General features: G+C 44.1%; 2 protein-coding genes and 1 long non-coding RNA gene across 5 annotated transcripts in view; all 3 read left to right on the forward strand.

Annotated features, from left to right (window-relative positions):
• Positions 1 to 1,748: 1,748 nt before the first annotated feature.
• On the forward strand, positions 1,749 to 135,313 carry TAPT1 (transmembrane anterior posterior transformation 1). 3 transcript variants are annotated; one of them, XM_081332078.1, is made up of 14 exons: positions 1,749 to 2,144; positions 17,850 to 17,980; positions 34,307 to 34,425; positions 84,405 to 84,567; positions 87,589 to 87,724; positions 93,603 to 93,700; positions 93,831 to 93,900; positions 94,818 to 94,898; positions 102,303 to 102,412; positions 126,315 to 126,374; positions 127,392 to 127,460; positions 127,805 to 127,881; positions 131,064 to 131,224; positions 133,552 to 135,313. In XM_081332078.1, exons 1-14 carry the CDS (start codon positions 1,769 to 1,771, stop codon positions 133,779 to 133,781), a joined length of 1,881 nt encoding a protein of 626 aa, XP_081188204.1. In that variant the 5' UTR covers positions 1,749 to 1,768; the 3' UTR covers positions 133,782 to 135,313. The 3 variants fall into 3 exon arrangements, with proteins under 3 accessions (XP_081188204.1, XP_081188205.1, XP_081188206.1); XM_081332080.1 differs by lacking the exon at positions 1,749 to 2,144 and adding an exon at positions 15,923 to 16,177; XM_081332079.1 differs by lacking the exon at positions 94,818 to 94,898.
• An 85,743-nt stretch (positions 135,314 to 221,056) lies between these two features.
• Positions 221,057 to 228,512, forward strand: LOC308670531. The gene is made up of 3 exons (XR_014027028.1): positions 221,057 to 221,081; positions 227,822 to 227,979; positions 228,492 to 228,512. It is a non-coding gene; the product is annotated as an uncharacterized lncRNA (long non-coding RNA).
• A 94-nt stretch (positions 228,513 to 228,606) lies between these two features.
• PROM1 (prominin 1) overlaps positions 228,607 to 288,358 on the forward strand; it is a gene marked incomplete at its 5' end in the record, with an annotated part of 304,125 nt that continues 244,373 nt past the window's right edge. Inside the window, one exon of the mRNA XM_081332891.1 lies at positions 228,607 to 228,829. Coding sequence (XP_081189017.1) covers positions 228,607 to 228,829 — 223 coding nt within the window. The remainder of the gene's footprint in view (positions 228,830 to 288,358) is intronic.

The raw sequence follows: 288,358 nt of genomic DNA on the forward strand, positions 1-288,358 counted from the left end.
TGTGTGTATGTCTCTGTGTGTGACAGTGAGAAGACCTTTTTCCCAATCACAGTTGGATTTTGCTCCCTCTGGCCTTTCCTAGCCGCAGAAAGGATCTATTCAAGTTGCAGACCCTGGAAAGTAGGGGAGGGTTTGGCCAGAGGGAAAGGGAGGCGTTGTGTGAAAATGGAATGGAATGAGTGAATGAGAGAATTGGATTTGGGTAACCAGCTGGTAAGGCCCTGTAAGCAAAGCCCACTTATAGGAAGGGCCTGTACTAGTGCAAAAAAAAAAAAAACACAGGTCTTCCCAGACTGAAAACTGACAGGTGGTGGTAAGAGAAGGAGGCCGGGTACCTGTTGAGGCAGGCCCTCCCAAGACATTTTTTAGGTCTGAAAAGTGACAACAGGGAGTTCCCTAGGTAGGAAGGACCAGTAGTACTTCTTTAGGGAACCGAAGTCTTCCTGGGCATTTTTTTGAGTCCAAAAAAGGCGGCAGGGATAGTGTCATTAAGAGCGGCTGGGATGGAAGCATGATGAAGACTTTTCTTCCAACAAAAGAATGGATAATGCTCAGAGATAAAAGACTATTATACCTAGAGGGCATGACCTACAACTTGGATGGCATGCCTTTCTGTGGTATGGGAAGAATAAAATTCATAGATACTTTCAAAACCACTTTATAAGAAATGCACTTCTTTTAGAATGGGAAAAAATAAAAGTGAAAATTTATATCTAGATACCTGGATGGCTTTCAACAATGGAAGCATTTGCTTACCAAAATTTAATTAATTTTGACAAAGTTGTGATCTATAAATATATTTTGGACAATGAAGGGAAATTGAAAGACAGACAAGATTTACAAGAAGAAGGTATTGATCTATCATGGTGGCCATATTTGCAAATCCAAATGAAATATGAAAAAGATGCTAAAACAGGATTCTATAAAGAACAGACAATTTGATCAGATACTGCTAAAAACAGACAAAAAACTGATTAAGAAACTTTATAAATATTTGTTAAGCTTAAAAATGGAGGAGGAACAAGTAAAAGAAACAATGATAATATGGGCAAAGAACTTTGGACATAATATAGAACTAGAAAACTGGCAAAGTTTGAGGGAAATACAGTAAATGCTAAATTAACGAAAACAGTGGCATATAAAGAAAACTTACATCAAATGTTTTACAGATGTCATATGACACCAGTGAGATTAGCAAAAATATTTTAAAATACTTCAAACAAGTGTTGGAAATGCAAACAAAAGCCAGGTACCTATTACCATATCTGGTGGACATGCTCTAAAGCTAAAATATTTTGGTCAAAAATACACTTATGGTTGCAGAAAATGACTAAAAAACAAACAGATTTTAAGCTAGAATTATTTTTGTTAGGAATAGGTGCAAATTATGAGAAAAACTGTTTATATTTAATTTTAGATGTACTAACTGCAGCAAGAATTGTATTTCCCCAATACTGGAAAAATGAAAACCTACCAAAGGAAGAATTAAGAAAATATTAGAGTGTGCAGAAATGGATAGATTGACTTTAAAGATAAAAGAGAAAGAAGATTCAGTGTACTTTAGAATACGGGATAATACACACACACACACACACACACACGTATACATATATATATACACACACACACACACACACACACACACACATATATACACACACATGCACATAGATAGATAGATGGAGCCGACTCCCCAATGACTTCCGCCCCACCAACCGAAGGTTTGGGGCGTTGCCAGGGCAACGGTCAGCTGGGCAGCGTAGCTAAGATGGTGGTACTGGCGGCTTGTTGCTCACGCGCACGAGAGAGATGGGTCCGGCTGGTGCATTCTGTGTCGCGCGGAGATGACGTCCTCCGGGGTGGTGGCTGCTTCCCTCTATCGCCGGGAGCCGCCGTCGCGCGCGCGAAGATGGCGGGAGTGGCCGAGGCGGTCCCGGGTGGCGGCGACGGCGGTGGCGGGGCCGGGCTCCGCCAGGGCTCCCCGCCGGAACCCTCGCCGCAACTGCTGCAGGCGGAGGTCGGGCAGCCGCGGCGGAATACCTTTGCCAGCGGCGGAGATGGGCAGCCTCCTCCCTGCACCGAAACGCTGGGCTTTTACGAAAGCGATCGACGCCGCAAGAAGAAGCAGTGCCGTGCGTCCTCGGGTAAGATTCCGTCGCGGACTCCTAAATACGTGCAGAGTTTCATATTTGTAGAATGCTTGGGAAGGGAGTGCAGAAAAGGAGGAGAAAAACAACGTGTGCAGAGCGCTTTTTTGGGTGCTTCCTCATGGGAAATTTGCGGGGGTGGGGGAATGCAGAAAGCCTGGGGAGAAGGAAGAGCGGAGTGAGCCCCATTTGCACCCCAACCTGTTGGGTCCCCAGTGTCCCATGACGGGCCTTCTTCCTCCATCCACTTCTTCCAAAGCTGCTTTCTTTTTTGTAAGTTGTGGTGCTAAAGTTTTGCACCGAGGTAGGGTGGACTTAGGAATGACAAGACCTGCAGAGATACCTTTCTTCCCCCTTGATGCCCAAAAGAGGACTTTCTGCATAACAATGACTGTGCTGGAGACTCCGGGTGCCTGAATTTGGTCCTCACCCTGCTCACATTGCTTCCCTTTGGCTCATGAAAGAGTTCCCTAAATTATTTTGGGGAATCTATTTTAAGCATTCAAGTTTGAAAAAGGAGGCTCAGGTATCTGTCTTAATCGTTTTGGGGACAGGTTCCTGCTTTATATGTGAAACTTGGATGAGTGCACATGAGTATAAAATTAGCTTTACTTTTATGGAGGAACAAGAGGTAAAGAATCATCCAATGCTATGAAACATATTCTTGGCATTGTACAGGATTGCTTTCTTGCATAAGGGATAGAATTCTGGGAGTTGAAGTCCACAAGTTATAAAAGGACCAAGTTTGAAGACCCTTGACTTAGAGGAAAGAAATATTCCTATGCGAATGCTGTTTGTCGACTTTAGTTCGGCATTTAATACTATCATTTCTCAGAATTTAGTAGATAAACTGGACCTTTTAAGCTTCAATACTCCTTTGTGCAAATGAATTCTTGATTTTCTCACTGATAAGCCCCAGTATGTGCGAATTGGGACTAATATTTCTAAGACCATGTTCTTGAGCACAGGTTCTCCTCAGGGCTGTGTCCTAAGTCTGCTGTTGTTAATGACTCATGACTGTTGTGCAAGGTTTTGCTACCAACCATATGGTGAAGTATGTAGATGATACAATAGTGGTGGGCCTTAGTAAGATAATGAGGGTTATTACCAGGAGGAGGTAGAGGGTTTAATGAACTGGTGTAATAAAAACAGCCTGGTTTTAAATCTAGGAAGAACAAAAGAGATCATTGTCTATTTCAGAAAAGGCAGGCACAATACACCTCTGTGTATTAACTATTCCACTGTGGTGCTGGTTAATAGTATCAAGTTTCTGAATGTGGGGCTGAAGAGAGGTTAGCTTGGTTGCTCAACAATGAGACTGGTGAAGCGGGAACAGCAGAGCCGGCATTTTCTGTGTCTCATGAGAAGAGCATATCTTCCTTCCCCTATCCTTACTACTTTCTATAGAGGGACAATTGAAAGCATCCTGTTGTACTGTATTACTGTGGTTTGGAAGTATTACTGTTTCGGATAGGAAGGCTGTGCAGAGAGTGGTGAAGACAGCAGAAAAGATTATTAGAAGTTCACTTTCTTCTGTTCAGGACATAGCATATAAAAGATGCTTGACCGGGGTCCGCAGTATTGTCAGAGATGCTACACATCCTCTCCATGACTGGTTTTTTTGTTACCTTCTGAGAGGAGGCTTCATGGTATCCGAAACAGAACAACTAGATTCTGTAATAGCTTTCTACCGTATAGTATCAACCTTGTTAACTCTCAAAACTCTTTTTTCTGCCATGTATTCTGAATGGACTGTGATTTTTTATATATTTCCCATATTTCCCTATCCCTCAAATAAGCCCAAGCTTGATTTTTAGGAGTGGAACTAATATAAGCCCTACCCCAAAAATGAGCCCAGGGAGGGTGTGCATGGCCAGCACAAGCAGTGGTGTGTACACAGGGGCCAATTGTGTCTGGCAGCAGCCGCAGCCGCAGCCTGCCAACCCCTTGGAGCAACACAGGTAAGTCCAACATGAAGGCTGGTGGGGCGGGGAGGCAGGCGATCCAGACATGCCGTGCACTTTTTGGAGAAATGACAGAGACTGAAAGCTTTGTCTGCTTGAAAATGGGGTGGTTGGAAATGGAGGGATTTGCTCCATTTCCAACCACCCCATTTTTAAGCAGACAAAGCTGCTATTCTCCGTCATTTGTCTGTCCGGGAGAAAAGTCTTTGGGTGCCAAATAGGAACCCAAATACTTCTCACCCAGAGGGAGTCTGGCATCTTCATCTGCTTGAAAATGGGGTGTTTGAAAACAGAGGGATATGTGTGTGTGTGCGTATGTGTGTATGTGTATATATATAAACACACACATGCATATACATACACACACACACACACACATATGTGTGTGTTATTTGTATTATAGTCTTCCTGCCTTCAGTAAATGTCTATACATTGTTGGGTGCCTTTGTTTCCTTGCATTTAGAGATATTTAGTTAGTTAAAATGGTTAGGAATATGACATAAGCTTAATAATAAAAATACTAGATATGGTGGAGGAAAAATAAAGTGGGAATCAAATTCTGTAACAGACTTTGGAAAAAGGGATAACATCAAGGTTTAACTCCGGGAAAGCTGTAACCTGTTGAATGTTTTCACCTCTTCAACCCATTTATATTTATGAAGTGCTCTTAAACCATGGTTTTTCTGAAAGAACCCTCTGTTGCTCATTGGTTATAGAAATTAACCTCAGGTAGGAAGATCCCATTTTGGGCATTATTATAGCATACTTGATTAAGATTGGGATTGTATTTGAAATAAACAAGACTATTTCAGTGTTAGAGAATCAAAAAATGTTAAAATGAAAAAATAGCAAAGTACTAGAAAGGGAATTGAACAAATAATGATAGCTAAAATTTTTGTCCTTGGTTCCAAGATAGCACAAATCCTGGTAGCTGATTTCAACTTTAAAGCAGAGGTCCCCAACTTTTGCATCTTGGTGCCCTGGCTGGGCAGGGGGAAGAGAACTGGGCCCCATGAGTGGCGGGCTGGTTTGCGTTCATGCGCAGCTCCACTCACACAAGAGAGAAACTTTGAGGCACCACTCATACAAGTGGGGATGTATGTACGCCAGCCTACCGCTCACGTGGCCTGGTTGCAAATAGGCCATGGCCCAGTAGTGGGCCATGGCCCACAGATTGGGGACCCCTGCTTTAAAGGACCAGCACTGGAAGGGAGGGGAAACTTTTGGGAACTTTCATTTGACCAGATGTATTGGCTATGGTATTGGGCTTCCAAGATACTCATAATTTTAAAGATTAAAAGAACATTTGGAAATAAGTTGCAGCCTACAAAACCAATTGAATGTCTTCCTGTCTCCTTAGTGTCTTGATGGTCCTTCTTTAAAGTCAGATTCCAAGTATTATTCAGTACGGTATTATCATATTATTCAAAGTAATAAGTAAAATGTAGTAATTGTCACCTGTAAGTGTTGGCCTTTATAGTATATATAGCATATAATGCCCTCATGTAGTGTAGTGATTATATGTTGGATTATTTATTTATTTATTTATTTGATTTATATACCGCCCTTCTCCCGAAGGACTCAGGGCGGTGTACAGGGCAATAAAAATAAGAATACAGGATACAAGATTTAAAGTTAAATGATTGTGCCCAATGTAGTAAGTTAGTTAAAATAATGTTAAAACCCCAAACCCATCAGGCCAGGCCGGCTTGTTCAAATAGATAAGTTTTTAGATCATGCCGGAAGGAGCGAAGGTCGGGGGCCATCCGGAGTTCAGCCGGTAAGCGGTTCCAAAGGATTGGTGCACCCACCGAGAATGCTCTCCCCCTGGGGGTCACCAGCCGACATTCTCTGACCGGTGGTACCCTGAGGAGGCCCTCTCTGTGGGAGCATACAGGACGGAGGGAAGTTGATGCCGGCAGTAGGTGCTCCCGTAGGTAATCTGGACCTATGCCATGTAGGGCTTTGTATGTCATCACCAGCACCTTGAATTTCACCCGGAAGGCAACTGGAAGCCAATGCAGCTCACGGAGCAGAGGTGTAACATGGGATTATGGATAAGGTGGCCCAGGTTCAGATCCACTCTTAGCCATGGATATTCCTTGGGTAAGGCTAACCTATCACACGGGGCTTCTGTTGTCAGGGAAGGGAAGTTTCATGTAAATGCCCTGATTCCTGGAGAATTATGGCATAGAAATTTAGCAAAGAACCAAATTTATCCTCTAACTCATTTTCATATTGCCTGGTTTCACATTCTTAAAATAATTGGACCATGACTTGTCAGATACCATAAATCCACTAATTATTGTTTGGCAACAGCTACATGTTAATTCTCTCAAATAAATCTCTAGACCAAGTCTGAATTATGGGCTTATATAATTCTCAGCCTCTTAAGCAAAGGTTGATTCATATGAATCTGTTTTATTAAACCATAATTGACTCCATCTTGGGTTTTAACTAAACCAGAATTGAAATGTAAATTTGTATCAGTGTAATAAAAATCTAAGCCTTGATTTTAATTAGAAAACTTGAATTACATCATATTTTTAGAGGAACAGAAAAGTACTGATTTTTTACTTAGAGCTAATTATATTTGGGGAGATTGTACGTGTGCAGTTTCTGTCCAATTTTCTGTGGAGTCAAAAACACTTTGGCACAGGTGGAAGCCAACCTTTATTGCATTGCTTGTGAACATTTTGTTAAGAACACTGCAGTTTAGAAACTTGTGCAAATATTTGAACCTATTTGTACTTTGTAATAGTTTCAGAGTACAAATCACAATCACAAAATTGCTCTTCAACATTTAGTAATTTTTTAGTGTCTGTATGGGCAGGGTTCTATTTTTTTTTGACAAATATTAGATTAATTTCTAGGAAAGTGTAATTCATGGATTTAGAACTTTAAAATGCAGCTTGTCTCATTATTAATTTTAAACTATGGCTTTATAGCCTGCTTTCAGATTTGTTAAGCTACAGTCTCCCAGATTAAATATAAAGGAACATATAATGTAACTCAATGCATGAAGCCATTTCAACATGGTCATGGATTCGACATGTGAATTCCTGGCTTAATCTTGCCTAATACATAAATATTTGATTTAAAGTTACTTAGAGCCTTTCCCAATTCTAGACGACTCTGGGCAATGTACAGCAACTAAAAGAAACTACATCACTAACTATCAAAAACTAAAAATAAACTCAAGCAAAACAAGCCCATTGCCAGAAAATTCAGAACTTTTTTCATGACCCAACAAACACCAGGCAAATGTGGCAAGGGATCCAGGCCATTATGGATTACAAGGTGACTCCATCGAGATGCAAGGATGACATAGACTTCATAAACCGGGGTAGGCAACCTGAATCGGTGAAAGAGCCACTTGGAACCGGTTCTCTCATTAAAAAAACCCCTGGGAGCCGCAAAATACGTGTGCGCATGCGCACGTGCATGCACATGTGCAGAACAGGATTTGATTAAAGTGGAGCTTACCTAAGTGAGACATACACCGGAGAGGAGGCCGAGCAAATTTCCCCCGCCTTGCCAGGCAGGCAAACAGAGGCTTCAAACACACACAAACACAAACACAAACACAAACACGAGGAAAAGGTGCAGAGCAAATTTCCCCCTCCATCCCCAGAGGCGGAACAAAGCAGAGAGGCGAAGAACATGGAAGAAAAGGAAGGAAAGAAAGAAGATATAACCTTCAGCAAAGCAGCTTCCATGCAGAAGAAACACATTTGCACTTATGTGAGCAGGCATGTCCCCCCACAAGCAGCTCCCCCTCCCCCCAGCCTCCCCTGAGCCAAAAAACTCACTCTGCCTTAATTGCAGGCAAAACCTGCAGAAAGCCCAACCAGCCCGTGCAGATGCACTGCCTGCTCGCTTTTCCAATGCACTCCAGCCCAGATTCTTTGCTCCCTTTTAGCTGGACAACCTTTAAAATTGGCTCCCCCCTCCTTCTCCAAGGCAAGCTGCCCTCCTCTCCATCCTGCGCCCCCACTCCCAAAGAGTTTGGCTGGCGGTTTGTCAATCACAGCTCTTCCTCCTCCTCATCCCCCTCCCCAATCTGGCTTCAGCACAGAGTTTTTGCCTGAAGAAGAAATGGGGCGCTCCCCCTCCTTCCCATCACTTCTTTGGTGCGTGTTTACCACTGCAGTTGATAAATTAGTATTCAGGTTGTTAAGTGAATCTGGTTTCCCCTTGTGATGGGTAGGCAGCCTTGGCTGTTTTATGAGTCCTGGGCTTAAACTCCCAGAATTCCTGAGCCAGCATGGAAACCTCTCCATTTCTCCTCAGCATGGCTGGCTCAGGAATTCTGGGAGTTGAAGTCCACAAGTCATAAAAGAGCCAAGGTTGCCTACCTGAGTCCTTGGGGCTGGCAGCCCCACCTGCGCCTCCTTACCCAGGTTCTTAAGGTAAAATCCTTTTTAAAAAGCCAGCCTTGCACACAGGTGGCTGTGAGCAGCTCCAAGACTGTTTCCCCTCAGCTGCTTGGGAACGAGTAAACGCCCCTCCCATTTGGTGACTGTTATTATTCATTTACAAGCAAAAGAAGAAGAAAAACAGAAAAATTGAAGAGATAAAAAGGGGGGAAAAACAAAATACACCTTTGAAAATCTGAAAAGGAGGGGATGGGGAAGGGATTTTCTGAAGGATGACGGGGGGAGGGGGGTGCAGACGGAGAAGAACGGGGAGACACCAAGAAGGGGAGATGAGGGGAGAGAGGGAGAGAGGAAGGGGGGAAAAACACCCAAATATCCCCACGGGGGTTACGGAACCTCTTTACAAATCGAAGAGGGGGCGGGGGGGCTGGGAAAAAGGGGAAGAAATATATACCACACGGGCCTCCCACCCACACGCCGGCCTGTGCCCCTCTCCGGTCTATGTACAACGTACATGCGCGCACACACACACACACACAGATCCTGTGTCAGCTGCCAGGACCACCCAAAGCCATCCAGCCAAGCCTTGCAGCCTGATCCAAGAGCAGAGGGTGAGAAGGAGGAGGAGAAAGAGAGAGAAAGAGGGAGGGAAGGAGCCAAGGGTCTTCCTGCCCCCCTCCCGAAGCCCACCAAGCAAGAGAAGCTGCAATTCCATCTCTTGGGGGGGGTGGGGGGAGAGGAGGAGCTCCCCCTGCAGAGTCTGAAACATTTATTAGAGGGTTGCACAATCTGTGTGAAATATAAAGTCCCTTATAAAATACTCGGTTTGCAGCTCTCTAGAAATCCCTTTACCAACTCAGAGCACAATCCCAAACAAGGATAAGCTCTCTGCAATAATAGTGGTAACTTGCTCGTAAGGTCTGCTCTAGAAGTTTCACAAGATAGGAATTTTATAGCTATGGAAACACTTGAAAACTGGACCTAATAAAAATATCAATCACATAACATTTGGATTTAAGATGTTAAGAAGTAGGTCCAGTGACCCAAAATACCAATGGAAAAGCTTTTAAGAATAAATATGCTTTAGCTATACAACTAAATATAACAACAAACAGAAGGGAGGAATTAAAAGTAGTAAAGTCAGCTCAAGATCGGCTCCAAATATACATACAAATTTAATACAGTAATTGCGCAAAATGAAAAAGCAATGTTAGCTGCTTATGATTATCAAGGTTAAAGTTATATGCTTCACAAATGAAGTTTAAATAAAACCCTTAAAATTTGGATATGTCTTTATGAAGCTAGAAACTAATGTGCAAACTAGAGATTAATGTATTAGTTTTTGTGAAAGAGTCAAGTAATGATTCGGTTACATGTTTATGGAGGAACTGTTTAAAGCCTCGCAGCAAGAAGGGGGGGGAAAACGCGCCTTCTCCCCGCCGTGGCTGCTAGCCATGGTGAGGAGAAGGAAGGGGGGGAAACGCGCCTTCTCCCCGCCGGGGCTGCTAGCCACGGCGAGGAGAAGGAAGGGGGGGGAAACGCGCCTTCTCCCCGCTGGGGCTGCTAGCCTCGGCAAGGAGAAGGGGAGGCAACCCTAACCCTACCCTCCCACCGCAAACGAGGTGGCGAAGGCAGCAGATCTGCAAGCCTCCACCACCCCACCCTACTCACCTTTTTAGTTCTCCCATCTCTTCCTCCACTCTGCCAAGTGCAGTTAAAAAAACAAAGAGGTTTGTGGGTAGTCCCACAAATGGTTTGTGGGCGGTCCCACAAACCAACCAATCAATTTAAACTTTTCAAGTTTTTTTGTGAGAAGTTTAAATTGATTAAATTTTTTAATGTCACTTTTCCCCCCCAAAAGTAAACATGGCAGAGGGAGGAGGCCTGGGAGCTGTGTGGGATGGCTCAAAGAGCCGCATGCAGCTCCAGAGCCGCAGGTTGCCGACCTGTGTCCTAAACAAACTGAATACATTTTTTGGAAGATTTGAGGCATCAAATAGCACTCCTGGTAGGAAAGCTGTGCCCCATCCTGACGAGCATGTGCTAAGCTTTGATGTTACCTCTGTCCAGAAGACACTGCAGAAAGTTAATATTTGGAAAGCAGCAGGCCCAGATAACATCCCTGGACGATACGTGGGATGCGCAAATAAGCTGGCTTGTGTGATCACAGATATTTTCAATCTCTCATTGCAGCAGGCAGTGGTCCCATCGTGCTTTAAGATGGCCATCATCTTGCCAGTGCCAAAAAAGTCCACAATTACAGGCCTCAATGTTTACTGTCCAGTTGCACTGACATCCATCATTATGAAATGCTTTGAGAGGCTGATAAAAGGCATTATCATATCCACTCTCCCGCCAACATTTGACCCGCTTCAGTTTGCCTACCGACCAAATTTCTCCACAGAGGATGTTATTTCTTTCGTTCTCCATCTGAGCTTGAAATACTTAGAAGAAAGAAATACTCATGTGCGTTTGTTGTTTGTTGACAGTTCAGCATTTAACACAAACATTCCCCAGCATCTAGTAGACAAACTGGGCCTTCTAGGCTTAAACACTCCTTTGTACAACTGGATTCTTGATTTTTTTACCAATAGGCCCCATTATGTGCGAGTTGGAACAAATACCTCTAATACCATTTTCTTGAGCACAGGTTCTCCTCAGGGCTGCGTCCTAAATCCGCTGCTGTTCACCCTGTTGACCCATGAATGTTGTGCTAGGTTTGCCACCAACCATATTGTGAAGTTTGCAGATGATACAACAGTAGTGGGCCTTATTCATGATGACAAGGTGGAAGCTTACCGCAAGGAGGTTGAGGAGTTGGTGAACTGGTGTAAGGAAAACAGCCTAGTTTTAAATACCGGGAAAACCAAACAGATCGTTGTTGATTTCAGAAAAGGCAGGCACAGCCATACTTCTCTGTGCATTAATGATTCATCTGTAAAGATGGTTACCAGTATCAAATTCCTGGGTGTGCAGCTAACAAGTAGGTTGGCTTGGTTGCTCAACAGTGAGAAACTGGTGAAGTGGGCACAGCAGCGCCTGCATTTTCTGCGTCGCATAAGAAAAGCACATCTTCCCCTGTCCTGACCACTTTCTACAGGGGGCAAGAACAGACCAAAGGGAAAATAAATATTTCAGGACAACTATGTTGAGATGGAAAAATAGACGATTTGTTAGGTCTTCCAAAAAAATGGCGACTGGATGGCCTCTTTTATCTCAAACATCATATATAATAACGGAGAAATATTTGATGACTTAAAAGAACGGATATGGAAGGCGAGTTGGCAAAGAAAGCAAGCTAGTATAAGGCTATTATGTAAGTTTATTCGTGGGGGGGAGATGAAGAGCAAAATGGCACCTCTGTTTTCTATTGCTACCAGAGGGTGTCCCTTTCAAGGGAAGTGACCAAAACGTGCTGCAACCACCCAGCAGATGGGGGGAGGGGGAATAAAAAACAAACACCCTCCCACCCCTCCCCCGCTGCCAATCCTCAACAGAAATGCTCACAACAATGAAAACCTCGGACAGGAGGAAGAGCGCCGCCGGGCAGGCAGGCAGGTGTCTTGCTCAGCTGTGGCTTGGGGGGCACTTTTTCCAGTGCCATTGTAACTTCAAACAGTCACTAAGCAAACTGTTGTAAGTCAAAGACTACCTGTACTTCATCACTTTTTTCCTTTTTCCTTTTTTTTGGTCATCAAGGTTTTGACACCTTGCTAGGCGACTGGTGGTACTTGTATGTTGTCATATCTTAAAAGTGGTGCAATGGGTGAAAAGGTTGAAAAGCCCTGCTCTAGACTAGTGAAACGTTTTTATAATCTATATCCTGACAAACCTGAATGATTTCTCTCATATCTTTTTCTCTCCCCTTTTATTGTGTTTTGTTCTGCAGGTTTAATCCCTTTCTTTTGGGGTGGCAGTATGTCAGGTCCCCTTTTGGGTGCCCTGCCATTCTGTTGGAGGGGGAGGAATAGGTTCTAATCTAGGTGGAACATTCTTTGCATGCTTTCACTTTTGCTGTAAGCACATGGTAATTAGGGAAGGGGATCGTCTTCAAAGACGAGATGGGCTCCCTCTCAGCTGGTTCCAGCCTGATGCCAAGGTCGCTGCGCGCTGAGGATCCAGCTTGTACCTCAGCGTTCTCAAAACAACCTTGCGGCAATACATTGGCTGCCGGTGGACTGGTCAGGGGAGGTTGGGTTTCGGAATGGGAAGAACAGCTTTAGGCTTTGCACAGGACCATTAGATTCTGCCTGTCTTTACTGCAACCACTTTCAGTAAAAGTTCTTTTGATTAACCCTATGGAGTCAAGAGCCTGCTTTCCTGAAAAGATCAGCTGGGGCAGGTCCTTACAGAATCCTTGTTGTGTGGTGCCTAGAAACTGAAATACACAGGAGGATGTAAAGTGAAATGATTATTTTTCATAACTTGAAGACTTTCAGTTGATGAAGCCTACAACTACATTTGCTTTGCTTGTCTGCATTCATGTCACTGTTGATTATCATCGGCGTGTGATAAACTGCAGTTAATACTAATATACTTAATATGCAATTAAACAATGAATTATTTAAATATTAAAATAATGACACATTATTAAAAATAGTTGATCATGAGAAGATCAGTGGCACAATGAAAGATAGTTACTGATCAATAGTAATAGACTGGGACAGATTAATATCAAGTGAGTTTTTCACAGAGACTATCACCACTACTGTCTACATTGCATTGTCAACAATAGTGAACAAGTCAGGCCAAGAATGTGAAGCATAAAAAATTTCTGCTAGGCTATCCTATCTCCATTACAAGATAACGTGAAGCTGTATGGAAAGCTTGATCTTGTGCAGGCATTTCCCCTCATGCATATATACGTCTATATTCCCCTCATGCATATATACACCTGACTTTTTTTTCCTAAATAAAGTATTCTGTACTAGTCTCTATTAAATTTCATTCCATTGTTTTGAGCTCATTTCTCTAATCTGTCAAGCTTTCTTATTATCTCTTCTCCCTTCTGTTCATATACTCTGGGTTTATTACCTTCATCCTGAATCTCTATATTTAAATCCATTGTTTGTTATATTTAAAGCAACAAACTGGTTTGTCCTTAACCTCTGTATTCCAATTGCTTCTGAAAACTTTTGGGTCTTTACATGTCTTTAAATAAAGGCAGGGAAACAGTGCTAAACAGCAACCCTAGTAAGAAGAGTCCTGCTGGTTTAGGTTCTAAGTCAGCAAGTCTCATTTAGTACGGTAGTACAGGGCTTTTCAATCTTTTCACCCATTGTACCACTTTTAGGATAAGGCAATATCCGAGTATCACCAGTCACCCAGCAAGGTATCAAAAACTTGACCAAAAAAAGGGAAAAAATGATAAAGTACAGTCCTCGACTTCCAGCAATTCGCTTAGTGACTGTTTGAAGTTACGATGGAACTGAAAAAAGTGACTTATGACCATTTTTCATACTTATAACTATTGCAGCATCCCCAAGGTCATGTGATTTACATTCGGATACTTGGCAACTGATTCATACTTAATGACAGTCACAGTATCCCAGGGTCATGTGATCACCTTTTGCAACTTTTTGACAAGCAAAGTCAATGGCAGGGGGGCGGGCAGCTCATCACTCAGGTTGCAGGGTGCCTGTGTGGCGGGAATCCATGGGTCTGGTGGAGGGGATGGGACTGGGGTAGGTGCCCTCCTTCCCTCCCTCTCTCCCATTGTCCCTTCTTTCCTTCCTTTCTTCCCTTCTTTGTCCCTTCCTTTTGCAAGCAGGAAATCTTGCACAGGAATTGCAGCCAGGAATTTCTGCCCCCTCCACACACACACATTCTTTCTGTGGCTTCCCCCGCATCTGGGGTTTCCTCATTTCTTCTTTTCTTCCTTTCTTCCCTCCCTCTTTGTCCCTTCCTCCATCCCTCCCTTTCCTTCCTTCCTTCCCTCTTTGTCCCTTCCTTCCTTCCCTCCTATTGTCCCTAACTTTCTTCATTCCTTTCTTCCCTCCTTCTTTGTCCCTTTGTTTTGCAAGCAGGAAATCTTGCACAGGAATTGCAACTAGGGATTTCTTCCCCCACAGACACACACACTCTTTCCCTGGCTTGCCCTGCATCTGGGGTTTCCTCATTTCTTCTTTCCTTCCTTTCTTTCTTCCTTCCTTCCCTCCCTCTTTGTTCCTCCCTCCCTCCCTCCCTGTCTCCCTCCCTTCCTCCCTTTCCTTCCTTCCTTCCCTCTTTGTCCCTTCCTTCCTTCCCTCACATTGTCCCTACCTTTCTTCTTTCCTTCCTTCCTTCCTTCCCTCTTTCTCCCTTCCTTTTGCAAGCAGGAAATCTTGCATAGGGATTGCAGCTGGAGATCCCCCCTCCTTCCCTGGCTTGTCCCGCATCTGGAGTTTCCTCATTTCTTCTTTCCTTCCTTCCTTCCCTCCCTCTTTGTCCCTCCCTCCCTTTCCTTCCTTCCCTCTTTGTCCCTTCCTTCCTTCCCTCATATTGTCCCTACCTTTCTTCTTTCCTTCCTTTCATCCGTCTTTGTCCCTTCCTTTTGCAAGCAGGAAATCTTGCACAGGAATTGCAGCCGGGGAGTTCCCCCCCCACACACACACTCTTTGCTTGGCTTGCCCCGCATCTGGGGTTTCCTCATTTCTTCTTTCCTTCTTTTCTGTCACTGCACGTTTTTTTTAGTTCGTCAGAAAAGTTCATTTCTAACTGTACATTTCCCCTGCTTTCTGCACCAGTGGTGATAGCTTATCTGGTAGCCATAGTGACTCTCATATGTTCAGCTAAGTCAGGGGTCAGCAACCTGAAACAGTGAAAGAGCCACTCGGAACCGGTTCCCTCACGAAAGGAAAAACTGGGAGCCACAAAAAATGTGTGCGCATGTGCATACATGCGCACGTGCGCAGAACAGGGTTTGACTGAAGAGTGGAGCCAAGGCAAGATATGCACCTACCCTGCATATTTGAATTGATTGGTTGAACTTTTTTAGTCCCACTTTTTTTTTTTTGGACTACACATGGCAAAGGACTGGGAGCCGCAGGAGATGGCTGAAAGAGCCACATGCGGCTCTGGAGCCGCGGGTTGCAGACCTGTGAGCTAAGTTATAGTTTCAGGCTGTTTTGTGTGCATGTCTTGAAAAAGTTTCTCAGTTATTCTTACTGTCTGTTACATTAGGATGTAGTCAGCTAGCTCTTTTTATAATATATATTTAGTTTTTGTAATTAAAAGGTATTTAGTAAGATTATGCGTCGTGTTTTATTTCCTTCCTTCATGCACATCATGCATCCTCTGAAGCACGGTCCTTCGCCCTCTACTAAGGTGATTTATACCTTGACATTTTCTTCCTTCCTTCCCTCCCTCTTTGTCTCTTCCTTCCTCCCTCCCTCCCTCCCTTTCCTTCCTTCCCTTTTTGTCCCTTCCTTCCTCCCACCGGGAGCTCTCTGTGGCCTGGAGCCCGTCAGCGGAGGTCAGGGTCAGCTGTACAGAGTTGCCAGCTGATCAGCGGCCCAGGATGTGGCCTCCCGGGGACACGGCATCACGCTGACCCACCAGGAGCGCTCTGTGGATTGGAGCCCATTGGCGGAGGTCGGGGCCGGCCGTATGGAGTTGCCAGCTGATCAGTGGCCCTGGATGCCGCATCCCAGGTGCACAGCGTTGCTCCCATGCATCGGAGCTCTCTGTGGACTGGAACCCATTGGAGGTTGGGGCCGGCTGTACGGAGTCGCTAACAGTGGGGGGGAGGGAGTCAGGCGGATGCGTTTTTCCCTCCACACCCGCGTTCTGATGGCTTTGCCTAGCATGCGTTAGCAAAACAAATGGCCTCAATTTCTACCTGCTGCCGTAGCATGAGTCCTCGGGGAGGGTGCGTGCCATCTGGCCACTTTGCTTTCCCCTCCGAAAGCCGGGCACCTCGGGAGGAGGAGGGGAGGAAACGTCTCGAGCCCTGGGAGGCAACGTGAGGGCCGTGAGGGGTATCACAAGCTCGTGGGGGGGGGAAAGGAAAATAAGATGAAAGAGAGTGAGGCTGCAACAGAGAGAGAAGGGGGGAAAGAAGGAAGGGGCGGTTGTGAGGTTGGTGCTCAGGGCCACGATGCGAGTGGTCTCAAACACCTACCTGCCGAGGGAGTGGATGGCTCTGTCCCCTTCAGGCTCGTGCTTGCCTCTGAAGTAGGAAGAGGGGGGGAAGGACGACATGGATCCTGCACGAGAAAAGTTCAATCCAGTTGCTGCACAATGAGTCCCTGGGGAGGGCAGGGCCTCGTTCTCCGCCTGCGCTTTTTGTGCGCCCTCGGTAGGGTTGCTGCAGGCCGCCACCAAGCAACATGTTTTCTGGCCGCAAGTGAGCTGGGAAGGAGTGGAGCCGGGGGGAGGCAGAAGGGAGGAAGGCAACGCCGCGTACCACCAGCCAGGTGCTCTCGTACCACCAGTGGTACATGTACCACCAGTTGAAAAGCCCTACAGTAGGATGAACATGGACTGAGTGCCATCTCTCAGAGATTCCTGCCAGGAATTTGTTCAATTCAGTTTGGAGATTTTTGGAACTGAATAAGATTGGGGCAAATCCATGGGCGTTAGGGGAAGAATTGGTGGGTGGAACAGAAGGTAGCAACAATTAGTAAAGAACTATATTTTACATCTGTGGTGGCGAACCTATGACACAGGTGCCACAGGTGGCACGCAGAGTCCTCTCTGTAGGCATGCACACCATCGCCCCAGTCTTAGTCCTTCAGCTGGGTTTTATAAAACCTTTTCGCTTTAGGTCTCCACTGCTGTGTGCAAAAAAAAGAAGGTTCAATCAATCAATCAATCAATCAATTTCAACTTATCGCGGGGGGGGGAAAGATCTTGCAAAGTTGGAATTGATTGAACTTTTTAGTCCCACCCAGTCTGCCGTTACCACCACAGCCACATCCACCCAATGGGCCACACCCACTCAATGGGCCACGCCCACCCGGCACACGATGATACATAAGTGGATTTTGGGTTGCAGTTTGGACTCTCAGTCTCTAAAAGGTTCGCCATCACTGTTCTAGATATTGCCACTGTGGAGTTGTGGATGGAGCACTGATGCATGCTGATCATGCGTAAGAAACACTAGGAAAGATAGTAAGATTTAAAGTGATGCTGTCACGTGTGTTGGCCTAGATCAGGGGTCTCCAAACTTGGTAACTTTTAAGAGTTGTGGACTTCAACTCCCAGAATTCCCCAGCCAGGTTTGGGAATTCTGGAATTGAAGTCCACAAGTCTTAAAGTTGCAAGTTTGGAGACCCCTGACTTAGATTAATTTAAAGTAGTTCACTACGGCAGCTGAGAAAAAATGAGAAAAATGCTAGAAAATTCAGTTTTTAAAAAGAGGTTTTCTTTCAATACAGATCTTTCTCTACTGAGGTTTATCAATGCAGAGCTAACAAGAGGTTACTTTCTTGAACACAATGAAGCCAAGTATACAGAACGGAGAGAGAGAGTGTATACATGCATGCGCATACCAAGAGAATTGGAAAAGGTAAGTTAATTTCTCAGAATTTTATTATGCCTAAGGAATGCTCACTCTCACTTTATAGAACACATGAACCTTTTTTCAGTTTGCCTTAAGTCTGATAACACTATAATTGAATATGTTGGATAAGCAGTGATATATCAACAGGAGAACAACATGTAAAGCCAAAATTCATTTGTCTGAGAATGAGTTCTATCACCAACGGAAAAAATGTTTGTTTAAAAAGTTGCTGATCTTTGGTGGTGGGAAATGTAGACTTTGTTTCTGGACTGACAAATACTAATGGGACTCCCTTAAAATTTTGCTGTCCGATGGAAGAGAGATGGAAGCATAAAAATGCTAAATCAATCTGATAACAGAACTTCCTTATTTTTATGTTAATTTACATGTTAAGCTTAAGTAATAGAACAACACACAGAAAAATAAAATAAGAACTAGTAAAACCACTTTAGTAGCAGCAATAAAGGAAAGAAACCACAGGACAAAAATGATGTGTGAACAATATTATTTTAACTGTTTTCCTTAGACGTCAGCAGAAGTTATCTGATGCAGTGTGTTCTATGTCTAAGGAACTGCAGTGATTCATTATTTTCTGTGGATAGAAAGCCACTTGGGGGACCTTTTCTGATTATTGTGTGAGAAGAGGGGCTTCTATACCCTTCAGACAAATCTCTGCTGGGGGAAGGGGGGAATGGATTCCTTTGTTATTTTGAGAGCAAAATTGCTGCCATGATAGAGATGGCTACCATGGCAAGGCATTCGTGAATCAGGCACAATTTCTAATTTTCCATGATGCTTTCTTAACCTGCAGACTCATTTGTTTTTAGATAAAACGTTTGCCTCAAACCAACCCACTTTTATTACATTTTTAAGAATGTAGAGAGGAGGCATGGTCAGAATTAAAGATGTTACACAAAGCTCATCATTTCTTTCCAGCGTCACTATGTTCCACTTGCTTTTTAAAATTAAATCATTAAAACAACAACAAAAAATAACCCTGTGGAGCCTAGTGGGTATTATGAAAGGTGACATTTTTACCCATGGGCACAGCTGTACCAACAATGGTGTAATGTGACAGGAGACTCCCCCTCTTTCTATATGCAAGAAAGAGATGGACAACTTCTAAGTCACTCAAAACATAGGCAAACCTGGATAATCATAACTAACTGATCAGATTCTCTGAGATGCTGTAGCTTGTTTTATGAGCTAGCACAAAATCCATACAGAGAATACGAGATTTCAAAAATTCCATGTTTAACAGTTTTCCCACTGCTGAATATGACCCTTTTAATATTAGGGCACAGAAGTGTGACATCTCATAGGACAAGTGAAATGAGATTCTCCCCACTGTGTCTCAGCTCTGCCTTCTCTTCCCCATCAGGCAATTTGACTGATACTTGACCAATCCAGGGTACCATAAAGCCAAGATGGCACTGTTAGAAGACAGGTACCCACAGCAGTATAATAATAATAATAATAATTTTATTTATATACCGCCCTTCTCCCGAAGGACTCAGGGCGGTGAACAGGGCAAGAATAAAAAATACAAAGTACAAAAGTTAAAAAAGAATTAAATATATGCCCACTAAAAACAATAAATACAAATATAAAATAACAATAAAAAACCCCACCAATCCCCCATCAGGCCAGGCCGGCTTGTTCAAATAAGAATGTCTTTAGATCGCGACGGAAGGAGTGAAGATCGGGCGCCATCCGGAGCTCAACCGGTAACTGATTCCATAGCTCCAGGGCGCCCACAGAGAAGGATCTCCTCCTGGGGGCCACCAATCGACATTCTCTGATCGGTGGCACCCTGAGGAGGCCCTCTCTGTGGGAACGTACAGGGCGAAGGGAAGTTGATGCCGGCAGCAGGTGTTCCCTAAGGTACTCCGGACCCCTGCCATGTAGGGTCTTAAACACCATTACTAGTATCTTGAATCTCACCCGGAAGACAACTGGCAACCAATGCAGCTCACGGAGCAGAGGTGTGACATGGGAGTATCGGGAGACTCCCAACACAACTCTCGCGGCTGCATTCTGTACCAGTTGGAGCCTCCGGGTGGTCCTCAAGGGCAGCCCCATGTAGAGAGCGTTGCAGTAGTCTAGACGAGAGGTCACGAGCGCGTGAGTGACCGTGCATAAGTCATCCCGGCTTAGATAGGGCCGCAACTGGCGCACCAGGCGAACCTGGGCGAAGGCCCCCCTAGTCACAGCCACTATGTGATCTTCCAAAGTGAGCCGTGAATCTAGGAGGACTCCCAAGTTGCGAGCCCTATCTACGGGGGGTAATAGTTCACCCCCCATAGAGAGAGATGGAATATCCGAAATAACCCAGGATGCAGGTATGCAAAGCCACTCAGTCTTGTCGGGGTTGAGTTGAAGTCTGTTCCTCCCCATCCAGACCCAAACCGCCTCCAGGCAACGGGACATCACGTTGAGGGCATCACTGGGGTGGTTTGGGGTCGAAATAAAAAGCTGGGTATCATCAGCGTACTGATGATACCCAACTCCAAAGCCACGAATGATCTCACCCAGCGGTTTCATATAGATGTTGAACAGGAGAGGCGAGAGGACCGATCCCTGAGGAACTCCACAAACGAGAGACCTTGAGGTCGACCTCTGCCCCCCTGTCAACACCGACTGCGAACGTCCCAGGAGATAGGAGGAGAACCACTGCAAAACTGTGCCTCCCACTCCCAATCCCCTGAGACGCCGCAGCAAGATACCATGGTCAATGGTATCAAAAGCCGCTGAGAGGTCTAATAGGACTAGGACAGAGGAATATCCCCTGTCCCGAGCCCTCCAGAGATCATTCACCAGCGCGACCAATGCCGTCTCTGTGCTGTACCCGGGCCTGAAACCCGATTGGTACGCGTCTAGATAATCCGCTTCATCCAGGACCAGAGGGAGCTGATGCGCCACCACACTCTCAGCAACCTTCGCAAGAAAGCGAAGGTTGGAGACCGGACGAAAGTTGTTCAACACAGCTGGGTCCAAGGCAGGCTTCTTGAGGAGAGGCCTCACCACCGTCTCTTTCAAGACGGCGGGGAAACTACCCTCACTCAAATAAGCCGATATAACTGCCTGGAACCAGCTTTGTGTCCTCTCCCGGGCTGCATAAACCAGCCAGGAAGGGCACGGGTCCAATAAACATGTGGTGGAGCTCAGCCTCCCCATAATCCTGTCCACTTCCTCCGGAGTCACAGAATCAAACTCCTCCCAGGTAATATCGACAAGACCGCCCGTGTCCTGATCGTCAGACTCTGCCCAGTCAGAGTCCAGACCGGTCCGAATCCGAGCGATTTTGTCCGACAGATGTTGGTTAAACTCCTCGGCACGACCCTGCAAGGGTTCCTCCCTCACCTCTTGATTAAGGAGGGAGCGAGTCACCCTAAACAGGGCGGCCGGGCGATTATCTGCGGACGCGATAAGGGTAGCAAAGTGATTAGACCTCGCCACCCTTATCACAGCGAGATAAGACCTAATATAGGCTCTTAGTCGCAATCGGTCGGATTCGGATCGGCTGGATCTCCAACCGCTCTCTAGGCCCCGTCTCCGACGCTTCATCTCCCGGAGCTCCGCGGAAAACCATGGAGCTCGACGGGATCTGCATCGGGTCAGGGGCCGCAAGGGTACAAGTCGGTCAAGAGCCTCCGTGGCTGCCCTTTCCCAGGCTTCCACTAAGGCATCCGCCTAGTTGTGAGCGAAGGAGGCAGGTGGGGACCCCAGCGCTGCCTGGAACCTCTCAGGGTCCATTAAGCGTCTGGGGCGGTACCATCTAATTGGTTCCAAACGCCCACGGTGGGGAGTGGCAAAACGGAAGACCAGCCGCAGGAGATGATGATCGGTCCATGACAGGGGCGTAACAATTGGGGAGCCCCCACCAAGTTCATCTAACCACCGTCCAGATAAGAAAATCAGGTCAAGGGTGTGGCCTCCCACATGAGTCGGTCCCGAAATTACTTGTGTCAGGTCCATGGCCGTCATGGAAGCCATGAACTCCCGAGCTAACTCAGATGATTATATTAGTTATATTAATACGCATGACTGGAAGCTAATATTGTTGGGGAGGGGAAGTAAAAATAATAATTAAACAGCTAAATTGTTTAAAATCAGAATAAAACTGAAATATGTTGTGGAAAGGTTGGGAAAGAAGAGCACTGAAATTTGGATAAGTAAGTGGAGTGAGGTTTAAATGAGAATGAGAGTAATGAATGTGATAAAACTAACAGGTTAAACATTGGAAGAAAAAGCATTTCCTCTGAAATGAGCCTGATATACCTGTTTTCCCCCTCCAAGAATGTATGCATGAGTTAATCCGTTTTATTTATTGAGCCTTGAATCCAGTACTCCCTGCTTTCCTCCCACTAAGATGTTAAATAAGCATCTAGTATAATATACTGTTTTTTCTGTTTAAAAAGCACTCCTATGAGATGCAAACCACCTGTATGCATTACAGGTCTCTCCCAAAGTAAACATTGGAGGCTGTGCATCATGAAAGGTTTAAATCAGGAATAGGGCATGTTAGAGCTCTGTTGAGGCATTTCTGTTATTAAGAATTTCTGATATCTGTTTGCTTTTCAATGTTGAAGATTTAAAGGACTTTTTAAAAAATATTATTATCTAATTTAAGGTTCTGAAATGAATCCAGAATAGTTGAAGTATTGTTGTTGAAACAGGAAGTCAGAAAACAGCTGCTGGTTTTGTCTGGTACACATTAACACATTAACATTTTTCTGCCAATTTGTTCACAACAAAATGTGGACATCATTCAGTTCCTGAACCTTCTGTATTTAAGAACACAGAGATACAAACAGACTGTTGTAGGTCAATATGACTAAGCATGAAATGGGGCCATGAGGGATTAAAGATGTTGTATGATAGCTAAGTGAACTAATTTAGTGTTTCCTGAGGATGAACCTTTACAAATCTAGCTTTACAACTGGGCTATTGCAAAATATGTTGCATCGTGTGATTCTCTGCTTACATAATGGTAGCAAGTTCTACTAATTAGCAATATGTCCTTTCAGATTACATTGGCATAGAAGTGATCCTGTAAGAGGATGTGAGCAATAAACTTGATGTAATTTTTTTCTGGTTTATTACATAATAAATATGACAATGGTTTGCAAGGGACTTGGCAAAATTTAAAAAATAATAGAAAAATATTGTAAGAGGTGCCGATACCATACGTTACAGCCAATATTTTATTGGATAAACTTGGAATACCATAGCAAATTAGCATAACTAATTTGCGTTATGCGAAACATAATACATTTTGTAATGCAAATATGCCTGGTAGGTGGTTGGCTTATCAATTACGGAAGAAACAGAAATCACGTATTATAGAGAAAATAGAATATAAAGGTAAAGAGGTATATCAACAAAAGTTGATTAAAAAGAGTTGTTTAGATTTTTATACAAAATTATATGCTAGTGAAAATATACAGGCTTTAGATATAGATAAGTATCTACAGGCAGCACATTTTCCTAGACTTTCAAACGAACAACGAAAGGAGATGAATTGTTTAATTACTTCTGAGGAAATTATTTTAGCAATTAAGCAGCTAAAAGTGGGTAAGGCTCCTGGTACAGATGGATTATCAGCAATTTATTATAAAATATTATTTACAGAGATGGTAGAACCATTAAAGGAACTTTTTAATAATATCCAGATTGGAGGAGAAGTGCCTCTGTCTTGTAGAAGGGCTTTTATATCGCTGATTCCAAAGGAGGACCAAGACCTTACCCAGTCTAAGAATTATAGACCTACATCGCTTTTGAATACAGATTATAAGATTTTTTCAAAAATATTGGCAAATAGATTAATGCAAGTTTTGAAGCAAATGATTCATAGTGATCAGTCTGGATTTATAACTGGAAGATATATGCAATATAATGTAAGACAAATTGTTAATTTAATTGAGTATTTGGATAAGAACAACCAAGTCCCTGCGGCATTGATATTTTTGGATGCTGAAAAAGCTTTTGATCAGTTGAATTGGCAATTTTTATTGAAAGTTGTTGATAAAATGAATTTTGGGGATAAATTTTTACATTCTCCTAGGGCTATATATCAACAACAATCGGCACAAATTATAATTAATGGGGGATTAACAGAGACATTTAAAATTGAAAAAGGCACAAGACAGGGATGCCCACTATCACCATTGTTGTTTGTTTTAACATTGGAGATTTTACTGATTAAAATTTGTGAATCAACTATAATAAAGGGAATAAAACTAAAACAGAATGATTATAGGTTAAGAGCCTTTGCGGATTACTTGGTTGTGATATTATCTCAACCGATTCAATCGGTTATAGACTTGATGGAAATTATAACTCAATATATTATAACTCAACCTTTCTTGTGAAGGTTGTTGAGAGTGTGGTGGCGCATCAGCTCCCTCTGGTCCTGGATGAAGCGGATTATCTAGACCCGTACCAATCGGGTTTCAGGCCCGGGTACAGCACAGAGACGGCATTGGTCGCGCTGGTGAATGATCTCTGGAGGGCTCGGGACAGGGGACATTCCTCTGTTCTAGTCCTATTAGACCTCTCAGCGGCTTTCGATACCATCGACCATGGTATTTTGCTGCGGCGTCTCAGGGGATTGGGAGTGGGAGGCACGGTTTTGCAGTGGTTCTCCTCCTATCTCCTGGGACGTTCGCAGTCGGTGTTGACAGGGGGACAGAGGTCGACCTCGAGGTCTCTCGTTTGTGGAGTTCCTCAGGGATCGGTCCTCTCGCCTCTCCTGTTCAACATCTATATGAAACCGCTGGGTGAGATCATTCGTGGCTTTGGAGTTGGGTATCATCAGTACGCTGATGATACCCAGCTTTTTATTTCGACCCCAAACCACCCCAGTGATGCCCTCAACGTGATGTCCCGTTGCTTGGAGGCGGTTCGGGTCTGGATGGGGAGGAACAGACCTCAACTCAACCCCGACAAGACTGAGTGGCTTTGCATACTTCATCCCGGGTCAATTCGGATATTCCATCTCTCTCTATGGGGGGTGAACTATTACCCCCCGTAGATAGGGCTCGCAACTTGAGAGTCCTCCTAGATTCACGGCTCACTCTGGAAGATCACATAGTGGCTGTGACTAGGGGGGCTTTCGCCCAGGTCCGCCTGGTGCGCCAGTTGCGGCCCTATCTAGGCCGGGATGACTTATGCACGGTCACTCACGCGCTCGTGACCTCTCGTCTGGACTACTGCAACGCTCTCTACATGGGGCTGCCCTTGAGGACCACCCGGAGGCTCCAACTGGTACAGAATGCAGCCGCGAGAGTTGTGTTGGGAGTTTCCCGATACTCCCATGTTACACCTCTGCTCCGTGAGCTGCATTGGTTGCCAGTTGTCTTCCGGGTGAGATTCAAGGTACTAGTAATGGTGTTTAAAGCCTTACATGGCAGGGGTCCGGAGTACCTTAGGGAACACCTGCTGCCGGCATCAACTTCCCTTCGCCCTGTGCGCTCCCACAGAGAGGGCCTCCTCAGGGTGCCACTGATCAGAGAATGTCGATTGGTGGCCCCCAGGGGGAGATCCTTCTCTGTGGGTGCCCCGGAGCTATGGAATCAGCTACCGGTTGAGCTCCGGATGGCGCCCGATCTTCGCTCCTTCCGCCGCGACCTAAAAACATTCCTATTCGAACAAGCCGGCCTGGCCTGATGGGGGATTGGTGGGGTTTTTTATTGTGGTTTTATTGGGGTTTTAATATTGTACTGATTGTTTTTTTAGTGGGCATATATTTAATTCTTTTTTAATTTTTGTAACTTTGTATTTTTATTCTTGCCCTGTTCACCGCCCTGAGTCCTTCGGGAGAAGGGCGGTATATAAATATTATTAAATAAATAAATAAATAAATAAATATGGGAAAGTTTCTGGTTTTAAGGTAAATAATAATAAGACTAAAATATCTAAAAACATGACTATGAAGGAAAAGGAAATGTTAGTTAAATTGACAGGTTATGAAATAGTGAAAAAGGTTAAATATCTGGGAGTATATATTACAGCCTCTAATGTAAAATTATATAAGAATAATTATGAGACATTATGGTTAAAAGTACAAAAGAACTTAATTGGAAAAAATTACAATTATCTTTGCTGGGGAAAATTGCAGCTGTTAAAATGAATGTTCTACCGAAGTTTCTTTTCTTGTTTCAAATGATACCTATTTTGAAAAAAGATGCTAATTTGGACGATTGGCAGAAGGGTATTAATAAATTTATCTGGGCGGGAAAAAAACCAAGAGTTAAACTTAAGATTTTACAAGACGCACAGGAAAGAGGAGGACTTAAGGTGCCTAATTTGAAATTATACTATGATGCGGTGGTTTTTACACTGGTTAGTGATTGGCTTAATTTAACAAATAAAAGTATACTTCATCTTAAGGGATGGGACTTATTATATGGGTGGCATGCATATTTAATTTATGATAAAAAAGTTGAAAAGGCTTTTAAATCTCATATTTTAAGAAGTGCTTTATTGTGTGTCTGGAAAAAGTATTATAAGTTAAATTATAAAATACCAATCTGGGGGATTCCTGGACACGCGATAGAGAGTGTATCTATGGGTGTGAATTTGGATATGATTTCTTATAAGGAATTACTTAAATTGGTAGGGAGTGATTGGCAATTAAAACCATAGCAAATTATTATGTGTGTCGTCATAAAGTCCTAAAAGCTTTTAGCTGGCTTGGCCAGATTCCTTTGAAAGTTGTGTTGGCCGCTGTCAATTGAGATGCTGTCTTTTAGAAGATTTATTTTTAGATTTTTTAAAAAATTGAGAATGGAAAAAAAAACTTGTCAGCAGAAAGTGGAAGTGACTGAAGTAGATCCTAATGACCAGTTAGAATGAACTTCCAATATATTCAGAAATGACAAAGTAAAAAAAAATCATAACTTGTTTTCTTTTTTCAAGCTCAAGTCATTTCCAGAAACAGTTCAAATTATATTGGAATTCAAACTCTGAAAATTAATAATTGAAATTAGTAGAATTAACATTTGAGATACGGATAAGAATACTTTGTGTCTTCCATTTGTTATCACACCAATTTCTCTTCCATTCATACTTGTGCATATATACATTTCTTCATCTGTGCCAAACTAATTGTCTCTACTTGGGGAAGGAAAAGCACCTATGTCAATTTACGTCAAAGTTTTGGAAGGAATTTTTATCCCTCTTAGGAACTACTCAGGGACTGTCATCTAGTCATCATCCTCAGGTGAACGGCCAATCGGACCACGGTAACTCAATACTTGAGCAATATTGCTTTATTAATTTCCAGCAAATAAATTGGACGGATCTATTCCCTTTGCAGAAATTGCTTACATAACGCAGTCCCCTCCAGCATAGGCTACACTCCTTTTCAAATAACCACCAGTCAAATTTTCAACCCTATGCCAAAACTAATCCCAAACGAACCGGAAATCCCATCGCTGAAAGAATGGATTGCACAATTGCAAAACACCTGGCCAATCGTTAGGGAAGCTTTAGGAAAGGGGGTGGGAAAGGGAGAAATGCAATCCTCCGGGATCTGGTTTGTTTCTCCGAATGAAGTGTGAGGAGGGTGGAAATGATCCTGCTGCAAGCGGACTGTTATCTCTCCTTTCCCACGATGGGCTTACCACCTGGAGCTTGGCTGATCCAGAACTGACCGAATGAACTGTGGGGTGGGGTTTGCTTGGGGACACTTTAAAAATATCGATCTGTGAGGGAATTCCTCAGATCCTGTCTGTTATCTCTTGTTGTTGTTAGTTGCGAAGTCGTGTCCGACCCATCGCGACCCTATGGACAATGTTCCTCCAGGCTTTCCTGTCCTCTGCCAACTTCTGGAGTCCATTTAAGCTCACGCCTACTGCTTCAGTGACTCCATCCAGCCACCTCATTCTCTGTCGTCCCCTTCTTCTATTGCCCTCAATCTTTCCCAGCATTAGGCTCTTCTCCAGTGAGTCCTTCCTCCTCATTAGGTGGCCAAAGTATTTGAGTTTTAGCTTCAGGATCTGGCCTTCTAAAGAGCAGTCAGGGTTGATCTCCTCTAGGACTGACCGGTTTGATCGCCTTGCAGTCCAAGGGACTCGCAGGAGTCTTCTCCAGCACCAGAGTTCAAAGGCCTCAATTCTTTTGCGCTCAGCCTTTCTTATGGTCCAACTTTCACTGCCATACATTGCAACTGGGAAGACCATAGCCTTGACTATACGCACTTTTGTTGATAGGGTGATGTCTCTGCTTTTTAGTGTGCTGTCTAGATTTGCCATGGCTTTCCTCCCGAGGAGCAAGCGTCTTTTAATTTCTTGACTACAGTCCCCATCTGCAGTGATCTTGGAGCCCAGGAAAATAAAATCTGTCACTACTTCCATTTCTTCCCCATCTATTTGCCAGGAATTGAGAGGGCCGGATGCCATGATCTTGGTTTTCTTAATGTTTAGTTTCAACCCAACTTTTGCACTCTCCTTCTTCACTCGCAACAAGAGACTCTTCAGTTCCTCTTCACTTTCTGCCATTAGAGTGGTATCATCTGCATATCTTAGGTTGTTGATATTTCTTCCAGCAATCTTAATTCCAACTTTTGATTCATCTAGCCCTGCCTTTCTCATGATGTGCTCTGCATATAAGTTAAATAGGCAAGGCGACAGTATACAGCCTTGCCGGACTCCTTTCCCAATTTGGAACCAATCAGTGGTTCCATGTCCAGTTCTCACTGTTGCTTCTTGGCCCGCATATAGGTTTCTCAAGAGACAAATAAGATGTTCTGGTACTCCCATCTCTTTAAGAACTTGCCACAGTTTGTTATGATCCACACAATCAAAGGCTTTAGCATAGTCAATGAAGCAGAAGTAGATGTTTTTCTGGAACTCTCTAGCTTTCTCCATGATCCAGCGTATGTTGGCTATTTGATCTCTAGTTCCTCTGCCTCTTCGAAATCCTGCCTGTACTTCTGGTAGTTCTCGATCCACATACTGCTGGAGTCTAGCTTGTAGGATTTTAAGCATAACTTTACTAGCATGAGAAATGAGTGCAATGGTGCGATAGTTTGAACATTCTTTGGCACTGCCTTTCTTTGGAATTGGAATGTAAACTGATCTTTTCCAATCCTGTGGCCACTGTTGAGTTTTCCAAATTTGCTGGCAAATTGAGTGTAGCACTTTTACTGCATCGTCTTTTAAGATTTTGAATAGCTCAGCTGGAATACTGTCACCTCCACTAGCTTTGTTGTTGCTCAGCTTTTCTAAGGCCCACTTCACTTCACATTCTAGGATGTCTGGCTCGAGGTCAGTGACCACCTCATTGTGATTATCAGGGACGTTAAGCTCATTCTTGTATAGTTCTTCTGTGTAATTTTGCCACCTCTTCTTAATCTCTTCTGCCTCTGTTAGGTCCCTGCCATTTTGGTCCTTTATCATGCCCATTTTTGCATTGAACGTTCCCTTCATCTCTCCAATTTTCTTGAAAAGATCTCTGGTCCTCCCTATTCTATTGTTTTCTTCTATTTCTTTGCACTGTTCATTTAAGAAGGCATTCTTATCTCTTCTAGCTATTCTCTGGAATTCTGCATTCAATTGGGCATATCTTTCTTTTTCTCCCTTGCCTTTTGCTTCCCTCCTTTCCTCAGCTATTTGCAAAGCTTCCTCAGACAGCCATTTTGCTTTCTTGCATTTCTTTTTCTTTGGGATGGTTTTGGTTGCTACCTCTTGTACAATGTTGCGAACCTCTGTCCATAGTTCTTCAGGCACTCTGTCTATCAGATCTAATTCCTTAAATCTATTTGTCACCTCTACTGTATATTCAACGGGGATATGATTTAATTCATACCTGACTGGCCTGGTGCTTTTCCCTACTTTCTTCAGTTTAAGCCTAAACTTTGCAACAAGAAGCTCATGGTCTGAGCCACAGTCAGCTCCTGGTCTTGTTTTTACTGACTGTATAGAGCTTCTCCATCTTTGGCTGCAGAGCATATAGTCAATCTGATTTCTATGTTGACCGTCTGGTGATGTCCATGTATAGAGCCGTCTCTTGGGTTGTTGGAAAAGAGTGTTTGCTATGACCATCGTATTCTCTTGACAAAATTCTATCAGCCTGTGCCCTGCTTCATTTTGTACTCCAAGGCCAAACTTGCCTGTTATTCTGGTTATCTTTTGGCTTCCTACTTTAGCATTCCAATCCCCCATGATGATAAGGACATCATTTTTTGGTGTTAGTTCTATAAGGTGCTGTAGGGCTTCATAGAACCGGTCAATTTCATCCTCTTCAGCACCGGTGGTTGGGGCATAGACTTGGACTACTGTGATATTGAATGGTTTGCCTTGGATTCGAACTGAGATCATTCTGTCATTTTGAGGATTGTATCCCAGTATTGCTTTTCCTACTCTTTTATTGACTATGAAGGCTACTCCATTTCTTCTGAGGGATTCTTGCCCGCAGTAGTATACCTGATGGTCATCTGAATTAAATTCACCCATTCCTGTCCATTTTAGTTCGCTGATACCTAAGATGTCGATGTTCAGTCTTGTCATCTCTTGTTTGACCACGTCCAGCTTGCCTTGATTCATGGATCTTACATTCCAGGTTCCTATGGAGAAAAAATCTTTACAGCATCGGACTTTCCTTTCACCACCAGACATATCCACAGCTGAGCGTCCTTTCGGCTTTGGCCCAGTCGCTTCATTCTTTCTGGCGCTACTAGTACTAGCCCTCTGCTCTTCCCCAGTAGCATATTGGACGCCTTCCGACCTGAGGGGCTCATCTTCCAGCGTCATATCGTTTTGCCTTTTGGTACTGTCCATAGGGTTTTCATGGCAAAGATACTGGAGTGGGTTGCCATTTCCTTCTCCAGTGGATCACGTTTTGTCAGAACTCTCTGCTATGACCTTTCCGTCTTGGGTGGCCCTGCACGGCATAGCTCATAGCTTCATTGAATTACGCAAGCCCCTTCGCCACGACAAGGCAGTAATCCATGAAGGGGTTATCTCTATTGTCTCCTATTATCTCTATTGTCTCCTATTTCTCCTATTTCTTAGTAAAAGTTCCTGCTTGGAAAATCTTGTTTCCAAGAATCCTACTTTCTTAAGATGTGGGCTGAGGTGGGTTCTGACAGGTTTTCTAGTTTTACATTTAAGTATTTAAAAAGCAGCGTGGTGTCTGGGTTAATCAATAATTCAATAACATACAAGTGTCTGTAGTACAAATCTCAAACTACTACTTTAAATATTTCCTCTCTTTTTCCTTTACTGTCTCATGTTTAAGCTCATACAATTCTTATTATATTAATTAAGTAAAAATAACATTTTACATTTATCAATAGTTTTTAGCTTATAGATATCCTACTTTAACATTCAATCTTTATAGACAATCAATATCCTGTAATTAGTTTTTCTCAATTTTTACTTTGCTATCAATATTTAAATTTAACATTTAATATTTATAATTTCCAAGTTTTAGGTAACCAAAGTTTCCTTTACCACAATTCATCACAAAACCTAATGTTCAAGATACATGTCCTATCTATTTGAATATATTCTATTTGTCACCATCTTACATCATCTAGTTGATAATGCAGTATAACATTCTCATTTTCTACTAATTTCCAAATGTCTTAAGTTTAATGACCAAAATTTCCTTTATTTCAACATCAAATACTTCCTCGTTTTCTCTTAATATCTACTATGTCGTATTTAAACTAGTACAGTTCTTATTTTATCAATTATGTAAAGACATGTTTATTACACTTATCAAAAGTTTTAAGCTTATATATATCTTAATTACTTTTACATTCAATCTTTATAGACAATCAATATCCTATTTATTTGTTTTCCCCAATTTTTAATTTCCCATCAATATTCAAATTTAACTTTTGATATTTATGCTTCCAAGGTTTAAATGATTAAAGTTTTCTTTATCTCAATTCATAGCCTAATCTTCAAATTACACATCTTGTCTGTTTGAGTATATTCTATTTTAATTAATGACATAACATCCTCACTAATAAATCCAAACCCCAATTTTCTTCAGCCTTATTCTAGCTTTCTTTCTTTGCCAACTCGCCTTTCATGTCCGTGCTTTTAAATCATCCCTCTGTTATTGTATATATTATTTGAAATAAGAGAGACCATCCAATCGCCATTCTTTTGGAAGGACTAACAAATCGCCTCTATTATTCCATCTCCCTATAGTTGCCCTGGAATATTTTATCTTCCCTTCAGTCTGTTCTTTTTCTTTCTCCTCAAATTTATTCTGGTTTATATAGAAAGTCTTTTCCATTTTCAGTGTTATCAGTCCCTTTTGTGGGTTTTTCATTAACTGAATTTGTTGGTCCACTGAATCCACTATCATAATGTTTGATTGTTCCACTTCTTCTATTGTGTTCTCCATAGTTGATTCTTTAATTGTAGTCAAAGTTAGGGTTTGAATATCTAGGCTGACATCTTGTTCTTTTCTATAGCGTCTTTATTTCATCAGAAGTTGTAAGAATAGTTTCATGAATTGATTTCAACTTAGAAAGAATGTGTTTCTGATCTTCATCCATATTCTCTTAGTGGTGTATTAAAAGCTTTACAATTGGGATGAAAATAATTTTATCACTGAGTATAGAACACAGCTGAGCTTCTCATAGCTGATATCTGCCAAGGTTAAAGGAGTCTTATCTGTAGTCTGGGCTTCAAGCCAAGTCTCTTTTAGACAATAACAGGTTGTAGTATCAGATTTAGCCACCAGATGTCACCAATGCTGTAAGGTTTTTTAAATTTTTATAATTCTTTTTCCAATTTTACTTCTTTTTTGTAAGTAAAAACCCAAATCTTCAATAGGGATAAGAAATCTTTTGGTCCCCAAATTTTAGAAATACATAAATCCAGTTAAAATAAGGTTATTCTTTCAATGTTTTAACCACTCTGGGATAGTCAGTCGCCGCTGCTCTTGGAGGGTGGGACAGGATTTCCCTTCCCTCTCTCCACAGGGGAGAAAATACTTCGGGCAGCTTATACAGGTAAAAAAGATAGTTAGGATTGAAGAGAGGTTCAGATCTCACCCAGTCTCATGCACACTGCTTTAGAAGTGCCTGGAGGTAAGTTTGACTTCGACTGTCTGCAGCCTAGTGATGGGCCATATTTCTATGGCCAATCTTTCATCTGCCTGTTTGGAGGGCTGCCCTGGATCAAGCAGAAGGGCTACGCCCTCCTGCGATCAAGCAGGGATCCCCTCCTTACTTGTCGCCCCTACAGGGTGACTTTTGACCCTTTCCAGGGTCCCCCAGCGGTGCGAAATTGATTGCGGAAGACAGAGCTCACCTTCCAGCGGCCACAATGGCAAACCAGAAGTCTGGGGTCACAATTCTTTTGGATGTGGATTTTTGTTTTCTAAATAGAGAAAATGTTATTTTGTTGTATAAGAAAAAAATGTCTGGAGGAAAGATGTTTATATATGAAGTGAGTTCTGTAAAGTTTATAGCTATTGTAACATGTATAGAAGGTCAAGGCTGATGAACTGAGACAGTGTCTCAAACCACTTCATCTACTGAGTGAAGATTAGGGTCACTGAAGGCATGAAAATCTGCAAAATTATAGAGCCTTGGTGGAGCAGTGGGCTAATGCCTCCTTAAGTAACACCAGCTGCCTGCAATTAGTGCAGGTTCAAGTCCCACCAGGCCCAAGGTTGACTCAGCCTTCCATCCTTCCGAGGTAGGTAAAATGAGGACCCAGATTGTTGGGGGCAATAAGCTGACTGTGTAATAATGCCGCTTGGGGGCCCCGAAAGCCCTAATAAGCAGGCATATACATAGAATGAAGGCTATTGCTAAGCACATTGGTTTGTGCTTAAATTGTAAGCCGCCCTGAGTCTTCGGAGAAGGGCGGGATATAAATGGGATTAAAATAAAATAAATAAAATTCATGTGCCAGCGGCTTAAAAAGAGAGCTTTTGCTGAATATGTTCCAACTTCTTTTCTACTCTCTATATAAATAGTACCTTGCTAAATGAGAACTTCCCTGTCCCTTCTGTGGTGTAAAATTGGAACTTCCTCTCTGGAGGGGTGCCCCTTCCTAGCTTCTAATAAAAATGTAGGAAATTGTGGGAAATCTACTGGTTTTGCCAGGCCTCAAATGGAATTTTGTATTTATGTATAATTTTATTAAATTACCCTGCTTTATTGAAGATAGTTATGATTACAGTCATATCTCTTCTGCATGTAATTATATAATTATGTAATAATCTCTCTCTCTCTCTCTCTCTCTCTCTCTCTCTCTCTCTCTCTCTCTCTCTCTCTCTCTCTCCCTCCCTCTCCCTCTCCCTCTCCCTCTCCCTCTCCCTCTCCCTCTCCCTCTCCCTCTCTCTTTCTAGTTGATGATTTTTGGAATCTTTTTGTGCCTGGATGCTTTCCTTTATGTATTCACTCTCCTCCCATTGAGAGTTTTTCTGGCAATGTTCAGGTTTATCACATTGCCTTGTAGCAGCTTGCGGTAAGTTTTTTACTGTTCCTTCTATGTAAAAACAATGTTTAATTGTTTATAAACTTTAGTTTTAATTCATTTTTAAGTGGTGTAGTTTAATAATTGTTTCTTCAGGACTGACTTTGTTATAATTAAATTACAATTCATTTGCTAGTGTAGCTACTGATTTTTCTTCCAAGAGCCAGGGTTCATATCATGTGCATTGTTCATAATTGGAGTGGTCTATAAGTCCAACCTAGCAGTTTGAAAGCACGTAAAAATGCAAGTAGAAAAATAGGGACCACTACGGTGGGTAGGTAACAGCGTTCCGTGCTCCTTTGGTGTCTAGTCATGCCGGCCACATGACCACGGAGATGTCCTCGGACAAGCGCTGGCTCTTCGGCTTTGAAACGGAGATGAGCACCGGCCCCTATAGTCGGAAATGACTAGCACACATGTGCGGGAGAAACTTTACCTTTACTTTTATAAGTCCATTAAAATAAATCAAATAGAAATAAATGTATTGTTAAAATGTCTCTGGTGATATGGCTCTTCTAATGGGAACATAGGTGCACAGAATCTTTTCGTAACACTGAAATAGTGCTTTATAACATGAAAACCATATTTCTCTTTAAGACTTCCAAATATAAGTAAATGATCTGAGATGAACTCTGAACTAAAAACAATGCTTCAAACCAAAATATGTTAAATGAAGGAATCTGTGGCTAAGGATTTATAATTTTCAAATCAAAGTTTGGTTAATTTAACAATGTACACAATATAGGTTATTCTGGATTGCATTTTTATTGAAATGAAAACATTATACCATCAGTTACAACGGGAAATTTATTTTCTTGTAGAATAAGATAAAATGTTAATAATAAATTGTTAAATCTCTAATGAACAATCCTGTTTAATACTCTGGCTCTTTTTTGCCTGTCACTAAGTTAAAAATCTATTGATGTGGTATTCTTGTTTCAGTTATGGTGTGAATAAATAGAGTAAATTGATCAGTAACCTTAACCCATTTAGGGAGAAGGGGTAGAGCAAGAGAAGCCAAAGCTTAATCAACCTGTGTACAAAAAATCGTGATGGACACAAAAGGATCATGAGCTCCTATTCATGAGATGGGTGCTTAAAGCCTACCAAAGGATGGGAATCACATATTTATTTATAGTTGTAGTTTAAAATATAGTTTCAGGGACCATCATTTATTTTTGTACTTAATATAGTATACTATAGTATATTTTGTACTTAAATATACTATAGATATGTATTCAGTAAACTCTCCTTCAGTTAGTGTTGTTCATCTGGCTCTACATGGTACCCCATGTGCTGTTTTTGGAAGAAAATACAAATGGTTTGCCCTTATTTTCTTCAGAATTGTTTTGTCAATTTCCCAGTCTTGTGTACAGTCTCAGAATTTCCTGGTGATCTCCCATACTGCCTAAATATTTACTAACCAGTTCTGCCTGCAAAGTCCAAACAAAGCCATTCAATGCTGCTATCCAGGACACAGTATAGGTTATAATTAAAAATGTGAAAAAATGACTGGAATCCTTTATCCACATTGTGTGCAATTTTAATACTTTATCAAATGTCTCTACTTCCATTCATTTTGTTTATTGTAAGGTTCCACACTGTATAATGCTAGCTTTAATTTCTTTTCACTTCATAAAGACTAAAGATAGTAAATTAAAATACATTTATTTTTATTAATTATTATAATTATATGCCATCCTTCTTTAAGGTGGATCAAATGAAAAAAACTACCTTGAAGATGGATGGAATATAATTATTCACAACCATCATTCAGTAATTTCATTTGTTCAGCTACCTAATAATGGGTAGTGAGGTGGCTCAGTGTGCTGGGGTTTTCAGCTAGAAAGCCAGCAGCCCAGGTTTGAGACCACAATGGCCTTGGAACAGAGATGAGCACCACCGTCTATAGTGACAAAGACTAACAGAATAAAATCCGCAGGGACTCCTTTACTTAATAATTGACTAAAGTTATACCCTGGGCTCTGTGGTCAGGTGGAGGATTTAAACAAGGCTCTTTGTTGCAGTGATAATTCCCACTCAAAATCCCACTGAAATGTGTTGGTACAGACACATTGTTCTAAACAGAAACCACTTCCGTTTTACTAATTGCAATATATAGCTCTGGGCAGAATTTTCTAAACAACAGTTATTATTAACATTTAATGTTGCTGAGCGCGTTATTTTTGATCTGCATGGAGAAAAAACATTTCATATATAGCCCACTTTATTTGCTTGATGTTTTTAAGTTTTATTATCCACCCAGGGTTGTCTGGTAAATAAATCAGTAAATAAACCAACATGTAGTGAGTTCGTTGCGCAGGAATAGTATAGGTTACCTACTGTGTTTCCCTGAAAGTAAGACCTACCTCAAGAATAAGTCCTAGCTTGATTTTTGGGGATGGGCCTAATATAAGCCCTACCCCAAAAATAAGCCTTAGTTTTGGGGTGAGGCGCACGCCTAAAAATCAAGCTGGGGTGGGGGGTAGAGCTGCCCCATGTGCCTCACACCCACTTACTTTGCAGCCAGGCTTCTCCTCACTGGCCCACTTCTGCGGGGTCCACAGGCCTGCATTTCACAGTCAGGCCTTTCCAGAAGGCCTCTGCAGCTGAGAACTGAGCTATGGATTGAATCTGTTATGTATTGGGCTTAAGTATAACACCACGTGGTAAGCTGGAGCTAGCTAATGGCTCCCAGGAACTCAAACACCTCGTCTCTGGTGCTGCTATTGGCTGCCGCCTAGGGGCCAGGCTATAAATTGCTGCAGGCTGCAGCTCAGTTCCCCAGTTCAAATCCTGCAAGCAAATAAACATGACCATTGCTGAACTCACTCGCCTCGTCTCCATTCCTGCGCAACGAACTCACTACACAACAGAATCCATTGCTTGGTTTTGGGCTGCAGAGGCCTCCCAGAAAGGCGTGACTGTGAAATGCAGGCCCAAGCTCCATTCTGAGCTGCAGAATGAAACTGCTTTTTCGGCCGCAGAAGAAGTAGGCGTGCTAGGTGGGGCTCTCAGTGCTGGAGGTGAGAAGAAAAGACACCCCCCCCAAAATAAGACCTGGTGCCTCTTTTGGAGGCAAAAAAAAGACCCAGTCTTATTTTCAGGGAAACATCACAGGGCTGATGGGGGAAAAATGAATGTATGAATTGTCTTTTGCCAGCAGTGCAGGTACTTAGGTTTTTTAATTTTTAAATCAATTAATTGTTGAGTACTTCTAATCAACATACAGAAGATGCTACAAAGACCTTGAGCACAATTCAGATTCGTTGTTTGAGTAACTGTAAAAGTTTAGTGATTTCTGCTCCCTTCCCATTTTGTATTCCAAATCTCTTCCCCAGCATCCTAGAGTAGATTTTAGAGGTTAGGATAGAATAAGATTTTATGTTGTTGAGGGATGTGGTTCCATCAGTGGATATATCATGTGGATGCAACCCAATGTATCCATTAGTGGCACTGCTCAAAATACCTTTTTGATATTGTCAATATTTCATAAATGTTTCAGATTTGGTCTTGCTTTTTCCTCTATTCATCATGATATACACCTCTGTATGATTGTTTCATAACAATAAAAGTTTGGTGTTTTATGGTTTTCTTGAACTGTCCATATGTTTAACAATAAACTTTGCAATAGAAAAAGGCATCATTCCATCATGTAGATGGGAATGTTTAACAACTGCATTTTTCAGAAATGAGGTACAAAAATAGCTAAACCTGTTGATGGTGGCTGCTCATTATCTTCCTTTCTCTGTGGATATTCTCTTTGGACTGAGCTGCTTGAAAAATATTCCTTTAGGCACAGCATCATATTCCATTCTATGTGGAAAATAAAAGTGCTCCTCCCTTCATTCTATTTTTTTCAAGATCTTAACAGAGAGATTAAGTGCCCTATAGTTCTTTCCTTTGTATCTCTTTTATTTTTGCCTCTTGTACATTATTCAAACCAGGTGTTATATATTATTTCAGCCTAAAATATTCCAGTAACCTAAACATCCTCTTCTAGTTCAGTGCTGATCCTTATTTACAACAATATGAAGAATGTAATTTTTTTCTGTATCCTTATTTCTGTATTCTGTCTCCCGAACTTATCTATAAATAGGGAGACAAGTGGAACGGTTTTATGCTTTTTTCAATTAATCTCTTAGTGTGCTTTGGTTTATAATATAATTTATTGAAGAAATAAGTGCAAATTTAGGAGATTCTGAGTTTCTTAAGGCAGCCAGATACAGGTAGTCCTTGTTTAGTGGTTTCTTTGTACAGTGACTTTGTACAGTTAAGACAGTGATAAAAAAGTAACTTTACAACCAACCCTTATATTTGTGACCTTTACAGGTCTGTATAGCAAAGGAAAGCTGAAGGAATATTGTAAGAACAGGTACAGTTTTAGTTATTGACCACTTCACTTAATGACTGAGTTGCTGGTCCCAATTATGGTTGCTGTAAGAGGACTACCTATATATTTCTATCAGTTGACTAGCTTGCTAAAAGGTACTTCTGTTTGCACAGGTATTTGAAGTTTTTGTTAAGGGATCCTTTCCGGTGTGCTTTGATGCCTATGTCTCAAAAGAATCAGAGGGCTGAATTAGGTCTCCAGCACCACCAACCTCTGCAAACCAGATGTTGTTTCCAATAACAAACTCGGTCTGACAAGCTAATTTTGCAATATAAAAAAAGTGCTACCCAAAATCCTGCTCTGTCTAATTACTACAGTAGAATCTGCTGCCTTAAATCAGTCTTTGGGGAAAATTTGATGTCTGCACAAGGCAACATTTTTGTCAAAACATTATTTATTATTGGGCATACTAATGTCCTGCTCTGGACAAAAGGATTAATGTAATATACCACATTTTTGCCAGATTTAGGTTTATCACTTTCCTTAAACCAAGTCTATAGTAGTAGAACAACCTTTGCTTTTATTAAGTCTGACTGATAATATATTTAAATTTCTTAAATATTTTTCTTTTCCTCCATTAAGGTTATTTACATGTGTGCCAAGATTAAACATTAGTTTGCTCAGGTTACTGTCATCCCATAATGACTATATTCCAATATTTGGGTTAGTTTTACTTTCTAGGTGATGTCTGTATACTAAAGGCAGTATTGTATATATTTGTAAACAAATGTATTTTTTTTTAAGTAGAGGCATTTCCTTTTTGGGGTAGGTTGCACATATTTCACAACTAAATTCACTCCATATCAGATTCTTGTTTGACTCCTTTTTTGTTGGAATTCATTACAAATTGAATTATTGGTTCTTTTCATCTGGAATAAAAACCCTTTTGTGGTTGGAATCTGTCTGCTGCGCAAGGGAAATGAAAGGGGCCCAAATCACTTTCCCTCTTTTCCATATGGCTAAGATACGTAGTGTAGCTACATGACAACCTTCTCTCTCTCTCTCTCTCTCTCTCTCTCTCTCTCTCTCTCTCTCTCTCTCTCTCTCTCTCCCTCTCCCTCTCCCTCTCCCTCTCCCTCTCTCCCCCTCCCTCCCTCCCTCCCCTTTATTTCTTGTAAATTAGACAGTGGGGAGAGCACTTTCACTTCCTTTATAGGATGGAATGTGATGTCACATAGAGTGTCTTCATGGTGAGTATACAACATGGCTTTTATTCTATCCTAACAGCTGTATGAAAAGATCCGTGGTGGCACAGTGGTTAGAAAGCAGTATTGCAGGCTAACTCCCACTGCTAGGAGTTTGATCCTGACTGACTGAAGCTCAGCCTTCAATCCTTCCAACATTAGTAAAATGAGGACCCAGATTGTTGGGGGCAATATGCTGACTGCAAACTGCTTAGAGAGGGCTGTAAAGCACTGTGAAGTGGTATATAAGTCTAAGTGCTATTGCTATTAAGCAATGTTCTGCATTTTCCTGGTTCCTACATGATCAAGACCCTTCAGAGAAATTAACTTTCTTGCAATAACCCCCTAGAGCGTCCTTTGAAAAATATTGAGAAAGTTAAGGAAATAATTATTATGTTTCATTAAAGATTATCCTTGTTCTGCTAATTGCTGGGGGAAGTTTCTAATTCTTGTGTTTGTTGGAAGTAGTAATAGTCAAAGCTCCTGAGATGAGATTTTAACCATGTTGGGGAAACAAGAATTTTCTAAGTTGTCTATAATGTAAAAAATAAATCTGTTTTTGTTATTACAGTACTGGTTTTCAGGTCACTTAAAATAATCAGCAGTAAATTTATGGATAAGGTTTTGGAAATATTGTACTGTAGTCTTGTAGCAAAATAATAATTACATGCTTATTTAAACAGGGCTGCTTTTTTCAGCCTTATTTCCTTTTAAAGGAACCACGTTTAAAGTGGGATGGCCCCCCAAAACTGACAGCTTTTGCAGCTTGAGATGGGAATCTGTAGTGATTTTGTTAAAGCAGAATTGTTTTTCTTCACACAAACACTGAAAATCTTATTCAGAATTACATTGAATTTAAATGTAAAAATAGATGTTCGGGAATGATGAACTTTTTTAAACCTTGGCTTCTACTCAGCAGCACATTGAACAAAGTCATTTGATATAAATGGTATTCCTTAGCTTCCATTTTGAAAAGTGTTTCTAAAACTAGAAATGATTTTTTTCTTTTTTTATATATTTTAAAATTTCATTTAGCCCTTCATCTTCTCTGATGACAACTTTGGCATTTCACTTCAGGCCTGCATGAAACTGAATGTTCCCATTACACTCTGTAAACTCTGACTTTACAGATAGTCTCGAGTTACGAATGTAATGGAGCCTGCCCATTCCATTCGTAACTTGAAAATTCGTGGGAGTGAATCTCATACCTCAAATGAGCACACACCTTGCTCGTTAAGATGAACATGGCTCATTAAATGCACATGAGGTACCTCAGGGTTGGGAAGGCCATGGAGGGCTAGTGATGGAACAGGCACCCAAGGCCTCCCCGACCTACTAAGATACCTCATGCTTCCCCCTCCCTTCTTGCCACTCCGGACTCACCATAAAAAGATCTGTCTCCACTCTGCTGCGGTTCCTGCTTTTGAGGGACAGGAGAATCAAGCTCTTGGGTCCCATAATATTGCATGAGTTGAGGAACCGATCCTCATTTGCAGAGAATGGGTGCCTGAACTCTCATGCTGTTTGCGGTGCCTGCCTCTTGCTACCCCCAACTATGGAGCCACATGGTGGCAGCCCCTGGAACGGAGGCCAGGGGAAGCTTCTGCATGCCTCTGGAGGTTGGATCCAGGCCTTGGAGGCCTGCTCCAAGCCGTTGCCATCTGGCATGGAGGTTGGAGGAGGCTTCTGTGTGCCTCCGGAGATTGGATCAAGGCCTTGGAGGCCTCCAGGCTGTTGCCTCCTGGAATGGACTTCCGGAGGCATGCAGAAGCCTCCCCCGACCTCTGTTCTGGGTCATAACAGCTTGGAGTAGGCCTCCGAGACCTGGATCCAACCTCCAGAGGCACGCAGAAGCCCCCCTGACCTCAGTTCAGGCAGCAGCAGCCTGAGAAGACCTCTGAGGCCTGAATCCAACCTCCAGAAGCACACAGAAGCCTCCCCCGACCTCTGTTACGGGTGGCAGCAGCCTGAAAGAGGCCTCCGAGGCCTGGATCCAACCTCCAGAGGCACGCAGAAGCCTCCCCCAACCTCTGTTCCAGCGGCGCCGGCTTCTGAGCAGGTGTGGGTGACTTTGATGCACCCCACGCAGGTGGCTTCCGAGTGCCGCCGGATTCTGAGCAGGTGCAGGTGACTTCAATGCACCCCATGCAGGCGGCCTCCAAGCGCCCCGTGTGGGTGGTTTCCGAGCGGCACCGGCTTCTGAGCAGGTGCAGGTGGCTTCCGATGTGCCCCGCACAGGTGGCCTCCAAGCGGCCTGTGCAGATGGCTTCTGAGTGGCACTGGCTTCTGAGCGGGCGCGGGCGGCCTCCAAGCAGCCTGTGTGGGTGGCTTCTGAGCGTTCTGAGCGGGCACAGGTGGTATCTGATGCACCCCGCACGGGCGGCCTCCAAGCTTCCCACACTGGTTTCCGAGCGCCTCCAGCTTCCAAGCGCCCCGCAAGCGAGTGGAAAGCAAGCAAGTAAGCGGGACAGGAGTGCGGGATCGGGGTGTGCAAGTACAGCTGAGCTGCGCTTCTCCGTGCTGTTTTGCTGTTTTTTGCAAAGTTGCCCCGGATCGGTGGAAAAGCCTCCAGTCTCCCTGCTGCAAGCGTGGGAAGCACCAGAGCTCCTGATGAACCGCGTTTAAGGGAGAGAGAGAGCCGAGCTTGACCTACGCGGCTGGGCTGTTTCTGTTTTTCCTTTGCAACTTGGAAGAATAATAGCAATAATTATTGCATGATTTCCATATGTTTCCTCTCTGTGCCCACCCCACCCCATCCCAAGAAGCAGTATTTGTTTCTGCTTTTCCTTTGCAACTTGGAAGAATAACAGCAATAATAAGAGGAAAAGTTCTTGCATGATTTCTAGATGTTTCCTCTCCATCCCCATCCCACTCCATCCCAAGAAGCAGTATTTGTAGTTTGGACTAGCAGGTTGCTTGGCTGCTTTCCTCCTTTGCTCATGGAGTGCTCACGCTGCCCTTTGCAAAAGACGGAGCCCCTGCAGTTTTGCATTGCAAGGAGATTACTTTGCCCGAAGGAAGGGTGACTTGGTGGTGATTCGGGTTTGTCTCCCTTTGGAGGAGGGAGAAAAGCATCGCTCTCTTCTTTCAGGCGGGTGAAAATTAACTTGATAACAGTAGCAATGGGCATCTCTCGACAGCGCTGGGAAGAATGGGAAGTGTCAGGACCCACCTCAATCCACATCTTAGGAAATAAGAACTCTTGGATGCCAGTTTAGTCCAAAAGGAAAATGTTTACTAGGATGGAATCGATTGTGGCAATACAAGACAGAATCTAACAAAGTTACATTTCAATCCTATATAAAGCATTCCCATTTCAGCTCCTCCCCTCATCCATTTGGTCAGGCTCCCATCATTTGCTTAGGTGTCAGGCCCTTCTGTGGGAAAGGGAACTCCTTGTTTTTATGGTTATTGCTTTCCTTTTCAGTTGTAAATGAAGATGCGATCCAGATCTGTCTCTCCCCCTCCCTCCCCCAGTTCAAACGTTTCCCTGTTGTTTGAAGATCACCTTAAGTAACCATCCTCTCCCCCCCCCTCGGAGAGATGGCAGAATCCCCAGAATAAGCACAATGTTCTACCTATACATTTATGAAATGTGATATAAAGGGATTCTGACATTCGGCTCTCCTTTCAGAAAAAAGATGAGTCCTTCCGTGGGGAAAAGAAAACATATAAATGTTAGCCTGGTTTGTTCGGATATTCTGTATGAAACCTCTTAAGCAACTTAGGTGCTTTAACATGGAGTTTGTTAACCCACTCATTTTCTGAGGAGGGGAGGTGTTTCCATGCCACTAAATATTGTATTGTTCCATGGTGTTTTCTGGAATCTAAGATTTCTTTCACTTCAAAATGTTGTTCTCCTTCCACCATGATGGGGGGTGGTGGTGGTGGGATTTTTGCTCGTAGTGGTGATTGTTGTTCTCTGTTTAATAGACTGCAGTGAAAGGTTTGGTGTATTCATCTAAGATTTTTGGGTAGTTCTAATTCAACTGTTACTGGGTTTATGATTCTTTTAATTGGAAAGGGTCCAATATATTTTGGTCCTAGTTTTTTACAGGGTTGGAGTGATTTCAGGTATTTTGTGGATAAATATACCATCTCTCCTACCCTAAATGGTGCGGGATCAGTTCTTTTTTTGTCTGCCTGTATCTTGTATGCTTTTCTGGCATCTTCCAACGCTTTCCTAACGATTGGCCATGTATTTTGTAATTGAGCAATCCATTCCTTCAGATCAGGGATGACCGGTTCTTTTGGGGTTAGTTCTGGTATTGGGTTGAAACTCTGGCCTGTAGCTACTTGAAAAGGGGTGTAACCTGTGCTTGAGTGGACTGCATTATTATATGCTACTTCTGCGAAAGGCAGTAGGTCTGTCCAGTGGGACTGCTGAAAATTAATAAAGCATCTCAGATATTGTTCATGTATATTATTAAGTCTTTCAGAAGCTCCGTCTGTCTGAGGATGGTGACTAGATGACAGTCCTTGGGTGGTTCCTAAGAGGGATAAAAATTCTTTCCAAAATGCCGACGTAAATTGCACCCCTCTGTCAGATATGATGCGTTGTGGTACCCCGTGCAATCTGTAAATATGCTGTACAAAAAGTTTTGCTAATGCTTTTGCGGTCGGGATTTTTTGGCAAGGTATGAAATGTACTTGCTTAGAGAACAGATCTGTGACAGTCCAGACTACGGTGTTTCCATTACTTTCTGGCAGTTCTACGATAAAATCCATGGCTATTTCTTTCCATGGGGCTGAGGAGTTTGCCACCGGTTGTAACAGACCTGGCGGTTTCCCTTGCAGTCTTTTGGCCATCACGCAAATTTGACAGCTACCCACATAGCTTTCTATGTCCTTTTTCATAGATTGCCTTTTAGTTAAGTGTAAGGTTTTTACAAAGCCAAAGTGTCCTGCTGATTTTGTATCATAGCACAGTTGCATGAAATTGATTCTCTGTGTGGCAGGTATATATAGCTTCTCCCCCACCCATGGCAGTCCATCTTTAATTGTGCACACATGTTTATTTTTCTGGAACCATTCATCACTTTCCAAAGATTTCCTGAATTCTCTTCCAGTTTGGCTATCTACCTTCGGCTTCATTTTTTCTTGTGCCCTGGTGGTGACTGGTGCTGCCAGTTGTTGTTCCGGTACAAGTGGTTTAAAGTCAGTAACTCTTGTGCTGTTATATTGGGGAATGCGGGATAATGCATCTGCCAGGAAGTTCTTTCCCCCTGGTAAGTGTTTGAGAGTGAAATTGAATCGGTGAAAATGTTGGGACCAGCGGGCTTGCTTAGGAGTGAGCTTCCTGGGCGTTTTTAGTGCTTCCAAATTCTTGTGGTCTGTCCAGACCTCGAAGGGGATTTTATTTCCTTCTAAAAATTGGTGCCATGTTAGTAATGCCCACCTCAACGAGAATGCCTCTTTTTCCCATATTGGCCAGCGTTGTTCTGTTTCTGTGAGTTTTCTGGATGTGTATGCGCATGGTTGCAACGTCCCCCCATCATTTTCTTGTAATAGTACGGCTCCTACCGCTACATCACTCGCATCTGCCTGTATTACAAAAGGTTTGTCAGGATCTGGGTGTTTTAGGACAGGTTCAGCATAAAAAAGTCTCTTTAGCCTCTCAAATGCTGCTTGACATTCCATTGACCATTTTAGAGGCTGGCTGGGTTTCATGGGTGACCCCCCCTTCGTTTTCAACAAATTTGTGAGGGGCATGGCTATTTGGCCAAATGCGGGGATGAATTGGCGGTAGAAATTTGCAAACCCCAGGAAACTTTGCAATTGCTTCCGTGTGCGGGGGAGTGCCCACTCTAGTACTGCCCTGACCTTCTCAGGGTCCATTTTGATGCCCTCTGGAGATATGCGATATCCCAGGTAGTCGATTTTTTCCTGATGGAATTCACACTTCGATAATTTAGCATATAAATGGGCAGCTCGCAACTTCTTCAGGACTGCTCTGACTAGTTTGATATGTTCCTCTTTGGTTTCTGTGAAGATAAGGATGTCATCGAGGTAAACCAGGACCCCCTTATATAGGTGCTCTCTCAGCACGTCATTAATTAATTGCATAAAGACTGCGGGGGCCCCTTGCAGTCCGAATGGCAATACTTTGAATTGATAGCACCCCATTGGGCAGTTGAATGCAGTCTTCCATTCGTCTCCTTCCTTAATCCTAATACGGTAGTATGCTTCCCTCAGGTCTAGTTTGGTAAAAATCTTTCCTTTCGATAGGTGGGATAGCATATCCTTCATTAGGGGAAGGGGGTACAGATTACATTCACTAATTGTATTTAGATTCTGGTAATCCACGCACAAGCGGAAAGAACCATCTTTCTTCTCCCTGAACAGAACCGGGGCGGCCACTTTGGGTTTGGCAGGCTCAATAAATCCTCTTTCTAAGTTTTTCTTTATGAATTTTTCCATTTCTGACATTTCCCTTGGGCTCATGGCATACATCCTGGGTTTTGGGAGTTTTGCCCCAGGTTTGAATTCTATAGCACAGTCAGTGGGGCGGTGGGGGGGAAGCTCATCTGCCCGTTCCTCACTGAAAACTTCAGCAAGGTCCCTGTATTCCTCTGGTATCTCTGGTAACCTCTTCTCTCCCCCCACTGCTGCTGCCTCCTCCCTCCGGTTTGGGGGGGTGCTTTTGGAGTCTAAGTTCTTCTGCCCTCCCTTTGGGAAATTGAGTTCTGCTGTCCTCCAGTTTATCCTGGGGTTCCATTTCTTCAGCCATTCCAGTCCTAGAATCATTGGGCATTCCATGCCTGCGGCCACTATAAACGTTATGTCCTCCTCATTGGGCCCCAGTGATAGGTGGATTGGTAAAGTGGCTAGGGTGGCTGGTCCCCCCCCTGCTATAGTTCCATCTAATTGACTAAAAGAGATTGGTTGTTTTAGCCTCCTCACTGGGATGCTCTATCTCTCCACCAGCATTGGGCTGATAAGGCAGCGGATGCACCCAGAGTCTATCAGAGCTTTTATTTTTGCTGCTTCAAGCATAGGGGAAGCTAATATAGTCACTGTCTTAAGTATGGGTGGAAGGGGTCCACTTACCAATGGTTCTCCCTCTGAGCTGTCTTCCGAGTTGTCCACCGTCCCTGCGGTGCAGGCCAGAGTCCAATCCCAGTTCCTGGCAGGAATTGTGGACTCTACAGCCTCTGTCCCCTTCATGGAAGATTCTTTTGTGTTGCCTTGGGGCTTCCCCGGCTTCTTGGAGGATGATGCCTCTGGTTTTCGTGGGGGGGGCTTTTGAACGACATTCTTCAACACGGTGGCCCTCTCTCCCGCAGTTGAAACAACCCGTTGATTTTTTGGCTGTGGCTGGTGGTTTTTCCCCCTCGCGTGTTTGCTCGGGTGGCAGGCGGCCCCATGGTTTTCCTCTGCAGTGTCTCTTCAGTAGGTCTATTTCCACTTCCTCCGCCAGGATGTACCAGTTGTCAAGATGGGGTGGGTCTCCTCGAGGCAGGCAAGCGTCATACAGGTCGTAGTTTAGACCGTCTTTGAAGTGGCTAAGGAGTATGTCTTCTGTCCAGTTCAGCTTGCTGGCAATGGCTCGGAATTCTTGGGTATAATCAGCCACTGTTCGCCTGCCCTGCCTCACCGTTTTGATTCTCTCCTGGGCCATACGGTCAGCCAAAGGATCCTCGAACCGCCGCCTCAAAGATGACATGAATCGGTTGAAGTTGTCGAGTTCTGGGGCGTTGGAGTCGTGCAAGTTCACCACCCAGTCTGCAGCCAATCCGTCCAGGGCGGATTGCACAATTCGGATGCGTGTTTTGTCACTAGGGATATCCCGGCCGTACTCTTCCATGTAGCTGAGGACTTGGGTTAGGAAGAATCCCAGTCGTGATGGCTCCTCCTTGAATTTGACTTCCAGGGGCGGGAGTCTTTGGCTGGAGCGTTGTCTGCGCCGTGGCCGGTATCACTCCTCATCCTGGTCCCCGTCTGTGGTTCTGGGGGGGGGGGTACTGCTGAGGCAGCAATTCCTGTTCCATTGGACGGCCCCGGGGTTTCAGGTGCTGGATCTCCTCCGTTACCTTTCCAGTTGCGTCCCAAGGCGCTGCCTCGGTTGCGATTTTCAGCTCTCTCCTCCCTTAGTGAGCTCAGGGTTGCTTTCATCAGATAAATGGCCTTTTCCAGGATCCGCTCCTCCTCACTGGTGTGCAGGGAACTCTCCATCTCTTGCCTCCATTCCGGTTGGTGGTTACTCCGCCTCAGGGTCACTTCTCCCGAAGCCTTTTCCCACTCACTTTTCCTTCCAACGCTCATGGACCACCGGGGTTTTCGGTCGTACTGCTCCACCGCTTCTTCCCCAGGGAAATATGCCGCTTCAGCTTCCCATCGTCTCTGGGATTCCATTTGGGGGGAAGACTCCCCCTCCATGGGGCTTCCCTCCTCTCTTGCTTCGTCGCCAGACATTGTATTTGTTGCAAAGTCCCCCGGTAAGGTTTTCCCTTCCAGGTTGACTCTTATAGCAGATTCCGTCTACTGTCAGGACCCACCTCAATCCACATCTTAAGAAATAAGAACTCTTGGATGCCAGTTTAGTCCAAAAGGAAAATGTTTACTAGGATGGAATCGATTGTGCAGAATGCAGCCGCGCGAGTTATCTTGGGAGTTTCCCGATACTCCCATGTTACACCTCTGCTCCGCGAGCTGCATTGGCTACCGGTTGCTCTCCGGGTGAGGTTCAAGGTGTTAGTTATGACGTACAAAGCCCTTCATGGCATGGGTCCGGATTACCTACGGCAACACCTGCGACCGGCGTCAACGTCCCTCCGTCCAGTGCGCTCCCACAGAGAGGGCCTCCTCAGGGTGCCGCCGATCAAAGAATGCCGATTGGCGACCCCCAGGGGGAGAGCGTTCTCTGTGGGCGCGCCAGACCTTTGGAACAGCTTACCGGTTGAGCTCCGGACGGCCCCCGACCTTCGCTCCTTCCGGCGTGAACTTAAAACATTCTTTTTCGAACAAGCTGGCCTGGTCTGACGGGGTGGGGTTGGGTTTTTTAAAATTAGTTTTTAACTTAATATGTATTGATTTTATGGGCATGATGTTTAATTGGTTTTTAATGGTTTTTTAATTTCTGTATCTGATTTTTATTGTGTATTGCCCTGTTCACCGCCCTGAGTCCTTCGGGAGAAGGGCGGTATAGAAATCAAATTATTAAATTAAATTAAATTAAATTAAATTAAGATTGTGGCAATACAAGACGGAATCTAACAAAGTTACATTTCAATCCTATATAAAGCATTCCCATTTCAGCCCCTCCCCTCATCCATTTGGTCAGGCTCCCATCATTTGCTTAGGTGTCAGGCCCTTCCGTGGGAAAGGGAACTCTCCTTGTTTTTATGGTTATTGCTTTCCTTTTCAGTTGTAAATGAAGATGCGATCCAGATCTGTCTCTCCCCCTCCTTCCCCCAGTTCAAACGTTTCCCTGTTGTTTGAAGATCGCCTTAAGTAACCATCCTCTCCCCCCCCCCTCGGAGAGATGGCAGAATCCCCAGAATAAGCACAATGTTCTACCTATACATTTATGAAATGTGATATAAATGGATTCTGACATTGAAGAATGATGTACACAGAGAGGATTGGGAACCTGGCTCAAACACTGGGCTCTGGTAGGGAGAAAACGATTGGGAGAAGTAGCCAGTTCATAATGTACGTGCCTGAAAATGGGAGATGGGCAGGTTGTGTGAGGTGCAGTATTTGTAGTTTGGACTAGCAGGTTGCTTGAAAGGGAGGGAGGGAAGGAAAGAAGGGACAAAGAGGGAGGGAAGGAAGGAAGGAAGGAGGGATAGGACAATGAGAGGGAGGGAGAGACAATGGAAGGGAGGGAGGGAGGGAAAGAGGAAAAGACAAAGGGAGGGAAGGAAAGGAAAAGGAAGGAAAAGGAAGAAAGGGACAATGGGAGAGAGGGAGGGAAGGAAGGCACCCACCCCCCTCCAACAGAGACCCACAGATTCCCCCCACAGGTCCCCAGCAACCTGAGTGATAAGCTGGCCATGCCACACACACCCCCGGCCATTGATCACATGACCCAGGGACACTGTGAATGTCATAAGTATGAATCAGTTGCCAAGCATCCGAATGTAAATCACATGACCTTGGGGATGCTGCAACAGTCATAAGTGTGAAAAATGGTCATAAGTCACTTTTTTCAGTACTGTTGTAACTTTGAATAGTCACTAAGCGATTTGTTGTAAGTCGAGGACTACTCATACTTTATCCTTTTTTTTCCTTTTTTTGGCCAAGTTTTTGACACCTTGCTGGGCGACTGGTGGTACTCGGATATTGCCTTATCCTAAAAGTGGTACAATGGGTGAAAAGGTTGAAAAGCCCTGACATAGAGAATGAAAGCTTCTGAGGTCCATGATTTGGCACAACTTCAAACACTCGCACAAGATCATGGACTCCTGAAACTTCCATTCTCAGCACGAAAAGCATTTCCAACATGACTTTCGTCTCCTTCAAAGGGAAAGAAACTGTGGCAGAGAGGATTTTTGCAAGGTAAGTGAGTCCAGTGGAGGGAGGGCGAAGCAGTTGTGTGGAGGGGGCAGGTAATAGGATTAATGTTGCAGAGCCTCTGTGGTCGTTCGTAAGGGAAAATGACTGCCGTCGTGTTGCAAGATTTGTGATTTGGGGACTTGTTTGTAAGCACTAGGGGGCACTTGTCATGTATTTTTGAATGGGTGCTAAGTGAACCCTCATAACTTGGGGATTACCTGTATTTTACCTTTTAAGGCATGATAATTTAACCCTGTTTTTTTGTTGTGTTCATAACAGTAAACCAGAATTTTTTGGATCATACTTAATGAGAAACATGGCATAAATCATGATTTTAATGGCAAAGTTAATCCACTGATTCTTCCCCTTCCTCAAATAAGATTTTCCCTTTGTACGAAAATGTACAATGAAAGGTAACAGTTATGTGCACAATGATAAAAATGACTGTGGTTTAAATGTATTTATTTATTTATTTGTTAAATTTATTTGCTGCCTATCTTGCCTTGGGGCTACTGTAGATGGCCTACAATAATAAAAAGGAAGAAAATGAAAGGAGTGTAAACAGAACAGTACAACAATAAAATAAACAATAAAAAAGAATGAAATGAGAATACATCAATATGATAACCAAAAGTTGGACGGGTAGAGAGGAGAGTGTGTGTGAGGATGGGTGGGTGGGTGGGGGAACGTGGTGTCTGCCATTAATCCAGCAGCCACCTCCAGCATGGTTACCTGTTGTAATAATGACCTGGCTGTACTTTTAAGATACTATTTTAGGGGAAATGTTTTAAGATTTAATTGTCCCACATTGTCTCATTTTGCCATGTTTGTTTTGAGATAGCTATCACCTAAGGATGGGCCTAAGGATGAGGTTGGTATTTATTATTTTTTCCTTAGCATGTTGTTTGGCTGAATGGGAGCATGTTGGTGGTTGTGTTGAAAGAAACATACTAGTCTATTTATATATTTGTTATAAAAATGCATGCTGTAAACGTCCCAAAACTTTCCCCCAAGGTGCTTTCATTCATCATATGGCTATAATACTACAATAAAGCTTTGTGAATACAATGCATGTGTATGTATTACACTTTTGAATGTAATATTTTACCATTTCATATAATGTGAGAACAGACTATGCTCTTAAAAAATCTTGCTCCTGAAAATGATGCGAATCCCAGCTAGATATTATAGAAGAGATTGATTGTGTGGGCACTGCATTTGCTGGCATATTCAAGTAGGTTTAATTGTATTATTAAAGTAGGTTTAATTATATTATACTAAGGCTACACAATTCATACTATTTTTTTCTTAGGCACAGAGAAGAAATAGGTTTACCTGTCTTATTTCAGATTTTCAAATTCTTCTAGTGATGATCTTTCTATATGTTTGCAATAAGAACTTGCAAAAATTGTTGGCATATTCACAGATTAATTGAAATAGCTGAAGGAGGAGTGACAATGTACAAATAGTGAAGCTTGGGATATTAATTTAAAGATAGGCTTTGGTACAGATGCAGTTGGCTAGTTTTTGTTATTTCACAGATTCATAGATACAGAACTGTTAGGGCCAGCTTCAACACCTCATCCCAAGAAAGCAGAACTCATGGAAGCAAACTCTTCCAAAAGGAACTTTTATTAGGAGAAGTTGATAGCAGGCATAATAGACAGGATCTGAGGTTTTGTCATGCAAATCGATAGGTGTCCCCAAGCAAACCCCCACCTCAAGGTTTTTCCGGACAGTTCAATTCAGCCAATCCACAGGTGTTAAGTTCATTGTGGGAAAAGGGAGATAACATCAGGCCAGCTCTGGGGACTTCCGGGTGGCGCTTCAGCAGCGCGGACGGTCAAAATCAACCGCCAGCCCTCTGATTCCGTAAAAGCCGCAGAGCAGCCAACAATCAGCTGTTCCACGGCTGAAAACCCTTCCCCTCGGGTGAAGAGGGGAAGGGGAGATTCCAGGTAGGGGTAGAGCTCCCCTAGAACCCCAGAGTGTTTTATTCTGGGGCTTGGAGGGTGAGAGCCCCCCCGAAGCCTGGAAACACTCCAGATCGGAGGATTTCTCTGCTTCAAAGCAGAGCAAGATGCTGAATCCATTCCTGCTGGACTTGACTTGATCTGATTTTTATCTTGGGGAATTAACGCAGGCAGAGCGGATGCGGGAGCAGTATAAACAGCAAGTATAAAACTTTAACTCTGGAATCTCAACTTTCTTTCTGTCGTTTTAAAAAGAAAGGGAAGATGGCGCCTGTATGATTCTTTGTAGCAAAGAATCTAAAGTGCTTTGAAAGTGAAAGTGGCTGTTTGGATATTGAAAACTGTAAAGACTATAAGAAAATTATAAGAACCTGCATAATTTTTATTTAGAATATGATTATTGTAACTATAATCCTGTATTTAGCTCTGGGAAGTGGGGGGGAAGTGGGTGGGTTTGGGGTGGGAGGGATTTGGGGATATATTGTAAAATTTTGTTTTTGTAAAACTCTTTAATAAAAAAGAAAAAGAAAATTATAAGAACCTAAAAGAATTTTAAGAAGAGAACAGCAAGACTATAAACATTTTCACTTGATTAATTTTTTTAAATACATAGAATAAAATTGATTTAAGATGTCATTAAAATCGTCAAAACCTGGGGCCCCCAGGAGTGCAGGGACTTCGCCAGCACAGCAATCAAACTTACAGACTTTAATGCCCCCCCACAAACTTTGACATTAAAACACCTGCAGGAGGCTTTGAAATCTCAAACTAAAGAAATAGAAAAAGAAATAAATGATAAGATGGAGAAAATAGAAAACAAGATGGAAAAAATAGATGAAAAAATGAATGATAAATTTGAGTTAATGTCATAAGAGATTGGAGAAATTAAAGAAACTATGCAGATTAAAAATAAAGAAATAAGGGAAGCTATTCTATTGGCATTTCAGGGATTGGCACAACATATTCAAGTGATCGTATGGAAGAATTAACTCAAGGTAATATTGCTTTGGAAGATCAGATGACTGAGGCTCAAAATAAAATGGAAAAGATGGAAGATGAAATTGCAATGCTACAATATAGAGAAATGGAATTTGCCTTAAGAATTAGAGGATTGAAGGAGAACAAACAGGAAAACCTGAGAGAGATACTGGCAAAGGCCTTTGCTCCAATAATGGGTTGGCAAGTTGAGGATTTCATACGGGAAATTGAAAAAGGTTTTAGAGTCAACTCCTGGATTGCGAAGCAGAGGAATTTACCAAGAGAGGTGGTGATTTACCGTATATACTTGAGTATAAGCCGACTCGAGTATAAGCCGAGACCCCCATTTTCACCCCCAAAAACTGGAAAAAGTTCGTGACTCGAGTATAAGCCGATCCGCCGTTCTGCAAGCCTCCGCCGCCAGCAGAGGCTCGATCCGCCATTTTGCAAGCCTGAATACACAGGAATACCCTGTGTGGCCGCGGCTCTCGGGGAAGCCCTGGCTGTCCGCTTCCTTGCTCCACGCTGCCATTCGGGGCCCGCGCGTTCCCCGGGCAAATCGCGGCGCCCAGCAGGCGAGGAAACACGCCCGCTCCAGTCGCCCCCCCTTCCCTCAGGAGACGCGAAGCAAGTGACCGCCCGGAGCTTACCGAGGACTTGCGCGCGGCCGAGGCTTCGGTGCTTCCAGGATCGCGCACACCTCTCCCAAGCCGCCGCCGTCCGGAGACCTGCCGAAGTTTGGGGAGATTTGGGGAGGTGCGCGCGCACCTCCCCAAACCTCCCCAAACGTCGGCAGGTCTCCGGATCTCCGTGCCTTGCCTGCCTGCTTCTTTCCGCAGCGGAAAGAAGCAGGCAGGCTGCTTCTTTCCGCTGCGGAAAGAAGGCTGCTTCTTTCCGCAGTGGAAAGAAGCAGCCTGCTTCGTTCAGGCTGCTTCGTTCCGCAGCGGAAAGAAGCAGGCACGCTGCTTTGTTCCGCAGCGGAAAGAAGCAGGCAGGCTGCTTCTTTCCACTGCGGAAAGAAGGCTGCTTCTTTCCGCAGCGGAAAGAAGCAGCCTGCTTCGTTCAGGCTGCTTCGTTCCGCAGCGGAAAGAAGCAGGCAGGCTGCTTCGTTCCGCAGCGGAAAGAAGCAGGCAGGCTGCTTCTTTCCGCTGCGGAAAGAAGGCTGCTTCTTTCCGCAGCGGAAAGAAGCAGCCTGCTTCGTTCAGGCTGCTTCGTTCCGCAGCGGAAAGAAGCAGGCACGCTGCTTCGTTCCGCAGCGGAAAGAAGCAGGCAGGCTGCTTCTTTCCGCTGCGGAAAGAAGGCTGCTTCTTTCCGCAGCGGAAAGAAGCAGCCTGCTTCGTTCAGGCTGCTTCGTTCCGCAGCGGAAAGAAGCAGGCAGGCTGCTTCTTTCCGCAGCGGAAAGAAGCAGCCTGCTTCGTTCAGGCTGCTTCGTTCCGCAGCGGAAAGAAGCAGGCAGGCTGCTTCTTTCCGCTGCGGAAAGAAGGCTGCTTCTTTCCGCAGTGGAAAGAAGCAGCCTGCTTCGTTCAGGCTGCTTCGTTCCGCAGCGGAAAGAAGCAGGCACGCTGCTTCGTTCCGCAGCGGAAAGAAGCAGCCTGCTTCGTTCAGGCTGCTTCGTTCCGCAGCGGAAAGAAGCAGGCAGGCTGCTTCGTTCCGCAGCGGACAGAAGCAGGCAGGCTGCTTCTTTCCGCTGCGGAAAGAAGGCTGCTTCTTTCCACAGTGGAAAGAAGCAGCCTGCTTCGTTCAGGCTGCTTCGTTCCGCAGCGGAAAGAAGCAGGCACGCTGCTTCGTTCCGCAGCGGAAAGAAGCAGGCAGGCTGCTTCTTTCCGCTGTGGAAAGAAGGCTGCTTCTTTCCGCAGCGGAAAGAAGCAGCCTGCTTCGTTCAGGCTGCTTCGTTCCGCAGCGGAAAGAAGCAGGCAGGCTGCTTCGTTCCGCAGCGGAAAGAAGCAGGCAGGCAGGGCGCGGAGGTCCGGAGACCTGCCGACGTTTGGGGAGGTTTGCACGCGCACCTCCCCAAACTTCGTCAGGTCTCCGGACGGCGGTGGCTTGGGAGAGGTGCGCGCGATCCCGGAAGCACCAAAGCCTCGGCCGCGCACAAGTCCTCGGTAAGTTTTTTTTGTTGACTGGAGTATAAGCCGAAGTGGAATTTTTCAGCCCAAAAAGTGGGCTGAAAAATTTGGCTTATACTCAAGTATATACGGTATTTTTCGAAGAGGGTGATTCGAAATGAAATTATTCAAGCTTTTTATAATAATAGGTTCCAAGTGGAAAATCAAGAAGTTTTGATATTGAAAGAAATTCCTCCAAAAATTTTAAGAAAAAGGAAAGAGTTTGCTTTTCTGGTAAATGAATTGAAAAAAAGGCAGCATCAGTTTAGATGGGATATACCAGCTGGAATAGTGGTCAACTACTTAGGTACTAGACATCGTCTTAATACAATCGGGAAAGCAAAAGAATTTTATTTTAATGTACTGAAAGCAGATTTGCAGGGACTTCCGGTGGCTACGCCGCGCCGAATGGTGGCTTTTTCCTGGCCGCCCGCCCTGAGGCTTCGTTGGAGCCGTGGAGACGGTGACAATCAGCTGTTCAACGGCTCGTAAACTTCCCCTTCGGGAGAAGAGGAGGAGGTGAGTTTTCTCGGATAGTGGTAGAGCTCCCCAAGACCTCCCAGAAGTATCTGGGGGTCGGAGGGTGAGCTCCCACGGAGTCCGAGGCTTTCTCCGAGTCCAGGACGCCTTTGCTCCGTGCAGGGGCGAAGCTAGCCTCTGCATCCACATCTGCGGATTATAGTGATTTATGTATGCTTTTAAAGCAGAGAGAGCTGACCAGGAGGAGTAAAGTTGCAAGTATTCAGAACTTTAACTCGAGGTGCTTTAATCTTCTCCATTTATAAATTAGACTTTGAAGAAAGGAAAAAAATGGCGCCGAAATGTTTTTTTTAAAGAATAATTTACGAGGACTTTGTTAAAATTTAAACAACATATTGGAATTTTTTCTCTTTTTTATTATTATTGCTATTAAGAGTTCCTTTCCCTTTTTTGGATTTTATTTTATTTTATTTTTCTTCCGGAGTGCAGAGGGAAAGTGAAAGTGATAAGAGAAAGTGATTTGTAGCAAGTGAAAATGGCTTCAAGACGGCAGGCAGTTACTGTTGTTTCAAAAGAAGAATTTACCTAGAGATGTGGTGATTTATTTTTCTAAGAGGTCACTTCAAAATGAGATTATCCAGGTCTTCTATCAACAGAAATTTCAAATTGCAGGTCAAGATATTATAATTTTGAAAGAAATACCTCCTAAGATGTTGAGAATAAGGAAGGATTTTGGTTTTTTGTCTGATGAACTTAAAAATCGACAAATTCAGTTCAGATGGGAGATCTCTATTGGAATAGTGGTGAATCATGCAGGGACACGATATAGACTTAATACGATTGCTAAAGCAAAAGAATTTTATACTTATGTCCTGAAAGCAGGTTCACCACCATCTCCACTGCCTAAGAGAGTGGAAAAAGATAAACAACAAGCTGAAGGTGCATCAGCACAGTCTGTTGGAGAGACACAATTGGCTGAACCCACTGAACAGAGTTTGATGTTAAAGGCTGATCCAAAAGACCAGAGAATGACACGTGTGGCGCATAAGCGGAGACAAAAGGAAATGGAAACAGAAGATGGATTCTGGGTCTATGATACAAGGCCCTGTTATTACGGAGCCGGTGGGAGGGGCGCAACCAAATAGACCAACTGCGGATCTCCAGGTGGCGTTCCAGAGGTTCCAGGTCGCTGAGGATGGCGATAAAGCTTTTGACATGGAATGTTAATGGCTTAAATTTACCACAAAAAAGAAAGTGTTTCATTCTTTGAAGCAACATAAAAATGATATTGTTTGCCTACAAGAAACTCATATTTGTGCAAAAGGTCAAAAATACTTGATTAATTCACAGTTGGGACTTCATTTCATAGCATCTGCTCCAGATAAAAAGAGTGGAGTGGTTATCTACTTTAGAAAAGATTTATCTGCTACGTTAATTGAATCTGATCCACAGGGAAGATATGTTATTATTGAACTATTGTTACAAGGCAAGAAGATTCTTATTATTTGATTATATGCTCATAATCAACAGCAAGGAAAGTTTTATAAGTTTTTACATGATAAACTAATTCAATTGGATTATAAATCTGTTATTTTGATGGGTAATTGGAATGGTGTTTTGGATTCAAATAAGGACAAGAAGAGGTCTTCTAAAAATTCTCCCATCTATTCTAGATTGCCCAAAAGTTTTTTTGATTTGAAAGAAGACCTGGAACTAAGAGATATTTGGCGGGAGCGGAACTTGGAGGATAGAGATTTTACCTTCTTTTTGGACAGGCATCAATCATTTTCTAGAATTGACTTTTTTTTAGTTACTGGTGATCTTACTTCCAGGGTCAAGAATGTCAAGATTTTTCCTAGAACGTTATTGGATCACAGTCCTGTATGGATGGAATTATTTAGGGAAGATGGTATAAGAAGATCTTGGAGGTTGAATGAAAATTTATTTAGATATGATGTACTTTCAGAAAAATGTAAAGATTATTTGAAAGAGTTTTTTGTTTTGAATATGCATAAAGGAACACCGATTGAAATGGTTTGGGATGCTAGTAAAGCTTATATGAGGGGGATTTTGATTCATATGAACAATAGTCATAGGCGTAAGCAGATGCAAAAACAAAGAATTGGAAGAAGAGATTAAATTGAAGGAGAAAGCTTTTATTTTGAATCCATCAGATAAGAGATTAAGGATTTCAATAAATTTGTTGAAAGAGCAATTTAATATGTTAATGGCAGATCAGGTTGCAACTAATTTGAGATATGCGAAGCATAATACTTTTTGTAATGCAAATAAATCTGGTAGGTGGTTAGCTTATCAATTAAGGAAAAAACAGAGGTTACGTACAATAGAGAAAATAGAATATAAGGGCAAAGAAACATATCAACAAAATTTGATTAAAAAGGCTTTTTTGGATTTTTATCAAAAGTTATATGCTAGTGAGAATGTACAAACCATAGATATAGATAAATATTTACAGGAAGCACATATTCCTATGCTTTCAAATGAACAAAGGGAAGGGATGAATTGTTTAATCACTTTTGAAGAAATTATATCAGTAATTAAACAGTTAAAAGTGGGTAAGGCTCCGGGTACAGATGGCTTAACAGCAATTTATTATAAAACTTTATTCACAGAGATGGTAGAACCTTTAAAGGAATTATTTAATAATATCCAGGCTGAAAGGGAGGTGCCTCCATCTTGGAGAAGGGCTTTTATATCGTTGATCCCAAAGGAGGATGAAGATCTTACCCAGCCTAAGAATTATAGACCTATATCACTTTTAAATATAGATTATAAGATCTTTGCAAAAATATTGGCAAATAAATTAATGTTAGTTTTGAAACAGATGGTTCATACAGATCAGTCTGGATTTATAACTGGAAGATATATGAAATATAATGTAAGACAATTAGTTAATTTAATTGAATATTTTATAAGAATAACCAAGTCCCTGCGGCATTGATATTTTTGGATGCTGAAAAAGCTTTTGATCAATTGAATTGGCAATTTTTATTGAAAGTTGTGGAAAAGATGAACTTTGGGGTAGAATTTCTGCAATCTATTAAAGCCATATATCAACAACAATCGGCGCAAATTATAATTAATGGGGGATTAACAGAGGCATTTAAAATTGAAAAAGGTACAAGACAAGGGTGTCCCCTGTCACCATTATTGTTTGTTTTAATATTGGAGATTTTATTGATTAAAATTCGGGAATCAACTAAAATTAAGGGAATAAAAATAAAACAGAATGATTATAGGTTAAGAGCATTCGCAGATGACTTGGTTGTTACATTATTTCAACCGATTCAATCGGTTATAGACTTGATGGAAATTATATTACAATATGGGAAAGTTTCGGGCTTTAAGGTGAATAATAATAAGACTAAAATATTATCTAAAAATATGACTATGAATGAGAAGGATATGTTAGTAAAATTGACAGGTTATGAAATTGTGAAAAAGGTTAAATATTTGGGGGTATATATTACAGCTTCTAATGTGAAATTATATAAGAATAATTATGAGACGTTTTGTTTAAAAATACAAAAGGATTTAAATAATTGGGAAAAACTACAGTTATCTTTGTTGGGAAAAATTGCAGCTGTTAAAATGAATGTTTTACCAAAGTTTCTCTTTCTATTTCAAATGATACCTATTTTGAAAAAAGATGCTAACTTGGATGAGTGGCAGAAGGGTATTAATAAATTTATCTGGGCGGGGAAAAAACCGACAGTTAAACTTAAGATTTTACAAGACGCTCGGGAAAGAGGAGGACTTAACGTGCCTAATTTGAAATTATATTAAAATATTGTACAGTCTTGGTTTCAGTATACTCAATTGCAAGTTAGGTGGAAGTTAGACCAGAAGGTTGGTTTGACGCAGATGGATGAAAATTTGGAAAAACAGATCAAAGATCAAACTCGAGCGCACATAAAGAGAATTTATAATGCTTTAATAGAATTGGACTCGGAAATGGAATTGGTGAAAGATTGTGTGGTAAAGTGGGCTCAAAATATTCAAGAACCGATTCCATTGGATGTGTGGGAGGTAATTTGGGTTAGAAATGTAAAATTTACTCAAACCCAAAACTTAAGAGAAAATTTTTATAAAATGTTTTATAGATGGCATTTGGATCCTAAAAAGCTGTCCTGTATGTATTCTAACTTACAGCCCAAATGTTGGAGATGTGGTAGTTTGGATGCTACTTATTTTCATATTTGGTGGACTTGTAGAAATATAAAAGCTTTTTGGATTAAAATTTGGTGGAACATTCAAAAGATTTTTAAGACAAAGATAAAATTTACTCCACAGTTATTTTTATTGGGTGTTATTACAGACTGTGACACTAAAGAAATTAATTTGATGTTGAATTTGATAACAGCTGCGAGATTATTGGTAGGGCAATACTGGAAGAAGGATTGTCTGCCTACTATAGAGGAGTGGACGCTTAAAGTGTCAAATCTAGCAGAAGTGGCTAAGATTTCTGCTTACTTGAAAGATCATTCACAAGAGAGATACATTTCGGTTTGGAGAAGATGGATAGATTATATTCAGAAAAAATATGGGACTAAAAAGTTCCATTTAGCTTATGAGTAAATTTTAAATTAATTTTAGAATGTTGGTAATTATGTTAAAGGCGGGTTAAAGTGTATTGTGTATTTGGTTTTTTATATAGTTGATTAATGTTAGTTAGATTATGATTACTATATATTTGTAACCCTGTAACCAGCTTTGGGAAGTGGGGGAGTGGGGGTTATGGGGGGTTTGGGAAGGGGATAATTTTGTAACTGTTTATAAAACTTTTCAATAAAAAAAAACAAGAAAGCAGATTTGCCACTATTTCCTGAAAAAAAAAGTGAAGGAGAGAAAAAACAGGCTCAAATGGAAGAGAAGCAGATTCATGCGGAAGGTTCGAATTTGTTGGTTGAAGAAGAACTACAATTAGTTGTGGATATGGACCAGCCTTTGAAATCAATAGAGGAACCTAGAGGTCAAAGAGTGACGCGAGCAGCAGCCAGACGAAAAGCGCAAGAACAGCAGAAACAACAAAATCAAATTAAAACTCAAGAAGTTACTAAAACGGAAGCAGTGGGAGGGGCAAGACCAAAGCAACAGGTTCATATGAATCTGCAGGAATTGTTCCAAAAGCTTCTAGTCGCGAAAGATGGCGACCAAGTTTCTAACTTGGAATGTTAATGGCTTAAATTCACCACAAAAGAGGAAAAAAATATTTCATTATTTGAAACAATATAAAATGATGTTATTTGTTTGCAAGAGACACATATTAGAGTAGCAGACCAAAAGTATTTGACAAACTCCAGATTGGGAATACATTTTGTTGCATCTGCCCCTGATAAGAAGAATGGAGTAGTTATATACTTAAAGAAAGATCTAACTGCTAAATTAATTGAGGCAGATGCACAAGCACGATATATTGCAATTGAACTTATAATAGAAGGAAAGATAATACTTTTGGTTGGAATATACGCACCAAATCAACATCAAGAACAATTTTACAAACTTTTACATAACAGAATAACCCAATGGGATTATAAATCTTGTATTTTAATGGGAGATTGGAATGGAGTTCTAGACACAGGAAAAGACAAAAGAAGGTCTTCTAATGGAATATCAAACCGTGCAAAACTGCCTAGATCTTTTTTTGAGGTTATGGATGACCTGGAATTCAGAGACATTTGGAGAGAGCAAAATATGGAAGAGAGGGATTTTACATTTTTTTCAGATAGGCACCAATCTTTTTCAAGGATTGATTTTATACTAATTACCAATGATTTTCTTTCTAGGGTGAAGAAAATTAAGATATGCCCAAGAACATTAGCAGATCATAGTCCAATGTGGATGGAACTGGTTCAAGAGAAAAGGGATAGAAGACCCTGGAGATTACCGTATATACTTGAGTATAAGCCGACTCGAGTATAAGCCAAGACCCCCAATTTCACCCCCAAAAACTGGGAAAAGTTGTTGACTCGAGTATAAGCCGATCCGCCGTTCTGCAAGCCTCCGCCGCCGGCGGAGGCTGGATCCGCGCTCTGCAAGCCTCTGCCGCCAGCAGAGGCTCGATCCGCCATTTTGCAAGCCTGAATACACAGGAATACCCTGTGTGGCTGCGGCTCTCGGGGAAGCCCTGGCTGTCCGCTTCCTCGCTCCACGCTGCCATTCGGGGCCCGTGCGTTCCCCGGGCAAATCGCGGCGCCCAGCAGGCGAGGAAACACGCCCACTCCAGTTGCCCCCCCTTCCCTCAGGAGACGCGAAGCAAGTGACCGCCCGGAGCTTACCGAGGATTTGCGCGCGGCCGAGGCTTCGGTGCTTCCAGGATTGCGCGCACCTCTCCCAAGCCGCTGCCGTCCGGAGACCTGCCGAAGTTTGGGGAGGTTTGGGGAGGTGCGCGCGCACCTCCCCAAACCTCCCCAAACGTCGGCAGGTCTCCGTTCCTCCGCGCAGACCTGCCGACGTTTGGGGAGGTTTGGGCGCCTCCCCAAACCTCCCCAAACGTCGGCAGGTCTCCGTTCCTCCTGCCGACGTTTGGGGAGGTTTGGGCGCCTCCCCAAACCTCCCCAAACGTCGGCAGGTCTCCGTTCCTCCGCGCAGACCTGCCGACGTTTGGGGAGGTTTGGGCGCCTCCCTAAACCTCCCCAAACGTCGGCAGGTCTCCGTTCCTCCTGCCGACGTTTGGGGAGGTTTGGGCGCCTCCCCAAACCTCCCCAGGTCTCCGTTCCTCCGCGCAGACCTGCCAACGTTTGGGGAGGTTTGGGCGCCTCCCCAAACCTCCCCAAACGTCGGCAGGTCTCCGTTCCTCCTGCCGACGTTTGGGGAGGTTTGGGCACCTCCCCAAACCTCCCCAGGTCTCCGTTCCTCCGCGCAGACCTGCCGACGTTTGGGGAGGTTTGGGCGCCTCCCCAAACCTCGGCAGGTCTCCATTCCTCCGCGCAGACCTGCCGACGTTTGGGGAGGTTTGGGCGCCTCCCCAAACCTCCCCAGGTCTCCGTTCCTCCTGCCGACGTTTGGGGAGGTTTGGGCACCTCCCCAAACCTCCCCAGGTCTCCGTTCCTCCGCGCAGACCTGCCGACGTTTGGGGAGGTTTGGGCGCCTCCCCAAACGTCGGCAGGTCTGCGCGATGTTTGGGGAGGTTTGGGGAGGCGCCCAAACCTCCCCAAACGTCGGCAGGTCTGCGCGGAGGAACGGAGACCTGTCGAGGTTTGGGGAGGCGCCCAAACCTCCCCAAACGTCGGCAGGTCTGCGCGGAGGAACGGAGACCTGGGGAGGTTTGGGGAGGTGCCCAAACCTCCCCAAACGTCGGCAGGAGGAACGGAGACCTGCCGACGTTTGGGGAGGTTTGGGGAGGCGCCCAAACCTCCCCAAACGTCGGCAGGTCTGCGAGGAGGAACGGAGACCTGGGGAGGTTTGGGGAGGCGCCCAAACCTCCCCAAATGTCGGCAGGAGGAACGGAGACCTGCCGACGTTTCGGGAGGTTTGGGGAGGCGCCCAAACCTCCCCAAACGTGGGCAGGTCTGCGCGGAGGAACGGAGACCTGGGGAGGCGCCCAAACCTCCCCAAACGTCGGCAGGAGGAACGGAGACCTGGGGGGGTTTGGGGAGGCGCCCAAACCTCCCCAAACGTCGGCAGGTCTGCGCGGAGGAACGGAGACCTGGGGAGGTTTGGGGAGGTGCCCAAACCTCCCCAAACGTCGGCAGGTCTGCGCGGAGGAACGGAGACCTGCCGAGGTTTGGGGAGGCGCCCAAACCTCCCCAAACGTCGGCAGGTCTGCGCGGAGGAACGGAGACCTGGGGAGGTTTGGGGAGGTGCCCAAACCTCCCCAAACGTCGGCAGGAGGAACGGAGACCTGGGGAGGTTTGGGGAGGCGCCCAAACCTCCCCAAACGTCGGCAGGTCTGTGCGGAGGAACGGAGACCTGGGGAGGTTTGGGGAGGCGCCCAAACCTCCCCAAACGTCGGCAGGAGGAACGGAGACCTGCCGACGTTTGGGGAGGTTTGGGGAGGCGCCCAAACCTCCCCAAACGTCGGCAGGTCTGCGCGGAGGAACGGAGACCTGGGGAGGCGCCCAAACCTCCCCAAACGTCGGCAGGAGGAACGGAGACCTGGGGAGGTTTGGGGAGGCGCCCAAACCTCCCCAAACGTCGGCAGGTCTGCGCGGAGGAACGGAGACCTGGGGAGGTTTGGGGAGGTGCCCAAACCTCCCCAAACGTCGGCAGGAGGAACGGAGACCTGCCGACGTTTGGGGAGGTTTGGGGAGGCGCCCAAACCTCCCCAAACGTCGGCAGGTCTGCGCGGAGGAACGGAGACCTGGGGAGGTTTGGGGAGGCGCCCAAACCTCCCCAAACGTCGGCAGGAGGAACGGAGACCTGGGGAGGTTTGGGGAGGCGCCCAAACCTCCCCAAACGTCGGCAGGTCTGCGCGGAGGAACGGAGACCTGGGGAGGTTTGGGGAGGTGCCCAAACCTCCCCAAACGTCGGCAGGAGGAACGGAGACCTGCCGACGTTTGGGGAGGTTTGGGGAGGCGCCCAAACCTCCCCAAATGTCGGCAGGTCTGCGCTGAGGAACGGAGACCTGGGGAGGTTTGGGGAGGTGCCCAAACCTCCCCAAACGTCGGCAGGAGGAACGGAGACCTGCCGACGTTTGGGGAGGTTTGGGGAGGCGCCCAAACCTCCCCAAACGTCGGCAGGTCTGCGCGGAGGAACGGAGACCTGGGGAGGTTTGGGGAGGCGCCCAAACCTCCCCAAACGTCGGCAGGAGGAACGGAGACCTGGGGAGGTTTGGGGAGGCGCCCAAACCTCCCCAAACGTCGGCAGGTCTGCGCGGAGGAACGGAGACCTGGGGAGGTTTGGGGAGGTGCCCAAACCTCCCCAAACGTCGGCAGGAGGAACGGAGACCTGCCGACGTTTGGGGAGGTTTGGGGAGGCGCCCAAACCTCCCCAAACGTCGGCAGGTCTGCGCGGAGGAACGGAGACCTGGGGAGGTTTGGGGAGGCGCCCAAACCTCCCCAAACGTCGGCAGGAGGAACGGAGACCTGCCGACGTTTGGGGAGGTTTGGGGAGGCGCCCAAACCTCCCCAAACGTCGGCAGGTCTCCGTTCCTCCGCGCCCTGCCTGCCTGCTTCTTTCCGCTGCGGAAAGAAGCAGGCAGGCAGGGCGCGGAGGAACGGAGACCTGCCGACGTTTGGGGAGGTTTGGGGAGGTGCGCGCGCACCTCCCCAAACCTCCCCAAACTTCGGCAGGTCTCGGACGGCGGTGGCTTGGGAGAGGTGCGCGCGATCCCGGAAGCACCAAAGCCTCGGCCGCGCACAAGTCCTCGGTAAGTTTTTTTGTTGACTGGAGTATAAGCCGAAGTGGAATTTTTCAGCCCAAAAAGTGGGCTGAAAAATTCGGCTTATACTCAAGTATATACGGTAAATGAAAATTTGTTTAGATATGAGGAAATTGTGAATGAATGTAGAAAACAAATGAGAGAATTTTTTGTAACGAATATGCATAAGGGCACCTCGATTGAAATGGTTTGGGATGCAAGTAAAGCTTATATGAGAGGAGTCCTAATACATTTGAATAACAAGTATAGACGTAAAAAGGAACAAAAGCGAAAGGAGTTAGAAGAGGAAATAAAGATGAAGGAGAGGTTACTTATCTTGAACCCAGCTGATAAGAAAATGAAAGAAACAACTTATTGAAAGGGCAGTTTAATATGTTGATGGCAGACCAGGTGGCAACCAACATACGATACACTAAACATAATACTTTTTATAATGCTAATAAGCCAGGTAGATGGTTTAGCTTACTTGTTAAGGAAAAAAGAAAAGTCTCGGACGATAGAGAAAATAGAATATAAAGGTAAAAAGGTTTATCAACAAGATATTATCAGAAAGGTATTTTCAGAATTTTATTCTAAATTATATGCAAGTGATACAATTCAAAGTATAGATATAGATAAATATTTACAAGAGGTGAATATTCTTAAGGTTACTCAAGAACAGCGGGATGGAATGAATCAGTTAATAACTTCTGAAGAGATTGTTTTAGCAATTAAACAGTTGAAATTGGGTAAATCACCAGGGACAGATGGATTGACAGCTAGTTATTATAAAACTTTGCAGTCAGAAATGGTGGAGCCTTTGAAGGACTTATTTAGAACAATTCAACTTGGGGGAGTAGTGCCCCCATCATGGAGAACAGCTTTCATAACATTGATTCCAAAGAAGGATCAAGATCTTAGTCAACCAAAGAATTATAGACCAATTTCTCTTTTAAACACTGATTATAAGATATTTGCTAAAGTATTGGCAAATAGAATAATGAATATAATACAACAAGTGATACATAATGATCAGTCGGGGTTTATAACTGGTAGACAAATGAAGTACAATGTAAGACAAATTTTTAATTTATTGGAATATTTGGAAAGAAACAACCAAGTCTCTGCTGCATTGATATTTTTAGATGCAGAGAAGGCTTTTGATCAATTGAATTGGCAATTTTTATTGAAAGTAATAGAAAAGATGGAATTTGGGGATTATTTTTTACAGGCTATTAAAGCAATATATCAAAAGCAAACGGCACAAATAATTGTTAATGGTAATTTAACAGAAATTTGTAAAATTGAAAAAGGAACAAGGCAGGGATGCTCTTTATTACCATTGTTGTTTGTTCTGACACTGGAAATGTTATTGATTAAAATACATGAATCAAATAAGATAAAGGGAATTAAAATTAGGCATCAAGATTATAGATTGAGAGCATTTGCAGATGACTTGGTTGTTACTTTAAGTCAACCTACTCAATCGGTTTCAGAATTATTGGATGTGATAATACAATATGGACAAGTTTCTGGATTTAAAGTTAATAAGCAAAAAACTAAAATATTAACAAAAAATATGACCATAAAACAAAGAGAAGCGTTAGAAAAATCAACAGGATTTGAAATAGTAAAAAAGGTTAAATACTTGGGGGTATATATCACAGCATCGAATGTGAAATTGTATAAAAACAATTATGAATTGTTATGCCAAAAAGTACAAAAGGAGATTGATAGTTGGAAAAAATTACAATTGTCTTGGTTGGGGAGAATAGCAGCCGTGAAGATGAATGTCTTACCATTTTTTTTGTTGTTTCAAATGATACCAATACTTAAGAAAGATGCCAATTTAAATGAGTGGCAAAAAGGTATTAATAAATTTATCTGGGCAGGTAAAAGACTGAGAGTAAAGCTTAAAATAATGCAAGATGCATGTGAGAGAGGGGGTTTGAAGATGCTCAATTTGGGATTATATTATGATGCAGTTGTGTTATCAACAATTAGTGATTGGTTTAATTTAATGAATGAAAGAATATTGAATATTGAGGGGTATGATTTATTGTATGGATGGCATGCATATTTATTTTATGACAAAAAGGTGGATAATATTTTTAAGACTCATATTTTAAGGAACGCTTTGTTCCGAGTTTGGAAAAAGTACCAATATATATTAAATAATAAAATACCTATATGGGCAGTACCTAGACATGCAATAGGAAATATAAATGTGGAGCAGAAACAAGATGTGATTACTTATAAAGAACTTCTTAGGATGGAAGGGAATATTTTGAAACTGAAACCTTTAAATGTTTTAAAGGAAGAAAAGATAGTACAGACTTGGTTTCAGTTTATACAATTACAAGCTAGATGGATAGAAGATCAGAAAATTGGTATAATAAAAGTTGATGAAAATTTGATAAAGCAAATTAGAGATCAAAGTCAATCGCATATAAAAAGGTTATATAATGCTCTTATAGAGATTGATTCAGAATCAGAGTTAAAGATTGTATGATAAAATGGGCTCAGAATATTCAAGAACCCATAATGATGGATACTTGGGAAAAAATTTGGGTTAGAAATGTAAAATTTACACAAGCACAAAACTTAAGAGAGAATTTTTATAAGATGTTTTATAGATGGCATTTAGATCCTGAAAAGTTAGCATGTATGTATCCAAATCAACCACCTAAGTGTTGGAGATGTGGTAGTGAAGAGGCAACTTATTATCATATATGGTGGACATGTAAAAATGTTAAAGGTTTTTGGATAAAAATATGGTGGATTTTTCAGAAAGTTTTTAAGAAAAAAATAAGATTTACTCCGCAGCTATTCTTATTGGGGATTATTTCAGATTGTACTGTTACAGAAACTAAATTAATGTTACACTTAATAACAGCAGCCAGACTTTTGGTGGCACAACATTGGAAGAAAGAAGATTTACCTACAATAGAACAATGGATACTTAAAGTAATGGATGTAGCTGAAATGGCAAAAGTTTCAGCATATTTGAAAGAACAGTCACAAGAAAAATATATTTTGGAATGGAAAAGATGGATTGATTATATTCAAAACAAATATGGGACTAAAAAGTTTCAAATAGCATATGAATAATTCTTAACATTATAGATGTGTTATTATAATTACTTTAGTTTTGTTATAAGTGAGTTAAAGGGTGGAAGGTTTGTTAACGTTGTAATAGATATTTAGCATATGTTTGCATAAGAGTGCTATACGTAATACCCTGTATTCTGCTTTGGGAAGTCCGGAGGGGGGAGGGTTGATGGGGAGGGGGGTTTATTATTAAAATTTTGTAAAACTTTTCAATAAAAAAAAAACAAAACATCAGGCCAGCTCTGGTTATAACAGCGATGTTTGGGTGGCTCTTTGCACCTTCTCCTGAGAGCGTAGAGATAAGCCAGTTGCCGGAGGTTACATTCCTTTCTTCCTCCCCCCTTTTCTAGCTGGCAATTTAGGGCAGGGGTCAGCAACCTGAAACAGCAAAACAGCCACTTCGGAACCGGTTCCGTCACACACAAAAAAAGTGGGAGCCGCAAAATGTGCACGTGCATGCCTGCACGCACGCACATGCGCAGAACAAGGCAAAACGTGCATGGACGAAGGCAGCAGCTCTCCAAACGGGGTGGTGGAGGTTTGGAGAGCTGCACGGAAGGCAGCAACTCTCCAAACCTCCGCCGCCCCATTTGGAGAGCTGCTGCCTTTGTCAAACACGAAGGCAGCAGCTCTCCAAACGGGGTGGTGGAGGTTTGGAGAGCTGCATGGAAGGCAGCAACTCTCCAAACCTCCGCCGCCCCGTTTGGAGAGCTGCTGCCTTTGTCAAACACGGACAAAGGCAGCAGCTCTCCAAATGGGGCGGCGGAGGTTTGGAGAGCTGCGCGGAAGGCAGCAGCTCTGCAAACCTCCACCTCCCCATTTGGAGAGCTGCTGCATTCGTCCGTGTTTGAAAGAAACACGAACGCAGCCGCTCTCCAAATGTGGAGGCAGAGGTTTGTTAAGCGTACAGTTGCAAGAAAAAGTATGTGAACCCTTTGGGATTACGTGGAGTTTTGCATGAATTGGCCATAAAATGCGCTCTAAACGTCATGTAAGTCACAAAAATAGAAAAACACAGTCTGCTTAAAATAATACTACACAAACATTAGCTGTTGTCATGTTTTAATTGAACATAACATGTAAACATTCACAGTGCAGGGTGGAAAAAGTATGTGAACCCCTAGCCTAATGACTTCTCCAAGAGCTAATTGGAGCCTGGAGTGAGCCAACCTTGAGTCCAACCAGTGTGATGATATTGGATTTGTTGCTGACAGCTGTCCTGTCCTTTAAAAACACACACCTGTTTTGGGTTTACTGGTCTCAAGAAGCACTGTCTGATGTGAACCATGCCTCGCAGAAAAGAGCTCTCAGAAGACCTACAATCAAGAATTGTTGACTTGCATGAAGCTGGAAAGGGTTACAAAAGTATCTCCAAAAGCCTTGATGTTCATGTGTCCACGGTAAGACAGACTGTCTACAAATGGAGAAAGTTTAGCACTGTTGCTACTCTCACTAGGCGTGGTTGTCCTGTAAAAATGACTGCAAGAGCACAGCGCATAATGCTTAATGAGGTAAAGAAGAATCCTAGAGTGTCAGCTAAAGACCTACAGAAATCTCTTGCACATGCTAACATTTTTGTTGACACATCTACAATAAGGAAAACATTGAACAAGAATGGAGTACATGGGAGGACACCACGGAGGAAGCCATTGCTGTCCCAAAAAAATATTGCAGCACGTTTGAAGTTTGCAAAAGAGCACCTGGATGTTCCACAGCACTACTGGCAAAATATACTGTGGACAGATGAAACCAAAATTGAGTTGTTTGGGAAAAGCACACAACACTATGTGTGGAGAAAAAAAGGCACAGCACACCAACATCAAAACCTCATCCCCACTGTAAAACATGGCGGAGGGAGCATCATGGTTTGGGGCTGCTTTGCTGCCTCAGGGCCTGGACGGATTGTTGTCATTGATGGGAAAATGAATTCCAGAGTTTATCAGGACATTTTGCAGGAAAACGTACGACCATCTGTCTGCCAACTGAAGCTCCGCAGAGGATGGGTGATGCAACAGGACAATGACCCAAAGCATACAAGTAATTCAACAAAACAATGGCTTCAACAGAACAGAATACACCTTCTGGAGTGGCCCAGGCAGAGTCCTGACCTCAACCCGATTGAAATGCTGTGGCATGACCTTAAGAGAGCGATTCACACCAGACATCCCAAGAATATTGCTACACTGAAAGAGTTTTGTGAAGAGGAGTGGTCCAAAATTACTCCAGATCGTTGTGCAGGTCTGATCTGCAACTACAGGAAACGTTTGGTTGAGGTTATTGCTGCCAAAGGAAGGTCAACCAGTTATTAAGTCCAAAGGTTCACATACTTTTTCCACCCTGCACTGTGAATGTTTCCATCTTATGTTCAATTAAAACATGACAACAGCTAATGTTTGTGTAGTATTATTTTAAGCAGACTGTGTTTTTCTATTGTTGTGACTTACATGACGTTTAGAGCGCATTTTATGGCCAATTCATGCAAAACTCCACGTAATCCCAAAGGGTTCACATACTTTTTCTTGCAACTGTATTCCATCATCTTCAACAATTTTATCTGCTTTTATGGCTATGGTTGCATACATCTTGGTACAATATTGTATTCTATATCTTTATAGAAGTCTGTTGTGTTTTTAATAAGGAATCTATGGTGCTTCACCCTTTGTTCTTCCAAGAAATTTTAAATCATCCATATTGAGTAAATGTAAAATTTTTGCTCGATTTTTGGCAAATGTATATCCACAGTTTGTCTTATTCAAAATTGTTTTAAGTGAGACCATTGAGAGTGTAAACAATAATGGTGACAATGTTTTAAAATTCCACTTTTGATTTCTAACCCATTAGCTATCAGCTTCGTTCACTAACACTTTATTGAAGTATTCATAAACCAGCCTACCTTCCATTGATGACCTATATATTGTATGAGTCAAAAAGAAGACTGAGAAAATATCTACAGACCCCTCAGTTCCTGGACATAATCTATTGAAACACCTCCCCTCAGGATGCTGCTATAGGGCAGGACTTTTCAACCCTTATATGCAGGTGGTACTTTGGCACCTGGCAGGTGGTACGCGTACAATGGGTTGAAAAGCATTGTAAAAAAAAAGTATAAAGGGGTGAGCTGAAGCAGTGATAGCACCTGGAGGAGAGTTAGTTGGAGCTGCTGTGTTGCTGGATCAGCATGCACAGCTCTAGCTGATCGGTGCTTCCAGTGCACCTGGAAGAGAAAAGGAGTAGAGGGGAGAGAGGAGAGAATATAAAAGGAGGAAGAGGGGGGAGAGAATAGAGGATATAAAAAGAGGAGGAGGGAGGAGAAAATAGAAGATATAAAAGGAGGAGGAGGGAGCTTCCCAGAGCTGTTGGGAGGTGCTACATTCTGTAAGTCTGTTTGGGGTGGACCAGATAAGGAGCAGAGACCCTGATTGGATCTATTTGGATCTCCATAGCATTCAAACTGCATTTCAGCTTCTCAGAGCTCTTGGAAGGTGCTACATTCTGTAAGTCTTTTGGGGGTGGACCAGATAAGGAACAGAGACCCTGACTGGATCTGTTTGGATCTCCATAGCATTCAAACTGCATTTCACCTGTCCAGAGCTGTTGGGAGGTGCTACATTCTGTAAGTCTGTTAGGGGTGCACCAGAAAAGTAGCAGCCCATGAGCAGTGGTACATCCTTGTATCTAAGAATGTCTGGCTTAGTTCAGTGCAACACTTGTTTTGAAGCTGTCTTTTGCAGTACCCTTTTCAAACTTGGAAACTGTCCTATTTGTAAACAAATTACTAGTCTACAAGGACAGATTATTTATCTAGGGTCTGTAATCCATACTCTTCAGGCAGAAATTAGGTGTCCAGTTTAGCCCTTCTACTCTATTGAGCCTCCACGCTATCTGCCCCCTCTACCACAAAGATCCTGCAGGAGAAGGGCAGTATGGACAACCGTGGGATCTGGCAGGGTGAGAGCTGTGAACCATAAACACAAAGCTTTTGCTGACTACCTGCACAACAGTGCCCTTGCTGACCTTAATAGGGACATTAAGGAGACTGGTAAAGGTATTTGTGATGATAACACAAATAAGCAGGGCATTGTGGTCTGAGATGAAGAATTTGTTTTCGACAGGGAGAAGTGCGAATCAGGTATTACACATCAGTCATGCAAGAACAGAAAGGCATCCAAAAAGAGAAGCCACCTTCTGGTTTATAAGGGATGTAAGTTTAGGAAAGGACACAGAGGTTTCGAAAGAGGTCAGGTGTCTTCCAGGTGCTACTGCCAGTAGGGACAAGAAGCGTATTTCTAAAATAATCAAGAATGCCAGCAAGTACTGTGATGTGGAGGCTATTGTACATCTTGGCACTAACGATCTGTCCCAAAAAGATGTACTCTTTGTGCAGAATGATTTCCAGAGCTTGGGGCAGGAACTTAGCAAAATAGGCTGTAGGCTAACTTTTTCAGAGGTTTTACTAGTGTATAAGGAGCAAAATGGAAAAGAACAGCGTATAGCACAATTCAATATGTGGCTAAAGGAGTGGTGTAAAGGGGAAGGCTTTGGATATATTAGTCACAATGTTTGTAGCTGGTCCAATGAAAAAATGTACTAAAGAGATGGTTTGCATCCATCCAAGAAAGGGACGGAGTTGCTTGGCTATAAATTCACAGACTTTCTGGAAGAATATTTAAACTAAACAGCGGGGACAGTCAATTAATTGATACAGAACATCCCTGTCCCCAGCAATCTAAAAAATTATAGGGCTATCAGTGCATATAACATAGATGTGTGTGTGGACAAGAATATCAACCTTGCTGTCAAGCAGTATCAAGCTTCTAATAGCGAGTGCCACACAAAATGCACTAAACAAATAGGTGGTAAGACAGTAGGGGAACTCAGGCACCACACAGGCCATGCAGAAAGTAAACACAGGGTCAGTCATAAAGGACTCAAATGTCTATACACCAATGCACAGAGTATGAGCAATAAACAGGGTGAACTAGATATTCAGGTTTATGAGGGCAGATATGATATTCTCACCATTACGGAAACATGGTGGGATGAAACCCACAAATGGAACACAGAGCTAGAGGGATTTAAATTATTCAAAAGAAACAGACCAAATAAAAGAGGAGGTGGAGTTGCTCTCTATATAAGAAATAACTACACCTCTACAGAAATAGAGCACAACAATGATGAAAACTGTAAACATGAATGCAATGGGTCAATATAAAATGGGTCAATATAAAAGAGAGAAAAAATGACTACCATAGGTGTATACTATAGGCCACCCAACCAAACAGAGGAAATAGATGAACTTTTTGCTAGTCAGCTAACTAAGGTATGTAGGAAGCACATTACAATAGTAATGGGGGACTTTAACTACCCTGACATCAACTGGGAGACAAACTCTGCACCAAGTGGAAGATCAAACAGATTCCTGACAAATCTAGCAGACAACTTTGTCACCCAAAAAGTAGAGAAGGGAACTAGGGGATTAGCCATTTTGGATCTAATTCTCACTAACAGAGATGAAATGATAGAAAGTGTTGAAGCCACAGGAACCTTGGGAGGAAGTGATCATGCAATATTGGAATTCAACATTATGGAAGCACAAGCAATAGAATACAGTCAAACTAGAGTCTTAGACTTTAAGGGAGCTAATTTCAATAAAATAATAATAATAATAATAATAATAATAATAATAATAATAATAATAATAATAATAATAATAATAATAATAATAATAATAATAATAATAATAATAATAATAATTATTATTATTATTATTATTATTAGGAAGGTTCCTTGGAGGTCATCTAGTCCAACCCCCTGCTCAGGCAGGAAACCCTATACCATTTGAGACAAATGGCTGCCCAGTCTCTTCTTAAAAAGTTCCATTGTTGGAGCATTCACAGATTCTGGAGGCAGGTTGTTCCACTGGTTAATTGTTCTAACTGTCAGGACATTTCTCCTTAGTTCTAGGTTGCTTCTCTCCTTGATTAGTTTCCATCCACTGCTTCTTGCCCTGCCTTTGGGCGCTTTGCAGAATAGCTTGATTCCCTCTTCTTTGTGGCATGAGATATTGGAATACTGCTATCATGTCCCCCCTCATCCTTCTCTTCATTAAACTAGACAAAGTGAGGAAAGCTAAAGCTCAAAATAAATTAAGGCTTGCAACCAAAGTCAAAAATAACAAAAAAAGCTTCTTTCAACATGTAATAAACAAGAAACAAGTGAAGGAAATTATTGGTCCATCAGTGGGGGAAAGTGGCAAGAAGGTGACAAGCAACAGGAAGAAAGCAGAACTATTTAAGTTGTTTTTTGCATCTCCCTTTACACAAAGGGAAAAAAACAGACCAACCTATCAAAAATAGTGCCATAAAAAACAGAATAGAAACACAAGTTAAGATAGGCAAGAAAATGGTAAGTGAGCACCTGTCCAGCCTAGAGGAGTTCAAATCACCAGGAGCAGATGGATTACACCCTGAGGTTCTCAATGAACTGGCAGATGTGATCTCAGAACCACTGAACTATATTTTTCAAAGATCGTGGAGCACTGGGTAACTACGAAAGAAGTGAAACAGAGCTGATGTAGTTCCCATCTTCAAAAAAAGGAAAAAAAATGGATCCAGGAAATTACAGACCTATCAGCCTGACCTCAATGCCTGGGAAGATTCTGGAAAAGATAATCAAACGACGAGTCAGTGAGCACCTAGAGGCAAACAAAGTCGTTACTAAAAGCCAACATGGGTTTGTCAAAAACAGATCATGCCAGACAAATCTTATTGCATTCTTTGACCAAGTGACAAAATTAGTGGATCAGAGGAATGCTGTAGATATAATTTACTTGGACTTCAGTAAGGGTTAGACAGCATCACCACCAGATGGATTTGTAGCTGGCTGACTGGCCGTACTCAGCATGTTCTCCTCAATAGAACCACATCTACATGGAGGGAAGTGTGTAGTGAGGTGCCCCAGGGCTCTGTTCTGGGCCCAGTGCTCTTCAACATCTTCATCAATGATTTGGACGAGGGATAGATGGGGAACTCATCAAATTTGCAGACGACACCAAGCTGGCAGGAATAGCCAACACTCCAGAAGAAAGGCTTAAGATACAGGAGGATCTGGACAGACTTGAACACTGGGTGCTATCTAACAAAATGAAATTCAAATGGTGAAAAAAGTAAGGTTCTACATTTAGGCAAGAAAAACCAAATGTACAGGTATAGTATAGGGAGTGCCTTGCTCAATAGTAGTAACTGTGAGAGGGATCTTGGAGTCCTAGTGGACAATCACTTAAATATGAGCCAGCAGTGTGCTGCAGCTGCCAAAAAAGCCAACACAGTACTAGCCTGCATTAACAGAGGAATAAAATCAAGATCATGTGAAGTATTAATATCACTTTACAATGCCTTGGCAAGGCCACACTTAGAATACTGCATCCAGTTTTGGTCACCATGATGTAAAAAAGATGTTGAGACTCTGGAAAGAGTACAGAGAAGAGCAACAAAGATGATTAGAGGTCTGGAGGCTAAAACATATAAGGAAAATGTCAGAATCCATTTATATTCCATTCCTAATTTCCTATCTTTGCAAACCTAAATCTCACCCCCTTACTGGATTCTGCCATCCATAAGGAGGGGGAGAAAAGATGTCAAATGGCCACCCCTATCCTTTAGATGAAAGGTTGTTTATTCAACCTGCTTTGAGGCCATCATCAAAGACCAGAGGAAGAACCTTTGAACTGAGTAGAACAAAAGGAAGAGGGGAGGAGATTCTGGTTTGCATCTCCGACTGAATGTGAAGGGGAGGAAGTAGCGATGTTGTAAATGCATGAAGGTACTCTTTTCCCACAAAGGGTTTTGACACATGAAACTTAACTGATCCGGGACTGACCAAATGGACTGAGGGGAGTGGTTTTACTTGGGGACACTTTAAAAGTATCGATCTGTAATACATTTCCAGATCCTGTCTAGATTATCCACTGTCAACCATGTTTTAGTAAAAGTTCCTGCTTGGACAATCCTGTCTCCAAGAGTTCTTCTTTCCTAAGATGTGGATTAGGGTGGGTCCTGACATTAGACAGGATCTGCATTAAGAGTCAACCTGGAAGGAAAAACCTTACTGGGGGACTTTGCAAAAAAATACAATGTCTAACAATGAGGCAAGGAACAAGGAAAGCCCCATGGAAAGGGAGTTTCCCCCCTGAACGAAACCCCACCAACGGTCGGAAGCGTCATATTCCTCTGGGGAAGAGGTGGTGGAGACGCACAACTGCAGATCGCGGTGGTCGATGGGTGCTGGAAGGAAAAGCGAGTGGGAAAAGGCATTGAAGAAAGTGACCCTGAGGTGCGGCGGCCACCAAACCAAATGGAGGCAAGAGATGGAAAGCTCCCTGCACATCAGTGAAGAGGAGTGGGTCGTAGAGAAAGCTATTGACCTGATGAAGAAAACCCTTATTTATTTATTTATTTAGCTCACTAAGAGAGGAGATACCTGAATACTGCAGCCGCAGCAGCGCCTGGGGCCACAACTGGAGAGACAGTGGAGGGATCTGGAACTTGCAACACCAGGGCGATCCGCTGGACCAGGAGCTGCTGCCTCAGCAGCACCCACCCACCCCCGAACCACAGACGGGGGTCAGGATGAGAGGCAATACCGCTTACTGCACAGAAAATGATCCATTCAAAGACTACCGCCCCTGGAAGCAAAATTTAGGGGAGAGCCACCACGCTTGGGGTTTTTCCTAACCCAAGTCCTCAGCTGTATCAAAGAATATGGACGGGACATCCCCAGTGACAAAGCCCGCATCCATATCGTGCATCCGTATCGGCCCTAGACGGACCAGCTGCAGATTGGGTTGTGAACCTGCATGACTCCAACGTCCCAGAACTCAACAATTTTAACCGATTCATGTCATCCTTGAGGAGGCAGTTTGAGGACCCTTTGGCTGATCGATCGTAAGGCCCGGGAGAGAATCAAAACAGTGAGGCAGGGCAGACGGCCGGTGGCTGAATATATCTAAGAATTCCGAGCCATTGCCAGTAAGCTGAACTGGCCAGAAGACATCCTACTTAGCCATTTCAAAGATGGGCTAAACTATGACCTGTATGACGCTTACCTGCCTTGAGGAGACCCACACCATCTTGATTACTGGTATGTCCTGGCAGAGGAGGCGGAGATAAACCTACTAAAAAGGCACTGCCGGGGAAAACTATGGGGATGCCCGCCACCCGAGCAAACACACGAGCCAGTGAAACCATTGTCCATGGCTAAGAAATCAACAGGCTGTTTCAAATGTGGGAGAGAGGGCCACCGCGCCACAGAATGCAGTTCAAAAGCCCCTCGGCACAAATCAGAGGCATCACCCTCCAGGAGACCAGGGAAGTCCCAAGGCAACCTAAAAGAACCGGCCATGAGGGAGACAGAGGCTGCAGAGTCCCCAACCCCTGCCAAGGACTGGGAGGGGATTCTGGCCTACACCGCAGGAGCGACAGACACCTTGGAAGATAGCTCAGAGGGAGAACCATTGGTAAGTGGATCCATTCCACCCATCCTTAAGACAGAGACTATATTAGTTTCCTCCATACCCGAAGCCGTCAAAGTAAAAGCCCTAATAGACTCTGGCTGCACCTGCTGCCTCATCAGCCTGACGCTGGTGGGGAATTTGGGCATCCCAGTGAGGAGACAAAAACAACTTTTCTCCTTTGGCCAATTAGATGGGTCCATAGCGGGGGGGGGGGTCCCAGCTACCCTAGCCACCTTACCAGTTCACCTGTCCCTGGGGACTCATGAGGAAGACATAATGTTTGTGGTGACCCCAGGCATGGAATGCCCAATGATATTAGGACTAGAATGGCTGAAGAAATGGAACCCCTGGGTAAATTGGAGGACAGCAGAACTCAATTCCCAGAGGGGGAGCAAAGGAACGTAACACCCCAAAACACCACCCCAACCCGAAGAGAGGAGACAGCATCAGTGGAGGAAGACAAGGGGTTACCAGAAATACCAGAGGAATACAGAGACCTTGCTGAAGTTTTCAGTGAGGAACGGGCAGATGAACTCACCTCACCAGCCCACTGACTCTGCTATAGAATTCAAACCCGGGGCAAAACCTCTGAAGCCCAGGATGTATGCCATGAGCCCAAAAGAAACGATGGAGATGGAAAGATTCATTTTAAAAAAACCTAGAAAGGGGATTTATTGAACCTGCCAAACCCAAAGTGGCCGTCCCAGTCCTGTTCAGGGAGAAGAAGGACGGCTCGCTTCATTTGTGCATTGATGACCATGGCCTAAACACAATTAGTGAATGTAATCTGTATCCCCTACCTCTAATGAAGGATATGCTATCCCACCTATCGAAAGGAAGTATTTTTACCAAACTAGACCTGAGAGAAGTGTACTACCACAATAGGATTAAGGAAGGAGATGAATGGAAGATTGCGTTCAGTTGTCCAATGGGTTGCTACCAGTTCAAAGTCCTGCCATTTGGACTGCAAGGGCCCCCCGCAGTTTTTATGCAATTAATTAATGAAGTTCTAAGAGAGCACCTATATAAGGGGGTCCTGGTTTACCTAGATGACATCCTTATCTTTACTGAGACCAAACAGGAACATATTAACCTAGTTAGAGCAGTTCTGAAAAAAATGCAGGCCGCCCACCAATATGGTAAACTATCAAAATGTGAATTCCACCACAAAAGAAAAGACTACCTGGAGTATCACATATACCCAGAGGGCATCGAAATGGACCCTGAGAATGGACCCCGCACACAGAAGCAATTGCAAAGTTTCCTGGGGTTTGCAAACTTCTACTGCCAATTCATCCTTTCATTTGCCCAAATAGCCCTGCCCTTCACAAACTTGTTGAAAACGAAGGGGGGGGATCCCCAGTGAAACCCAGCCAGCCCCTGAAGTGGACAATGGACTATCAAGCAGCATTTGAGAGGCTAAAGAGACTTTTTTCTGCCGAACCTGTCCTGAGACACCCAGATCCCAATAAACCTTTTGTAATAAAGGCAGACACTAGCGATGTGGTGGTGGGAGCTATATTATAGGAAAATGACGAAGGGGCATTGCAACCATGTCCATATACATCCAGGAAACTCACGGAGAAAGAACAACATTGGCCCATGTGGGAAAAGGAGGCTTACTCTGTGTGGTGGTCATTACTTACATGGTGCCAGTTCCTTGAAGGAAATAAAATCCCCTTCGAGGTCTGGACAGACCACAACAATTTGGAAGCACTAAAAACACCTAGGAAACTCACTCCTAAGCAAGCCCACTGGTCCCAACATTTTCATCAATTCCATTTCACTCTCAAACTCTTACTGGGGGGGGGAGAATTTCCTGGTGGATGTATTATCTCGCGTGCCCCAATATAACAGCACACGGGTTACTGACTCTAAACCACTTATGCCCAAACAACAATTGGCAGCACCAGTCACCACCAGGACCCAAGCTAAAATGAAGCCAAAGGTGGATAGCCAAACTGGAATAGAATTCCGAAAGTCTTTGGAAACTGATGAATGGTTCCAGAACAATAGACATGTGTGCACAATTAAAGATAGACTACTCTGGGTGGGTGAGAAGTTACACATACCTGCCACCCAGTGGATTAATTTCATGCAGCTGTGCCATGATACAAAATCAGCAGGACATTTCGTGTTTGTAAAATCCCTACACAACTAAAAGGCAATTTTGGTGGCTATCCATGAAAAAGGACATAGAAAGCTATGTGGGCAGCTGCCAAATTTGCGTGATGGCTAAGAGGCTGGAAGGGAAATCGCCAGGACTGTTACAACCGATGGCAAACCCCTCAGCCCCATGGAAAGAAATAGCCATGGATTTTATAGTGGAATTACCAGAAAGCAACGGGAACACTGTAGTCTAGATGGTCACGGACTTGTTTTCCAAACAAGTGCATTTCATCCCTTGCCAAAAGATCCCCACCACAAAAGCCTTAGCAAAACTTTTCATGCAGCATATTTACAGATTGCATGGGGCACCATAATCATATCTGATAGGGAGGTGCAATTTACGTCGGCAGTTTGGAAAGAATTTTTATCCCTTTTAGGAACCACCCAAGGACCGACATCTAATCATCATCCTCAAGGGAACAGTCAATGTGAAAAGTCGAACTCAGTACTTGCACAGTATTTAAGATGCTTTATTAATTTCCAGCAAACAAATTGGATGGACCTACTACCTTTCACAAAAGTGGCATATAATAATGCAGTCCACTCCAGCACAGGTTACAATCCTTTTCAAATAGCTACCAGTGAAAGTTTCAACCCCATGCCAAAACTAACCCCAAATGAATGGCAGAATTAAGGTGTTGCTTCAAATCATTACTTAATCTAAAATCTGAATTTTAAAAAAACCATGGTTTGTAGCAACTTCATAGCAGGTGGAGTTGCTGGGCACAGATGCAAAACATCCAGGATCTTGGATGCTGCATAACATCTATCCTTGTTCCGTGGTCTTGACTTTTTTTTACTGAATTGTCAGTATTTCTGTTTGTACATACTTATGTCTGTGCTCATAGTGACTTTGTTTGTGGTCATCCTTGCACCTGGATATAGTCTTAACCAGCAGCTGGAACTGACTCTGTTTATGTGTAGAATTTATTTAGGATAGCTTTGGCTGTTGAGGATGATATGAAGTGAGTTTGGCAAAATCTTCATGTGAATTTCAGAGTAGCTGTATAATTTCCTAGATTTTTCTACACATATTTTTGTAGGCATCTACTCTGTGATAGTTAAAAATTAGAATGCATTTTTTTATTTATCAGATTTAACTTAGATATTTTAAAATTTGGCTAAAGAAGACAACATTTGTTTGGAGTGTTTTTTGTTCTGTTCAATTGTATCTGATTCTTAGAGACTGACTGAAAAAGTCCCTGCAGTTTTCTTGGCAAGGTTTTTCAGAAATGGTTTACCTTTGCCTCCTTCCTAGGGCTGAGAGGAAATGACTGGCCCAGGGTCACTTAGCTGGCTTTGTGGCCTGTCCCAAGGGAGGACTAGAACTCATGGGCTTCCTTAACCACTACACCAAACAGGAGTAAATTGCCTTTGTCCTTAATTATGGTATAAGGCAGGGGTGTTAAACTCAATTTCATTGAGGGCCGCATCAGCATTGCGGTTGCCCTCAGGGGCCGGGTGGGTGTGGCCAGGGTGGACGCAGCATACTGGGTGGGCGTGGCTGGAATGTGTGTGGCCTACTGGGTGGGCATGGCCAGCTCTACATTGTTTGCCTCAAGGGTGCCTGTGGGGGCCTGGGCAGGAGTGGGACAAATCTGAGGGTCTCTGGCAGAAGGGGGTAGGACTGGGGCAAGTGTCAAGTCATGATCCACTGGAGGAGCCTCACTGTTCCTCTCAGGCCATGCAGGGCAGGGCTGGATGGTGCCGCGGGCTGCCCGGAGCCCTGAGCAGCAGAGGTCAAACACCCAGCCCGGCCCTCAAGCACTCGTGGCACCAAGCCCAGCCCCACTTCCCCAAGGGGGTGCCCAGCTGCACTTACCTTCTCTTCAAGGCTGCTGCTGCTATGCTTGCTCTCCTTAGCCAGGTTGCTCATGATGGGTATGAGGGCAAAGTCAGAGGGAGGCCCACTCCCTCTCCATGGGAGGAGACCCGGCTTTGTATCCAAAGCTTCCTTAGCAATAGGATGGGAGACCCCCAGGATAGGTGAGGAGGAGGGGGCAAGGGGATAGTGAAAGGGCAGCAGGGTAGGACTAAGGCAGGACTTCCCTCAGACTTCCTTCCTTCCTTCCTTCCTTCCTTCCTTCCTTCCTTCCTTCCTTCCTTCCTTCCTTCCTTCCTTCCTTCCTTCCTTCCTTCCTTCCTTCCTTCCTTCCTCAGAGTGGTGGGAAAATATTTGAGATGAGGGAGGGAGAAAAACAAGCAAGAAACACAGCTGGGAGGTGTCGCCCTTCATGAGGAATGAAGAAATGCACCATCGCCTGGAAGTGGCCAACACATGGCCCTCGTCTACTTCACATATGTGGCTTGATGGGCTCTGGGGGAGGGGATGCCATGAGCAGCGTGAGAGTCAAATTTACCTGCGCAATGCCCCCCAGTCTGCCCGGTTTAGGCAGGCAGCGGGGCTCTCTCCTCACAGTGCCAAGAGACTGAGCAGGGCAGGGCAAAGCTCACCAGCTTTGCACCTTGCTGCCTGCTGAAACCGGGCAGACTGAGGGCTAGGCAGCATTGCACTTATTAGATTCATGCCACCCAGCTCAGCTCTCGTCGTGCTTCTCTTTGGATTCACGCTGCCCGGCTCAGCCTCTCGGTGCTGTGAGGAGAGTGCCCTGCTGCCTGCCGAAACCAAGCAGGCTGGGCCGCATCACACTTCTCTTCGGATTTGCGCCACTTGGCCCAGCCTCTTGGCGCCGTGAAGAGCGTGCCCTGCTGCCTGCAAAAACTGGGCAGGGTGGAGGCTGAGCAGCAGCGTGCTTCTCTTTGGATTCACACTGCCCAGCTCAACCTCTAAGTGCTGTGAGGAGAGCGCCCCACTTCCTGCCAAAATTAGGCAGGCTGGGGATTAGGCGGCATCACACTTCTCTTCCGATTCGCACTGTCTGGCTCATCCTCTTGGTGCTGTGATGAGAGCGCCCCACTGCCTGCCAAAACCCCTCCCCCAGAGCCCATCAAGCCAGATATATGAAGTAGGCAAGGGCCATGTGCTGGCCACTTCCAGGCGATGGTGGATTTCTTCATTCCTCACAAAGGGTAATACCTCCCCAGCGCGTGCCTGGGGGGCAGGGCTGACGCGGCATGATCCGGTCTCTCGCTGTTTCCAGACGGCCTTGCGGAACTAAGACTTAATGTGTTTCAGCATAGATGGCCACCACAAAATTGTACATTTGCTCCCGGCCGGCCTGGGCCAGGTCCAAGGCAGCGTGGGCCATTCCCTCACTGTTTCCAGGATGGCTTTGCAGGCCACATGAAACCACTTCGCGGGCCGCATCTGGCCCCCGGACCTTGTGTGTGACAGGTCTGGTATAAGGGCAGAAGTATGTTGTAAGCATGCTTTTGGAACCCAGACTTGGGAACTCAACAAATGTTACTGAGGAATTCTGATTTCTATAAAATCAGACAACCTTGCAGGAGTAAATGCAAAGGGTCATTTAAAAAAAGAATAATGAAAAGTATATCAAGTGGAGGCCTAGAGGGTTTGCCTGCCTGCTTTCCATTTTCCAATATCTCTAACATGAATTTTGCATAGCTGAAGTAAAATCTAATACTGAAGATCATGTGAACAATGTGGCAGGATAAGGTGGAAGAACATTTCTGCATTCATTTTGTGGTTAAAACTCAACCATTCCTCTCCTGGTCTTTGGGACAGCTTCATGCTTGATCTTCTCTTAGGTGGAAACTCCTTGGGACACTTTGTGGATCCTTGAATGTGGAATTAATTGCTCTTGAAAACACTACAAAGGATTCTGAACCATCAGGAAAACATTCACATTCATTTTTTGGTCATCAAGTTTTTGACACCTTGCTAGGTGACTGGTGGTACTCGGATGTTGCCATATCCTAAAAGTGGTACAATGGGTGAAAAGGTTGAAAAGCCCTGCTCTAAATGACATGAGTAAAAGTAGAAAACCTCTAAAATAGAAACAGGTCACAAATCCAGAAACCAGCTGCCATCTCATCCTATTAGACCACGGGTGTCAACTTACTGCGTCACGTGACGTGTTGTGACTTTTTTTGCATTGCCGGAGCTGGGGTGGGCGTGGTCTTTGCATGATGCAACCAGCCTGCGGGCTGGCAGTTTGACACCCCTGTATTAGACTAACAGAGAGGGATCTGCAAGTTGAAGAAGAAGAAACCCAAGCAGGTGCTAGAAAGTGCTCTTTCTGCAAGGAAGCTAATTTATTTAGTAATCAACAACTTTATCTGTATCAAATGTGCTCTTTATTTTGTGTGATTTTATATTTCAGCGATAGACGCCTGCTGCAACCAGCCCAGGTGTGTGATATTTTCAAGGGGTTAATACTTGTAATTTGCTACTTCATGATGCACTATGTTGACTATTCCATGATGTACCATCTGATAAGAGGACAGTCTGTAATTAAACTCTACATCATCTATAATATGCTTGAGGTAAGTAAGTAATGACTAAAACTATTATGGAACCACCCAGTCTTCCTTAACGTATCAAAGCTTTGTTGTAATTCCTTTTTGACCATGTTAGGAATACAAGTAGTCCTCACATAACAGTGGTAATTGGGACCAAGAACTCCATTGCTAAGCAGTGCAGTCTTGTGTAACCACACATACTCATGACAGCATTTCTAGCAATCCTGTTTGCCAGCAGTAGGCGAATTGCATATGTAGCAGCATTCTCCAGTCATGTGATCACATTTGCAACCCTGCTGGCTTCCCCATTAACTTTGTGGGAAACAATCACATGACCGCAGGATGCTATGACCATCATAATTGCAAAACAATTGCCAAGCACCAAGTCATGGTCACTCAGCAATCACTGGACTGATCACAACTTCAAGAACCAGCCATAAGTTTTCTCATTCAGTGGCATTGTAACTTCAAATGGCTGCTGAACAAATGGTTATTAATCAAGGACAACCTATACAATAATTATTTAAATTATTATATTTTTAGTTATAGCTTTAGTTATATATAATTTTAGTTATATCGGAATAATAATTTGTAGCACAGTATTTAGGAATCATGTGAATAAGTTCTTAAGAACTACTTTAAAAGCACTCAAACATTTATCCAAAGGATATACTATTTCCCAGTGAATGATATCTAGAAGCAAACTGCTTCTTAATTCTTCAGTTTTACAAAGAATTTAAAATTTTGGCAATAATAATAGGAAAAATCATACTTACCCTTTTTGTGAACATTTAGAGGGTTATTAGTGCATAGCTGTTGCAAAATAGATGATTCTGACAGTGACCCAATTCAGGGTCAAACGGTGAGTTGAAATGAACTTGTAAGGACTGCCTCAACTAGATCTCCCAAGAAAGCAGAACTTTTGAAACAGGCATTGTCTTAAAAGGAACTTTTTATTGAGAGTTAGTGATAGCAAGAGAGCAAAGCCAGGTCTGAGATTTGGCACATAAAGGATTACATCAGAAAGGCATTTCACAACTCCTCCCCCCTGTGTCCAACCATCTGGTTGAATTCCATCCAATCCACATGTGTCACTGTGTTATGAGAAGCTGAAGTTTCAGGGGGCTTCTCAAGGTCTCTCTTGGTTTCATTTCCCAATGGTCCCAGGCTCCGTTGTCTGGAGATAAGGCAGATGTGAGGGAACACCTGCTGCTGGCATCAAGCTCCCTTCGTCCAGTGCGCTCCCACAGGGAGGGTCTTCTCAGGGTGCCACCGGTAAGAGATTGCCGGCGGACGACACCCAGGGATAGGGCCTTCTCAGTGGGTGCGCCTGCCCTTTGGAACCAGCTGCCAGTGGAGCTTAGGACTGCCCCCGACCTCCGTTCATTCCGCCGGGACCTGAAGACCTGGCTCTTCGAGCTCTCTGGCCCAGGCTGAGAATTTTAATTTTAGTTTTAATTTTAATTTTAACTGGGGTTTTACTTATGCAGGGACGAATATAATTTTTTAATCTGTTTTTAACTTTTGTATTTTTGTTTTTAATCACCCTGTAAACCGCCCTGAGTCCTTCGGGAAAGGGCGGTATATAAATGTAATAAAATAAATAAATAAATGTTTTCAGGTCACATTCCTCTCACCCGGAGAGAGGCCTCTCACACAGAGCAGAGCAAAGTAGATAATAGTTCCCCAAGCAACCATCCTGCTCCCAACAGTATAACAGGCCCCAAAAATGGATACATAGGCAAAGCAGGGAAGGATAGGGAAATGGATGAGGTAAATAGAGTGCAGAAGCAAGCAAATATAATTGTGGGGTCCTGACTGAACTCATTCTTGAATTTTATCCAAATAATGTTCAAAAGAAGCAGAAACTCTGGGTGAAAAAATTAATTCTGTCTTCAGCTTGAGGCCAATAATTACTACTATTATTTCACTCGGGAAGAATAAATCTTCTGTTTTATTCCTTTTAAAAAATATGCAGAGGTTAAAAGGGGATTCAACATGCATGAGAGGGCCAAAATAGTACTTCTCAGCAACTCTGTAAGCTAGATTCATCTTTAACCACAGTCTTGCAGAGTTGCCGATGAAGGAAAGACAACAGCTAGCATGGTAGTGGTTAGGGAGTGTTTCTCAACCATGGCATCTTGAAGATATGTGGACTTCAAGTCCCACAATTCCCCAGCAAACCTTTAACTTTGTTGCTTCACTCCTGATTATACTGATGGATTTGAATATTTCACATACATACATATACTCTTGGTTCAATAGTCAGTTTCAGCAGATGTGCTAATCAATGAGGCCATTATTTCCACATGGATTTAAATAAACAGTTTCTGTTAAGGCTTCCCAGTTAATTACAGGCTTGTTCTATTACTGATATTCCCTCTGATCCACAGCTACACAGGACTCTTTAACTATTTTCTGTGTTGCATGTTTAAGTTTAATAGACCTAATTGATACTACCTATGACCAGTGACTATGTTTTGAACATTGTGCTGTGACCAATAAATAGAACTCCTGAGTAAAGGTAGATTTATTGTCTCTTAAGTACAAAGCTAGAAAGAAACTAATGCATATTTATATCCAGAGTAATATAGCAGAAAAGCTACAAGAGAACTTTCTCCTAAAGTTACATAGAAGGAACAATTACTGTAATCAAGACAAAGCATAAAGAAGTTGAAATCAATTGTGAAAGTGATTGTGGAAACTTAATGACAGAACTAAGCCAGAAAGACAATCAAGGCTAAAAAACTGGGTTTCCCTAAGCAATAGAAACTTTGTATCAAGATACTAGGTACAAACTTTGTGCTGTTTTTGTTCTGAATTATTTAAATGCTTAAAATTATTTTAAATGCTGATGTGTAAAAAATGCAACAGATAATGTAATAATTCAAAAGTCTGAACCCAGCAGTTCATGCATACATTGTTGTTGTATCTTAAACTTCAAATGAATTTGCATTATGGCCCTAAAGTCAAATAAATTTTGCTTAAGAGAAACCAAACTGCAAAGTTAAAATATTCTTTTGATGCCCATGTACATCTCTCTAGGTAGCTGATCGTTTATTTTCATCTTTTGGACAAGATATTTTGGATGCTCTCTATTGGACTGCGACAGAACCAAAGGAAAGGAAAAGGGCACACATAGGGGTCATTCCCCATTTCTTCATGGCAGTGCTGTATGTCTGTATCCTTTTGTGTTATTTCAGGGTGTGTATGTACTTTCAAAAATCTATAAAATCTTGGATTTTGTATAAACAAGGCAACAAATCCTGATAGGAAACAAAGGAGCTCTTATAAAACAGTAAATTGAAAAACTTTAGTTTGCAAGAAAAAAATGGAACATCAGACTCTTTCCTAGGATTTGCACTTTTATGAGGCAATTTCTTCCTTCCACTGTACAAACAAATCTAGGCATCACTGATTTTCCTTTCCTTGGTCATATGTGGTAATAAGCCTCAAGTCCAATTTCGTGAAAAACTCCCCTCGCCAAATGGGCCAACATGTCCTTCATTAAGGGGAGGGGGTACTTATTTTCCACACTGACCACATTTAACCCTTTAAAATCAACGCACAATCTCAGTGGTCCATCTTGTTTCTCCTTAAACAGAACGGGGGCAGCCACGTATGATTTTGCGGGTTGCATGAAACTTCTGGCTAGATTCTTGCTGATGTACCCCTCAGTTCTTTTAACTCCCTGGGCGTCATTGAATACATTTTTGGCTTAGGGAGTTTGGCCCCTGGTAGGATTTCAATCACACAGTCAGTCGCCTGGTAGGGGGAAAGGTTGTCACATTCCTTTTCATTGAAAGCTTCCGCTAAATCTCAGTATTCACTTGGCATAAGTTGGGACCCTGGAATAGGTTCTATGGCCACTCTCAATAGTTCAAGGGACTGTCCTTGGTCTTCAATAGCGACACTTCCCCGCACCTCGCTGGTTGTGGCAGGACGCTAATCTTAATGTCCTCACTCCATTCTCCCACAAAATCAAGGGGTGCCATTTATCGAGCCAAGCTAATCCGAGAATGACCACCTCAGTCATTTTTGGGACCACTACAAAGCGGATGATTTCCCAGTACTTCCCCATTTCTAAATGCATGGATTCGGTTAGGTGCATCGCAGGAGCTGCCCTGATGAGAGACTTTAGCACTGTAGGGAGGTTGATTATGCCCCGGCTGCAAAAGGCGGGATGGGTTGATTCACCATTGGGTCATCTTCCCCTTCGGCATCACTGTCATACGGCGCTGGCATATGGCGCTGGCATCGGGAGTCACTGGTGGAGTTTCCACTTTCCTCAGGGGTGGAGAAATGACCCTGACAGCTTGCTCTTGGCTGGCCCAATTGCACTTTTCCCCACACAAATGAGTCTTTCTTTGGCTTTGCTGTAGCGGCAGTGCAAATAGGCTTGGGGAAATGGGACTGGACACTCAGCTGCTTGGTACCCTAGTTAGCCACACCTGAAACACTTGGTTGGGGGCCCGCCTGGCACTCAAAAGGAACTGGTGGTTGTAGTAGCTTGGGGGCATCAGGCAACTTGTCGTCTCTCTTGGACCCGCCTCAGTCTGAACTCAGAGGTGGTAGGCTTCGGGTGGCAGTCCAGTTCTATGTCCAAAGTTATAGCCATGCAATACCATTCACGGGGCTGATCAGGAACAGCTCAGGGCACGCCTGGAACAAATCTTGATCTAGTCCCGCTCTGAAGTGGTGGATTAGTGAGCACTCCGGCCATTGTCTGAGCCTGTCAGCCACATTCCAAAACTCACAGACGTAATCTTTAGCTGGTCTTCCTCTCTGCTTCAGCTCATGGATGTCCTCAGCTTGCAGGGCTTGGAACTCATCCTCAAACCTGGCTCTCAGCTCACCCATGAACAGATTGATGACCCACAGTTCTGGTGCCTGTTCATCATGTAGGGTGATCACCCACTCGGTGCTTCCCCCTCGAGGTTAGCTGCTACAGCATCAACCATCCAGCCCCGTCGGGGTAAGCACAAGCGTGGTGGTTCAGGTGAGCCCACACCTGGTTCAGGAAGAAAGACAGCTTCTCAGGGTCTCCATCAAATGTGGTTTTGATAGGAGGTGGATCTAAAGGCCATTGTCCCAAGTATGCTTGTTGTATGTCCGGTCGCAGGTGTTGGAGTCGTGGGGGAGCCACATTGTAAAGCCCTCTCAGCTGGTCTCCTGGGCTTGCAGGGTGCCAATCTCTTTCGGGACTACACCAATGCACAGGGCTTGATGCCGAGTCTGGCCAGGGTAGTGGTGAAGCAACATGAGCCATTGCAACAGGGCTTGGGCTTCGCCAGGGAGGAGGGAGTGTTGGAAGAGCTCCTGCATTCTCATCCACTGGGGATCAGATGGTGAGCAATCGGTTCTACTTCTCCCACTTCGAGTCGGTCGAACTTGTCTCTCAGCCTCTCAACAGAGTGGCTGTGGATGGTGGTCAGGTACTTCCACTTCCCCAAGTCATCCCAGCCAGCTGCCCGCTTCACCTTTCTCAGCACAGGTGATCGAAGGCTGTGAGATGAAATCAGTGGGAACTCTTCCTCAGCAGCTTTAAGGGTGCTCTGTCACTGAGAGGTGATCTCCAGCCGATCAAGTTCCCCCAGGGTCAAGGTTTTCTCCGGTTGCCCCGTCCGTCCGATGAGGTCCAAACTTTTGGCCACACGCCACCAGCAGGAGCCCCACTCTCTGCCTGGGCGGTAGCCTGCTCTCTGCCAGCCAATGCCACACTGAGACCAGAGGATACCTCTCCTCTCTTCTCCATCTCAGATTCTTCCCTGAGTCTTTGTCATCCTCCTACATGTGTTAGGTAGGTAACTGGGGCTCAGGACCTCGAGTATTAAAGATGCAGCAGTCTTTGTTTAATGTAATGGTTCTGATAGATGAGACCAATTAAAGCAGAACTCCAAGGCTTGAATTTTCCTCTCTGAACATGTTTATTGGTTACAAAGTTGACGTGGTCAAAAGTGAAACCAAAGTTCCCTCCAGAGTGGACAGTTCCAGTCTCTGTCATTTCTTTTTCCAGGCGAAAAGTGTTTTGGCACCTATGGGGCTCTTGGAAACGGAGACAATCATGAATCACTCTGTTTCCAAGTGCCCCATAGGTACCCAAACACTTTTCGCCCGGATGGAGAAATGACAGAGACTGGAAGCTTCATCTGCTTGCAAATGGGGCACTTGGACATGGAGCAAATCACAAGCAGAAGAAACTTCCAGTCTCCCTCTGGGCAAAAAGTGCACTGCATGTCCAGATCGCCTGCCTCCCCCACACCTCCGTGCTCAGACTTAACTGTGCTGTGCCAAGGGGCCAGTGGGCTGTGGCTGCTGCCGAACACCGTTGGCCCTAGTGCGCTTGCCGACTCTTGTGCTGGCCACACCCCCCCCAAGCTTATTTTTGGGGTAGGGCTTATATTAAGCCCACCCCAAAAAATCAGGGTAGGGCTTATTTTAGGGGTGGGTCTTATTTTCAGGAAAACATGGTAAAAGGGGTTCTCTAGATAGGAAAACCTGCATAGGCAGGAAAAAAAACCTGGGGTAGATGGGCTTTTGCTCCTCTAAAGCAGGGGTCCCCCAACCCCCAGTCCATGGACTAGTACTGGGCCGCAGCATGCCAGCAACTGGTCTGTACAAACAAGCAAGGCCTCATCCATGAGATACAGGCAGCACACAAAACCACGTACCCTCTCCTCTGCTGACAAACCTCTCCACGGAACTGGTCCCTGGTGCCTAAAAGGTTGGGAACCTCTGCTCTAAAGGACTTGGGGGATTCCAACTTGGGTGGGGTTCCAATCTCATTGTCTGAGACACATGTTAGCAGTGGCTAAAAGTGGGATTTATTTTTACATTCCAGCTTGTTCATTGGCTGTGGCTAAATCTGTAGGTTGCTAATCCTAATTCAGAGTACTCCATTTAACTTGGTTTCAGAAGGCCTTCATAGATTCTTTAAATCTCCTTCTGTCTATCCATAAGTAAATACTTTACAGATTATTCTTGGATGACAAATTATTTTCATGCATATTAGAAACATTTCAGCAATGACTCAAGCATTTGGATTTTGCTTCTTAATAGGCTGCCTTGCTATATTATAACATTTAGTACTCTTCCTCAATGCTGCCTTGATTAATGCCAAAAAATAAAAGCTTTTCTTCATCCTTTTTACTTGCTTAATTTCCAAACTTCTCTGTGATATATCATCAAGAAGCACTCAGCCTAATAATTAAATGACATGATCTAAAATATCAATTTCTTCTGAAGAAGGCAACTCCATTTCAGCCATGCACATCGTCAAAGGCGATAAAATGGGTAATCCCAAACCACGATTTTTCAATATTAAAATAAGCATGCATAATTTTTGTCTTGTACTCTCATTCTTCCTTTGCATGAAGAAATTAGCAACCCTAACCTAATTCTTTTGTGGGGGAGGGTACTTTTGGTATGCTGCTTGATGGTGCTATATTTTTATTATTTAACTTTTTCTTATTGATAACATTTTCACTTGTTTTGTTATTTAAATTGTTTCATTAATATCTTTGCTTTGGTATCATACTTTATTTTGTTATAAGGCCACATGAGGAGTCCCATGGAAAAGCAGCCTCCATATTTAATTAAAAATATAAAAATAAATTTTAAGGCTGATAAAAAGTACCCTCGCATGACTTTCATACTATAGTAAAATTATCCATTGGGTCTACAAATCCTTCAAGAAATGTGCATTGCAATAAACTGATCATTGAAACAGTTGCATTTTTTTCCAGATTCATACAGTTGCTTCATGAACTGCTCCTGGCTGTCTCCATTGGTGTTCATATTTACAAACAGTTGCTTTGTTTTTTCCAGCAGACCAAAATGGCAAAGTGTGCCAAACAATTCAGGAACAGGTAGGGAAGATGCTATATGAGTTTGGGAAAAAAGACATGGTGGCTTACAAAGGATTTGCACATCACTGTTGTCTTCTATAGTGCAGGGGTATTTGGAAATTAAAAAGGATATACACATATGTAAATATCTACTTGAAACTTTTGACCATTGTGAAGTCTTGGGGCAGTACTATCTCATACATTATTGTATTGTTAGCTTTCATAAGTCTTGTCAGTTCTTTGATTTCATTTGCTATCATCACAGCAACTTTCTTACAAATATTTTTCATGGAAAGGATAAATTAATATTTATGCCACAAACAATTTTTACTCCTGTCTGAATTGGTCATGAATCAGCAACAGCCTACAAAGCCATTTGTTATTTTCTGATCTGAGATGTGTTTGAATATTAGTAGTTTGGGTTGTTAGTTGGGCTGTTGGTTTGATCTCTGAGCTTGGCGATTTATTTGCAAAGGCTTAGTCTCCATTTGGGAGGGATATCTTCAGTGTGCTTTGAATTGCAATTCAAAGCGCATTGAAGATATTCCTCCGAATGGAGATGATGAACTATTTGCAGCCAAATTGCCAAGCTTGGAAATCAAACAAACAACCCATTTTCTGATCTATCTCAGCACACAAATTATTCTATGCTTTAGCTATTTAAAATTTTTTTATAATATTTGAATATTAGAAAAATTGGATGTGTAGAAGAGAAATACAAAACTTCATGATTGGGTAAAATAAGAGGAATGAATGAAGCCAGTTTGGAAATATGTATAAATGCGAAGAAACTACAACTAATCTAAAGAAATATATTGTGGAATTGATTACTGTTTAATAGCCAATATTCACTACCATGCCATAACACCTTCTTTTGGCAACTTCACTTGAATCGTGCCTTGAAGAAAGGAAGTTTCACTGCATGCTTGAATCAGTAGTTAAGGCAGGGGTGTCAAGCTGCCAGTCCACGGGCTGGATGCTTCATGCTGAAACCGCGTCCACCCCATTGCCGGCAATGGAAAAAAAGTCGCGATATGTCGCAACACATCGTGATGTTGCAAGTTTGACATCCCTGAGTTAAGGGAATCTTTGAGTGTATTGTTTAGTATGACTTGATGAAATGTCAGACTCTACTGATTATTGAGGGGGATCTTGAAATTCAGACTAATATTTTCTAGTAAAATTCTTTTTCCTTAATATATGTGACTACAGTCTTGCATGCTATCCTTATTATGGTGCAAGCAACAACACTCAATGTAGCCTTCAACTCCCACAATAAATCACTTCTTACTATCATGATGTCTAACAATGTAAGTGTTAGAAGGATCTAATGCAAATCTGTCATTTGATGTTTTTAAGAAGTAATAATTTGGTTTTGTAGAAATTTTCTTTTAAATCCAGATTTGCCTAAAATGGGAATTTGCTTTCTTTAAAATGCAGTTTGTGGAAATAAAAGGAAGTGTTTTCAAGAAATTTGAGAAGAACAATTTATTTCAGATGTCAAATAGTGGTATGTATATTTTTGTGTGATAACCATTCATGCTAGTTTCTTTGTGTAAAAGTCTGAAATCTGTGGTGCATTTAGTGACACTGAGTCATACAGATTCTAGATTGTGGGCTGTGATGTGTGTGTGTGTGTGTATGGGCACAAGCAATTTAGAAAGGGGTCATAAATGTTTAAATCCATGGGGAGGCAAAGTCAGAAGGCTTTCAAATCTCATTCCTCTAAAGGAAATTTGGAAATTGCTGGAATAAGATCTAAGTGGTAGTTAACTTCACACATAGAACTATCTATCAAAACTGCCTATCATTTAGCTAGATATTTATTGGGTTTGCTTGGCCTGGCATGCCAACTGCAAAACCCAAACAACCTATAAAGAGCAGCCCAAAATTGAGAACTTGGATTTCTGCAGCCCAAATGTGGTAGCTCTAATTTTATTCATAGGATTGGAAAATGCAACTCCATCTATCATTTTAGGGTCATGCAAGATATCACAAATTTTTGAAAGCCATTGATTCAGTATTTGGAAGAAAGTTTGGCCCTACCAGCAGTCTTGATCCCTGGAAATCTTGATCCCTTTTAACCACTTAATTTGCTAAATTTACTGCATGCCTGGACAGAGGGTGGCAAAATCTGTAAGTTACTTATCTTGATGAGACACTGCCATAGAGGAAAGGAAAGAAGGAAGCAAAGAAAATCTTTCTGCAATTTTTTGCCATGAGAAGGTGAAGAAAAAATTTAGCTGTCTCAATGGTGTCACCATTTGCAACTGTAATGGGAAGGCTCCATTACAGTCGTAGGTTGAGGACTACATGTATGAAATTATGAGTGTGTTATTTGCCTTCCTCATGGATCTTCGATATAGTTGGCTTTTAAGAAACTGGAAACTTCTTAGAGTTAACAGATTACTATCATAATTATTTTAGATATCAAAGAGAGATTCACCAACTATGTGCTATTACTGATAGTTTGCCTAAGAAATATGGAACAATTTTCATGGAACCCAGGTAAAGACTACTTTAGACATAAACATTAAAATGAAATATTTTAAATATGTTCGTATATCATCATCATTTTAGCCATTGTCTATCCAATGTAGGATGAAGGCCTCTTCCACATGTTTCCAATCAGTATGGTTCTGAGCTTTTCTTTTGCCAATTAGGTCTGCAATACCTGCTGATGCTCAAAAAAATAAAGGGAACAGAAAATAAGACATCCTACTATTAAATACAGTACATTGTGTTGTTTAAGTGTTCCCTTTATTTTTTTGAGCAGTATATATTAATTGTCAAATATTTCTTTGTGGCTGTAATAAAATAAGGTTGTTTGCTTTATTTTTTTCATTTCAATTTATTTTTCACTTTATTTTTTGTATTGCCATTGTATTTTGAGTTCTGACTGGTACATAATTTTAATTCCGTCTATTACAAGTTACTGAAGTGCTTTTAGTGACATGGTAACAAATGACTGTTGTATTTTGCTCTGCTCCATACATATTCAGTAGAGCACAATTTATTTCAGTATCTTTGGTTATATGCAATTTCACCCCTATGCAAATCAGATTTAGGACTTTGATAGTGTCAGGAAGTTGGTCCTGATTCACATTTTGACTGCATGGTGATTAAGTGTTTGCAGATTTAGCTTTTATAATTATGGATTAAAAATCTGCACAAAGAGTCAACTGCTTAGATTATTTTGCTCCATGTACTGAATTAATTCTGATACCTTGCTGGAGAGAAATCTGTCGCCATTAGAACTATTAATGATCACCTCTAAGATTTTCATGCCACTGTTCTGTTTGGGAAGAAGATTCTCATGTGGCTTGCAGTTACAAAAATGGAATGGATGGAAATGTGTCTAATCTCTCTGTATCTGTATTTTCTCCTTCCTAGATGAATTACCTGGGATGAAAGTAGCACACTCATAGTGCAGCAGCACCACACTTAAAACTTTTTACAGGATGATTTGAAAACATCTGATCTTTGAAACAAACACCAGTCTCCTGATTCTGATCTCTGCAAAGCAGTCTAGCGTTAGGCCTAGCAGCTTAAGAAAAGACCCTTCAACTGTCTTGCATATGATTAATGAGGATGACTATTATGCTGTCCTCTAGTCTCACCTTTGAAAAGTTTTAAAACCAGGGTTTGCTCTGGTTTCCACCTCTAGTTTATGATGCTCTTGTAGAGTTGATGTAGCAAGGTCTGCTTTGTTTCCCTCTTTGAAACTAAGTGCGTGGCACATTTTTTATATGTTTTTATTGACTTTTAAAATACAATTCAAAAGTACTTATTCAATAAACATGTTGTCTGAGTTTATCATTCACTAATACAAATTAAATTCCCAATCCCTTGTTCGTTTCTCCAGCCATTGATAAAATAAGTCCCAAGTTTGAAAATATTCTGTCTCTTCTTTTTCTTTCAACCTCAGAGTAAGTTTGTCCATTTCCACACAGTCTAATATTTTTTTTAATTATTTCTTCCTCTGGTGGTATTTCTTCATTTTTTCAATATTGTGCGAATATGATTCTTGCCACTGTTGTCACATGTAAAATTAAGTATATACTTTGTTTATCAAGCTTTTCTGACATTATACCTAATAAAACAAAGTTCAGGTTTAAAATCTATATGGTTTCCCAACATCCTTTCTAGCCAACTATGTATTTTTGTCCAATATCTCCTTGCTTTAACACATGTCCACCATACATGATAATAAGTACCTGATTTGTGATTACATTTCCAACATCTATCTGACATATTTTTATTTTTAAACATTTTTGCTAATCTTGCTGGTGGCAAGTGCCATCTATAGAATATTTTATGTAAGTTTTCTTTATAAGAGGTTGACATTGTCAGTGTATATTTTTTTCCCACAAGCTTTGCCATTTCTCTAAATCTATATTGTATCCAAAATTATTTGCCCATATTATCATCGTTTCTCTTACTTGTTCATCTTTCATTTTCAAATTCAATAAAAAGTTATACATTTTCTTAATTAGTTTTTCATCAGAGATTAATAATATCTGATCAAACAAGATCTGCTCTCTGTAAAATCCATACAATTTAACATCTTTATCATATCTCACTTGCATTTGTAAATATGACCACCATGATAGATCAATACCCTGATTTTCCATCTCTTGTTTAGATTTTAAGTTCAATTCAGAATTTAGAATATCTTTATATGTCTATATTTTCTGAAGACTGACTAAATTTGGATGTACAAATGCTTCCATTGTTGAAAGCCATCCTGGAATTTTCAAGTATATTTTACATTTTATTTTTTACCATGTTAGTAATAATGCATTTCTAATATAGTGGTTTTCGAAGTATTTATGTATTTTATTTTTACATACCATAAAAAAGCATGCCAACCAAGTTGTAGGTCATGTCCCTCCAAGTACAGCAATGTTTTATTTCTAAGAATTATCCATTCTTTTACCCATGTTAATACTGCTGCTTGATAATATAAAGTCCACTCTGGCAAGCCAACACCTCCATTTCCCTTAGCTTCTTGTAACATTTTCAATTTAATTCTAGCTTTCTTTCCTTGCCAAATAAATGTTAAAATTAGGGAAATTGTAAGTCTTCAAAGAATTTTTTTCTCCAGTTTTATAGGTATCGCTTGAAATAAAAACAAGTATTTTTGGTAATATATTCATTTTCACTGTAGCAATTCTTCTTAACATCGACAGTTGCAGATTTTTCCATTTTTCCAAGTCAAGTTTTATTTGGTTCAGTAATTTTATATAGTTATCTTCTTTCATTGTTGAAAATCTTGCTATCAAATATATTCCCAACTATTTAACTTTTTTAACTATCACTTTGGTTTTTTCTGTTTATCTTCAGTACTGCTTTCTCTCCAAACTGTTCTGTCTTTTCCAATAATTTAGGAATCATCTCTAAAGTTTCCTCTAAGATAAATATCAAGTCATCTGCAAATGCTTGCTATTTACAAGTTTCACTTTTTATTTCCAGTCCTTTAATTTCTGGACCTTGTCTAGTATTTCTATTTAAAACTTCAAAAGTTAAAATAAATATCAGTGGAGATAGTGGACATCCTTGTCTTGTGCCTTTTCTTATGTCGAAATTCTCTGTACAGTCTCCATTTACTATCACTTTTGCTGTTTGTTTATGATATATTGTTTTAGTCATATTTATAAAAATTTGTCCAAAATCCATTGTTTTTAGTTGTTGAATCATAAATTTCCAGGAAACATTATCAAATGCATTTTGGGTGTCTAGAAATACTAGTGCCAATTGTTTCCTTGGATGCATTTCATAATATTCCAGTATGTCCATTATAATTCTTAAGTTTTTATTTGTCTCTTTGGTAGAAATCCATTTTGATCTGGATATATAAATTCAGTCAGAAATCTTTTCAGTCTCTCAGCTATTATTGAAGTAAAGATTTTATAGTCCACATTTAGTAATGATATCGGATCTGTAATTTTTTATCTCTGTCAAATCTGAGTCCTCCTTTGGTATCAGAGTAATATTTGCTTCTGTCCATGTGTTTGGGAGTTTAGCCTCCAATAAAAGTTCATTACACACATCTTTCAACTATGTACTTAGTGTAGATATTTATACAACTCTGCCGGGAGCCCATCTGGTCCTGGTGTTTTTTCATTTTTTTTGTCTTCTTACTGCTTCTATCAGTTCCATCATTGTTATTTTCTCAATTAACATGATTTTAAGGTTTTCTGGAATTTTTGGTAAATTATTTTTTCCCATATATTGAATTGTTTTTCCCCATACAGTTTCTCATAATATTCTTTAATTATCTTTTTTATTGCTTCATTTTTAAATTGTAAATAGCCTTTTTCATCTACTAAATTGTTTATCAATTTTTTCTCCTTTTTTAAGTTTATAAGCTAACCATTTTCCTGGTTTATTTGCATTTTCAAAAAAGTTTTGCTTTGCCTTTTTGATTTGCTGTGCCAATTTTTCTGATTCTATTAAAATTAACTTATGTTTTATTATTTCCATTTGTCTTTTCAATATTTTCTTTTGTGGGTTTATTTGTAGTTCTATTTCTATTTTTTTAAATTCTTCTCTTAACAATTGACATTGTTGTCTCTTTTCTTTGTTTTTTTGGCCTCAAAAATATGCTTTGGCTGTATCCCATATATTTTGTAATGTATCTTCTTTTTTATTTTCTTTGAAGAAAAATTCCCATTTCTTTTGTTGCTGTCTATAAATTCTTCCTCTTTTAATGTAGATTGATTCAAAGTCCATCTTAATATTTTTTTTGCATTCCTTTCTACATCATTTTTAAAGGATTATGATCTGCCCAAGTGCCTAATTCTATCTCAATCTCCTGCATATTAGTTCTTAATTCAGGCATCATACAAATCATGTCAATTCTGGACCAAGATTTATGACTGTTTGAATAAAATGTATATTGTATTTTCCTGGATTCATTTCTCTTCAAGTATCTTGTACACCAATTTCCTCTATCATGTTAAAAAAAAGTCTTGGGTAATCTTTTTCTTCCTTGTTTTCCTGTTTTGCTAATTTTATAATCTAATGACCCATCTACTATTGCATTAAAATCCCCTACTAGACAGATGTTTTGATATTCCATTTCTGCTATTTTTCTATGAAGATTTTGATAAAATTCTTCTTGTTTACTGTTTGGTGCATATATTACTACCAAAAGTATTTGTTTTTGATTTAAAAATATTTCTACCATCACAATTCTTCCTTCTTCATCCGAATAAATCATTTTAGAATCTATTGTCTCTTTGACATATACAGCTACTCTTTTTTGTTGTGCTGATGCATAGTAGAGTTTCCCAATTTTTGGGTATTCCAAAAGTTTATAGTATTGTTTTTTTATGTGTCTCTTGCAGACAAATTATATCAATACTGTATTTAATTTCTGCAATTTTTTAAAGATTCTTTTCCTTTTTGATTGAAAGTTCAATCCATTTATATTCACTGAAAAATATCCATTTTCCTTCTCCATTTTATTTACTTATATTTAGGTCTTGTCGATCTCATAGTCCTCTGCTCTCTTGCCATTCCCTCCCCCTCTTGATCTGACTTGTATTTCTCTTCTTCTATTTGTGTAGTTATTTCCTCTGTTGCTTGTTCTGTCAGTTTCTGGCCTTTTCTATCCTCTTGTTGGTGTTGTACTCTTTCATCCAGAAATGCTCTGTTTCTTTCGTCAAAGTCTTCTGCCTTCCAAGCTGAATCCAATCGATATCTTGTATTATTCCAGTTGATTAAGATCCTTTCTGGCATTAACCATCTAAAGTTACACCTTTTGCAACCTTTTGCAATTAACTTTGTGGTCAGAAAATGATATTGTTTTTGGGTGTTCCTTTATTCTTTTAGGAATCTGCTTCAACACCACAATTTCTTTATTTTTGTATTGTAATGGGTCATCCCTAACTTCTCAGTATCTCATCTCTCATTGTTTTCTTTACAAATCTTACATGAACTTCTCTAGGCAGTTTATGTTTCCTCACATAGCTTGAATTCATTCTAAATATTTCATCAATCTCCTCTTGTATCTCAGCTCTGTCTGTTTTTAGAGCCTCTGCCAGTAGATTAATAATCACTTCTGCTACATCTTCCTTCTTATCATCAGATATATTCTGGAATCTTAGATAGTGTACAGCTTTCTCCATTTCCAGGGCTGCAATTGCTCCTTCTAAGCTTTGATTTGCTTGTTCTAGCCTTTCATTTTCTTCCATTATTGCCTCCATTTTTTCATCAGTTTCTTCTGATTTATCTTCCATTTTCCTAATTTTTGTTCATTTTTAGCAATCATTTGTTGATGGCATCAAATTGTGTCTATATCTAGCATTCGTTCATTTAGCTTATCTAAGTTGTTTTTTTGTCTCTTCATGATTTTTCTGCATTGTTTCTTGAATTAACTGTAGCATGGCTTGTATCTCTTTTTGAAAGCTGTTTGTCTTTTCTTGTTGTAACATTGTTTCAATAGATCCCTGACTTGCTGGACTATATGCTAAGTTTGTAAGCCGCCCTGAGTCTTCGGAGAAGGGCGGGATATAAATGGAATAAAAATAAAAATAAATAAATATGTTCCAGAAGAAGGTGCAGAAGAGATTTTTCCCCCCATGGTTTTAGTGAGATTTGGTGCACTCATTTTTCAGTTGAACAGGTTTTGTAAATCCACAAAGAGAAAAGGAAAAAGAAAAAGAAGCCAACCTTAGCCTTAGGCTATAAACCAACCATGAAAAAGCCAACTGTTTTAGGCTAATCCAAATGTTCCCATTATTTCAAATATATAAAAAGCCCTCTATTTCCAAATAGTTTCTATTATAGTTATATCCAGGGTAAAAAGATATGATTGTAAAAAGTCTTTTCTAGTATAAAGTCACACACAGTTCTTTTTGTTTACAAGAGGTGTTAGTCCAAGGTCAGCAACCTCTCAAATTCTTTCTGTATTGTTGTAGTATCTCTTCTCACCACTAGATGTCCTTATTAACTGTAATGTCTATCCAGGTTTAAAAAACTTTTTAAAAAAAATGCTTTCACAAAAAAAAACAAATATTTTTTCATAATAAAGGTTAGCAAAATTTTCTTTAAATCAGTCCCAGTTTCATTTTTGTATATTCTTTTGTATTTCTTAATTTCGTTTCCCCCATTTAAAATTTTTCGCCACTTTTAACTCCCTTCTTCCCAAGTCTTCCTGGGGTCTTTGCTTTGGAAATTATCCAATCTGGGGATTTATATTTCTAAGTCCACAGGGAAGAGAAATAAAAAAACACTCTCACTCAGATCTCAGAACATTGTTGACAATCAGCATGCCGCCATTCTTCGCTTCTTTTCTGGTTGTCTATGACTTGGGCTGCCTGTGCGTTTACCGGCAGCCTTTCTCCCGTCCGTTTGAAGAGGTTCCTTGGTTCATTTGGGCCGACTGCTATCGGCCAGGCTCCCAAGGCTTCCCTTCCTCTTCATTGCCTCTCCAGGGCAACTTTCCGATCCCTTAGTGTCTCCAAATGGAGCAAAATTGGACTAGGAAACTGGAGCCCCAATTTCTTTCGCCCATCTCATGACACCAAACTGGAAATCCGTAAATGTGTGGCACATTTGTTACAAGGACAACATCTGCTACTAGAGGAGAGAAGATTTGCAGAGCCTATTTTGTATTTAACTGAGAAATCAATGGTTCCTTTGATCTTATGATACTATCTTTATAAAACTCCAAAAGCCCAAGATCTTCCCAAGCCCTGGGAAGAGAAGATTGACCACTTGTAATGACTCTACTGAAAGAGAAATGCTTTACCTGCAGAATTTTTTTTTTGACAATTTAAAATATAATGTGAAGGATTTTATTTTGCATATATTGAGGGGAAGTAGACATTCCATTTATGTTTAGGTCATTTGTTTCGGTTCCATACCCAGTTTATTCCTGTGAATTCCTTCCTTCTTTTACAGATCATCTCTGGGTATTGTTTCCTGATGTCTGTATGGTGATTGCATCAGAGGTTGCTGTTGATATTGTGAAACATGCTTTCATAACCAAATTCAATGACATCACAGCTGATGTAAGTATATAATTAAACGTCTGTGGAGATTCTCAGTCATCCAGGTCATAGTTGTTCCAAAGATGCTTTTTTTATATAAGAGTTTTTATTAAATTTTATAGGGTTAGGAAGAGGATATGACCAGGGTAAGGATCAGGATTTGGGATGGGGTCAAGATCGCGATTAGGGTAGAAACGGGGTTGGGAACAACATTGGGGTTGCCCCCCAATAACATTTTCAAACTTTAGCAAACAGACTATTGTCCAGGTATATATGTTCAATTAAGACTAATTAATATAACAGTAAATAGCTATAATATATATGCTAAATGATAATCATATACGGTATCAATTAGTCAATACATATCATTCTCCTTACTAATATATATTCAAAATAACATATCACATTCATTTCTCACTAGTTCGTTTTCCTAACCATTGGTAAAATTTATCCCATGTTTTAAAATAAATTGAATCCTCTTTCTCTTTAATCTCTAAAGTTAATCTGTCCATTTCTGCACATTCTAAAATTTTCTTAATTAGAAACTCCTCAGTTGGTAGGTTTTCATTTTTCCAGTATTGGGCAAATGCTATTCTCACTGCTGTCATTACATGCAATATTAGATACTCATTCTCCTTTTCATACTTAGCTCCTAATATTCCTAACAAAAACAGTTCTGGTTTAAATTCAACCTGTATTTTAGTCATCTTTTCCAACCATGTATGTATCATAAGCCAGAACTTTAGGGCATACCCACCAGATATGGTAGTAGGTACCTGGCCTTTGTTTACATTTCCAGCAATTATTTGAGGTATTTTTTAAACATTTTAGCTAATCTTACTGGTGTCATATGCCATCTATAAAACATTTTATACAAATTTTCTTTATATGAAACTGCTTTAGTCAATTTAATATTTCTGTCCCATAATTTTTGCCAGTCTTCCAAATCTATAGAATATCCAAAGCTTTTTGCCCACATTATCATTGTATCTTTTACTTGTTCTTCTTCCATCTTTAAGTTTAGCAGAAATCTGTAAAGTTTCTTAATCAGGTTTTCATCTGTTTTTAGTAATATTTGATCAAATTCTGTCTGTTCTTTATAAAATCCCATCTCTTTGCATCTTTTCTATATCTTGTTTGAATTTACAAATACGGCCACCATGCTAAGTCAATACCATGTCGATGTAAGTCTTGTCTGTCTTTCAATTTTCCTTCCTTATCTAGGATATCTTTGTAAGTAAAGACTTTGTCATACTTAATTAAGTTTGGGTAAGCAAAAGCTTCCATTGTTGAAAGCCACTCAGATAGTTTAATATAGATTTTCTGCTTTTATTCTGAAAGGAGTACATTTCTTATAAAGTGATTTTGGAAGTATCTATGTGCTTTACTTTTCTCGTACCATAGAAAGGCATGCCAACCAATTTGTAGGTCGTGCCCCTCTAGGTACAATAGTCTTTTATTTCTCATCGTAATCCATTCTTTAAGCCATGGTAGAATGGCTGCTTGATAATATAGTCTCCAGTCCGGGAGTCCAAATCCTCCACTATTTTTAGCTTCTTGTAACTTTTTCACTTTAATTCGTGCTTTCTTCCCTTGCGAGATAAATCTCAATATTGTTGCATTTAGGTCATCAAAGAAAACGTTTCCCAGTTTTACAGGGATCATTTGAAATAGGAAGAGTACTTTCTGTAAAATATTCATTTTAACTGTAGCTATTCTTCCTAACAGCGACAGCTAAAGATTTTTCCACTTTTCCAAGTCCAATTTTATTTGTTTCAACAATTTTTCATAGTTACTGTATTTATTTTATTTATTTATTTTAATTCCATTTATATCCCGCCCTTCTCCGAAGACTCAGGGCGGCTTACAAGCTTAGCAGTATCTTCTTTTAATATTATACATATTGCTGTTAAGTGAATTCCTAGATACTTAACATTTTTAGTTATTTGTAGATTTGTCTTTTTTGTAAATTGAGTTTTCTGTTTGTCTGTTAGGTTTTTTGTTAATACTTTAGTCTTATCTCTATTTATTTTCAAACCTGCCAGTTCTGCAAACATTTCTATTTTCTCCTATCTCCTGGGCTGCTCGCAGTCGGTGTTGACGGGAGGGCAGAGGTCCACCTCGAGGCCTCTTGTTTGTGGAGTTCCTCAGGGGTCGGTTCTCTCGCCCCTCCTGTTCAACATCTATATGAAGCCGCTGGGCGAGATCATTCATGGTTTTGGGGTGGGGTATCATCAGTACGCTGATGATACCCAACTTTTTTTCTCCACCCCAAACCAACCCAGCAATGCCCTCGCCGTGATGTCCCGTTGCCTGGAAGCGGTCTGGGTCTGGATGGGGAGAAACAGGCTTCGTCTCAATCCTGCCAAGACTGAGTGGCTGTGCATACCGGCATCTCGGGTCAACCAGACTATTCCATCTCTAACGATGGGGGGTGAGGTGTTACCCCCCGTTGATAGGGCTCGCAACTTGGGCGTCCTCCTGGATTCGAAGCTCACTTTTGAAGACCATATAGGAGCCGTGACCAGGGGGGCTTTTGCCCAGGTTCGCCTGGTGCGTCAGTTGCGACCCTACCTGGACCGAGATGCCCTACGCACAGTCACTCATGCGCTCATGACCTCCCATTTAGACTACTGCAACGCTCTCTACATGGGGCTGCCCTTGAGGACCACCCGGAGGCTTCAGCTGGTGCAGAATGCAGTCGCGCGAGTCGTGATGGAGGTCTCCCGATACTCCCATGTAACACCTCTACTCCGCGAGCTGCATTGGCGTCCAGTTGCCCTTCAGGTGAGATTCAAGGTGCTGGTGATGACCTATAAAGCCCTAAATCAATGTTATCAATGTTATCTGGGAGGAGTTTGATTCTGTGACCCCTGATGAAGTGGACAGGATTATGGGGAAGCTGAGTTCCACCACATGTTTATTGGACCCGTGCCCTTCTTGGCTGGTTTATGCAGCTAGGGAGAGGACACGAGGCTGGCTCCAGGCGGTTATATCTGCTTCTTTGAGTGAGGGTTGTTTCCCCACCATCTTGAAGGAGGCGGTGGTGAGACCTCTCCTCAAGAAGCCTGCCTTGGACCCAGCTGTATTGAACAACTTTCGTCCAGTCTCCAACCTTCGCTTTCTTGCGAAGGTTGTTGAGAGTGTGGTGGCGCATCAGCTCCCTCTGGTCCTGGATGAAGCGGATTATCTGGACCCTTACCAATCGGGTTTCAGGCCCGGGCACAGCACGGAGACGGCATTGGTCGCTCTGGTGAATGATCTCTGGAGGGCTCGGGATAGGGGGTATTCCTCTGTCCTAGTCCTATTAGACCTCTCGGCGGCTTTCGATACCATCGACCATGGTATCCTGCTGCAGCGTCTCAGGGGATTGGGAGTGGGAGGCACGGTTTTTCAGTGGTTCTCCTCCTATCTCCTGGGACGCTCGCAGTCGGTGTTGGCAGGGGGGCAGAGGTCGACCCCTAGGACTCTCGCTTGTGGAGTTCCTCAGGGGTCGGTCCTCTCGCCTCTCCTGTTCAACATCTATATGAAACCGCTGGGTGAGATCATTCGTGGTTTTGGAGTGGGGTATCATCAATATGCTGATGATACCCAACTTTTTATTTCGACCCCAAACCACCCCAGTGATGCCCTCGCTGTGATGTCCCGTTGCCTGGAGGCGGTTCGGGTCTGGATGGGGAGGAACAGACTTCAACTCAACCCTGACAAGACTGAGTGGCTGTACATTCCGGCTTCCCGAGACACCTGCGATGTTCCACCTCTTTCTATGGGGGGTGAGCTTTTACCCCCTGTGGATAGGGCTCGCAACTTGGGAGTCCTCCTAGATTCACGACTCACTTTGGAGGATCACATAGTGGCCGTGACTAGGGGGGCTTTTGCCCAGGTTCGCCTGGTGCGCCAGTTGCGGCCCTATCTGGACCGGGAGGCCTTGTGTACGGTCACTCATGCGCTCGTGACCTCTCGCCTAGACTACTGTAACGCTCTCTACATGGGACTTCCCTTGAAGACTACTCGGAGGCTCCAACTGGTACAGAATGCGGCCGCGAGAGTTGTCTTGGGAGTTTCCCGGTACTCCCATGTTACACCTTTGCTCCGTGAGCTGCATTGGTTACCAGTTGTCTTCCGGGTAAGGTTCAAGGTTTTGGTTATGATCTTTAAGTCCCTACATGGCATGGGTCCGCGATACCTCGAGGACCACCTGCTGCCGGCGTCGACTCCCCTCCGCCCTGTGCGCGCCCACAGAGAGGGCCTCCTCAGGGTGCCTCCTGTCAGGGAATGTCGACTGGTGGCCCCCAGGGGGAGGGCCTTCTCTGTGGGTGCTCCGGCGTTATGGAACCAACTGCCGGTTGAGCTCCGGATGGCATCAGACCTCCGATCCTTCCGTCGCGGGTTGAAGACCCATTTATTCGAACTAGCGGGTCTGGCCTGATGGGGGTACTTGGGTTTTTATAGGTTTGTTTTATTATTCTGGTTTTAACTTGGGCATTAATTTAATTATCTTTTAATGTTTGTACTGTTGTTTATATTTATGCCCTGTGAACCGCCCTGAGTCCCTTTGGGAGAAGGGCGGTATAAAAATCTCAATAAATCAAAATGGCGAGGGTCCGGGATATTTGAGGGAACACCTGCTGCCCGCATCAAGTTCCCTTCGTCCAGTGCGCTCCCACAGGGAGGGTCTCCTCAGGGTGCCGCCGGTTAAAGATTGCCGGCAGGTAACACCCAGGGGTAGGGCCTTCTCAGTGGGTGTGCCTGCCCTGTGGAACCAGCTGCCTGCGGAGCTTAGGACCGCCCCCAACCTCCGTTCATTCCACCGGGACCTGAAGACCTGGCTCTTCGAGCTCTCTGGCCCAGGCTGAGAATTTTTTAATTTTAATTTTAACTGGGTTTTAATTTTCTCAGGGTTCTATTTAATCTTTTTTAATTTGTTTTAATGTTTGTATTGACTTTCTTTTAAATGCCCCGTAAACCGCCCTGAGTCCTTCGGGAAAGGGCGGTATATAAATCTAAATAAATAAATAAAATAAATAAATAAACAGTTTAGTAGCTGTTTCAAGTGGCTCCTCCAAAATAAAAACCAAGTCAAAGGCTTGTAATTTATATTTTTGTTCTTTTTATTTTATTTATTTATTTATTTTATTAAATTTATATGCCGCCCTTCTCCCTAAGGAGTCAGGGTGGCTCACAAAAATAAAAATTAAAAACATAAAATAGAAAATTTAAAAAAGAATTAAACATTCAATACAATAATTATATGACAATTTAAAAACCAGTAAAAAGCTAATTAAGAACCGTAGTCAGTACAGGCCAGCTTGTTGGAACAACCACATCTTCAGGTCACGGCGGAAGGACCGAAGCTTAGGGGTCGTCCGCAGCTCCCGGGGGCAATTCATTCCAGAGGGTTGGCGCGCCCACAGAGAAGGTTCTCCCCCTGGGGGTCACCAGCTGGCATTGTCTGGCCGACGGCACCCTGAAGAGGCTGACTGTGGGAGCGAACCGGGCGATGGGAGGTTGACAGTGGCAGCAAGTGGTCTCGCAAGTACCCCGGGCCTAAGCCATGTAGGGCTTTAAAGGTTATTACCAGCACCTTGAATCGCACCCGGAGGGCAACCGGAAGCCAATGCAGCTCACGCAGGAGTGGTGTAACATGGGAGTACCAAGATACTCCCATAAGCACCCACACAGCCGCATTCTGCACCAGTTGAAGCCTCCGGGTGCTCTTCAAGGACAGCCCCATGTAAAGAGCATTGCAGTAATCCAGACGAGAAGTGACGAGGGTGTGGGTAACCGTGCATAGGGCATCTCAGTCCAAAAAGGGGCGCAACTGGCGCACTATGCGAACCTGTGCGAAGGCCCCCCGGTTCACGGCCATTAGATGATCATCCAAGTTGAGCTGTGAATCCAGGAGGACACCCAAGTTGCGAGCCGTTTCTGAGGGGGGCAATACCTCCCCCCCATCAAAAGGGAAGGAATTTGTTGGATAGTACGAGATACCGGTATCCACAGCCACTTGGTCTTGGAGGGGTTGAGCCTGAGCCTGTTCCTTTCCATCCAGACCCACACCGCCTCCAGGCACCGGGACATCACGTCAAGGGCATCACTGGCTTGGCTCGGGGTGGAGATGAACAACTGGGTATCATCCGCATATTGGTGATACCTCACCCCAAAGCCACGGATGATCTCACCCAGCGGCTTTATGTAGATGTTAAACAGGAGGGGGGAGAGAACTGACCCCTGAGGCACCCCACAAGAGAGGGGCCTCGGGGTAAATCTCTGTCCCCCTGCCAATACAAACTGCGAGTGGCCCGAGAGGTAGGAGGAGAACCACCATAAAACCGTGCCTTCGACTCACCCCCTCGAGCCGTCGCAACAGGATACCATGGTCAATGGTATCAAAAGCCGCTGAGAGGTCAAGTAGGACCAGGACAGAGGAATAGCCTCTGTCCCGGGCCCGCCAGAGATCATCCACCAGTGCGACCAATGCCGTTTTCGTGCTGTAGCTGGGTCTGAAACCGGACTGGTACGGGTCCAGATAGTCTGCTTCCTCCAGGAATTGCAGGAACTGACGCGCCACCACGCTGTCAACAACCTTCACTACAAAGCGAAGGTTGGAGACAGGACAGTAGTTATTCAACGAGGCCGGGTCCAGGGCAGGCTTCTTGAGGAGGGGCCTCACCACCGCCTCTTTCAAGGCGGAGGGGAAGACACCCTCTGTCAAAGAAGCGTTGGTCACTGCCTGGAGCCAGCCCCCTGTCACCTCCCGGGCGGCCGAAACCAGCCAGGAGGGACATGGGTCCAATAAACAAGTGGTAGCGCTCAGTTTATGCATAATCCTGTCCACATCATCCAGAGTCACAGGGTCAAACTCACCCCAAATGGTATGATCAAGGCCTGCCTTCTCCACTCCGCCGGAATCTGCCCAGTCGGAATCCAAGCCAGTCCGGATCTGAGCGATTTTGTCCTGCAGATACTGTACAAATTCCTCAGCCCTACCCTGCAAGGGGTCATCCCTCGGTCCGTGGTTAAACAGGGAGCGGGTCACTCTAAACAGGGCGGCTGGGTGGTTATTTGGATGCAATGAGAGCGGAAAAGTAAACACGCTTTGCCGCTTCCATCGCCACTAGGTAAGACTTAAGATACTGTAAGTTCTTAGCTGTGTTCGATCAGATTCGGATCCGCTAGACTTCCAACAGCTCTCTAGGCGTCTTTTCCGGCGCTTCATCTCTCAGAGCCCCTTGGTAGACCAGGGGCCCACTTGGGGTCTGCGCCACGTCAGAGGCCGCAAAGGCACAACTCGATCCAAGGCCCCAGCAGCCGCCCTCCCCCAGGCTTCCACTAGGGCCTCAGCAGAGTCATGGGCAAGGGAAGCAAGAAATGTCCCAAGCTCCGTCTGGAAACTTTCAGGGTCCATCAGGCGCCTGGGGCAGAACCACCAATCCTTTAATTTCTATGTCTTATCTAATATTTCTGGCCAATACTTCCAATGTTAATATAAATAGCAGTGGGGATAATGGACACCCCTGCCTTGTACCTTTTTTGATATCAAAATATTCTGTATAATGTACGTTTAGGATTATTCTAGCTGTTTGTTTATGGTAGATTGCTTGAATTGTATTTATAAAGTTTTTCCAAAGTCCATTTCCATCAACTGCTGGAACGTAAATTGCCAGTTTAAGTTGTCAAAAACTTTTTACGCATCGAGAAATATTAATGCCATCTGTTTCCCTGGATGATTTTCATAGTACTCTAAGACATCCAAAATCATTCTTAAGTTGTTTTTTATCTGTCTTTTAGGTAAAAAACCGTTTTGATCTATATGTATGAATTCAGTCAGTAATTTCTTAATTCTTTCTGCCATTATCGAAGCAAACATTTTATAGTCCACATTTAATAATGATATTGGTCTATAGTTTTTTATATGTGTCAGATCAGTATCTTCTTTAGGTATTAAATGATGTTAGCTTCAGTCCACGACTTTGGTATTTTAGTCTCCAAAAGGATTTCATTGCACAGTTTTTTCAACCTCGGACCTAGTACATCTTGTAATGCTACGTAAAATTCTGCAGGAAGTCCATCTGGCCCCGGAGTCTTATCTTTCTTTTGTCTTTTTATGGCTTCAGTAATCTCAATCATTGATATTTTCCCATTTAATATATTTCTGATATTCTCCGGGATTTTTGGCAAGTTTGATTCTTTTAAGTACGACTGTATTTTCTGCTTTTTCATGAGGCAACTGGATTTTCTTTTTCTTTGAAGACATTTTGCTTCTCATCCAAGAAGCTTCTTCAGCTCTATAATTGAACATTTCCAAATGATTGGACCAAATCTGCTCTAGGTTTTGTAGATGAAGTGAGAGAAATATTGTGTTGTGATTCAGTGTCAGCCTGTGGGTTCGGCAGCTGAATCGGACAGTTCTGAGGAGGAGGAGGAGAGGATTGGAGAGCCTGCAGAGGAAAGTTCTGAGGCATCGCAGAGCTCTCAGCCAGGCCCCTCCCGTCTGATTCCTCCTCAGACCCAGCTGTGTGAGCCTGACAGCTTGGACGAAGACGATTCACAGCTGGCTTTGTTCAAGGACGCCCGAAGCAGGAGGCAGACAAGCAGGAGCAAACAAAGGAAGGCAATAAGCCACCTCGGGAGGAGGCAAAGAGAAGCCACGCCTTGAAACTGTGTTTAAAAGGGAAATGTGTGGGAGGTGCTGGTTGCTGAAGGCAACCGTTTGAACAGCTTCTGATTTAGTCGTGGTTAGTATTTGTTTTGCTCTGTTTTGGATCTGTTTCATTTCATTTGTGTAAATAAATTTGGTTGGCTTACTTTCAGCCTATTGACTTTTGAAAAGGGGTTGTCCCTGACATTTCTGCAGGGCCGATAGTAGGCTGGAACAGAACAGTTTGCCTTCAGCCTCCCACCCCTTATTATTATTATGGAGCAGCTACGTGCTGAGAATGCCCAGCTCACCCAGCAACTCGCTTTGTTGGCAGCTCAGGTGGCTCAATTACAAGCTCAGGTCCATGCTGCACCCCCACCATCACCACCACACAGGAGAAAATGCCAAGTTGCGATGCCGGATAAATTTAATGGCAATCCAGAACTGTTTCCTGCTTTCCTGGGACAATGCCAGCTCTTTATCAGCGTGAGAGCAGCTGATTTCCCCACTGACCAGGATAAGGTGGGGTTTGTGTTAAGTCTTCTTTCTGGTGATGCAGCTCGTTGGGGCACACCTCTGCTAGCTCAACCTAGTCCATTGTTGGACAACTTTGTGGGGTTTTGTGATCATATGCGTCTGATGTATGAGGACCCTATAAAGACGCAGACCGCTACTCGATGCTTGAAAGCTCTGAGGCAAGGTCAACGCCCCCTACAGGGCTATATCAGCGATTTTCGGCTGCTTAGCCAGGATTCCGCCTGGAATGAGGCTGCGCTTGTGGATGCCTTCCAGGACGGATTGTCGGAGGAGATGTTGGATGAGCTGGCCCGTGTGGATATTCCCTCAGACCTCAATGGGCTGATCCATCTCTGCCTGCGGATCGATGCTCGGTTGCAGCAGCGAAGGAGTCGCCATGCCACCCCAAAGACCCCTGCAGCCCCTGTTGTGTGTGAGACCCCAGTTCAAAGGGAGGAGCCAATGGAGCTGGGTGCCGCCAGGTCTCGTCTATCGGTGACTGAAATGAACAGACAATGATCGGGGGGGTTGTGCTTTTACTGTGGGGACCCTGGGCATTTGGCTGCTTTTTGCCCAAGGAAGCGACAATGGGCATCAGTGACTGAGTCTGCCCCAAGAAAGTCCCCTACTTTTCTGTCGGGAAATGCCCCGAGCCTGATCTAGACGGTGTGTTAGGTCGGGCGTCCCACAACACTGAGCGACGTCTTTCCGATGCTGCCTGTGGACCTCCACGGCATCTGATATTGGAGGCACGTCTGATCCTTCCTGGCAAGCCAAAGGGGATTCCAGTCCATGCCTTAATTGACTCTGGGGCCACCACAAATTTTATGGACTCAGCATTTGTGGCCAAATAGGCTGTTCCCCAGTGCCCAGTGGAACCGCCCATGTTAGTGGAGACTATTGATGGTCGAGTGTTCCTGTCTGGGCCAATTAAGGCCGCCACGCAACCATTATGTATGGCCATCAGTTCTCGTGGAGGCCATCCAGTTCTATATCACCTCAGATCTGCATTTCCCCGTGGTCTTGGGACTGGCGTGGCTCCAGGCGCATGACCCACAGATCTATTGGTCACAGAACTTGGTCACCTTCCCAAGTTTGCAGTGCTTGGACCACACCCGCCATATCTGTGCTGGTCAGGTGGAGGGTTCCCAGGGGTTTCCTTGCCTCCCGAACTGTCTGACTTTGCTGATGTGTTCAGCGAGGCAGAGGCAGATCAATTACCCCCGCACAGGCCCTATGACTGCCCCATTGATTTAGTCCCTGATGCGCCTCTCCCAGTGGGGCATTTGTACTCCATGTCGGACCCCGAGCTGGCTGCATTGCGGGACTTTCTGGAGAAGAATTTGGCTCGAGGTTTCATCCGGCCATCGTCCTCGCCAGTGTCTGCTCTTCGTTAAAAAGAAGTCCGGCAAATTGCGGCTTTGCTGCGATTATAGGAAACTCAACGCTATCACGGTGCGCAATCGTTACCCGCTGCCTCTCATCCCCGAACTCTTGGACCGACTCCGGGAGGCTAAGATCTTCACGAAACTGGACCTGGGTGGAGCTTACAATCTTGTCAGGGTTCGGCCGGGTGATGAGTGGAAGACAGCTTTTGGTACTCGTTACGGACACTTTGAGTACACGGTGATGCCATTTGGCCTGACCAACACCCCCGCCATGTTTCAGCATTTCATGAACGATATTTTCCGGGATTTGTTAGATCAGTTTGTCGTGATCTACTTGGATAACATCCTGATCTCCCCGTCGCGTGAGGTGCACCATCAGCATCTCCGTCAGGTCCTGCAGCGACTCCGAGAACATTGGCTGTTTGCCAAATTGGAGAAGTGCCAGTTCTACCGGGTGACCATCGATTTCCTGGGTCACCGCATTTCTCCTGAGGGCATCGCCATGGAGCCGAGTAAGGTTGAGTCTTTGCAAAGTTGGCAACACCCACGTCGTGTGAAGGATGTTCAGCGACTTCTTGGGTTCGCCAACTATTATCGAGCTTTCATCCCTGGGTTTGATGCCTCGACAGCCCCCCTCACTTGGCTCCTGCAGAAGAAGACTCGGTTTCAGTGGAACACTCCAGAACAACAGGCTTTCCAGACTTTGAAGGAAGCCTTCATGAAGGAGCCCATCTTGAAGCATCCTGACCTGCAACGGCCATTTGTCGAGGCGGATGCCTCCGACATTGCCATTGGGGCGGTGTTGCTTCAGGCAACGACACCCAGCGGTGTCCTCTTCCCTTGCGTGTACCATTCACGAAAACTGAACCCTTTGGAGCGCAATTATACAATCTGGGAGAAGGAGCTGCTGGCCATCAAAGTGGCGTTCGAGGCCTGGAGGCATCATCTGGAGGGAGTGCGGCATCAAATCGCGGTCCGGACGGAGCATAAGAATTTAGAAAGCCTGCAGACTGCTCGGAACTTGAACCAACGCCAGATCCGGTGGTCTCTTTTTTTTTTTGCGAGGTTCAACTTCCGAGTTAAGTACATGCCCAGCGGGCACAATCAAAGAGCGAATGCTCTGTCCAGGAAGCCCGAATATTCCTGAGCCGGAAGACAAGCTTCTGCCCAGGACAGTGATCCCCATCGAGTCTTTTGCTGTGGTGCAGGAGCTGGTTGATATATGGGCTTGGATCCAGGAGGCACAGCAGCAGGATGTGTGGGTGGCTCAGCAGAAGGAGGAGGTGGGGCCAGATTCTCCTTGGACGGTCACGGATGGACTCTTGTATTATCGTGACCGGCTCTACGTTCCGAAAGTGCCACTCAGGGGACTCATCCTCAGCCAGTGTCACGATAACCTGGCGCCGGGACATTTTTGCCTGTTCAAGACCCTGAACCTGGTCTTCCATACCTTCTGGTGGCCCCGGGTCCGACATGACGTCCAGACCTATGTCACTTCCTGTATCCCATGTAGGCAGGCCAAGTCAGCGACGGGCCCTGCCTGGATTACTGCAGCCCTTGCCGACACCCAAAAGACCCTGGGGGGCTGTGTCCATGGACTTTCTAACGGATTTACCCCCGTCTTCTGGTTTTAAAACGGTGTTTGTGGTGGTGGACATGCTGACCAAGATGGCGCATTTCATCCCCTGTCGTGGTTTACCGTCAGCCCGCACCACTAGTCGTATGTTCATTCAGCAGGTGTTTCAGCTGCACAGCCTCCCTGATAGAGTTGTCTCTGATAGAGGGGCCCAGTTTACAGCCCGTTTCTGGCAGGAGTTGATGCATGCGTTGGATATCAAGATTTGCCTCTTCGTGCATCATCCTCAAACTGACAGGGGAACCAAGAAGGTCATTGGTATTCTGGAACAATATCTGCGCTGCTACGTCAATCTGCAGCAAAACAATTGGGTGGACTATCTGGCCATAGCTGAGTTTGCATTCAACAATTCGCAGCACACCTCCACACAGATGACACCGTTCTTGGCCAATGTGTGATATCACCCCCGTTTTTCCCCCCTTTCACCAGTGGACTGACCGGAGCCGGCAGCGAACAACTACATGGCAGAGTTACAGGCGATTCATCGATTGGTGCAACGTCAATTAGAGAAGGCCAAGGCCGATTACAAAATGTTTGCTGATCGGTCAAGGCGGAATACGCCTCCACTATCGGTGGGAGATCGGGTCTGGTTGTCCACCAGGAACCTACCATCAACACGGCCGGTTAAAAAGTTAGATCACTGATATCTAGAACTGTTCCCAATCGAGGCTGTCATCAATCCAGTCGCCTATCGCTTAACTCTTGCACGTTCCCTGCGCGTACATCCAGTCTTTCATCGGTCTCTTTTGGTCCGCCGAGCAGAACCTCCCCCATCAGGACATCGTGATGGAGACAGTGCCCCCGAGTATGAGGTCGCCAGCATTAGGGACTCCCGTTGGCTGAAAGGTCATTTCCAGTATCTGATTGAATGGAAAGGCTACTGACCAGAGCAGTTCACCTGGGAGGACGTGACCACCTTTCATGCTCCTGCTTTGGTGTCTGTTTTTCATGAACAATTCCCATCCCGACCGCATCCGGATCGGCAGACCCGGGGGAAGGGTCCTGCGGTGCGGGATAGTGTTGTGATTCAGTGTCAGCCTGTGGGTTCGGCAGCTGAATCGGACAGTTCTGAGGAGGAGGAGGAGGAGAGGATTGGAAAGCCTGCAGAGGAAAGTTCTGAGGCATCGCAGAGCTCTCAGCCAGGCCCCTCCCGTCTGGTTCCTCCTCAGACCCAGCTGTGTGAGCCTGACAGCTTGGACGAAGACGATTCACAGCAGGCTTTGTTCAAGGACGCCCGAAGCAGGAGGCAGACAAGCAAGAGTAAACAAAGGAAGGCAATGAGGCACCTCGGGAGGAGGCAAAGAGAAGCCACGCCTTGAAACTGTGTTTAAAAGGGAAATGTGTGGGAGGTGCTGGTTGCTGAAGGCAACCGTTTGAACAGCTTCTGATTTAGTCGTGGTTAGTATTTGTTTTGCTCTGTTTTGGATCTGTTTCGTTTCATTTGTGTAAATAAATTTGGTTGGCTTACTTTCAGCCTATTGACTTTTGAAAAGGGGTTGTCCCTGACATTTCTGCAGGGCCGGTAGTAGGCTGGAACAGAACACATTGCCTTCCCTTTCTCACCTGTGCCTGAATCACTCCTATTGATTAAAAATAGCTAAATATACCATATTTCTTTTTTAAATGGAATTAGACCTTATAAGATTAATTAATTATTATACTTATACCTAGATTGGGGCTGTTCCTAAAGGCAGGCTCCCCATGTTGAGTTCTTTCCACCATCTTTGTACTATAGAGCAGTGTTTTAAAGAGCAGTGCTGGCTGGGAAAATCTGGGAGCTGAAGTTGCCAAGGTTGAGAAACACTAGCATAGAGGACTATCTGCATATTCGAGCTGTGGCACGATCCGACCCTCTGGCTCTCACCTGCTTTCCTGGGGAAAAGGGAGGGCAGACACCTGAGCTCAGACTGATCTATTTCAATGCCAGGTCTGTTGCGAATAAAGCTCCCCTCATCCATGATTTGATTGAGGAGAAAGACGCAGACCTGGCATGCATCACGGAAACTTGGTTGGGCCCAGAGGGAGGGGTCCCTCTGATTGATTTATGCCCTCCAGGTTTCCGTGTGCTGCATCAACCTCGGGCTCAAGGTAGGGGAGGTGGCGTGGCGGTCGTTATCAAAGAGACCCTCCGTCCACGGGAGACCACTGCCCCCAAGATAGACGGATGTGAATCCCTCCTCTTAAGGTGGGGTCCTGATGGTCAATTGGGCCTACTGCTGGTATACCTCTCTCCAAGCTACGTAGCAACGGCTCTACCCAGGCTACTTGACGCCCTCTCAGGACTGGCGGTTGAATTTCCCAGACTTATGGTTCTGGGAGACTTTAATCTGCCTTCCCTGGGCAGTACATCGGAGGTGGCCTGAGAGTTCATGGCTTCCATGACAGCCATGGACCTGACCCAAATTATTCAGGACCCGACTCACGAGGGGGGAAACACGCCTGATCTTATTTTTATCTCTGGGCAATGGCTTAATGGACTGGGTGGGGTTACTCCAACATCTCAACCCCTTTCATGGACAGACCATTATCTCCTGCGGTTGGGCCTCCGTCATGTCACCCCCCGCTGTCAGGAGGCGGAACCGACCAGATGGTTCCGCCCCAGGCGCCTGATGGACCCAGATAAGTTCCAGATGGCGCTTGGACTGATCCCTACCTCCCCGGTCGAGTCCTTAGTTAATGCCTGGCAACAGGCTGCTTTGGAGGCTCTTGACTGCGTTGTGCCTTTGCGTCCTCTGACCCGACGCAGATCCCGACTCGCTTCTTGGTTCTCCAAGGACCTGCGAGAGATGAAACGCCGGAGAAGGAGCCTAGAGAGCATTTGGAGAACCAGTCGGTCCGAGTCTGACCGAACACAGTTAAGATCCTTTTCTAGATCTTATCTTGTGGCAATGGAGGTGGCAAAGCGCACTTACTTCACCACCCTCATTGCGTCCGCAGACAACCGCCCGGCCGCCCTGTTCAGAGTGGTCCGCTCCCTTTTAAATCAAGGGACAGGAGAGGACCCCTTACGAGGACGGGCCGAGGAATTTAGTAAATATCTGGTGGACAAAATTGCTCAGATTCGGGCTGGTCTGGACTCTGACTGGGCAGTATCTGACGAGAGGAAAACGATGAGTTTGGCCGAGAACATTTGGGAAGAGTTTGATCCTGTGACTCCAGATGAAATGGACAGGATCATGGGGAAATTAAGTGCCGCCACGTGTTTATTGGACCCGTGTCCCTCGTGGCTGGTGTATGCGTCTCGGGAGGTTACACGAGGCTGGATCCTAGCAGTTATCAATGCCTCACTGAGTGAAGGGTACTTCCCTGCCGCCCTGAAAGAGGCGGTAGTAAGGCCCCTCCTTAAGAAACCTGCATTGGATCCAGCTATTTTAAACAACTTTCGTCCTGTCTCCAACCTTCGCTTTCTTGCGAAAGTCGTTGAGAGTGTGGTGGCACGGCAACTCCCTTTGGTCCTGGAGGAAACTGAATATCTGGATCCGTACCAATCGGGTTTCAGGCCCGGATATAGCACGGAGACGGCATTGGTCGCGCTGGTGAATGATCTCTGGCGGGCCCGAGATAGGGGTTACTCCTCTATCCTGGTCTTATTAGATCTCTCAGCGGCTTTTGATACCATCGACCATGGTATTTTGCTGCATCGTCTTGAGGGGTTGGGAGTGGGAGGCACCGTTCTACGATGGTTCTCCTCCTACCTCTCGGGCCGTTCGCAGACGGTGTTGGCAGGAGGGCAGAGGTCAACCCCAAGGCCCCTTAGTTGTGGGGTGCCTCAGGGATCGGTGCTCTCGCCCCTCCTGTTCAACATCTATATGAAGCCGCTGGGTGAAATCATTTGTGGTTTTGAGGTGAGGTATCACCAATATGCGGATGATACCCAGTTGTTCATCTCCACCCCAAACCAACCCAGTGATGCCCTCGATGTGATGTCCCGTTGCCTGGAAGCGGTACAGATTTGGATGGGAAAGAACAGGCTCCGGCTCAACCCGGCCAAAACTGAGTGGCTTTACGTACCGACATCTCGTTTAGTTCAAGAGGTTCCATCTTTGATTATAGGAGGAGAGATATTACCTCCCATTGATAGAGCACGCAACCTGGGCGTCCTCCTGGATTCACAACTCAGTTTTGAAGATCATATTGGAGTCGTGGCTAGTGGGGCATTTGCCCAGATTCGCCTGGTACACCAGTTGCGCCCCTTTCTAGACCGAGATGCCCTACATACAGTCACCCACGCACTCGTTACCTCCCGTATAGACTACTGTAATGCTCTCTACATGGGGCTGCCCTTGAAGACCACCCGGAGGCTTCAACTGGTGCAGAGTGCAGCTGCACGGGTAGTGATGGGAGCACCCCGATACTCCCATATTACACCCCTCCTGCGTGAGCTGCATTGGCTACCGGTTGCCCTCCGGGTGAGATTTAAGGTGCTGGTTCTTACCTTTAAAGCCCTACATGGCTTAGGCCCAGGGTACTTGCAGGACCATCTGCAGCCGGGAACGAATTCCCATCGCCCAGTACGCTCACACAGAGAAGGCCTCCTCAGGGTACCGTCGGCTAGACAATGTCGGCTTGCGACCCCCAGGGGAAGAGCCTTCTCTGTGGGAGCGCCAGCCCTGTGGAACCAGCTCCCCCCTGAGCTTCGGATGGCCCAAGATCTCCAGTCCTTTCGCCGCAGCCTCAAAACACTCCTTTTCCATCTGGCTGACCTAGACTGACAGGGATTTTAATTATATTTACAATTCTAACTCTATTCTTTAATTTATTTTAATTTATTTCAAATTTTATTTTTAATTTACTGTACAGAGACCTTTAAGTTTTGTTGTTGTTAGCCGCCCTGAGTCCCTCGGGAGATAGGGCGGGATATAAATCCCATTAATAAATAAATAAAATAAATATTAAAAACTTAAAAGCTAACTTGTAAACTTCCTGATAGCATAGGCTGGGGATATAAAAAGACAATGGTGATTATGCCACAGCATGTAAAAATAATCCAAGTTGATTATGGGGGAGAGAGTACGGCAACTGCTTGTTCCTTCTGTTCAGATTTACAGCTAAGCTGTAACTTTTTTTGTCACCTCTTCTTCCAATGATGGCAGCCTCACTAAGCACAATTGCTTACTGGAACAATTAGTAGCTTCATTCACTTATCTCTCGGTTCTGTCCTTGAGCAAGATTTTAACAGAGAACTCTATCTACATAATATTAACATTTCTGTAATCTTGCATAATGAGGCCATTGCCTGATTTTTATATATAATACAGGTAGTTTACAGACATAATTGAGCTCAGAAAACAGGTCACCACATAACGCTAATTTTATGATCTTTTTTGCAGTCATTATATGATGGTGCAAATGGCCATAATTGCTAACCCATTGCCAGGTGCCCAAGATACAATCATGCAACCTGGGGGGTCAGGGAGGGTGTTGGAACTTTGAACCTGGATCATAAGTAGCCCTCGGGAAGTCTGTTGCAACTTTGAACAGTCACTGACTGTTGTAAGTTGAGGACTACTGTATTTTTTTAATTGATGGTCCTTTATCCTTTTTAAAAATACGTGTCTATTGTTACAATATTGAAGTATAAAGGAAATAGGAAAAGGAAATGTTGACGCACAAAAATGAAAAAACAAGATGACACTGTATTTGAATTTATAAAAACCTAGTAAAAATGAAAAAAATAATAATTATCCAGCTCTTCCTTGAACCACAGTTTAGACACTTAATAATTGTTGGTTCTATTTGAGTCCTAAGAACATATGTCTAAATTTGCCTTGCTATGTAATATATTGTATATAAGGAAGACATTTCTGCTTGAATTTAGTTTAACTTCCATGATGGGTGTATATTGTCAACTTAGGCATTGCAGCTTATTGTCCCATTTTAGTTTCTCTGTGTAATAATGTAATCAATATATCTCTTTTCTGGTATTGTGCTACATTTATTTTTGCTGCAATAAATGTGTATTGTAATATTTACTAAATCCTTAGTTTTGGCCTTTATTATAGATAGGTCAAAACTGAATTATTGATACAGGAATTTTCTCTAATCTTTTAAATTACTGTTCTAGGCATGATTGAAACTTCCAGTTTATGTAGGGGTTCCATTTCAGGAGCCATGCCAATCCCAATACGAGGGGTCTCTCCATGTCTGATGCCACAATAAAGCTTAGGATTTCTTATGAGGTCCCATTCTCTATTGGTTCAGTGACAAATGTCACCCCTGGCTACTGGCCTCTCCAGCTGGCAGAAAGCCACAAGTACTTTAAGTTCTCTGAATTGCAGATCTGTTTTCTCGACTAAGCCAGGGCTGACCAGGCATCTGGTGCAGCCCGAGTCCAGGAGGGCAACCAGGTTCTCCCTATGCCCAAGAAGGCACCTGTAAGGACCTGCCTCAATTAATTAAGCTTCCCAAGAAAGCAGAACTCTTGAAACTTGCATTGTCTCAACAGGAACTTTTATTGGAAAGTATTGACAGCAGGATAGTAAGGCAGGATCAGAGGATTTCTTGCACGAAATGTTAGATTAAACAAACAGATCCAATCCATAGGTGTCAAATTGTTGTGAGAAAGAACCAATAAGGTACCGTTCTCAAGGCTGTCAGGTTTCTCTGCGGCTTCTTCCCTCCACCTGGAAATAAGGCAAATGGCCAGAGGCTTATTCCATTCTCACCCCAAGAAAGATAGTTCAAAGAGAATAGAACAAAGCAAAGGAAATACACTACAGAATACCCATAGGTCCCCCTCTCCTCATCAGAATGGCAGAACCCGAAAAATGAAATGAAAGGATAGGAAAGAAAGGCAAAATGCATAGGGGTTCTAACAGCACCATCAGTTTAGTAGAGAAAGTCACGGGTATCACAAGGTGATTTACCAAGGGGTCATCTGTGACATTGTCACATCCTGCCAGGCTCCTAATTTATGTTATCAGATTCTCACACCACTGGCAGGTGATGGGGTGAACTCATCAACCTCCAGTCCTTCTAGGATCCTCGGGGTTGCTTTTCCCATTTTCTTTGTGGGTCCAGGAGTGGCTTTTTGTATCGGGTGTGATGCTTGGCAGTCAGCTGCTCTTGAAGCATTTGATGGAGCGGCGGTGTGGGCTTGGGTCCAGTCCCCCTGGCTTAGGGGTCTCTCTCTTCTCTGCTGGGAGGGACCATCGCCACCCGCAGTTGGGGAAATTGCGGGATCAGAAATTTCAATTTCTTCGGCTAAGAAGGTGCATGGGGTGTCCCTGGAGATGTAGGTGTTATAGAAGTTGTCATTCAGCCCCTCTTGGAAACACTTTTATCAGCATGTCTTGTGGCCAGTGGGTTAGTCTGCATGCCAGGCTATGGAATTCTTGGGTGTAGGCAGCCATGGGTCGCCAACCTTGGTTTATCATTTTGATTCTTGTCCTGACGTTCCAGTCTGTGAGGGGATCATCAAATCTCTTCTGGAGGGTTGTTATAAACCAATTGAGGTTGCACAGCTCTGGGGCATCATTGTTGTGCAGGGCAACCATCCACTTCATGGCATTCTCCTCCAATGCTAGGATCACACTTCTCACCTTGATCTCTTCAGTCGGTAGGTTGGCCCCATATGCCTGCAGGTAGGTTCACACTTGGGTTAGGAAGAACACCAAGTGCTTTGGGTTTCAGCTGAATCTCACCCCCAAGCCGGTGATCTGTGCTCTCTCCTCCTTGGTGGGCAGCCCAGGCAGATGGCAGTAGCTGGGCCATTGGACATGGGGCTGGAGCTGGTTCCAGGGAAGCAGGCACTGCAGCAGCTACTGTGGTGGGTGCAGCTGCACCATCATCTGCCTGGCCCTGCACCAGTTGAGCAGTTGATGGTGCCATTCGAGCTAGAGTTTCACTCACCTGGGAGGTTGTCAAAGGCACCCTTCAGGAATTCAGTGGCCTTTTCGACAAGCACACCATTGTGGTCTGGTTCGTCCCTATCCTGAGTGAAGGTTCTTCCCAATCATCCTTCTTTCTGACCCGCAGTGAACATCGGGGTTTCATCTGGTTGTCGCAGCCCTCTGCCCCCCTAGCCACTTGGGATAGTCAGTTGTGGTCCGTTGGCTGCCAGGAGAGCTAGCAGCAGAGTCAGACGAGTGGGAGGGGAGCCTGGGTCAACTTCTGAGCCTTTGGAATCCTCTGACAAGGAAGCAGAATCAGAGGCAGATGCAGAGCCAGGGCTGTCTGTCCGTGCCCAGGTGCATAGGCAGCTAGCTGTCTTTGAGGCCTGAGATGAGTGAGATGGGGCCCATCCTAGATGCACATATGCGTAGAGAGAAGAGCAATGGAAGGCAATAAGCCGGCTCTCAGGGAAAAGTAGATGTTAGCCAGCCCCTCCCTAGCTGGGAAATAAATAGTAGGGGTTTGGGAGTGGCCTGTTGTCACAGGCAACCATACTTGCTCTGTATTTGAGGTGACAACTGAGTCTTCATGCTGGAAACTAATAGGTAGTGAATTTGCCTCAGCCAGTGTGAACAGGGACTGTTTCTGCTTGGCTTAATCCTTGAAAGACTTTATCTGGAGGTCTCAAGTGAACAGAGACTGTTCTTGCCCTGTGTCAGAAGGGGAAAAGACTTTCGTTTGTGACTACTTTTTGGTTTCATCTACCCAACGTGAACAAAGATTGTTTCTGCCCTATTTTAATAATAGGTGCTTATTACTTGCGAACACTGGGTCAGAACAGTCTCCCCCCAACCTTTTATCTCCTGATCGCTCTTTTGTGCAGACATCTCAGGCACGGTCCTCACAGTAGAGGCATGTCTACAGGTTGACTGAAATTGCAGATCTAGCTTAATGTCAGATGTGCCTCAACTTAGTCATTTAGGAAAGAATGACCCTTGACCCCATTTGGTTGAAGTGATAGGTTCTTTTACTAATGTCAAACAGTTGCAGCAAAAGTAAAGCTAGATCTGAGTATTCCCGTGCAAAGGTTACATTTCCCCCCTTTCCCTGACCAGTTCAACAGTGTCTAATAGTATTCCATTTTGATGTTTTGGGAACTGCTTTGATGCTTGGTACCTCTCAATGTAGTTTCGCATTCCGTTCCCAGGCCAGGCGTCCTTGGTAGCTGGCTTATTCTGGTTTAATAACTCTGGTTCTTATCAGCATGTCTCCTTCCCCATTTGTCTTCCCCTTCACAGCCTGAGCTTAGCTTCCCCAAATTCCTTCCCCTCCCCTTTTTTCTATTTATGGCAGGATGCCAGCAAAGCGAAGAAGCTGAAGATAGCAGACCTGACAATCTGACCACAAAGTTTCTTATAAGAGCCTTTGTATTATTATTTTCCTACTGGGATATATTTAAAATGTTCCTAAATTAAGTGTACCAGCAGTGAATTACCACTGTACTTTCAGAGTAGCAGGGTATGGCTCCTCTGTCTTTAAATTACAAGATGAGGTTCTGTTAACACAAATATTATCCAACTTTCCTTCATTTTTAAAACTATTTGAATTGCAACACTTTCAAATAAACAAGAAAGAAAGTGATTTTCTTTTTCATTGTGTTTGTATGCCCTGTGGAAGGCAGGCTCACATTGAGGATGAGTTTGTTGCCGCTTTCAATGATATAATAAAGGAAATTAGCAAATTCCCTAAAATAATAATAATTTACATAAATATGTAGCATCTTTTAAAAATGTGCTTAATTTCCACCACCCCCCTTGAAAGTTTTGAAAGCCATACTATTCCAGATCTCCAGGATTTTTGATAGTGAATCTGAATTGGGTTTACAAACAGAATCTCATTTTAGAGCCTTATTTAAAAACTTGCACTATAGTCTTTCCTAGGTTTTAATCCCATTTTTCCTATTTTGGTATAATTTTTTTATACAATTTCAATACTTTAATTCCAACAATGACTTTGAAACTTCTAAATGTTAGAGTCTGTCTGTACCTGGTAGGCTGGAGGAAAAGGCCTCTCTTAGCTGTTCACTGAAAGAAGGGGACAGAATGGTTATTCCTCTCTCTTCATCAAATCACCCAGCTCAATTGTGTAGAAAGAGAAGATAAGAAAATCCACATTAACAATATCCTTCTGAGTGTCATTATTTATTTATTTATTTATTTGTTTGTTTTATATACCGCCCTTCTCCCGGAGGACTCAGGGCGGTGTACAGAGCAAAGTAAGTATACAATAAAGCAACAATAAAACAAATAAAACCCCAAATCTATCAGGCCAGGCCGGCTTGCTGGAATAGATAGGTTTTTAGATCACGCCGGAAGGAGCGAAGGTCGGGGGCCATCCGGATTTCAGCTGGTAAGCGGTTCAAAAGGATTGGCGCACCCACCGAGAATGCTCTCCCCCTGGGGGTCACCAGCCGGCATTCTCTGACCGGTGGCACCCTGAGGAGGCCCTCTCTGTGGGAGCGCACAGGACGGAGGGGTGTTGACGCTGGCAGTAGGTGCTCCCGTAGGTAGTCCGGACCCATGCCATGTAGGGCTTTGTATGCCATCACTAGCACCTTGAATATCACCCGGAAGGCAACTGGAAGCCAGTGCAGCTCACGGAGCAGAGGTGTAATATGGGAGTATCGGGAAGCCCCCAAAAGCGTTCGTGCAGCTGCACTCTGTACCAGCTGAAGCTTCCGAGTGGTTCTCAAGGGCAGCCCCATGTAAAGAGCGTTGCAGTAGTCAAGACGAGAGGTCACAAGTGCATGGGTGACTGTACGTAAGGCATCCAGGTCCAGATAGGGTCGTAGCTGGCGCACCAGACGAACCTGAGCGAAAGCCCCCCTAGTCACAGCTCCTATGTGATCTTCTAAGGAGAGCTGTGAATCTAATAGGACACCCAGGTTGCGAGCCCTATCTACGGGGGGCAATAACTCGCCCCCAATATTAAGGGATGGAATACTCTGAATATCCTGACATGCCGGTATGTACAGCCATTCAGTCTTGTCCGGATTGAGTTGAAGCCTGTTCCTCCCCATCCATTCCCGGACCGCTTCCAGGCAACGGGACATCACGTCGAGGGCATCACTGATGTGATTAGGGGCATGTGAAACCCCAAAATGGGTTTTGACCGCTGCCTGGAGCCCACAAACTTGGTTCTTACACATCTCTTGGTTCCTTGGAGTGGATGATCTAGACACTTCCTCATCTTCTATCCTCCTTTTGGGTCTGTGACAATTTGCCACAGCCAACTTGCCATCACCAACTCACCACAGCCAACTTGCCACAGGACAACTTGCCATAGGACAACTCATTGTGGGACAAAAGTTATACTAATATTAAAGAAATTATGGAAAAGAATCATTAAAGAAAGGATGCAAAATGAACAATAGAATGAAATGTAAATGGTAAAAATTAAAATAATTTTAATTTATTTTAATAATTAAATAAAATTGTTAAATTTTCCCGCAGTGAGATCCCCCGGTGAGTTGGACATGGCAAGTTGTGTCACAGCGAGTTGGCCATGGCGAGATGGCTGTGGCGAGTTGGCCATGGCGACCTTTCCATGGCTAGTTGCCGCGGTGAGTTGGCTGTGGCAAGATGTCCCATTCCCCTCCTTTTAAGGATACAAACACTTACCCCACTTATTATCCCTAGTCCAATTGAAGCAACCAAATGGTTTTATTTCCATCTTTTTTAGTATTTTGATTTCTGTACATGTTGTCCCTGGCTATAAATATTCAAAAGCAACCAGACTGAAAGGTTTTCATAAGCACATTTATCTATCTTTTCTCTCTAATAATAAGTGCCTGCCACTAATCGGTCAAATGGTTAATCAAAGCATTTGCATATGTTTTCCTGTCCCCAGGTTTATAGTGAATACAAAGCAAGCCTTGCCTTTGACTTTGTTAGCAGTCGGCAGAAAAATGTAAGTGTTGGATTGAAGTTTATACATCCGAGCTTACAGTATACATCCTGTTTTTATTCAGACAGCACACATTTAGTTAGATTTGCTTGCAATTTAGTTTTATAGTATGAAGAAACTGGAAAAGCATTGCAATTGGAGAGCTCACTATATATAACTTGGATTTCTGAAGTTGAACTTCCAAAGACATCCCTGTGGCTACAAGCACATAAATTAATTTCCAGTATTCCTAGGAAATGCATTTCACTTGCACTATTTATGTCATAATGAACTATGAATAAAATATTATGGGAAATAATTAAACCTAGTTTTAAAACCATTTTATGCTATAGAAGGTCCCAGGGCCTTCCATTAAGATAATTTAGGACTATCAGAAAACTCCTAATGACAAGCACCGGCTTCCTTTTTTTCTTCACCCTCCCCTCCATTGTCTCTGCTCCTGGACTCTGGCCTCACACCGAACAGGGAGTTGGCCTGCTGCCCCACACCAGGCTTCCCCCCTTTCCCGCCGCACACTAGGCTTCCCCACCCTGCAATTGGAGAAGCCGTGCCAGTGCCATTTGCCTCCTTCCTGCCCCAGGCCAGGCTCTCCAGGCCAAAGGGCACAAGGCGGAGGGCAAGGGGCCCATTGGTCAACCAAGGAGGAATGCTGGAGGCAAATGGGTGGAGGTGGGAGACTTGAGGAGAAGGAGGCATGGCCAAGGTTGGGAGCCAAAGGATCCTAGATCCTCAGAGTGGCCTGCAGGTTTATTGCTTCCTGATGCTCTGCCAGCAAAGTACCCATCAAAGTACAAACCCCATCAGATTTCCTTGTGTTTTTCAGCCGAGTTCTGCCCCTGAACTCCTAATATCTGGCAGTCTGCTGATCAGTTGTGAACTGACTTTTAATTCCCTTTGTGAGTGTGATTTTAAAGTAAATCTATTTGCAATATGTAACCATGCTTAGACTTCTGAGACTTCTTAGTACTTCAATGTTTTGCTTGTTCTAGTGCTTTTTTCATAGTTGCTCTCTACCTCCAGGCATATACAGATTACAGTGACTCTGTTTCCAGGAGAATGGGCTTTATTCCACTCCCATTGGCTGTTTTAGTAAGTCATATTTTTCCCCACGTAGTAGCTAGTGAAAATTACTCCAGAGGATGAAATAATATTTTCCTGAGCATGTTAGTTAAAAATAAAATAATATTGACTCATGATTTGTAGGCTTGATGAACAAGATTTTCAAGTTAAACTGAGATGGCCCTCTGTACTGGGTTGGAATGTGTGTTACTGTGTGTTATTGAAATAAAATTGTATGCAACTGCTATCTGTTAAAATAATTTAAGATGGGATATCTTAAATATTACATGATATTTAAAGTAACTTAAATAATTTGAATTACACACTCATCCCTTTTTAGAAATAATTTTAATCCCTGTTATTTTTCTTTCTAGCTCATTAGAGTTGTTACAAGTTCTGTAAAAATCCAAGGGGTCTTGTCCTATTCCTGTGTAATTCTTTTCTGTTGTGGGTAAGTGCAAATCAAATAATTGTGTAAAGCTTATCTGTAGGAAAATCAGAATACCAAAAATCAAGATATAATTTACTTCAGTAAGGCATTTGATAAAGTAGATCATAACCTACTACTCAATAAGATAGAAAAATGTGGGTTAGACAGCATCACCACCAGATGGATTTGTAGCTGGCTGACTGGCCGTACTCAGCGTGTGGTCCTCAATGGAACCGCATCTACATGGAGGGAAGTGTCTAGTGGGGTGCCCCAGGGCTCTGTTCTGGACTCAGTGCTCTTCAACATCTTCATAAACAATTTGGACGATGGGATAGATGGGGAACTCATCAAATTTGCAGATGACACCAAGCTGGCAGGAATAGCCAACACTCCAGAAGAAAGGCTTAAGATACAGGAGGATCTGGACAGACTTGAACACTGGGCACAAAATGAAATTCAATGGTGAAAAAAAGTAAGGTTCTACATTTATGCAAGAAAAACCAAATGTACAGGTATAGTATAGGGGTTATTTTGCTTAATAGTAGTAACTGTGAGAGGTATCTCAGAGTCCTAATGTACAATCAGTTAAATATGAGCGAACAGTGTGCTGCAGCTGCCAAAAAAGCCAACACAGTGTTTGGCTGCATTAACAGAGGGATAGAATCAAGATCACGTGAAATATTAATACCACTTTACAATGCCTTGGTAAGGCCACACTTGGAATACTGCATCCAGTTTTGGTCACCATGATGTAAAAAATATGTTGAGACTCTAGAAAGAGTACAGAGAAGAGCAACAAAGATGATTGGGGACTGGAGGGTAAAACATATAAGGAACGGTTGCGGGAATTGGGTATGTCTAGTTTAACAAAGAGAAGGACGAGGGGGTACATGATAGCAGTGTTCCAATATCTCAGGGGCTGCCACAAAGAAAAGGGAGTCAGGCTATTTTCCAAAGTGCCTGAAGGCAGGACAAGAAGCAACGGATGGAAATTAATCAAGGAGAGAAGCAACCTAGAACTAAGGAGAAACTTCCTGACAGTTAGAACAATTAACCAGTGGAACAACCTGCCTCCAGAAGCGGTGAATGCTCCAACACTGGAAGTTTTTAGGAAGAGACTGGACAGCCATTTGTCCAAAATGGTATAGGGTTTCCTACCTGAGCAGGGGGTTGGACTAGATGACCTCCAAGTCCCTTCCAACTTTTATTATTATTATTATTATTATTATTATTATTATTATTATTATTATTATTATTATTATTATTATTGTTGTTGTTGTTGTTGTTGTTGTTGTTGTTGTTGTTATTATATTTTCTTACAATGAAGTTCCATTTTGCTATTAAGAATGTATCAACACAACAGAGTTGGTAATGGAATATTAAGTACAAAGATTTAAGTTTTTACTATATAAATAAAATGTTTAGAATTAGGAGATTTCTTAATTTGACTGTTGTTGCTTAATCCCACAGGTTAAATATCCTTTTGTCTCATTTAGCTTTTTAGAAAATATTTTTAATTAAATACAATACGTGATGGAAAAAAGTACACAAAATTAGAAGAAAAAAAGGAAATAAAAGCATACATGATATATACTTCAAAATGTATACTTGTAGAAATACACATATTAATAAAATGATTCCATGATATATTACAGTCATCCATTATTGATTTATATTAATCAATTCTGCAAACAGTTCAATATTTGAAGCCACACATTTGTTTCCAAGTTTGGACAATCTCTTTATCTAATATATTCATTTTGTGTTTCCAAAAGTCAACTCTCACATTAAAACATGCTTCCTATTGATTGATTTTGATTTGATTTACGTGCCGCCCATCTCATCTGGAGGCAACTTTTGCTAAAAGGTTAAATTTCTGAAGAGAGTAAAAATGCATTTCACAGAATTATTACCCACCATAATTCTTATTTTGGAAGCAAATCCTGCTACTTTTAATGGAATTAATTTTCCACTAAGTGCACTTGGTATCATAACTTGGTATCAATGCTCAATTCATGATTCAGTTAAGATTTCCAGGTGTTGGTAAACTATTACAATAGGAAATTTCATGCTGAATAATAATGGGAATTCATAAAATACTTTATCAAATTAGTACACTCTTATCCATCTGGCTTGTACATGGGAGGCACAAACCTCTCTATTCTTGGGTGTGGAAATACAGGGAAAGGTGTGAGCGTGTGTTTTCCTACACTGCTGCCTCTGACACACTCAGTATTGCAGGGTGTTGACGTTAGAGTATGATGGTAATATGCTACAGAATAATTATTTGGGAGGCCTCCTTGAAGTTGGACTCAGTAACATCTGCCCCCCTTGTCCTTAAGAATAGCACAGCTGGGCGGCTGTTCTTCATCTGCCTCAGCCAGCTTTTTGCAAAAAACAGGACCAGGTGTCCACACAGCCTGGTCAAGGCAGGGAAACTCATCTGAAGCCCCTTCTTCGAGGTGCATCAAGTTCTTTACCAAATTGAATCCAGGCTCCCTGACACAAATCTAATACTTTTGCCCTATATGTCAGAATCCATTTATATCCCATTCATAAATCCCTATCTGTATGTTCTAAAATATTACATCCCTCACTGGATTCTGCCATTCCCAAGGAGGAGAAGAAAATATGTTAATTGGCTATCCTTATCCATTTGTTGCAAGGGTGTTTATTTCAGCCTGCCTGGAGGCCGTCATTAGACCAGGGGAAGAACCTTTGAACTGAGAAGAACAAAGGAAAGGGGGGGGGGAGATCTGGTTTGTATCTCCGATTAGAATCTGAAAGGGAGGAAGGAAATGTCGTAAAGGCATGGAAGATCCCTCTTCCCTTGGAAGGTTTTGACACCTGAACCTTAATTGATCCGGGACTGACCAAATGGACTGAGGGGAGGGGGTTTCACTCGGGGATACTTTAAAAGTTCCAACCTGTAACACAGTTTTCAGATCCTGTCCAGATTTCCCACTGACAATTATGTTTTACGTAGTAAAAGTTCCTTTTGGACAAATTCTGTCTCCAAGAGTTCTTCTTTCCTAAGACATGGATTGGGTTGGGACCTGACACTGTATTTCTACAGCACAGCAGGGTTGATCAGATTAAAATAGTGTGTATCTATTGTTCTAATAGACAATTTGAGGAGGCCTCTGGAGGAGGTGAAATTGTTCAGGCCATGATAGCTAATCCTGTGTGCTTATTGTTCTCAGTTTAATATCACTTAAGGTACTCAACAGCATTGTATTGCTGGGAAAGTCCTGCCACTATGTCAAAGAAGCAAACATGGAGGAGAAGTTGTTCAACCCACCTCCTTTCAGCACCCCAGGAAAATCTGTTGGCAAACCACAGAGCAAGTACAAGTCTCCTCAAGGTTAGTAAAACCTCAAAATGTTGGCTCCAGTATTAAGCATAGGCATCTTATTGACTCATTATAAAGTGATTGGTAGCATATAAGGAGCTAAATCTTCATAGTTCTGAATAAAACCAGCTTTGGACATTTCTCTCTCAGAAGAATTTTGCAGGGTTTGAAGTGCGTATGAATCCCCAGTAGACCTTTTATTGCTTCAGAGTCTTCAGACCACCCTCCAATGGTAGAGCCAATATTTATGGCCTGTGCGTGCACACTCATGCATTGTGGGGACATGGTATGATCTCAAGGACAAATGGGGTACTCTAAAGCTTGCATCCCTTCTGAGCCCCTCCCCAAATACCAATTTTTCCTGTTGTCTGGGAGTTGTAACAATTCAGCAAAACTTGATAATGGGCCTCAAATGCTACCATTGGATCCTTCCTCAAAAATCTAATAATTTGGCTCTGTTTGGTTTAATGTCATTTTGAAATTTTGCCACCACTAGAAAACCAAAATAAAGTCTGTCCTCCCAGAATTGATGCAATAATTGATGGGAACATTTTACTCTCTGAGAAGCTTATCCTTCTACATAGAAGTAAAAAGAGCAATCTTGGTAGTCAGATTATCTTTATGAAGGCTCATTGAATACAAACCGTGGCTAATTTTGTGCTTCTACTGTAAGAAGTATAGATTGGTACAAAGGAGAATAGAAGTTTGATCCAAACTCCGAGTACAGGGACTCCACATGGATATTTCAACTGCCTTGTGTTTTGGTGAGAAAAATATTTCAAAACATATCAGGTGCACCACCATAGAGAATAGTGATAACACATATCTTCCTTGCTTGCTTTTCACACAGGCATGCAAGAAAGTAGGGTGATAGTTTACATGGCCCTGTTACAGAAAAATTGGCCAAGGGAACAATTTGTAAGGATAGGATTAAAAAAACCATTAAAATCCCATAGTAAAACAATGAAAGCACACTCTGTGCCTGTTTTTTCATCTTGCTTTATACAAGCAGTCCTAAAACTGAGCCCACTTAAAGAAACCAGCCACAGCAATGCATTCTCTTTAAAACCACCCATGAACATCACAGCAGCCAATATTAAAATGCTCATCTCTGGCAGTTGCATTAAGTTTTCTTCTTCATAAGGCACACTTGCGTTTTTAAAGCTCAATGAAACAAAAAAAAAATGCTATCAGCATTCTAAAATTTCCAGGCATAATATTCAGGATGCAATTCAAAATTCTAACTTTCCTGTGGCACATTTTTAACATGAGTGTACCTGTCAAAGAAGCAGCAATCGTTTTCTGAGTCCCAACATGATTTTCTGTCCCAAACATAAATAATTGCTTGTTGTTTCTTTCCCCTTCCTCTCTTTATTGGCTCTAGCCAATGGCAATTGTACCTGCTATTTAATTTGCTAATTTGCGCTTTCAATTTTCTGTGCAGGAATAGTTTACATAACTAAATAGATAGATAAATAATGGATCTAGGAAACAAACAAAAAAAGCAAGCTGCAAGAACAGTGTTGTTTAAATAATCTCATTTGTCCCAAGATTACAGTAAAAAGTGGTACCCCATCTAATTTGGGTAAAAAACAGCCCTTTCCTCCCATTTATTCCATCTCTGATTAGGAAGCTTCCTATTTGATTAAAGAGCACCAGCTTCAAGAAGATGTAATTCTTTAATATGACCTTTAAAGCTTTTCCAAGTTAGTGGTCATAATTACATGCTATAATTATGTAGGTCCCTTGTCCAATGAAGATGTGTTTTATGCTGTCCTGTGCTAAGCGTTCCTATTGTTATGATAATGGAGACAAAACTTCATCTTACATTTTTGTGTAATGAGTTGTTCTACTAAGGATACTCAAACAACATTCAAGATTTCACGTTGTGAGTGCCTCTACTCCTCCAAGCTTTCTTATTTATCGACTGAAAGGTCCTATATGAAAATGGTATCACATGTCATCAAAGAACCCAAAATTGAAACTTAAGTGTGGAACACTATCATTAACAAACCAAAGAAAATGTATGACTGAATTCTTGAAAATCCAAACAAAGTAGTTTGAGTTGTCTTGTGTCTTCCCCCAGACAAAGTGCTACATTATATTTTTGCAGCAAACCCAATGAAAAGCATGATAGCACCTTTGTATCTGATGAAGAAGTCTGTAATCCATTTGTTAATTTTGAAAATAGCATAAGGGTTTTTGTTGTTCTTTGGACCGCCTTGTTCCTCCCCTTTGAAATATATTTTATTGGTAGACACTGCACTAGAGTCTTTAAGTCGGTGATTACAGTGATCTAAATAGACAACAAAATGAGTTTGTGCTTGTATTTCACACAGGACTTTCCACTGAGGAAGGCTTCTCTGCTTCAGTGACCAGTCAGCCTGTGCAACCAAAGGAAAATGTAGCCCCCCAACTGGTAACAAGTCCCTCTGATCAGTTTCTGACCACTCCTGACGGAGATGAGAAAGACATATGCCAAGACAGTGCAGAATCCAAATTCAGATCTACAAAGAAAGATTTGTTGGAGATAGACAGGTTTACTATTTGTGGAAATCGAATTGACTAGCTGTCTCTGAGTAGGAGACTGAGCAATAGGAACAGAAATGGCTGTCAGTGACAGACAGATGCCAAATAGGCATACCAATATTTATTTAAAACTTAAATTATTAACAGCAAACCTATTCACAGGATTTAAGCCGGCTTGAACATGGAACAAGCCTCAGTTTTGTAACCTTGGTATTTTGAAAAATGATTAAAAAAGAAAAAAGAAACCACCAACAGTTAGACAGAGTTACAGTGTCACTTTTCTGGAAAGAATGTGTGAGCTACTTTAAACCCCTTTTCCTGTATGAATCTGCTTCCTTGACATAGTATTTTTTGCCCAGCCATAGAGAATTTTTAAAAGTTCTTGAGAAGCACTTGCTTTTATGAACAGATCTCTCCCTCAATTAAAAATTTCTCTTGCCATTTTTCCCAGATTTACAAGAAAATAAATAATCAGAATAAACTTACCTCAGGAGGTGGCTCAAAATGCATTTCAGCTACCCAAAATGGACCATCCTTAAAATTTTACCACTCGTTTTTGTCATAAATCTTAAGCTTTTAAAACAGAAATTGATCATAACAAGGAAAGAATTAAATGTTTGAAGGAACAAGAGGTCAGGAGCTTATCTTTGCTCTTTGGCATTTTAAACATCAAGGTAAAAATCATTCTGCTTCAGTTCTAGCTACCAGCCTATTCACTGTGCAATAATTTTCTCAGCATTAAATATCAAACAGCTGAAGAATTTGTGGGGTTTGGTTTTTTGTTTTTTTGTTTTTTGCTTTGGCTGGAAAATTTGCATGTCGCCAAAATGACAAACTGAAATAGATTTTCCTGAAAATTAGCTTTATGAAATGCTTGGTTTTGAAATACAAAGCAGCTTCACTTGATGCTTATAAAGGAGCACACAGAAGATTAAGACAGGAATTATGGTTCTTTTTAGCTCAACATATTTAAGAGCAAATCTATACTCAAGGTACTCCATTCTTCTCTATCCTCAATGCCTAAGGAACATAATGCAATATCAAGTGTCTTTTTTTTAATAAGAAGGCAAAAATATGTGTGTTGAATAATAAGCAAATCTTTGGCAACTTATTTAGCTCTTGCAGAGTAGCCAAAACAAATGTTTTAAAATGCTAATATTTGAACTCTAGAATACATTTATTATATCCCCAGAGTTGAGAGGTTGAACATGTGGGAATGGTATCCTGACAAGCAGGTTTCAAGAAAGAAGGCAGTATGGATAGTCAAGTGTTTCTAATAATTTTCTCCCCATGCTGCCAACCTTCTTGACCAGCTTCTCAACTTAAGAGTACCTTGTGGGAGAAATATAAAGCTTGATGTTGAAGTTTACAAGATGATTAATTTCATAGACGTACTGCTTCTAGCAAATTTGATTCATTAAAATTCAATTCAGAACATTTGTTAAATCTTGTAATTTGATTTTATTTACATGTAGCTGAAAGGAAGCTTGGAATGACCTTTTCCTTGTAAAATAATTATGTATGGATTTTATAAGTGCATCTTGTGTGTCAAAATAAAAGCTCAATTTTGTAGCCTTTGTTTACAAAAACAACAACAACCAGATATTCAAGACTACCAGCTTTTTTGCTAGAAGGAATTTGAAGGATGTGGAAGCAAATGGAGCTCTACTACAGATCCATCCATCCATCCTCAAGTATTTTACGCACATGTACAGTAGGAGAGATAATTCTTCCAGCAAGAGCCCTAAAGATTGGTGAGGTGCCCATATTTATGTGGAAGATGCTGTTGGCAGGTTCATGCACATGTGACTACAAAGGACCTATGGGTCCCCTTGTGCTGTTGGAGCTCTATATTTCTTGGCTGGAATCCTGGTTAAGGCCCTCTTGGTTTTATCATTTGCTAAAATTCCATTGGCATCAGTCTATGTTGACAAAATAAGCTGTTTTTACCATTTCAAGGGAATTTTCTTTGCTCCAAGAAAGCAAAAATTGACCTGAATATCTGCCAAACGACATAATTTCAACTAAAAAAACTAAAAAAACCCCAATTCATTAGGATATCCTTGTTTTTATTTTTCTATTTTGTATTCTTTTGATGATAGGATTTCGATCACACTTAGCAGAATTGGTCCATTACCACTGTCTATGATTTTTATGCAGCATATATCTCATTGAACACAAATCAACTTTTAATAATTTAATATCCTGCATTCATTAACTCACTGTAAGTACCACTCACAAACACACACACACACACACACACACACACACACACACACACACGAAAGAATAAAGAACAAAAACAGATTTAGCTAACAGTGGCCCTGCCCCCAAATGTATCCAATGGGCCCCTGGCCACCCTAACTGAAGGCTTGAGACAACACTAGGACTGTAAGGCTTTCCAGAATGCCAACAGGGTAGGAGCAACACAGATTGCTGAGGAGTGCCTGTTCTGTATAACAGAAATGCCAAAAGTTGATATTGTTTATTTGAAGGAATCTGGAGGATGCCAATTCTGATGGCTTGTATTGACTGGCAGAATCTGTAGGAGGTAGGCAGTCTTTCAACCATGCCATGTAGGGCTTTATAGGTCATAACCAGCATTGAATTATACCTAGAAGTACACTAGCAACCCATGCAGCTCATGAAGTAGGGATGTCATGTGGGCATACCAAGTCATGCTTCATTCTGAACTAGTTGAAGCTTCTGAGTTTTCCACTTCTCAAGGGCAGCCCATGTAGAACATACAATAGTCAAATTGTGAGGTGAGAGCATGAGGGAAAGGTACTCTCAAACCAAGAAAGGGCACAATTGGGTTTGATAGTTGTGCAAGAAACAATGTAGCCACAACTGCCATCTGCTTCTCAAGCAGGAGTTGTGAGCTAAGGAAAAACCCCAGCTTATGAACTACTCAGAAATGCAGAAGTGCTCTCCGATTCAAGGTTGAAGATGGAATATGCCCAGATCTACTGTAGGTAACCTGGTATGACATTTGGTAGGATTAAGTTGGGGGCAGTTCCTCCCCATCCTGCCCCACAGTCTCTAAGCATTAGGATAGAACCTTAAAATCCTTACTTGAGTGACCTGGGGTCAACAGATAAAATCCTGAATTCTAGACTTGTGAGTGATTTCACCCATGTTTTGTGCAGATATTTAACAAAAGGAGAGAATGTTGAATTTTGTGGCCCCCTTCCCCCCCCCAGAAGAGATCTGGGAGTGACTATTCCTCAGCCCACACAGCTAGAACTAATCAGTGGGAAGAGGAGAACCAATGAATCCCAGCTGCTGAAACTGATCCAAAAGAATATTGGGTTTGACAGTATGCATTACCTCTATATTGGCTCCACCATAAATAAAAATAGAAATTAGAAAAGCTGGAAGGGACCTTGGAGGTCTTCTAGTCCAGGCCCCTCAAGCAGGAAACCTATACCATTTCAGACAAGTGACTGTCTAGTCCAGGCATGTCAAACTCAATGTCATGTGACATCACATGATGTATTGCAACTTTTTCCCCATTGCCGGCAATGGGATGGGTGTGGTTTCAGTATGGTGCATCCGGCCCATGGGCCAGCAGTTTGACATGCTTGGACTAGTTTCTTCTTAAAAATCTCCAGTGATGGAGCAGCCACAATTTCTGAAGGCAAGCTGCTCCACTGGTTAATTGTCCTCATTGTTAGGAAGTTTCTCCTTAATTCCAGATTGCTTCTCTCTCTGATCAATTTCCAACCAGTTTCTTGTTCTGCCTTCTGGTGCTTTGGAGAATAATTTGACTCCCCTCTTTTTTGTGGCAGCCCCTCAAATACAGGAATACTGTTATTGTCACCCCTATTTCTTTTCTTTAGCCGTTCTTCATATGTTTTAGTCTCCAGGCCTTTGATCATCTTAGTTGTTCTTCTCTGAATTTTCTCTTTTTTGTAGTATGGTGACCAAAACTGGTTGCAGTATTCTAGGTGTGATCTTACTACGGTTTTATAAAGTGGTACTAATACTTTCCATGATCTTGATTCTGTGCCTCTGTTTATACAGCCCAGGATTATATTAGCTTTTTTGGCTGCTGGCTTACATAGTCAAGTGTTCATCCACTAGGACTCCAAGGTCCCTTTCACAATTACTGTTTTTGAGCCAGCTCTCACCTAATCTTTGATTTTTCCTGTCTAAATGTAAATCTTGCTTTTCTCCACGTTAAAGTTCATTTTGTTGGATAGGGCCCATTGTTGCAAGTTTGTCAAGATCTTTTTGGATCCTGAGCTTGTCTTCTGGGGTGTAGGCTATTCCTGCCAGTTTAGTGTGATCTGCAAATTTGATGAGTTCCCCTTCTATTCTCTCATTTAAGGGGGAATACATGTGCCTAAGACTGGGCCTAAGACGGAGTCTTGTGGTACCTCACTGCTTCTCTCCATGTGGATGTAGTACCATTGAGGACTACTCATTCAGTATGGTTTGTCAGCCAGCTACAAATCCATCTGGTGATGATGATGTCTATTCCGCCTCTTTCTAGCTTACCAAGAAGTAGGTTGTGGTCTACTTTGTCAAATGCCTTACTGAAATCTAAGTATACTACGTCAATGGCATTTCACTTGTCTACTAATTTAGTCACTTTATCAAAGAATGAAATGAGATTGGGGTTTTTTTTTAATCCCATTTATATCCTGCCCTTCTCCGAAGACTCAGGGCGGCTTACAATCTAAGCACAATGTGCTTAGCAATAGCCTTCATTCTATGTATATGCCTGCTTATTAGGGCTTTCGGCCCACCCCAAGCGGCATTATTACAAAGTCATCTTATTGCCCCCAACAATCTGGGTCCTCATTTTACCTACCTCGGAAGGATGGAAGGCTGAGTCAACCTTGAGCCTGGTGGGATGTGAACCTGCATTAATTGCAGGCAGCTGGTGTTACTTAAGGAGGCATTAGCCCACTGCTCCACCAAGGCTATTTTTGGCATGATCTGTTTTTAAGAAACCCATGCTAGCTACTAGTTATAACTTTGTTTGCTTCTAGTTGCTTCGCAGATCTGTTTTTTAATTATCTTTTCCAGGATCTTCCTAGGTCAGTGATGGTGAACCTTTTAGAGACCGAGTGCCCAAACTGCAACCCAAAACCTTATGTATCATTGGATGCTGGGTGGGCGTGGCCCATTGGGTTGGGTGTGACCCATTGGGTTGGTGCGGCCCATTAGGTGGGCATGGTCTATTGGGTGGGCGTGGCTGTGGTGGTAACGGCAGATTGGGTGAGACTAAAAAGTTCAATCAATCAATTCCAACTTTGCGAGATCTTTGTTGAAGATTAAATTGATTGAACCTTTTTTTTTTTTGCACACAGTGGTGGAGGCCTAAAGTGAAAAGGTTTTATAAACCCAGCTGAAGGCCTAGGACTGTGGTGACGGCCTGCGTGCCCACAGAGAGGGCTCTGTGTGCCACCTATGCCTGTGCCATAGGTTCGCTACCACGGTCCTAGGTATTGATATTAGGCTGATTGGTCTGTAGTTTTCTGGGTCTGTTTTATTTTTATTTTTATTTTCTTTCTTGAAGATGGGAACCACCTCAGCTCTTTTCCAGTCCTCAGGTACTTCCCTGGTGCTCCAGGATTTTTGAAAGATATGGTGCAATGGTTCTGAGATAACATCTCCCAGCTCCTTCAGAACTCTGGGAAAAAAGGATAAGTACAAAAAATGGAAAGGGACACATAACTAAGGCAGAATACCAACAAATAGTTCGAACCTGTAAAGATGAAGTTAGGAATCCTTTGAATGAAGTAAGACTTACAACAAATGTCAAAAGCAAAAAAAGTTTCTTTCAACACACAAAAACAAGAAAAGTCAAAGAAACAATCTGATCAACTAATTGGAGAAGATGACAAAGAAAAAACGGGCAGTAGAAAGAAAGACCTTAATTCATATTTCGCATCTGTCTCCACGCAAAAAATGAAACACTACTCAACTTCCCAAAACAGAACTTAAATGATAGATTAGGAATGAAAATTAAAATATTCAAAAATAAGATAAGAGAACACCTGTCAGCTTAGACAGATTCAAATCAGTGGGTCATGACGAACTACGTCTCAGAGTTCTAAAGTAACTGGCAGATGTGGTTTCAGAACCATTGAAAAATATCTTTCAAAGTTTTTGGAGCACTGGGAAACTACTTGAGGACTGGAAAATAGCTGATGTAGTTTCCATCTTCAAGAAGGAAAAAAGATCTACAAAATTACAAATCAATCAGCCTGACTTCAATACCTGGGAAGATCTTGGAAAACATAATCAAGCAATAAATCTATGAACACTTAGGCTTCCAGTTTGCCGACGCGACCGCTGCGGATGCTTGAAAGGCGACTCCATCTTCCACGTCCAATTTTCCTTCACTGGGGGACCCTGGAAAGAGTTGAAAGTCACCCTGTAGGGCGACAAGCAAGGAGAGGCCCTCTACTTGATCATGGGAGGGCAGCAGCCCTTCTGCTCAATCCGGGGCAGCCCTCCAAACTGGTGGAGAAAAGACCGGCCATAGCAATATGGCTCGTCATTAGGCTGCTGACAGCCGAAGTCAAATCTACTATCAAGCACTTTGAAAGCAATGCGGATGAAACTGGGTAGATCTGGTCTTCTCTTTACCCTAAATACCTTCTTTTCCTGTAAAGGCTGTTTGAAGTATCCTCCCCCTGTGAGGAGAGAGAGAAGGGAATTTCTATCCCATCCTCTAAAAATAGCGGCATCTGACTACCCACAGGAATCAAAGCATTAAAAAGAACAACTTTAATCTAACTGGATTTATATGTTCCTGAAAGTTGGGGACCAAAAACTTTTCTATTTCTATTGGAGACTTTTGTTTTTAATCTACAAGAAAGAAATAAAATTGGAAAAAGAATTAGAAAAATTTGGGATTTAAAAAACTAAATGGTATCGGTGGCATCTTGTGGTGAAGATGGAATTGCAATTTGTTATTTCCTAAAAAGAGACTTGGCTCAAAGCCCAGACCTTAGATAAGACTTTCCTGACCTTGGCACCAACTCTGAGAAACTTAGCTGTAAGAAAACAGCTGGACAGCAAATTTGCCCTACTTGAACTGTGAATGTAAACCTTTACTGACTTTTGCTTAACAAACAGCTTTTACTAGAAAGACTATTTACAAATATGTGAAAGAGATGGATGAAGACCAGGAAAAGATTCTTTCTATGTTGAAAGCAATACATGAAACCATTCTTTTAGCTTGTGATAAAATAAGACCTAAAATAAAAGATCAAGATGCCAGCTCAGATGCACAAAGCCATATTTTGACTACAACCAAAGAACCAACAATGCAGAAGATAACAGAAGAAGCAGGACAAGCAAATATTAAGACAGAGGACTCAATTGACCAACAAATACAGCTGATGGAAAATCCAGAAAAGGTAGTGACAACATTGAAAATGGAAATGACTTTCTATATATATCAGAAGAAAATTGAGGAAGAAGTAGAACAGATTGAATTGAAGACAAATATATTAGAACATACATGGGGGACTGGAATTACAGGGAGACAATTTAACAAATACAAATGGGCTAGCCCACAGGTCAGCAACCCGCGGCTCTGGAGCTGCATGTGTCTTTTTCAGCTTTCTACTGTGGCTCCTGGTCCTCCTCTGCCATTTGCAGAGAGAGAGAGACAGAGGGAGGCACTTGCGCTTCCCTTCCCCCCCTCCCCCCCTCTCTCTGATCTTCTGCTCACCTGGCCAGGAAGTCCCTTTCCCGGGCTGGCCCCATCCAAGGTGCATGTGGCTGGGGAGCCATGTGGAGCAGCCCCCGGATCCCACCTGGGAGTGGCCCACAGGAGCCTCCACTGCACGGGCCAGCCCTCCCACAAGCCACAGCCCCGAGGGAGCACAGCGCCTGCGATCCCCAGCCAGCGCTACTGTTGGCCCTGCTGGCAGGGAAGGTGTGCTGGAGTCCCGGCTGCCGGGAAGGAAGGAGACACAGCAAGGGCAGGAGAGGAGCGCTGATTTAAAGCCAGCCCAATCAGAATGTCTGTGGTGTGTCAGCTTGTCAGAGAAGAGTGTGAGGTGAGCAGAAGATCGGAGACAGAGAGAGAGAAGCGCAAGTGCCTCTCTCTCATACATACACACACACATACACACACACACGCACACACACTGAGTGGGGGAAGAGGACTGGAAGACCAAGGGCTGGAGAGAGCCAGCCCCATAAGAATGTCTGCAGTGTGTTAGCTTGTCAGAGAACAGTGTGAGGCCAGCTGGCCAGGTGAGCAGAAAATCAGAGAGAAAGAAGCGCAAGTGCTCCTCCCTCTCTCTCACACACACACTTGAAGGTGCTCAGTTTCAGATTACCATCTTTTGGATGGTAAATCTGCTTCCATAAATCAATAAGCGGGGGGGGGAGGTTGGGGCAGAGGGGGCAGGAATGAGCCCTGCCAATTAAATGTGCAAATTCTACTGGAGCAACTGAGCACCCCATTTAGTATGGAGACTGCAGGTACAAAGCAGAGGAAGGTTTGCAAAATGGAAAACCTCTTCTCTCCACCAAGGTTTAGAGCCAGTGGGAAGACAGTCCTGGCGGTGCCCTGAGAGCTTTCATTGCTCAGACAACCTGCCCCCAGCATCGCACTGCCCAGCAATTGCAATTGCCCAAAGGCTGGACAGGGTCAGAAGTCTAGGTGGGGTAGGGTGGAGAAAGAGAGAGTTGTTGAACGGAAGCAAGCACTCTACAAAGGATTCAACCCCCCCCCCAAAAAAAATGCTCCCCTCTTTTTCAGGGTGCAAAACATGTCCAGTCCATGCCATGAGCATTTTCAAGACTTTGCCAAGGTAGCTCAACTCCACTGCTGCTTCTACCATTGCTGAGCTCTGGGGTGCCTCCTCCTCCTCCACACTACTTCTTATGCCAGAAAGCACAGGGCTGTAATCATGACCCAAAGCCTGGCATGAAAACTCATAGTGGGGGAGGGGGAGCAGGAACGCCAGACACTGCTGCTGCTCAGGAACCAAAATGGGGCAACTTCTTCCAAGTGCAACTTCAGGGCGGGACTGCAGGAGGGAGGGAGATCCCCTGCAGAGAAGCCCCTTTGGAAATTTGGGAGCAGCACCAGTGCTGCCACCACCAGGTAACCCTTTACCTGCCTCAGCAGCAGCACCGACTCTTTGCATCATCCCTGGGCTGGTGGTTTCGGCCCCCTGGCCCCCTTTGCAGCTCTGCCCACACAGCTATAGAAGAGAGAGAGAGAGTGCCCCCCCTCTCTCTTTCTCTCTCTCTCTCTCTCACACACAGAGAGAGAGAGTGGGGAAAGAGCACTGGCAGACCAAGGGCAAGAGAGAAGCACCAGTGGAGAGCCAGACAAATAAAAATGTCCGTGGTGTGTCAGCCGTGGTGGGGTGCCTGAGATGCAGCAGGTGTCTTAAGGCAGCCATGTTCATTTGTCCCATTCCGTTCAGGCCGGTTCCTCCTCCTCTCAATCCCCTTGAGAGCAAGATAGAAAAACGTGTATGTGGGGTTGTGAGTGAGCGCTCGGACAGGATTAATGAATTAATGGGCAGAAAGAGAGAGAGGGAAGGAGAGAAGGAGGGAGAGAGAGAGAGAATATGAATATATGTGGTTGTACTTACTGGACTTTTAGTAAAAAATGTTTAATGAAATATTTTGATGTTTTTTTAAATTAAGAGATGAGGTATGGGGATAATTATGCTGTATTTAAAGATGGTACATAAGCTACTAAAATTGTTTTTACCTGTTGGGATGAAGGAGAAAGGTTTTTTCCGCCGCAATTTTTTTCTTTTCTATTTTTCTATTTGTAGTTTTTATAGTTTGCACTGGCTTTTTATTTGATAAATACAATGAGGACTCAAATAGACATTGAGTATTTTATTTGAAAGTAACCTTCGACCCAGTGTCTTTTTTTGGAGTTCAAAATGTTTTTGTTGCATGCAAAACTAAAAAAATTGTTTTCTTTGTAACAGTTCATTGATTTCATAAATGCAACACACTATAGTTTTTTTATACATAGCATAAAGGTAAAAAACGATATGTGCAGTGTTATCTTCATTTTAGATGTCAAAAAGGTTTTGTGGCTCCCAGTGTTTTCTTTTCTGTGGGAAATGGGTCCAAGTGGCTCTTTGAGTGTTTAAGGTTACCGACCCCTGGGCTAGCTCTTCCAGAAAACTGGCAATCAAATGGTCTCCTTTAATTCAAATAACACATATAAGTATAGAGGGAGATCTATTTGATGATTTAAAAGTGCTGATATGGAAGCCTAGTTGGCAAAGGAAGAAAGCTAGAATAAGGTTGAAAAAACTGGGATTGTGATTCATTAGAGGGGATTTTATATTGCCAATTAGAGGGTTAAAGGGAGATGTTAAGATAAGGGGAATTTTGATTATTAGATTTAAAATATTTGGAAATCAGTTGAAAATAGGGATTTTATCAGTTTAATATTTAAAAATCAGACTTAAAAGGGAAAAGAAAATTAATTATTATGAATATGTTTGATTTATTGATTAACCCAGGCAATATATATAATGGTTTTGATTTATTAAAGGGGATATTGTGTTATTAAGTAGATGATTTAATATGGTGGGAAATAGATACTGTAACTCTTAGGAAATAGAACAAGATTATATTCAAATAGATAAAATATGTATTTTGGATATTATAGTTTGTTATGAAGTGAGAGAAGGGAAATTTTGGTTACCAAAGTCTGAAAATTATAAATACCAAAGGTTAAATTGGAATATTGATAAGAAATTAAAAATTAAAAATCAATAACAGGATATGGATTGTTTATGAAGATTGAATATAATTAAGATATATAAGCTAAAAATTTATTGATAAATTTAATAATGATGTTTTATTGAGTTGATATAATTAGAAATGTACTCATGTACCTGAATATGAGACAGTAAATGTTAAGTGAAAAAGAGAAGAAATATTTGATGTTGTAACCTGGAAAAAAAATCTATAAACACTTAGAAGCAAACAAAATCATAACCAGAAGCCAACATGGGTTCATCAAAAACATAATGTAAACAAATCTTTCATTCTTCAACAAAGTGGCTAAATTAGTGGATCAGCAAAATGGTGTAGACATGTATACCTAGATTTCAGAAAACCATTTGACAAAAAAAAAGGAAAAAAGTGAAAAAATACAGGTAGTCCTCGAGTTACAACAGTTTGCTTAGTGACAGTTCGAAGTTACAACGGCACTGAAAAAAGTGACTTATGACCATTTTTCACACTTATGACTGTGTGGCATCCCCAGGGTCTTATGATTTACATTCTGATGCTTGGCAACTGATTCATATTTATGATGGTCGCAGTGTCCCAGAGTCATGTGATTCCCTTTTGTGACCTTCTGACAAGTAAAGTCAATGGGGAAACCAGATTCACTTAAGAACTCTGTTATTAATTTAACAACTACAGTGATTCACTTAATAAATGTGGCAAGAAAAGTCATAAAATGGGACAAAACTCATTTAACAAATTTCTCACTTAGCAACATAAATTTGAGGCTCAATTGTGATCATGGGTTAAGGACTATCTATACACCCACTTACCACACTTTTAATGGGAAACTTGTGCCTGTTTCTCTGACATTAATCTTTGCACTGTTCTATCCCCTTCTCTCCTCCTGGTTGACTCAAAGAAGCCGATAGGTGATTGCAGGGGCTTTGGGGAGGGGTGCAGCTTCTGCCATTGAAGTGGGGGCATGGGGGGCATGTTGGGGTGCTAGTTGGCTATCCCCCAAAGATTCCCTAACAGCTCTTGGGTGGCAACAGTTACCCAGCATGACGGGCTCAGAGGCAGCTACAAGTGGGGGGGGGGGGAGAAAGGAAATCAAATCTAATTAACAGGGAGCATAGTAACCCTGCCCCTACTCCGCAGAGGGCAGATCCCCATCATCCCCAGCCCAGCAGGGGTCTTCCTGCCCCACCGTTTAAGACAAAGAGGGACTCCAGTGAGGAAGAGGAAGAGGGTTTAAGCAAGCTTAGCAATCGGAGTGGGGATCCCCCCAAAGAACAAACATGCTTCGTCGGTAACCACTCAGCATGACAGAAGTGACCAAAACCTGCAACCATCCAGCAGATAGGGTGGGGAGGAATAAAAACCAAACAGCCCCCGCCCCCACACTGCCAATCCTCAACAGAAGCGCTCACGACAATGAAAACCTCAGACAGGAGGAAGAGCACAGCCAGGCAGCCATCTTGCTCTGCTGGTGGATTGGGGGGAAAGGGGTAGCTTCACCCCCCCAAAGGTTGCTGTATTATATGTAATTAGTTATCATTACAAGTTAAACTGTATGTGGGTTATGAGGTAAAAGCTCTTGACAGCCGAACACGCAGGAGTTTTGACAGCTGTCAAAACTCCCCAGCAAAAGCGCAGGCGCAGCCGGTTGACAGCTCTCAGCTGTCAACACAACGCGGAGCCGCCCAGCCACGCGGCAAAGGAACTGTCAGAATAGCGGACAGCGGATTGGCTCAGGAATCCCGGCGGGAGAAGACCAGCTGCTGATTTGACCAGCCGGCCGGCTGCCGGCTATAAAAGCTCGAACTCCTAATACCCTGTTGTCCGACTCCAAATAAACTCGTTAATGTTAGCCAGCAGTCTCAGAGTGGTCTGTCAGCCACTTCACTGGCAACGAAGGTGGGATCCGCTTCGCCGAGCTGAAGTCACGGCCAGGGGAAGAGAGTTCCCGGCCAGCTGAGCAAGTCACGGCTAAGTCACTGGAAGTTATAACTTCCACAGCGTAGCGGATCACCGGACCTGGACAGCATGGCCAATTTCGGACGCGTCAGGGAATTCGACACTTGCCATCCAGAGCGTTGGGAGTCGCATCTGGGGCAGGTCGAGGGCTTTCTCTTTCTCCTCCAGGTACGATTACTACCCGAGCCGATAGGACAGAGCCCCCGGGAAGCTTAGTGGAGGCTGTAGACAGGGTCCATTTTTTAAGCCCTAAGGTAAAAATTAAAACCAAACTCCAAGGAGTCGCCTGCGACATGGAGGTCGACTCCGGGTCGGCAGTATCCCTAATCTCCTTAAAAACATACAAGGAAATCTGCCGGCGCAACAAAAAGACAATTCCCTTAGAGCCCCCCCCACGTACAATTGGCAGATTACCAAAAAACCCCTATACAACTAAAGCCCAAGTATGGGTAGAGTATAAAAAATTTCAGGGGCCCCTAGAGGTGTTAGTAACACAAGAGGAGCGCACCAATTTAATAGGGCTAAACTGGTTTAGCCCCTTGGGCATCACAATCACAGGCGTCAACGCAGTACAGGCCTCAAGCCTCGAAGCCGTCTGCAACAAATATGCAGACGTCTTCGACGGCTCCTTGGGAAAGTATACAGGGCCACCCGTCTCCCTAAATCTAAACCCAACCATACAACCCATCAGAATTAGGGCCAGGAGGGTTCCATTCACCCTCAAAAAGAAAATTGAGGACGAACTGGAACGCCTCGTGAAGCTGGGGGTTTTAGAACCTACCGAAGGGGGAAGCTGGGAGACCCCTATAGTGACTCCTATCAAACCCAATGGGCAAATTAGGCTCTGCGCTGACTATAAAGCCACCCTGAACCTAGCTCTAAGTGCCCACACTTACCCAGTCCCGGCGGTGAGAGACGTCCTCGCTTCCATCCGCTCGGGCGCCATCTTTGCGAAACTGGATCTCACGCAGGTGTACTTGCAATTGCCTGTAACCAATGAAACCACGGACGCGCAGACGATCGTCACGCACCGTGGGGCATTCAAAGTAAAAAGGTTGCAATTTGGCATTTCGGCTGCCCCGGGAATATTCCAAAGCATAATGGAAAAAACACTGAAATGGATTCCCGGGGTCTGTCCCTACTTCGATGATGTGCTCATCGCTGGAGAGACAGAAGCCAATCTAGCTGACAGGTTGTCAGCTGTCCTGGACCGGCTCAGAATGGCCGGTCTTAAATTAAAAAAGGAGAAATGCTCCATCGGAGTTCCCTCCACAGAATTCCTGGGGTACAGAATAGACGCCCAGGGCATCCACCCCACAAACGAAAAGCTCAAAGCCATCAAAACAGCCCCCAGCCCCCAAAACAAGCAAGAACTCCAGGCGTTCTTGGGGCTATTAAACTTTTACCACGCCTTCCTGCCCCATAAGGCTACCATTGCGGAGCCTCTACATAGGTTATTGGATAAAGGCACTCAGTGGTTCTGGACAAGGACACACGAGAACAGTTTCCAATCACTAAAAAACATCATTTGTAATAGCTCCACAGTCACCCTATTTAAAGAAGACGTTCCCATCTGCATCACTTGTGATGCTTCCCCGTACGGGATAGGAGCCGTCTTAAGCCACCTAGACAAAGATGGAACACAAAGACCAATCACTTTCTACTCCCGAACGCTATCCAAAGCAGAAAGAAACTATGCCCAAATAGATAGGGAGGCTCTGGCTATCGTCGCCGGCGTGAAGAAGTTTCACGACTACCTATACGGCAGACCCTTTACAATCTTTACTGACCACAGGCCCCTGTTAGGCATATTTACATGGGACAAAATGACCCCACAAATATTGTCCCCAAGAATCCTATGCTGGTCTACCTTTCTATCAGCATACTCTTACAAGCTGATACACAAACCAGGCAAAGAATTAGGACACGCAGACGGCCTCAGCAGGCTGCCACTGCAAACAGAGGACCCAGATCCGGCTCCGGCCGGGAACATACTGGCCATCTCAGAGCTACCAGAGTGCCCACTCTCAGCCAAAGATATAGCAGCCAACACCGCTAAGGACAAAATCCTTAGCAGGGTCCTACGCTGGGTCACCACAGGTTGGCCAGCAAAGTGCCCCGAACCGGACTTCCGCCCCTTTTTCACTAAACAGCAAGAGCTAACGTCCCATTTAGGCTGCCTCCTATGGGGGAACAGGGTGGTGATCCCAGGAAAAAGCAGACTCCAGACACTCAATACGCTGCACGAGGGACACCCGGGGGTAGTGAAAATGAAATCCCTTGCCAGGAGCTACGTGTGGTGGCCAGGCATTGACAGCAATATAGAAAACCATGTAGGAGGGTGCTACCCATGCCAGTTAGCCAGAGCAGACCCTCCCCATGCCCCGGTCCATAAATGGGAGACCACAAAAAACCCTTGGTCCCGCATCCACCTAGATTTTGCCGGACTAATATGGGGACAAAATTTCTTAATAATTGTAGACAGTTATTCGAAATGGCTCGAGGTCATTCCCCTCAATAAAACAACCACAACCTCCACAATACAAGCACTCAGGAGGGTGTTTGCAACACACGGCCTCCCCGACGTCCTGGTTTCCGATAACGGACCACAATTCACTTCTCGTGAATTTCAGATGTTCGCTATGAGGAACTCTATTAGACTGGTCACGTCGGCCCCATTCCACCCATCGACGAATGGAATGGCAGAAATTATGGTGAGGTCCACAAAAGAAGCATTAAAAAAGTTCGTAAAAGGAGACTGGCACCGGCGCCTCAGCCAATTCCTCCTTGCCCAGCACACAACACCATGCACAACCACGGGCAAATCCCCCGCAGAACTTAGGTGGGGCAGAAGGCTGATAACAAGACTAGACAGACTGCATCCCGACAGGGCAGTCGCCGACCCAGAGCAGCCTCCCCCACCTCGAACCTTCAGCTTGTCCCAAGCCGTTTGGGCCAGGAGTTACACTAGTAATCAAAAATGGGTACAAGGGGGTCATACTACAACAAACCGGACCCCTATCATACCTAGTAAACACGGGCTCCGAAGGCCATCTACGACGCCACGTGGACCAACTCAGAACACGAAGACCAGAAAACACCCCCCCGTCACCGGCTGAACACCACAACCAATCACCGACACCCAACCCCACACCAGATAACCCAACCCCACCCAACGAGGATGCAATGCTGCTACTTCCGCAAGGGGAAAGGGAGCCTGGAAATGAAACACCCCCACGACGTTCCAACTGAACCAAGAAAGCACCTGCCTACCTCCAGGACTACGAATGGGCGGGCAGCAACAGACAACAACAGGGGGGAGGGAAATGATCCAGGGGAGGGGTAAGGGGTATATTATATGTAATTAGTTATCATTACAAGTTAAACTGTATGTGGGTTATGAGGTAAAAGCTCTTGACAGCCGAACATGCGGGAGTTTTGACAGCTGTCAAAACTCCCCAGCGAATGTGCAGGCGCAGCCGGTTGACAGCTCTCAGCTGTCAACACAACGCGGAGCCGCCCAGCCACGCGGCAAAGGAACTGTCAGAATAGCGGACAGCGGATTGGCTCAGGAATCCCAGCGGGAGAAGACCAGCCGCTGATTGGACCAGCTGGCCGGCTGCCAGCTATAAAAGCTCGAACTCCTAATACTCTGTTGTCCGACTCCAAATAAACTCGTTAATGTTAGCCAGCTGTCTCAGAGTGGTCTGTCAGCCACTTCAGTTGCCCTCTCGTGAAAACAGGGTGAAAACTCCTAAAAATGACAGAAAAAAGATTAAAACAAAAGAGTGTCTCTTCTGAACAAGAAAAAATAATCACATCTGCCTCCAGCTCTTGGGGGATGGAGTGGTGGATTTTTATTTTTTGCCTCATTTTGCTCTTTTAAAAAGACTGCACCACCCCCCAACGCCAGAAACCGTGAATTATCACCATTCGCCTGCTGCGCCCCCCACAGACCCAAAGCCCCTCTTTCCCTTCCTTTGAAACAAGCCCCCACCCGAATCCTCCCGTTCCTGCCTTCTGAATTAAAATGAAAGAAAGCCAAGTTTTTTCTTTTGTGATCTTTACATATTTAAACTGCTAGAAGGAAGTGGGGAAGAAAACTATTGCGAGACATTCTTCTGTTTTAACCTTTTTTTCCTTGTCATTTTTTGGAGCTTTCATTCTGCTTTCATGAGATCGCAGCATTTGTGGGCGGTGAAGTTGCTCCCTTTACCCCCACCCCCAAGCCACAGCTAAGCAAGACACCCACCTGCCCAACCGGCTACGCTCTTTCCTGTCTCAGGTTTTTGTTGTCATGAGCATTTCTGTTGAGAATTGGCAGCAGTAGGGGTGGGGCTGTTTGGTTTTTATCCCCCCCCCTCCTGTCTGCTGGGTGGATGCAGCAGGTCTTGGTCACTTCTGCATGCTGAGAGGTTACCCATGAAGCACATTTGTTTTTGGGGGGGATCCCCACTCCAGTTGCCAAGCTTGCTTAAACCTTCCGCCTCCTCCTCACCAAAGCCCCCCTTTGTCTGCAACGGTGTGGCAGGAAGACCCCTGCCGGACTGGGGATGATGGGGATCTGCTCTCTGCGGAGTAGGGACAGGGTTACTATGCTTCCTGTCAATCATGTTTGATTTCCTTTCTCTCCCCCCACTCCCTGCCTCCCCTGCTTGTAGCTGCCTCTGAGCCCCTCATTCTTGGGAGTTAGCATTGCTGGCATCTCTTTCTCCTGAGCCCCTCATTCTGGGTAACTGTTGCCACCCAAGAGCTGCTTTAAGGTTAGGAAATCTTTGGGGAGATAACAAATTAGCACCCCAACACACCCTCCATGCCTCACTTCAACTGCAGAAGTGGCACCCCCCCCCCCAAAGCCCCTGCAATCACCTATTGGCAATCGCATGCTGCTCCGAGGAGGAACACTGGAGGCAAGTGGGAGGCTCAAGGAGAAGGAGGCGTGGCCAAGGGTAGGAGGCAAAAGTTTCTAGACCCGCTGCTTGCTGATCAGCTGTAGCTGCAGAACCCAGGCAAACCTCGTGCAGCTCCAGCTGAATCTCTGCCCTAAGACTGCGTGCGGCTCACAGAACGGTGCTCCTCAATTAAAGAAAATAATTATCAAAAATTACTGGTACAAATATCCAAGGACTTGGAGAAGTGGAACAAATTGTCCCTGTCTCTATTTGTCCCTGTCTTAATAAAGACGCAGGTTTTGTCGAGATTTCTCTTTCTTTTCCAAACAGCTCCTGTGAAGTTAGACAATTCGTTTTTTAAGAACTTGGAGAGACTTGTTTCTAAATTTGTTTGGGCAAAAAAAACCCTCAGGTTAAGGCTAAGATAATGCAAGGACCAAAGGCAGAAGGAGGATTTGGGCTCCCTAATTGGAAGTATTATTATGTTGCGGCGTTGTTAGTTTGGATAAGGGAGTGGATGACTCTCCAAAATAGGTGATTGTTAGCGTTAGGGGGACACGATCTAGCCCAAGGGTGGCATGCCCATTTGTGGCGGGAGTCAGGAAGCCCACCGAAATATTTTATTAGGCATTATTTGCGTAATATACTATTAGGGGCTTGGTCGTTTGTTAAGAAGAAGTTTTATACGAGGATACCGTATTGGCTGTCCCCAATGGAAGCATTGACCTTCCCTAATGTGTTTAATCCAGAAAAAAGGGTGATTTATAAAGAATTATTACATTCAAATGGAGAATTAAAATCTAAATTGCAACTGCAGGTAGATTGGTGGGCGTATATGCAGCTTCGCAGTCAGTTCATGAAGGAGAGAGTGGTGCCAGGGATTACTAGAGAAGCTCAAGGATTCGATAAGATTCTTTTCGGGAAAAGTGAGAAGTTGCTGGCAAAATGTTACTCCTTACTATTGGATATGGATGGGTTAAATGAGCTTACAGAGGGCTTTAGGGTCGCCTGGGAAAGGAATCTGGGTTATCAAATTGAACGTGATAAGTGGTGGTCCATTTGGGAGAAAAATGTTAGGCTAACGAAATCTACTGCGTATAAGGAGAACATTTATAAGATGATGTTTCATTGGCATCTCCCGCCAGCTAGGTTGGGTAAAATGTTTTTGGGTGTGTCTCCAGCATGTTGGAAGTGTGGAGAAAGAGAAGGCACCAGTGGTGGACCTGCGGCGAAGCGAGGAAGTATTGGCATCGGCTTCATATATGGATGAATGAGATTTTAGGATATTCTGTTAAATTGACTCCTGAATAGATCTGCATGGTATTTGATGTCGCATTTGTTAACGGCGCCACGCATATTATGGGCTCAATACTGGAAAAACTCTGTTAGCCTTCCCAAGGATCTGTTAATTAAGAAATTTATTGATTGTGCGGAATCAGACCGTCTGACCATGCTGTTGAAAGATAAGGGGGATACAGATTATTATCTATCTTGGAGACCATGGTATGAATGGTTGACAAAAAGGGATGGTTATGGGAAGGATTGATTATACAATGTAGCAATTTGTCTAAATTATTAGAATGTTTATTATTATGTTTTGTATTTCTTTTTAAAAAAGAATTTTAATAAGCACTGCGATGTATTGTTATGATGTAGTTGTGGATGATTTCAATCAAATAAAAAATATATTGGAAAAAAAAAGACTGCGTGCGGCTTCCTGCCACCCACAAGGCCACTGCCGATCAGCTGGAGCAGCACGACCAATCCTGGGCTCTCAGCAGTCCCAGCGATACCTCACACAGCTCCAGCTGACTCTCCTACAGGCCTGTGCAGTGCTGCTGCCACTTCACCTCATCCACTTGTACACTTTTTTACACTTTTTTTTACAGGGCTTTTCAACCAGTCATACGCGTATCACCTGCCAGGTGCCGAAGTACTACCAGTGGTATGCATACCACCAGTTGAAAAACCCTGTCCTAGTGGACAGTTAAATATGAGGCAACAGTATGCAACAGCAGCCAAAAAAGCCAATGCTATCCTAGGTTACATTAATAGAGGGATAGAATCAAGATCAGGTGAAGTATTAGTACCACTTTATAAAGCCTTAGTAAGACCACACTTAGAATACTGCATTCAGTTCTGGTCTTCACAGTGTTAAAAACAATGTTGAGACTCTGGAAAGAGTGCAGAGAAAAGCAACAAGAATGATTAGGGGGCTGAAGGCTAAAACATACAAGGAACAGTTACAGGAATTGGGTATGTCTCCCCTAGTCTAATGAAAAGAAGGACTAGGGGAGACCTGATAGGAGTGTTCCAATATTTCAGGAGCTCCTACAAAGGGGGTCAAATTATTTTCCAAAGCACCAAAGAGCAAGGCAAGGAACAATGGTTGGAAACTAACCAAGGAGAGAAGTAACCTAGAACTAAAGTTAAATTTCCTAATGGAGAGCAATCAACCAATGGAACAGCTTGCTTTCAGAAGTTGTGAGTACTCCATCACTGAGGGCTTTCAAAAAGAAACTGGATAACCTTTATCTGAAATGGTATAGAGCAGGGGTCGGTACCTGAATCGCTGAAAGAGCCACTTGGAACCAGTTCCCTCACCAAAAAAAACCCTGGGAGGCGCAAAATGCACGTGCGCAAAACAGGGTTTCATTAAAGTGGACCTTACCTAAGTGAGACATACACCAGAGAGGAGGCCGAGCAAATTTCCCCTGCCTTGCCAGGCAAACGGAGGCTTGTCAAATGTGCGTGTGAGGGAACGATGCTGCTCGGGGCCGGAGGGGAAGCCGAGCAAATTTCACCCTCCTTGCCAGGCAATCGGAGGCTTGTCAAACACGCATGCGAGGAAAAGGTGCTGCTCGGGGCTGGAGGGGAAGCCGAGCAAATTTCCCCCTCCTTGCCAGGCAAACGGAGGCTTGTCAAACGCGTGCAAGGGAAAGGTGCTGCTCGGGGCTGGAGGGGAAGCTGAGCAAATTTCCCCCTACTTGCCAGGCAAACGGAGGCTTGTCAAACACGCGTGTCAGGAAAAGGTGCTGCTCGGGGCCGGAGGGGAAGCCGAGCAAATTTCCCCCTCCTTTCCAGGCAAACGGAGGCTTGTCAAATGTGCACGTGAGGGAAAGATGCTGCTCGGGGCCGGAGGGGAAGCTGAGCAAATTTCACCCTCCTTGCCAGGCAAACGGAGGCTTGTCAAACACGCATGCAAGGAAAAGGTGCTGCTCAGGGCCAGAGAGGAGGCTGGGCAAATTTCCCCAGCCTTGCCAGACAAATGGAGCCATGGCGCTCTTCAGCAGGCACAAGCAACCCCGATCGCACTCTCCTCCTCCTCCCCTTGGAAGAGCTGCAGGCCTCAGGAGCCTCCCCCAATGGCCCCCCCACCCGTGAGGGAAGAGATGCAGCAACTGGATTGACAGTACCTCCTCCTCCTCCTCCTCCTCCAAAGGTGCACCTCTCAGCTCCGAGGGACGGAGGCAAGCCGAGAAACCGAGCTCCGCTTTGCCCGATGCTTACTTTTGCTTTCCAAAGTGGCCTCGGCCGGGGATCCCCCCCACACACACACACTTCTCCTGGCTTGCCCGTATCTGGGGTTTCCTTCCTCGCGAGGAGACCTGCAAGATTTTCTGCTTGCAAAAGGGTGATCACTTCTGCCTCTCTTGCAAACACTGGAATTGGGCAAGGAAGGGAAACCCCTGCCCCACCACCTGCCTTCTCCTTTTTTATTGCATGGGGGGGAGGAGGAAGGAGGAGGCGGAGGAGCAGCAGGCAAGACTGCAGCCCAGCCCAGAGAAGGGGAAGGAAGAGCCGGTTGGAGAATGCGTCTTTCTCCCTCCATCCCCAGAGGTGGAACAAAGCAGAGAGGTGAAGAATGTGGAGGGCGTGGAAGAACGTGGAAGAAAAGGAAGGAAAGAAAGAAGATATAACCTTCAGCAAAGCAGTTTCCATGTAAAAGAAACACATTCGCACTTATGTGAGCAGGCATGTCCCCCCACAAGCAGCTCCCCCTCCCCCCAGCCTCCCCTGAGCCAAAAAACTTGCTCTGCCTTAATTGCAGGCAAAACCTGCTGAAAGCCCAACCAGCCCGTGCAGAAGTGCTGCCTGCTCACCTTCCAAGGCGCTCCAGCCCAGCTTCTTTCCTCCCTTTTAGCTGGACAACCTTTAAAATCGGCCTTTTCTATTTATTTTGGGTGGTGGTAGTGGAATCTGCAAGCATGACAACTGGGGCAGCGAGTTGGGCTGGAGAAGAGCGGGAGCGAGGAGAGCGGCAAGGCAAGCAGAACTCGCAACCTGCCCACCAGCTGATCCAGGCTGAGCTCCTCGTGAGCAAGCTGGGTGACACCGATGCAGGTTTGGAAAGCAAAGTGAGCAAACTCTTCCCTTCTCCCTCCCGATTTGATTTCATAATCCCGGCCACTTTTGCTTCTTTTTTTAAAAAAAAAAGAAAGAAAAAAAGAATTTTTTTAAAAAGGAGCAAGGGGAATAGAGCAGAGAGAACGAAAGGCAGACGAGAAGGGCTCCCCCCTCCCTCTCCAAGGCAAGCTGCCCTCCTCTCCATCCTGTGCCCCCTCTACCAAAGAGTTTGGCTGGCAGTTTGTCAATCGCCGCTCTTCCTCCTCCTCATCCCCCTCCCCATTCCAGCTTGAGCACAGAGTTTTTGCCTGAAGAAGAAACGGGGCGCTCCCCCCCACCTGGTGTTTCTCTTCCTCTCTTCTTTCTCCCATCACTTCTTTGGCGTGTGTTTGCTGGGAGCCCACCCAGATTTGAACACCTTGGAGTCCCCGTTTCCCACCAAAAACAAAACACTGGGAGCTGCAAAACCCTTTTGACATATAAAATGAAAATAACACTGTGTATATCGCTTTTTACCTTTGTGCTGCTATGTATAAAAAAACTATAGTGTGTTGCATTTATGAAATTAATGAACTGCTACAAAGAATTTTTTTTTAATTTCTGTATGCATCAAAAACATTTTGAACTTCCAAAAAAAAGACGCTGGGTCGAAGGTTACTTTTAAATAAAATACTCAATGTCTATTTGAGTCCTCCTCATATTTATTAAATAAAAAGTCAAACTTAACTTTTCCCCATGCAGCAAACCCAAAATGCTGTCTGCTTGTCATTCTGTCTGTCCACCCATCTGCCCACCTGCCCATCTGGCTGTCTGCCAGTCCATCTGCCCATCCGTCCTCTCGTCTGTCCATCCGCGCATCTGCCCACCAGTCCATCTGCCATCTGTCCACCAGTCCATCTGCCATCTGTCTGCTCATCTGTCCGTCTGCCCATCCGTCCATCTGTCCATCCGTCTGCCCGTCCACCTGTCCATCTGCCCGCCCATCCATCTTCCCATCTGCCAGTCCACTCTGTACTGTAGCATCCAGTCAGCTGACAATGAATAAAAAAAGGACTATTTCACTGAACAACATCAAATAAATATTTGCAAAATAATAGCCAATTTTTATTTCAGCATGCAACAGAAACATTTTGAACTCCAAAAAAAGACACTGGGTTAAATTTTAATTTCAAATACAATACTCTATGTCTATTTGAGTCCTCATATTTATGAAATAAAAATCCAAAGTTAACTTATCCACCTGCAGCAAACCCAAAATGCTGTCTGCTTCTGCCATTTTGTCCGTCCGTCCACCCACCCATCTGTCTGCCCGCCAGTCCATCTGCCCATCCGTCTGCTTGTCCATCCGTCTGCTCGTCCGCTAGTCCATGTGCCCATCTGCCAGTCCATCTGCCCATCCGTCCACTTGTCCGTCCGTCTGCCAGTCCATCTGCCCATCCGTCTGCTTGTCCGTCCGTCTGCTCGTCCGCCAGTCCATGTGCCCTTCTGCCAGTCCATCTGCCCATCCATCCGCTTGTCCGTCCATCTGTCCGTCTGCCAGTCCGTCTGCCTGTCTGTGCGTCTGCCCGTAAATCAGTCCATCTGTACTGGAGTGTGCAGTCAGCTGGCAAGGAATAAAAAAGCACTCTTTCACTGAAGAACATCAAATATATATTTGCAAAATAATAGCCAATTAAAATATTTATTTTACCTGGTTAATGTGATTTTTGCTTCTCAACATCAGCACACAGCATCTGCATATCAGGGCTGTAAGACGTCACCTTCATTTTTAAACAAGATTGCAAGCTGTTGCCTGTGAGGCATGAGCGATATTTGTTTTTAATGTAGTTCATAATGGAGAGGACCTGTTCACATACATATGTGGATCCAAAGATTGACAGGACTCCAAATGCATATTTCTTCATATTTCTGTACGTGCTGGGGAGGGCATTCCATGTATCAAGCATAAGCTTGTCCTGTTTGGGAAGGTTTTCAATATCACTCCATTTGTGATTCAGCGCAAGACTGGTCTTCTGACGGGCAACATCTTCAAGAGTATCTGTCAAGCATTGGAACTTGGACACCCATATATCTTTGTCGGCTATGTCTGCAAGTTCCATCTCCAGATCGGGTTGACTTACACCTGCAAATGCAGTCATATTCATTGCAGATGGATCGCTCGTCAGGGGAGTGACAGGGAAAGATAATGTATTTTTTTCCTCTCTGAACTCACAGAATCGCTTCCCAAACGATGTTTGCATTGCAGTGATTGCAGACTGCAATACTCTGAATTTATCACATTGTTACCTTGTTTGAACTCTCTCAAAGAGGGGAAGTGAGACAGTGTACCTCTTTGTAAATCTCTGTCAAACACTGTCAACTTGCGTTCAAATGCCAAAACTTCCTCCAGCAAGTGCAAGGCTGTGCCTCCTTTACCCTGAAGACTTGTGTTCAGCTTGTTCAGGTGTGCTGTCATATCTACCATGAAGTATAGCTTTTCCAGCCACTCAGCCACGTTCCAGCTCAGGATAGGTGAGCGCTTTGCTGCCCAGGTACGTTTTCACCTCTTCCAGACACGCAGCAAAGTGTTTTAGCACCTCCCCTCTGGACAGCCACCTGACTTTGTTGTGCAGCAGGAGATCAGAATACGTGCTTTCCACCTCTTCTAGTAGCAAATGGAACTGACAGTGATTTAAACCTTGTGCCATTATTTTATTGACAATCTGAATGACAAGGTTCATCACTTCTGTGCATTCTGGAGGAAATGTTTGAGCGCACAATGCCTCTTGGTGCAGGATGCAATGAAATGTTAGCAGCTTTCTACCCAGCGACTTCTGCAGTAAAGCCACAAAGCCCTTCTGTGCTCCTGTCACTCGGTGCCCCATCAGTAGCCACTGACACAAGGTGGGTGGTGTTTATTTCATTGGTTTTTAAATAATCCAAGACAGCCTCACAGATGTCCTCCCCCCTTGTTTGGCCTTTCAGTGGTATCAACTCAAACATTTCTTCCTGTGGCCCAGCAGAGTTCACATACTGGCAGAACAGCGCTATTTGTTCAATATCACCTTTGTCTTTGGATGCATTACAGGCAATTGAGTATGCCTCAGCTGAATTGATGTCTTTAATTTGCTGTCATGTGATGTTTTCTGCCATTTTTAGGGTTCTGTCTTTGACAGACTTCGCAGAGAGGGGCATATCTCTGATTTTCTGCACAATTTCACTCTTGTTTTTGAAGTCTGAAAATAGATGTTCTGAAATCTTAATGAATGATTCCTTCTGTAGTGTATGCCTTTAAAGCATACACGGAAATGTCAGCACAGCAGGGGGCTGGACAGCTCCAGGCTATAACCGCTTTGGCGGGAAAGCCTGAATAGAGCGAGTCGTTGACAGCCCCAGGGCATGGTCAGCTCTGGCGGGAAGCCAGGGTTCAAATCCATTGGCCACCTGCACTGGCGGGAAGCCCAGGTTTAAATCTATTCGTCACCATTCACCTGGCAGGTATAAAGAGACGCCAGGTAACCCCTTTTGCCCCAGCTTCATTTCTGACTCAATAAAGAAATACTACCCAGCTCAAGTGTCCGTCTCTCCGTTTAACCACGTGACTTTGCACTGGCGATGAAGGTGGGATCCTGCTCTGGACAACGCTAGCCATGGACGGAATCCAATCGGCAGCCCCGGACCAAGACGCAGGACGACCGAGACGGCGGAATGGCACAACTGGGTCAGTATCCCCTTTTCCATAGCAACCGCCCAGAGGAGTGGGAAGCCTTCATGGGGCAGCTCGAGTGCTACCTACAGGCAAACGGGGTGAAAGATGACCAGCAGAGAACGGCGGTGCTACTCTGCAGCTGCGGCACGGAAACGTACCAGCTGGCGGTCGGTCTCTGCGCTCCCAACGACATCCACTCCGTCGGGTATAATGAGTTGCTGGCAAAACTGACCAAGCACTTCAAGCCTGAGACGTCCGAGATCACCTGGCGATATCGTTTCGAGAAGCGGGACCAGCGGCCAGGTGAGTCTGCCAAGCAATACATGGCCACCCTGAGGCAGGCAGCTCGCCTCTGTAATTTCAAGAATTTAGAGATCCGGCTGTGGGACCGGATCGTCTGAGGGCTGAGGGACAGGAAGCTGCGCCAGAAAAATTTTGCTAAACAGAAACTGACCCTGAGGGATGTCCAAGAGGAATTCCTAGCCTGGGATGTGGCTGAGGAGTCCGACGTGAGGGGAGGCGAGTCCATCCACCTGTTGAGCGGTTGCGGCGATGTGGACGGGGCAGAATTGGAAGTGGATGCCATCAACTGACAGCAGCGACCAGTCACCTCCAACCGGGACAATGTGAAGGAGCCAAGACCAGCCGCGGTGGACGCAAGATGCCAGGAGTGCAGGTGTGAAGTGAACGGCCCCCGGTCTACCCAACTCCACGGCTACAGCGCGAATCGGCCCTGGTCTACCCAACATTGCATTTGCAGCTCCCGGTCTACCCAGCACAGCGGCTGTGGACAACCCCGATCTACCCAGTGTTCCAGCTGCAGCACGAACAGCTCCCGGTATACCCGTTGCGCCAGCTGCGGAGGACAGCATCCCTGGTCTACCTGCCGTTTCAAGTCAGCCAAGTGTCGGGCTTGCGGAAAAACCGGACACATCGCGGCGGTCTGCAGGAGCCGGCAGCGGGATAGCCTGCATGAGGTGGAGGCAGAGTTCCAGTTCGCTACAGGTACCGGGGAGCGGTTGCCGGGACAGACAGTCAGCCACACGGTGTGACAGCCGAACGTTCATTTAACAGGGGCCCCAGCAGCGCTAACCCCGAAAATAAAATTGAGGGTGAAGCTGCAAGGGGTCCCCTGCACAATGGAACTGGACTCAGCGTCAGCCGTGTCCATCATCTCCGCCAGAACATTTAAGGAGATTTGCAAATGGAGTGGTCAACGGGTTCCCTTGAGGCCATCCAGACTGACCCTCTCTGACTTTCAAAATGCACCCATTAACGTCCGGGGGGAAGCGTTGGTGAGGGTTCAGTACAAGGGGTTCGAGGGCAAATTAAGTGTGCTGGTCGTCGAGGGCCAGTGGACCAGCCTCGTGGGGTTAGGGTGGTTCAACGCGCTGGGCATCGGAATCATGGGGATTCACCAGACGCGGAGCTGCCTTTCCCTGGAAGCAGTCTGCAAGGATTTTGCGGACGTGTTCGACGGGCAGCTGGGAAGGTACACGGGTCCCCCAATTTCATTTAAGTTAGACCCCCAGGTGAAACCCATTAGAATGAAAGCCAGGAGGGTTCTGTTCACGCTAAAACACAAGATAGAGCGCGAATTGGATAAGCTGGTAGACCAGGGGGTGCTAACGCCAGTCGATGGAGCGGAATGGGAAACCCCCATCGTAACACCGCTCAAGGCAAACGGCAAAATTAGAATTTGCACCGACTATAAGGGGACAATCAACTGGGCTCTGAGCGCTCACTCTTACCCGGTTCCTGCGGTAAACAGCATTCTGGCTTCCCTGCAAGGCGGGTCGGTGTTCGCTAAACTGGATCTCGCCCAAGCTTATCAGCAGCTGCCGGTAGACCCAGGGGCTGCTAGAGCACAAACAATCATTACACACAAAGGGGCGTTCCGGGTAGACCGGTTGCAGTTCAGGGTCAGCGTGGCTCCTGGAATATTCCAGGAGGTGATGGAGAGGACCCTCAAGGGAATACCAGGGGTTTGCCCCTATTTCGATGATGTCCTGATCGCAGCCAGCTCCGAGGACGTACTGGCAGACCGATTGAAGGCAGTACTTGAGAGGTTCAGGGGTGCAGGGTTAAAACTCAAAAGGGAGAAGTGCAAAATTGGGGTAACTGAGACAGAGTTCCTGGGGTTCAGGATTGATGCTCAAGGCATCCACCCTTCGGCATCCAAAGTCAGGGCCATCAAGGAAGCCCCCACTCCCCAAAACAAGCCTGAGTTGCAGGCATTCCTGGGCCTCCTCAACTTTTACCATGCATTTCTGCCACACAAGGCCACTATTGCAGAACCCCTACACAGGTTACTTGACAAACAAGCATCCTGGAACTGGACTGATACACACGCTAACGCATTCAAAACACTGAAGAACCTGTTAGCAGGCAATGCCACAGTCACCCACTTCAGGGAGGATCAGCCAGTGTGCCTTGCTTGCGATGCATCCCCTTATGGGATCGGGGCAGTTCTCAGCCATTTAAGGGAGGATGGAACTCAGGCCCCCATTGCCTATTACTCCAGGACCCTGTCAGCTGCCGAGCGCAACTATGCCCAGATAGACAAGGAGGCACTGGCAGTGGTTGCTGGGGTAAAGAAATTTCATGACTACCTTTATGGTAGGGAATTCCTGATCTATACAGACCATAAGCCATTATTAGGGTTATTTACAACAGAGAAGCAGACACCACAGATCCTGTCACCCCGGATGTTACGCTGGTCCATATTCCTGTCTGCTTACTCATGCAAATTGGTACACAGGCCGGGCAAAGAGATGGGGCACGCCGATGCCTATTGTGGGGAAGTACAGTCATCATCCCCACAAGGCTCAGAGAAAGAGTTCTCCAGTCATTACACAAAGGCCACCCAGGAATAGTAAGGATGAAAGCCCTGGCAAGGAGCTACCTGTGGTGGCCAGGATTAGACAAGGAAATAGAAGGACTAGTAGCAGGGTGTTACACATGCCAGAGGACACGGCCAGAACAACCACACGCACCAGTCCACAAGTGGGAGGAGACGCACTCACCATGGTCCAGAGTGCATATAGACTATGCAGGCCCATTCCAGGGCCACACATTTCTGGTTGCAGTAGACAGCCATTCTAAATGGCTGGAGGTGGTGTCTGTGGGTAACATGACCTCGGCAGGAACCATTCAAGCATTGAGGGGGATGTTTGCTACACATGGTCTGCCTGATATAATCGTGTCAGATAATGGAACACAATTTACCTCCTCGGATTTCCAGGTGTTCCTGAGGACCTTGGGGATTAGGCACGCCACCTCGGCTCCCTTCCACCCTGCCAGTAACGGATTGGCAGAACGATTCGTGCGGACGACAAAGGATGCCCTCAAGTACAGGGAAATTGGAAACAAAGAGTAGCCACATTCCTCCTACACCAACATGCAACACCCTGCACCGCCACAGGCAAAAGCCCAGCGGAACTCAGATGGGGTAGACGCCTCATAACAACTTTGGACAGGCTTCACACAGACAGGGTAGCAGCAGACGCCGGGACCCCCAACATCAAAACAAGCTTCAACACAGGAAACCCCATCTGGGTGAGGAACTATAGCACAGGTCATCCATGGGTTCCAGTGGAGATATTAGAGCAAACAGGACCCCTTTCCTACAGAGTAAGGGTGGAGGGGGGACTCCTTTGGAAAAGGCACCTGGATCAGCTGAGGAAAAGGTCTCCTGAAAGGGTTATAGAGGACACACTGGGGGCGGCGGAGGAAGAGCCAACACAAACACAAACGCCCAGGAGGGTTACCAGAGGGGCACAGTGGCAACCCCACCCCAGGCAGGAGACTGACAGAGGAACCAGGCAGTCACCAGAACCCAGTAGAACACAAAACCCGGGCACCGCAACACACACACACACACACACCACAACCCACCACAACATTCACAACAAGGGAGAGAGCCCAGACATAGCAGCACACCACCAGGTGAACCAGTCCCAAGAAGATCAAGCAGGCCACACAAGGCTCCAAGCTACCTCGAGGACTATGTGCGTTCTTAGGGGGGTGGAGGAGCAACTGAAGAATAACAATTGTACACTCTTATATATGTAAATTTTGTGTATAGTGTAAATAAGTGTATATAGTTATGGAGACAGAACGACAGAGGGTAATTCCTTACTATGGGGGAAGGGGTGTAGTATATGCCTTTAAAGCATACACGGAAATGTCAGCACAGCAGGGGGCTGGACAGCTCCAGGCTATAACCGCTTTGGCGAGAAAGCCTGAATAGAGCGAGTCGTTGACAGCCCCAGGGCATGGTCAGCTCTGGCGGGAAGCCCAGGTTTAAATCTATTCGTCACCATTCACCTGGCAGGTATAAAGAGACGCCAGGTAACCCCTTTTGCCCCAGCTTCATTTCTGACTCAATAAAGAAATACTACCCAGCTCAAGTGTCCGTCTCTCCGTTCAACCACACGACTTTGCACCTTCATATATTCTCCATCTGTGAACGGCTTCCCGTGCCTGACTATTTCCTGAGCAGCCACAAAACTAGCATATGTAGTTGAACTTGCAGACGTCACCCACTTCTTAAATTGATTCTTGCTCTGATCAACCTTCTGCATCAATTCCAAAACGGCTTTTTTTCTCTCTTCTCCTTTTGGGTATTTTTTTATTAAAAAGTTTTACAATACATTTTTAAATACAAAACACTCCCTCCTCCCACTCCCCTCTCCCCAACCCTCCTCTCCCCTCCCCTCCCCCCTCCCTGACTTCCCAGAGCTGAATACAGGGTATAGTGATACAAACATAAGCTAAAATATGCTAACAACAAAGTAAAACATTAAATTCTATCGCACTTTAACTCTCCATAGTCATAATATTAATGAAATAACAAATAACTAATTATACATCATAAAAATCCACTACTTATTCAAATGCTAAATGAAACTTTTTAGTCCCATATTTATTCTGAATATATTCAATCCATCTTCTCCATTCCACAATATATCTCTGTTGCAATTGGTCTTTCAAATATGCTGAAATCTTTGCCATTTCCGCCAAGTTAGAAACTTTCAAAGTCCACTCTTCTATAGTCGGCAATTCCTCCTTCTTCCAATATTGCACTACTAAAAGTCTTGCTGCCGTAATTAGATTCAACATCAACTTAGTGTCTATAACAGTAGTATCTGTAATAATACCCAATAAAAACAATCGTGGAGAAAACTTTATCCTTTTCTTAAATATCTTTTGCATATTCCACCAAATTTTAATCCAAAAAGCTTTAACCTTTTTACAAGTCCACCATATATGAAAATACGTTGCATCCTCACAACCACACCTCCAACATTTGGGCTGGCAGTTCAGATACATACTTGCTAATTTTTTAGGGTCTAAGTGCCACCTATAAAACATTTTATAAAAATTCTCTCTTAAGTTTTGGGCCTGTGTAAATTTTACATTTCTAACCCAAATCTTTTCCCAAGTATCCATTGTTATAACTTCTTGAAAATTCTGGGCCCACTTTATCATACAATCTTTAACAAGTTCCGTTTCTGAATCAATTTCTATCAATGCATTATATATCCTTTTTATATGTGCTTGACCTTGATCTCTAATTTGTTTTACCAAATTTTCATCAATCATCGAAAAACCAACTTTCTGGTCCTCTTTCCATCTTGCCTGTAATTGCCCATACTGGAACCAAGTTTGTACAATCTTTTCTTCTTTTAAAATATTATATGGCTTTAATTGCCATATATTCCTTTCTAAACTTAAGATTTCCTTATATGTAGTCTCATCATGTTTAAATCCCACATTTATATTTTCTATTGCATGTTTAGGTATTGTCCAAATTGGTATCTTATAATTTAACTTATGTCTATACTTTTTCCAAACTCGCAACAGAGCATACCTTAATATATGTATCTTAAACACATTATCCACCTTCTTATCATACAATAAATATACATGCCAACCAAATAACAAATCATAAACTTCAAGATTTAATAGTCTCCCTTGTGTTAAATTAAACCAGTCACTTATCCATGACAAAGCAGCAGCCTCATAATATAATTTAAAATTAGGCATTTTAAGACCACCTCTTTCACGCGTATCTTGCATTATCTTAAATTTAACTCGTGGCTTTTTCCCTGCCCAAACAAATTTATTAATACCTTTTTGCCATTCCTCCAAATTTAAATCCTTTTTAAGTATAGGTATCATTTGAAAAGGACGCGGTAGCTCAGTGGGTTAGGACGCTGAGCTTGTCGATCAGGAGGTCGGCTGTTTGGCGGGTCGAATCCCGAGTGCCATGTAACAGAGTGAGCGCCTGTTACTCGTCCCAGCTTCTGCCAACCTAGCAGCTCGAAAGCATGTAAAAATGCAAGTAGAAAAATAGGGACCACTACGGTGGGAAGGTAACAGCGTTCTGTGTGCCTTTGGCGTCTAGTCATGCCGGCCACATGACCACGGAGACGTCTTCGGTCAAGCGCTGGCTCTTCGGCTTTGAAACGGAGATGAACACTGGCCCCTAGAGTTGGAAACGACTAGTACGCATGTGCGGGGGAACCTTTACCTTATCATTTGAAACAAAAATAAAAATTTTGGCAAAACATTCATTTTCACTACTGCAATTCTTCCCAGTAAAGATAATTGTAGTTTTTTCCAACTATCTAGTTCTTTTTGTATTTTTCCCCATAACATTTCGTAATTATTCTTATATAACTTCACATTTGAAGCTGACAGATAAACCCCCAAATATTTAATCTTTTTAACTATTTCAAATCCCGTTAGCTCTTCTAGAGCAGCCTTTTGTTCTATAGTCATATTCTTAGACAGTATTTTAGTTTTTTGTGTATTTATCTTAAATCCAGAAACTTTCCCATATAACATTATTATCTCCATCAATTCTACAACTGAGTAAACCGGTTGAGTTACTGTAATAACCAGGTCGTCTGCAAACGCCCTCAATCTATAATCCTGATCTCTTATTTGAATTCCCCTCATTTTATTTGAATCTCGTATTTTAATCAGTAATATTTCCAATGTTAAAACAAACAATAAGGGTGACAACGGACACCCCTGTCTTGTACCCTTTTCAATATTACATATTTCTGTCAAACTATTGTTTACTATTATACGAGCTGTTTGCTTCTGATATATTGCCCTAATAGGTTGTAAAAAATTTTCTCCAAATTCCATTTTCTGCAATACTTTCACCAAAAATTGCCAGTCCAATTGATCAAAAGCTTTTTCAGCATCCAAAAAGATCAGCGCTGCGGGAACCTGATTATTTCTTTCCAAAAATTCCAATAAATCTACAATATGTCTCACATTATTCTTCATTTGTCTACCACACATAAATCCAGTTTGATCACTATGAATCACTTGCTGCATTACCTTCATTAATCTATTAGCTAAAATTTTTGCAAATATCTTATAATCAGTATTTAAAAGCGATATTGGTCTGTAGTTTTTGGCTTGGGTAGCATCCTGATCTTCCTTCGGAATCAACAAAATAAAGGCTGTTTTCCACGATGGAGGCACTCCTCCTCCCAGTTGAATTGTCTTAAACAATTCTCTTAAAGGTTCCACCATTTCTGACTGTAAATTTTTATAATAAACGGCAGTCAAACCGTCAGTTCCCGGTGCTTTACCCACTTTTAATTGTTTAATTGCTAAAAGAATTGTCAAGGTAAAAATCACCTTTGTAGAGGGCGAAGGACCGTGCTTCAGAGAATGCATGATGTGCATGCAGGAAGGCAATAGAAACACGACGCATAATCTTACTAAATACCATTTACTTACAAAAATATAAAAACTAAATATATATTATAAAAAGAGCTAGCTCTCTACATCCTAACGTAACAGACAGTAGCAGCAAAGTGAATAAAACAACAGAGATAAACACTGTGAACTTTTTCTAGACATGCGCACTAAACAGACTGAAACCATAACATAACTAGTCATATGGGATTCACTATGGTTACCAGATAAGTTATCACAACAGGTGCAGAGAACAGGGGAAAATGTACAGTTAGAAATGAACTTTTCTGACGAACTAAAAAAACGTGCAGTGACATTCCCCTTCTTTCGTCAGCAAAGTGAAGACTCAAGTAAGGCACATCTTCTCACGCAGATACTCATGCTGGGCTGTAGGAAGTGGTTTGTTCAGCATGTCAGCAATTTGATCACATGTAGGCACATACTGTAATGTCACAAAACCTTGTTTAACCAGTTGTCTTATGTTTTGATATCGGATGTCAATGTGTCTGGACCTTGAACCTGTAAAACGTGCTTCAGAAATATAAACCACAGATTCGTTATCTTCCATCACAGTGATCGGTCGAATCGGATGTGTCCAGATATCTGTGATTAAAGCATCAAACCAGGTTAAAGAATTGCATGCATCAGACACACAAGCATACTCAGCTTCTGTAGAGGAACAAGAAACAAGATTCTGTTTACGCACATGCCAGTAAACAGGACAACCATTTAAGAACATCATGTAACCTGATGTACTTTTCCGTGACTTCTTATCACTCGCCCAATCTGAATCTGCATAACAACATAACTCTGCATAGTCAGTATGTGTTGGTTCCAACAACAACTTCATGTCTTTGGTGTGTTTTAGATACCTCAATAACTTTTTAACACATGTCCAATGAAACTGTTTTGCCTTGCCTACATGTCGTGATAAAAGATTAACACTAAGTGCAATGTCGGGTCTAGTCCAACTACTAATATACAGCAGCGACCCAATGACTGAGCGATATAGTGTTTGATCTTCGAACTCAGGACTTGGTTCATGTGCCAAATTGTGAAAGTCAGTTTGCATGGGTATACTCACAGGCTTAGCGTCCTCCATGTTACAGTGATGTAACAGTTGTTCAATCTTCTCTTCTTGTGTGAGACTAAACCCCTTCTGAGTTTTGGCAATTTGAACACCTAAATAAGTGTTAATACATCCTAAACACTTCAACGTGAAAAACGTTTGTAAAGCTTTAGCAAAAACCTCACTCATCTGCTTATTTGGACCAATATAAACAATATCATCAACATAAACAAGAATTATCTCATACCTATTACCGGATCTTTTAGTAAACACGCATTCATCTGTTTCGGACTTAATAAAGCCCATTGAATTTAGTTTGTCAGAAAGACATAAGTACCACATTAAACCAGACTGTTTCAGACCATAAAGACTTTTGTGTAGAAACCAGGTATCCCCTTCTTGCTGTCTGAAACCTGGAGGACCTTTCATGTAAATGTCCTCGTCAAGATCAGCGTGTAGATAAGCCGTTTCAACGTCGAACTGGAAAACCTCTAGGCCAAGGACAGTTGCAGTGGCTAAAGCAATTTTCACACTTTCAGTCCGCACTGTGGGTGAGTATGTATTTGTATAGTCCTCAGGATAATGTTGAGCGAAACCCTGGGCTACGAGTCTGGCCTTGTACAACAACTCACCATTCGGCTTCTTTTTGATCCTGTAGACCCATCGAGTACCAATAACTTTCTTGTTTGCTGGAGGGCTTGCAGGCATAAACACTTGGAGTTTCTTTAGACTGTCCATTTCAGCCTGCATCGCCTCAAACCATTTATCTTGTTCTGAATCAGGAAGATGTTTGATCTGTGTGAACTTCTCAGGTGGAAGTGTAACATTACAAATCAAAGGTACAGGTGTTTTTGTTACTTGCCACGAATACCGTTTTGGAGGAATTCCCTTTGTGGACCTCTTGGAACGTCTCGGGCCAACCGTCCATTCTTCTTCCGTGTCGTCCTCGTCTTCATCATTGTCGCCAGCAGCAACATCAGCGGCTTGCGAAGACGGAACAGTAGGTTGAGAAGAACTCGTGGAAGGAACATTATCCTGTGAATCTTGATCATCAGGTGTGTGGCATCAGCAACATCATCTCTAGGAAAATAAACTCCAGGATCGTTAGAATGAATCCTGGACCAGTCAGCATCTTCCTCAAAAGTAGCAGATTGTGAAACCACAATAACATGATGAGAGTCAATGTATTTGCTCCATTTTGAATTATCATCAATGCCCATAAATCTCATCCTTTTTGCTGCAGGACCCCCTTTCTTTCTTTGGGCTAAAGGAATATTGACCATAGCATATGAACCAAAAATATGGAGATGTGAGAGATCAGGCTTGTGTCCATACAACATGAAATAAGGGGTCTGATTTATCACACTACTCCAAGTACGGTTGATGATATGGTTAGCATATTTGATAGCTTCACCCCAGTATGGAAGACTGAGGTTAGCATCTTCAAGAAGGCAACGCATCATGGTTTGCAGAACTCCATTTCTGCGTTCTGCCACTCCATTTTCAGCTGGAGTATAAGGAGCAGATGTCTGATGTACTATCCCATTCTCACGCATCCAGTCCTGGAAACGCTGAGACATGAATTCAGCACCACGATCACTCTGGATTCTGGCAATGTTGACCTCGAATTGGGTATAGACAAGACTAGCAAAGTCTTTAAAGATCTGAAAGGTCCCAGATTTTTCTTTCATAGGATATACATATCCATATCTAAAATAATTATCAACGATTGTCAAGAAATATCTTTTACCACCAAGTGTTGGTGCAAAAGGACCAACTATGTCAGTGTGTACCAAATCAAAAATGCGTGTTGACAGGCGTGTAGCGCGTTTTGGAATTGCTGCTGCTTTGGATTTGGCTTTCTTGCAGACAGCACAGTCCAAAAACACCTTACACCCCTTTAGATCCAAACCTCTTGTGAACTCTGGCATCTTCTTCAGAACACGGAAACTGGCATGACCCAATCTTCTGTGCCACTTATGGATACACCTGGAATGCAAAGGTTTACCTGTTAGTGAATTCTCAACAACAGCATTTTTGTTAGGAACCCCAGGCTTGCTGTGAGCAACCTGTGTCTTTTTTGTATTTTTATCATTATTAGGAACCTTTGGAGTAGCAACAGGATCTCTCTCTGGGACGTCTCTCTCTGGGCCTGTGCTCTCCCTTTTTGGAGCTTGTATACTTGCCTGCTCTTGCTGCTTAGACTTTGGTTTTAAGTAATAAACACCACCAATCAACATGGTTTCAGCAACAATATCTCCGTCTTTGACTATATAACTTGCTTTTTCAAGATGGTGGACCTGAAAATGAGAAAACCTAGACAAATGACTCTGACTAAGCAAATTACTACTGGCAGACGGAACATAGTAAACATTTGGAATGACAGCACCGAGCTCTTCAATATAAACAGTTCCTTTTCCCATGACCTGAACAGGATGATTGGAAAAAGAGTAAAGTTCACGAAGTTCAGGTTCAGGCTCGTGCATCTCTGTGTAAAGCTCTTTTCTGTAGGTAACATGTAATGCTGCTCCGCTGTCCAAAGTCCAAAGAAGTCGTCTGTCATACTCTGGTTGAGGCTGTGGATCGTTGGTCACAACTAATGTGACAAGTGGAGCTTGTGGATCACGCCTGGAACCATGACCACGACCTTGTCGTCCGCCTCTACCTCTGCCTCCTCTGGAATCTGTTTCTCTGGGCTGGTATGTGACGGGCGCTGGAACTCGTTGGGGACAATCCCGGGTGGCATGTCCCACACGATTGCAGATGTAGCATCTTGGCATCCTTGGAACGTAGGTCCTTCCACGGAAGGCACGCCTCGCTGAAGCTCTTGATGCAGGTGGTTCCCTTAAATGTGGCGCAGCTTGCATAAGTGCCTCTTCTTCGGCTAAAATCCTGCATACATGATCCACTGTGCGTTGAGCAATAGGCACTTGATTGATCTTGGAAATAGCATCTTTCCACTCATGATTCAAAGAATTGATGATAATGCTGATCATTTGAAAATCATCAATAGGATAGCCTTTTTCACCCAGTTCTTTTCTAATACCTTTCATTTTAGTCAAATGTGCTCCAATATGTTCACCAGGTTTTAATCTGGAACCATGGAACTCAGACAAAAGTAAACATGTAGACTCAATTGATGTAGGCCGATAACATGTCTCTAACTGAGTCCAAATTTGTTGGGCAGTTGCATCTTGTGAAAACGTGAGCTGCAATTCAGTGTCCATTGACATCAATAATGTTGTGCATGCTCTAGTATCCAAGTCCCATATGTCAGGAGTCCATGGCTGGGCAGGAGGATTAAACACCATCATGTGAGTACCTTCTCTGCATAGCAAAAGTCCAACCTCACTGACCCATGCCCTGTAATTCTGTCCTGACTTCTTTAATTTTGAGTCACCAGCCAGTGGTACAATGGAAGGTGTTTGATGAGGAATATACAATTGAGGTACTGGCTGTGCAGGTTGTGCAATCCGACCATAACCTGCAGGGGGCACCAGTGGCGTCTGTGCCTGTGCCTGGACATGCGGCAGTTGCATTGAAGCTGCCGGTAGTCTTGGTGCTGGCTGTGACTGTCTTTGAGCTGCTATTCCACCCTGGCCAGCAGGAGGCGCTGGCGCTGGGACTGGTGCATTAGCATAACCTGCAGATGACACTGGCCTTCGCATATAAGAACCCGGTGGCAATTGCATGTGGGTTAAATATGGCTGTGCTCTGCCAGGTAGAGGGGCTTGCATAGAAGCAATATTAACAGGAGAAGCAATAGTAACAGGAATCCTAGCACCATCAGGGGCTGGAGCCTCAGATAACGGCAGAAATCTTGTATCTCTGAGCAAAGACTCCTCCATAGACAATTGCGAGAGTGATAGCTCCAATTCATGTCTTAATGCAGCTTCACCAGTAGATGGTGCTATAACATTTGCTTCAGGCATCACTGTGGCTCTGTATGGCTTTTGGGACAGCCCATAATCATGTGACATAGGAGCCTCCGGTTCCCATTTGTCTTGCATGACACTCAATGATGGGCATGACTTTGGCTTTGGGGAAGAAGGAGGCAATATGGCTTCTCCTTGTGGGTGTGGCAATATGGCCGGTTCATGCTCATAATTCCTCTCATATTGCTGAACCATTGACACATATTCCTTTGCCTGCTGCAAACGCTTTTCAAAAACCCCAATTTGTTCACAGTAGCCTTGCATAGCCCTATCTCGCATAGTTTGCTTGGGGCTTGAAGGAGCAGAAGGAATTTTCTTCGGCTGAACTTTAGGTTTCGCTCCAAGCCTTTGAAATTCATCTTGAGGCCCTGGAGTGTGAACATTTTCAAAAGCAGCTGCCAGGGAGCTTGGAAAAGTAGAAAAAAGGAGTGACTGACCTTGCATCGTCGACAGGAGCAGGTGCGTCTTCTCCAAGGCGTGTGGCCGAAGCTATCGGAGTTTTTAAAGTTGAAGGGAGCTGCCCAACAGACAGACTCCTTTTCAGCCGTGGCTTCCTTCCTGACATGTTTCAGCAGTTAATCACCGCTGCCTTGCTAGCACTAACTAACTGATAACAGCCGCAGAAACATGCATCTCTAAAACATAAATCAACCATCCTCGATACCAAAATGTCAAGGTAAAAATCACCTTTGTAGAGGGCGAAGGACCGTGCTTCAGAGAATGCATGATGTGCATGCAGGAAGGCAATAAAAACACGACGCATAATCTTACTAAATACCATTTACTTACAAAAATATAAAAACTAAATATATATTATAAAAAGAGCTAGCTCACTACATCCTAACGTAACAGACAGTAGCAGCAAAGTGAATAAAACAACAGAGATAAACACTGTGAACTTTTTCTAGACATGCGCACTAAACAGACTGAAACCATAACATAACTAGTCATATGGGATTCACTATGGTTACCAGATAAGTTATCACAACAGGTGCAGAGAACAGGGGAAAATGTACAGTTAGAAATGAACTTTTCTGACAAACAAAAAAAACGTGCAGTGACAAGAATTTCTTCATCAGTTATCAATTGATTCATCCCTTCCTTTTGTTCTTGTGTAAGAACAGGGATATTAGCTTCCAGCAAATATCCATCTATATCTCCATCTCTAATCTTATCTCTAACATACAACTTAGAATAAAAATCAACAAAAGTCTTTTTAATAAGATTCTGCTGGTACACTACTTTACCCTTATATTCTATTCTATCTATATTACAAGCTCTTTGTTTCTTCCTTAACAAGTAGGCTAACCATCTACCCGGTTTATTAGCATTACAAAAAGTGTTATGTCTAGCATACCGTAGGTTAGTTGCCACTTGATCTGCCATTAACATATCAAACTGACCTCTTAATAAAGTAATTACCTCTTTAATCTTCCCATCAGATGGATTCAGAATTAAAGCCTTTTCTTTTTCCTTAATTTCATCCTCTAATTCTTTCCTCTTAAATTCCAATTTATGTCTATGTTTATTATTCAAATATATTAACACACCTCTCATATAAGCTTTACTTGCATCCCAAACCATCTCCATAGGAGTACCTTTATGCATATTAATTTTAAAAAATTCTTTCATCTGTTTTTTACACTCTTCCACATTTTCCTGATATCTAAACAAATTTTCATTTAAACGCCAAGACCGTCTGTCTCCATTATCTTTTTCTATCTCCAACCATACTGGACTATGATCAGATATAGTTCTTGGACAAATCTTGATCTTCTTGATCCTAGAAAAAAAATCATTAGTAATTAATACAAAATCAATTCTGGAAAAAGATTGATGCCTATCGGAGAAAAAAGTAAAGTCTTTTTCTTGCAAGTTCCTTTCTCTCCAAACATCTCTCAATTCCAAGTCATCCTTCATCTCAAAAAAAAAGATTTAGGCAGTTTAGCATGACTTGGCGTACTTCTAAAAAGACCTCTCTTGTCCATTTGTACATCCAAGATGCCATTCCAATCTCCCATAAGAATACAAGATTTATAATCCCACTGGATAATCTTGCTGTGTAATAAATTGTAAAAAATCTCCTTGCTGCTGATTAGGAGCATATAATCCAACCAAAAGTGTTTTCTTGCCTTCTATTAATAGTTCAATTATAACATATTTTCCTTGTTTATCTGCTTCGATTAAACTCGCTGTTAAAGTATTCTTGACATAAATAACAACTCCATTTTTCTTGTCAGGCGCAGAAGCAATAAACTGTGTGCCCAACCTAACGTTTACCAAGTACTTTTGATCAACCGCTCGAATATGTGTTTCCTGTAAACAAATAACATCATTTTTAAATTGCTTTAGGTATTGAAATACTTTCTTTCTGTTATGTGGTGAATTTAGACCAGGTTAGAAGCTTTGTTGCCATCTTTTGCGACCTGAAGCTTTTGGAGCGCCTCTTCCAACATCACCTGCACTCTCTTTGGCTTCGCTCCTCCCACTGCTTCACTGTAAGTAAGTTTTTGAGATGCAATCATGGCTCTCTGCTGTTCTTGCTCTTGTCTCATTCGTCTAGCTGCAGCGTGTGTCATTCTTTGATATCTGACCTCCTCCGTTGGTACTGAAATCTGATCCACTCCTGTAGCTTTCTGGAGCTCTCCAACTTTCGACTGCGTAACTCCTTCAGCACCTTGTATACTCTCGCTTTGTGGTTGACGCTCTCCTTCACCATTCCTCCTTTTAGATTCCAGAAGTGGTAGGGGGCCTGCCTTCAAAATATTGGCATAAAAATCTCGTGCCTGTAAAACGGTAATGAGACGATATCTCGTGCCTACGTGCATCACCACCATACCTACTGGGATCTCCCATCTAAACTGAATATCCCGTCTTCTTAATTCTTCTGCCAAAAAAGCAAATTCTTTCCTTCTTAAAATTCTTGGAGGGATCTCTTTCAAAATTAAAACTTCTTGCTCTGCAACTGTAAATTTATTATTATAAAAAGCTTGAATAACCTCATTTCTAATTGCTCTCTTTGTAAAATAAACCACCACATCTCTAGGTAGCTTCCTTTGTCTTGCAATCCAGGAATTAACACGAAATATTTTATCTATATCCACCATAATATCTTCTGCTGAACGCCCCAGAATCTGTTCAAGAGCTTCTGAAAATACTTTTTTCAAATTTTCCTTAGGGTCTTCTTTTAAACCTCTAATTCTCACAGCAAACTCCATCTCTCTATACTGCACCAATAATAAATCATCATCAATCTTTTCCATCACTGTTTCAGCATCCATCATTTTGGCATCTAATCTCATATTATTTTGGCTAAGTTCTTCCACTTTCTCATCCAAGCGTTCAATACAAACAGCCATTCCTTGAAATGCAAACAAAATGTCTGCCCTTATTTCTGTATTCTTCTCCTCAATAAGCTCAGCTAATTGCTGAGATTGTTTTTTCAAAGCCTCTTGCAAAACATCCTGCAGATCTTTTATTCTTAAAGCTGGTGCGGGTGCGGGTGCCGGAGGAGGAGGCATTAGAGCCTGTAATGAAGATTGCTGAACTGGCAAAGCCCTCGCACTTCTAGGAACTTTAGTTGACTTGGTAGCCATTTTCACTCACTTAATTCTATTGCGCACTTTCACTTTCCGCACCACTTCGAAATTTTCCACAAAGTTTACTGAGTTAAAGTTCAGATACTTGCTATTACAGCATTCTCCTGCACAGCTCTGCCTGCATTCAAGTAATCCAAAATTCACTCTCGATGGCAGGGATGGTTGCAGCATCCTGCTCTGCTCCAAAGCCTTGGAGCAGAGGCATCCCGGAGTCCGGAGCAAACTCAGGCTTCGGGGGGGCTCACACCCTTCAACCAGCAGAGTTTCAACTCTGGAAGTCTGGGGGAGCTCTACCCCTGCCTGGGCGCTCACCCCCTCCTCTTCTCCTGAGGAGCGGGTTTCTGAGCCGCCAAACAGCTGATCGTCGCTGTTTTTGGCGGCTCTACGGAGACAGCGGGGCTGACAGCCGAAATGGCTGCCGTCAACGGAGCCTTGCCACCCGGAAGTCCTCTTCTGGGTATTTTTCAGCAAAGGCTGCGTGTTTATTTTGGAAATGTCTTGCAACATTAGACTTCTTGTTGTTTGCAAATTTCTCACCACATATTAGACATACTGGTAAACCAGTCTTGTCAGTTGTAAAAGCAAATGAATGTGTTCATGCATCATTAAACACTGTTTTCTTCCGAAATTTTTCTTCTCTTGGATGATTTGTCCATGGCTGGCCTACTGGGGGGTGAAAAGCAAAATAAATCTCATGCCGGCGGGTGTCGCACAGTGGCAATTATAACCAGTATTGTGAATCAAATGATGTAACAACCAGTTCCCTGCAAAGATCCCCCCCACACACACGGAGCACCCAGCCTCCACTATTTCCCCCCACCTGATGGAACGCTCCAGTGCCACTGCTGTTTCCCCTCCATGACAGAGTGCTTCACTGCTGCTTTACCCAGTGGTAAAGGTGGAGTTTGGGAGGCAGCAGCAGGACATAGCCCAGGCATGGCCAAGCAGCAGCAGCAAAGCTCGTCCTCCTCACTCAAGGTGCCGCAGCAGGACAGCTCTCAATAAGGCAGGTGAACATGAGCGAGCTGCACAGCCGGCTCTTATTTTTTGAGAGCCATGATCCCCCCTCCCCAGCCAGCCAGCTCTTCATGAGTTTAACATGGACATTAAAATGTTTCACCACCTTTATCAATATCACAAAAAAGTTTAAGAACTTTAATTGTGCTTGATCAGGTGCACTCATTTTCATCCAGTCACTCTCTTGGCATCACCCTCTGAAAGCCAGAGGACTCACAACAATCCACACTCAGAGAGGTTCCTGGAATATAATCTGAGCTGTCATAACCTTTCATTCCAGCAGGATTATAGCAGGTTATTCTCTATCTCTTTTTGTCTCTGTCTGTCTGTCTCTGTCACATTTTTATGTCCTCTGTTTTTCAAATATTTATATTAAGGATTATAAATGAAAATAGTAAAAGCCAGTGCAAAATATGAAAACCAGAAATAGAAAAATACAAAAGAAAAAAAAGGGGTGTGTGTGTAGAAAAGGACAGGAGAAAGGGAAAAAAACCCTTTCTCTTTCATCCCAACAGGTAAAAACAATTTTAGCAGCTAATCTACCATCTTTAAATACAGCATAATTGGGCCATACCTCATCTCTTAATTAAACAAAGATCAAAATATTTCATTAAAGTTCTTTACCAAAAGTCTAGTAAGGACAACCACATATATTCATATTCTCCTTCTCTCTCTCTCCCTTCCCCCTCCCTCCCTGGCACTTACTTGGAAAGTAGGACAGTCACCTGAGGAATAAACTGGCCTTTTCTTTAGTCAGCAGTATTCCAGCAGTTCTCAAAAAATCACTGTTAAGAGACGAATACCTTTCTGTTAAGCCATTTTATTTGGTTGGGTTGGATTTGTGTTGTTAAGTGAGACATTTGTTTAATGAGTTTTGCTCCATTTTGCGACCTTACCACCGTTGCTAAGTGAATTACTGCAGTCGATAAGTTAGTATTCAGGTTGTTAAGTGAATCTGGTTTCCCCTTGTAATGGGTAGGCAGCCTTGGCTTGTTTTATGAGTCCTGGTCTTAAACTCCCAGAATTCCTGAGCCAGCATGGCTGAGCCTGGAAACCTCTCCATTTCTCCTCAGCATGGCTGACTCAGGAATTCTGGTAGTTTAAGCCCAGGAGTCATAAAACAGCCAAGGTTGCCTACCCGAGTCCTTGGGGCTGGCAGCCCCACCCATGCCTCCTTACCCAGGTTCTTAAGGTAAAATGCTTTTTAAAAAGCCAGCCGCGCACACAGGTGGCTGTGAGCAGCTCCAAGACTGTTTCCCCTCAGTCGCTTGGGAACAAGTAAATGCCCCTCCCTCCGACTTGCTCACATTTACATCGCAGTGATAGGAAACAGCGTGTTGTGATTCAGGGACAGCCTGTGGGTTCGGCAGTTGGGTCGGATGACTCAGAGGAGGAGGAGGGGGGGTGTTGAAGACCTTGCTGAGGGGGTTGAAGTTCTTGCTGATGAGAGCCCTCAGCCAGGCCCCTCCCACTTGGTCACCACGGAGACCCAGCTGTGTGAGCCTGACAGCGTGGATGAAGATGACCCACAGCTGGCCCTGTTCAAGGACGCCCGACGCAGGAGGCAGTCAATTAGGAGTAAACAGAGGAAGGCAATGGGGCTTCTCGGAAGGAGGCAGAGAGAAGCCACGCCCTGAACTCTATATAAGGGGAATGTGTGGGGAGGGCTGCTTTGCTGAAGGCAACCACTTGGATAGTTCATGTTTCTTAAAGCTCCTGTTTCTTGGTTCGTGTCTTGTTTGTTTTTGTAGCTATAAATTTGGCAGGCGTAATTCCAGCCTCTTGCCTTCTTGTAAAAGGGGTTGTCCCTGCCTTTTCTGCAGGGCCGGTAGCAGGCTGGTACAGAACACAGCGCCTCTGCTGCCCCTGCTAGCGCCGGGAGGCAGTTCCTCATGCAGTGGGGGGGGATGGAAAGGGGGAGGGGCGCCAGTCCTGCAAGTAGCTGAGAGAACGGGGCGGCGCAGGCTGCATGGGCTGAAATAAAGCTGAGAAGGCAGCAGCTCTGCAAGCCTATGCCACCTCCTCATTCGGGCCAGGGCAGTCACCAAGCGTTTTGGAAGGAATAAAGCTCCCCCCACTCTGATCAGTCCCGGCCACTCAAATTGACGTTTCAGTTCAGGCAGGGCACAACGAGAGGAACGGCTGCTGCCTCTCCTGAAGCAGATCCTCGCGCAGTGGCAGAGATGGAAAGGGTGTGTGTGCCAATCCTGCAAGCTGCAGGAATAGTGGCTACAGCCATTTTGGCAGGCAGGAATAAACACCCCCCCGTTCTGACCAGTCCTGGCCACTCGTATTTACATTTCAGTTGAGGGCACAATGAGAGGAACCGCCGCTTCTCCTGCCACCAAGCGCCACAAGGCATATCCTCGTGCAGAGGCAGGGATGGAAAGGGGAGGGGTGCACCAATCCTGCAAGCTGCAGGAATAGTGGCTACAGCCATTTTGGAAAGAATAAACGCCCCCCCTCTGACCAGTCTGGGCCGCTCGTATTTACATTTCAGATGGGGGTGCAATGAGAGGAACTGCCACCTCTCCTGCTGCCAAACGCCGCGAGGAAAATCCTTGTGCAGCAGCGGGGATGGAAACGGGGTGTGTGTGTGTGCGCCAATCCTGCAAGCTGCAGGAATAGCAGCTACAGCCATTTTGGCAGGCAGGAATAAACGCCCCCCTGACCAGTCTGAGCCGCTCGTATTTACATTTCAGTAGAGGGCGCAACGAGAGGAACTGCCACCTCTCCTGCCGCCAAGCACCATGAGGCAGATCCTTGTGCAGCAGCAGGGATGGAAAGGGGTGGTGCACCAATTCTGCAAGCTTCAGGAATAGCAGCTACAGCAGTTTTTTGTAGTAAATTATAGTTGCTCATGAGAAATAGATCTGTTCTGATTTTTACAAGAATAGATAAATAATGTTATGATTCCCAAAACTGGACACTAAAGACTGGACTAAAGATTTCAGGTAGATGAAAGATATAAAGGCCTGCACAGTTATAGAAATACTGAAGGAATTTTTTGAATAATGGAATCAAAAAATAGTCTCAATATCAACGTTCAGTAATTTTTGCTCCTATGGATAGACTACAGGTAGTTCCTGACTTTCAGTGACTGTTTGCTGTTATGTCAACACTGAACAAATGGTAGTTTTGACCAGACCTCCAAATACCAGCTATCCTAGCCCCCTCATAGTCATATGACTGCAATCAGGGAGCTTGGCAACTGTCTCACACTTATAACCAGTTGCAGTATCCCATGCTCAGGTGATCAGAATTTGCAGCCTTCCCTTAAAGCTTCCCTAGAAAGTCAATGGAGAAGCAAGTGGGAAACATCATAAGTTGTCAATCACCTCCCCAAGCCACACATCCTCTCCCATCCACCCCTCTGCTCATGATGGGCCGGCCACTTTCCAGAAGGTAGAAATCATGCAAAATCATTTACATGGGACATGACATAATGTAATATCTGCATCCATCTCTTTTTTAGACTTTATAGGAAGATGGACTATATATACCATTCTGGTACATTCTAATTAAAAACAGTGTTATAACTAGGTGACTTTGGGCCAGTTGCTCTCTCCCTCCCTCCAATCCTCCTTCCAGGTTGTTGTTATAAATCAGAATAACATAGTTGGAAGGGACCTTGAAGGTCTTCTAATCCAAGCCCCTACTCAAATAGGAGACAAATGACTGTCCAATCTCTTCTTAAAAACTTCCAGTTATGGAGCACCCATAACTTCTAGAGGCAAGTTGTTCCACTGATTAATTTTCCTGCCTGTCAGGATATTTCTTTTTAATTCTAGGTTGGATCTCTCCTTGATAAACTTCCATCCATTATTTTTTGTTTTGCCCACAAGTACTTTGGAGAATAAGTTGACCCCCTCTTCTTTGTGACAGCCCTTCAAATATTGTAAGACTGCTATCATGTCACCCCTAGTCCTTCTCTTTGTTAGGCTAGACATATTCAGTTCCTGCAACCATTCATCATATGTTTAGCCTCCAGGTCCCTTATCATCTTTGTTGCTCTTCTATGTACTCAAGTCTCAACATCTTTTTATATTGTGGTGACCAAAACCTAATGCAGTATTTCAAGTATGATCTTACCAGTGCAATATATAGCAGTACTAATATTTCACATGACCTTCTTCTGTTGATGCAGCCTAGGACTGCATTGGCTTCTTTTGGCAGTACCAGCACACTGCTGGTTTATTTATTTATTTATTTATTTATTTATTTATTTATTTATTTATTTATTTATTTGTTTGTTTTTATAAACCGCCCTTCTCCCGAGGGACTCGGGGCGGTGTACAGAGTAAGGTAGGTAAACATAATGAAACAATACTGAAAACAATAGTCAAAACAAACTGGGACCCCAATTAGAGCTATCAGGCCAGGCCGGACTGCTGGAAAAGGTAAGTTTTTAAGTCGCGCCGGAAGGTGCGGAGGTCGGGGGCCATCCGGATTTCAGTTGGTAAGCAGTTCCAGAGGGCTGCTTATACTTAGTGCTTGTCCACTGGGACTCCTAGATCTCTCTACTGCTGATCCAGGTGCCACCTATTCTATATGTGGGCATTTGGTTTTTCTTGCCTAAGTATAAAACCTTACTTTTCTCACGAATTAATTGCATTTTGTCAGATAGGCCCCAGTGGTCAAATCAAGTGCCTTCTAGATCTTGAGTCTATATTCTAAAGTGTTGGCTATTGCCCCCAAGCTTGGTGTCATCTGCAAATTTGATGAGTTCTTCTTCTATGAAATCAAATGAATAACTAGTTAAACAAGCAATCATCTGTCCTTGGGAGCAAGTTTGGGTACCAAAATACTTGTGCATCTTAAATGCCAATGAAGCAGAATCCTACAACACTCATCAAATGCCTGTTAAAGTTTATTTGGAAGACAACTTAGAGATAATGATATCTTAATCAGCACCATTCAACATCTTTTCTAACACAAAACTCTTCAAAAAGATTTGACTCAATCTTGCAATATTTTATCAACCATGTTATACCTACAGTAGAAAAAAAGCTAGGAAATTACACCTGTTGAATAAGTAAATGAAACTGCACAAATTTCCTCAAACTTGCATATGTGTCTTATTACTTTGTCAGGTTAATGGATGAAGCAGTTGGTCAAATGCAAGAGGCAAAGTGGAAAAGAACAATGTGGGAGATGACTGATATTGTGAAAGTAGGAGTAGGTTACAAGAACCTACTTTTCCCCCTTCCTCTTTTGTAAAGCTCAATCTCAGGATAAATAGTTAAATAATAGAAAGATAAAAGGACTTTCAGTGCAATCAACACCTTATTTAAGTGTGGAATCAAATAAGACTTGCATAGTTAAAGACAAAGTCCCATGAGCAGCCAAAAATGAAAAGAGAAAAAAAATGCTCATCATGTGAAAACTTTTCAAGCCCGTTGTTGGTTGACTTTTTGTGATTCTGCTAGGCTAACTGTGAGGAAGGATTTTATTACAAATTGCTTTGAAGAGCTGTGAGATTTTTCTTATCAAAAACTCCTATCACAGAACAAGAAAGGAATTAAATATTTCTTTTTAATTAGGTTAACTAAAGAGATTTCATTACTTTTTGTATAAGTCAGACCAGAACTATTATTGTCTTTAAAATCAAGTGTCCATAGCATTGTCATCTGAAAGTATTTATTATCTCTCTGAATATTTTCCAGTTTGGAAGAAGAGTTGAACTTCTTCAGGTTTCATAGTTACTATCTAGCTGGCCTACCACCTTCATAGTACTTCTGGTATTCCTTCCGTGAGGTCCTTACTGAAAAACCTCAGTGATTTACCTAGTAATTGGAACTTTTTCTTGTTATAACAGAACAATATTCAATTGCATACTTAACTAGACCATAGGAAAAGTTTCTGTTTGACAGCAAGACTGCCAGTGCAGATTTGGAGCAAGTAACAGCAAAGAAGTGATAGCAAAATGAATTTCTTGGATTTTAAGAAAGATCTATTTTCTATTCCTTTGTATAAAGATGTGGCTGGAAATTCATATCACATTATTTGGTTTTAACTTAGCATGATGTGTGAATCCAGCAAAATATGATTAGATAGTTGCACTAAGCTAACCTAGATTGTTGTGCTAAGCTAGGTTGTGCAACTATGTCTTGATGGTTTAACTGTAGCTTAGGAAAATGGACAAATCAGGCCACCATATGTATCTTTCTTGACTATGCTGGCCTCTTCAGAGTGATGTTCTTGAAGTAGTAGATCCTTGGTAGATCTTGGACCTTAACAGTATTTCCCTTCCAATACTTCACAGGCTGTCACAGAAAAGAGAAGGTTGATCTGTTCTCCAAAGCATCTGAGGTAGGACAAGAATTAATGGGTGGAAGATCATTAAAGAGAGATCCAATCTAAAACTAAGAAAAATTTCCTGACAGTGAGAACAATTAGTGGAACAACTTGCCTCCAGAAATTGTGGGTGCCTCATCACTGGAGATTTTTAAAAAGAGATTGGACAACCATTTATCTGAAATGGTATAGGGTCTCCTGCTCATGCAGGGGTTGTACTAGAAGACCTCCAAGGCCCCTTCCAACTTTGTTTTCTATTTTCTAATACAGGAGTCCAGTGGTGGGATTCAAATATGTGAACAACCTGTTCTCTGTGTAGATGTTGTTTCTGGAAGTCCATTCTGGGCCTGGGCAACAAAAAATTAGCTACTGGTTCTGCCAAAGTGGTGTGAACCAGCTGAATCCCACCATCTAATAAAAGGGCATAGAGTTCACTTAGTACAGCTTAAAACAACTATTTAACCATGTTTGCTGGGTTCACACATCATGCTAAATCAAAACCAAATAATGTGATATGAGAACCCAGGCAAAGTAAGGAAAGGAAATTGGAAAGAATTATGAGTTTGTTCATTTCAGGCTCAGAGATCTTTGGTCTTTTTCATCTGGGTCAAGAGTTCCTTGAGGGATCATTCTAAGGCCCTCAACAATTGTAAGTGTAAATAATGCACATTTGTTTTTTGCTGTAAAGTTTCCTATTCACTTGTCCCATGCCATATGAAATAATCCAATTACATCCAACAATTCATTTCACATTTTCCCCTCAAGGCCATATTTTTTGGCTGCTGTAATGATGATATTTGATGACAGACAAGAAGAATGAATTCCCTATCAAATATACAACACAACCCTTTAAAAAAGAGATTGTGTATGAAAGGGAGAAGTTGACTTGAAGGAGAAGAAATGTTGTAGCAAAGAGCTACAACACCCCCTTCAAGGGGAAAAAAGAAATCTGAACATGAGAAGTTTTTTAAAAGATTTTGTTGAATGAGGAATAAAACTCTGCTCTAATTTTGTTGCACAATCATTGCAATTCAGCAACTCTTCCTTGATGTTCCTCAGGAATATCTGCAAGAAAGGGTAAAAAATTCAAGATAGTGAGTTTATGTGATACACATAACACACAGGAAAAGTTTTGGTCACAATGTTATGGCAACCACCTAACATCATATCTTGTAAATACCCTTGATACACCAAGAAAGTTTTTTTTATCTACCCCCAAATGATAATCCTGAATATAAAATGCTATTCGGAAAAACCATATCCTCCCCATGATTGATAGGTATCCTGGTCATTCATAAAGTATTTATCTCCAGTGGCTGCTTAAGGACGAGCAGGATGTGATCACGGCGCAGGTGGCTAGATTCTATGCAGCAGCATTGGGGATTCACCAGAAACATAAATAAACATTTAGTCTTTTATAATTAATTTTATTATGTGTTTTTATCCAGCATTAGACTATATTCAATGTATTTTTATTGTCAGGTCAGTATAATTCAGTTTTTCTGAAGGTAGTTAGTTTTTGTTATACTGTCTGTAAAACCAGGCAGACTGTCAGGACCTACTTCACCCACATCTTAAGAAAGCAGAACTCTTGGAGACAGTTTTTTCCAAGCAGGAATGTTTACTAAGATATAAGAGATAGCAGGCATAATAGACAGGATCTGAGGGATTCCCTTACAGATCGATATTTTCAAAATGCCCCCAAGCAAACCCCACCCCACAGTTCATTTGGCCAGTTCCAGATCAGCCAATCTCCAGGTGGCAAGTCCATTGTGGGAAAAGAAAAATAACATCAGTCCGGTTCCGTTTGCAGCATTATCATTTCCACCACTCTTCACACCTCTTCGGAGAAACAAACCAGATCCTGGAGGGCTGCACTTCTTTCCCCCACCCCCTTTTCTAGTTGCCTGGTAAGTTCAGACAGAATGCCTAGTATAGAAAGCAATTGGTTACATTGTAATGGATAGCAGACAGGCGAATGAACAAAAGGTTACATTTAATGGAGGAAGTGAAAGCAATAAAGCCCCATGCCTGTTCCCTCTCCCCCTTGGGAATATGGCAGAATCCAGGAGAAGGTGAGATTTGATTTTAGCTGAGAGGAGATAGTTAGAAATGAAATATAAATGGATTCTGACACAGACCTTGGTCACCCATTGATTACATCATTAATTGCAATATATTGCTATGTCTTCCTGTGTTGGTTTTTGTTTTTTGTTTTGTTTGAATGTTTAATTTATATGTTGGCTTTTGGCTGTAATAATAAATTGATTGATTGGATTGACTGAATATAAAATGTTGTAAAAGCACAGGAAGAGGAGAGTTAGTGTCAGTTTGTCATAAATTGTATACAGGAAACATTTGTCCCAAATTACAAACAGACTTGTTGATTTGGGGCCTAAAAGCCTTGAGTTCTGGGTTGGCTCTTGTCATATAAATGCAGTGGCTCAGTCTCTACCATGACGGAACCAGCCCAGTTATAAGCTGGTCCAGGAAGATGGGTCTACCATTCCCTAGAACATTACAGAACTGCAGGAGCCACAGCCTTATGCAAGGTGCTGGAATGGCCCTAAAATAACTTTTACTCTGTCTCCCAAATGTTGCCCATGCTGATCCTACTTCTCTGAAGTCTTCACCAACCCCTGAAGGGTTGGATAGGGAAAAACAGATATCTTGTTTCTAAAAATCTAGCGTCAGCCCCACCAGATAGATCATGAAATCAACTCTACTGGAAAGTTAAAATTACTTTTATAGAAATTGTAACATAAAATCTTGTAAATCTGCTTGTGCTGCACCACCATTCCTTCTGTTTCCCCTCACTTCCTCCTCCTTATGGTTCAGTGAATCAGGGAAGTGTCTGCCTGAGCTGCTTCTAAGTGTTAGCTGGTTGTTCTGAACTTTAAAAATGTTCATCCTGTTTTGACTAGGTAAGACTTCCTTCACATTTCTGTCAAAGTCATCTTCCCCACTCTATACAAAATGTTACACAATCTTTTCTAGTTGCACCTGGTGTATTTCTGATATTACAACTGCCAAGGTCCTCCAGCTTTCTTGTCTTTGTTATAATCTGGGCAGCTTTTCTGGGAAATATATCCTAACCCAACAGGAATCTTCTTTGCACCAGTGAATTCCTGAAATAGTGTGCTGCAGATACTCACCAGAAAGGAAATAGCAGCACTAACCTCATCATGGTAAGATTTTTAATACAAATAAGTGGGAACGCCCCCACACCTATGCAACTTTTGGGGGACTTAGGCACATTTCATAAAAAAATACAAAGGGCAAAGGACTTTAGCTCATTTGTTTTCTTCCAAGGCAAATCAAATTACATTAAGAGTTGGTGTCAAATGTCCTTTCACCCACTGTATGAAACTCAACTTGCTAACTTTGGGTATCTTCAGTTTAATTTATGTGGAGATGTCCTTACATATTTGATGCTATCAAAATATAGAAAGGGGCTGCAAACAATTAAAGGAAAATAAATAAAGATTATTCTTTTATAAATGGTACCAAATGTAACACCAAATGAAACACCAATGAATTGTATCAAATGTAACACTAAGATGTGGGGCCATCTATTTCCTGCTTAGACAGAGAATTCACACATGGTAATCAACAAAGCTCTTTTGAAATGTTAAAAAGGATAGGAACATCTCAAGGTGGTGAGTAAAACAAGATAATGTAGTAAGGGATGTAAGGAAGTTGTTACAATAAGTCTTTTGGATGTAAAAGTTCAAAGAAGATCTTTTAGAAATGTAAATGACTTCAAAGACTAACTTAAATTTCTTAGGGGGGCATGTATCGAGAAAAGGAAGTATAAATGCCTGGTTTGAAACTTGCTCAGCGCGCTCTTTGAACCCAATCCAATTTGGGAAGGGTCTAAGAGGCGGCGTTTGCAAATGCTTTCTTTCTTTATTATTTTCTTTATTATTTTCAATTTTCTTTTCAATAAATCTTTGCCTTTGTTAACCAGACTTGTCTTCGAGTTGTGAGTATCAGATTTTGGGTTTTTAAATCTCACACAAGGAATAGGACCCAGAAGACATGGAAAGATTTTCACATTCTTTGATACCTGGCTAAGGCCATAAGTGTTCTAGCTTTATCATTTTTTCTATATTTCAAAACATCTTTTCATATACATAAATGAGGGGTTTGTATGTTCAAAAGAAACCACCATCTTCAGCTCCGTCCTCCTTTTCAAAGGGATTCTGCAAGGGTTACCATTTTTCAGCTATTTTGTGAAAGCATACTTCAAATTTCAACCATCTTAGGAGCTCAGAAGTTGTGAATCCCCGTTCTGCATTAATTCTACAGTATTTCTGTGCTTTAGGAGCTGCTGGAAAATGATTAATTGTCCTATCTGAAGAGTTTGTAGAAGTTCTCTCTAGATCTTGGACTGATGTACTTTGGTGACTTCCTTTACTTCCAGGAATCCATTGACTTTTGACTTATTTATCTCCTCAGTCGGGCATAGATCCCATTCTGCCATTCTGGAGGGAGGGGGGAACCTTGAGGCTTTTCTATTTTGCTTTGTTCCTCTCTCGCTTTGATGTATCTTCCTGGGAACTGGGGGAAGGAGGGATGAGCTTTGGGCAATCTGCTTTGTCTCTGTCAACCCCTGATTGAAAAGCCCAACTAAGCAAAACAGCCACTGCAAACTTCTAATGATTACTTTTATTGAGCAGAATCAAACCGGTAGGGTCAAAGGGAAGCTAACTCTAAGGAAATGGTGGGAAGCAGTTAATTAAAAGAATGAAACTTTTCCCACCCCTCTCTGACAGTACAGGTCCCATTGTCCAATACATCTAGTAACTATTACTGTATGAGAACAAACTATAGTTCCCTGAAACAATTCTTCAGCAGCTTGGAGGCTTATGTTGATAAAGGACACCTGTAGATCCAAAGCTCTCTTTCCTTCCTCCCCACTCTGTTAGCAAGTTAGAAGCACACTGTGGTCCTAAAGGCAGTAGGCTTTGTAGCTTGACAGTCTCATTTCTGGAGAACCAAGGTTGCAGTGTGTGAAAACAACAAAGATTCCATGGATGAAAAGCCTAAAGGGGAAAACAACTCAAGAAGCATGGGAAACTCTGAAAAATGCTGTCATAAAAGCCCAGTCCAGCACAATACCACTGAAAAAGAAAAAGAAGAAATTCAAGAAGAAACCAGCATGGCTGCACAAAGATATCTCTGACAAACTGAAAGGCAAAAAGGACAAGTACAAAAAATGGAAAGAGGGACACATAACTAAAGCTGATTATCAGCAAACAGCCAGAACATGCAAAGATGAAGTCAGGAAAGCAAAGGCTCAGAATGAACAAACACTTGCAACAGAAATCAAGGACAATTTTAAAAAGTTTCTTGCAGCATATTAATAACAAGAAAAAAGTCAAGGAAACTGTAGGTCCACTAAAGAGAGAAGATGGCAGCAAAATAACAGACAGTAGGGAGAACTCATTCTTTGCGTCAGTCTTCATACAAAAAGAAATTATAGTCCAATATACAAAAAAAAACCTACTGTAAAAGACAAACTAGAAACAAAAATAATCAAGAAAATGGCAAGAGAATACCGATCCGATCTTGACGAATATAAATCACCAGGACTCAACAGATTACATCCCAGAATACAGAAAGGAGCTGGCAGATGTTATCTTAGAACCATTGCACCATAACTTTCAAAAATCCTGGAGCACCAGGGAAGTACTTGAGGATTGGAAAAGGGCTAATGTGGTTCCCATGTTCAGGAAAGAAAAAGAAAAAAAAAACACCCAGGAAACTACAGACCAATCAGCCTAACATCAATACCTGGGAAGATCCTGGACTTTCGGGTGGCGCTTCAGTGGCGTGGACGGTCGGGATCGACCACCAGCCTTCCGATTTCATTAAAGCCACAGAGCAGCCGATGATCAGCTGTTCTGCGGCTTAAAAACCCTTCCCCTTGGGTGAAGAGGGGAAGGGGAGACTCTGGGTAGGGGTAGAGCTCCCCTAGAGCCCCAGAATGTTTATTCTGGGGCTTGAAGGGTGAGAGCTCCCCCGAAGCCCAGAAAATACTCCGGATCGGAGGACTTTTCCGCTTTTAAGCAGAACAAGATGCTGAATCCACTCCTGCTGGATTTGTTTGTTATCTTGAGTAATTGATGCAGGCGGAGTGGATGCAGGAGCAATATAAACAGCAAGTATAAGACTTTAACTCTGGAACTTCAACTTTTTTCCTGTTTCAACGACCGTTTTAAAAAAGAAGGGGAAGATGGCGCCTGAGTGATTCTTTGTAACAAGAATTGAAAGCGTCTGGCTGGTGTTTTTTTCCCCCTCAAAGTGAAAGTGATTGTTTGGATATTGAGGAGGAATATGCAAAGTGGATTCTCAGAACTTTAAGATCTTGTTAAACTTTGAAGCTGTTTAAAAGTGATTATAAGACTGGGATATTTAACAGTTAAACTACAATAGCAAGTGGGGCGGAAAAGTGAAAGTGTGCAATGAAAGTTAATTAGGTGTTAAAATGGCTTCCAAACCGTCTAGAATTCCCGTTTCTAAAAGTCCGGGCGCATCGCCTGTTCAGCAATCTGGAATTCAATCTTTGATGTTACCTGCCGCAGCTGTTGCACCTGCACTGACTTTAAAAGATTTACAAGATTCTTTAAAAGATGCTTTAAAATTTCAGTCTGAAAAAATATCTGAGCAGGTGGCAGAAGTTATTGAAGAAAAAAATAAGGAAATACAGGAGGATATTTTGATGGCATTTCAGGGGCTCTCAGGTTGTATTGAGAGTCTGGATGAACATGTGGAAGAAGTGAAACAAAATAATTTGATGCTGGAGGCTAAAATGTGTGAAGTTGAGAATAAAATGGAAAAAAATGATGATGAAGTGGTGATGACACAATATAGAGACATGGAGTTTGCCCTGAGGCCAAGAGGTTTAAAAAAGAATCCACAGGAAAATCTGGAGGAGTTGCTCTGGCGCCTATTTTGGGAATTCAACCGGAAGATTTTTTTGTGGAGATAAAGTATTCCATGTTAATTTTTGGATTGCTAGGCAAAGGAAACTGCCAAGAGATGTGGTTGTGTATTTTACAAAGAGAAAGATCAGAAATGAGATCATTCAAGCTTTTTACAATAATAGATTTAAAGTGGCTAATCAAGAGGTTTTGATTCTGAAAAAGATTCCCCCAAGAATTTTGAGAAAAAGGAAAGATTTTGTTTTTCTGGCAGATGAATTAAAAAAACAACAGCTTCAGTTCAGATGGGAGATACCAATGGGGATAGTGATGAATTATGCTGGAGTAAGATATCATCTTAATACAGTCCTGAAGGCACGTGATTTTTATTCTAATGTATTGAAAGCAGGATCACCACCATCTTCAGAAGTTAAAGGAGGGAAAGAAGAAGTTAAAGGAGGAAAAGAAGAAGGAGAGCGACAGGTACAAGAAGTACAGCAAATCTCGGAAACTGTGCAACCCCAGGTTTTATTAGAAGAATCTAAGATTCAAAGAGTGACACGGGCTGCATCTAGATGTAAGGAACAACAACAACAACAACAGAAACAGTCTTCTATAACTACAAGTCAGGAATCTACTTCTACTGAAGCAGTGGGGGGAGCTAGGCCAAAGAGGCAGATGCTTATGGATCTGCAAGAAACGCTCCGAAAGCTTCAAGTCGCAAAAGATGGCGACAAAGTTTCTAACCTGGAATGTTAATGGATTAAACTCACCACAAAATAGAAAGAAAGTATTTCATGGAGATTAAATGAAAATTTGTTTAGATATGAAGAAAATGTGGTAGAATGTAAAAAGCATATGCGAGAATTGAAATGGTTTGGGATGCAAGTAAAGCTTATATGAGAGGAGTGCCGTGGGTGCGCGGAGCCAACCAGATGGTACCGCCCCAGGCGCCTAATGGACCCTGATAGGTTCCAGGCAGCGCTTGGGAACCCACCTGCACTCCCTGCTCACAGCTCGGCGGATGCCTTAGTGGAAGCCTGGGAAAGGGCAGCCACAGAGGCACTTGACCGAGTTGTACCCCTGCGGCCCTTGACCCGGCACAGATCCCAGCGAGCCCCATGGTTCACCGCGGAGCTCCGGGAGATGAAGCGTCGGAGATGGGGCCTAGAGAGCCGTTGGAGATCCAGTCGATCCGAATCCGACCGGTTGCGACTAAGAATCCACACCAGGTCTTATCTCGCAGCGATAAGGGCGGCAAGATCCAATTACTTTTCCGCCCTCATCGCGTCCGCAGATAATCGCCCGGCGGCCCTGTTTAGAGTGACTCGCTCCCTTCTGAACCAAGAGGTGAGGGAGGAACCCTTAGAGGGTCGAGCCGAGGAATTCGGTCAATATCTGTCGGATAAAATCGCTCGGATTCGAACCGGCCTGGACTCCAACTGGGCAGAGTCTGAGGAACAGGACATGGGCAGTCTTGTCGACGTCATCTGGGAGGAGTTTGATCCTGTGACTCCAAAGGAAGTGGACAGGATTATGAGGAGGTTGAGCTCCTCCACATGCTTACTGGACCCGTGCCCTTCCTGGCTGGCTTATGCAGCTCGAGAAGGGACACGAGGCTGGTTTCAGGCGGTCATCTCTGCTTCTCTGAGTGAGGGTCACTTCCCCGCCTCCTTGAAGGAGGCGGTGGTGAGACCTCTCCTCAAGAAGCCCACCTTGGACCCAGCTTCATTGAATAACTTTCGTCCGGTCTCCAACCTTCGCTTCCTTGCGAAGGTTGTTGAGAGTGTGGTGGCACATCAGCTTCCTCAGGTCCTGGATGAAGCGGATTATCTAGACCCGTGCCAATCGGGCTTCAGGCCGGGCTACAGCACGGAGACGGCATTGGTCGCTCTGATGAATGATCTCTGGAGGGCCCGGGACAGGGGCCATTCCTCTGTCCTAGTCTTATTAGACCTTTCGGCGGCTTTCGATACCATCGACCATGGTATCTTGCTGCAGCGCCTCAGGGGATTGGGAGCGGGAGGCACGGTCCTGCGGTGGTTCTCCTCCTTTCTCCTGGGACGCTCGCAGTTGGTGTTGGCAGGGGGACAGAGGTCGACTCCGAGGCCTCTCGTTTGTGGAGTCCCTCAGGGGTCGGTCCTCTCACCTCTCCTGTTCAACATCTACATGAAACCGCTAGGTGAGATCATTCGCGGTTTTGGAGTAGGGTACCATCAGTATGCTGATTACACCCAGCTTTTCATCTCAACTCCAAACAGCATCAGTGATGCCCTCGACGTGATGTCCCGTTGCCTGGAAGCGGTTTGGGAATGGATGGGGAGGAACAGGCTTCAACTCAACCCGGACAAGACTGAATGGCTGTACATACTGGCATGCCAGGATACTCAAAGCATTCCATCCCTTAACATCGGGGGTGAGTTATTACCCCCTGTTGATAGGGCCCGCAACCTGGGTGTCCTCCTAGACTCACAGCTATCCTTGGAAGATCACATAGGAGCTGTGACCAGGGGGGCCTTCACTCGGGTTCGACTGGTGCGCCAACTACGACCTTATCTGGACCTGGATGCCTTACGTACAGTCACCCATGCACTTGTGACCTCTCGCCTTGACTACTGCAATGCTCTCTACATGGGGCTGCCCTTGAGAGCCACTCAGAAGCTTCAGCTGGTGCAGAGTGCAGCTGCACGAACACTTTTGGGGGCTTCCCGATACTCCCATATCACACCTCTCCTCCGTGAGCTGCACTGGCTTCCAGTTGCCTTCCGAGTGAAATTCAAGGTGCTAGTGATGACATACAAAGCCCTACATGGCATGGGTCCGGATTACCTATGGGAGCACCTACTGCCAGCATCAACACCCCTCCGTCCTGTGCGCTCCCACAGAGAGGGCCTCCTCAGGGTACCACCGGTCAGAGAATGCCGGCTGGTGGCCCCCAGGGGGAGGGCATTCTCAGTAGGTGCGCCAACCCTCTGGAACTGCTTGCCTACCGAAATCCGGATGGCCCCCAACCTTCGCACCTTCCGGCGCGACTTAAAAACCTACCTGTTCCAGCAGTCCGGCCTGGCCTGATAGCTCTTGGGGTTTCATTTGTTTTTTACTATTGTTTAACTGTATACCTACCTGTTGTGACTCAGGGCCAGCCTGTGGGTCCGACAGCCGGGTCCGATGTATCGGAGGACTCAGATGTGGGGGAGGAGGGAAACGAACCGGCTGATGATGATTTGGAGGCTTTGCAGAGTCCTCAGCCGGGGACCTCTTCTCAGCTGTGTGAGCCCGAGAGTGCGGAGGATGATGACCCACAGCTGGCCCTGTTCAAGGACGCCCGACGCAGGAGGCAGACGAGCAGGGACAAACAAAGAAAGACTATGGGACTCCTCGGGAGGAGGCACAGGGAGACCACGCCCTGAGCTCTCTATAAAAGAAGTGTTTGGGGAGGGGCTGGTTGCTGAAAGCAACTTTTCCGCTTGAGAAGACAAGCTCTTGTGTTTTTGTTAACTGCGTAATTAAATCTTGGCAGAAGCCTTTTAGCCTTGGACGCTTTCCAGACTCTTCTTTTAATTAGGGGTTGCGAGAAGAGGGCTGGTTCAGAACAGTTTGCTTTCAGCCACCCACCCCTTAATACTACGATGGAGCAGCTTCTTGCCGAGAATGCCCAGCTCAACCAGCAACTCACCTTGCTGGCCACTCAGGTGGCACAACTGCAGGCTCAGGTACATGCTGCCCCCCCACCCAGGAGGAAATGTCAGATAGCTATGCCGGATAAATTTGCTGGTAATCCAGAACTGTTTCCTGCCTTCCTGGGACAATGCCAGCTTTATATCAGCGTGAGAGCAGCTGATTTCCCCACTGACCGAGATAAGGTGGGATTCGTGTTGAGCCTTCTGTCGGGAGATGCAGCTCGTTGGGGCACGCCTCTGTTGGCACAGCCTAGCCCTTTGTTGGATAACTTTGGGGGGTTTTGTGACCATATGCGCCTCATGTACGAGGACCCGATTAAGGCGCAGACCGCCACCCGACGTCTGAAAGCTTTGAGGCAGGGTCAGCGCCCCCTACAGGCCTATATCAGCGATTTCCGGCTGCTTAGCCAGGATTCCGCCTGGAATGAGGCTGCGCTCGTGGATGCCTTTCAGGATGGCTTGTCAGAGGAGATGTTGGATGAGCTGGCCCGCGTGGACATTCCCTCAGACCTGAATGGGCTGATCCATCTTTGTCTGCGGATCGATGCCCGGCTGCAGCAGCATAAGAGTCGCCGTGCCACCCCACAGACCCCTGCCGCCCCTGTTGTGCGTGAGCCCCCAGTCCAGAGGGAGGAGCCAATGGAGCTGGGTGCCGCCAGGTCCCGTCTATCGGTGACGGAAATGGACAGACGACGATCGGAGGGGTTGTGTTTTTACTGTGGGGACCCTGGACATTTGGCTGCTTCTTGCCCGAAGAAGCGTCAGCGGGCGCCAGTGACCAAGCCTGCCCCGAGAAAGTCCCCTGCTTTGCTATCGGGAAACGGCCCGAGCCCGATCTAGACGGTGTGAAAGATCGGGCGACCCACAACGATCACGCCGAGCGACGCCGTTCCGACGGTGCCTGTGAACCTCCACGGCATTTGATTTTGGAGGCACGACTGATCCTTCCTGGCAAGCCAGAGGGGATTCCGGTCCATGCCTTAATTGACTCTGGGGCTACCACTAACTTTATGGATTCGGCCTTTGTGGCCAAATGGGCTGTTCCCCAGTGTCCGGTGGATCCGCCCATGCTTGTGGAGACCATCGATGGTCGAGTGCTCCTGTCCGGGCCTATCACGGCCGCCACGCAACCCGTGTGTATGGCCATCAGTACCCATGTGGAGGCCATTCAGTTCTACGTCACTTCGGATCTGCACTTCCCCGTGGTCTTGGGACTGGCGTGGCTCCGGGCGCATGATCCACAGATCTATTGGTCTCAGAACTTGGTCACCTTCCCAAGTTTGCAGTGCGTGGACCACACCCGCCATATCTGTGCCGGCCAGGTGGAGGGTTCCTCAGGGGTTTCCTTGCCTCCCGTACTGTCCGACTTTGCTGACGTGTTCAGCGAGTCAGAGGCGGACCAATTACCCCCGCACAGGCCCTACGACTGCTCCATTGACCTAGTCCCTGATGCGCCTCTCCCAGTGGGGCGTTTGTACTCCATGTCGGAGCCCGAGTTGGCTGCATTGCGGGACTTCCTGACAAAGAACTTGGCTCGTGGATTCATCCGGCCCTCGTCCTCGCCAGTGTCTGCGCCCGTGCTCTTCGTCAAAAAGAAGTCGGGCGAGTTACGGCTTTGCTGTGACTACCGGAAACTCAACGCTATCACGGTGCGTAACCGCTACCCGCTGCCCCTCATCCCCGAGCTCTTGGACCGACTCCGGGAGGCTAAGATCTTCACGAAACTGGACCTGCGTGGAGCTTACAACCTCGTCAGGGTTCGGCCGGGTGATGAGTGGAAGACAGCGTTTGGTACTCGCTATGGACATTTCGAGTACACGGTGATGCCGTTTGGCCTGACCAACGCCCCCGCTGTGTTTCAGCATTTTATGAACGACATCTTTCGGGATCTGTTGGACCAGTTTGTTGTGATTTACCTGGACGACATCCTGATTTACTCCCCGTCGCGTGAAGCGCATCATCAGCATCTCCGTCAGGTCCTGCAGCGCCTCCGGAAACATCGGCTGTTTGCCAAGTTGGAGAAGTGCCAGTTCTACCAGGTGACCATTGATTTCTTGGGCCACCGCATTTCTCCTGAGGGCATCGCCATGGATCCAAGTAAAGTTGAGTCGTTGCAGAGTTGGCAACCCCCGCGTCGCGTGAAGGATGTTCAGCGACTTCTTGGATTTGCCAACTACTATCGGACATTCATCCCTGGCTTTGCTGCCTTGACAGCCCCCCTCACCCGGCTCCTGCAGAAGAAGACTCGGTTCCAGTGGAACGCCCCCGAACAACAGGCGTTCCAAGCTTTGAAGGACGCTTTCATGAAGGAGCCCATCTTGAAGCATCCTGACCCGCAACGGCCGTTTGTCGTGGAGGCGGACGCCTCCGACATTGCCATTGGGGCCGTGTTACTCCAGGCAGCGACGCCCAACGGTACCCTTTTCCCTTGCGCGTATCACTCTCGGAAATTGAATCCCTCGGAGCGCAACTATACCATCTGGGAGAAGGAGCTGCTGGCCATCAAGGCGGCGTTCGAGGCTTGGAGGCATCATCTGGAGGGGGCGCGGCATCAAATCGAGGTCCGGACGGACCACAAGAATCTGGAAAGCCTGCAGACCGCTCGGAATTTGAACCAACGCCAGATCCGGTGGTCCCTCTTCTTTGCGAGGTTTGACTTCCGGGTGCGGTACATACCAAGCGGGCACAACCAGAGAGCGGATGCTCTGTCCAGGAAGCCCGAGTACACCCGAGTGGAAGACAAGCTTCCGCCCAGGACAGTGATCCCCGTCGAGTCTTTTGCTGCGGTACGGGAGCCGGTGGATATACGGGCTCGGATCCGGGAGGCGCAGCAGCAGGAGGCGTGGGTGGCTCAGCGGAAGGAAGAGGTGGGGCCAGATTCGCCTTGGTCGGTCACGGATGGACTCCTGTATTATCGTGACCGGCTCTATGTTCCAGGAGGGCCACTCAGGGGACTCGTCCTCAGCCAATGTCATGATAACCCGGCTGCGGGGCATTTTGGCCTGTTCAAGACTCTGAACCTGGTCTCCCGTACTTTCTGGTGGCCCCGAGTCCGACACGATGTCCAGTCTTATGTCACCTCCTGCGTCTCATGCAGGCAGGCCAAGTCAGCGACAGGGGCCCCGCCTGGTTTACTGCAGCCTTTGCCAACGCCCAAGAGACCCTGGGGGGCTGTGTCCATGGACTTTCTGACGGATCTACCCCCATCCTCCGGCTTCACGACAGTGTTTGTGGTGGTGGACATGTTGACCAAGATGGCGCACTTCATCCCCTGTCGCGGCTTACCGTCAGCTCGCGCCACTAGTCGCATGTTCATCCAACAGGTGTTCCGGCTGCACGGCCTTCCCGATAGGGTCGTCTCCGATAGGGGGGCCCAGTTTACAGCCCGCTTCTGGCAGGAGTTGATGCGGGCGTTGGACATTAAGGTTTGCCTCTCGTCCGCGCATCATCCTCAGACCGACGGGGGTACCGAGAAGGTCATCGGCATCTTAGAGCAGTATCTGCGCTGCTATGTTAACCTGCAGCAGGACAACTGGGTGGACTATTTGGCCATAGCCGAGTTTGCCTTTAATAACTCGCAACACACCTCCACGCAGATGACACCGTTCTTGGCCAACGTGGGTTATCACCCCAGGTTCTTCCCTCTTTCTCCCGTGGACTCACCGGAGCCGGCAGCGAACGAATTCATGGCGGAGTTACAGGCGATCCATCGGTTGGTGCGACGGCAGCTGGAGAAGGCCAAGGCCGACTACAAGAGGTTCGCCGATCGGTCGAGAAGGGATACGCCTCCACTATCGGTGGGGGATCGGGTCTGGCTGTCCACCAGGAACCTATCATCCACTCGGCCGGCGAGGAAGCTGGACCACCGTTACCTTGGACCGTTCCCAGTCGAGGCCGTCATCAACCCGGTCGCCTATCGTTTAACTCTGCCACGTTCCCTGCGCGTGCACCCCGTCTTCCATCGGTCCTTGTTGGTCCCCGAACAACCGGCCTGTCCACTTCGCCAAGCGGAACCTCCCCCATCAGGAACTCGTGATGGAGGCAGCACCCCCGAGTACGAGGTCGCCAGCATCAGGGATTCCCGCTGGCTGAAAGGTCGCTTCCAGTACCTGATCGAGTGGAAAGGGTACGGGCCGGAGGACTTCACATGGGAAGACGCGACCGCCGTTCATGCCCCTGCGTTGGTGACTGCGTTTCACGAACAGTTCCCATCCCGACCGCATCCGGATCGGCAGACCCGGGGGAAGGGCCCTGCGGTGCGGGATAGTGTTGTGACTCAGGGCCAGCCTGTGGGTCCGACAGCCGGGTCCGATGTATCGGAGGACTCAGATGTGGGGGAGGAGGGAAACGAACCGGCTGATGATGATTTGGAGGCTTTGCAGAGTCCTCAGCCGGGGACCTCTTCTCAGCTGTGTGAGCCCGAGAGTGCGGAGGATGATGACCCACAGCTGGCCCTGTTCAAGGACGCCCGACGCAGGAGGCAGACGAGCAGGGACAAACAAAGAAAGACTATGGGACTCCTCGGGAGGAGGCACAGGGAGACCACGCCCTGAGCTCTCTATAAAAGAAGTGTTTGGGGAGGGGCTGGTTGCTGAAAGCAACTTTTCCGCTTGAGAAGACAAGCTCTTGTGTTTTTGTTAACTGCGTAATTAAATCTTGGCAGAAGCCTTTTAGCCTTGGACGCTTTCCAGACTCTTCTTTTAATTAGGGGTTGCGAGAAGAGGGCTGGTTCAGAACACTACCTTGCTCTGTACACCGCCCCGAGTCCCTCGGGAGAAGGGCGGTATATAAAAACAAACAAATAAATAAATAAATAAATAATAAATAAATATTTGAATAATAAACATAGATATAGATTGGAATATAAGCGTAAAGAAATAGAGGAGGAAATAAAGTTGAAAGAGAAAGCTCTTATTTTGAACCCATCTGATAAGAGGTTGAAAGAAGTAATTAACTTCCTAAGAGGACAGTTTGATATGTTAATGGAAGATCAGGTGGCAACTAATTTATGATATGCCAAACATAATACTTTTAATAATGCTAATAAGCCGGGTAGGTGGTTAGCTTATTTATTAAGGAAAAAACAAAGATCACGTAGTATTGATAAGATAGAATATAAGGGTAAAGAGGTGTTTCAGCAAAATCTTATTAAAAAAGCTTTTGTTGAATTTTATTCTAAATTATATGCTAGGGCACAGGTCTGCAACCCGCGGCTCCGGAGCCGCATGCAGCTCTTTCAGCCGTCTCTTGTGGCTCCCAGTCCTCTGCCATGTGCAGTCCAAAAAAAAAGTGGGACTAAAAAAGTTCAACCAATCAATTCAAATATGCAGGGTAGGTGCATATCTCGCCTTGGCTCCACTCTTCAGTGAAACCCTGTTCTGCACATGCACGCATGTACGCGCATGTGCACACATTTTTTGCAGCTCCCAGTTTTTCCTTTTGTGAGGCAACCGGTTCCAAGTGGCTCTTTCACTGTTTCAGGTTGCTGACCCCTGTGCTAGGGATATAAAGCAAGGTTTAGATATGGATAGTTACTTACAGGATGTGAATATCCCAATACTTACACAAGAGCAACGGGAAGGGATGAATCAATTGATAACTGCTGAAGAAATTATTTTAGCAATTAAACAATTAAAAGTGGGTAAGGCACCCGGAACAGATGGTTTATCAGCTATTTATTATAAGAATTTACAATCAGAAATGGTGGAGCCTTTAAAAGAATTATTTAGAACAATTCAATCTGGAGGAGAAGTGCCTCCATCGTGGAAAACAGCATTTATAACTTTGATTCCAAAGGAAGATCAAGATCTTGTTCAACTTAAAAATTATAGGCCTATATCGCTTTTAAATAATGATTATAAAATATTTGCAAAGATTTTAGCAAATAGATTAATGAAGGTTATGCAGCAAATGATTCATAGTGATCAAACAGGATTTATAAGTGGTAGACAAATGAAAAATAATGTGAGACATATTGTAAATTTATTAGAATTTTTGGAAATAAATAATCAAGTCCCCGCAGTGCTGATTTTTTTGGATGCTGAAAAGGCCTTTGATCAATTGAATTGGCAATTTTTATTCAAAGTTTTGGAGAAGATGGAGTTTGGTGATAAGTTTTTACAACCTAATAGGGCAATATATCAAAAACAAACAGCTCAAATAATAATTAATGATAGTTTAACAGAAGCTTGTAAAATTGAAAAAGGTACAAGACAGGGTTGTCCGCTGTCGCCATTATTGTTTGTTTTAACATTGGAAATATTGTTGATCAAGATACGTGATTCAGAGAAAATAAAGGGAATTAAAATCAAAGATCAAGATTATAGATTGAAAGTGTTTGCGGATGACTTGGTAATTACATTAAGTCAACCAACTCGATCGGTTACAGATTTAATGGAAATAATTTTACAATATGGACAAGTTTCTGGATTTAAGGTAAATAGGCAAAAAACTAAAATATTGGTTAAAAATATGACCAAAGAACAAAAGGAAGATTTAGGAAAACTAATGGGATTTGAAATAATTAAGAAGATCAAATACCTGGGGGTATATCTTTCAGCTTCAAATGCGAAATTATATAAAAATAATTATGAATTGTTATGGTCAAAAATACAAAAAGAATAAGATAGTTGAAAAAAATTACAATTGTCCTTATTGGGAAGAATTGCAGCTGTGAAAATGAATATTTTACCTAAATTCTTATTCTTGTTTCAAATGATACCTATATTTAAAAAAGACTCAAATTTGGAGGAATGGCAGAGAGGTATTAATAAATTTATTTGGGCAGGGAAGAGACCGAGAGTTAAACTTAAGATAATGCAAGATGTACGTGAAAGTTAATGCGCATGCCCAAGATGGCGGACGTGCTTGCTCGAGCTCCGTGAGGGGCTCCAGCTTTTTTGGCGACCCTGGGAGTGTACAGAGAGGCTCTTGCCCTCTGTGTTGGGAGATGGAATGATAGAACTGGAGAGAACTGGAGAGAACTAGAGAGAACTGGAGAATGACTCTCCATACCTGAAATTGCTTCCGTGAAATTGCTTCCGTGAGATCGTCGGTCGGCCCGGAGGACCCCGGAAGAGCCACAGGTTGGGTTGGCTCCGACCAGCTGGTTTTCGGCAGGTAATAGCCTGACCAGCTGATTTTCGGAGCCGATGGAGCCGCTACTTGGAACAACGAGGAGGAGAGTTTTGCAGAAACAGCGTGTGAAGGAGCGTCTCGGAGCGTTCAGAGCTGAGGAGCGGCGGAGGTTCCTGAGGTTCGTCCCCGCGGGTTCTGGTGACCCTCGGAGGGGCCTTGGTTGGGCCCGGAAGACCCCGGAAGAGCCGCGGCTTTAGCGGTTCCGACCCGCTGGTTTTGGGCCTGTAATGGCTCCGACTGGCGGTTTTTCGGAGCCGTTGGAGCTGCGGCTCGGAGTGACATGCGGAAGAATGGCGTGTGGAGCGATTTGGTTCAGCAGAGTGGCAGCGGGACCTGAAGTTGTCTCCCTGAGCTCCAACGACCTTCGGAGGGCCCTGCTTGGGCCCGGAAGACCCCGGAAGAGCCGCGGCTTGCAACGGCTCTGACCAGCTGGTTTTGGCATGTTATGGCTGTTGCCAGCTGATTTTCGAAGCCGGTAGAGCTGCGGCTTGGTACGGTTAGAGCGACTTGAGGAACGGCGGAATGGTGAGGAACAGCAATATTATCTATTGTGACTAGCAGAGAGGGCTTTACAGCTCCTTTGTACTCCATCAGCCAGTGCTGTACCCACCTATCGCCCAATTTCTTTGGGTATGGACTAGAACTTTTACATTTGGGACACCTGCTTATTCTACCATCCAGCAGGCCTTTATATCTTCGCCAGTAACTGTGTCTTTGACTTTCCCTCCCCTTTAAAGACTCAGAAGGACCCAGGTGTTGAGCCACTGTGAGAGAGTGGTTTCGGAACTACCATCTGCTACCCCCCTTGAGGTGTGAGCTCTATGGGGGGTAGGCCTTATCCTGGATGTATTTTCTATTCTGCTTCCTGGTCCAGGCCAGCGACCGTCGTGAGAGGATGGTGGCCGGCCTGCTCAGCGGTTATCCAACTCTAGTGGCAGTAGAGTTGGTGTGGCGGTCTGGACATCTATCTTCTTCTGATTCAAGATCCTCCTATTAATCATGGGTCTGCCCTGCTGGACTCTCATAGGCAACTATGGCTCAGTTACACTACTCTAGCAAGGATTTATTTGCTCTCAGGGGTACCCCCCTTCCTGGGAGCGACCCGCCTGTTTTTTGATTCCTCCTCTTGATGACGGGCCCAATTATTGGGACCCCGAGAGATGGCTGGACAGGGACAGGAGCCTCCTTTCCAAATTTAACAAGAGGCCCCTGGTGTGCTTTTTAGCTAAATGTTTTGTGGGGTTAGGGAGGGGGGTGGGATTACAGGTTCGGTTGGAAACTAGGGGGGTTCCACCAACCGTTTCTCAGACCAGATCGGGAATTGATCGTGCCGAGGTGGGGGTTGGGCTGGGGGCCTATGGGGCCCCGAGGCGGGGTGTGGGATTTCCTATTCCCACGGTGGTAGGGAATGGCCGCAGGTGTATGAACAGAGGGACACATCAATATCCGGGAGTGCGTCCCTGCTGTCTTCAAGCGGTGATGCGCTACGACCCTCTGATTTCAGCACGTGGTACCGGGAGCAAGGATGAGCAGCCATCTGAGCTCAGGCTCGTGTATTTTAATGCCAGGTCCGTAATGAATAAAGCACCTCTCATTCGTGAGCTGATTGAGGAGCATGCAGACCTGGCTTGCATTACGGAGACCTGGTTGGGCCCAGAGGGCAGGGTCCCCCTGGTTGATCTTAGCCCATCAGGCTTCCGGGTGCTGCACCAGCCTCGGGCTCAGGGTAGGGGCGGTGGAGTGGCAGTTGTTGTGAGGGAGACCTTATGTCCGCGGGAGGCCACCATAGTCCAGATAGTCGGGTGTGAGTCCCTCCTCCTGAGATGTGGCCCTAGAGCTCAGTTGGGCTTGCTGCTGGTGTACGTTTCGCCTAGTCGCGTAGCAGTGGCCCTGCCTGAGCTTCTTGATATCCTCTCAGGGTTGGTGGTTGAGTTCCCCAAACTTATAGTTTTGGGTGACTTCAACCTACCATCCCTGGGGGGATCATCTGAATTAGCTCGGGAGTTCATGGCTTCCATGACGGCCATGGACCTGATGCAGGTTATTCAGGGCCCAACTCATGGGGGGGGGTCACACGCTTGATCTGGTTATTCTATCCGGACGGTGGTTAGATGATCTCGGAGGGGGTTTCCCAATTATTACACCCCTGTCATGGACCGATCATCATCTCCTGCGGTTGGTCTTCCGTTTTGCCACTCCCTGTCGTGGGGTTGTTGAGCCAATAAGATGGTTCCGTCCTAGGCGCCTGATGGACCCTGAGCGTTTCCAAATGGCGCTTGGGCCCCCACCTGCCTCCTTTGCTCACAGCTCGGTCGATGCCCTAGTGGAAGCCTGGGAAAGGGCAGCCACAGAGGCACTCGACCAAGTTGTACCCATGCGGCACTTGACCCGGCGCAGATCCCAATGGGCTCCATGGTTCTCCATGGAGCTCCGGGAGATGAAGCGTCGGAGACGGGGCCTAGAGAGCTGTTGGAGATCCAGCCGATCCGAATCCGACCGGTTATGACTAAGGTCGTTTTTCGAGAACTTATCTCGCGGCGATGAGGGTGGCAAGGTCTAACCACTTTGCCACCCTCATTGCGTCCGCAGATAATCACCCGGCCGCCCTGTTTAGGGTAACTTGCTCTCTCCTTAATCAGGAGGTGAGGGAGGAACCCTTGCAGGGTCGAGCCGAGGAGTTTAGTCGATTTCTGTTGGACAAAATCGCTCGGATCCGGACCGGTCTGGACTCTGACTGGGCAGAGTCTGACGATGAGGATACGGGCAGCCTTGTCGATTTAATCTGGGAAGAGTTCGACCCTGTGACTCCTGAAGAAGTGGACAAGATCATGGGGAAGCTGAGCTCCACCACGTGTTTGTTGGACCCGTGTCCCTCCTGGCTGACTTATGCGGCCCGGGATGGGACACGAGGCTGGCTCCAGGCAGTGATTACTGCCTCTTTGAGTCAGGGTAGTTTTCCTGCTGCCTTGAAGGAGGCGGTGGTGAGACCCCTCCTCAAGAAGCCTGAATTGGACCCAGCAATATTAAACAACTATCGTCCGGTCTCCAACCTTCGCTTTCTGGTGAAGGTTGTTGAGAGCGTGGTGGCGCAGCAGCTCCCTTTGTTCTTGGATGAAGCTGATTATCTTGACCCGTACCAATCGGGTTTCAGGCCTGAGTACAGCACGGAGACGGCATTGGTCGCGCTGGTGAATGATCTCTGGCGGGCTCGGGACAGGGGCTGCTCCTCTGTCCTAGTCCTTTTAGACCTCTCAGCGGCTTTTGATACCATCGACCATGGTATCCTGCTGCGACGTCTCAGGGGGTTAGGAGTGGGAGGCACAGTTCTCCAGTGGTTCTCCTCTTACCTTCTGGGACGTTCGCAGTCGGTGTTGGCAGGGGGGCAGAGATCGACCTTGAGACCTCTCATTTGTGGAGTTCCTCAGGGATCGGTTCTCTCACCTCTCCTGTTCAACATCTATATGAAGCCGCTGGGTGAGATCATTCGTGGTTTCGGAGTTGGGTATCATCAATATGCTGATGATACCCAGCTTTTTATTTCGACCCCGAACCACCCCAGTGATGCCCTCGATGTGATGTCCCGTTGGCTGGAGGCGGTTCGGGTCTGGATGGGGAGGAACAGGCTTTGACTCAACCCTGACAAGACTGAGTGGCTGTTCGTGCCGGCATCCCGGGAAATTCCGATTATCCCATCTCTGGCCATGGGGGATGAGCTATTACCCCCCGTAGATAGGGCACGCAACTTGGGGGTCCTTCTAGATTCACAGCTCTCCTTGGAAGAGCATATTGGAGCTGTGACTAGGGGGGCCTTTGCCCAGGTTTGCCTGGTGCGCCAGTTGCGACCCTATCTAGACCGGGATGCCTTGCGTACAGTCACTCATGCGCTCGTGACTTCTCGTCTAGACTACTGTAATGCTCTCTACATGGGGCTGCCCTTGAAGTCCACTCGGAGGCTTCAACTGGTGCAGAATGCAGCCGCACGAGTTGTGCTGGGAGTTTCCCGATACTCCCATGTTACACCTTTACTCCGCGAGCTGCATTGGCTACCGGTTGTCCTCCGGGTGAGATTCAAGGTGTTAGTAATGACTTACAAAGCCCTACATGGCATGGGTCCAGATTACCTACGGCAACACCTGCGGCCAGCGTCATCTTCCCTCCGTCCAGTGCGCTCCCACAGAGAGGGCCTCCTCAGGGTGCCTCCGATCAAAGAATGCCGATTGGTGGCCCCCAGGGGGAGAGCGTTCTCTGTGGGCACGCCAGACCTATGGAACCGCTTGCCTGTTGAGCTCCGGACGGCCCCTGATCTTCGCTCCTTCCGGCGCGATCTAAAAACGTATCTATTTGAGCAGTCTGACCTGGTCTGATGGGTTAGGGTTGGGGTTTTAATATGTCTTAATTATTGTTTTAACCTTGGGCATTTATTTAATTCATTTTTAACTTTTGTATTCTGTTTTGTATTTATTGCCCTGTACACCGCCCTGAGTCCTTCGGGAGAAGGGCGGTATAAAAATGTAATAAATAAATAAATAAATAAATAATAAATAAAGTGGTGGTCTTAAAATGCCGAATTTTAAATTATACTACGAGGCTGCAGCATTATCATCAATTAGTAATTGGTTTAATTTAACACAAGGGAGATTATTGAATATTGAACGATATGATTTTTATATGGTTGGCATGCTTATTTATGTATGAAAAAAGTGGATAATGTTTTTAAGACACATATATTAAGATATGCCCTGTTGCGAGTTTGGAAAAAATATCGTTATTAGTTGAATTTTAAAATTCCAATTTGGGCAATACCTAAACATGTGATAGAAAATATAAATGTGGGATTTAAGCATGATGTGATTACATATAAAGAAATTCTTAGATTGAAAAGAAATGTATGGCAATTAAAGCCATTTAATATTTTAAAAGAAGAAAAGATAGTACAAACTTGGTTTCAGTATGGGCAGTTACAAGCTAGATGGAAACAGGATCAGAAAATTGGTATTTCCATAGCAGATGAAAATTTGGTTAAACAAATTAGAGATCAAAGTCCTGCACATATAAGAAGGATATATAATGCATTGATACAAATAGATTCAGAAATGGAACTTGTTAAAGATTGTATGATAAAATGGGCCCAGAATATTCAAGAACCTATAGCGATGGATACTTGGGGAAAAATCTGGGTCATAAATGTAAAATTTACACAGGCACAAAATTTAAGAGAGAATTTTTATAAGATGTTTTATAGATGGTGTCAGAACCCACCCCAAACCACGTCTTAGGAAGACAAAAACTCTTGGAGTCAAATTGTTAGTCCAAAAGGAATCTTTACTATGACATGCTTGGTTGTAGGAAATGAGACAGGGCTTAATATTTCCATGATGTAAACCCTTATAAAGAGTTCCCGGTTTAACCCCCCTTAATCCTCATTTGGTCAGTCCCCCATCCTTCCTCTCGTATCATCCATCTCGTGGGAAAAAGGAAGTTAGGACCCTTTTGTTTATTGCTGTCTTCCGTGACAAAAGCCAGATGCTAGCCCCCCCTTTTGTTTCCCCAGTTCAAAAGGCTTCTCCTTTCCTTTGAAATGCCTATTGCCGGTTCAATACACATCTATCCTCTTCTCTTCGGGAGATGGCAGAATCCATGGGATATGTTTGAAACATTCTATTTATGAACATGATATAAATGGATTCTGACAGTCCGCTCTCCTTAGAAGAAAGATGTGTCCATCTGTAGGGGGAGAAAAGAAAAGAGAAGAAAAAAAAACATGTGTAAATGTTAACTCGGTTTGTTTGGATATTCTGTATGAAATCTCTTAAGCAGCTTTGGTGCTTTAACGTGGTGTTTGCTGACCCATTCATATTCTGAGGAGGGGAGGTGTTTCCAAGCCACTAGATATTGAGTTGTTCCATGATGTTTCCTGGAATCCAGAATTTCCTTCACCTCGAAATGTTGTTCTCCTTCCACCATGATAGGAGGTGGTGGTGGTGGAATTTTTGTTCGTAGGGGAGATTGTTGTTCTCTCTTTATTAGACTGCAGTGAAAGATTGGGTGTATTCGTCTAAGATTTTTAGGTAGTTCTAATTCAACTGTTACTGGGTTTATGATTCTTTTAATTGGAAAAGGTCCAATGTATTTTGGTCCTAGTTTTTTACAGGGTTGGAGAGACTTAAGGTATTTTGTAGACAGATATACCATCTCTCCCACCTTGAACGGTGTGGGATCAGATCTTTTCTTGTCTGCCTGTGTCTTGTGTGCTAATCTAGCCTCTGTTAATGCTTTTCTGACAATAGGCCAGGTGTATTGTAACTGAGCAATCCATTCCTTTAGTTCTGGAATTACCGGTTCTTTTGGAGTTAGATCAGGTATGGGGTTGAAGCTCTGGCCTGTGGCTACTTGAAAAGGAGTGTAACCTGTGCTGGAGTGAATTGCGTTGTTATATGCCACTTCTGCGAAAGGCAGCAGGTCTGTCCAATTGTTCTGCTGAAAATGTACATAACATCTTAAATATTGCTCAAGTACAGAGCTAGCCCTTTCCGCTTGCCCGTTACACTGAGGGTGATGACTAGATGTCAGTCCTTGGGTAGTTCCTAACAGAGATAAAAATTCCTTCCAGAATGCTGAGGTAAATTGCACCCCCCTGTCAGATATGATGCGTAGTGGTGCACCATGTAATCTGTAAATATGTTGTACAAAAAGTTTTGCTAATGCTTTTGCAGTTGGAATTTTTGGGCAAGGTATGAAATGGACTTGCTTAGAGAACAGATCAGTAACAGTCCAGATAACGGTGTTTCCGTTGCTTTCTGGTAGTTCCACAATAAAATCCATGGCTATTTCTTTCCATGGGGCTGAGGGATTCGCCACTGGTTGTAACAGTCCTGGCGATTTCCCTTGTAACCTCTTGGCCATTGCGCAAATTTGACAACTACCCACATAGCTTTCTATGTCCTTTTTCATAGATGGCCACCAAAATTGCCTTTTAGTTAAGTGTAAGGTTTTTACAAAGCCAAAGTGTCCTGCTGATTTTGTATCATGGCACAGTTGCATGAAATTGATTCTCTGTGTGGCTGGTATATATAGCTTCTCCCCCACCCATGGCAGTCCATCTTTAATTGTGCACACATGTTTATTTTTCTGGAACCATTCATCACTTTCCAAAGATTTCCTGAATTCTATTCCAGTTTGGCTATCTACCTTCGGCTTCATTTTTTCTTGTGCCCTGGTGGTGACTGGTGCTGCCAGTTGTTGTTCCGGTACAAGTGGTTTAAAGTCAGTAACTCTTGTGCTGTTATATTGGGGCATGCGGGATAATGCATCTGCCAGGAAGTTCTTTCCCCCCGGTAAGTGTTTGAGAGTGAAATTGAATTGGTGAAAGTGTTGGGACCAGTGGGCTTGCTTAGGAGTGAGCTTCCTGGGCGTTTTTAGTGCTTCTAAATTTTTGTGGTCAGTCCAGACCTGGAAAGGTATTTTATTTCCTTCCAAAAATTGACGCCAAGTTAATAATGACCACCTTAATGAGAATGCTTCCTTCTCCCATATTGGCCATCGTTGTTCAGTTTCTGTAAGTTTCCTGGATGTATATGCGCAAGGTTGCAACGCCCCCTCATCATTTTCCTGTAGTAATACAGCTCCGACTGCTACGTCGCTCGCATCTGCCTGTATTACAAAAGGTTTGTTGGGATCTGGGTGTTTAAGTACAGGTTCCGCAGAAAAGAGTCTCTTTAGCCTCTCAAATGCTGCTTGACATTCCATTGACCATTTTAGAGGCTGGCTGGGTTTCACGGGTGACCCCCCCTTCGTTTTCAACAAATTTGTGAGGGGCATGGCTATTTGGCCAAATGCAGGGATGAATTGGCGGTAGAAATTTGCAAACCCCAGGAAACTTTGCAATTGCTTCCGTGTGCGGGGGGGTGCCCACTCTAGTACTGCCCTGACCTTCTCTGGGTCCATTTCGATGCCCTCTGGGGATATGCGATATCCCAGGTAGTCGATTTTTTCCTGATGGAATTCACACTTCGATAATTTAGCATATAAATGGGCAGCTCGCAATTTCTTCAGGACTGCTCTGACTAGTTTGATATGTTCCTCTTTGGTTTCTGTGAAGATAAGGATGTCATCGAGGTAAACCAGGACCCCCTTATATAGGTGCTCTCTCAGCACGTCATTAATTAATTGCATAAAGACTGCGGGGGCCCCTTGCAGTCCAAATGGCAATACTTTGAATTGATAGCACCCCATTGGGCAGTTGAATGCAGTTTTCCATTCGTCTCCTTCCTTAATCCTAATACGGTAGTATGCTTCCCTCAGGTCTAGTTTGGTAAAAATCTTTCCTTTCAATAGGTGGGATAGCATATCCTTCATTAGGGGAAGGGGGTACAGATTACATTCACTAATTGTATTTAGGTTTCGGTAATCCACAACCAAACGAAAAGACCCATCCTTCTTCTCCCTGAACAGAACCAGGGCGGCTACTTTGGGTTTGGCGGGCTCAATAAATCCTCTTTCTAAGTTTTTCTTTATGAATCTTTCCATTTCTGCCATTTCCCTTGGGCTCATGGCATACATCCTGGGTTTTGGGAGTTTTGCCCCAGGTTTGAATTCTATGGTGCAGTCTGTGGGGCGGTGGGGGGGAGCTCATCTGCTCTTTCCTCACTGAAAACCTCAGCCAGGTCCCTGTATTCCTCCGGTATCTCTGTTATCCCCTTCTCTTCCCCCACTGCTGCTGTTTCCTCCCTCTGGGTTGGGGGGGTGTTTGGGGGTTTTACGTTTTCCTGTTCCCCTTTTGGGAAGTTGAGTTCTGCAGTCCTCCAGTTTATCCCGGGGTTCCATTTCTTCAGCCATTCCAGTCCTAAAATCATTGGGCATTCCATGCCTGGGGCCACTATAAACGTTATGTCTTCCTCATGGGACCCCAGGGACATGTGGAGTGGTAGAGTGGCTAAGGTAGCTGGTCCCCCCCCTGCTATAGACCCGTCTAATTGACTGAAGGAGATTGGTTGTTTTAGCCTCCTCACTGGGATGCTCAGTTCCTCCACCAGCGTTGGGCTGATGAGGCAGCGGATGCAGCCAGAGTCTATCAGAGCTTTTATTTCATTGGCTTTTGGTGCAGAGGAAGCTAATATAGTCACTGTCTTAAGTATGGGTGGAAGAGGTCCACTTACCAAAGGTTCTCCCTCTGAGCTGTCTTCCGAGGTGTCCACCGCCCTTGCAGTGTAGGCCGGAGTCCAATCCCAGGTTTTGGCAGGAATTGTGGACTCTACAGCCTCTGTCCCCTTCATGGAAGATTCTTTTGGGTTGCCTTGAGACTTCCCCAGCTTTTTGGAAGATGGTGCCTCTGTTTTGCGTGGAGGGGCTTTCGAACGACATTCTGCAGCACGGTGGCCCTCTCTCCCGCAATTGAAACATCCCTTTGATTTTTTTAGCCGTGGCCGGTGGGTTTTCCCCCTCACATGTTTACCCGAGTGGCGGGCGGCCCCATGGTTTTCCTCTGCGTTGTCTTTTCAATAGGTCTATTTCCACTTCCTCTACCAGGACATACCAGTCATCGAGGTGGTAGGGGTCTCCCCGAGGCAGGCAAGCGTCATACAGGTCGTAGTTTAGACCGTCTTTGAAATGGCTGAGGAGGATGTCTTCTGGCCAGTTCAGCTTGCTGGCAATGGCTCGGAATTCTTGGGTATATTCGGCCACTGTTCTCCTGCCCTGCCTCACCGTCTTGATTCTCTCCCGGGCCTTCCGGTCAGCCAAAGGGTCCTCGAATCGTCGCCTCAAGGATGACATGAATCGGTTGAAGTCGTTGAGTTCTGGGGCGTTGGAGTCATGCAGGTTCACCACCCAGTCTGCAGCCATCCCGTCCAGGGCAGATTGCACAATTCGGATGCGTGTTTTGTCACTGGGGATGTCCCGTCCGTACTCTTCCATGTAGCTGAGGACTTGGGTTAGGAAAAATCCCAGTCGTGATGGCTCCCCCTTGAATTTTGCTTCCAGGGGTGGGAATCTTTGGCTGGATCATTGTCTGCGCCGCAGAGTGTATCGCTCCTCATCTCGATCCCCATCTGTGGGTCTGGGGTGGGTGGGTACCGCTGAGTCAGTGGCTCCTGTTCCATTGGACAGCCCTGGGGTTTCAGGTGTTGGATCCCTTCCGTTACCCCTCCAGTTGCGACCCCAGGTGTTGTGGTTTCCAGCTCTCTCCTCCCTTAGTGAGCTCAGGGTTGTTTTCATCAAGTCAATAGCTTTTTCCAGAATCCGCTCTTCCTCACTGGCGTGCAGGGAGTTCTCCATCTCTTGTTTCCATTCCGGTTGGTGGTCGCTCCGTCTCAGGGTCACTTCTCTCGAAGCCTTTTCCCACTCACTTTTCCTTCCAACGCCCATCGACCACCGGGGTTTTTGTTCGTGCTGCTCCGCCGTTTCCTCCCAGGAGGAATATGATGCTTCAGCTTCCCAATGTTTCTGGGAGTTTGGCTGGGAGGAAGGCTCCTTCTCCGTGGGGCTTCCTTCCCTTCTTGCTTCATCGTCAGACATCATATTTATTCGCAAAGTCCCCCGGTAAGGTTCTTCTTCCCGGGTTGACTTTCGTTGCAAGCCCTGTCTAATGTCAGGACCCACCCCAAACCACATCTTAGGAAGACAAAAACTCTTGGAGTCAAATTGTTAGTCCAAAAGGAATCTTTACTATGACATGCTTGGTTGTAGGAAATGAGACAGGGCTTAATATTTCCACGATGTAAACCCTTATAAAGAGTTCCCGGTTTAACCCCCCTTAATCCCCATTTGGTCAGTCCCCCATCCTTCCTCTCGTATCATCCATCTCGTGGGAAAAAGGAAGTTAGGACCCTTTTGTTTATTGCTGTCTTCCGTGACAAAAGCCAGATGCTAGCCCCCCCTTTTGTTTCCCCAGTTCAAAAGGCTTCTCCTTTCCTTTGAAATGCCTATTGCCGGTTCAATACACATCTATCCTCTTCTCTTCGGGAGATGGCAGAATCCATGGGATATGTTTGAAACATTCTATTTATGAATAAGAAATTGGCATGTATGTATCTAAATTATCAGCCTAAATGCTGGAGGTGTGGTTGTGATGATGCAATGTATTATCATATATGGTAGACTTGTAAAAAAGTTAAAGCTTTTTGGATTAAAATTTGGTGGAATATGCAGAAGATATTTAAGAAAAAGATAAAGTTTTCTCCACAATTATTTTTGCTGGGTATTACTATAGACTGTACTGCTATAGAAACTAAATTGATGTTGTATTTAATAATGGCAGCAAGACTTTTGGTAGTGCAATATTGGAAGAAGGAGGATTTGCCTACTATAGAAGAATGGACTTTAAAAGTTTCGAACCTGGCAGAAATGGCAAACATATTTGGCAAGCATATTTGAAAGACCATTCGCAACAAAGATATATCTTGGAATGGAGAAGATGGATTGATTTTATTCAGAATAAATATGGGACCAAAAAGTTTCATTTAGCATTTGAGTAAGTAGTAGATTTATAAGATTTATTATTATTTAGTTATTTTTAAGGAGAGTTAAAGTTCGATAGGATTTAAAGTGTTATTATAGTTAGTTAGCATATTATAGTTTAAGATTGTTAGGGTTAATACCCTGTATTACGCTCTGGGAAGTCGGAGGGGGAGGGGGAGGGAGGGGAAATTGGGTGGGGGTGGGGTGGGTCCTATGTTTATAATGTATTTGTAAAACTTTTTAATTAAAAAAAATACCTGGGAAGATCCTGGAAAAGATAATCAAAAAACAGATCTGCGAACAACTAGAAGCAGACAAAGTTATAACTAGTAGCCAGCACGCGTTTGTTAAAAACAGATCATGCCAAACCAAAGTTATTTCTTTGATAAAGTGACTAAATTAGTAGACCAGTGAAATGCCATTGAGATAGATTTCAGGAAGGCATTTGACAAAGTAGACCACAACCTACTTCTAAGCTAGAAAGAGGCGGAATAGACAACATCATCACCAGATGGATTTGTAGCTGGCTGACAAACCGTACTCAGTGAGTAGTCCTCAATGGTACTACATCCACATGGAGAGAAGTAAGCAGTGGGGTACCACTAGGCTCCGTCTTAGGCCTAGTACTCTTCAATATCTTTATAATTTACTTAGATGAAGGAATAGAAGGGGAACTCATCAAATTTGCAGATGACACTAAACTGGCAGAGATACCCAACATCCCAGAATACAAGCTCAGGATCCAAAAAGATCTTGACAAACTTGAACAATGGGCCCTATCCAACAAAATGAACTTTAATGTGGAGGAAAGCAAAGTTTTACATTTAGGCATGAAAAATCAAATACAGATTTTTAAATACAGATTAGGCAAGACCTGTCTCAAAAACAGTAACTGTGAGAGGGACCTTGGAGTCCTAGCGGGCAATCACTTGAACATGAGCCAGTAGTGTGCAGCCGCCGCCAAAAAAGCTAATACAATCCTGGTTTGTATAAACAGATGCATAGAATCAAGATCACGCAAAGTATTAGTACCGGTTTATAAAACCCTAGTAAGACTGTCAGGAATTGTGCAGAGATCTAACAAGAAGTTGCACAGGCAAAAAAGGTACTGAGAGCAGCAAAGTTCACACAGTAACCACACAGATACACTGAGGTGTGAAAAACAAAATACTTTACTTTGTGATGTAATACAAAGCACAGTCAAAAATAAACAGTCCAGGTCATACACGTGTAAAGAACAGATAAACAATAGTAACAGTCCAAGGAGTATTCCAAATACAAAGTCTTCTTACTGGTCCAAAGGTCAAAACACAAGTTGTTCAGGTTTAACACAGTAGCAAACCAACAAGAGCAGTAACAGAGTAACTAACAGTGAAAAAACAGAGAGAGCAGAGAGAAACTACATCCCTAGCTCCCTCTTATGGCCATTGGGAGGCAAACACACCCTTGGCCAATCATCACATTTAAAGTGATATCATACATCATGGCTTATATATTTCCAACCCAACCAGGTAGGCTTAATCATATGTCTAACAAAGACCACACCTGGAATACTGCAACCACTTTTAGTCACCATACTACAAAAAAGATGTTGAGACTTTGGAAAAAAATTAGAGAAGAGCAATTAAGATGATCAAAGGCCTGGAGACTAAAACATATGAAGAACAGCTGCAGGACTTGGGTTTGGCTAGTCTAAAGAAAAGAAGAAATAGGGGTGACATGATAGCAGTATTCCAGTATTTGAAGGGCTGCCAAAAAGAGGAGGGGGGTGACTTCCGGTGGCTCCGCGGCGACGGAGACAGCCTTCCCGGGCTGCCCGCGGCTCAGCTGTTGTTTTTTTCGCCCGAAACAGCGCCGATCAGCTGTTCGGGCGAATTAGAAGCCCCCTCCTCGGGAGAAGAGGAGGGGGTGAGGCCCCAGGTAGGGGTAGAGTTCTCCGGGGCCGCCTGAGCTTGGAGCTTGGGCGGCTGAAGGATTGAACTCCCCCGAAGCCTGGGTTGCTCCCAGCTGGCCAGCGTCTCTGCTCCGGATTTCTTGGAGCAGAGCCAGGCGTCTGCGACCACCCCTGCCTGAAGAAAGGACTATGGATTAAAGGAGCAGGCAGAGCGGTACAAGAGGGAAAGGTGAAGAGGATTATTTTATTATACTCTCGAGCTTGATGGACTTTTTAAACTTTAAGTGAAAGTGCGTCACAATTGAAAAGTAAAAGATGGCGGCTAAACCTCCCCCTAAAACTCTTCGGAGTGGTGGATCTTCTCCGGTGCAACAATCATCGTTACAGGCGCTGCATCCTCCTGATGTATTGACACCGAAGGATTTACGAGATGCGCTGGATAAACATGCCCAGGTACTTTTGGAATCAATTAACCAATCAATGGGTGATAAATTTGCACAGATGGAGGAGAAATTGGAGAAACTGGAGGAGAGATTAGAAGAGAGGATGGAACAGAAGTGCAGCGTGATGAAGGTAGACATTTTGTCCTCAGTGCATAAAGTGGCGGAATGTGTGGAGGATTTAGATGAAAAAGTGGATGATCTGACTCAAAAGAATGCAATATTAGAAGTTAAAGTACGGGAGAATGAAAATTTAAGAGACAAAATGGAAAGGGAGTTAAGCCTTGCTCAATATTACCAGATGCAGTTTGCTGTTAGAATCAGAGGTTTAAAAGAGAACATTAAGGAAGATTTAAAGCAGCTGGTTTCTGAGGCTTTTGAAGTGGTGTTGAACCAGCCAGCATCTGAAATAAGAGCAGCTATGGATAAAGTGTTCCGTGTTAACTCATGGATTGCCAGACAGAGAAAGTTGCCTAGAGATGTGGTGGTTTACTTTGCAAAAAGAGAAATTAGAGATGAAGTTATACAAGCTGCCTATGATGCTAAAGTTGTGATTGCTGATCAAGAAGTCTTGGTTTTAAAAGAAATCCCTCCAAAGATTTTAAGGAGAAGGAAAGACTTCACATTTCTTGTTCAAGAGCTCAAGCAACGAGATATAAGGTTCAGATGGGAGATTCCAGATGGGCTGATGGTGATGTATGAAGGCAAAAGGTATCGGTTGATTACTGTGAAGCAAGCGCGTGATTTCTACAATACTGTTTTAAAAGCAACCCCATTAACACTTCTGGAAGCTGCAAAGGGATCTGGAGAAGGTGAAGGAGAACATCAAGAGGAGGAAACAGAGGAAAATGGTGCTGGAGGAGATCAAGCTATAACTTCTTTGGATGATCCTAGAGAGCAAAGGGTAACGCATGCTGCTTTAAAAAGAGCAAAGAAAATAAAAGAACAAGACCAGCAAAAGTCTTCAGAATCTTCACAACGTACTCATAGCCAAGCAGTGGGAGGAGCACGGCCTAAAGAAGATAGTCCTATCAAAGCAGTGCTTCAAGAGCTTTGGGAGGATATGCATGGCAACTAAATTTTTGACTTGGAATGTTAATGGACTAAATTCACCACAGAAGAGAAAGAAAGTTTTTCAATATTTAAAACAATTCAAGATAGATGTTATATGTTTGCAAGAAACGCATATTAGGGCTATGGACCAAAAGTTTTTATTGAACTTAAGACTGGGCACGCACTTTGTTGCCTCTGCAATGAATAAGAAAAATGGAGTGGTTGTTTATGTTAAAAGTGCCATAACAGCGGACTTAATTGAAGCAGACAAGCATGGAAGATACGTATTGATAGATTTGTTGCTAGAAGGCAAAAAGACGCTTTTAGTTGGACTGTATGCCCCTAATCAACAACAACAACAGGTTGACTTTTTTAGTTTACTTCATACAAAACTTACCCAGTTGGATTATAAATCTTTTATTTTTATGGGGGACTGGAATGGTGTTTTGGATGTACAGATGGATAAGGCTGGAGCTTTTAAGCGCATTCCAAGTCATGCTAGACTGCCTAAATCTTTTTTTGAAATGAAGGATGACTTGGAATTGCGAGATATTTGGCGTGAGAGACACTTGCGGGAAAAGGATTATACTTTTTATTCTGATAGACATCAATCTTTTTCGAGGATTGATTTTATTTTGGTGACTAATGACTTTTTTTTGAGGACTAAAAAGGTGAAGATTTGTGCAAGAACTATCTCTGATCATAGTCCAGTTTGGTTAGAGATTGATAAGGAGAAAAGAGATAGGCGCTCGTGGCGCGTAAATGAGAATTTGTTTAGAAATCAGAGAAATGTGGAAGAATGCAAACAGCGGATGAAGGATTTTTTTGTAACTAATATGAACAAAGGTACCTCTATGGATATGGTGTGGGATGCTAGCAAGGCATACATGAGAGGGGTGTTGATATATATGAATAACAGACATAGACGTGTTGTGGAAGCTAGGAGGAAAGAACTGGAGAACGAAATAAAGGAAAAAGAAAAGGCTTTGATTTTGAACTCAGAGGATGTGAAGACTAAGGAGGCTATTAAATTGTTAAGAGGACAATTTGATAAATTAATGGCTGACCAAGTGGCAACCAATCTGCGGTTTGCCAGGCATAATACTTTTTGCAACGCTAATAAACCAGGTAGATGGTTAGCTTATAGATTGAGGAAAAAACAAAGGGCTTCTAATATAGACAAGATTGAGCATAAAGGAAGGGTTGTGTTTCAACAGGACCTTATCAAGGACGCTTTTGTGGATTTTTATTCTAAATTATATGCTAAGGAGAAAATTAATGAAAAAGACATTGATATATATCTGGAAAATGCTAGCATCCCGGTTCTTACGCAAGTACAAAAAGAAGGGATTAATCAACTGATCACAGAAGAAGAAATTTTTACAGCAATTAAGGAATTGAAGGTGGATAAAGCACCAGGTACGGATGGCTTGACTGCGGCCTATTACAAAAATTTACAATTAGAAATGATAAAACCGTTAAAGGAACTGTTCCAGACAATTCAGAGGGGGGGGAAAGGTGCCACCGTCTTGGAGAACTGCTTTTATTTCTTTGATTCCGAAGGAAGACCAAGATGCTACTCAAGTTAAAAATTATAGACCGATATCGCTTTTAAACACAGATTACAAGATATTTGCTAAGGTTTTGGCTAATAGACTGATGAGGGTTCTGCAACAGGTGATTCATGGGGATCAAACGGGGTTTATTAGTGGTAGGCAAATGAAAAATAATGTGAGGCATATAGTTGATGTGTTAGAGTTTTTGGAAAGGAACAACCAGATTGCTGCGGTGGTAATTTTTTTAGATGCTGAAAAAGCTTTTGATCAATTGAATTGGAAATTTTTGTTGAAAGTTTTAGAAAAAATGGATTTTGGGGAAAAATTTTTACAACCGATTAGGGCATTATATCAAAAACAAACTGCCCGAATTATAGTTAATAATAGCTTGACAGAAGCATGTAATATTGAGAAGGGCACAAGGCAAGGGTGTCCGTTATCGCCCTTGTTATTTGTGTTGACATTAGAGATATTATTGGTTAAAATTCGGAATTCGGAAAAAATTAAGGGGATTCAAATTGGAGATCAGGACTACAGATTGAGAGCATTCGCAGACGATCTGGTTGTTACAGTGACCCAGCCAGAGAACTCTGTTGTGGACCTGATGGAGATAATAACACAATATGGGAAGGTTTCTGGATTTAAGGTTAATGTACAAAAAACAAAAATTTTGGCCAAAAATATGACATCACCGCAAAAGGCCCTCTTAGAAGGATTAACTGGATTTGAGATTGTTAAAAGGGTTAAATATCTGGGGGTGATTTTGTCGCCCTCTAATACAAAGCTATATAAAAATAATTATGAAAAGCTATGGGGGAAAATTCAAAAAGAATTGGAGAGTTGGGAAAAATTGCAATTGTCCTTGTTGGGACGGATTGCAGCAGTAAAAATGAATGTCCTGCCTAAATTTTTATTTCTGTTTCAAATGATACCGATTCTTAAGAAAGATTCTAATCTGGAGGAATGGCAGCGAGGTATCAATAAATTTGTGTGGGCAGGGAAAAAACCACGAGTTAAACTTAAGATTATGCAGGATACTCGTGAGTGAGGTGGCCTTAAATTGCCTAATTTTAAATTATATTATGAAGCTGCTGCATTAGTAGGAATAAGTGACTGGATTAATTTGACGCAAGGGAGGTTATTAAATCTTGAGGGCCATGATTTGTTGTTTGGCTGGCATGCATATTTGTTGTATGATAAGAAGGTAGACAACGTGTTTAGGGTGCATATTTTAAGGCAGGCATTGCTGAGAGTTTGGAAGAAGTATAGACATAAGTTAAGTTGCAAGATACCATTGTGGGCAATTCCAAAACACGCAATAGAAAATATACATGCTGGCTTTAAACATGATGTGACTACGTATAAGGAGATCCTCAGTTTGGAAAGAAATGTTTGGTGTTTGAAATCATATAGCCTCTTGCGAGAAGAGAAGGTTGTTCAAAATTGGTTTCAATATACTCAGTTACGGGCCAGGTGGAAAGAAGACCAGAAAAATGGATTTACAATGACTGATGAAAATTTGATAAAGCAAATTAGAAATCAGGGACCAGCACATATTAAACGGATATATCTTGCATTGATAGAGATTGACTCAGAAACAGAGCTTGTTAAGGATTGTATGATAAAATGGGCCCAAAACATCCAGGAAGTTATCACAATGGACACGTGGGAAAAGATTTGGGTGAGGAACGTGAAATTTACTCAAGCTCAAAATCTAAGAGAGAACTTTTACAAAATGTTTTATAGATGGCATTTAGATCCTAAAAAGCTTGCAAGTATGTATCCGAATTATCAGCCTAAATGTTGGAGGTGTGGTGATGAAGATGCAACATATTTTCACATATGGTGGACATGTAAGAAGGTTAAGGCTTTTTGGATAAAAGTCTGGTGGAATATGCAGAAGATTTTTAAACAGAGGATAAAGTTTTGTCCGCAACTTTTTTTGTTGGGAATAATTGCAGACGCTACAGTTGTGGACACCAAGTTGATGTTGAACTTAATCACGGCGGCAAGACTTTTGATAGGCCAATATTGGAAGAAAGAGGAACTGCCGACCATAGAAGAGTGGACTTTAAAGGTTTCAGACCTGGCAGAGATGGCGAAGATTTCGGCCTATTTGAAAGATCATTCGCAAGAACGCTATATTATGGAATGGACAAAATGGATTGAGTTTATCCAGAACAAGTATAGGGTTAAGAAGTTTTATGTAGCATTTGAATAAGTCTTCTTTCGTTTTGTTTTTTTTCTTATCTTAGTTTCTTTTTATACATATTCAATATTATTAAGGCTTGTTTTATCCTTTATAAGCTAGAGAGTGATGGATTTTAGAGTTTATAGTTGTTAGTATATGATTGTTTATGATTGCTTTTTATATATATACCTTGTATTTAGCTCTGGGAAGTGGGGGGGGGAGGGGGGGAGGGGGGGAGGGGGGGGAGGAGGGAGGGGGAAGGGGGGATTCTTAAAGGAAAATTGTATTTTAAAACTTTTCAATAAAAAAAAAAAAGAGGAGGGGGGTCAAATTATTCTCCAAACCATCAGAGGGCAGGACAAGAAACAATCATTAGAAACTGATCAAAGTGAGAAGCAGCCGGGAATTAAGGAGAAACTTCCTAATAGTGAGGACAATTAACCAGTGGAATAGCTTGCCTTCAGAAATCATGGGTGCTCCATCACTGGAGGTTTTTAAGAAGAGGCTAGACAGTCTGAAGTGGTATAGGTCAGATATGTCAAACTCGCAATGTCATGTGACATCACACGACATAGGTTTTTTCTCATTCCCAGCAATGGGGTAGGTGCAGTTTCCTGGTGACACGTCCAGCCCATGTGCCAGCAGTTTGATACCTCTGGTATAGGTTCTCCTGCTTGAGCAGGGGGCTGGACTAGAAGACCTCCAAGGTCCCTTCCAGCTCTACTCTATTCTAAATCTCTGAAGAACCAAGGCTGCCGCACTTGAGAAAAACTTGTTATCACCTTCTCCACTCAGAGTTCCCACAACACCTTCTCACCTCTGGATTGGCTCACCATGGGCTGGGCGGTTGGGAGTGGTTTTGAACAATGGGGTTTAACCTAACACTTTTGCGTGGGAACTTCAGATCCTGTCTGTCTTCTCTGCAATCACTTTCTTTCAATTTATTTTTTTATTTTTAATTCCATTTATATCCCGCCCTTCTCCGAAGATAAAAGATCTTATTCAAGAATTCTACTTTCTTGAGGGAACAGCTGAGGCGAGACCTCACACTGAGGTTAGATGCATACAGAGGAGCAGCAAAAGTGCTGCTTCTCCTATTAATGGGGATTGTTTGAATAGAACCAAGGGAAGCCTGAAGCCTGTGGTTTCAGCCTCCTCACTGGGGATGGTGGGGAGGAGTGACCAACGGTATCTCATCAAGCTGTAGTTTAATTAGGGCTTCACACTCAGCCCCAGCTCTGCTTTGTGCGCCAGAGTAGCATCCTGCTTTGCCAGCTGGGTTCGCCCGCATCTCCGCCCGCACCTTGGGAAACTCCTTGCTCTCTGATTTCCCCCGAACCGCAACCCAGCCCTCAGCCGCCGCGGGCAGAGCCTGGGCCGGCTCTCGAGCCCGCTGCTTGCGGCAAACCCCCTGCCTCTTCGTGCGCGCTGTCCCAGCGCCTCCCGGGACCGACTCGGGCTGCTCAGACTGGCTCTTCCCGGCTGCTTTGCGAGCGACGGTGGAGTTGGCGCCAGAGTTTCGCAGAGGCTCCTCCGACCGAGCCCTTGCCCCGATCCAGCCGGCACTGGCTTGGCGGGGGTAGTTCCGCCCGGCCACATCCCACCCCTGTTTTTCCCAGGCGCGCTCACCGCGGGACAGCCACTCACTAAGACTAAGGAGTCGCCCGGGGACGAGCAGAGCTCGCGCAGCTGAGCGCCCGTCCAGCTGCTGCACGCGGAGAGCTGAGGCAAGCGAAGCGTGTTGGAGCCATCGCAGGTGAGTGCCAAGGGGGGCTTCGGCCCCGCTTCCGGAATAGGAACGCAAGACTTCTGCGGCAGGAAGAGCCGGCGGCGGGTGTGTTCGGAGCTGCGGCTGCCCGGCCGGCTTCGCTGCGTTACTCACGAGGAAGCGCTCGCTTTCCGGGAAACGTTCAAGGGATCCCGCGGGCGCTGGGTTGCAGAGCCGCTCACCGGGGAGAGCGCGGATCCTACGTGAACACTTGATTCGGCGGGGCGTTGCTTTCTCTGGTGCAGCGGGAACATGGAAAGCCGCGCGAGGCGATAGAGCTTGGAACCCCCCCCCTCCATCCCACCTCGGGGAAAAGCTGCTGGGCTCGTGGTGCAGTGGGCGTGAGGGCTTGGCTCTGAAAAAAGGGCAAAAAAATTTAAACAAAAAGGTGAGAGGATACGAGTTATGCGCGCACGCACAGAGACCATTTATGTCCGGTAAAATTGTATAATTTGGATTCAGGTGTGCATGAATTAGAAATATCTGATTTGCTTCCTTGTTCACCTTTCAAGGGAGAGATGCATTCCTAGGAGACATTTAACTTAGTCATACAATTAACCCTCTTTTGGGTCTGTGCATCATATTGACCTATAGACTTAGCAAAAGGGCTGGGTTTGCAAAAGCTACTCTCCCTCAAGAAAATCTAAAGAAATCAGAGTTAGCACTTACTGTGACTATGCAAATGGGTTCTGTCACTGACCTGGGTAGGCTCAATGTGTGAATGCAACAAGTACTGAGATATAAATGCTCCTGTTTCCAAATTTGTCTTTATTGAATTACAGAATAGTGTGAGCTGTGGATAGGGAGATGTGAGACTGGAAATACCCCTCCCTCTCAGTCCAGCTTGCTTCACAGGGTTGTCAAGAAAACAAGTCTAGTGGTAGGGTCTGGAAAGAGTTTGAGTCAGCAACTCCTGAAGAAGTGGAGAGGTTCCCTGTGTGGTTAGTTTGGCCACAGGTTTGTTGCACCTAGGATTGTTCCTGGATTGTTAGGTGGCCAGGGAGGAGATCCATAGGTGGGTCCATGCAGTGGATTGGTCAGTGTCTCCAACTTTCCCTTTTTACAGAAAGTTGTTAAGAAGTGTCCAGACGAATCTAGATCCCTTTCAGCCAAGTTTTAGGCCAGAATTCAATATTCAGACAGCCTTGGTCATGCTTGTTAATGGCCTTTCGGGGATCAGGGATGGAAGTTGTGCAATCAACATTGCACTTCTTGATGGATTCCAGAAGATGGTAGAGGACAGGAAGGCCTGGAGGAATGTTGTCCATGGGGTCGGGATGGTTCAGTCACGACTTCACAACTAACAACAAATTCTATTAACTACAATGTCTTTCTAGAATGTCTCTGAGGGTTGGAGGTGGTAGCCCCATTTTATGGTGGTTCTTCTCCCTTCAGGGCCCATTGCAATTGGTATTGGCTGGGTGGGAGACATAGTCCCAGGATCCCCTTTGTGTGGTACCTTAGGAGTCATGGTCTCTCTCTTCTTGTTCAACATTAATGTGAAATTTCTAGGTGAAGTCATCCACAAGTCTGGGATGTGTTATCAGTATGTTGATGATATTCAGTTATATCTCTTGACTGCAAGCCAATCAAGTGAGGTTAATAAAGGTTGGTGCTTGGAGACTGTGGGCCTGGATTAGAAGAAACTGACTCTGACTCAGTCCTTTAAAAATTTAGATGGGATTGTACTTCCCCAGTCTTCATCTCATAGCAGGTGTCAGCTGTGGTCAACATGCCCTTTGCACATATGCCATCTGTAAAACATTTTATATAAGTTTTCTTTATATGCTTTAGTTAATTTAACATCTCTTTCCCATAGCTTTTGACAATCTTCTAATTCTATATTATATCCAAAGTTCTTTGCCCATATTATCATTGTCTCTCTTATTTGTTCTTCCTCCATCTTTAACAGATATTTACAGAGTTTCTTAATCAACTTTTCATCAGTATCTGGTCAAATTCTGTGTGTCCTTAATAGAATCCAATTATTTTAGCATCTTTTTCATATCTCGTTTGGATTTGCAAATATGGCCACCTTGTTCTTGTAAATCTTGTCTGTCTTTCAATTTTACTTCATTGTCCAAGATATCTTTATAGCTCACAACTTTGTCGGAATTAATAAAATTTGGGCAAGCAAAAGCTTCCATTGTTGAAATCCATTCAGGTATCTTAATGTAAATTTTTGCTTTTATTTTTTCCCATTCTGAAAAAAGTACATTTCTTACAAAGTGGTTTTGAAAATATCTATGTGTTTTATTCTTCCCATACCACAGAAAAGCATGCCATCCAAGTTGTAGGTCATGCCCCTTTAGGTATTTTATCTCTAAGCATTATCCATTCTTTAAGCCATGTTAAAATAGTTGCTTGGTAGTATAGCATCGAGTCCGGCAGTCCAAATCCTCCACTTTCTTTCGCTTCTTGTAGCATTTTCAGTCTAATTCTAGCTTGTTTTCCTTGCCAGATAAATTTCAGTATTGTTGTATTCAGTACATCAAAAAAGACTTTTCCCAGCCTTACAGGAATTGTTTGAAATAAAAAGAGTATGTTTGGTAAGATATTCATTTTCACTGTTGCTATTCTCCCCAGCATTGAAAGTTGCAAGTTTTTCCACTTTTCCAGGTCCAGTTTTATTTGTTTTATCAGTCTTACATAGTTATCTTCTTTTATTGTTACACATCTTGCTGTTAGGTAAATTCCCAAATATTTAACTTTTTTAATTATTTGAACTATTTGATTTTTTTGTTTTTCTGTTAGATTTCCTGTTCAAGAGCCTGACAGCCGATGGATAGAAGCTGTTCTTCAGCCTGTTGGTACGACTGGCTATACTCCTATATCTTCTACCCAATGGTAGGAGAGTAAAGAGGTACCGACCAGGGTGTGAGTAGTCCCTGAGAATTTTTCTCACTCTTCCAAGGCAGTGAGCCCTGGTGATGTCATCCATTGGTGTCAGGGGGCAGCCCACGATGTTTTGTGCTGTGCTCACCACCCTCTGTAATACTTTCCTATCCGCAGCTGTCAGGCCAGCATACAAACCACAATACAGTGCAAGAGGACACTCTCTATAGTAGACCAGTAAAAGAAGGTCATTAGCTGTTGTTCTACCCTGTTCTTCCGCAAGACCCTGAGGAAGTGGAGTCTCTGTTGGGCCTTTCTGGCCACCTGGGTTGTATTGAGTTTCCAGGTAAGATCTTCACAGAGGTAGACTCCCAGGAATTTAAATGAGGAAACTCTCTCCACACAGTCCCTCCGCCCCCCCCCATGTAAAGTGGGGCAGGTTCCTCTCTTTTCCTTTGGAAGGAAATGCTTCAAAAGACTGGTTCTCCAACATCTTAGGACATGCCTCCCACCGGATTTCGACAAACATCAATTTGCCTATAGGGGGAACAGGTCGATAGACAATGCTGTAGCTACTGCTCTACACTCTGTAGCAAGCCATCTAGAGAAACCTGGAAGCTATGTCAGGATGCTTTTCATTGATTACAGCTCGGCTTTCAACACCATTTTGCCGAGCATTCTTATTGAAAAGCTGACTGACTTGAATTTCCCCCCCTCCATCTGTGATTGGATTAAAGACTTTCTAAGGGACCGGCTACAAACAGTGAAGGTTGGGTCTGTTTTATCCACCCCCCTGAAGCTTTGCACCGGCTCGCCACAGGGCTGCGTGCTTAACCCCTACCTGTACTAATTGTACACATATGATTGTGTATCATCCGACCCATCTACTGCGATAATTAAGTTTGCAGATGATACCACCGTAGTGCGTCTTATTCTCTCTTTGTACCAGATTCAAAATCACCTCCTTCCAGAAATGCTCTATGGTTGTTGAAGAATTCCATTGCCTTAAGTGTGTGTCCAATCTATATCTTTTCATATCCAAATAGATTAAAATCCCTTCTGGAATCAGCCATCTAAAATTCACTCCTTTTTCAATTAATTTCCTAGTTAGAAACTGATATTCTCTTTGGGATTCTCTTATTCTCCTAGGAATTTGTTTCAAGACTACAATTTCTTTTTCTTTGTATTTCAAAGGTTCATCTCTTACTTTTCTCAGAAGCTCATCTCTTGTAGATCTTTTGAGAAATCTAACATGTGCTTCCCTGGGGACTTTATTTCTTCTAGCATAGTTTGAGTTGACTCAATAGATCTGACCTAATTCTCCTTCTATTTCCTGTTTCCCAATTCCTAACGCGTCTGCCAATAATTCCGTTATCAAGTCTAGAAGATCCTCTTCCTTATCTTCCATTATATTTTGAAATCTTAAAAAGTATGAGGTTCTTTCTATCACAGCTATTGATTCTTCTAGTTCTCCATTTATTTGCATCAATTTCTGATTTTCACCTTTTAAGACTTCTAATTTCTGGTCAACCTCAGTTGATTTATCTTCTATTTTTTATTCTTTCTTGGTTATCTGTAACCATCTGTTTAAAAATTTCAAATTGAGAGTCCATGTTATTAATTTTTTGATTCATTTTATCAAAATCACTTTTTATCTCCTCATGGTTTCTCATAACCGCCATTTGAGTAGCAAATTGCCTCTTGAATTGCTTGTAACGTCGTTTGAGTTTCCTTTTGGAAGTTATTAGCCTTTTCTTGTTGGAGCAGAAACAGTTGAGTTTTAATCCTCCAGTCACAATAATGGTGTGTGTGTGTGAGAGAGACAATGACTTGAACCAGCCATCCCCTTTCAAACCGGGGTTGTTTGAGGAAAAAAAGAGATGAGGGGAGGATTACATATGCTGCCTTCAGTTGTACAAAATCAAGGTGGTATATAAATCTAATAAATTAATGTATTCCAAAAGACAACAATAGCCTATTCAGCCTCCTGTAAAAGAGTGCTCAAATGCAGGGCTGCAACAATGGGTTTTGCCAGGGACCTGTAGCCAGCTTTCCCCTCCTTGAAACAAGCAGTTTCCTGATTCACACAGCCTATGTGTGTAAAGTAGTCTGCCAAAGTTTTCCCCTGCATTTGAACTTGAGAACCTTCAGCTCAAAACATGATGAGAAATTTGTAACTGTCTTTACCCCAAACGGCTGATTTTTAGGATAGTTATTTGCCATATCTTCATTTTGGGAAAATGGATTCAATAAATCCATGTTTCAGGGACACCTGATTGTTAATATGAACTGCTTCAAACTTAAACCACAAAAATGATCTAATGTGTAGTAAGGATACCAGATCTGTTGCAACATCAGCAGGATGATGGGCATGGAGTTACTGTCAAAGCCACATCCATTTTGTGTATGTTCAGGAGTTTGATCACAATACTGTACCTGCCATCTTGCAGATTTTGACCATCTTCTTTGCCCCATATCCCTGATTAAATGCTATACTAACAGAGCATCTGCATGCATACAGTATATCATTCTTTCAAGCTTAAAGGAACCATCTCCATATAAAATGAAGGTTCTGTGTTGAACAGTCTTCTCTAATCTGCTGGCCAATATTCATATTACAGTAAAATCTCAAGACCAAATGGAGGAGATGGTGGTAGTGTCTGTTATTCCCAATTATCTGTTAAATCAAAAAAGACATCATTGAAGGGATTTACATCTTGATGCAGATTAACACAAATGATAAAAAAATGCTGTGGGAACGTCGTCTTGTGAACTCTGTTGTATAGGGATTCGTTTTTGGAATGAATTAATAATAATTTTATTAAGTTAGTCTTTACTTTTATCTTCTTTTTAGTTTGGAAGCTGGAGTTGGAGGGATAACATTTGTTTATTTTTGCCTTGACCAGTCCAGGAAGGAAAAGATTTTCTGATTGCAAGAAAGCCCCATCTTCATGGTTTCCTTCTTTGCCATATCACAAGTAAGCGTGCCAAATCTCAAATCGGAGCCTTCAAGATTTAACAACCTTGGGTTTTTCAAACCTACCCAATCTTTTAACCATACCAAACAACAGATATCATAATATAATCTAAGCCCAGATCTCCTCTTTCTTTAGCATTCTGTAAAAGCTTGTATTTAATTCTCAGTTTTTTGTTTTGCCAAATAAATTTAGGTATATCTTTCTGCCACTGTTTAAAAGAAAACATACAGCAAACCATTTAAAAACTGTGAAAACCAGTTTCATTAATACAAGTTAAAATAGTATTAAAACACCCTGGTATAAAAACATCTACTTAAAACTGTTCGAATTCAGGAATGAACAGTTCCATACTTCCACAATATGCTATTTTAAATATGTGATTTTACTATAATCATCTTCAATTACGAATGTGTGAAATGTGCCAGGAGAAAACAACCAGTTTGGGACAAAATGGAAACAACAGACTATAATGTTTCTGGTGGCCTTCCATTCTACCTTTTTTTTCTAGATATGGATAAAATGTTAGGCCATAATACAATGAAGTCAGGATCCATTTGTATGCTGAAAAGCAGAAAGCACTTACAAACCTTTTGCTTCTTTTGGCTAAGATCAAGTATATGTAACCTCTCCTTCCTTTGACAGATTTCATTTGGATTAATCAGCCTGGAGCAAAAGGACATGACTGAAATGTCTTTTCAGAAGAAATGTTACCAGCTTGGCTGTTAGCAACTCCGGAAGTGAGGTCTGTAGATAGTATTTGCCTAAATTTTGAATTTGACAGATCATTGTTGAAATAATCTGGGAATATTTATCAACATGTTCCATTTTAAGATGTAGCCCAGTAACTATACTGTAGTGTGATGCAATAAAATATTTGTTTGTATATAAAAATTACCACTTTCTACATGTCAGCAGATGTCAGTGGCCTGAAGCCCTTCTCTGGATTTGGAAGCTATGTAGGATCAACCCTGGTTAGTATTTGAATGGAAGACTGACAGAAAGTTGAAAAGCTATTCCAGAAGAAGGTGATGCCACAACATTGCACCAACTGCCTCCAGAAATCCTTGATTGGGGTTGGTTGCCATGAAAACTACACCATCCTGTTCTTAAACTTACCAGGTTTTACTTGAAAGAGACTATACCGCAGTGGAAATTCTGCTAAGAAATCCACAATCCATTGCATTGATTTTTCCACTGCTTTACAGTGTACTGTGGAGACTTAGGGAAAAAGAAAAAAGGCACAGATTTTTATTTAATTGCCATTCTCATGTTAAAATAGCAAATGTTGCATCTGTAGATGTAAATCCAAGGTTAATGATTGGTTAATCCCAGACCCCATTTTTAATGATGAAAAATGTAAACAGTAGAACAATTCTAAATTTTAGTTTTGTACAAGAACCTAATGGTGGTTCCTTCTTCCCTTTGTACAGATCTGGCACAGATCTTTTCCAATATGCCTCATCCTAAGATATCAGATATTTAAAATTTCATAGGATATTATATCCATGCTGGGACAGGGAATCTGCTGATTTCCAGGATTGAGATGACACTTTTTAAACAGCTTTTTTCTCTTTTTATTAACCAGATTCCTATGAAGAGCTCAGAGAAAAGCATTTTGAAGTGTATGCCCAGCAAAGCTCATCTCATCTCAAGAGTGTTCCTCACCTCAGTTCTGCCTCTGTCTATGAGTTTGGTCAACCATGGCTAGAGAAGTTTGTTTATTGCTTCTTTTATTATTCTGTGGGAGAACAATTTCTGAATTGCAGCCTTTGCCCCAACTGCCTTCTGAAACTCTGGATTTTGGGTATGTTCCTCACAAGATATACAACACCAACACTTACTATGAGCCTGGAACAATAGGGATTTTGTTCCGCATTGTTCACACTTTCCTCTGCATGGTTCAGCCAAATTATTTCCCTCAAGGTAGGTATATATTAAATATTAATTTGGCTTTGAAAAATACAAGGAGATCCTTTCTGAGATGGCAGTTTTGTAAAGCAGTGTAGTGTTCTGACCCAGCCTTTGCGAGTGCTACTCAACAGCTTACTTGTAAAGAAAATCTCTTTTTATTTTAACAAGGTGTTTATGGAATAAACTCCAAATAACCAGTCCTTAGGTGTTAAATCAAATAGTAGCAGTTTCTGTTCGCACTTGGCTGTGATAAGTACAAAGTCTCTGAATTCTCAGCCAGAAGGCTCAATTAGCAATTCAAACCAAACACAAAGAAATCTGACAAACCTGGATAATTAGCAAAGAGTCCTGACAAAAGAAATCCGACAGAGAAACAAAATATCGGAGCATGAACAGTTGCCTGTGGCAACCAGCGCTTCCCACACCTCTCCTCTTTATAGTCCAGCCAGGGCGTGGCTTCTTAAAGTCTCTTACTTTTCCTGGAGAGTCGCCCTACCGCCCTTCATTGTCCTGCATGCCTTTCCTCTCAGCACATATGTGCATCTGGGACAGGCCCCAGCTGTTCCTCCTCTTCACTCAGTTCAGGCCCCCAACACAGCTGTCTCTCTACCTGAGTGAGAGTAGATGGGCCCAGCTCTGTGTCTGGCTCTGAATCTTCTTGCTCCTCAGAGCCTTCTGCAGACTCCCATGTGAACCCAGGCACCCTTTCCCTCTCATTTGATTCATCTGACTTGGCTGCCGGATCTGCTGGCAGTTGAGGAACCACAACATCTAGTTTGAATTTATGTTTTAAGAGAAACTCACTGTGCCAAACCAACAGAAGAGTGGAATGATTTTCTTGTGAATAGTTTTGGGCTTATATGTGTGTATGTGTATTTTGCTAAATCACAAGAAAGAAGAGTTGTGGAAAAGGTTTTAGAAGAAGATGGCACTTTCCCCCAGAACAAAAAGTGTTTTTGAGGCAAGATGGTGGTGCATCAAAAGTTAACTTGTTCTACTTTGAGAGATCTGATTTCTGAATAATCTTACTCTCTGATTATTTATTTGTTAAATTTATTTGCCAACTGTCTCACCATGGACTATTCTAGGTGGCTCTCTTATTTTTGTCTTATCAGGTAGAATAATATTGAGGATGGCAGAGGGTAGAATTTGTAAATGATGTCACATGGATGAAATGGGGGATGTCATTTCTCTCCATAGATATTTATAGAGGACATAGAGAATGGCCTTGAAGGACAAGAAAAAGAGCCACCCCCAAGTTAGTAATCAGATAAGTGGGGCTTGTAAACCTATCCATTACTTAAAGTGGTCATTCAATATTGAATTTTCCATATTATGCATTCATGATTGTTCCCATCCTATGATCAAAAAATTCCTGGCTATGTATTGATGGCTAAAGTAGTTATATCATCTGTTTCTGTCATTCTACATTGAAAGAGAGATGGTCAGTTTGGCATTAGTTTAATCATATACTGTAAGACTATCCATATATCTGTGAGTTGCTTAAGAACTGTAGTGAAAATATGAGTTCGCATCCCACCAGGCTCAAGGTTGACTCAGCCTTCCATCCTTCCGAGGTAGGTAAAATGAGGACCCAGATTGTTGGGGGCAATAAGGTGACTTTGTAATAATGCCGCTTGGGGGGGGGCAAAAGCCCTAATAAGCAGGCATATACATAGAATGAAGGCTATTGCTAAGCACATTGATTTGTGCTTAGATTGTAAGCCGCCCTGAGTCTTCGGAGAAGGGCGGGATATAAATGGGATTAAAAAAAAAAGCAATAGCTGTACTGTTCTACAGTTTTCAATAGGACACAACCTTTATTAAAATAATTAATTGCCTGGCAATGAGAAGCTAACAAGAGCATCTAGAAAGAGGTTGAGAGGGGAAATATGCATTAGGACACAAACTTCACCCTTACATAATTTTAAGAGATATCAGGGCATCAGTAACATCCTGTGAAAATGGAATTTGTACTGGAGCATCCCCAGGAAAGGTATGAAAAATTCAAGATGGTGGCCATGAATGCATGATTAAAGATCCACCCTTTTTTGCAAGCATCACCATTTTGACCCACTGTTGATTAGGTTGCAGGTGAGTGCACCAAAATAGATATTGATTTTATACCAACTAAAAACATGGACAGGTGGAATTGTGGTTATCCAGGGAAGATGTGAAGGAGATTTTAACAGCCAATGGTACAAAGAATCCCATTCTTCCCCCTCCCCCTCCCCCACCCCCAGAAAAGCTTTCCTTTTTGGTATTTATTTTTATATTTTTCAAAAGCCTTATAATAAATAAAAAGCCTTGGTTTAGGTCTGTTTCTTTATACGAAGAGATGAAGTTCTTTCTGCATAAATCAAGTTTCTTTGTGTTTCTATTGCAGTAACTTAGTAATGTGGTTTATCAACTTCACTTTCATTTTGTTTTTGTTTAAGTCTAAAACAATGCAAATAAACAAAGTTTTGAATATTTGTGTAGCAGCTTTCTAAACCTTCCCATGTTTTGAGCAGCAGCTTTCTAAACTTCGCTATGTCTCAAAGTTGGAGTATTAGAAATTGCACTGTTAGAAATAAGGACAGAATAATGAATAATACCAGGAGTTGTTGAACCACAAAACTGATTCACCTTCCTCAAACTTAAAAACTAGATATATCCTTGATACTAGAAAGACCAGAAAAGGAACCAGGCATATGTCTCTGGAAAAAAACTTTTTAAAGTTTGGGAGGATCTCCAAAGCAGGTGGGCTTACAATAGGGCAGATAGATGGTCTTAATGTCCATCAGGGCCAGGATGTTTATTTTTTGGAGGTCTGGGACGTCTTTAGGTTAATGTTATTTCAAAAGAATTGAGATTTTTTATAGGGGTCTTGTTTCATTGTATAGGTGGACATCCGTGAAACTTTTGAGAAATAAATAAATGAATAAATTATTGTATTGGGAATTTTGAAATTCAGATACCAGGATCCAGAGGTTGTCTCACAAAAATAGAAGTTAAGGTCAACAAGATATTTTCTCACATGTTGGTCCCCCTAAATCACTTGTGTCTTATAGCTGCTAAGTTGCTTGTCCCCATCTGCTTGTCTGCTTGGTACATTTGTGAGGTCTCAAAGAAAGCATTGTTTGCTTCCAAGCCTCACTTTCTCCATGCAGGTTTAACTTGTCATCTTTAGTCCCATGAGTTGCTAAAGTACAATAAACTGATAGGTACTTTGAATTTTTTCAACTTTGGCAGTTGTCAGTCATCAAATTCATCCTTTGATTGCTGTAAATAAGAAAAGAATGCTAAAAAATTCAGATCTGAGTCTGAAGCATGAAAGCATTGTCTTTTGGGTTTTGTGCTGTTGTTAGCTCAGGGAGTTCAAAGTGTGTTGTGTGAAGAAGGTAATGAGTGAGACTTGCAGTTAATAAATGTTCTGCAATGAATTTTCCTGGAATACTTTTCCTCCTTGTATTGTGATTCAGCGTCAGCCTGTGATACTGGCAGCTGAGTCTGATGATTCTGAAGAGGAGGGGTTTGGAGAGCCTTTGGTGTCAGAGGGAGGCTCTGATGCACTGCAGGACTCTCAGCCTGGCCCCTCCCATCATGTTCCTCATCAGACTCAGCCATGTGAGCATGAGGTATTGGACGTAGATGATTCACAGCTGGATCTATTCAGGGATGCTAGGAGCAGGAGGCAATCCAGCAGAGAAGAACAGAGAAAGGCCATGAGGCTACTCGGTGAGAAGAGGAGAAGGCAATGAGAAACCACGCCTTGGGATTGCTGATAAAAGGGAAAGGTGTGGGAGGTGCTGGTTGCTGAAGGCAACTCTTTGAAGATCTTCTGCTAGAGTCTTGGTCTGTTATTCCTGTTTAACTTTTGTTTGAACTTTTGGTTTAACTCTTGTTTGAACTTTTGATTTCTTTGTAAATAAATTTGGTTGGGTTTTTCCAGCTTGCTGATTATAAAAAGGGGTTGTCCCTGACATTCAAACAGAGCCGGTCATAGGCTGGAACAGAACACCTTTTAGGCAGAGTAGGCTTCTATTTTCCACTCCTCAAATAAATAGTAATATTACATATTGGGTAATATGAATTGGTTGGCTAACCTATAATCTCGTTTACCCATATATTGGTTTTTCTCTCTTGGTTATCTATGATGAAGGAAACAGTAATAATTTTATCTGCTTACTACAACCAGTTCCTTTTACCTGGTGTGCAAAGGTGTGTATATAAAAGGATATTTCACCAAGGCATGCATAGATTATGTAATGTGCACAAAAGTGCATATGATTATATTGATATAGACTTTAAAAATAATGATAAAAGGGATGGTGTCAGAATCCATTTATATTTCATTTCTAATGATCTCCTCAGAGCTAACCCCAAACCTCATCTCCCCCTGGATCCTGCCATTCCCAAGGGGGAGAGGGAACAGGCATGGAACTTTATGGCTTTCACTTCCTTCCTTAAATGTAAACTTTGTTTATTCTGCCTGCCTGCTATCCATCACATATAATCAATTGCTTTCTCACTAGGCATTCCCTCTAATCTTACAGGCAACTAGGAAATGGGGTGGAAAAGGGAGGAATGAAACTCTCCGGAATCTGGTTTATTTTTCTGAATGAAGTGTGAGGGGGGTGGAAATGATCTTGCTGCAAACGGACTGTTATCTTTCCTCTCCCACAATGGGCTTACCACCTGGAGCTTGGCTGATCTGGAACTGACCAAATGAACTGTGGGGTGGGGTTTAGTTTGGGACACTTTAAAAATATTGATCTGTGAGGGGATTCCTCACATCCTGTCTATTATACCTGCTATCTCCTATTTCTTACTAAATGTTCCTGCTTGGAAAATCTTGACTCCAAGACTCCTTCTTTCTTAAGATGTGGGCTGAAGTGGGTTCTGACAGATGGAATGAACTTAATAACCAGCATCTATAGGTGGGAATCTGAGCAGATGGTACCAGACAGTTCTGGGATCTAAAGATAGTAAAGACCTCTTCCAATCAGCAATCAGTATTGTTACCTTAAAAATAGCATCAGATCAGGTAGATGTCCTCTTTTATAGCATACCTTGGCTGTTTACTGGGTCATTGTCTCATATAAGCTCAGGCTTTATGTGATCACAGCTTAAGAGTACTCACAAGGAAAGAAAATTATATTTGTTCTTAAGCTCTATGATGTCAACATTTTATCATTATGACATAGCTATGACATATATATATATATATATATATATATATATATATATATATATATATATATATATGCTAATTTTGATAATTTTTAATCAGTTTGCAGTAAGTAGGAAGAAGACACACTTTAGAGAATGATAAAATGCAGAATACCATTGATTAAGGAACAAAATGGTGAAACATCTACTTTTTTAAAAAAGAATTTTTGAGACGTCACTTAACTTCATAATTAATGGCAATTTCTAAATAGTTTTTAATATCACTCCTGCATAATAGTCATTTCATAATGTTCCAGGCATTATTGGTTGTAAGCACAAATGAAGGTAATAAAAAGTGCAATATCTTCAGTGAACACTGGACTTGGTGACAAGTCTAAGTTCAGAAACTTCCCCGGTCTTTCTGGGCAAGGACGAAGACCTGTGGACCAGACAGCCTTCTAGATTATAAGGCCAAAATTCAACAGTGATTGCTAAATTTCATATCTTTCTGGGTACAGATCATCTCCTTTATTTGTTAATCCATTGAGGACCCCTCAAATTCATCCTACAGCCGATTGGGATTGTATATGTTATGTATTAGGCTTTATTGGAACACCTTAAGCTTGTATAAGAGTCATCACCAGGAGGCGTTGAACTGTAACTGTTTTGGCGGGAAGCATTTTTGGCGGGAAACAGAGGTTCAATCCAATTGGTTGGTTGAGTACCTGGCTAGGTACTGGCGAGGTATATAAAGAGTGCAGGTAGCCCCTATTCCCCCAGTACAGTCACTTCCACCAAATAAAGAGCTGTTATGTTGTACTCATCGTCTCGGCATCCTTCCTGCTCTCCAGAACCCACTACACAACAGTGGCGATGAAGGTGGGATCCTGCTTCGCATTAAAGAGCTGAATTCATGAGGGGATGGCTTCGCGTGCTGGAGGAAAGAGGCATCTTTCCCCCCATTCTACAGCCGGCTAGTCACCATGCTAGCAGCCTCACATACTCAGAACCAACCGTCTGAGTTGGCAGAGCAGGATCCAAGAACAAGAGGAAGATGCCTAAGGTCGGCCAGCCCAGAGAATTCAATATCCGCCATCCCAAACGATGGCCATCACACCTGGGGCAAGTCGAGAACTATCTCTGGGCGAACCAAATCACTGAGGATGGCCTAAAAGCGGCAACCTTGTTTTGCATAAGCTGGCCTGCCACATTCAACTTGGCCGAAAGCGTATTCACACTGACACCGATCGAAATCGTCTCATACAGAGACCTCACACAAAAGCTGAATGGGCATTTCAAGCCCCGAATGTCCGAGCTGGCCTGGCAGTTCCATTTTGACCAGAGGGTACAACAGCCGGGTGAATCTGCATCGGAGTTCATTGTGGCCTTGTGACAGGCTGCCCACCTCTGCAAGTTTTCCAATTTGGACGAGAGACTACGGGACAGGCTTGTGTGTGGCCTAAGAGATAAGCAACTGCAACAGAGGCTTTTCGCAAGGCCCAATATAACTCTCCAAGACTCTCAAGATGAGATCTTGGCCGACGAGGCGGCTGGAGGCGTGGTGCAAGCGGTACAGACTCCCCTGCCCAGCAGCCCAGAGGAAGCAATACATTACGAAGGCGCTACGTACAGCCAGCACACAGACGAGGAAGAAGCCAACATCGACCAGATCCAGCAAAAAATGGAACAACGGGATCGACGACGTGAGCACAGGGAGAGCCAGCAGAAGGCAGCTCCCTCCCTGAAATGCGGAGGCTGCGGAGGCAACCACACATGGATGAACTGCAAGTTCCGGTCGGCCACGTGTTGGGCCTGCGGAAAATTGGGCCACATCGCAGTGGTCTGCCGTAGCCGTTTCCGAGAGGGCCTACCCAAGCGACAGTCGGAGAACTCATTGGGGAAAGGTACCGGGGCCCAGAGCTTGACAAGCGTAGGGTTTTTTGAAAGCCGGAGGGCCATCTGCTGAACCGTGGCCCACCGGCCACTTAAACCCAAACTGAAATTGAAAGTCCATTTACAAGGCATTCCTTGAAAAATGGATCTAGACTCTGGCTCCGCAGTCTCGATTATTTCCGACGAGACATTTAAACTTGTTTGCGGTCGGAGCAAGCAGTGGGTTAAATTGAGGCCCTCCAGTATCATGTTAACCGATTTCCAAAATGCCCCAGTAAAAGTTAAGGGGGAGACCACCCTTTCCGTGCTGTTTAAGAGGTTTCAGGGGCACTTGGATGTCATCGTAGTTGAAGGCCATAGGACCAGTTTAGTTGGGTTGGACTGGTTTGAGGCATTGGGCATCGTAATATCTGGCATCCACAGATCGCAGGGAAACAACATCGACTCTGTCTGCAAAGAGTTTGCAGACGTATTCAATAGTAAGCTGGGGAAGTACACAGGGCCCCCCATTTCATTTAAATTAAACCATAGTGTCTTACCCATTAGAATCAAACCCAGGAGAGTCCCCTTTGCACTCAAGCACAAAATTGAAAAAGAGCTAGACAAACTAGTAGAACAGGGGGTCCTGCAGCCTGCAGATGGGGGAGAGTGGGAGACCCCGATAGTCACCCCCCTCAAAGCTAATGGGGAGATCCATATCTGCGCTGATTATAAATGCACCCTAAATAAGGCCCTAAACCAGCACGCTTACCCAGTCCCCACGCTCAGCCACGTTCTCGCTTCCCTGCAAGGCGGCGCCATCTTTGCTAAACTAGACCTCACGCAGGCGTACCAGCAGCTGCCAGTTACCAAGGAGATAGCAGCAGCACAAACAATTGTAACTCATAAGGGAGCCTTCAGAGTTAACCACCTGCAGTTTGGAGTAAGTGTAGTGCCAAGGATTTTTCAGGAGTTAATGGAGCAAACACTTAAGGGCATCCAAGGTGTATGCCCTTATTTTGATGATGTCCTCATTGCTGGAGAAAAAGAGGAAGTGTTAGCAGACAGACTTAGGGCAGTTTTAAATAGGCTTTGCTCTGCAGGTCTCAAACTAAAAAGAGACAAATGCAGCATAGGGGTTACATCCACAGAATTTTTGGTGTTCAGGATCGATGCCTGTGGGATTCATCCCGCAGAAACCAAAGTGAAGGCAATTAAGATGGCCCCCACTCCCAAGAACAAGACGGAACTGCAAGCCTTTCTGGGATTATTAAAATTTTACCACTCCTTCCTACCCCACAAAGCAGCCATAGCTGAACCCCTGCATACACTCCTAGATAAAAAAGCTGCATGGAAATGGACCAAGGTCCATGACAAAAGCTTCCAGGACCTAAAGGCTCTACTGTCCAACAAGTCCACGGTCACCCATTTCATTGAAACCAAGCCTATCTGCATTGCTTGCGATGCTTCACCATATGGAGTGGGAGCAGTGCTAAGCCATCTGGAGGGAAATGGTACACAGGTTCTCATAGCTTACTACGCTAGAAACCTGTCAGGGGTAGAAAGGAACTATGCACAGATAGACAAGGAAGCCCTGGCAATAGTGGCTGGGGTCAAAAAATTCCACGACTATCTGTATGGTAGGGAGTTCACAGTGTTTACGGACCATAAGCCTCTATTAGGCTTATTCACCACTGACAAACAAACCCCACAAATACTCTCCCCTAGGATGATCAGATGGTCCATATTCCTATCGGCTTTCAATTTTAAACTGGTTCATAAGCCAGGGAAAGAAATGGGCTATGCAGATGGGTTAAGTAGGCTACCCCTAGCAAACATAGAACCAGATCCGGCACCAGCTGCACAGATACTGGCAATCCAAGAGCTACCGGAATGCCCTCTCCATGCAAAGGACGTTGCAGCGGAGACAGCCTCAGACAAAATCCTGAGCAGAGTTCAGTCTTGGGTATTCACAGGGTGGCAGGATAAAAGTCCAGGCCCAGAATTCCAAGTATATTTTGTAAGGAGGCATGAATTGTCCGCACATAAAGGATGCCTGTTGTGGGGTAGTAGGGTTATTATACCATCAACACTGAGAGAGAGAGTTCTGCAGTCTCTACATGCAAGGCACCCTGGCATAGTTCGCATGAAGACTTTAGCAAGGAGCTACCTTTGGTGGCCAGGGTTAGATAAGGCAGTGGAAGAACAGGTACATGGATGCTACACTTGTCAAAGGTCCAGACCTGAGATGCCCCAAGCGCCTGTCCACAAGTGGGAGGCAACACATACACCCTGGTCCAGGGTCCATATAGACTATGCTGGTCCATTCCAAGGACAGCTTTTCCTAATAGTAGTAGATAGCTGGAGGTAGTGCCAGTCCCAAATATGACCACGGCCAGAACAATCCAAGTGCTCAGGAGACTTTTTGCCACACACGGTCTGCCTGACATTGTGGTATCAGATAATGGGGCTCAATTTACCGCTGCTGAGTTTCAGGCCTTCATGAGAGCAAACTTGATTAGACATGCCACATCTGCGCCCTTCCACCTGTCAACTAATGGACAAGCAGAAAGGATGGTGAGAACAAACAAAGACGCACTCAGCTGCATTATCATCGGTGATTGGCACCACAGGTTGGCGGAATTCCTATTATCACAACACACCACACCATGCACAGCCACGGGGAAGAGTCCTGCGGAGCTCCATTGGGGCAGATGCCTCATCACCAAACTGGACAGGCTTCACCCTGACAGAGTGGCTTCTGAGGCCACGCAACCCAAAACCCCAAGAGAACTACACCTGGATGACTTGGTTTGGGCCAGGAACTGCGGTCCGGGACACTTGTGGATTCCAGGGGTGGTGGTTGACAAAACCGGGCCCTTATCTTATGTAGTATGGGTGGAGAGGGGTCGTCAGGTCAGACGGCACATAGACCAAGTAATGAAAAGAGTTCCAGAATGGTCAACAACCAACCACAGGGAAAATTACCCCTCATTGAGTTTCCAAGCTGGCACACAAGCTAGCTCACATTCCCCCTACCAGCACCATCAACAAACAACCGCGTCTGAGCCCAAGGAGGACCAGGAGAACCCCGATCAACCAGGACAGCAACCCTCCCAGGGCCGCGGGGCTAACCCTGCCACAGGGTCTGACTATGGGGTGGGTCCACCAGAAACGGTCAGCCAGAGCTTACCTGCTGACCCTCCAGTTCAGGAGAACCTGGACGTCCAGGATATGCTGAGTAAGGCACCAGCCCACAAGGGGGAAGAAACCCTAAGACGTTCATCTCGGTCCCATAGGCCACCCGCGTACCTCACTGACTATGTGCACAAATAAGGGAAGCCGGGTGGCTAGGTCCATTGGGAAGTTGGTTGTCATGAATGTAAATTCATTGTATATGTATATTGTTTCATCCTTAAGGGGGAAGGGGTGTTATGTATTAGGCTTAATTGGAACACCTTAAGCTTGTATAAGAGTCACCACCAGGAGGCGTTGAACTGTAACTGTTTTGGCGGGAATCATTTTTGGCGGGAAACAGAGGTTCAATCCAATTGGTTGGTTGAGTACCTGGCCAGGTACTGGCCAGGTATATAAAGAGTGAAGGTAGCCCCTATTCCCCCAGTACAGTCACTTCCACCAAATAAAGAGCTGTTATGTTGTACTCATCGTCTCGGCATCCTTCCTGCTCTCCAGAACCCACTACACAACAGTATATGTACAACTTATGTAGCTATGTAGCAAGGTGGACAAAATGCTAGGGAGAAAAAAAAGTGAAGGCTGTTTTAATATGTCTCCTATTGCAAAAAAAAATATATACAACTGTATCTTACAATGCTCTCTAAATTTATAGACAGTTTATTAGATTTTTAAGTAATTGCAATTGCCCTAGAGTAGGCAACCAAACTTAGTTGATCACCTCAATCAGATGAAGGATCTAGAGTTTTTGTTTCTTAGGGTCTTTTAAAAAGAAAACATGACTGATCTTCCTGAGGAAATGAACTCTAAGATATTAAAAAGTGGGTCAGGTCAGCCATGAGAATACCTCGGCTGAACTTTTTTCTTAATCTGCTACAAATCCTCACCAGATGGTGACCTGGAAGACAAGCTCAAGTAAGCCATACTAAGGCACGTTAATGAGGATGCAAAAACGTAAGTGGAGTTAGCCATGTTTTGCGGAAAATGCAGAGAATTTTTTAGGAGTTTCATATTTGTTCCATCTGTTCTTTAAAATTAAGGGAAAAGCTTTTATCTTGCTTATTTAGGTGCCTTTAGCAATAAAATGGGGAAATGCTAAGGATAGTTTGGCTTTCCAGGAAAGTCAAATACATATTTATTTGAAAGCAGGATTTTCTATCTAATCCTTATGTCTGAAAACTACACTATAAAATTAAGATGTTTCAAGGACATTAATGGTCTGGGTGATCCAAATCAGCTTGGAGTAGCTATTATCTATTTGCTTGGTACAACAGACATATCTGCATTCTCCCACAAATGAAAATGGTTGAAAATTCTCAGGGTGCAAAAAAAAAACCAAGGAGAACATTATCTGAGCTTTTTCTTTATATATCAGTTTTCCATATTTGGGATATTCTTTGAAAGAAATGTATTACAATAATGTGAGTTATATGTGCCACCTGTCTTAATTTAAATAACTTTAGACAGAGCTTTTTTGTATTCAAGAATGGTTAAAGTGTGTATTTATATGCAGACATGTTCATGTATGGTGCATTTGTAAATCAGGGAGGGGGACCTTTGGGGGCTGTGGAATTCTATTGGAAAGACTGTTGTTTCTTGTAGTTAAAATTTAATAAATTTTTAAAAAGTTTTAAAAGTTTCTTGGAATAAAGAATCTTGGAGCAGGAAGTTCAGATAAATGACCTCAAAGTCATTCGAGGGCCTCTTCGTTTGAAGAAGCTTCTTTAGTGATATGTCTTCAGAGAAGTCTTGTAGTTAGCTCATCTACTTTACTTCCATTTACTTGCATAAAACTTTCCTGGGGAATGAATCCTGTTTCAACTTCATGATTAGAGAGATTACTCCAAGCCTTTATTTTCTCATGCCTATCTCTTGAGTTTATGGGTAGTGTGTGAGGTTGCATTTCTGTTTTGTTTCCAAAGGCCCAGATTTTCCAAAACAAAAATTAATATAACAGAGAGTTGATAATAGCCCTGTGAGGGGTAGGTATAATAAAACAGATGGCAATGGTATCTTTAAAAACAACAAGAGAGACTGAGAAGAACATTAATGCACTTAGGCCTGTAAATAAGCTTTGGAAGATAATCTTCTTTTAGCTCTGTGATAAAGCATATGCTGGGTCAAAGTCTTGGATAATTATGAGTCATGATCCTTCTTTTCCAGACCCAGCTGATAGCTCCAGTCTGGTCACATGCTTTCCGACTGCCTAGTAAAATTATTAGATATTGCAACTGTACAATTAATATTTACCCTTTGTTTTACCTTTATCTTTCCCTTTTCATGTTTGTGACATTCAACCAACTCAGCTCACAATATATATATATATATATATATAATGTAACTAATGCCTGCTTCAAACCAAAAATTGTGTATGTCATCACTTTAGCAAGCCTAAAATTTGGCTGCGCTTTGGCTATATGATTATGCCTTAAAATACTAGCCCTAAATAGTTTTTATAAAATATAAACCAATCTATATTATGAAAAATTCTAACATATTTCTTGTATATCTCACAATCTACCCTTTTTCTTATGGATACCCATTAAAAATTTTCAGATATTGTAACATCATCTCTGCCCTTTCCATATCCTCTTCCTAAGTTACCTGAACATTGTTAACATCATATGTAATATTTTCTGCTGTTTCAATTTCACCTGCCCATTTATTTTGAATTATTTTTTCTAATGTTTCTGTTTCCTGATAGTGTTTTACTTGTTTCAATACAATAGGAGTTATCTCTATCCTAAAAAGTCCCAATGGATCAGTTCCACTAACATCAATTTCCATTTCATATCTTTTATTAATCATCCTCCCTTCCCTGGTTAAATTTTTAACATTAATGAATATCTTATTAAAATATCCAATGTTACAATTAGAATTTATAATATCTTTCATTACTTTTAAATATTTTCTCTCTTTCTTATCTTGGGTTCAATGATAGTACCAACCATTTGTCATCCACCATACATTACTCCATTCTGGGCATATATTTCCATTTTTGAAACCCTAAGGGTCTAGATGGTTTTGTGTCAAATATATTTATCATTATTAGCATACTTCTTTTTCCATTCTACTGCACATGCTACAACCTTATGAACATCAATCTGAAATATGATATTGGCAGTATTAAATGTAACCTGGTACAAAACCTCATCCTTACCTTGATTGTCCCAATATAGCCTGTCCTGTACTGAGAATGGGTAAAATGAAACAGATTATTCCCATATATCCAACATACACACTAAATCTGTCCATTCTATATCTGGTGGAATTTGAATAGCACTATCTCCCAATATAACTGAATTTAGGTCAGGTTGTGTTTCTGCTGTCTCAATTTCAATTTCCCTTATAACTGGGTATAAAGAGTCTCTTTTGGTGTCAGACCTCTATACATTTATAACCAACCTTCCACTATTACTATATCACAAGGTTCTTCACAGGGACAGATTGGTCCACAGTCACAACAGTGATAACAACAACATTCAGTAGTACAATTGCAATTACAAAATCAACACATGTAGGGTGCAGAGTTCCACAGCTTCCTCTGTAGTCTTTGGATAGGCTCCAGCATAGGCCACCACTCAGATCTAGAAAACCAGAAAGCTGTGATTCCTCTAAAGAGAATAACCATTAACAAACCCAGGTTATTATTTCTCCACCTCACAATGACCACATCAGTTTTTGATAATTTTTATTCACAGTGGGTCTTCTCTAAGAATCACTTTCCACTTTTACTCTGGTGTAATGTATTCAACATTTTTCTATTTTTCAAACTGCAGTTTCAGTTGTTAGGAGGACTTGGTAGGGACCATCCCAGGCTGGAGTAAGCTTTACTTTGCATCAGCTCATTACGAGGAACCAATCACCAGGCTGGAACTTGTGAACCAGAAAATTGAGTGGAGATGTTTGCACTAGGAAACCTTTATTCCTGATGGAAGACAAAGCAGAAAGCAGCCCCAGTATATAATTCTTTATAAACATGTCATTAGTTTCATATTGTGGAATTTCCCCCACTTGAGGTAATTTAAAATCAACTTGAATGCATTCAAATGGCCTCACTACTAGACATCGTAGAACTTTTTATTTACTCGTAAATATCTTATATTTATCACAGATTTGTTTAACTAGAGTATAAATTCTATACAACGATACTGTGTTAGAAAAGTATCAGGGGCTGCTTCTGTGTTTTAGGTATTGCTTTATTCAACATCTGTCTCCCATCTGGCAACATCCACCTCCCACTTTCTTCTATTTCCAATTTTAACAATTCTTTCCCTTTACTATTTATCAACCTTCTCTCTTTCCATATTTATATAGTACCTTCTTGTCCCTTCAAAATTCTAGGTGCTTGTGTCAAGGCATACAATCCACATGTTTGAGTTGCCATGTTAATGGCAGTCTCCCTGCTTCCAACAATTTTAAAATTTGATTTAATGCATGCAATTCACAAGTCTGTGCAGACCAACTTAAAAGCAACTTTCCTGCTTCCACCAAAACGTCTTCTCTCCCTTTTATTATTACATACCCATTTATGTCTCCTTTCCCTCAACTACTTGCTAGATCCATCTATGAACAAGTTTTTACCTGTCTCCTAAATCAGGCCGAACCTGATTTAGTTGTGTATGTCATCACTTTAGCAAGGTTAAATATGGCTCTGCTTTGGCTATATGATTATGCCTTAAAATGCTGGCCTTAAATAGTTTTTATAAAATATATTATGAAAAATTATGACATGTGATCAAGTGCTTCACTGAGTGCAGGCAGGCTATGTTCTCTGCTTCTTGAAGGGGGCAGTCATACCAATTCCATTGAAAAATCTTTCCCCTGACTCAGCAGAACTTACTGACTACAGTGAATCATGAATTACAATAGTTCATTCTGAGTAACATGATTGAGAAGCTTCAGAGTTATTTGGCTGAAACTGAATTTCTGGATCCGTTTCAATCAGACCTTCCTCCAGGAAAAGGCAGTTAGGCTACTATGGATGCCTTGGTAGATGATGTAGCCAGAAACTAGAATGGGAGAGGCCAACATTGCTATTTCTCTCAGACCTCTAGGTTTCTTTTGACATCATTAGCAATAGCATCCTTCCTGGCCATTTGGAAGAGTTGGGCATTGGGACTGTTTTGCAGTGGTTCTGGTCCTTCTAGGACATGCCAAGAGGGTAGAGCTATGGGAGGGTCACAGTTCCACAGGATTCTGACATTATCTGTTCAAACTTTGGAAGAATTCATTTATAACTGTAGAATGGGGGATCACCAGTTTGGTGATGGTTCTGAGCTCCATGTTCCCCAGAAACGCCAAGGAAGCAATCCTTGAAGATGGATAAGTTGACAATAAATCCAGATAAGAGGAAGGTGTTGTTGGTAAGGAAAAAAATTCTGGAATGCTTAGCAGTTACGAATTAAGGTGTGGGCATTGACCTTCCTGCCTTCAGCTTGATTGCAGTATTTCTCTCAGCTACTCAGATCAGCATTATTTGGACATGTGACAGATTTGTAAGCATCCACCACTGCCATAACAGGGATGGGTAACAAGCTTTCTCCTGAATAGCTCCCAGGAAATGGAGGGGAATAGATTTGGCCTCCAGGCTCCTAGTATTTAGAAAGATGGTTCAAACACATCTTTCTCTAAGCTTTTAACTCTTAATGATGTCAATAAGAAATTTTATTTTTGGTTACTTTTTAATTATATTCTAATACTCTTGTACCCTGTAAAAAAATTTTTGTATATCACCTGAGGGCTGGAATAAACAAAAAGCTGAGATATGACATTCAATAATAATGTCAGTACCCACCCCAATCCACATCTTAGGAAAGAAGAACTCTTGGAGACAGGAGTGTCCAAGCAGGAACTTTTACCAAAACATGATTGACAGTGGATAATCTAGACAGGATCTGGAAACTGTGTTGCAGATTGATACTTTTAAAGTGTCCCCGAGTAAAAAACCCTCCCCTCAGTCCATTTGGTCAGTCCCGGATCAATTAAGTTTCATGTGTCAAAACCCTTCATGGGAAAAGAGAAACTTCATTCATTTACAACATTGTTGCTTCCTCCCCTTCAAATTCTAATCAGAGATACAAACCAGAATCTCTCCCCTCTCTCTTTCTTTGTTCTTCTCAATTCAAAGGTTCTTTCCCTGGTCTTTGATGATGGCCTCCAGGCAAGCTGAATAAATAACCTTGCATCTAATGGATAAGGTAAAGGTAAAGGTTCCCCCGCACATGCGTGCTAGTTGTGTCCGACTCTAGGGGCTGGTGCTCATCTCTGTTTCAAAGCCGAAGAGCCAGCGCTTGTCCGAGGACGTCTCCGTGGTCATGTGGCTTGCATGACTAGACGCCAAACATGCACAGAACGCTGTTACCTTCCCACCGTAGTGTTCCCTATTTTTCTACTTGCATTTTTACGTGCTTTCGAACTGCTAGGTTGGCAGAAGCTGGGACAAGTAACAGGCACTCACTCTGTTATGCGGCACTCGGGATTCGACCTGCCAAACTGCCAACCTTCTGATCGACAAGCTTAGTGTCCTAACCCACTGAGCCACCATCTTCGCTTCTCCTCCTTGGGAATGGCAGAATCCAGTAGCGTTAAGATTTAGTGTTGCACAGATAGGGGTGTGCTGCCACCATGTGGCTGTTTTGGGAAATTATAATATGCTAATTGGGTCTGCGAGTACCTTCCCTCTTTGTGATGTATTTCCTGTCCTGTTCATGATGTACTAGGATCCACCCCTTCTGGGTTGGACTTCCTCCTTCTCCTTGTTCCCTTGTGTTCCAACCTCCATTGTAACATCTGAACACAAGCCATGCGGACAGTAATACTGTTACTGTCTTTTGACCTTAAAGTACCGTCCAGACTTCACCTGACCACACCTTCTCTGCTGTAATCTTCTTCTACATGCAAAATAAAGGTATTTCAGATGAACCAGGTACTTTACGAGTTCACTGTCTGGAAAGAGACGTTAAATTGTGACTAAATTCGCTTAAACACACCAGTGCAAGTGTCTTAACAAGGAATTAAATCACTAGCATGACGAGCTTTGATCCAGAACAGTCAAAAGACAATAATGAATTTTACTGCCTGCAATCCATTGTGTATGCATGTTATCTGCAACAAGCTTAAGTCATATAACAGCAATTAATCTTACTGGCTGCATTGTGTGTGTTGTCTGCAAATAAGAAGTCAAAGACAGCAATTAATTCTTACTGGCTGCGTATGTTTTCCTGCAATCAAGCTCAGTCAGGAAATGTAATTTGAATTCTTTCCAGCTGCTTCTAAAATGTGCATACCTACAGTAAAAAAGCTGACTCTGTAAGTGGCAGAGCCTGTTTTCAGGATTAAGCTTCTGTGAACTGTTTGTTTCTTCCTGTCTTTCTAAGGAAGCCAGCCAAAAGGCCTGTTAAAATCTTACTGCCTCATTTGCCATTGGATTTCTAGTGATTTAAAGTGATTTGGAAAAGCTTTGAAAAAGAAATGAGCTTCTGCTCACTCAGACGGATTGCTTGAATGTTACAATGTTTTAATTGCAAGAGAGGCTGTTTGTTTACAATCTCCAAGTTTGTAAAACCAAATGCAAGTTTTAAAATTTCCTGTCTGTCTTGTCTCAGAAGATCAGTGATTTACCTTTGCAAACCAATTTGTTTCAAAGCTAAATTCTTACTCAAATGGAAAAAGTCTGCTAGTTTTGTTAAGCTCTCTTTGTTTCCTAAGACTGCTGAACACAGTCATAAAGATAGGCAATAAAGCTATTAGTTGCCCCTGGCAACCAACTCTTGGGTCTGCCAAGGGAAAGAGCCCCCACCCTAGGAATGCAAGAGAGAGATCATGGCCAAACTGAAACGCTTAAACTGTCTGCAAATTTGAAATGCATGTGAAGCTATGCAAGCATTTTATTTGGATAAGCAAGTGATTTATTGTACTCTAGCTATAAACTAGGAACAAAGAGCAAATTAACCTTCATCAGACACAGTTTTATAACCTACGGTTGGTCTTAATACGGACAGGAAGTCCCTCGAGAGTTCCAGACCGGCTCACAACTAGTGGTCATAAGAAGGAACAATTGCCTCACTTTGCGTCCAGATTCAAGCTAAAGACAATAACAGACTTGCATCCAAACACACGCAGCATCCCAGTAGCTGCTCAGCAAGAAAAAGGCTTGTCCTCAGGCACATGTAGAGTGCCCCCTAGTGGTCAAAGGGTGAACTTTCCTGAAGTTCCTAACCATGCAGATGGTGCCTCAAGTGGCCAAAAGGCGAACTTCCCCGAAGTCTCTGACCACACAGAAGGCGCCCCCTGGTGGTCAAAGAGCAAAGTTCACCAAATTAGTCAAAAATATCTAGGAAATTTTCTGCATCTATCCTAGCCATGGCAGAGTGTCCCATTGATTCAGAAGACCTGGTTCAACCAGACAACTCTGATTTGGACAAAGATCTTGTTGTAAAACCCAAGCATATAATAAAACTAACTCAGATACTCAGAGAAAATTATGAGGAAATTAAGGGTGAATTTTCCAGTAATCTGTCAGAGCTATGGGACAGAACCGCACATGCCATGACAATTTTGCTCAGTCTTGATGGTAATCCTGTTGTATTAAGAGACTCTATAGATTGCCTATCCGCAGCTTATGAACGTTACCAGCGGCTGTCTACAAAATACATAGGTTTTTTTAAAAACTCTAATGTAGATGATTCCTCAACAGAACTAATTAAAATTGAGGATCTGAACCAGCAAAGAGATCTCCTACTGCAAGATGCAAAGAATAAAGCAAAAATCCGTATTGCTGAACCACAGGAGACCAGATCCCATAGAACCACATCAACTAAAGTCACAGTACGCTCTACTAGATCCTCTCGCTCCAGGGCTTCAATGATATATCACAAGCTACTAGAGGCCCGTGTGCTTGTAGAAGAAAAGGACGCGCTTGCTTCCTTTGTCAGGAAGGAAGCTGAAATAGAAGCCCAGAGAAAAGTCCGTCAAGCAATGGAAGAAGCCCGTCAAGGAAAGGAGGAAGCTCAAATGAAAGTTCTGCAAATAGAAAAAGAACGAGCAGCTGCCCTGGCAAAGCTGAAGGTCCATGAATGGGCAGCGAAGGAAAGCACCGATGTAGATTGTTCCATCCCAATAGAAGTAGAGGATCCGATGGAACACACCAGTCAATACGTGTTAAAGCATAATGTTTGCAACGATGCAGAGCCATCTTCCACACTGCCTATAAAAATCATAGACATCCCAGAACTGCAAAGGCCTGCACACTTTCAACACTGCAGCACAAGTGCATCTTCTGCACTTCCCACAAACTTCATAGAGATCCCAGAACTGCAAGGGCCTACACCTCTTCAACAAAACAACACAGGTGCGTCAGCTGTGCTCCCTTCAAACAGCACAGAAGCTCCATGCCTGACAGAGCCTACATCTCTTCAACAACACAGCACAGGTGCATCAACTTTGCTTCCTACAGACAGCACAGAAATCCCAAGCCTGCAGAGGCCTGCACTTTTTCAACGCCCAGAAACTGGTGCGCCAACACCTCAAATTGCATCACCTCTTGTCAACGACAATGTAACTTCCAGCAATGATCAACGGTTGAATCGACAACCAACACAAACTTTAGAGACTACAGCACAGCTAAATGTTTCTGCAACATCATTCTATCCTGATAGACCTCATCCTTCTTCACCAGAGAACTCTCACACCCAAGGGGTCCCACAAGTTTCTTTGGCATCAAAGAGTGAGAGACCAGACCTTCCTGAATACGCCAAACACGCCAATCGTCGAGAGCTCACTGCCAATAGCCTCTCAAAGTTTAATGACCGTCCAGAGAACTACAGATCCTGGAGAGCAATTTTCAAAGCTGTTTTGGCGATCAAGGGGTTTAGGAATGGAATATAAATGGATTCTGACAATCTGCTCTCCTTAAAAGAAAGATAGGTCCACCTGTAGATGAAATAAAATATAAATGTTAGCCCGGTTTGTTAGGATATTCTGTATGAAACTTCTTAAGCAACTTTGGTGCTCTAATGTGGTGTTTATTGACCCACTCATTTTCTGAGGAGGGGAGGTGTTTCCAAGCTACTAGATATTGAATTGCTCCATGGTGTTTCCTGGAATCTAGGATTTCCTTCACCTCAAAGTGTTGTTCTCCTTCCACCATGATGGGAGGTGGTGGTGGTGAGGGGGTTTGTTTGTAGGGGTGACTGTTGTTCTCTTTTTAGTAAACTGCAGTGAAAAATTGGGTGTATCTGCCTAAGATTTTTGGGTAGTCCTAATTCAACTGTTACTGGGTTTATGATACTTTTAATTGGAAAAGGTCCAATATATTTTGGTCTGAGTTTTTTTACAGGGTTGTAGTGATTTAAGGTATTTTTTGAATAAATTTACCATCTCTCCCACCCTGAATGGTTTGGGATCAACTCTTTTTTTGTCCGCCTGTGTCTTGTATGCTTGTCTAGCTTTGTCTAAAGCTTTCCTAATGATTGGCCAGATGTTTTGTAATTGAGCAATCCATTCCTTCAGTTTGGGAATTACCGGTTCGTTTGGGGTTAGTTCTGGCATGGAGTTAAAACTTTGACCGGTAGCTACTTGAAAAGGACTGTAACCTGTGCTGGAGTGGACTTCATTATGATATGCCACTTCTGTGAAAGGCAGTAGGTCCATCCAATTTGTTTCCTGGAAATTAATAAAGCATCTTAAATATTGCTCAAGTACTGAGTTAGATTTTTCACATTGACCATTCGATTCAGGATGATGACTAGATGTCAGTCCTTGGGTGGTTCCTAAAAGGGATAAAAATTCTTTCCAAAATGCCGATGTAAATTGCACTCCCCTATCAGATATGATGCATTGTAGTGCCCCATGCAATCTGTAAATATGCTGCACGAAAAGTTTTGCTAAGGCTTTTGCGGTGGGGATCTTTTGGCAAGGGATGAAGTGCACCTGTTTGGAAAACAAGTCTGTGACCGTCCAGACTACAGTGTTCCCGTTGCTTTCTGGTAATTCCACTATAAAATCCATGGCTATTTCTTTCCATGGGGCTGAGGGATTCGCCACTGGTTGTAACAGTCCTGGTGATTTCCCTTGCAGTCTCTTAGCCGTTGCACAAATTTGGCAGCTGCCCACGTAGCTTTCTATGTCCTTTTTCATGGATGGCCACCAAAATTGCCTTTTAGTTAAGTGTAAGGTTTTTACAAACCCGATATGTCCTGCTGATTTTGTATCATGGCACAGTTGCATGAAATTGATCCTCTGGGTGGCAGGTATGTATAACCTCTCACCTACCCAGGGTAGTCCATCTTTAATTGTGCACACATGTCTATTTTTCTGGAACCATTCATCACTTTCCAAAGACTTCCAGAATTCTATTCCAGTTTGGCTATCCACCTTTGGCTTCATTTTAGCTTGGGACCTGGTGGTGATTGGTGCTGCCAGTTGTTGTTTGGGCATAAGTGGTTTAGAGTCAGTAACCCATGTGCTGTTATATTGGGGCATGCGAGATAATGCATCCACCAGGAAATTCTCCCCCCCAGTAAGAGTTTGAGAGTGAAATGGAATTGATGAAAATGTTGGGACCAGTGGGCTTGCTTAGGAGTGAGTTTCCTAGGTGTTTTTAGTGCTTCCAAATTGTTGTGGTCTGTCCAGACCTCGAAGGGGATTTTATTTCCTTCAAGGAACTGGCACCATGTAAGTAATGACCACCACACAGAGTAAGCCTCCTTTTCCCACATGGGCCAATGTTGTTCTGTCTCTGTGAGTTTCCTGGATGTATATGCACATGGTTGCAATGCCCCCTCATCATTTTCCTGTAATAATACAGCTCCCACCACCACATCTCTAGCATCTGCCTGTATTACAAAAGGTTTGTCAAGATCTGGGTGTCTCAGGACAGGTTCAGCAGAAAAAAGTCTCTAGCCTCTCAAATGCTGCTTGACATTCCATTGTCCACTTCAGAGGCTGGCTGGGTTTCACTGCCCCCCCCCATTTTTAACAAGTTCATGAGGGGCAGGGCTATTTAAGGTGCTGGTTCTTACCTATAAAGCCCTACATGGCTTAGGTCCAGGATATTTGTAGGACCGTCTGCTGCCAGGAACGACTGTCCATCGCCCTGTGCACTCACACAGGGAGGGCCTCCTCAGGGTGCCATCAGCCAGACAATGTCGACTGGTGGCCCCCAGGGGGAGGGCCGTCTCTGTGGGGGCACCTGCCCTTTGGAATCAACTCCCCTTGGAGTTCAGGATGGCCCCGGATCTCCGTTCCTTTCGTCGTGACCTTAAAACATGGCTTTTTCAACAGGCCGACCTGGACTGATGGAAGGGAGGTTTTCTTAATTTTGTTTTATTGTGTTTTTAATTGGACTATTTATGGGATAATTTGATTTAATACCTTTTAATGTTTGTATTTTGTGTTTTTATCGTTGTTAGCCGCCCTGAGTCCTTTGGGAGATAGGGCGGCATACAAATCCCATAAATAAATAAATAAATAAATAAATAAATAAATAAATAAATAAATAAATAAATAAATAAATAAATAAATTTGGGCAAATGAAGGGATGAATTGGTGGTAGAAGTTTGCAAACCCCAGGAAACTTTGCAATTGCTTCCTTGTGTGTGTGTGGGGGGTGCCCATTCTAATACTGCCCTGACTTTCTCAGGGTCCATTTCGATGCCCTCTGGGGATATGCGATACCCCAGGTAGTCTATTCTTTCCTGGTGGAATTCACATTTTGATAGTTTAGCATATAGGTGGGCATCCCACAATTTTTTCAGAACTGCTCTGACTAGGTTAATATGTTCCTCTTTGGTCTCAGTAAAGATAAGGATGTCATCTATGTAAACCAGGACCCCTTTATGCAGGTGGTCTCTTAGTACTTCATTAATTAATTGCACAAAAACTGCGGGGGGCCCTTGCAGTCCAAATGGCAGTACTTTGAACTCGTAGCAACCCATTGGGCAATTGAACGTAGTCTTCCATTCATCTCCTTCCTTAATCCTAATGCGGTAGTATGCTTCTCTCAGGTCTAATTTGGTAAAAATCCTTCCTTTCGATAGGTGGGATAGCATATCCTTCATTAGGGGTAGGGGGTACAGATTACATTCACTAATTGTGTTTAAATTTCTGTAATCCATGCACAAACAAAAAGACCCGTCCTTCTTCTCCCTGAACAGGCAGCCACTTTGGGTTTGGCAGGCTGTTTTTTTTAAAATGAATCTTTCCATCCCCACTGTTTCCTTTGGGCTCATGGCATACATCCTGGGCTTTGGGAGTTTTGCCTCAGGTTTGAATTCTATAGCACAGTCTGTGGGGCGGTTGCAGGGAAGCTCATCTGCCCGTTCCTCACTGAAAACTTCAGCAAGGTCCCTGTATTCCTCCGGTATCTCTGGTAACCCCTTCTCTTCCCCCACTGATGCTGACTCCTCTCTTCAGGTTGGGGAAATGTTTTGGGGTTTTGAGCTCCTGTGCTTCCCCTCTGGGAAGTTGAGTTCTGCTGTCCTCCAGTTTATCCCGGGGTTCCATTTCTTCAGCCATTCCAGTCCTAAAATCATTGGGCATTCCATGCCTGGGGCCACTACAAACGTTATGTCTTCCTCATGAGTCCCCAGGGACAGGTGAATTGGTAAAGTGGCTAGGGTAGCTGGGACCCCCCCTGCTATTGACCCATCTAACTGGCCAAAGGAGATTGGTTGTTTTAGTCTCCCCACTGGGATGCCCAAATTCCCCACCAGCATCAGGCTGATGAGGCAACGGGTACAGCCAGAGTCTATTAGGGCTTTTACTTTGACAGCTTCAGGCATAGAGAAAGCTAATATAGTCACTGTCTTAAGGATGGATGGAATGGATCCACTTACCAATGGTTCTCCCTCTGAGCTGTCTTCCAAGGTGTCCTCCTCCTCTGCGGTGTAGGCTGGAATCCAATCCCAGTCCTTGACAGTGGTTGTAGACTCTACAGCTTCTGTCCCCTTCATGGTGGGTTCTTTTTGGTTGCCTTGGGACTTCCCTGGTCTCCTGGAGGGTGATGCCTCTGATTTATGCTGAGGGGCTTTTGAGCAGCATTCTGTGGCACGGTGGCCCTCTCTCCTGCATTTGAAACAGCCTAGTTCATTTCTTAGCTATGAACGGTGTTTTTTTCCCCTCGCATGTTTGTTCGGGCAGTGGGAGGCCCCATGGTTTTCCCTGGTGGTGCCTCTTTAGTAGATCTATGTCTGCCTCCTGTGCAGATGGTGTGGGTCTCCTCGAGGCAGGCAAGCATCATACAGGTCGTAGTTTAGCCCATCTTTGAAATGGCTAAGGAGGATGTCTTCCAGCCAGTTCAGCTTGCTGGCAAAGGCTCAGAATTCTTGGGTATATTCAGCCACTGTCCATCTGCCCTGCCTCACCATTTTGATTCTCTCCCAGGCCTTACGATCAGCCAAAGGGTCCTCAAACCGCCTCCTCAAGGATGACATGAATCAGTTGAAGTTGTTGAGTTCTGGGGCGTTGGAGTCATGCAGGTTCACCACTCAGTCTGCAGCCGGTCTGTCTAAGGCAGATTGCACTATACGGATGTGGGATTTGTCACTGGGGATGTCCTGTCCATATTCTTCCATATAGCTGAGGACTTGGGTTAGGAAAAACCCTAAGTATGGTGGCTCTCCCTTGAATTTTGCTTCCAGGGACGGTAGTCTTTGAGTGGATCGTTGTCTGCGCAGCGGGCAGTATTGCCCCTCATCCTGACCCCCGTCTGTGGTTATGGGGGTGTGTGTGCTACTGAGGTGGCAGCTCCTGGTCCAATGGATGGCCCCGATGTTGCAGGTTCCGGATCTCCCCCACTGTCTCTCCAATTGCAGCCCCAGGCACTGCTGCGGCTGCAGTATTCAGGTTTCTCTTCTCTTAGTGAGCTAAGGGTTTTCTTCATCAGGTCTTCATAGCTTTCTCTAGGTTCCACTCCTCTTCACTGACATGCAGGGAGCTCTCCATCTCTTGCCTCCATTCAGGTTGGTGGCCGCCCCACCTCAGGGTCACTTTCCTCGATGCCTTTTCCCACTCACTTTTCCTTCCAACGCCCATGGACCACCGTGGTTTGTGGTCATGCGTCTCCATCACCTCTTCTCCAGAGGAATATGATGCTTTAGCTTCCGACCATTGGTGGGGTTTCATTCGGAGGGAAAACTCTTTCCATGGGGCTTTCCTCCTCCCTTGCTTCGTCGTTAGACACTGTATTTTTTTGCAAAATCCCCCAGTAAGGTTTTTCCTTCCAGGTTGACTCTTAATGCAGATCCTGTCTAATGTCAGGACCCACCGCAATCCACATCTTAGGAAAGAAGAACTCCTGGAGACAGGATTGTCCAAGCAGGAACTTTTACCAAAACATGATCGACAGTGGATAATCTAGACAGGATCTGGAAAGTGTGTTGCAGATTGATACTTTTAAAGTGTCCCCCAAGTAAAAACCCCTCCCCTCAGTCCATTTGGTCAGTCCTGGATCAATTAAGTTTCATATGTGAAAACCCTTTGTGGGAAAAGAGAAACTTCATGCATTTACAACACTGTTGCTTCCTCCCCTTCAAATTCCAACTGGAGATACAAACCAGAATCTCTCCCCCCCCTCTTTCTTTGTTCTTCTCAGTTCAAAGGTTCTTTCCCTGGTCTTTGATGATGGCCTCCAGGCAGGCTGAATAAACAACCTTGCATCTAATGGATAGGGATGGCCAATTAACATCTTCTCTTCTCCTCCTTGGGAATGGCAGAATTCAGTAGGGTTGAGATTTAGTGTTGCACAGATAGGGGTTTAGGAATGGAATATAAATGGATTCTGACAAATAAGTTTAATCATAGAGAATAAGGAAATAATCATTTTGCTGCATTTCTCTTAATTACTGGAAAAGGAATGATAGATTCCTGATTGAATACATTCTAGTTAAATTCTAGGGATGTTTTTCTTCTGGGATATAAGTTACAGGACTGATATGAAACATTAATCGTAATATCAAAAATCATTTCCTTTACCAGAAGCATAAGAAATGTTTGAAATCAACTGTATTTATAGTCTATGATAGCACCATCATTTTTATAGTTCTGCTTATGTCACAAATGTTATAAATTGTGAATTTGGAAATGTTGCTTGACGTTACTTTGAAAATCTGAAAGGCCTGTCCTTCTTTTGGTCTATATCAGCTTTTTAATAGGCAAATCTTATTTATTCTTTGACAAAACGACTAAATTAATAGACCAGTGAAATACAGTGGACATAATATACTTGGATTTCAGTAAGGCATTTAACAAAGTAGACTACAACCTACTTCTTGTCAAGCCTTGCAGAGTGACTAAGCTGGTCCATACATAACTGCTTTGTAGCTTGCCAACAGCCTGGGGGGAGAGAGGTGATTGGAATGTGAGCCATTAGTTAGCATCTGCCAGCTACATCATGAGAAGCAAGGACATGCAGAGGGAAGTTTATTGAAGATTGTGGATTCTCTCATAACAAGTGCCTAATTTGCAATTGGGCAACGACCTGCATGAAGAGGGGAGGAAGTTTTCTATTCTTTTAATATGGCAAATTAGGCACAAAAACCTCAGAGCTGGTTTTCACTTTCATCTGTGCTGAAATAAAGTTTTACATTAGAGATTTAATCATCTCAGCTGTGTTTACTTTCTTGGGTTCATCAGTTGGAACCTTGACATTCAACCAGCTCTCTATTTCAACCTTTTAAAAACAAAATTAACCTATGGAGTCCTGAACTCTTACACCAACTACCACTGGAGTGGGCTGTGAAGACTCAGTGGAAGATGTCCAGAATGGAGCGAAAGGTGGAACCATCGACTAAAGCCAAGACGGGACCAGTGAAGGAAACTCCAATAACAACCCCGGCAGCTGGGGTAAAGGTAAAGATGGAGAAGGAGCTGCTAGCCATGCAAGGAGGAACCAGAGTGATGGGAGACTTCTGCCAACCCAAACTTGAGCTGTGGAGAGCTGGGATTTCGAAGGCAGCTGAAGTCAAATTCCCACTCTCCTATGCCAGCCCAGGATTTAGCCAAGACCAGAGTTTGAGGGAGAAGAGAACCTCAGAATGGGAAGGTCCGATGGAATTGAGATATACAGCAACCAGCAGCAGTTCATTGATTGATCAACTGAAGGAGAAGTTCCATGGTTTGGGAATGCGAGGGAGAGAGTCGGCTGGGAAATGGGAACAGATTCCTTGGATGAGACCCAGTCAACTCATGACAGCTGCACCGATCCCACCACCTCAACCCAGCATGGGAGCGATAGCTGCTGTAGCCGGGTAGGGGAGGCAGTCAGCCCCTAGCTAGCTGTCACTCCACTGCCAAGGGCAAGCTCAGGGCCTGGAGCTGTTGGTCCTCTGCCAGTGGCCACACAACTGCCCAGAGCTGCTGGTCAGCCACCACCCCAACCACAGATGTTTGGCAGCCAGTACCTTTATGGCATGGGATGGCTGCCTGGGTATTGGGGTGCTCCAAGAGCCCTTCAGCCTCCTCCCATCAAGGCTACATTTGATGGCAACCCGGAAAAGTTAGCCTTCTTCCTAAACCAGATGTGGTCACATCTAGATTGGTATGGGGGGATGTATGCTGATGATGAGGCTTGCATGAGCATGATCATGGAGAACCTTGGAGGGAAAGTGGCAAAATGGGTGACTGTTCTCCACAAAGGGAGCCCCAGAGCTGGGAGATCTGGACGTGTTCTTGGGTGAGCTTAGAGCCTGTTTTGTCAACATCATGCAGACTCGAAGAGTAGAAAACGATGTCCATAATAGTTATAGTTATAGTTATAGTTTATTTGATTTATATACCGCCCTTCTCCTTGGTGGGACTCAGGGCGGTTCACAGGGCATACATAAGAAACACTATACAAAAATTAAAAAGAATTAAATCCATGCCCAATTAAAACAGAAGTACAGATTAAAAACAATTAAAAGCCCATAATCCCCCATCAGGCCAGACCGGCTAATTCGAACAGATGGGTCTTCAGGCCCCGACGGAAAGTTCGAAGGTCTGGTGCCATCCGGAGCTCCACCGGCAATTGATTCCATAAAGCCGGAGCCCCCACAGAGAAGGCCCTCCCCCTGGGGGCCACCAGTCGACATTCCCTGACTGGCGGCACCCTGAGGAGGCCCTCTCTGTGGGAACGCACAGGGCGGAGGGGAGTCGATGCCGGCAGCAGGTGGTCCCTGAGGTAACCCGGACCCATGCCATGTAGGGCCTTAAAGATCGTGACCAACACCTTGAACCTCACCCGAAAGACAACTGGTAACCAATGCAGCTCGCGGAGCAAAGGTGTAACATGGGAGTACCGGGAAACTCCCAAGACAACTCTCGCGGCCGCATTCTGTACCAGTTGGAGCCTCCGAGTGGTCTTCAAGGGAAGCCCCATGTAGAGAGCATTACAGTAGTCAAGGCGAGAGGTCACGAGCGCATGAGTGACTGTACACAGGGCATCCCGGTTCAGATAGGGCCGCAACTGGCGCACCAGGCGAACCTGGGCGAAAGCCCCCCTAGTCACGGCCACTATATGCTCTTCCAAAGTAAGCCGTGAATCTAGAAGGACTCCCAAGTTGCGAGCCCTATCCACGGGGGGTAAGAGCTCACCCCCCATAGAAAGAGATGGAACATTTGGAATGTCCCGGGATGCCGGAATGCACAGCCACTCAGTCTTGTCAGGGTTGAGCTGAAGTCTGTTCCTCCCCATCCAGACCCGAACCGCCTCCAGGCAACGGGACATCACGGCGAGGGCATCACTGGGGTGGTTTGGGGTCGAAAAGAAAAGTTGGGTATCATCGGCATACTGATGGTACCCAACTCCAAAACCACGAATGATCTCACCCAGCGGTTTCATATAGATGTTGAACAGGAGAGGCGAGAGAACCGACCCCTGAGGAACTCCACAAACGAGAGACCTAGGGGCCGATCTCTGCCCCCCTGCCAACACCGACTCCGAGCGTCCCAGGAGATAGGAGGAGAACCACTGAAGAACTGTGCCTCCCACTCCCAATCCCCTGAGACGCCGCAGCAAGATACCATGGTCGATGGTATCGAAAGCCGCTGAGAGGTCTAATAGGACTAGGACAGAGGAATGTCCCCTATCCCGCGCCCTCCAGAGATCATTCACCAGAGCGACCAATGCCGTCTCCGTGCTGTACCCGGGCCTGAAACCCGATTGGTAGGGGTCCAGATAATCCGCTTCATCCAGGACCAGAGGGAGCTGATGCGCCACCACACTCTCAACAACCTTCGCAAGAAAGCGAAGGTTGGAGACTGGACGAAAGTTGTTCAAAACGGCTGGGTCCAGGGCAGGCTTCTTGAGGAGAGGTCTCACCACCGCCTCCTTCAAGACGGTGGGGAAATAACCCTCACTCAAAGAAGCAGATATAACCGCCTGGAGCCAGCCTCGTGTCCTCTCCCTAGCTGCATAAACCAGCCAGGAAGGGCACGGGTCCAACAAACATGTGGAGGAGCTCAGCCTCCCCATAATCCTGTCCACTTCATCAGGGGTCACAGAATCAAACTCTTCCCAGATAACATTGACAAGACCGCCCGTGTCCTGATCGCCTGACTCTGCCCAGCTGGAGTCCAAACCGGTCCGAATCCGAGCGATTTTATCCGACAGATGATGACTAAATTCCTCGGCACGACCTTGCAAGGGATCCTCCCTCACCTCCTGATTGAGAAGTGAGCGAGTCACCCTAAACAAGGCGGCCGGGCGATTATCTGCGGACGCGATGAGGGTGGAGAAGTAATTACACCTCGCCACCCTCATCGCTGCGAGATAAGACCTAATATAGGTTCTTAACCGCAACCGGTCGGGTTCGGATCGGCTAGACCTCCAGCAGCTCTCTAGGCCCCGTTTCCGGCGCTTCATCTCCCGGAGCTCCGCGGAAAACCATGGAGCTCGCTGGGATCTGCGCCGGGTCAGGGGCCGCAAGGGTACAACCCGGTCAAGTGCCTCAGTGGCTGCCCTTCCCCAGGCTTCCACTAAGGCATCAGCCGAGCTGTGAGCAGTGGAGGCAGGTGGGGACCCCAGCGCCGCTTGGAATCTATCAGGATCCATTAAGCGTCTGGGGCGGTACCATCTAATTGGCTCCGTACCCCCACGGCGGGGGGTGGCAAAGCGGAAGACCAGCCGCAGGAGATGATGATCGGTCCATGACAGGGGCATAATAAATGGAGAGCCCCCACCTAGATCATCCAACCACCGTCTAGATAAAAAAATCAGGTCAAGGGTGTGGCCTCCCTCATGAGTTGGCTCTGAAATTACTTGCGTCAGGTCCATGGCCGCCATGGAAGCCATGAACTCCCGAGCTAGCTCAGATGAACCTCCCAGGGATGGTAGATTGAAGTCTCCCAAAACTATAAGTTTGGGAAACTCAACCACCAAACCCGAGAGGATATCGAGCAGCTCGGGCAGGGCTGCCGCTGTGAAACTAGGCGAAATGTACACCAGCAGCAAGCCCAACTGCGCCCCAGGACCAAATCTCATGAAGAGAGACTCACACCCGACTATCTGAGAAACGGTGGCCTCCCGCGGACATAAGGTCTCCCTAATGGTAACCGCCACTCCCCCACCCCTACCTTGAGCTCGTGGCCGGTGTAGCACCCGGAAACCTGGTGGGCAGAGGTCAACCAAAGGGACCCCACCCTCTGGGCCCAACCAAGTCTCCGTGATGCAAGCCAGGTCCGCATGCTCACCCTCAACTAAATCCCTAACGAGGGGAGCTTTATTAACCACGGACCTGGCATTCAGGTACACCAGCCGGAGCTCAGGAGGCTGCACATCCCCGCTCCCGGGACCTCGGGGAAGAACCAGAGGGTCGGAGCGCCTCACCGCTTGAAGACAGCGGAGACGGCCCTCCCGGTAACGATATGGCCCCCTGTCTATCCGCCTGCTGCCTTTCCCCGTCGTGGGAATTGGTAGTCCCACGACCCGCTCAAGAGCCCCAGATGTAACCACAACCCGCTCCCCCCGAACGCCGTCAGACCCAGGCCTGGCCTGCAACAAAGTTGTTTGGCTACCCCCCACCGCCAGACAACCACTACCCCCCACCCCCCTCCCCAACCCCCTAAAAAATTTAGCTAAAAAATTAACCAGGGGCCTCTTATTAGGTTTATATCGAGAGCCCCTGGCCTTTCCCGGCCATCTCTCAGGGTCCCAACAATTGGGCCCCTCATCGAGATTAGGGAAAGAAAAGAAGGCGGGACGCACCCAGGAGAGGGGGGCACCCCTGAGGGCGAGCAAGTCCGTGTCGGAATATTGATGCATCCAGTCAGCAAGTCCAGAGAGGGAAGTCCAATGATTGAAACCAACAGGAGGATCAAAGGAAAGGAGTGGGACATTTGGGCCATCCACCAACCACTGCCACTTGATTGGATGCTCCCAGAGGCATACCACAACCCGTCCTCTCACAACGGGACGCGAGTCTGCCTCCGGGGATGGTCCAAAATGCCCACCCTGGGTGGGGCAGCACCCACAGAGCTCCCACCTCTATGGGGCTGCCGATGTAAAACAGGCCACTCTCCCACTGTGGCCTGTACCCAGGTCCGTCCCAGTCCAAAGGGGAAAGAAGGAGGCAAATGGAAAGTTAATAAATAAGATAATAAATAAGTGAATAAGTAAGTTGGCAGTCCGTTGTATCGCCATCGTTGTCACAAAAGTCGTTGCTGCTGCCATCATCTCAAGCAGCCAAAAACCAACGAATCGCTGTCGCCATGGTCGTCCTCTCCACCGCCCAAAGCAGCCCGAGGACGCCGCCGCCATCGCCACTTCCATCGTCAGCAATAACTCAGAACCCGCACAAAGGGCAGCCCTATCAGTAAAATAACAAGCAGCTGTCTTCTCCGCCGCCAAACGGCCCGAAGACGCCGCAGCCGCCAACAAACGGCACAAGCAGGTCCAACAATAAAATGTCTCCACCGCCGCCGCCGCCATTGCCACTGCTGCTGCTGCCGCCGCCGCCAGAATAATCTGCGAGCTTCTCATACAGGCTCTCCTCCCCTCTCACGGAAGCGCCGATCAGCTGGGGCTCTGAAGACGCCGCGAGCTCCAGGGACGCCGAGAACGCCGCCGAAAACGGCCGAAAGTCGTCCGAAGCAGCAGCGCCGACCCGACAGCCCAGGCAGCCCAGGACAGATGTAAACGCCCCCGCTGCCGACCGCAGCCTCCTAGGAGAGGTCCGGAGACACCAGGGCAGCAGGGACCGGCTAGCCGAAAAAGCCGAACCCAGCAACGCCGCGGGAGACAAACAGGCGAGGGAAAAGCGACGCGCAGATGGAACAGGCCAACAGCCGAACTGCCACCTCATTTGCCTCGTAATTCATTTCGTGGATCAAAATCCACATCCCCTACTCAGCGGGCCTAAAAAGACCCCCTGAGGGACTCCAAAAGGACGCCCCCATAGCCGGAGCTCACGGAGCTCAGCCTGACACGTCCGCCATCTTCAAAAGCCGGATTTATATATGTGAAGGAGGGAGGCCCATCATTGGCAAAATATATCCGAGAATTTCAAAAATCACAGGGAGATTAAGGCACTGGCCAGAGCAGCTCTTGACCCATTACTTCAGAGATGGCTTCAATCAAGAACTATTCTACATGTGCCTGCCCAGATGGATGCAAATCGGCTCCACAACTGGTACCAGCTGGTAACCAAGATGGAGCTGGACCTGAGGGAGTACAAGGGATGTGGGAGACCCAAGGCCCATTCGAAGAAAAGTCAAGAGAGACTCACATTGGGTAGGAGAGCTCCAACCATGCTATCCCCCATCCCTGACGAGATCCCAAGGTGCGTACCTGGGCTTTGCTTCCGATGTGGCCAGGATGGTTTCCAGGGAGTGATGTGCCCTGCCCCCACTCGCTCAAAGCCAAAAAAGCCACCAAGCAAGGGAAAAGAAAAGATGCAAGTAGCTTGTCAGAACTTTGAGGTCTCCTCCTCGAGCAGTGAAGGGAAGGGAAATCTGACTGCAGAGGAGCTCCAGTTAATCCTCTATGAAAATGACAGCAAGGGGGAAGATGACCCGATGGTAAGTAACTCCATCAAAACCCTAGACATCCAAGTGGAAATTGTAGCACCCCGCTCTGGGGCAAAGACTGTAGTGAAAGCCCTAATAGACTTGGGGTGCACTAGATGCCTGGTCAGCCTACAAACAGTGCAAAAGCTGGGGTTACAGGTGAGGATATTATGCCAGCCCATGAGGTTCAAACAGATGGTTTGATAATGGGGGGGCTGCCCACTTCCTACCTGACCAAAGGACATGCTAGGCCACTTGGCTAAGGGGAAGGTGTTTACCAAATTAGACCTGAAGGAGGCATACTACTGGGTAAGAGTTAAAGAAGACAAGTAGAAAATGCTTTTAAATGCCTTCTGGGATACTACCAATTTATAGTGATGCCTTTTGGGATTCAAGAGGCCCTCGCAGTATTCATGCAGCTTATTAATGAGATCCTGCATGAGCACCTATAGAAGGGGGTTCTTGTGTACTTGAATGACATCCTCATCTATTCAGAGACAATGGACGAACATGCAAAGCTTGTAAGGCAAGTGTTGAAAAAACTTTTGGATACTAAGCTGTAAGCCAAGCTGTCAAAGTTTGAGTTCCACAAGACTCATCTAGATTACCTAGGCTATAGAGTGTCATGCGAAGGTGTGGAGATGGACCCAGGGAAAGTAAAATCCATTCTAGAATGGAAAGCCCCACAAACTCATAAGTAACTACAAAGCTTCCTGAGGTTTGCAAACTTTCACCGGTAGTTTATTCTGTCCTTTGCAAAGATCGCCCTGCCAATTACAGAACTGTTGAAAACAGGGGGAGGGGAGAGAAACCCTGGCCAAGCCAGCCACTTAATTGGACAACGGAATGCCAAGCAACATTTAAGGAACTTAAGAGACTGTTTGCAGCTGAGTCACTCCTAAAGCATCCCAACCCAGAGGAACCATTTGTAATCCAAGTGGACACTAGTGATATGGCAAAAGTACAAAGAGGGGAAACTGCAGCCATGTGCATATACTCCCGGAAACTGAATAGAACCGAAAGATGGTAGACAATGTGGGAAAAAGAAGCCTTCTCAGTACGATGGGCAATATTGACTTGGAGGCAATTCCTGGAGGGAAGTAAAATCCCTTTTGAAATATGGACACACAAAAACCTAGAGGAATTGAGAACCCCCTGCAAACCCTACCTCAAGCAATTAGGAGGGCCCAATACTTCAATTGGTTTGACTTCGAGCTGAAGTACATCCCAGGGGGGGAGGGGGAATTTCCTGGGTGACGCCCTTTCCCGCATGCACCAATACAAAGCAATTGAGAGGAAGTGGTAAACTCCATCATCTCCACTAACCAGCGAGCAGCCCAAGTCACCACTAGGCAACAAGCAAAAAGGAAAAGCCCTTCCCCTAGTGATGCTTTCACTCAACAACTGAAACAAGAGTTGCAGGCTGATACATGGTTTGGAGCTCACAGAGAGGAACTGACCCTAATAGAGGGAGTAGCCTGGAAGGGGGATAAGCTGTATGTCCCCGACCGCTTACGAGTGCAAGTTTTGTAATGGAGCCACGACACCAAGCAAGTGGGCCACTTTGGGTTTCTAAAGACCTTGCATCTGGCCAACCATCAGTTCTGGTGGCCAAAGATGAAAAAAGACATTGAAAGCTATGTGAAAAGCAGTGCTGTGTGTGCTGCCAGTAAAAGAATGCCAGGGAAGAGTCCTGGGCTGCTGCAGCAAGTTGCAGACCCAACCTGACCCTGGGAAGAGATAGCCATGAAAAATATAGCGGAATTGCCTGAGAGTGGGGGGAATAGCATGATTTATACTGTCATGGACCAGTTCTCCAAGCAAGCCCATTTTGTCACATGCCCTGGACTCCCTTCAGCCCAGAAGCTAGCAAAGATGTTCCTGCAGCACATCTACTGCCTACATAGAGTGCCCAAACACTTCATTTCAGAGCGAGGGGTTCAGTTCACTGCTAGGTTCTGGAGGGAGTTTATAAAGATGGTTGGATCTTCCCAGGGGCTTAGTTCAACTTTTCATCCTATCATTTGGGCTGTAGAACGATCCAATGAAATGGTGGAATAGTACCTGCATTGCTACATAAATTACCAGCAATCTAACTGGGCAAGACTCCTGCTGTGTGCATAGTAGCACAGGATTCACCCTGTTTAAGGTGGCTACCAGGGTAGAATTCATGCCCATGCCAGAAGGTCCTCAAGAGCCCCCTTCATCGGTGACCTTGTCTGACTGGGTAGACTTATTCCAAAGCATCTGGGGCAATGTAAAGAAAGCCCTAGATAAAGCAACAGAGAGCCAAAAGAAGCAGGTAGACCAGGGGTCAGCAACCTGAAACAGTGAAAGAGCCACTCAGAACTGGTTCCCTCAAAAAAGGAAAAACTGGGAGCCACAAGAAATGTGTGCGCATGCACATACATGCACGCATGCGCAGAACAGGGTTTGACTGAAGAGTGGAGACAAGGCGAGATATGCACCTACCTGCATATTTGAATTGATTGGTTGAACTTTTTTAGTCCCACTTTTTTTTGGGACTACACATGGCAGAGGACTGGGAGCCGCAGGAGACGGCTGAAAGAGCTGCATGTGGCTCCGGAGCCATAGGTTGCAGACCTGTGAGGTAGACAAAAGACAAGTGCTACATGGGGCATTTCATGTAGGAGATAGAATGTCTCTCTCTACAAAGTATTTAAATCTGAGGCTTCCAGGTAATAAACTGGGGCCAAAATACATCCTATGAAGTGAAGGTGTGAAGGTGATCTATCCAGTTACAGTAGAGTTAAAAGTATCTAGGATATTGGGCAAGGTGCATCCGGTTTTCCATTCTAGCCTGATGAAGCCAGTTCATGGATCCGGGATGAGACCAGTTGAAAGGGGAGCACCTGGTCCTATGTTGGTGGGAGGTGAAGAGCATTACAAAATAAAATGAATTTTAGATTCTAGAATACATAGAGGGAGATTACAGTACTTACTGAAGTGGAGAGCCTATTTGATCTCAGAGGCAAGATGGACAAAAGCTCACCATGTTAAAGCAGATCACTTAGTTACCAAATTCCATACTAAAGACAGGACCACCAGGATAATGGATATTACAGAAACTAAATTGTACTTACTGTTTTCCAGGTTCCTTCTGGCTTTTAGGGAGGTTGCCTGTCAAACTTTGCAGAGTGACCAGGCTGGTCCAGATATAACTGATTCTTAGCTTGCCAACAGCTTGGGGGGAGGGGTGTGATTAGAATGTGAGCTGTTAGCACCTGCCGCCTACATCATGAGGAGCAAGGACATGTGGAGGAATGTTTATCAAAGATTGTGGATTCTCTCATAACAACTGCCTGGGAAGGAAATTTCTATTCTTTTAATATGGCAAATTAGGCACAAAAACCTCAGAGCTGGATTTCACTTTCATCTGTGCCGAAATGGTACACTTAATAAAGTTTTACATTAGAGATATAATCATCTCAGCTGTGTTTACTTCATTGGGTTCATCAGTTGGAACCTTGACACTTCTTGGTAAGCTAAAAAATGTGAGATCGACAGCATAACTGTTGCTTGATCACTGCAGGCTTTTAAGAAAAAACTGGACAGCTACTTCTCTGGAATGGTATAGGGTCCCCTGCTTGAGCAGGTGGTTGGACTAGAAGACCTTCAAGGTCCCTTCCAACTCTGTTATTCTGTTAAATTTTGGATATGGATGAAAAATGAGTATGTCATGGTTCTGACAGATGAAACTCTTCAAAGAACTTCGAGGCATTGTTTACCTTAAAGAATATTTATTTGAGAAGCATAGCATCGGCACTAAACACAACCGAAGCCAAAAACTGGAGTCCCCTCCCCTGAGCACATAATATCAAACCACAATTCCCTCCTCCAATTAACAGTCATAAATCACATTCTCCAATTAGTTTAAAATGCAGGCTCTCCCTCCAGTTTTCCAGCCCGCCAATTCTTATCATCTCTTATTTCATTAACTTTGGTTCATACACTAGGCCCAGTATTATGTCTATCTACACTTCCTCCCCCCAACATCATCTAACTCTAAAAGCAAAACATAAGAAGAAAATGGTTGCATGTCTAACTGTTGTCAAAGCAAAAACATCCGATGTTGGCAGCGGTGACATCCAGCCCCCGTTACAAAAAGCACAGATCCTATAATGTAAACAAAAGCATATGTTAGGGACTGACTCTCAGTTTGTTAGGGTGTTTCCTATAGAACCTTTTAATGTGTGTGTCAGCTTTCACATCGCTAGACTTCACCCAAGTGGCTTCAGACAGAGAATATCCCTTCCATTGTACTGCAATTTCCCTTTAAAAATTCTAGAATCAAGAATACGCTTTACTTCATAGTGGGTCTGAACCACCACCATGAGGGCTCCAGGTGCCTTCTTAGAGGGAGGTCTTAAAGTGGAACCCCAAAAAGTTTTCAGCAAGCTGTAATGGAAGACAGGGTGAACTTTCCCTAAAAGTCTAGGGCCGTAGTGGTGAACCTATGGCACGCATGCCACAGGTGGCACGCAGAGCCCTCTCTGTGGGCATGCGCACTGTCGCCTCAGTCCTAGGCCTTCAGCTTGGTTTTATAAAACTTTTTCACTTTAGGCCTCCCCCACCGTGTGCAAAAAAAAGGTTCAATCAATCAATCAATGTCAACTTCTCATGGGAAAAAAAAGATCTCAAAAAGTTGGAATTTAGTCCTTTTTAGTCCCACCCAGTTTGCCGTTACCACCACAGCCATGCTGACCCAATGGGCCACGCCTACTCAATGAGCCACACCCACCAAATGGGCCACGCCCACCCAGCACACGATGATACGTAAGTGGATTGTGGGGTGCAGTTTGGGCACTCGGTCTCTAAAAGGTTTGAAATAACTGGTCTAGGGAGTTTTAATTCTATGGTGATCGAGTTAATGATCTTTACAATGGGAAAAGGCCCCAAGAATTTTGGTCCTAATTTCTTAATGGGTAATTTGAGGCATAAGTATTTAGTCAACAGACAAACCTTTTCCTCAACTTGGAATGTTCTTTGAAGAGCCCTTTTTTATCTGTATGCTTTTTATAGGTCTTGGAAGTCTTTTTTGGCTTTCCAAATTTCTTCCCACCCCCTCACCCATTGATCAAGTGTCTGAGAAGCAGAGGGCACCTGAGGGTATTCCGTTATTGGCCTGGACTCTTTTCCTGTGGCTACTCTGAAAGGTGTGAAGCTGGTGCTGCTGTGAACAGAATTATTGTAAGCTACCTCTGCAAAAGGGAGGAGGTCGGTCCAGTTGGTTTGTTGGTAAGAAACATAGCATCTGAGATGTTGCTTCACCATTTTGTTAGTGGATTCCTTGGCTCCATTAGTTGATGGATGAAAAGCAGATGACAGACCTTGAGATGATCCAATTAATTTAAGAAAACTCCTCCAAAACTTAGCTGTGAACTGCACCCCCCTGTCCGAATTTTTTTTTGAGGGGCGCCATGCAGCCGGTAGATATGTTTCAAGAACAATTTAGTCAGTCATTGGGCAGACAGGAGTCCTTTGCAGGTGATGAAGTGAGCCTGCTTTGAAAACAGATCTACCACAGTCCAGACGACTGTATTTCCTCTACTTTCAGGTAGGTCTACTATAAAATCTATAGCAATTTCTTCCCCTGGTTGAGAAGGGTTTGCCACCGGCTGCAATAACCCAGGGGGCTTCCCTGGAATACTTTTCATGGTGGCACATACAGTACAACTCCGGACATAATTTTCCACATCCCATATTAATCCTGGCCACCACAATTGCCAGCAGATCAGATGTAGAGTTTGTAAATATCCAAAGTGTCCCGACTGTTTTACATCATGGCTGTGTTGGAGAGCGTTAAGACAGAGGGCTTTTGGCAAGTATAAATTTCCTCCATTGTAAGCCAAACCATCCCTGCAAGTTAGGGAGGTTTGATTGTCATTGAACCATTGATGGGTGAGAAGCTTGTTTTATTTTCTTTGCCCCAGGGTCATCAGTATTAATGGCTCTGCAAGGTGTGAGTTGAGCAGCAGTTTGTGGATTGGAGATAATTGCTAACCTCTTAATTGGAGATAATTGTTAACCTCTTCATGCTGGCTTTTGTACTGGGGCAGTCTGGATAGAGCTGTCATGATTAATGAGACAGATCAAAGAACACTGCATGATTGTTTATTCCAAAAAAGTCTATAATAATGAGAACAGAGCATCGGCACTCATGGATGGATGCCAGAATCTGAACTCTCCTCCCCTTAACCCATCATATCATACAGAATCTCCCTCCCTTAATTACACATCATGAATCATATTCACCAATTAGTTTAACACACGAAGTTTCACTCCCCTTCTGAAGCGTGCTCTTATCTTCTCAAAACATCTGGCTTGAATTCCTCCCGGGCTTTAGTGATTCAAAGCCAAACAGTTAAAGCAAAAGGCTGCCTCTTATATAGTCAGTGCAAAAACATGTCAATGTTTGCAGCATTGACATCTGCCCCCACTTACAAAAAGGACAGATCCTGTAATGTAAACAAAACACAAGTTAGGAGCTGACTTTAGGGAGGTTTGATTATCTTTGAACCATTGATTGGTGAAGAGCTCTCATTTTATCTTCTTCACTCCCAGGTGATCAGAATTAGGGGTTCTGCGAGGTGTGAGTTGTACCACAGGTTGTGAACTGGGGATAATTGTCTCGTAGACCTCTTCACGTTCACTTTTGTACTGTGGCAATCGGGATAGCACATCAGCTAGGAAGTTTTTTTTTCCTAGTATGTACTTTAGAGTAAAATTAAAATGGTTAAAGTACTGTGCCCATCGCACTTGCTTTGGAGACAATTTGTGGGGAGTTTTTAGTGCCTCTAAATTTTTCTGACCTGTCCATACTTCAAAAGGCACCTTGTTGTTGTTAGCTGCGAAGTCGTGTCCGACCCATCGCGACCCTATGGACAACGTTCCTCCAGGCCTTCCTGTCCTCTACCATCTTCTCGAGTCCATTTAAGCTCCCGCCTACTGCTTCAGTGACTCCATCCAGCCACCTCATTCTCTGTCGTCCCCTTCTTCTCTTGCCCTCAATCTTTCCCAGCATTAGGCTTTTCTCCAGTGAGTCCTTCCTTCTCATTAGGTGGCGAAAGTATTTGAGTTTTAGCTTCAGGATCTGGCCTTCTAAAGAGCAGTCAGGGTTGATTTCCTCTAGGACTGACTGGTTTGATCGCCTTGCAGTCCAAGGGATTCACAGGAGTCTTCTCCAACACCATAGTTCAAAGTCCTCAATTCTTTGGCGCTCAGCCTTTCTTATGGTCCAACTTTCACAGCCATACATTGCAACTGGAAAGACCATAGCCTTGACTATACACAATTTTGTTGACAGGGTGATGTCTCTGCTTTTTAGTGTGCTGTCTAAATTTGCCATGGCTTTCCTCCCGAGGAGCAAGCGTCTTTTAATTTCTTGGCTACAGTCCCCATCTGCGGTGATCTTGGAGCCCAGGAAAATAAAATCTGTCACTACCACCATTTCTTCCCCATCTATTTGCCAGGAATTGAGAGGGCCGGATGCAATGATCTTGGTTTTCTTAATGTTAAGTTTCAACCCAACTTTTGCACTCTCCTTCTTCACCCGCAACTAGAGGCTCTTTAGTTCTTCTTCACTTTCTGCCATTAGAGTGGTATCATCTGCATATCTTAGGTTGTTGATATTTCTCCCGGCAATCTTAATTCCAACTTTTGATTCATCTAGCCCTGCATTTCTCATGATGTGCTCTGCATATAAGTTAAATAGGCAGGGCGACAGTATACAGCCTTGCCGGAGTCCTTTCCCAATTTTGAACCAATCAGTTGTTCTGTGTCCAGTTCTCACTGTTGCTTCTTGGCCCACATATAGGTTTCTCAAGAGACAAATAAGATGGTCTGGTACTCCCATCTCTTTAAGAACTTGCCACAGTTTGTTGTGATCCACACAATCAAAAGCTTTAGCATAGTCAATGAAGCAGAAGTAGATGTTTTTCTGGAACTCTCTAGCTTTCTCCATGATCCAGCGTATGTTGGCAATTTGATCTCTAGTTCCTCTGCCTCTTTGAAATCCTGCCTGTACTTCTGGTAGTTCTCGATCCACATACTGCTGGAGTCTAGCTGGTAGGATTTTAAGCATAACTTTACTAGCATGAGAAATGAGTGCAATGGTGCAATAGTTTGAACATTCTTTGGCACTGCCTTTCTTTGGAATTGGAATGTAAACTGATCTTTTCCAATCCTGTGGCCACTGTTGAGTTTTCCAAATTTGCTGGCAAATTGAGTGTAGCACTTTTACTGCATTGTCTTTTAAGATTTTGAATAGCTCAGCTGAAATACTGTCACCTCCACTAGCTTTGTTGTTGCTCAGCTTTTCTAAGGCCCACTTTACTTCACATTCCAAGATATCTGGCTCAAGGTCAGTGACCACCTCATTGTGATTATCAGGGACGTTAAGCTCATTCTTGTATAGTTCCTCTGTGTAATTTTGCCACCTCTTCTTAATCTCTTCTGCCTCTGTTAGGTCCCTGCCATTTTGGTCCTTTATCATGCCCATTTTTGCATTAAACGTTCCCTTCATCTCTCCAATTTTCTTGAAAAGATCTCTGGTCCTCCCTATTCTATTGTTTTCTTCTATTTCTTTGCACTGTTCATTTAAGAAAGCATTCTTATCTCTTCTAGCTATTCTTTGGAATTCTGCATTCAACTGGGTGTATCTTTCTTTTTCTCCCTTGCCTTTCGCTTCCCTCCTTTCCTCAGCTATTTGTAAAGCTTCCTCAGACAGCCATTTTGCTTTCTTGTATTTCTTTTTCTTTGGGATGGTTTTAGTTGCTACCTCTTGTACAATGTTGCGAACCTCTGTCCATAGTTCTTCAGGCACTCTGTCTATCAGATCTAATTCCTTAAATCTATTTGTCACCTCTACTGTATATTCAACAGGGATATGATTTAATTCATACCTGAGTGGCCTAGTGCTTTTCCCTACTTTCTTCTGTTTAAGCCTAAACTTTGCAATGAGAAGCTCATGGTCTGAGCCACAGTCAGCTCCTGGTCTTGTTTTTACTGACTGTATAGAGCTTCTCTATCTTTGGCTGCAGAGCATATAGTCAATCTGATTTCTGTGTTGACCGTCTGGTGATGTCCATGTGTACAGCCATCTCTTGGGTTGTTGGAAAAGAGTGTTTGCTATCACCATCGTATTCTCTTGACAAAATTCTATCAGCCTGTGCCCTGCTTCATTTTGTACTCCAAGGCCAAACTTGCCTGTTATTCTGGTTATCTTTTGGCTTCCTACTTTAGCATTCCAATCCCCCATGATGATAAGTACATCATTTTTTGGTGTTAGTTCTATAAGGTGCTGTAGGGCTTTCATAGAACTGGTCAATTTCATCCTCTTCAGCACTGGTGGTTGGGGCATAGACTTGGACTACTGTGATATTGAATGATTTGCCTTGGATTCGAACTGAGATGATTCTGTCATTTTGAGGATTGTATCCCAGTATAGCTTTTCCTACTCTTTTATTGACTATGAAGGCTACTCCATTTCTTCTGAGGGATTTTTGCCCGCAGTAGTATACCTGATAGTCATCTGAATTAAATTCACCCATTCCTGTCCATTTTAGTTCGCTGATTCCTAAGATGTCGATGTTCAGTCTTGTCATCTCTTGTTTGACTACGTCCAGCTTTCCTTGATTCATGGATCTTACATTCCAGGTTCCTATGGAGAAAAAATCTTTACAGCATCGGACTTTCCTTTCACCACCAGACACATCCACAGCTGAGCGTCCTTTCGGCTTTGGCCCAGTTGCTTCATTCTTTCTGGCGCTACTAGTACTAGCCCTCTGCTCTTCCCCAGTAGCATATTGGACGCCTTCCGACCTGAGGGGCTCATCTTCCAGCGTCATATCGTTTTGCCTTTTGGTACTGTCCATAGGGTTTTCATGGCAAAGATACTGGTATGGGTTGCCATTTTCTTTTCCAGTGGATCACATTTTGTCACAACTCTCTGCTATGACCTGTCTGTCTTGGGTGGCCCTGCATGGCATAGCACATAGCTTCATTGAATTATGCAAGCCCCTTCGCCACGACAAGGCAGTAATCCATGAAGGGAATTACTTGCTCCGTTCTAAATAATGTTGCCAGTTTAATAGCCACCACCTAATTGAGAAAGCCTCCTTTTCCCAGACTTTCCATCTCCTCTCACCTTCAGTGAATTTCTCAGAGGTGTAGGCACAAGGTTGCAGGACTTTTATTCTTTTGCAGTAACACAGCTCTGACTGCCACATCACTGGCGTCTGCTTGAATTACGAAGGGCTGCCCTGGGCAAGGGTGTTTTAGAACTGGTTCAGTCGCAAATAGTCATTTAAATTCTCAAAAGCTTTCTGACAACTCATAGTCCATGCTAGTGGTTGGCCAGGTCATGGTTTTCCCCCTCTCTTGCCCGTTTTGAGTAGTTCTGCAAGGGGTAGAGCAATCTCGGCAAAAGAGGGAATGAATTGACGGTAGAAGTTGGCAAACCCTAGGAAGCTCTGGGGCTGTTTGCGAGTCTTTGGGGGCTGCCATTTAATTATAGCTTTCACTTTGGCTGGGTCCATTTCTATGCCCTCATCGGAAATTCTATAGCCAAGATAATCTAATCAGGTTTGGTGAAATTCACATTTTGACAATTTGACATAAAGTTTGACATTCAATAGTTTCTTTAACACTTCTCTGACCAGCCTTATGTGGTCAGTCATATTCATACTGAATGTCATCCAGTTACACCAAAACCCCTTTGTAGAAATGATCATGTAGGACTTCATTAATCAACTGCATAAATACGGCTGGGGGACCCTGCAGTCCAAATGGCATGATTTTGAGTTGGTAGCTTCCCAAGGGGCAGTTGAAGGCCATTTTCCACTCATCCTCCTCCTTTATTCTCACCCGGTAATATGCTTCTCTCAGGTCTAAATAGTGAAGACACTCCCCTTTGCCAGGTAGGTTAGTAAGTCTTTCAGGAGGGGGAGAGGATATTTAGTGGTGGCTCAGTGGGTTAGGACACTGAGCCTGTTGATCAGAAGGTCGGCAGTTTGGCGGGTCGAATCCCAACTGCCGCATAACAGAGTGAGCGCCTGTTACTCGTCCCAGCTTCTGCCAACCTAGCAGTTCAAAAGCACATAAAAATGCAAGTAGAAAAATAGGGAACACTATGGTGGGAAGGTAACAGTGTTCTGTGCACCTTTGGCGTCTAGTCATGCTGGCTACATGACCACAGAGACGTCCTCGGACAAGCGCTGGCTCTTTGGCTTTCAAAGAGATGAGCACCGGCCCCTAGAGTCAGAAATGACTAGCACACATGTGTGGGGGAACCGAAATGGACCCCCATCCCCGCTTGGTTCCCAAGAACATTCAGAATAGAAAACGGAGGACACCAATGGCCTCTCCCAAGGGGAAGAAAAGAAAGACGGCACAGCGTTCACCAAACAGTAAGGAAGATAGAACCAATACACAAAAACAACAGAAAATTGATGGTTTCTGTCAGTCTATACCAGGGGTCAGCAACCTGAAACAGTGAAAGAGCCACTCGGAACCGGTTCCCTCACAAAAGAGAAAACTGGGAGCCACAAAAAATGTGTGCGTATGCACGTAGATGCGTGCATGCGCAGAACAGGATTTGACTGAAGAGTGGAGCCAAGGCGAGCTATGCACCTACCCTGCATATTTGAATTGATTGGTTGAACTTTTTAAGTCCCACTTTTTTTTTTGACTGCACCTGGCAGAGGACTGGGAGCTGCAAGAGACGGATGAAAGAGCCGCATGCGGCTCCGGAGCCGCGGGTTGCAGACCTGTGGCCTATACCATCTGCAGTGGGTCATGCATCCTCCCCCTTTCTCCTGCCAGATAGCTGCGAGGCTTTGGCATTGTTTGGGGATTCTTCCCTGGAGTGGGATCTGTGGGCGCAGGCTGAGGAGAGCCAGCTGAGAAGCCAGTTGAGAGGCTCGCTAATCCCTCTGCGTATTTGGATGACAAATGACTCAGCAGTTTTAAGTGAGTCAGCTCCAAGCCAGGATAAGGGACTAGAGTTGGAGTTTGACAATCATAGTGGATCAGCTTTAGGGCTTGAAAACCAGCTAAGTGATAGCATAAAGGATTTCATCAGCCGGCACAGCATGCTCACTTCTCAGACAGTCTGGGCCATTTTTGACCAGTTTGCAGAGGTGCGTTTAAAGTTGGACTCTGTGATCAATCTTGTTGCTGCAGTACAGACGGAAAAGCTGCAGGTAATTTTGACTGGTTGCCAGACAGAACGACCTGGTCAGATATCATCAATGGTGCGAACAAGGGAAGGAGTAAGTAGACAGCATATTGGCTGTAATGGCAGAAAAAAAGATGGTGAGCTGGATGGGCCTGAAATCCCATGGCACAGGTGTGTGGGGGTAAGCAGGTGATTGTTGAAGGAGCAGATTGTATTGAACATATATAATTCTGAGACAAACGCGGGTAGATGGACTTCAAAAAGACGGATAGTGACCTCTTTGTCACAGCTTACTCGGAGTGACAAGGGGGCAATAGATCTGGTAGCATATGAATATCTTCCACAATGTGATAATTATTCCAGAATTCTTCTTAAGTTCAAACAACAGCTCTTTCCAAGTCTGCTCACGCGAATGAGAGGATTCTTGGCTTTTTACCAAATTTTACCAACCCGAGTTTTTTCTAGTAGCGAAGTTAGCCCATTGATCCAGAGAGCCCCTAGGGAGAGTGGTGCAGTGCATGGGACAGCTGACTTGAAAAGTAAACAAAATAGGGAAAGTAAGTTGACTGAAATGGGGAGGAGATCTAGCATTACAAAGGAAATGTTGGCTGAGGTTTTGGTTCCAGCTACTGTGAAATTTCTTTCAATTGGCTTAATGCAAGATGAGATATTTGACTCTGCCTGCTTAGAAACTTCTTCTTTGCTTTCACTAATAGAGCAGCAAGAAGTACTTAAAAAACTTGAAGAGATGGGGAAGCTGCTGAAGCAGACCATTTCCTCTGCCACCCCTTTGGTGCTGATAGTTCTGTCCCCATTAAGTCATGACGCAGTTCCGGAGAGTCAGCAGCTTATAAGTTCGGGAAGCCAGATATCTGCGTCTATACAGCATAAAGTGCCAGAGACAGCTGACCTGACAGTGCAAAGTGCTGTGGGACAAACACCGGAGATGGAAGGTACCCAGGAAGGAATCTCCCAGTCCTCCCCAGTGGCAAAAATGATACCAAGGAACGACGTAAGCGTGGAGCCTCAAGTAAAATCATTTATTGTGGAGGCAGGGATTAATAGAAATTATGGATCTGCCAGCCTAAAAGCAACAGGCAAAGAAATGATGCCTAAACAGTCTTCTATGGAGCTCAGGCAATTAAATGGGTGTGTGAGCGTAAACAGGGGAGGACGGGTGGAAGAGATTATTCAAGTAGCCTGACTAAGAAATAGCGAGCAATGACTTTCTTTAAGAGTCCACTTCCTCTCATGGAATGTGGCAGGATGGAGAGGGAGTTGGTGCACAGATGATTGTATTAAATTTTTAAACAGGTATCATGTAATTGCCTTGCAGGAGACCTGGGTTAGTGGTGATGAGGCCCCAATTGAGCTCCCTGGGTTTAATATTTGGCAGCTGCCAGCAAAGAGGGTAGTTATAAAGGGAAGAGCTTCAGGAGAGTTGTGCATTTTGGTAAAAGCCAAATTAGGTTGGAAGGGAAACGAGATATGCTCGTGTGCCAGCCCTTTATTTTTTCAAGCAATCCATTTGGCATATGGAGGGAAGTCAATGGTATTTATAAATGTGTATGTCAATCCAGCAATGGGCGATCTGTGGGAGGCACTAGAAGTAAAGATTATTATTATTATTATTATTATTATTTATTAAACTTATATACCGCCCTTCCCCCGCAGGACCCAGGGCGGTTCACAAGGCAATTAAAACAACATCACAATACAAAAATTAATAACAATTAAAATAGATTAAATTATCCTTAATTAAAATCTAAAACCCCTATAACTCTGATTAAAAACCCAATTGCAAGGACTTCCGGTGGCTCCGCGGCGACGGAGACAGCCTTCCCGGGCTGCCCGCGGCTCAGCTGTTGTTTTTTTCGCCCGAAACAGCGCCGATCAGCTGTTCAGGCGAATTTGAAGCCCCCTCCTCGGGAGAAGAGGAGGGGGTGAGGCCCCAGGTAGGGGTAGAGTTCTCCGGGGCCGCCTGAGCTTGGAGCTTGGGCGGCTGAAGGATTGAACTCCCCCGAAGCCTGGGTTGCTCCCAGCTGGCTGGCGTCTCTGCTCCGGACTTCTTGGAGCAGAGCCAGGCGTCTGCGACCACCCCTGCCTGAAGAAAGGACTATGGATTAAAGGAGCAGGCAGAGCGGTGCAAGAGGAAAAGGTGAAGAGGATTATTTTATTATACTCTCGAGCTTGATGGACTTTTTAAACTTTTAGTGAAAGTGCGTCATAATTGAAAAGTAAAAGATGGTGGCTAAACCTCCCCCTAAAACTCTACGGAGTGGTGGATCTCCTCCGGTGCAACATTCATCATTACAGGCGTTGCATCCTCCTGATGTATTGACAGCGAAGGACTTACGAGATGCTTTGGATAAACTTTTGGAATCAATTAATCAATCAATGGCTGATAAATTTGCACAGATGGAGGAGAAATTGGAGAAACTGGAGGAGAGAATGGAAGAGAGGATGGAACAGAAGCTCAGCGTGATGAAGGTAGACATTTTGTCTTCAGTGCATAAAGTGGCGGAATGTGTGGAAGATTTAGATGAAAAACTGGATGATTTGACTCAAAAGAATGAAATATTAGAAGTTAAAGTACGGGAGAATGAAAGTTTAAGAGACAAAATGGAAAGGGAGTTAAGCCTTACTCAATATTACCAGATGCAGTTTGCTGTTAGAATCAGAGGTTTAAAAGAGAACATTAAGGAAGATTTAAAGCAGCTGGTCTCTGAGGCTTTTGAAGTGGTATTGAATCAGCCAGCATCTGAAATAAGAGCAGCTATGGATAAAGTGTTCCGTGTAAATTCATGGATTGCCAGACAGAGAAAGTTGCCTAGAGATGTGGTGGTTTACTTCACAAAAAGAGAAATCAGAGATGAAGTTATACAAGCTGCTTATGATGCTAAAGTTGTGATTGCTGATCAAGAAGTTCTGGTTTTAAAAGAGATCCCTCCAAAGATTTTGAGGAGAAGGAAGGATTTTACATTTCTTGTGCAAGAGCTCAAGCAACGAGATATAAGGTTCAGATGGGAGATTCCAGACGGGCTGATGGTGATGTATGAAGGCAAAAGGTACCGGTTGATTACTGTGAAGCAAGCGCGTGATTTCTACAATACTGTTTTAAAAGCAACCCCATTAACACTTCTGGAAGCTGCAAAGGGACTGGGAGAAGGAGAAGGAGAACATCAAGAGGATGAAACTGAGGAAAATGGTGCTGGAGGAGATCAAGCTACAACCTCTTTGGATGATCCTAGAGAGCAAAGGGTAACGCGTGCTGCTTTAAAAAGAGCAAAGAAAATAAAAGAACAAGATCAGCAAAAGTCTTCAGAATCTTCACAACGTACACATAGCCAAGCAGTGGGAGGAGCACGGCCTAAAGAAGATAGTCCTATCAAAGCAGTGCTTCAAGAGCTTTGGGAGGATATGTGTTGTGACTCAGGGCCAGCCTGTGGGTCCGACAGCCGGCTCCGATGTATCGGATGACTCAGATGAGGGGGAGGGAAACGAACCGGCTGATGATGGTTTGGAGGCTTTGCAGAGCCCTCAGCCGGGGACCTCTTCTCAGCTGCGTGAGCCCGAGAGTGCGGAGGAAGATGACCCACAGCTGGCCCTGTTCAAGGACGCCCGACGCAGGAGGCAGTCGAGCAGGAACAAACAAAGAAAGGCTGTGGGACTCCTCGGGAGGAGGCACAGGGAGACCACGCCCTGAGCTCTCTATAAAAGGAGTGTTTGGGGAGGGGCTGGTTGCTGAAAGCAACTTTTCCGCTTGAGAAGACAAGCTCTAGTGTTTTTGTTAACTGCGTAATAAATCTTGGCAGATGCCTTTTAGCCTTGGACGCTCTCCAGTCTCTTCTTTCTGAATAGGGGTTTGCCTTACTACAAGGCCAGAAGAGGGCTGGTTCAGAACAGTTTGCTTTCAGCCACCCACCCCTTATTACTACGATGGAGCAGCTTCTTGCCGAGAATGCCCAGCTCACCCAGCAACTCACTTTGCTGGCAACTCAGGTGGCTCAACTGCAAGCTCAGGTACATGCTGCACCCCCACCCAGGAGGAAATGTCAGATAGCTATGCCGGATAAATTTGCTGGTACTCCAGAACTGTTTCCTGCCTTCTTGGGACAATGCCAGCTCTTTATCAGCGTGAGAGCAGCTGATTTCCCCACTGACCGAGATAAGGTGGGATTCGTGTTGAGCCTTCTGTCGGGAGATGCAGCTCGTTGGGGCACGCCTCTGTTGGCACAGCCTAGCCCTTTGTTGGATAACTTTGGGGGGTTTTGTGACCATATGCGCCTCATGTACGAGGACCCGATTAAGGCGCAGACTGCCACCCGACGCCTGAAAGCTTTGAGGCAGGGTCAGCGCCCTCTACAGGCCTATATCAGCGATTTCCGGCTGCTTAGCCAGGATTCCGCCTGGAATGAGGCTGCGCTCGTGGATGCCTTTCAGGATGGCTTGTCAGAGGAGATGTTGGATGAGCTGGCCCGTGTGGACATTCCCTCAGATCTGAATGGGCTGATCCATCTTTGTCTGCGGATCGATGCCCGGCTGCAGCAGCGAAAGAGTCGCCGTGCCACCCCACAGACCCCTGCCGCCCCTGTTGTGCGTGAGCCCCCAGTCCAGAGGGAGGAGCCAATGGAGCTGGGTGCCGCCAGGTCCCGTCTATCGGTGACGGAAATGGACAGACGACGATCGGAGGGGTTGTGTTTTTACTGTGGGGACCCTGGACATTTGGCTGCTTCTTGTCCAAAGAAGCGTCAGCGGGCATCAGTGACCAAGCCGGCCCCGAGAAAGTCCCCTGCTTTGCTGTCGGGAAACGGCCCGAGCCCGATCTAGACGGTGTGATAGATCGGACGACCCACCACGACCACGCCGAGCGACGCCATTCCGATGGTGCCTGTGAACCTCCACGGCATTTGATTTTGGAGGCACGACTGATCCTTCCTGGCAAGCCAGAGGGGATTCCGGTCCATGCCTTAATTGACTCTGGGGCTACCACTAACTTTATGGACTCGGCCTTCGTGGCCAAATGGGCTGTTCCTCAGTGTCCGGTGAATCCGCCCATGCTAGTGGAGACTATTGATGGTCGAGTGCTCCTGTCCGGGCCTATTACGGCCGCCACGCAACCAGTGAGTATGGCTATCAGTTCCCATGTGGAGGCCATTCAGTTCTACATCACTTCGGATCTGCACTTTCCCGTGGTCCTGGGACTGGCGTGGCTCCGGGCGCATGATCCACAGATCTATTGGTCTCAGAACTTGGTCACCTTCCCAAGTTTGCAGTGCGTGGACCACACCCGTCATATCTGTGCCGGCCAGGTGGAGGGTTCCCCAGGAGTTTCTTTGCCTCCCGAACTGTCCGACTTTGCTGATGTGTTCAGCGAGTCAGAGGCGGACCAATTACCCCCGCACAGGCCCTATGACTGTTCCATTGATCTAGTTCCTGATGCGCCTCTCCCAGTGGGGCGTTTGTATTCCATGTCGGAGCCCGAGTTGGCTGCATTGCGGGACTTCCTGACAAAGAATTTGGCTCGTGGTTTCATCCGGCCCTCGTCCTCGCCAGTGTCTGCGCCCGTGCTCTTCGTCAAAAAGAAGTCGGGCGAGTTACGGCTCTGCTGTGACTACCGGAAACTCAACGCCATCACGGTGCGTAACCGCTACCCGCTGCCCCTCATCCCCGAGCTCTTGGACCGACTCCGGGAGGCTAAGATCTTCACGAAACTGGACCTGCGTGGAGCTTACAACCTCGTCAGGGTTCGGCCGGGTGATGAGTGGAAGACGGCGTTTGGTACTCGCTATGGACATTTCGAGTACACGGTGATGCCGTTTGGCCTGACCAACGCCCCCGCTGTGTTTCAGCATTTTATGAACGACATCTTTCAGGATCTGTTGGACCAGTTTGTCGTGATTTACCTGGACGACATCCTGATTTACTCCCCGTCGCGTGAAGCGCATCATCAGCATCTCCGTCAGGTCCTGCAGCGCCTCCGGAAACATCGGCTGTTTGCCAAGTTGGAGAAGTGCCAGTTCTACCAGGTGACCATCGATTTCCTGGGTCACCGCATTTCTCCTGAGGGCATCGCCATGGAACCGAGTAAAGTTGAGTCGTTGCAGAGTTGGCAACCCCCGCGTCGCGTGAAGGACGTTCAGCGACTTCTTGGATTTGCCAACTACTATCGGACATTCATCCCTGGCTTTGCCGCCTTGACAGCCCCCCTCACCCGGCTCCTGCAGAAGAAGACTCGGTTCCAGTGGAACGCCCCCGAACAACAGGCGTTCCAAGCTTTGAAGGACGCCTTCATGAAGGAGCCCATCTTGAAGCATCCTGACCCGCAACGGCCGTTTGTCGTGGAGGCGGACGCCTCCGACATTGCCATTGGGGCCGTGTTACTCCAGGCAGCGACGCCCAACGGTACCCTTTTCCCTTGCGCGTATCACTCTCGGAAATTGAATCCCTCGGAGCGCAACTATACCATCTGGGAGAAGGAGCTGCTGGCCATCAAGGCGGCGTTCGAGGCTTGGAGGCATCATTTGGAGGGGGCGCGGCATCAAATCGAGGTCTGGACGGACCACAAGAATCTGGAAAGCCTGCAGACCGCTCGGAATTTGAACCAACGCCAGATCCGGTGGTCCCTCTTCTTTGCGAGGTTTGACTTCCGGGTGCGGTACATACCAAGCGGGCACAACCAGAGAGCGGATGCTCTGTCCAGGAAGCCCGAGTACACCCGAGTGGAAGACAAGCTTCCGCCCAGGACAGTGATCCCCGTCGAGTCTTTTGCTGCGGTGCGGGAGCCGGTGGATATACGGGCTCGGATCCGGGAGGCGCAGCAGCAGGAGGCGTGGGTGGCTCAGCGGAAGGAAGAGGTGGGGCCAGATTCGCCTTGGTCGGTCACGGATGGACTCCTGTATTATCGTGACCGGCTCTATGTTCCAGGAGGGCCACTCAGGGGACTCGTCCTCAGCCAGTGTCATGATAACCCGGCTGCGGGGCATTTTGGCCTGTTCAAGACTCTGAACCTGGTCTCCCGTACCTTCTGGTGGCCCCGAGTCCGACACGATGTCCAGTCTTATGTCACCTGCGTCCCATGCAGGCAGGCCAAGTCAGCGACAGGGGCCCCGCCTGGTTTACTGCAGCCTTTGCCAACGCCCAAGAGACCCTGGGGGGCTGTGTCCATGGACTTTCTGACGGATCTACCCCCATCCTCCGGCTTCACGACAGTGTTTGTGGTGGTGGACATGCTGACCAAGATGGCGCACTTCATCCCCTGTCGCGGCTTACCGTCAGCTCGCGCCACTAGTCGCATGTTCATCCAACAGGTGTTCCGGCTGCACGGCCTTCCCGATAGGGTCGTCTCCGATAGGGGGGCCCAGTTTACAGCCCGCTTCTGGCAGGAGTTGATGCGGGCGTTGGACATTAAGGTTTGCCTCTCGTCCGCGCATCATCCTCAGACCGACGGGGGTACCGAGAAGGTCATCGGCATCTTAGAGCAGTATCTGCGCTGCTATGTTAACCTGCAGCAGGACAATTGGGTGGACTATTTAGCCATAGCCGAGTTTGCCTTTAACAACTCGCAGCACACCTCCACGCAGATGACACCATTCTTGGCCAACGTGGGTTATCACCCCAGGTTTTTCCCCCTTTCTCCCGTGGACTCACCGGAGCCGGCAGCGAACGAATTCATGGCGGAATTACAGGCGATCCATCGGTTGGTGCGACGGCAGCTGGAGAAGGCCAAGGCCGACTACAAGAGGTTCGCCGATCGGTCGAGAAGGGATACGCCTCCATTATCGGTGGGGGATCGGGTCTGGCTGTCCACCAGAAACCTACCATCCACTCGGCCGGCGAGGAAGCTGGACCACCGTTACCTTGGACCGTTCCCAGTCGAGGCCGTCATCAACCCGGTCGCCTATCGTTTAACTCTGCCACGTTCCCTGCGCGTGCACCCCGTCTTCCATCGGTCCTTGTTGGTCCCCGAACAACCGGCTTGTCCACTTCGCCAAGCGGAACCTCCCCCATCAGGACCTCGTGATGGCGACAGCACCCCCGAGTACGAGGTCGCCAGCATCAGGGATTCCCGCTGGCTGAAAGGTCGCTTCCAGTACCTGATCGAGTGGAAAGGGTACGGGCCGGAGGACTTCACATGGGAAGACGCGACCGCCGTTCATGCCCCTGCGTTGGTGACTGCTTTTCACGAACAGTTCCCATCCCGACCGCATCCGGATCGGCAGACCCGGGGGAAGGGCCCTGCGGTGCGGGATAGTGTTGTGACTCAGGGCCAGCCTGTGGGTCCGACAGCCGGCTCCGATGTATCGGATGACTCAGATGAGGGGGAGGGAAACGAGCCGGCTGATGATGGTTTGGAGGCTTTGCAGAGCCCTCAGCCGGAGACCTCTTCTCAGCTGCGTGAGCCCGAGAGTGCGGAGGAAGATGACCCACAGCTGGCCCTGTTCAAGGACGCCCGACGCAGGAGGCAGTCGAGCAGGAACAAACAAAGAAAGGCTGTGGGACTCCTCGGGAGGAGGCACAGGGAGACCACGCCCTGAGCTCTCTATAAAAGGAGTGTTTGGGGAGGGGCTGGTTGCTGAAAGCAACTTTTCCGCTTGAGAAGCCAAGCTCTAGTGTTTTTGTTAACTGCGTAATAAATCTTGGCAGATGCCTTTTAGCCTTGGACGCTCTCCAGTCTCTTCTTTCTGAATAGGGGTTTGCCTTACTACAAGGCCAGAAGAGGGCTGGTTCAGAACAATATGTATGGCAACTAAATTTTTGACTTGGAACGTTAATGGACTAAATTCACCACAGAAGAGAAAGAAGGTTTTTCAATATTTAAACCAATTTAAGATAGATGTTATATGTTTGCAAGTAACGCATATTAGGGCTATGGACCAAAAGTTTTTATTGAACTTAAGACTGGGTACGCATTTTGCTGCTTCTGCAATGAATAAGAAAAATGGAGTGGTTGTTTATATTAAAAGTGCCATAACAGCGGATTTAATTGAAGCAGATAAGCATGGAAGATACGTACTGATAGACTTGTTGTTAGAAGGCAAAAAGACGCTTCTAGTTGGACTGTATGCCCCTAATCAACAACAACAACAGGCTGACTTTTTTAGTTTACTTTATACAAAGCTTACCCAGTTGGATTATAAATCTTTTATTTTTATGGGGGACTGGAATGGTGTTATGGATGTACAGATGGATAAGGCTGGAGCTTTTAAGCGCATTCCAAGTCATGCTAGACTGCCTAAATCCTTTTTTGAAATGAAGGATGACTTGGAATTGCGAGATATCTGGCGTGAGAGACACCTGCAGGAAAAGGATTATACTTTTTATTCTGATAGACATAAATCTTTTTCGAGGATTGATTTTATTTTGGTGACTAATGACTTTTTTTTGAGGACTAAAAAGGTGAAGATTTGTGCAAGAACTATTTCTGATCATAGTCCAGTGTGGTTAGAGATTGATAAGGAGAAAAGAGACAGGCGCTCGTGGCGCGTAAATGAGAATTTGTTTAGAAATCAGAGAAATGTGGAAGAATGTAAACAGCGGATGAAGGATTTTTTTGAAACTAATATGAACAAAGGTACTTCTATGGACATGGTGTGGGATGCTAGCAAGGCATACATGAGAGGGGTGTTGATATATATGAACAACAAACATAGACGTGCTGTGGAAGCTAGGAGGAAAGAATTGGAGAATGAAATAAAGGAAAAAGAAAAGGCTTTGATTTTGAATTCAGAGGATGTGAAGACTAAGGAGGCTATTAAATTGTTAAGAGGACAATTTGATAAATTAATGGCTGACCAAGTGGCAACCAATCTGCGGTTTGCCAGGCATAACACTTTTTGTAACGCTAACAAACCAGGCAGATGGTTAGCTTATAGATTGAGGAAAAAACAAAGGGCTTCTAATATAGACAAGATTGAGCATAAAGGAAGGGTTGTGTTTCAACAGGATCTCATCAAGGACGCTTTTGTGGATTTTTATTCTAAATTATATGCTAAGGAGAAAATTAATGAAAAGGATATTGATATATATTTGGAAAATGCTAGCATCCCGGTTCTTACGCAATTACAAAAAGAAGGGATTAATCAACTGATCACAGAAGAAGAAATTTTTATAGCAATTAAGGAATTGAAGGTGGATAAAGCACCAGGTACGGATGGCTTGACTGCGGCCTATTATAAAAATTTACAATTAGAAATGATAAAACCGTTAAAGGAACTGTTCCAGACAATCCAGAGGGGGGGAAAGGTGCCACCGTCTTGGAGAACAGCTTTTATCTCTTTGATTCCGAAGGAAGACCAAGATGTTACTCAAGTTAAAAATTATAGACCAATATCGCTTTTAAACACAGATTACAAAATATTTGCTAAGGTTCTGGCTAATAGACTGATGAGGGTTCTGCAACAGGTGATTCATGGGGATCAAACAGGGTTTATTAGTGGTAGGCAAATGAAAAATAATGTGAGGCATATAGTTGATGTGTTAGAGTTTTTGGAAAGGAACAACCAGATTGCTGCGGTGCTAATTTTTTTAGATGCTGAAAAAGCTTTTGATCAACTGAATTGGAAATTTTTGTTGAAAGTTTTAGATAAAATGGATTTTGGGGAAAATTTTTTACAACCGATCAGGGCATTATATCAAAAACAAACTGCCCGAATTATAGTTAATAATAGTTTGACAGAAACATGTAATATTGAGAAGGGCACAAGGCAAGGGTGTCCGTTATCGCCCTTGCTATTTGTGTTAACATTAGAGATATTATTGGTTAAAATTCGGAATTCGGAAAAAATTAAGGGGATTCAAATTGGAGATCAGGACTACAGATTGAGAGCATTCGCAGACGATCTGGTTGTTACAGTGACCCAGCCAGAGAACTCTGTTGTGGACCTGATGGAGATAATAACACAATATGGGAAGGTTTCTGGATTTAAGGTTAATGTACAAAAAACAAAAATTATGGCCAAAAACATGACAAAAGGGCAAAAGGCCCTTTTAGAAGGATTAACTGGATTTGAGATTGTTAAAAGGGTTAAATATTTGGGGGTGATTTTGTCGCCCTCTAATACAAAGCTATATAAAAATAATTATGAAAAATTATGGGGAAAAATTCAAAAAGAATTGGAGAGTTGGAAAAAATTGCAATTGTCTTTGTTGGGACGGATTGCAGCAGTAAAAATGAATGTCCTGCCTAAATTTTTATTTTTATTTCAAATGATACCGATTCTTAAGAAAGATTCTAATCTGGAGGAATGGCAGCGAGGTATCAATAAATTTGTGTGGGCAGGGAAAAAACCACGAGTTAAACTTAAGATTATGCAGGATACTCGTGAGAGAGGTGGCCTTAAATTGCCTAATTTTAAATTATATTATGAAGCTGCTGCATTAGTAGGAATAAGTGACTGGATTAATTTGACGCAAGGGAGGTTATTAAATCTTGAGGGCCACGATTTGTTGTTTGGCTGGCATGCATATTTGTTGTATGATAAGAAGGTAGACAACGTGTTTAGGGTGCATATTTTAAGACAGGCATTGCTGAGAGTTTGGAAGAAGTACAGACATAAGTTAAGTTGCAAGATACCATTGTGGGCAATTCCAAAACACGCAATAGAAAATATACATGCTGGCTTCAAACATGATTTGACTACGTATAAGGAGATTCTCAGTTTGGAAAGAAATGTTTGGTGTTTGAAATCATATAGCCTCTTGCGAGAAGAGAAGGTTGTTCAAAATTGGTTTCAATATACTCAGTTACGGGCCAGGTGGAAAGAAGACCAGAAAAATGGATTTGCAATGACTGATGAAAATTTGATAAAGCAAATTAGGAATCAGGGACCAGCACATATCAAACGGATATATCTTGCATTGATAGAGATTGACTCAGAAACAGAGCTTGTTAAGGATTGTATGATAAAATGGGCCCAAAATATCCAGGAAGTCATCACAATGGACACGTGGGAAAAGATTTGGGTGAGGAACGTAAAATTTACACAAGCTCAAAATTTAAGAGAGAATTTTTACAAAATGTTTTATAGATGGCATTTAGATCCTAAAAAGCTTGCAAGTATGTATCCGAATTATCAGCCTAAATGTTGGAGGTGCGTTGATGAAGACGCAACATATTTTCACATATGGTGGACTTGTAAAAAGGTTAAGGCTTTTTGGATAAAAGTCTGGTGGAACATGCAGAAGATTTTTAAACAGAGGTTAAAGTTTTGTCCGCAATTTTTTTTGTTGGGAATAATTACAGATGCCACAGTTGTGGACACCAAGTTGATGTTGAATTTAATTACGGCGGCAAGACTTTTGATAGGCCAATATTGGAAGAAAGAGGAATTGCCGACCATAGAGGAGTGGACTTTAAAGGTTTCCGACCTGGCAGAGATGGCGAAGATTTCGGCCTATTTGAAAGATCATTCGCAAGAACGCTATATTATGGAATGGAGAAAATGGATTGATTTTATCCAGAACAAGTATAGGGTTAAGAAGTTTTATGTAGCATTTGAATAAGTCTTCTTTCGTTTTTTTTTCTTTTCTTATCTTAGTTTCTTTTGATATATATTTAATATTATTATTATTTGTTTTATCCTATATAAGCTAGAGAGTGATGGATTTTAGAGTTTATAGTTGGTAGTATATGATTGTTTATGATTGCTTTTTATACATATACCTTGTATTTAGCTCTGGGAAGTCGGGGGGGGGAGGGGGGGAGGGGGGGAGGTAGGGAGGGGGGAGGAGGGAGGGGGAAGGGGGGATTCTTAAAGGAAAACTGTATTTTAAAACTTTTCAATAAAAAAAAACCCAATTGCAATAAGTTAAAAAATTAAAAAATCCTCAGTCCTGGCCAGAAAGCTCAAAGAGCCAGGTCTTCAGGTCCTGGCGGACGAACGAAAATCAGGGGCTATTAGATATTAGATATACGTAAAAAATTTATAAAAACACCTTTAATTTTGGCAGGAGACTTTAATGCCTGTGTGGGTCCTTCGTTGGAGCCTTTTGTTGAAAATGGTACAATTCCAGATGGTTATTTACATAACCAACAATTATGGGACTCCCAAGATAGGAAAAAGAATAAAGATGGGGAAAAATTTCTAACAATGGTATACAACTGTAACCTTCAAATAGTAGGCCAGTACACAGATGTTAGAAGGTACCCCATAACCTTTTTTGGTCCCAAGGCATGTAGCTCTATTGATTACTTCTGTGTTTCTCACAGTTTAGTGGCAGGGGCTACATCAGTCTTGACGACACCAAGGCCAGAAAGGGATCATCTTCCGATTGAGATGTCCCTGGCACTCCCCTCTGATTTAAGGAAAAGGAACCAAATAATTCAACAAATAGGCTTCAACTTGGATATAGCCCAGGAGAGAAGGCTAACATGGAAGAGGGTTGATGGGAAAGCAGTGACAGAATTTATGAATTCATCACGTATGGAAGCCCTAGCGCATATATGTTCAAATAGTATGGGTGAACAAGAGCTTATAGTATGTTTTGTGGAAATATGTCAGAAATTGAAGCATTTTTTCATGACTACTAAGTCAATGGGCCAGTTTGATTCTAGTTACTCAACATGGTTTGATAATGACTGCAAGAAAGGGAAAAAACAGCTTAGGAAATCACTTAGGAGATACTTAATGAGCCCAAATATGGAATTACAGAAGACGTATATTACCATGAGGCAGAAATATAAGCAGCTACTGAAGAGCAAAAAGGCTTCTTATATTGATGACTTATGGGCTGGCTTAGAACAGGCAGCAAAGCTGGCCTCACCCACACTCTTCTGGTTGGGGGTCTCAAAAATTATTAAAGATAGAAAACCAATAAGTGACCCAAATATTACTGCAGAAAGTTGGGAGAGGCATTTGGCCACTCCAGCAGTTGCGGAAAGCTCTGATGAAGTGATATCCTCTCTGAGCTTGATACAGGGATATGAAGCCTTACCCCAGTGGGCAGAAGTGTCAATCACAGAGGTGAGGCATTTAATTTCTTCCCTGAAGACAAACAAAGCTCCAGGACAGGATGCGCTCCCGGCATCGCTATTTAAAGAAAACATAGCCTGGTGGGCACCTGTCCTGGTGGGTCTCTTTACCTTTATTAATAGAACAGGGCAAATTCCTGCCAGTTGGCGTACATCAATAATTGTT

The sequence above is a fragment of the Vipera berus genome (genome assembly GCF_964194415.1).
Source record: "Vipera berus genome assembly, chromosome: 7".
Lineage (NCBI taxonomy): Eukaryota > Metazoa > Chordata > Lepidosauria > Squamata > Viperidae > Vipera > Vipera berus.

Bases quoted from the DNA above. Each gene is read 5' to 3' on its own strand.
- TAPT1 (XM_081332078.1), top strand. From the start codon at position 1,769: ATGGTGGTACTGGCGGCTTGTTGCTCACGCGCACGAGAGAGATGGGTC. The intron at 94,899-102,302 runs GTAAAGACTACT...CTTCTTTTACAG, and splicing joins ACAATTTTCATGGAACCCAG to ATCATCTCTGGGTATTGTTT. The intron at 127,882-131,063 runs GTAAGTGCAAAT...TATTGTTCTCAG, and splicing joins GTAATTCTTTTCTGTTGTGG to TTTAATATCACTTAAGGTAC.